The 288,358-nt window shown below is 41.5% G+C and overlaps 3 protein-coding genes, 1 long non-coding RNA gene and 1 pseudogene across 5 annotated transcripts; 4 read left to right on the top strand and 1 right to left on the bottom strand.

Annotated features, from left to right (window-relative positions):
- The first annotated feature begins 1,766 nt into the window (after positions 1 to 1,766).
- Positions 1,767 to 79,959, top strand: LOC136154644 (interleukin-31 receptor subunit alpha-like). The gene is given in 18 exon segments (XM_065916845.1): positions 1,767 to 1,824; positions 7,324 to 7,401; positions 14,831 to 14,951; positions 16,137 to 16,292; positions 24,750 to 24,832; positions 25,441 to 25,592; positions 31,899 to 32,064; positions 41,451 to 41,530; positions 44,951 to 45,167; positions 50,424 to 50,535; positions 50,537 to 50,604; positions 51,626 to 51,727; positions 52,558 to 52,704; positions 54,600 to 54,740; positions 56,544 to 56,637; positions 58,621 to 58,772; positions 79,012 to 79,171; positions 79,950 to 79,959. Coding segments are annotated over 18 exon segments (2,094 nt in total). The 5' UTR covers positions 1,767 to 1,769.
- On the top strand, positions 36,208 to 37,054 carry LOC136154143 (dihydrofolate reductase pseudogene; annotated as a pseudogene).
- Positions 79,960 to 84,563: 4,604 nt separating the features above from the next.
- Positions 84,564 to 152,844, bottom strand: LOC136154645 (probable ATP-dependent RNA helicase DDX4). The gene is made up of 22 exons (XM_065916846.1): positions 152,773 to 152,844; positions 144,757 to 144,817; positions 141,510 to 141,611; positions 135,085 to 135,186; positions 129,351 to 129,452; positions 123,617 to 123,718; positions 117,882 to 117,983; positions 112,147 to 112,248; positions 111,121 to 111,201; positions 109,769 to 109,816; positions 106,828 to 106,875; positions 106,677 to 106,724; positions 105,936 to 106,078; positions 105,167 to 105,319; positions 103,198 to 103,352; positions 100,620 to 100,749; positions 99,068 to 99,234; positions 94,683 to 94,828; positions 87,714 to 87,813; positions 86,673 to 86,943; positions 85,306 to 85,416; positions 84,564 to 84,650 (listed from the first exon to the last, which is right to left on the bottom strand). The coding sequence occupies exons 1-22, from the start codon at positions 152,842 to 152,844 to the stop codon at positions 84,564 to 84,566; spliced, it is 2,433 nt and encodes an 810-aa protein (XP_065772918.1).
- A 22,172-nt stretch (positions 152,845 to 175,016) lies between these two features.
- Positions 175,017 to 207,249, top strand: LOC136154151 (uncharacterized). 2 transcript variants are annotated; one of them, XR_010660489.1, is made up of 3 exons: positions 175,017 to 175,127; positions 190,161 to 190,307; positions 207,183 to 207,249. It is a non-coding gene; the product is annotated as an uncharacterized lncRNA (long non-coding RNA). The 2 variants fall into 2 exon arrangements; XR_010660490.1 differs by lacking the exon at positions 175,017 to 175,127 and adding an exon at positions 175,492 to 175,536.
- A 48,233-nt stretch (positions 207,250 to 255,482) lies between these two features.
- On the top strand, positions 255,483 to 256,067 carry LOC136154646 (melanoma-associated antigen 10-like). Its single transcript, XM_065916848.1, has one exon. The coding sequence runs from the start codon at positions 255,483 to 255,485 to the stop codon at positions 256,065 to 256,067; it is 585 nt and encodes a 194-aa protein (XP_065772920.1).
- The last annotated feature ends 32,291 nt before the right edge of the window (positions 256,068 to 288,358 follow it).

The following is a 288,358-nucleotide window of genomic DNA, read 5'->3' on the forward strand; positions in this document are numbered from 1 at the left end:
TCATGTTTCTTAATCCCGCTGCCACTTGACTCACTTCTCATACTCCAGAACTTTTTGACCTCTCTTATTGCCATGTCTTGTTGTCTCTTCTCCCATTTGTTTTGTTTTGTGTGACTTTGTAGCTTTCTTCTACCTTTACCGTAATTTTCATGGAGTTATCTGATAGAGCAGAGAGAAATGTATGTATCCAATCAACCATGGAGCCAGAATTTTATTGTATCACATCATTAGTCACGTGTTATATGTATAATAAGTTTACTAAGTAATTGTTGAATAAATTAAAGAGCTGCTATTTTTATGCAAAAATGTACCTGTCCTAGATAGTACATTATAATGGTATTTTTTTAGTACCTCATAGTTTACTATGTTAAAAAACAAAACAAAACAAAACAAAACTTTCTCCTCCTTACTTCTGCTAAACTTTCCTACTTAGTAGAACATTGACTCAGGAAGATGGGAAATAAATTTAAATTAAGACATATATGGGGACGTCCCTGGTGGCACAGTGGATGGGAACACTGCCAATGTAAGGGACATGGGTTTGATCCAAGGTCCAGAAAGATTCCACATACCTCAGAGCAACTAAGCCCATAAGCTGCAACTCCTTAGCCTGCATGCTTCAACTACTGAAGCCCAAGTGCCTTTGCTCTGCAGTAAGAGAAGCCACTGCAGTGAGAAGACTGCACCCTGCAAGAAGGACTAGCCCCTTCTCATCACAACTGGAGAACGCCCATGCAGCAGCAAAGAGCCAGCACAGCCATAAATGAATAAATAATAAGTTTAAAAAATTACTAAGTAAAAAACCATATTCAGCTGGAGAGCATATCTTGTTTTAAAGCTTAGGTTTCTTTCCTTTTGCATCATTTTTTTTCCATAGACAGTTCCATAGACTTTATGATTTTGTCGATTACAAAAAGATAAAATTGTAATGCCTAAAGTGATCCCAGAAACCATCAGATTTAACCTTTGACTTATAGGATACTGAGAGTCAGGCTGTCTTGGTTCAGTTCCTGGCTCTACTACTTGATTTGGACAAGTGTCTTTTTCTGGCCTCTGTATCCTCATCTATAAGATGAGAGGAAAAATATAACTGATGTCATAGAGTTGTTGTGAAGATTGAGATAATTTCAAGTTTGTAGTACTATGACTGACATGTAGTAAGATCTCCATATATATTTAATTATTATATTAAGTCACTTAATTAGTAATCTAGCCGGCTTCCAGCCCCCCAGGTTAGTATTCTTAATATTGGGTTGGTCAAAACGTTTGTTTTTCCGCAACGCTGGATGAAAAACCCAAATGAACTTTTTGGCCAACCCAACACATGCTTAGGAATTATAAATCTCTTTTTCCAAGTTAGCTACCATTATTTTCTCTCCATCTCTTTCTTCATTTAAAGATCATTGCATGATGATCTATTTCTGAAACTAAACATACTCTTAGCATTTCACCCATTACCACCTGCATTTGTAAGGACTTCCTGTATAGAACATTTTAAATTTAGTCATTCCTTGTAGTTGTTTATGGCACTTTCAGATAGCACTTTTTTTCTGTAAAGTTGAGTGGTCTCACAGAAGCAGATTTTTTTAAAGTTACAATAATGCACTCCATTTCCCAGCATAAGTGGGTAAGTGCCACCCTGGCTTGAGCTGGGCTTAAAAGCAAAGGAAAAGCCCTTGGACCAGAGAGGAAACACTTGCATAACTGTGTTGATAAATTACAAACCACTCTCCTTGCTCTCACGTGCTGTGGAAGACAGGGCACCTTTGATGTGGATCTTTTTAAACAGCAGAACCTCTGTGGGATACCACCCCACACATGAAGGTGAGTATCAGGCCACAGAACCTGATAACGCAAACACCTGCAGATTTGGTCCCTTCTTCTATTATATGAGGGTTTATTTCTGCTTTCTTCAATAAAATTGTCGGTCAGAACTCACTGCATGACTTACTCTGTAGTTAGATTGGTTATTGATGGTTACAAGGAATCTAATCTTCTGGCAGTAAATCTTTTTAAAATGCTGGCGCTAGGGTGGGAGATGGTGGAGGACAGTGATCAGGGGCTGGGGAAAATATAGGAACGTTAAAGGTTTATCTTTCTGGGAACTTGAGGCTGTAGAAAATTAGACCTAGGGGATGCAGAAGGAAATCCCTGTGTGTAATGGCATTTTGTGGCAGGAGGACTGAGGGAGAGTAAACCAATAATAACTTCTGCTTGAGTTTGATGGAGAGAATCTAGGCTTTAGAATAACATAAGCGTAAGTTTGAATCCAGCCATGGGGTCGCAAAGAGTCGCATACGACAGAGTGACTGAACTGAAAATGAAACTGAAGTCACTTACACAAGCTATGAGAGTTTTGGACTGATGAAGTGATACTGTGAGCCACAACTTCCATATCTGTAAAGCAGGGCTAATAATACCAACTCTGCAGGGATTTTAGGAAGGACAGGTGTAATTTATGTAATGCAATTAGGACTTTGTAGACTTTGTAGTAATATCGCATCATACTTGTGTTTTTGCCAATCTTGCTGCTAGCTGTCTCAAAGTATTCATTGTGAGAAAGCAGCCTGAACCTCAAATGGGTTTATACTCTGAAACTGAATGCAGTTTCCTGATAACTCTTTTTAAAAGTAATTGAGATATAATTAACTTATTAGTTTCAAGTATACAACATAATGATTGATTATCTGTATGCAATGTGACATGATCACCACATTAGGTCTATTTAAGGTAACATGTATGGTGGCACTAATGGTAAAAAACATGCCAGCCAATGCAGGAGATGTAAGGGATGTGCGTTCGATCCCTAGGTTGGGAAGATCCCCTGGAGGAGGGTGCGGCAACTCAATATTCTTGCCTGGAGAATCCCCATGGATAGAGGAGCCTGGCAGGCCCCAGTCCACAGGGTCGCAAAGAGTTGGCCACGACTGAAGCGACTTAGCATGCACGCATACCACCATACATAGTTACAAAACTTTTCTCTTGTGATGAGAGCCTTTAAGGTCTACTGCCATGAAAGTGAAAGTTGCTCAGTTGTGTCCGACTCTTCGACACACCACGGACGGAATTCTCCAGGCCAGAATACTGGAGTGGGTAGCTGTTCCCTTCTCCAGGGCATCTTCCCAACCTAGGGATCGAACCCCGGTTTCCCACATTGCAGGCGGATTCTTTACCAGCTGAGCCACAACGGAAGCCCATACATGGTTACAAAAGTTTTCTCTTGTGATGAGAGCTCTTAAGGTCTACTGCCATAGCAACTTTCAGATATACAGTACAGTATTATTAACTAATATTAACATATTAGTCACCATGCTGACAGCTCTTAATCTCATCTTGATAAGGTACATAAGCATTTCCTCACCCAAAGAGAAGATACAGTTAGTTTACTAGGCTGAAATTGCCAATATGTGACTGTTTTAGACTTATGAAAATAGCAATTTTGTATAATTCAACCTAAAAGTATGTTACTATCCCTAGAATTTACTTCTTTGTCCATCCTTTAAAAACTCAATCCCATGCTCTGCACAGTTTGTGGCACAGCATGGGTATCAGCACACATTAACTGAGTAAATGTATGAATAAATGAATGAAAGCAGGGTCATATAGTGATATATTTGTGTGCAGGCGAAATCAGGTAAAACAGCCTCCAGGACACAGCCCTGAGTGGAAACCGAAGCTCCAAAGAACAGCCTGCGTGTGGGGTGGTGGAGGTGTTTGTGTGTGTAATGGGTGATTGCTAGAGAGGAAAACCGTGGTATTGCTTCTGCTTGGGTGATAGGAGATAGAATGTGGAGAGGAAGGGATAGTTTAACACCAGCTGGCAAGAGCAGAGTCTCTTCCTTTGTTTTCTTGTCTCCAGCCACTGCTGAAGCCAGCAATAATTGGTTGGTTTCACTTCCAGTCATTGTACTCCTAACAGGAGCTACTACTTTAAAGATAAGACACTAAAAATTACTCAAGTGGCATCACTTTATGTTCTGAGTCCTTTGGTTCAGTATGGAATATTCACAGTGTTGTTTGAGAATTCCAGAGCTCCTGTTGTATTCAAATCAGGCACCACTAATGAGAAGGTGTATATTTCCTAGGAAGTGCCTCCTTAGTGGAGACAGTTATTCAAAGCTGCTGCATTTTAAAAGTTGGCGCTGATGAGTCAGGCAATGAAGGTAATGGTTTAATGGTTCTCCTTAAGAGCTCAGGATAATCTTCATGAATTTTCTGTAGCCCACAGTCTTGCTGCACCCAGAATTGCTCAGATTTGGGGGGGCTGATTACCGCATGTAAGACTTCATGAGACTGGTATGTTTAAACAAAGAAGGGTAGTCTTTTCTAATTACTAGAAGACTTACATCCTTTGTTCAGGATCGGGACATTTGCTAAATTATTAATAATCAGAAATGGCTTCACAGAATCAGAGCAGTCATGGAAATTTTGGGTTTTGAGGTATCTTTCATCAAGGCTGTGGTGAAGTCTAATGATTGTCCTGTTATAGAGTACAGCTGACCCTTGAACAACATGGATTTTAACTGTGTGTCTTGTTTTCAATAGTAAATGTTGTCGTACTACACTGTTCGTGATTGGTTGAATCCAAGGTTGTAGAACCTCAGATGGGGAGGAACTGGGTGTATGGACAGAAGTTATGTGAGTGGATTTCTGACTGTGTGGAGAGCCGGTGCTCCTAACTTTGGCATCGCTCAAGGTCAACTGTATGTCACTCCAGCAATGGAAAACTTCATAATTTCCTCCCATGGATACTTAGTCACTCAGTTGCGTCCGACTCTTTGTGACCCCACGGACTGCAGCTTGCCAGGCTCCTCTCTCCATGGGATTCTCCAGGCAAAAAGAGTGGATTGGCTTGCCATTTCCTCTTCAAGGGGATCTTCCTGACCCAGGGGTCGAAACTGCATCTCCTATGTTGCTGGCAGATTCTTTACCCCTGAGCCATCAGGGAAGCCCAATGAACACCAATGAACACTGCCAACTTTTTTTTTCCTGTGACCTCTCCTTTCCATTCCCATAGTCTCCTTCCATTTAGGATACATTTAGTTGAATAAATTCCTTCAACTAAATGACAATGTTAATTTTCCAGATCCAACTCTCTTGATTGTACACCCAGGCTTCCTTGGAAGAAGTTTGGAGTGAAGCCAAGTTTTTCAAATGCCATTTTACAAATACATTCTTGATTTACTCCCACAGTTAACTAGGATCACTCCTGTGCACACATTTTGCTAGTTGAACTCTCAGTTGAACTTATTTCTAAGTTCCTGGGAGGTACCTCACATTTGTTTACTTTTACTACCGATAAGCAGTCATGAGTGGTAGTTCTCTGGTGTGTGAGGAGAAGTGGAAAACGCCCTGGAGGACAAACAGGTGTTAGGGCATTGTCATTCTAGCAAAGCTTATTGACTTCCCCAGTTATCAGCTCTTCCCTCTCTTTGGACATTCTGTGCTCTCCTTGCACTATTGTAATTACAGCACTTATCAGGTGATATTTGCTATTATTATCCGTGCTTCTGTTGCTGCAAGTAGATCAGTGGTTCTCAACCCTTTTTTCTTCTACAGCTTTGTCTCTGGGTATAATTTAGTAGTGTTAGTACTGCTGTTTTTGTTAAGGCTTTAAAAATTCACAAATAATAAGTGAGTATTCTCACTGTAAAGCAAAGAAGCAATAATTACAATTATTTAAAATATTTAAGTACAAAATATTCAATATTTAATATTGATAAGATTTTAAAATGCAAAAGCCTGTGCTGGAATAACAATTTGAGCTTTAGCACTTATAATTGCTTATTTATTCAATCATTGAGACTGTCAGCATCATGTCTTGAATAGTGTCTTCATGACTGGGCCTCCCTCACTTGCCAGTATGCTTTTAGAACTTGTAAAGGCATGCTTTTTGGCTAAGAACTGGAGCAAATTAGGACAAGACTGTGAATAGTTGAATGTTAAAAAGTGCTGTTACTGGGAATTCCCTGGTGTTTCAGTGGTTAGGACTCTGAGCATGCAGAGGGCATGGTTTCTGATTCTGATCAGAGGACTAAGATCCCACATGCTTCAAGGCCAAAAAAAATAAGAAAGCAAAAATTCTATTCAAGGCCAAAAAAAAATCTATTGCTGTTATAATTAATTTTCAAACAATACATTTATTCTTCATTGAAAAATTTAGAAACTTCCTAAATTTTATACTCATTTAAATCAAAATGCTTGTTTTTGGAGAGATTAGCCACAGCTCTTGACTAACAGGCATTAACTATTGCTGTTATGTAACCAGTCCTTTGTTGTTTCATAATGATATTTCTATGACTATGGATCCAAGTTCTCACTCTGCTTTATTTTGCCTTAGGCACTTTCAGTTAGTTAGGTGTTTCAACTGGTTTGTGTGTGAGAAAACATTATCCCTATGGTTTTCGTCCAGAAATGCTGCATTCAACTTTTCCTAAAATGATTTATTTTTCTGAAAACTCTCCTTTCCCCCCCATAATGATATGTCAGCTGAAAATGTAGCATCATTTATTTCTTTCTGAAAGCGAGATATTGCCCTTACATTTGCTTTAACCCTTAGACTATCTCACCATCTCATCTGGGATGACGTGAGGCGCCAGCAGCCTTTTTATCCTAGTTATTCCGCAAACAATAGTGAATGTCTACCAGGTCCCAGGCACTGCCTTCAACACTCAGGCTTCATAGAGAGAGAAGCTCCACTCTTCAGAAGCTCCCTATCTGTAGAGAAGCCAGCAGGTAAACTACTAAACACTGTTCTGTGTGCTGCATGCACAGTACGGAAGGCATGGAGGGCGGGTGGGGCACAAAGACTGAGTCCATGTGGGAGCTCAGGGAAGGTGCTTGGAGAAGGCTAGCTTTGAGCTGAGTCTGGAAAGATGAATCACTTTGTCAGGAATAGGGAAGAAAGGACATTCTAGACAGAAGGAACCACATGGACAAAGCATGGAGATGTGAAGTTGCATGGTGCTTTTGGGAAGTGACGAGATGCCTTCTTTAGCTGGAGTGGTCAGGAACTGAGGCAGAGACTGGAGGACAGTACTGTCTTTCTGGAGTGTATTCTTGCTGGCTGGTGTACTTTTTGTATTATATAGTAGAATTAACTGTGGACAAAATAATTGACTGGGGTAATGGAATAATCACAGAGGGATCTATGTGATGCTAACCAAATAAATATAACAAAATAGAATGTAATACAAAATATATAAAATAAAATACCTTTCCTCAAAATTCCCAGAATCTGTTTGTCACTAGAAACAGAACTGTTGAGGAGAGACAGGAAGCAAACTAACTCTTGACTGACGATATTTTCTGTTCTCTTTTCAGCCTCCCTGCATTATTTGGGAATAATGTGGGCCTGGACATTGTGGACCCTACCTCTACTCTGCAAATTTGGCCTGGCAGGTAGGTCAGCCTGTGCCCTTTTATGGATTATGTGATTCTTTTTGCCTTTTTTGGATAAGAGTTGTTAACTTGAGAACAAAGGGGCACCTGGACATGGGCATTCATGGATGAACAATGGGGGATTTGTGAACTCCCTGAATTAGTGTGGGGTTGTATGTGCATGTTGATATATACTTATGCATGTACAAGTTTGGCAAGATGATCTATCATATTTTCAAAGGGAGATATGGCCCTTTGAAAGTCAAGATTCACTGTTTTAGAGTAATAGTAAGTGATTATCTTGGTGATTCCTGTGTTAAGTGTGCATTGGTTCCTATAGGATACATATATAAAAACATATACATTTTCACACTATTTGCCATAAATTTCAAGGATATAAACGGAAATGAATCAACATGTTTCTACAATGGTCCAACTCAAAACTATGGGTCTAAAGGCCATATAACACCTTGTAGATCTATGAGTATTACTTAGATCACATATTATGTTAAAAAAGATAAGACCAGATTAAAAGAAATGGTGACTGAACACTAGAAATGTAGAAAAGGCATGTACTATAATTACTCACCTGGTCAGGCTGCTATATAAGAAAATACCACAGACTGGATAGCCTAAACAACACAAGTTTATTTTCTCACAGTTTTGGAGACTGGAAGTCCAAAGTCAAGCTGTCTGCAGAGTTGATTTTCTCTGACACCTCTCTTCTTGACTTGTAGATGACCGTCATCTTGCTGCCTCTTCATGTGGTCATCCCTCTGTGTATCTTAATCTCCTCTTATAAGGACACCAGTCAGATTGAATTAGGACACACTCTAAAGGCCCCATTTTAGTTAATACATCCTTATATGCCCTGTTTCCAAATGCAGAGCAGAGAGAGGGTAGGGCTTCAACATATGAGATTTGTGGGGAGGGACACAATTCAGGCCGTAACTTATCATAATCAGAGGTCACCCAGAAGGCAGTTGTGATCCAGAGATAATGAGAATGTCTTCTAGACCTCTGGCATGCCTGGCCCACCTTTCAGATCCCTGGGCTTATACTTGTGGACACTCCAGAGCTTTGTAGACAATACAGGCAGGTAGGACTGTGTGTCTCTGTCTCTTTCAGCCATCTCAGAAATCCCCAATTGCTTCCAATTGTCCAATTTAAAGTTCTGCTTATAAGCATCATGACACCATTCCCTTCAACTTGTATCTCGGTCTTGTATCTCAGTCTTCTCTTACTACCTTTCATTAATACCACTTCCTGTATAACTGACTCCAGTTTCCACACTGCTTCCCTTCTAGACAATTTTTCCCTCGGTCTCAGCCTTGCCCTTCTTTTATTTCAAGGCATTGCTCACAACAAAATGTATCTTTGCAAAGATACCAAAGATATATGGACATAGAGGGGAAGAAGGGAGATTGAGAAGATCTTTATAATTTTGAAAAATGTTCTTTTTGCATGTAGGAAATTCACTGATAAGCAAGAGCAGAACCTTCTCCTGGTCCTTCTTAGAGGAAAATTCTGAATATTTCTGCTTATTTCTAAAAGTAGAGAAAATAATTATTTCTAGAAATGTAGCAACATGTTTATATGCTTTTTCTTAACAAGTGGAAGGATTCGTGTGTGTGAGGGGCAAATGTAACCTTCAGTTGTCCATGTGTAAAAAATAAACATTCTGTTGTAGTTTTAAATTTACACAAAAATTGTGAAGATAGTACAGAGAATTCTTATATACCCTTCATCCAGTTTCCCTTATTGCTAATATTTTCTAATAGCATCGTATGCTTGCTGAAACAAAGAAACTGATATTAACACATGATTATTAAGTACATTCCAGACTTTATTTGATTTCACCAGTTTTTCCTTAATGTTCTCTTTCTATTCTGGGATCCAATTCAGGGTAGCATATTGCACTGAATTGTCATGTCTCCTTAGTCTCTTCTGGTGGATGACAGCTCTTTAGTCTTCCTTTTTTCTCATGACTGTGGCAGTCTTGAAGAGTACTGTGAGTATTCTTGGGGTTTTTTGAAAAATAGAGCAGAGGTAAAATGCCCTTCATTGCTCTATCACAATTATATAATGTTTGTGACAGTCTTTTGATGAAGAGTTTATATTCTAATTAGAGGTAAGTTGAATAAGACTTAAAATAGGCACACTAGTTGCCAACAAATAGGCAGGACAACAGATGTATAAGCCTTGCTACTCACTTGCAGTTACATACGTTAGGGCAGTTCAGATATGTGGGATCAACACCAGATAACTGAGGCTGTAAGTAATAACTCTTAAGTAAAGAAAGAAAGCAAAAATGAAACTGTTTGCTGATCTGGTTTTCCTTTTTATTCCAGTTCCCCTTGACACCCTCATTTGTGATAAAACAAATCTACAATGCCCTGAGATCATATGCAGAGTTAGAATGTCATGAGGACATAGAGAAAAAGGACATAGGACAAAGAGAAGAGGAGGGAAAATTACTCGTAAATGAATTCCTCCCCCAAGTCCTAAAATCTTGGATTTTCAGGCAAGCCATTTTTCACATGAGGCAGGGAAAGTTGTTTATGCCGTGAAAATAAACAAGCCTAAAATCTTAGTGCTTAAGACAACAAAGTCTATATGTCCATCACCGGTAAGTAGGGACCTAGACTGATGGAGGCTGTACCAGGCTAAGACTCATCATCTCAACATGGATTTGCAGGGTGTGCAGGGCAGAGGGAGGAGAGAAAGGATAATCATGTACCAGTGCTTTAGTCTCCTCTCATGTCAGGGGCCAAAGAAGTCATGTTGCCATGCCCAAGGAAGCAAGGAAATAAAATCTTCCCGTATGTCCGGGAAGGGGAAATACGGATGAGCACTGGAAATGTTCCTGGGCATTCATTTTATTTATCATAAATCTCTTCTGTAACACCAACATAGGGGATCAGACTATGCTAACCCCAAATATACCACTTTGGCATAAGGATTTATTTTGATTCGGAGTCAGATGAGAATCAAGAGATGCAGAAGCAAAGTCTTTGTGGAACTTCTTTTATTTGTTTTAAAGAAGACACTTCTGAAAAGTGAGGACTGCTATACATCTCCTCTCCTGGAGGAGTTTGATGACCATAAGGAAGACAGAAAATCAGTGCCAGGATGGATCTGCACATGTAAACCCTACTCCATTAGTGTCTCACATACATTTACCTTTTCACAGTTTGCCACCCTTGAAAGCCTAAGTCCGTTCTCCTTTGCCCTGTCAGTTCTCTACAGGTTTATTGGTTTTGTCTTAAGATGCTGTATCAGCCCAAGTTCTCACCACCTCTTTAAGTTACTCTTTATTGAGTTTTTGCCTGTGTAATTTCACTGCATGCATTAATATAATGTTTTCTCTTAGTAACCTGTCTTTTGTCAGTCTGATTTTACAGAGTGCTGGCTGGAGAACCTAGGAGAGTAAAAGGAAACAGAATTTTTTCCTTCTCTATACCAATATCAAGTGGCCTCGACAAGTATATTTCTGTCCTGCCATGTACCAAACAGTGAGAGTAAAACAAATGTAGCTCCTTAAAAAAAGCTCAGGGGAAGAGGAAAATCATTTTTACAACTACTTCCTCTTCTGATTTCTGATGACACTGATGGTTTCTGATTTCTGATGATAGATAGATTTCCGATGACACTGATGGTTCTGGTAACCAGAGGCTGGATTCCCCTCTGACTTATGGTTTTTATAGATATTAAACAAAGCTTCTGAAAGATCTAAAGAGAGATATTCAAGGAAGAATAGTAAAGACCAGAGTTCACCATGGTTCGATGGGGGTATATTTAGGTTCACAAGGATCTATTCCTGTGCTGTGCTGTGTTAAGTCACCTCAATCGTGTCCGAGGCTCCTCTGCCCATCTATTTCTACACTGGTTGTTTTGGTGACTGTCTTTGGAATCAGCCTGTGCAAGACAGACTGAGAATGAAGGTGGAAATAAAATGTGACTGTAGGGGGCCATAATGAGAATAGTACAAAACTAAAGACTATTCTGAGGAGACAGGAAAAGGCATCTTATTTCTTTGTTTTCCAGCCAATGATCAACTTTGAAATCCTGCTAAGAGTTCATGTGCTGGTATGAGTAAAATGGAGGTGGAGGGTAAGCTAGTTTTGGATGACTATTTGTAAGGAACTTGGCCAGAGGACTAAAGACAGGCCCACATGTACACACAAACACATACAGCCAAAATCTCTGAGCCAGAGAGTGAGTCAGTCAGTGTGAAAGCCATTCCCCTGGGGACATTGTTGGCTAATCCTTGGCTCACCCTCTTGTAGAATTTTGCCTGTCCCACTGACAGTTGTGAAGTGTGTATCTGTTAATATTCTGCTTGCTGTCCTGAGGATTCCTGAGGGAGGGTTTTCAAGCTATATGGGCTCTCTGAGGAATTACTGGGCTAATCGGTTTACCTTCTGATCTCCACTTAACATGTAGTATTATTTGGTTCAGGTCAGTGAACTTTGGTCCTTTAAGCAGTTGGACTTGGAGATCACCAGCTTTTTCATGGTTTTCAGCATGCAAGTAGCACAGATAGAAAGTCATTGACTTAATTGTTTGTCTGGAGCCACGGGGATGGGCCCAGTCCGTGACAAGGTCATGGGACGAGAGAGGAACCTGTAAGGCAACTCTTCCTCACATGGGGCTGCCCCAGGGACCCAATATGTCCCCTCCGGAGCCGCTGGGACGAAAGGAACCTGCAAGGCAGCTCTTCCCCTCGAGGTTGTTCCAGGGGCCCGGTATGTCCCTTTCTTCCTTCTGTCTTACTGTTGTTGGGCTTTCTATTAATTTTTAGAAAGAATAATGTATAGTAATAAGGCCTCGCTGGAAAAGTCCAAGCCTTTTTGGAAATGCTCATGATTGCTCTGGCTCAGGACACGACCATAAACATTAAGTCAAAGAAGAAAAGGCCGCAGGTATAGTCTGGCTGCTTGCTTAAAAGATTATAATGTTCTAGAATAGAAAAGTGTAGAGGTATTTAGATTTAGAAGTAGATATACTACTTTAGTTTACTTGCTCCTTGGTTGATGTAAATCCATGGCTGATTCGCGTCAATGTGTGACGAAAACCACTAAAATGTTGTGGGGTGGGTGGTTGGCCTCCAGCTAATAGAAATAAATGGAAAAAAAAAAAGATGGAATCTACATTAAAAAAAAAGTAGATATACTGCTATAGTTTACTTGCCCCTTGGTTGAAAGGGTTTTCATTATTGCTATTTCCTTGCTGCTATTTGTTCATTGTTTCCCTTTCTTTAAACAACACGGGATATTATAGGTATTTTTGTAAAATTAGAAAATGGGGTATATAGGATTTTAATAGAAGATTTATATTAACCAGCTTCACTGCCATTATCTCACTATTAATAGAGCTGTTTTGCTGCTTTAGAGGTGTTTTTGCTGTTTAATAGTTAATCATTGTAAACTGAGATTTTGTGGTTTCAGGTAAAGAAAAATATCGGTTTTTCTCGTGGTACTATTCTCAGAAATGTCAAACATGTTACTGTGACACTTCCCATGTATTGTTTTATTGTCCAAAGAATTTACACTATACCTGAGATTTGTGGAACATTGTTTTTGTTAGAGTGAGAATGTTAGGCCATTGAGGCAAGAAGACTATGTACAGGACATTTAAGTATAAACCCCGTAATCGGAAACGTTCTAGATGAATGCATAGGGGAAAAACATGGGAAAAAATATTGACGGAAGCACAAACCAATATCTGATGTAATATGTCGTGACTTAAGGGTGAGGTGATATTCATTCTATAAAAGCTGAGCTATCCTAAAAATATATATAAAAAAAACAAGCTACCTCTTCTAAGCAACCGTCTGTGTCTGTGTGTCTGTCTGTCTTCTTCCTTGCCGACGCCACTCATCCCTTGGGTATTCCTGGTCCTGCTGGGGCTGGACCTCGGCAATTGTTGTCAGGATCAGGCTCGCCTGCAGGACTCAGAGGAAGGCTTCTCAGGAAAAAGCTGGAAATGTGGACATGACATGAAGGCCCCTTGCTCTCCTTCACTCTTGTTTGGCACTCCCAGGGGCTACTTTACCTATGTGGACAATTCTCATTTCTTAGACCACAGTCTCCCACATTGCAGGCAGATTCATAACCATCTGAACCACCAGGGAAGCCCATGAATGAATATACAAATCCCAAAAGTCCCAAATCTAAGCAGTGAATACAACCCATTCTGAAACCGTTTATTACTGACTTCCTATTAGAAGGTGTTACCTCTGGAAGAGTTGAAATGTATACATTAGTCAGATATGCAGATATATTTTATAGCATCCTTATTTTCTATGATTAAGCTAATCAGTTTTCAAAAAGTCCCTGTTCCCCTGGAAAGCCAGGCAAGCCTGAGGAAGGGAACAACCTGGGCAGTACTTATATTTGTTAGCATTGTCTCAGTTTCTCCTGATTTATAGTGTTTTTCAGCTGATTCAGTCTCTCTGGGGTAACTGTGTGCAGTTCCAGAGTTTCTGCCTGTCCCCCTACTCCTGCCTAGGGTGGTGTCTAGGTTTATGAGAGGGTTTATGTAACTTCAGAGTCCTTGTCTCCTAAATCTGTGTGAGCAAGTCTTTGTTTCCCTCTGTTTTCCTCTGGACGGTCTGCTGGGGTCTTATCCCTTCTCTGTTATCTGCTGCCGGGCAGCCAACTTTGCGTGGGCTTTGGGGTATCATTGCCAAACCCACTCCTGAAGTTCATGCCCCAGCTGTTTGCCTGTGGTCTTGACATTCCTCTGTGCACAGAATCCTCTTCATCTGAATCCCAGGCCTGATCTACAGCCGTAACACCCTGAACATGCCTGATCTCTTCTGAATCCCAGGCCTGGACCAACCCCACACATCTATACCCACCCCCAGTTCCTCACCCTGAGATACTGGGGACTTCTGAATCCCTGCTTGCTACTCTCACCTGTTCAGAGCTTACGTGAGGATCATCCCCAACCCACCCTCTGCAGTGCTAGGACTTGCATATCATGCTGGAGTTGGTGCTTAAGTGGTACACGAGGCTCCGACTAGACTTGCTATGCCTGGTGAAATAGGCCACCAGCCCAAATGACCTTGGTTCTTCAGACTCATGCGTATTTGTACTGTTGCACCCAAGAAGGCTGATATCTGAGTTCTTTGCTCCATCTTACCTTTACTCTCCTGCTCCAATATTTTACTTGCTACAAGTGATGGACTTTTTACTTCTTATCTGGTAGGAACTTCCTTGAATAAAAATAAAAGAAGTGTTTTTTTAAGTAAAAATCTAGCTGTTTAAAGGGACTAACTGCAGAGATAGAGTTAGATTCCTTCCATGGCCGTGATAAGGAGAACCTGTTATACCTAGTAACTTACCAAGAAGTTCAGCTCTTGATTAATCTGTTTTCATCAAACTCTTCAATGCTGGCAATATTTATCATGCACTAAATTTACTGTGCTTGTGTATTTTTCTAGACCTGCCAACTAAGCCTGAGGACATTTCTTATGTCTTCTACTATAGGAAAAATTTTACTTGCACCTGGAGTCCAGAGAAAGAAGCTAATTTTATATCTGCACAGTCAGGAGAACTTCGTGAGTATGGGAGCTTTTGTGCCATCAGGGAGAGTAAGGGGAGGAGGCAGAGGTTCCCACTTCAACTCATGACTCAAGTTGCTTAGACAGTAAGTAATATGTTTTCTCAATTATAGCTTCTAGATAACCATTATTTGCATCCAGGGGCTGGGGTGATATCTTGGTTATTTGCAACCATACTGGTAGGATCTAAAGCTAAGAGGGAGGGGAGGATGCTTGTATAACCATTACACTACATTACCCTGTTGGCCATTTTGGCACTCTATGATAACCATGGAAAACCCTGAGATCCTTTCTGCTTTCAAAATTCCATGATTCTATATTTCTGTATGTTCAGGCTCTGCTCCCTCACCCCTGCCTTTACAAATCCTTACAAAGTGGGCCCCCTCTTCTGGTCTCAGCCTGTTTCATCTCCCACATAGTCCCTAGAGGACTAGAGCAATAGCCACCTCCTTGATTCCTGCAATATGTGTAGTTGATTTCATTAAGTTATAGCTTGATAAGGTTTAAGTTATCTATCTAAGAAACTAATTGTAATGAGTTTTCTGAAAACAGTGTACACCAGTGGAAAAAAAATCAATCTGAAAAATATGAAGAATATAAAAAATCACCCAAAATCCCACCACCAAAGGTAACAATGTTTAACATTTTAATGAAGGCATTTCTAGACACATTTAAGAAGAGTTATGTAAATATGTAAGTTCATATTAATGTAGTCATTATTTATATAATATGCATCCTGCTTTTTTCACCATTAATAGAGTACCAGGCATCTTTCCATATCATTAAATATAGTTGTAGTAAAAACTACCATTTTAAATTCTATTTATGTATCTACTGTAATTTGTTTAACAAATTCTTTTTATTTTTTTCTTTTAAGAATGAGTTCTCAAGGTTAGAATCTGAGATTGTCAAGGGCCTATTCATTATTTCTTACCAATAGGAAATATGTTATATGACTGTAACTTTTGATGGACTTACAGGATTCCCAGGGAGGTCTCCATGGTAACTTTTCTCTCTCCTTGAAGGTGAGGAAGGAATCTGGAGAGATAAACATCAATTTCTGGACTATATAGTTCTCAAGAGAGACCCAGAAGGAAGCTACCAAATACATGCTTAATATATTAAATATGCTTATGTTTCTAAACTGCTGTACTAAACTAATGCTGAATCATTTTTTCCTTCAAAGGTGTTATTTACATGAAAATGATACTTGTAATTCTACAAGTAAAAATGGTTCTTCATGCTCTTTTTATTCAAGATTAACACCACCAGATATTTACATTATTCAAGTGGAGGCTCAAAATGCATACGGGATAATTAAATCATCACTTTATATTCTTATGTACTTTTTTATTAAAATATACCCTCTTCTTTTTTTTTAAAGAGATATCTGTGAACTAAAAAGTAGATTCACAGCTCAAGCATATAGAAGGTGTATGTTATGGATATATGGAAAATTTGCCTTCTTTTGAAGAAGGAAAAGAGAGGGAGGATCAGAGGGAAGATGAAAGGAAGATAGGAGAGAACTGACCAAAAAAAAAAAAAAAGAATGAGAAGAAACATTTTGCTGGTCCTTGATTTTCTCTTGCAGTTTGTACCATAAATTATATTAGAAGAAACAGTGTTTCTCCTTCAAAACATTATTGCTCCTGTAGGAGAAAGTAAAACTCTTATTTTAAAAAATATCTCACTGATTGTTACCTTTTAAATTCTTCAAAGAGTAATTTTTACTATTTAATTTTAAAATAACATCATTTGTGAGATATAATTCACATGTGATAAGATTCACCTTTTTTTGTTATTTATTTTTAACTGGAGGATAATTGCTTTACAATATTGTGTTGGTTTTTGCCATACCTCAACATGAATCAGCCATAGGTATACATATGGCCCCTCCCTCTTGAACCTCCATCCCATATCCCACCCGAAAGATTCACCGTTCAAAAATGATAATTCACCAGTTTTTAAAAATAATATTCACAAAGTTATACAAATATCATCAGGATCTAGTTCCAGAAACTTTTCATCACCCCTCAAAGAAACTTCATGCCCATTAGCAGAAATCCTTAATTCCACCTTCCACTTGGTCTCTGGCAGTCACTAATCTATTTTTCTGTCTTTATGGATTTACTTATTTTTGAAAATTCATATAAATGTAATGATACAGTATAGTCCTTGTATCTTATTTCCTTCACAGCATAATGTTTTGTTTTTTTTTTTCAATTACCAGCTGTTTTATTTTTATTTTTTTTGTTTGTTTTTTTAAAATTTTTATTTTTCAGTGGGTTTTGTCATACATTGATATGAATCAGCCATAGAGTTACACGAATTCCCCATCTCGGTCTCCCATCCCACCTCCCTCTCCACCCGATTCCTCTGGATCTTCCCAGCCCAACAGGCCCGAGCACTTGACTCATGCCTCCCACCTGGGCTGGTGGTCTGTTTCGCCACAGATAATATACATGCTGTTCTTTCGAAACATCCCACCCTCCCCTTCTCCCACAGAGTTCAAAAGTCTGTTCTGTACTTCTGCGTCTCTTCTTCTGCCCTGCATATAGGGCCATCGTTACCATCTTTCTAAATTCCGTATATATCTGTTAGTATACTGTAATGTTCTTTATCTTTCTGGCTCACCTCACTCTGTATAATGGGCTCCAGTTTCATCCATCTCATTAGAACTGATTCAGATGAATTCTTTTTAACGGCTGAGTAATATTCCATGGTGTATATGTACCACAGCTTCCTTATCCATTCATCTGCTGATGGGCATCTAGGTTGCTTCCATGTCCTGGCTATTATAAACAGTGCTGCGATGAACATTGGGGTGCACGTGTCTCTTTCAGATCTGGTTTCCTCAGTGTGTATGCCCAGAAGTGGTATTGCTGGGTCATATGGCAGTTCTATTTCCAGTTTTTTAAGAAATCTCCACACTGTTTTCCATAATGGCTGTACTAGTTTGCATTCCCACCAACAGTGTAAGAGGGTTCCCTTTTCTCCACACCCTCTCCAGCATTTATTGCTTGTAGACTTTTGGATAGCAGCCATCCTGACTGGCGTGTAATGGTACCTCATTGTGGTTTTGATTTGCATTTCTCTGATAATGAGTGATGTGGAGCATCTTTTCATGTGTTTGTTAGCCATCTGTATGTCTTCTTTGGAGAAATGTCCGTTTAGTTCTTTGGCCCATTTTTTGATTGGGTCATTTATTTTTCTGGAATTGAGCTTCAGGAGTTGCTTGTATATTTTTGAGATGTATCCTTTGTCTGTTTCTTCATTTGCTATTATTTTCTCCCAATCTGAGGGCTGTCTTTTCACCTTACTTATAGTTTAATTCTTAGAAAAGTATAACTTTCCAAAACTGAACCAGGAAGAAATAGAAGATCTTAACAGAACCATCACAAGCAAGGAAATCGAAACTGTAATCAAAAATCTTCCAGCAAACAAAAGCCCAGGACCAGATGGCTTCACAGCTGAATTCTACCAAAAATTTAGAGAAGAGCTAACACCCATCTTACTCAAACTCTTCCAGAAAATTGCAGATGAAGGTAAACTTCCAAACTCATTCTATGAGGCCACCATCACACTAATTCCAAAACCAGACAAAGATGCCACAAAAAAAGAAAACTACAGGCCAATATCACTGATGAACATAGATGCAAAAATCCTTAACAAAATTCTAGCAAACAGAATCCAACAACATATTAAAAAAATCATACACCATGACCAAGTGGGCTTTATCCCAGGAATGCAAGGATTCTTTAATATCTGCAAATCGGTCAACGTAATACACCACATTAACAAATTGGAAGATAAAAACCATATGATTATCTCAATAGATGCAGAGAAAGCCTTTGACAAAATTCAACACTCATTTATGATTAAAACTCTCCAGAAAGCAGGAATAGAAGGAACATACCTCAACATAATAAAAGCTATATATGACAAACCCACAGCAAGCATCACCCTCAATGGTGAAAAATTGAAAGCATTTCCTCTGAAATCAGGAACAAGACAAGGATGCCCACTCTCACCACTACTATTCAACATAGTGTTGGAAGTTTTGGCCACAGCAATCAGAGCAGAAAAAGACGTAAAAGGAATCCAGATAGGAAAAGAAGAAGTGAAACTCTCACTGTTTGCAGATGACATGATCCTCTACATAGAAAACCCTAAAGACTCTTCCAGAAAATTACTAGAGCTAATCAATGAATATAGTAAAGTTGCAGGATATAAAATTAACACACAGAAATCCCTTGCATTCCTATATACTAACAATGCAAAAACAGAAAGAGAAATTAAGGAAACAATACCATTCACCATTGCAACAAAAAGAATAAAATACTTAGGAGTATATCTACCTAAAGAAACAAAAGACCTATACACAGAAAACTATAAAACACTGATGAAAGAAATCAAAGAGGACACAAATAGATGGAGAAACATACCGTGTTCATGGATTGGAAGAATCAATATTGTCAAAATGGCTATTCTACCCAAAGCAATCTATAGATTCAATGCAATCCCTATCAAGCTACCAACGGTATTTTTCACAGAACTAGAACAAATAATTTCACAATTTGTATGGAAATACAAAAAACCTCGAATAGCCAAAGTAATCTTGAGAAAGAAGAATGGAACTGGTGGAATCAACCTGCCTGACTTCAGACTCTACTACAAAGCCACAGTCATCAAGACAGTATGGTACTGGCACAAAGACAGAAATATAGATCAATGGAACAGAATAGAAAGCCCAGAGATAAATCCACGAACCTATGGACACCTTATCTTTGACAAAGGAGGCAAGGATATACAATGGAAAAAAGACAATCTCTTTAACAAGTGGTGCTGGGAAAACTGGTCAACCACTTGTAAAAGAATGAAACTAGAACACTTTCTAACACCATACACAAAAATAAACTCAAAATGGATTAAAGATCTAAATGTAAGACCAGAAACTATAAAACTCCTAGAGGAGAACATAGGCAAAACACTCTCTGACATAAATCACAGCAAGATCTTCTATGACCCACCTCCCAGAATATTGGAAATAAAAGCAAAACTAAACAAATGGGACCTAATGAAACTTAAAAGCTTTTGCACAACAAAGGAAACTATAAGTAAGGTGAACAGCATAATGTTTTAAAGGTTCAATCCATCTTGTAGCATTTATTCCTTTTTATAGCTGAATAATAATCCATCATAGGGACATATCACATTATGTTTAACCACACATTGGTTGATAGACATTTGAGTTGTTCCCACTTTTTGGTTATGAATGCTGCAATTATGAATATTTAGGTACAAATTTTTGTGTGGATATAGGCTTCAATTCTCTTAGATATATACCTAATGAAATTGCTGTGTCATATAACTCAGTCTTTAACTTTTTGAGGAACTCCCAAATTTTACCAACATGACAGTATCATTTCACATTCCCACCAGCAATTTATAAAGTTACTAGCTTCTCCATATCCTCGCCAACACTAGTTATTGCACTTCTTTTTTATCATAACCATCCTAGTGGGTATTAGGGAACTTCCCCGATGGGTATTACATCATACCTCACTGTTCTGATTTGCACTTACCAAATAATTAATGATATTGAGCATCTTTTCATGTGCTAAGTAAGTGGCCATTTGTACATCTTCTCTGGAAAAATGTTAATCCATGTATTTGCTGATTTGACAATTATGTTGTCTTTTTATTGTTCAATTTTAAGAGTTCTTTTTGCAAGGAGCTGTGCTCTGAAGCATGTGAGATCTTAGTTCCCCTACTAGGGATCAACCTAAGCCCCCTGCAGTGGAAGAGTGAGGCTTAATCACTGGATTGCCAGGGAAGTTCGAGTTCTTTATATATTCTGGGTATCAGCTCCTTATAAGATACGTTTTGCACATATTTTCTTTCTTCCTGTGGGTTATGCTTTCAATTTCTTAATGATGTCCTTTGAAACTAAAACATAATTTAATCTTGATGATTTTATTATAATTTATCTATTTTTTCCTTTATTGCTTGTGCTCAGGAGTCAGAACTAATAAACTAGTACCAAACTGAGGTCACAAAGCTTTCTACTGTTTTCTTTTAAAGACTATAGTTTTAGCCCTTACATTTAGTTCTATGATCCTTTCTGAGTTAATTTTTAAGCAAAATTAACAAACTTTGTATTCCTGAAATAAATCTCACATGGTTGTAAGTGTATAATGCTTTCTATATGTTGCTGAATTTGGATTGATAGTTTTTTTGTTGAGGACGTTTTCTTCTAACTTCATAGGGGATATTGGTCTGTTGCTTTCTTTCTTGTGAAATATTTGTTTGTTTTTGGCATCATGGAAATACTGGCCTCATAGAATGAGTTGGAAAGTGCTTCCTGGTCCTGTTTTTGAAAAAGTTACAGGGATCAAGACCATCCACAAGAAAAAGAAATGCAAAAGAGCAAAATGGCTGTCTGAGGAGGCCTTACAAATACCTGTGTAGAGAAGAGAAGTGAAAAGCAAAGGAGAAAAGGAAAGATATACCCATTTGAATGCAGTGTTCCAAAGAATAGCAAGGAGAGATAAGGAAGCCTTCCTCAGTGATCAATGCAAAGAAATAGAGGAAAACAATAGAATGGGAAAGTCTAGAGATCTCTTCAATAAAACTAGAGATACCAAGGGAACATTTCATGCAAAGATGGGCACAATAAAGGCCAGAAATGGTATGGACCTAACAGAAGCAGAAGATACTAAGAGGTGGCATGAATACACAGAAGAACTGTACAAAAAAGATCTTCACGACCCAGATAATCATGACGGTGTAATCATTCATCTAGAGCTAGAAATCCTGGAATGTGAAATCAAGTGGGCCTTAGGAAGCATCACTATGAACAAAGCTAGTGGAGGTGATAGAATTCCAGGTGAGCTATTTCAAATCCTAAAAGATGATGCTGTGAAAGTGCTGCACTCAATATGCCAGCACATTTGGAAAACTCAGCAGTGGCCACAGGACTGGAAAAGGTCAGTTTTCATTCCAATCCCAAAGAAAGGCAATGCCAAAGAATGCTCAAACTACTGCACAATTGCACTCATCTCACACACCAGCAAAGTAATGCTCAAAATTCTCCAAGCCAGGCTTCAGCAATACGTGAACCATGAACTTCCATATGTTCAAGCTGATTTTAGAAAAGGCGGAGGAACCAGAGATCAAATTGCCAACATCTGCTGGATCATCAAAAAAGTAAGAGAGTTCCAGAAAAACATCTATTTCTGCTTTATTGACTATGCCAAAGCCTTTGACTGTGTGGCTCACAATAAACTGAGGAAAATCCTGAAAGAGATGGGAATACCAGACCACCTGACCTGCCTCTTGAGAAACCTGTATGCAGGTCAGGAAGCAACAGTCGGAACTGGACATGGAACAACAGACTGGTTCCAAATAGGCAAAGGAGTATGTCAAGGCTGTATATTGTCACCCTGCTTATTTAACTTATATGCAGAGTACATCATGAGAAACGCTGGGCTGGAAGAAGCACAAGCTGGAATCAAGATTGCCAGGAGAAATATCAATAACCTCAGATATGCAGATGACACCACCCTTATGACAGAAAGTGAAGAACTAAAGAGCCTCTTGATGAAACTGAGAGAGCAGAGTGAAAAAACTGGCTTAAAGCTCAACATTCAGAAAACTAAGACCATGGCATCTGGTCCCATCACTTCATGGCAAATAGATGGGCAAACAGTGGAAACAGTGGCTGACTTTATTTTGGGGCTCCAAAATCACTGCAGATGGTGATTGCAGTCATGAAATTAAAAGACACTTGCTCCGTGGGAGGAAAGTTATGACCAGCCTAGACAGCATATTAAAAAGCAGAGCCATTACCTTGCCAACAAAGACCCATCTAGTCAAGGCTGTGGTTTTTCCAGTAGTCTTATATGGATGTGAGAGTTGGACTATAAAGAAAACTGAGTGCAGAAGAACTGATGCTTTTAAACTGTGGTGTTGGAGAATACTCTTGAGAGTCTCTTGGGCTGCAAGGAGATCCAACCCGTCCATCCTAAAGGAGATCAATGCTGGGTGTTCATTGGAAGGACTGATGTTGAAGCTGAAACTCCAATACTTTGGCCACCTGATGAGAACTGATTCATTTGAAGACCCTGATGCTGGGAAAGATTGAGGGCAGGAGGAGAAGGGGACGACAGAGGCTGAGATGGCTGGATGGCATCACCAACTCAGTGGACATGAGTTTGGGCAAACTCTGGGAGTTGGTGATGGACAGGGAGGCCTGGTGTGCCGCGGTTCATGGGATCACAAAGAGTCGGGCACTACTGAGTGACTGATGTGAACTGAACTGAACTGAAAGATCAGTGGTAATTCATCTTTAAACCTCTGGTACATCTCAGCAGTTTAGGCATCTGTGTCTCAGATTTTCTTTTTGTGAAGTGTTTTGACTTGGGTTTCTTTTAAAAACATTTTTAGGAACTCCCTTTGGAAGGCTTACATCACACTGCTAACATTGGCTCTACCTCTTGACGATGGTCCTGAAAGGGGCAAGGCTTTTCACTTCTTAAACACAAACTTCTATTTTATTATTATCTTTACTTTCTTAAAATTAACACATATTACTTTAGCAATAATGTAAATTAATGGAAAACAGTATGAAAGTTCAAAAAAATTTAAAATACCACTACCATGTTAAAAATACAACTCCCAAATTAAAAACTACAACTCCCAAATTAAAAATACAACTACCAGCAATTCTAATTCTGGTATTATCTAAATAGGATCTTATTAGGATCTTAAAGAAATGCTTGCATTTCCATGTTCATTGCAATATTACTCACAATAGCCAAGATATAGAAACAGCCTAAATGCCCACCAGCAGAATCATGAATAAAGAAATTGTGCTATATATATACACTGCAATTACTGTAGCTATTTTGGAAAGCAAAATGACATTTTGTGGAAAGTGACCCTAAAAATGTTCATGTTGTTGTTGCTTGTTGTAGTCACTAAGTCATGTCCAACTCTTTTGCAACCCCATGGACTCTAACCCTCCAGGCTCCTCTGTCCATGGGATTCTCCAGGGGAGAACACTGGAGTGGGTTGCCCTTTCCTTCTGCAAGGGATCTTCCCAACCCAAGGATCAAACCCACATCTCCTGCACTGGCAGGTGGGTTCTTTACCACTGAACCACCTGGGAAGACCCAAAATGTTTATACCTCTTAATTTAATCCTTCAGTCCTAGGGGATCTAAGGAAGCCATGAGAGATGCAGACAAAGATACAACTATCATCCACTTACTTGTTCACTTAACAAATATCTGAAATTTGCTAAGTGCCAAATGTTAATCCAAGGCCTTGTGATCGAGACTCAGCTTCTGTTCTCAGGGGAGCTTTAAAACAAGAAATTGGAAACACTATGTACACTAATAGAGAAAGTGTCAAATTCTGTTCCTCTATAAGAGAATATTATGAAGCTTTGAAATCATGTTTTGAAAAATTTTAACGCAAAGGGATGTTTGCTGATTTCATAATGTTTTTCAAAAAGACAAAAGATTTATTTAGCATAACGTCAATTTTTAAAAAAAATACAAATACTTGTATAGGAAAAAGCCTGGAAATACACCAAAATGCTAATAAGGATGATCTCTGGTTGATGGCAAGAAGGACATGGCAACCCACTGCAGTATTCTTGCCTGGGGAATGCCATGGACAGAGGAGCCTGGAGGGCTAGAGTCCATGGGATCACAAAGAATCCGACATGACTGAAGCAACTTAGCATGCATGCCGGTTGATAGAATTATGGTTGACTACATTTTTCTTTGTAGTTTTTCTATATTTAAAAACTTTGGGGAGGACTTCCCTGATGGTCCAGTGGTCAAGACTCCACCTTCCAATGCATGGAGCGTGGGTTCAATCCCTGGACAGGGAACTAGATCCTACAAGCTACAACTATGAGTTCTCAAGCTGCAACTGTGCAACTTAGACCTGGCACAACCAAATAAATACATTCAAATAAATAATTTTTGAAATGAACCTATGTTACTTTTATAACACACCCCCCCCCCCCACACACACACTTTTTCAAGGAGAGATTTAGGGTGAGAATGTTTGTAGTGTTCAGGGGACAGGAGAGGTGCTTTCTACTGGACACTTCTTCATCCTGGCGGTCAAAGAGAGATGGGGAGAATAGACAAGAGGAGCAACCCATACTCTGGTCATGGTATTTCTTTTTGCCTCCCTTCTGTTTGACAAAAGATCTCAACCAGTCAGTAAAAGGCTGATTTGTTAAAAAAAAAAAAAAAAAAAAATCTCAGAAATATAGCCTTTCCTCACTGGACATTCTCTTTTGAAGGAGTGGGAGGTGGCAACATTCTTTCTGCCCTGCTTTCCTAAAGCATTGTGCATACACTAAATCCCAAAATATGCACTATCATTTCCTTTTCAATTCTGGGTGGATGCTATTAGCACTCTCTGGTCTTTGTGCAAATACAAGAACTGTATGATTTTTATTTTCAGCTAAAATCGAGCCTCCTAAGATTTCCAGTGTGAAACCAGTTTTGGGCATCAAAAAAATGGTTCAAATAAAATGGACACAGCCTGTGTTGGCACCTAAGTCATCTACTTTAAATTATACACTTCGATTCAGAGCAGTAAATAGTACCCACTGGGTAAGTTACACCATTATAATGTTTCTCAGAGAATTATTGATGTTTGTTGATCTGGAATCAATTTTTTCCTATTTTCTACATTTAAAATAGAAGATAGACAATAGTGAATACTTTTCTCCCCAGTTTCCCATTTGGGCCTTTTAGATTGGAAAAGTGTTTTACTATATGCATCTTGAATTCTGAACTTATTAAGGGCATACAAAAAAGTGAGAAAGTTTTTTTGCATTTCATTCTGTTTTGTGTCTAGCTACATTGGTTCTTGAGAGTCTATAGCTTGGGAATTTCCTTTTAAATTTTTCTAAACTTTGTGATCTATAACACATATTTAGAAAAGTGAACAAAATATAAATATTGCATTTAACAAATTATTATTAAGTCAGTGTGCATGTAAAAACCACTGACATAAAAAATAGCATGCGATAGCCCCCTGCCTACCTTTTTCTGATGACACTCTCCTCCTGCCTTTAGAACTAATGATTATCTTAATTTTCATGGTAATTGCTTCTTTGCTTTTTATTATGGTATCACCATATAGGCCTGCATCCCTAAACAATGTAGTTTGAGATGGTATATAAATGGAATCCTTATACTTTGTATTTTCTTTATGTTTGACTCCTCTCTCTCAATATTGTGTTTTTAAGATCCATTCCTGTTTTACAGTGCTGGAGTTTATACATTTTTATTCCAATGTAGTCTTCTGTTGCATGTACACAATGGAATCATGGCTTTAATTTGCATTTACCTGAATTTTAATGAGATTGTATGTCGTTTCATGTATTTATTGGCCACGTGGAATCCTTCTTTTTGAAGTATTGATTTAAGCCTTTTGCACACTTTTTTTCTTTTGGAAGATCTGATTTTGTAATTGACTTATAGGAGTTACTTACATATTCTGTTTATGAGTCTTTTATTTTTTATGTGTCTTGTAAACATCTCTCACTATGCAGCTTGCCCTTTCACTTTCTTAATGGTAACTTAGAGGAACAGAATTTCTTAATATGAATACTGTCAAATTTTACCAAGCTTTCCCTTTATATTTATTGTCTTTTGCATCTTGAGAAATATTTTCTTACCTCAAAATTCAGAAATAATTATCATATTTCCATAATGCAGTCTGATATTATATCAACTTTCTATTTCTAACCAACTTACATTATTGACTCTTAGCTTCCAGCCAATTAAATCATTTAAATCTTTAAGATTTCCCCCCCAACATGCAAAAGATTTTCTAGTAAGAACATTTCCACTGTCCTATAACATCCCTTTTTAACCTAAAATGCTGATGTTTTATTTATTCCTATTGACTTTCTTCAGGTTGGTCTTATCCATCATTTTGACCTATTGAGAATCTTTATTCTATTACCCGAAGCTTGTAGTTAATCGTCTACTTTCTAACTTTTCTATAAACCTTAGAGTTAACTTTTTACTTTCTGATTTTTTAATATCTTCAGATTTGATAACATTTTTATACCTTCATCTAATCATTGATCAAAAGAATGACTACACTGGAGCCCATCCAAAGACATCAGCCTCTCCTTTGTGCTAAAAGAAGCTCATTTACTCAAGCTTCTTTGAATATAGAAGACCACCACAATCATTCAGCCTACATTTTTCATCTTGGCCATGAGGCCATCACTAGACATTTTCCTTTATTGAAGCCATGGTACTATATCTATTGCATCCACTAGACTAGAACTCTTGCAGAAAAGAAAACTGGTTAAGTTTCACTTGTCTTATATTCAAGTCAAGAGAAATAATCAGTTCACTCTTTTTCTCAGCTTCTTTTCTGTACCAACTCTGGATCTATTTTGCTAAAACTGACTATATGAACATAAGCCTCACTGATTGGTAGTTTCTGAAACCCAGAAAGGAACCCCTAAGTAGGACACTCCCCAGCACAACGTAAGCTCATCTTCATACCCCATTACATGGGCTCAGTGAATGTGAGGAACTTCTGTGTGATCTACTGTCTAGTAACCCTTGGTTTCTTTTGTCTGATCCCAGAGTCCTGTGACTACTTTACAAAATCCAACAAGAAAAAGAAGCCAGGAGCTATATTCCTTTGGAAAATTACTAAACCATTTAGTATACTAAGTGAGGGCAGCACATGCAAACTACTTCAATCCCTAGCATCCTGTACCCCACCTCTTTGAAAAACTTACCTGCATCTGTACTCATCTTTGCCACCTTCCTTCCAGAAGGAAGAGGTCCTTCCTCCTGCTAACCTGGAGAACGTGGGAAGGAGAGTGGAATGTACAACCAGAATCTCTCTCCTTTCAGTTCTCAAACACAACCAAGTCTAATCAGTTCTAAATCCAACTAAACCAATCCAGTCTTCTCTGGATGGTTCTCATCCCATTGTCAATGTAAAAAGATCTAAATTCTTAACCCTCCAAGGCCTGGCCCCTATCAAGCCCTCCAAACTCATCTTCCATCTTGCTCTTGCTTCTCTAGTAGTTCTGAATTGCTAGTTTCCCTTGTGTCACGTCATTTCATTACTCTCTGCTTCTGCCTAGAACAGCTCTCTGCTTTGTACCTCTCCTCTTGGCCTAAACCTTGCTAGAGCCACTCATCTCTCAGAACTCTGATCTGACATATTTTCTTCTGGGAGTCTGAGATAGGTATTCCTCCTCTGTCATTGCACTTAACATAGTCACTTAAACTCCTCTCTCCCCATATTTGATGATAAGTTCCTCAAACACAGAGACCTTGATTTTCATCTTAGTATTCTCATTGCTTGCCACATGTGCTCAGTAAATGTTTAATTAAACTAAACCACATAAAAACCAATTCCCAAATACATGTTCATTTAACAAGACTCATATTTGTGAGATGCTAATATGTGGGTTTGCTTCCCAGGTGGCTCAATGGTAAAGAATCCTACTTGCCAGTGCAGGAACTGTGGGAGACTTGTTTTCAATTCCTGGGTTGGAAAGATCCCCTGGAGGAGGTAACGGCAACCCACTCCAATATTCTTACTGTGATAATCCCATGGACAGAGGAGTTTGGTGGGCTACAGTCCATGGGATTGCAAAGAGTCAAATATGACTGAGTGACTGAGCACCCATGCACACAATATATGGGTTACAGAGTGCTTTTTTATACTGCAAGCTACTTAATCCTTGCAAATATCGTATAAATTGTTGTTTTTTAGTTAATAAGTTGTATCTGACTCGTTGCAACACCATGGACCATAGTCTGCTTGGCTTCTCTTTCCATGGGATTTCCCAGGCAAGAATGTTGTTGTTCATTCGCTCAGTCATGTCGGACTCTCTCCAACCCCATGGGACTGCAGCACGCCAGGTTTCCTGGTTCTTCACTATCTCCCAGAGTTTGCTCAAACACATGTCCATTGAGTTGATGATGCCATCCAACCATCTCATCCTCTGTCACCCCTTCTCTTCCTGTCCTCAGTCTTTCCCAGCATCAGGGTTTTTTCCAATGAGTAGGCTTTTCACATCAGGTGGCCAAAGTACTGGAGCTTCAGCTTCAGCGTCAGTCCTTCCAATGAATGTTCAGGGTTGATTCTCTTTCAGATTGACTGGTTTGATCTCCTTGCTGTCCAAGGAACTCTCAAGAGTCTTCTCCAGCACCACAGTTCGAAAGCATCAACTCTCTGGTGCTTAGCCTTCTTTATGGTCCAACTCTCACATCCATATGTGACTACTGGGAAAACATAAGCAAGAATACTAGCGTGGTTTACCAATTCCTTCTCCAGGAGATCTTCCCAACCCAGGGATTGAAACTGTGTCTCCTCCATTGGAAGGTTGATTCTTTACCACTGAGCCACCTGGGAAACCCCTCCTATAAATAAGATATCACTATTCTTCTTATTGTTGTTGTTGTTTAGTCAGTAAGTTGTGTCCGACTCTTTGTGACCCCATGGACTGTAGACCACCAGGCTCCTCCTCCTTGGGATTTCCCAGGCAAGAATACTGGAATGAGTTGCTATTTCCTTCTTCTGGGGATCTTCCTGACACAGGAATCAAACCCACATCTCCTGCATTTGCAGGTGAATTCTTTACCACTGAACCACCAGGGAAGCCCCATTGTTATTACAGATTAGTAAACTGCAATGCATTGGAGAAGGAAATGGCAACCCACTCCAGTATTCTTCCCTGGAGAATCCCAGGGACGGGGGAGCCTGGTGGGCTGCCGTCTATGGGGTCGCACAGAGTCGGACACGACTGAAGTGACTTAGCAGTAGCAGTAGCAAATTGCAGTGTAGAGCACTTTGGTCATCTGTCCAAGATTTGTAAGTTACAGAGTTGAGCTCAGGTTTTGTGACGCCAAGTTCAGTCATTCATTTGACCATACTTTAGCCTCCAAACCACCTTCCCATGGCCGTAGTGGAAAGGGTTTCTACTTTTATAAAAGGGAACCATGTGAACACTCTACCAAAGGATTTCAAGACTGTTTTAAGAACTTGATTTAGGCTTTGTTCCAAAACTTCTGACTCATCTCTTAAGATATAAACACTTGGGATAAGCTAGGACTTGGCACAAAATATAGGTTGCTAGAAACAAAACTGGTGGTTAATTAGTGTTTCGGTAGGAGTCCATTGCTTGTTCTGAGTTCGGGAATTTTTAGATTTAAGCCTGTATATGGAGGATCAATTGGTCTTGGATCCAGTGAGGACCAAAGCCATATAGCCTGGAAAAAAGCCACAGTAAAGAAGCCTTAGAGGAGCACTCTTTGGAACTTTAACTGCACTTTTTACTGTCCTGAGGCTGGGTCTGGGAAGAACAGGTTTGCCCAGGTACAGTAAAGAGAGCTTTCTGATTGTGAGGAGACCCAGCAAGAGACCAAGCATATGCTGAGGGTACTAGCAAAACAGGAGGAAAATTTTGAGAGGTTAAAAATAGAAGAAGAATATTATATATTTTAAAAAGCATGGAAAGTAAAATAGAATGTCATTAGTCTTCCTTACATGTGTTTTATGGATTAACACTGTTTTTATTTTGATTTACATATGGAGAGTACCATGTGGTTGACGTTCTCTCAAAAGTCTTAATCTGGTTTTAACTGAGCCCCATAAATGAGGTCGGCTGGGGAGGCTACTTCCCCAGAGATGATGAATTGTCCCAAGATATGTTCCCAACAGCCCTGTTCTACCACTGCAACGTCTCCAGGGGCTTTTGCAGGAAGGTGCTCAGGGAACCTGGAGTTCAGCAGTAAAATTGCCCTCAGGCCTGGATGCTGCTTCCTTGCTCTGATGCCATCTCACTAGACTGGGAGTTCAGAACCGTCCATCTACAGCTGGGATGCTCAGCTGTTGGCCATATAGATGCATCCTGATTTTGCCCCAATTTCCTTTAGGCCCAGCACCTATAATTGTGTACCTATTTTCACAGTTGTTGTAGTACACATAAGTGATATCAGGACTTCCTATTCTTGCCAGATTCTATGGGCTAGTGTGCATCCTCACAAAGTAGTCATGTCTATAAATAGTTTATTTTCATTAATAAGCTCAATATAAATTTATATAAACCTACAGCTAAAAGTTCATGTTGCAGCAACAATGATCATGCTCAGTAAGACATAGCTGAATTTCTACTTTCTTGTGGAGAGTTATGTCCAGAGGGACTTTATAGAAAGCAACATGCTCACTTACTAACAAAGAAACTGAGGTCTAGAAAGGGGAGGTGGTATATTTGCCTCTCCCTGTTCTGCACACTGAGAGAGTGTCAAAATGAATTTATGTATCTAGGATACCGAGATCTTTAGCAACTTGACTGATCACCCAAAGACCAATCATTTGAAATGGGAAGTTTGAAAAAGAGGAAAGAATCTGGGCGTGAGGGGATCTGTGCTCTGATCCTAGTTCTGCTGACTATAACTGCTGAGGTAGTCCATAATCACTTAACTTGTCTGGGTTTTGTTCATGACATGAGTTTGAACTTAATGCTGTCAAGGTGTCTTTTACATACTGTTCCTTGAGATCTTATCTCTAGGTATTGTTGTCATCTCCAGAAATTAAACTGAGGCCTCTATTGGGTGCCAGGACTCCACCCACCCTGCATCTTCCAGGACAGCAAGATTCACTCACATCCAGCCCAGAGGCAGGAATATCTACGTCACAAGCTTAGAAACAAGAAAGTGGATGGGTGGTGGTTCTTGGGGTAACACCTCTATTTGACGCTAACAATCTCCAAGCATGTGTAGAAGTTTATTTATGAAAATTTTAAAAATTGAAATATAATGCTACTAGTTCAGAAAGGTAAGAGAGGGTTGGGGAGTAAAGAAGAAACATGGAAAGATAACATGTGGTCTCCCATCCAGCTTAAGGCTGTCTTTGTCTTTTAGATGGAAGTCAACTTCACCAAAAGCTGTGTGAATGAAGAAGAAGCATATAACCTCACAGGGCTGCAGGCTTTGATAGAGTACGTTGTGGCTCTGCAATGTTTGGCTCACAAGTCAAGGTTCTGGAGTGGCTGGAGTCAAGAAAAAAATGCAATAACTATGGAAGAAGGCTAGTTGGTCCATTGTGGTTTCTTTTTTGTCTGCCTTGGTTTATGGCAAACTGAACTGAGCCCTTGTGGATTTTGTGAAGTACTTTGCCATACTTGGGAATGATGGAATCCCACAATCCCAGAGCCAGAGAGTCTGTACAGTGCGCCTCCACAGGGCATGCATGGCACATGCCTGAGCCTACAGGATAAGCTGGCCTTCCCCTGATGATGTTAGTGACATTAGCACCTTTCTGCCTTGAAGGCAAAGGACCATATCTTGAATACTTGTATAAAGTTCTTATACTATGCTTGAAGTAGTATAAGATTTTCTAAAGATGTCCTATGATAAATTAAAGATTGATGTTGCAAACCCTGAGCTACTGCTAAAAAAATAAAGGTGTAACTAATGAGAAAAAAGGTCACATCTTTAATTATAGTGAAGGAAGGATGGAGAAGAGGATTGCACCTTGACTGAATGGTTACCATGAGTCAGGAATGGTAATTAAGAACACTATTGGGTTGGCCAAAACGTTCCTTTGAGTTTTTCTATAACATCTTACAGAAAAACTGGAATGAACATTTTGGCCAACCTAATCTGTCGACTTGATATAAAATCCAGCCTGGCTGTGGAGTAATTTTGGGCAAGATACCCACCCTCTAAGATTCATTCTCCTTACTAATGTTTCCCTTTTTCCATAATGGACTATAACTTATAAAATTGAGTTAATAGTAGTACCTACTTTTTAGTATTATTTTTAAGATTAAATGAAATAATTGTGTTTAGCCCATAATCAACATTCAGTAGTTGACAGATTTCCTATTAGTGTTATTAATTCTCCTAAGAGTCCTATAAAATATGTAGAATCACCTCCATTTGCAAGTGGGATAGCTGAGATGTTAATTTGTTCATTGTCACTCAGCATGTTACCATGCTCTATAAATCAAGAGCCTTGCCCAGAGCCTGACCCCAGTAGACGTTCAATAAGTGTTTGATGAATGTGTTTGTTTCCTGTGGCCACTGTAACAAATTGTGAATGTGTGTGTGTGTGCTCAGTTGCTCAGTCATATCTGACTCTTTGTGACCCCATGGACTATAGTGCGACAGATTCCTCTGTCCATGTAATTTTCCAGATGAGAATACTGGAGCACTTTACCATTTCCTACTCCAGAGGATCTTCCCAACCCAGAGACCGAACTCCCCTCTCTTGTGTCTCCTGCATTGGCAGGTGGATTCTTTGCCACTGTGCCACCTGAGAAGCCCGCAAATTTTTTTTTTCTTTTCTAGTTCTAGAATTCAAAGGTCCAAAATCAGTTTCATTGGACTAAAGTCAAAGTGTTGGCACAGTTGGAGATTTTGAAGGGAGAATATATTTTCTCGTCTTTTCTATCCTCTAGTAGCTGTCTGTATTCCTTGGTTTGTGGCCCCTTCCTATGAACAAAACATATTACTCCAGTCTCTGCTTCTGTCATCACATTACCTTTTTCTCCTCTTCTGTGTCAAATCTGTCTGCTTCCTTCTTGTAATGACCATTATGATAACATTTAGGGCCCACTGGGATAATCCAAGATAATCTCCCCATCTCAAGATCCTAACCCAATCACATGTACAAAGTCCCTTTGGCCATAAAAGGTAATGTTTATAGGTGATAAGAGATTTGTACTTAGATTTTGGGGGTTGATTTTTCAACCTAATACAATGAATGAATGACTAATTAAATGAATACTTATCAAAGGCCACACATCTTCTGAAAGATGTAAGAGAAACAGAAAAATGCTGATCATTCTAACCTTCTGAGGCTTTAACTTTGTTTATGAGACATGTAAGTTCTAGACCATGAATTTCCCCTCAGCCCACCATGGGCATGATTTCAGGCCCTTTTTAAACAGTCTTACAACAAGTCCCTCACTGATCTTATGCAACATGTGGGGTCAACTCCTGTGCTCCCTGGTCTATATGGCAAAAGTGTATTCCCATGGATCCTGGTTGAGTTTCCCATGAGACCCAAGTTAGTGCTAACAGATATTTGGCATGTTTGCCCATATGATCATATGTCTGGGAATAATCAGGTGCCTTCTGAATTTTGTATCTCCCACTGGAGGTGTTCATGCTTAGTCTGGACTACTCATTGGTGGATGTAGTTACAACAAAGATTCATGTGACACACATAGAGGATTGGGCTGGATGGCCTCTGAAGTCCCTTCTTACTCTAAGATTCTATTCATCTATGGCATTCAGGCAACCAGGCTTCCATGCTCAACTGTAAGAATACAGGAAAAAGTAATACAAAATTTCTAATCCCTATGTGTTTATATGCTTAGAACAGAGCCTTACAAATGGTAAGTGCTATATAAATTTTAAATAAATAAAAATACATGCATGATTAAAACAAAACTAGTCAAGTTGTGGACCTAATGTGAATTTTTGATTAAAATTATATGCAGTATTTGGGAACACTCTATAGACATCATCTTAAATAATGCTCAGACAGTAAAGCGTCTGCCTACAACGCGGGAGACCTGGGTTCGATCCCTGGGTCAAGAAGATCCCCTGGAGAAGGAAATGGTAACCCACTCTAGTACTCTTACCTGGAAAATCCCATGGACAGAGGAGCCTGGTAGGCTACAGTTCATGGGGTTGCAAAGATTTGGACATGACTGAGCAACTTCACTTTCACTTTCAAAACAAATATACTAGTTTACAAATACCAAATAGCACTTAAATTGTACAATATAAAATGACCCAATGGTTATAATCTGTTGGAGTGCTCAGTTATTGCTGTCTGTGACTTGACTGACCCCTATCTTTTAAAATATTAGAATGAAATGCAAGCAATATCCTTGTGCAAGTTGTCGTCTCCCTCTGCTATACCTTTCAGCAGGCAATCTGGGAGAGTGAGTTCTACCCTGGGTTTGATCTTGTTTTGTACAGTTCTCCTCCCTGTAGCTGTCATTCTTCTTAGAGACCTAACATCATTATGGTTCACTGTCTTAAATTCATCACAGTCCAACCACTTGCTAATGTCAATTTCATACACTTGTTTCACCACTAGAAATGAGATTTACCATTTCAACTGATTTGTTATTTCAGCTTGCTTGGCTAAGATTGACTACCGAAACATTAGATGCTAGTGTCCTCTGTGCCCTGTGCTAGTTAAATAAAATGAACATCTGTCAACATTACCACTGGACAATTTTTGCTTTTCTTAATTTTTCAGAATCCCAGAAGAAACTAATGAAAATGTACCCACCCCTGGCAAATCCTAATTTATCCTCTTCTAATTCATGAAGTGTTTCCCTGTTTCACAAAGAAATGCCAGCTGTTTTATACACACTACCTCAAACCTTTTCTAATTTGAAAATTTCCATTTTAAGTTCCCTTTTGCATTTCAATATATTGATTATTAGGATTATTTACTCACATTTAAGCATATAAATATATACTACATGAAACACGCATACTACATGAAACAGCCGATTCATGAGAAAAGACCCTGATACTGGGGAAGATTTAAGGCAAAAGAAGAAAGGGCAGCAGGGGATGAGATGGCTGGATCACATCACCAACTCGATGGGCATGAACTTGGGCACACCTCAGGAGACAGTGAGTGATAGGGAGGCCTGGAGTGCTGCAATCCTTTGGATCGCAGAGTCGGGCATGACTTAGTGACTGAACAGCAACAGGAAACATATGATAATATTCAATTCCTGGCGCCATTACTTAAAAGTTATATTGGGGCCCCCTTTCCCCGATGGCCCCGCCCTGTCCTGGACCGAACCCACCACGTGTGGCTGCAACTGCGGCGGGAGCATGGACGCTAGAGGCGCCGCGGAGTCAGAGTCAGGGTCCGCCTTCTCGGCTGCACCCGCTGGGGATGCGGTGGATTTCAGGCTTCCCGTAGACTGGAAGAATCTGCTTAAAACAGCCTGCCTTGCAGACGCTGGGCTGGAGGAGGCCGGCTTCCGGGGAGACATCGCAAGGCCGGGAGTCAACAGCCCGAGAGTCGGGCCGAGCCGGGAGCGCGGGCCCGCGGCCGCAGTTCCCGGGGCGTCTGCAGGCGCGAGCACGTCGTGACCCGGCGGTGCGCCGGGGCGGGGGGCGGGGCGGGGGCGGGGGCGCGGTCTCGCCTGCACACATACGGCTGGAGGGGCGGGCAGACCAAAATTTCGCGCCAAGGTGGCTGACCTAGCGGGGTTCGGGGTCCAGCGCTTGCTCGGAAGTGTTTCCTGCAGCTGTCATGGTTCGTCCGCTAAACTGCATCGTCGCTGTGTCCCAGAACATGGGCATTGGCAAGGACGGGAACCTGCCCTGGCCTCCACTCAAAAAATAATTCAGATATTTCCAAAGAATGACTACAGTCTCTTCAGTAGAAGGTAAACAGAATTTGGTGATTATGGGTAGGAAGACCTGGTTCTCCATTCCAGAGAAGAATCGACCTTTAAAGGACAGAATTAATATAGTTCTCAGTAGAGAACTCAAGGAACCTCCAAAGGGAGCTCATTTTCTTGCCAAAAGTCTGGGTGATGCCTTAGAACTTATTGAAGATCCAGAATTAACAAATAAAGTAGACATGGTTTGGATAGTGGGAGGCAGTTCTGTTTATAAGGAAGCCATGAACAAGCCAGGCCATCTTAGACTATTTGTGACAAGGATCATGCAAGAATTCAAAAGTGATACGTTTTTCCCAGAAATTTATTTTGAAAAATATAAACTTCTTCCAGAATACCCAGGTGTTCCTTTGGATGTCCAGGAGGAAAAAGGCATTAAGTACAAATTTGAAGTATATGAAAAGAACAATTAATGTGAAAATGTTTTCCGATCTATTTCAAGACTTTCTCCCCCCCCAAAAAACTATATATTTTTTGTTGTAGAGACTTTGTTCACTTTAGATCTATTACTTCTAATCAATGTACTTTTATTCCCTATTAATCTTTTTTTATTAATTATTATTGGAGTATACATGCTTTACAGTCTTATTAGTTTCTGCTGTAGAGCAAAGTGAATAAGCTATACATATACATATATCCCCTCTATCAGGACAGCCCGAAGTGGGAGGGTCCCCTGGTGGCTAGAGTTGAAACCAGATTCTGTAGAGCTAGGGAGTTAAGACCAAAGGTCAGAAATGGACCCTAAACAGGAAAACTAGCATTCAGTTATTAAATTAGATCAAAAGAGGGACTAAGAATTACTACATATAGATCACACTACTGAAAAAAATTCTGTTCACTCAGACCATTCCACAAGGATAGTGATAAACAGGTACAATACTACCTTTTGATGGTTCAGAGAATGTCAGAGACCTTTAAAAACTTTATTTCTTAACTTCAGTGAGATTTCACAGGATGTTACAATGACAGAACAAGAATTGGCTGCTCTTTACAAAAAAGGATAAAAAAAATCAAGCATAATGGCTAAAATTTTAAAAGGTAATAAATTGAGAATAAATGTTGCTAGAAACCAAAATTAGTAAGTTAGAAACTAAACATCACAGAATTAAAAAATGAAGGCTAAACCATGTTTTACCCATCTTGTTAGCAAAGATTTAGATTACTAATATAAAAAAGTAGTATTTTCTGCTTTATAAACTGGTACAACCTTTTTAGTGTGTAAGTTAGCAATATCAATTAAAATTCAAAATATTCTGGGTTTGGACCCAAGACTTCCACTTCTAAAAATTATTCCTGAACAAAGAGGTGGGCCCAAGAATATTTGTTACAAAATTTTGTTTTAAACTTAGAAAGAACCCAATGTTGATTAACAGAATGATTTAATATGTCTATAAAATGTAACATCTGCAGCAGTAAAAAAAGGATGACTGAAAAATGCCAAAAACTGCTAAGAAGCAACTTATGTATCAACTCAAAATGTTTAATAAATGTTAATGTGTGGGAAAAAGCATGTGGCAAACTAAAAAAAAAAAAAGTTATATTGGGCAATTTTCTCACTTCTTAGCACCTCAGAAGAGGAAATAGTAATATTGATGTACCTAATTATAGGCTGTGGAGGTTAGATGAGATGATTCAGGTAAAATGCTTAGTATGTGACACTTGCTAAAAGTGAGTGATTCTTAATGTTAGTCTTCAGCAAAGGCAGCAGAATGTGTCTAAAGTGCTGATTGGTGGTGACTGTGGGTATTTCCAGATTGTACCTGGAGCAACAGAGCAACAAATTCTTACTACATCTGTCCAAACAGTTGATGCCTTGGAATATGTAAACTCCAATATGTAATTGGAGAAGGAAATGGCAACCCACTCCAATATTCCTTGCCTGGAGAATCCCATGGACAAAGGAACCTGGAGGGCTACAGTCCACAGGGTCGCAAGAGTTGGATATGACTTAGCAGCTAAACCACCACCACCAATATGTAAATATTTTGGCAAATTTGTAAAAGCTTAGTATTATTCTTTCACAAATACAGAATTATTGCTTTTCCCCATTTGGTTAAGCTGGATTATCAATTTATTCATTATCAATTTATGATCTTGGAAAATTGACTGTAATAATTGTAGAAGAGGGTTTTTCAGATGGCTCAAGTGGTAAAGAATCCACCTATGAATGCAGGAGATGCAGTTTAAATCCCTAGGCTGGGAATATCTCCTGCAGGACGAAATGGACATCCACTCCAGTATTCTCGCATGAAAAATTCCATAGATAGAAGAGCCTGATGGGCTACAGTCCATAGGGTTGCAAAGAAGTGGACACAATTGAGCATGCACACTTAATTGTAGAAGATTTAAATGCTAGCCATTTATTTTTCTAAAAGTCGCATCTGTAGGAAGTCTATATCAGAAAGACTGTTTCTCTTTGGAACACATCTGCAGGAAATAGTGACCACAGTGAAAGAAGAAAATACCTGATTAAATTCATTCATCAGCACCATTTACCATCTACTAGAACCAAGTGGCTGCCTATGGGGTAAATCTAAGTAGAATTTTACTCTTTCTAATCAATGACTGGAATGATTGATTATTTAATGATCAGTTTATTTTTGTTTCTGTCTATGCTTCAGATGAGTATTTGGAACTGGCTTGTAATGAAAACTTTGCCTTTAGGTTTTTCCTTTCTTATTCTCCATAATATTATCCCAGAATCTGACTTCCATGTAACTGGAACAGAGAGACTCTGCAAGTAAGAGATGGATTGAGAGTCTTTCCAGTTCTGTGGGTCACCTATGAAGGTCTCATGACTTTGTAGCTTTGTGCTGAGAAGACTGTCTTCTGGGAGGAACGCTGTCTTTGCTGACATCTCAGGCTATAACCTGTTGACAGGCTGAAACCTGTTGTTCTCTGTCTGAGAAAGTTGAGTCCTGACTGTCCAGTCTCTTGATTTGGTAAAGACCTTTGGGAAAACTCCTGGCAGAGCTTGTAAGACAACATTTCAATGGAATGAAGATTGAGTCATATATAAAGTTTAAGTGTTCCAATTTCCTTATATGGCACTTACATGGAATTACAATAGGTCTCATCGGCACACTTGGAACCTAGCAGTTAGACTGTGTTAACCACACTTTGACTTCTGCAAGCATAGTTGTAGAAATGTCACCCTTCATTGATGACAAGACAGGTCATTGATTTAATTGCCCTTTAGTGCACTTTTCTACATTATGAAGTTGTCTTTAATTAGGGTTCAGTATGTAATTTCACATTAAACACTCAATTACCTGAATTAAAAACAAAAAAATCCCTAAAAATAGTCTCTCAGTACTAAAGTAGTTTAGATCTTATCCTGAGTAGCAGATCCCATTTTTTGGGAAAAGAATTATATTCTTTTCATCCATGTGAATTCCTCAAGAAAAGATTAAGTGTTCATAAACTTCAGCTTCAGTTAGAGACATTTCCTCAATTACAGGCCAATAGCCTTCTGAACAGTTCTTTCGAACCCTGCTTTCCTCTCTTGACTAAAGTGTATATGTGTCATTCTTTAGTCAGTAACTCAGCATTTGAAATTTCAGGTGCATGTCAGAAGGTTAAACTATAAATTACCAGTGGCCCACTTTGTGCCAAAACTTCTTGAGACAAGATACTTGGGAGATACAGTCTGGAGGTCAAGTGTAATAGAAATTCCTCTCTCTCCGTCTCTCTTTTTTTTAAGTTTTATCCCTGAATAGTTAGGTCATCAGAAGCTAACACACTTGAACTATACTGTCTTCAGGTATGTTGTTTTTCACAGGAGAAATGCATGAACCTAGCTTTCACATTATGACCTTGTATTTCATAGAAGACAACCATGAGAAGTGTACACCTGCCATATTTATGTACTTTTGTTCAACTGTGATTGCAGACATCAGCTTTTAGGTTATCTTTTGTCTTTTTTGACTGGATCTACAAGGTAATTCCATTTATGAATTTAATGCCCATAGCCTGAAAAAACTTGCCTCTTCACAATGATTTCTATGTGTTCTTTTTATCAGCCCATAAGGAATACACAACTAAATTTTATTCTTTTTCACTCTTCCTGCCTGGAAGATCAGCATTAAATTTAGAGCTCAGAGAGGGGCTTAGGAAAGATTATTTATCTGCTTCTTTCTTCTTTGATTCTTTGTTGTGCTTTATAACATTGTAAGTGTGTAGCTTCTTCTTTTAGGGGAGTAGATATGGCATAGTGAAAGTGAAAGTGAAGTCGCTCAGTCATGTCTGACTTTTTGCGACCCTGAGGACTGTAGCCCACCAGGCTCCTCCGTCCATGGGATTCTCCAGGCAAGAATACTAGAGTGGGTTGCCATTTCCTTCTCCAGGGCATCTTCCTGACCCAGGGATTGAACCTGGGTCTCCCACATTGCAGGCAGACACTTTAACCTCTGAGTCACCAGGGAAGCCCAGATATGGCATAAATTATATATAAAATCTCCTTAGCAGTTATCTATGTTATTCCTAGCTTTCATGCTTGTGAATGATGAGGACATGAGATGTCATATTCCAATCCATATTTGAATAATAAATTATATTACAGTGGGATCTATTGTAGTTTTATTTTAGCTTACCTTAAGTCATCAGATCCAAGAGCAGTTTTAATTTTTTATTTTATTTTTATTTTTGCCCTACATGATTGTGGTTTTCACAATCATGATTATTTTTTCCACAAAATACAAAGCTTTTCACCACATTATAGTAGTGTTCTAATACAAGAAAATCCCAACATTTTCATTGCAGGGGAAGAGTGATTTATATATAGGTTATTAATTTTATAGATCCTTTGTTATTTTTGACTTTTGGTTGATTCTAGTCCTTCAACCACAGGATGAAGACGTCATTGCAATGAAGTCTTCCACTCTCCACCTTACTCCTGCTGGCCCCCTCGAGCAAATCCTCCCCAACTGCATTTTCTAGACAGACAGCCTCACTAATTTCACCACCTCCTGCTACAACTCCCTTCTGTCTCTGCTGAACACCTCACTCCTATTCTTTACAGCTCCACATGGCCTGGATCTATGGAGAGTCCTGAGATCAGTCAAAGTGGATGGAAAAAGGCCGGTGCAGTTGTTGTGGAAGGTGACCTCTCTCTGGGTTATTTATTTACAATTCTGGGTAAAAGCCTTGGTCTCTTATACCTCTAAGAACTGTGATTATGGACATTTTACCTCCTTAATTTCCTTCCTTTCCTTTGATGCCCCAAATCGCACAATGGTTTCCTACCTCAGAAAAGCCCTGGATGTCATTTTGTAGAAGTCCTGAATGGGCAATGCAGACCCTGAGCCTTCTTCTTTGATCTGAAATGTTAACACTTGGAAATGTTAACCCCTGGGACAGGTACGAAGTGTAAGTGCAAGTGGAAGTGCAGGAGGCTCCTTGACCTTCTGGAGAAAACTGTCGCTGGCTGGCCCTCACTCTAAGGCAATGTAAAATTATATAGTCTCCACCCGCACACTGGAGAAGAGCACTGCCTTGGGGGTGAGCTTACCGGTGTGTCCTGAGGTCATTGCACAAGTGCCCCCCAGAGCACTGGGGTAGTGGGGTGCAAGAATGGAACAGGGGCCCAATGGTCCTTTGTAGGATGGAGGCCTCGGAATGAGGAACAAAGCAGGATCCAGGTGGTTAATACAGAGGATATGAGAGAGGGGATGAGAGGTGACTGTAGGAAAAATGACAGAAAAGGAGGGGAAGAGGGAATCAGTAGGAAAGAAAAGGGCAAACAGAGGGGAAAAACCAGCCAGAAAGTAGGAGAGAGGAGTTGGGGGAAAGAAGAGAGAGAGAAGAGCAGTGAGATGCCCCAATTCTTTGGTGTGTCTCCAAATTCCTCAGGAAATACTCATTGGGTTATCTCATACTTGCTCAAGTCTGGGCAAGTTTCAAATGCTCTTGAAAATGGAGAAATCACCCTGCTTTTTCCAAATGACATCCCAATTCCAGTTACTTCAGGGTTCGAACATCCTTCTACCTTTCTACTCTCCCCACCCCGAGGACAGAAGGACACCCTCAGTAGCAGCAGGCAAGGGAGAACACAGCCAGTGGTGTTGGGAAATCTTCAAGAATTGATCCCAGATGTTGTGAGTTCTTTCTCAGTCATCAAGCGTGGAAAGGAATTACTCTGTCAACATATTTCTGAGAAGGAAAGTAAACAAGAGCACATCCTATGTGTGGCCAGACCCACATAGTTCAAGTAGGCCAACCTGTGAAGTAGGTGAGATGGGCTTGAATGCCCTTCTTCTTCTCCTCCCCTTCACCTGGGGACTGGTCTTCCTTTTGCTTCAGTAGAGTTTTTTAAGAATCAGAGCTGCTTAAAAAAGAATGAACTAAAATCAGATCATGGTGATGATTTCACAACTCTTGACTATACTAAAAGCCAGTGAGTTGCACACTCCAAAAAAGTGAATTTTCTGGTATGTGAATTATATCTCAATAAAACTATTATTTTATTATAAAAATAGAATGAGTTATCATGAAAGATAAATGCCTCCCAGTCATTAGGAAGATTTTTAACGGAGTTTTTATGTCATGGGAGGTGTAAAGGAAATTCTCAAACCAGAAAGGCAGTGGGACAAAGTGATTTCTGAAGTCCTTCTGACCTTATGTTCAGTCATTCTGCTCATCTCTCTGTGTTATCAGTAACAGAAAGAGAAAAACAGGGAAGCCCTCTAATTCCTGAGAAATACTCAGCATGCTGATCTCTAGCAAAGCATATGATTAACAGGCTCAGGTTCAAGGCTAAAAAAAAAAAAAGAGGTTGGCATGGAGCCCCTGGGGTCACCTTCATTTCTCACCAAGGATTTGGTCTGATAGGGTAACCTTGAATGTTCTAGTCCTCTTAGCTGGACTGTCTGGTTGGGGAAGCTAGCTCTCTCCTTGGAGAGGGTGGTATGGAGATAAAAGGACAGGGCACTCTCCAACCCCTGAAGGTTTCCATGAAAGAAATCATCCAGGGCCAGAACAGACTTAGGATTGGCTCAGAGGAAATGCCTCAGCTTTTAAGTTTATGCTTCTCTGTCCATTACCAATATCCATTGGATCATAGAAAAAGCAAAAGAATTCCAGAAAAATATCTGTATCTGCTTCATAGACTACACTAAAGCCTTTGACTGTGTGGATAACAACAAACGATGGAAAATTCTTCACGAGATGGGAATATTAGACCACCTTACCTGCCTCCTGAGAAACCTGTATGAAGGTCAAGAAGCAACAGTTAGAACTGGACATGGAACAACGGACTGGTTCCAAATTGGGAAAGGAGTATGTCAAGGCTGTATATTGTCACCCTGCTTATTTAACTTATATGCAGAGCACATCATGTGAAATGACAGGCTGGATGAAGCACAAGCTGGAATCAAGATTGCCAGGAGAAACATCAGTAAACTCAGACATGCAGATAACAGCACCCTTATGGCAGAAAGTGAAGAGGAACTAAAGAGCCTCTTGATGAAAATGAAAGAGGAGAGTGAAAAAGTTGGCCTAAAGCTCAACAATCAGAAAACTAAGATCATGGCATCTGGTCCCATCACTTCATGGCAAATAGATGGGGAAGCAATGGAAACAGTGAGAGACTTTATTTTCTTGGGCTCCAAAGTGCCCACTGCGGACGGTAACTGCAGCCATGAAATTAAAAGACACTTGCTCCTTGGAAGAAAAGCTATGACAAACCTAGATGGTGTATTAAAAAGCAGACACATTACCTTGCCTACAAATGTCCATGTAGTCAAAACTATGTTTTTTCCATTAGTTGTGTATGGATGTGAGAGCTGGACAATAAAAAAAAGCTGAACACCAAAAAATTTATGTCTTCGAACTGTGGTGCTGGGGAAGAATCTTGAGAGTCCCTTGGACAGCAAGGAGATCAAACCAGTCAATCCTAAAGAAAATCAACCCTGAATATTCATTGGAAGGACTGATGCTGAAGCTGAAGCTCCAATACTTTGGCCACCTGATGTGAAGAGCTGACTCACTGGATAAGACCCTGATGCTGGGAAAGATTGAAGGCAGGAAGAGAAGTGGGTAACAGAGGACAAGGTGGTTGAATGGCATCATCGACTCAATGAATTTGAGTTTGAGCAAAGTCCAGGAAATAGTGGAGGACAGGGAAGCCTGGCGTGTTGCAGTCCATGAGGTTGCAAAGAGTCGGACACGACTGAGCAAGTGAACAACAACCTCTCCCATTGAAGCCAGAGAGCAAGATGCTGCCTAAAGGAATAAGAGTGGTTTGCTTGCATTGGTTTGGGCATCATGCTAGTTTATTTTTCTGGAATTAGATTTATGTCAAGGGTTGATACCAAGAGACCATTTAGAAATCACCTCTCCTGGCATTTGGAGGGTTAACATGGCACAGTGTATGTTACTCATCCCAGAGGGATCATCATATGATTATAGTTTAGCACCTAATAATTAATATTACCTCCCATCCCTGATTCCCATCACTTATTACTGTCTCAATGACTTTCTTTCCTTGCTGTTAGCAGTACATTTTGTTTCCTTTGTGTTCAGAAGGCAAAAGGAACCCCAGTCCTGGAGAAAGTACTTGGTTACAACATATGGTATTTTCCAGAAAACAACACTAACCTCACAGAGACAATGAACACTACTAACCAGCAGCCTGAACTGTACCTGGGAAACCAGACCTACTGGGTACATGTGATTTCTTATAATTCTCTTGGGAAATCTCCAGAGGCCACCTTGAGGATTCCAGCTATTGATGAAAAGTGTAAGTATGACATAAACTTCTTAGTTAGATGCCTTACCCCATCTGATTTGCCAAGGAGTTGTCCCTATCCTCTCAATGGTTGCTGTTTTTTTTAGCATCGACATGAAAATGAAGTAAGGACATTTTAGGTTATGGTGGGGTGATCATAATCTTCAATTAATTAATGAGCTTCTTGAAATAATGTTCTTTTGGAATAAAGCTTGTGTTGGAAATCAGGGATTTCATAAATCATAGGATACACAGTCATGAGCCTAGAAGTTCTCTGGGCAGCAAGTCTTTGTTTTATTCTGAGTGAATATAAGCTGGATTGAGCATTATGAAACTGTCAGATCTGCCATGTTTATCCTCAGTGGCTAAAAGATGTCTTTCGAAATCTTCCCTTCACAGTTCTGACCCCATCCCAGTCTTGATTTGTTCACTCTCCTGTTTTCTTCTTTTTCTCCCTTCCATTTGACTATCTAGTTAGGGATAGTTCTAATGTTAATTGTTGTTGTTGTTCAATTGCTAAGTAGTGTCTGACTCTTTGCAACCCCATGGACTGCCCCATGCCATAGGCTTCCCTGTCCTTCACTATCTCCCTGGAGTTTGTTTGGATTCTTGTTTATTGAGTTGGTGATGCTATCTAATCATCTCACCCTCTGCCACCCTCTTCTTTTGCCTTCAGTCTTTCCCAGCACCAGGGTCTTTTCTAATGTGTTGGCTCTAGTGCTTATTCTTGCCAATAATTTCTCATTACACCTTTAATTAAGTAATTTTAAAAACATTACTACTCTCATGCAAACTTATATCCTGTTTTAGAATAAAATAGCTTCTTTGAGTCTTATTCAAGGAATTGCAGGCAATCTATTTCCTCTTCCTGGCTTTATTTTCTCTATAGATCTTATTGCTGTTGTTCAGTTGATAAGTCATGTCTGACTCTTTTGCGACCCCATGGGCTGTAGCCCACCAAGTTCCTTTAACCATGGGATTTCCCAGGCCAGAATACTGGGATGAGTTGCCATTTCCTTCTCCAGGGTATGTTCCTGACCCAGAGATCTAACCCTTGTATCCTGTGTCTCCTGCAACAATGTGCAGCAATGGTAGTGTTGAGTAGTTGCAACAGAGGCCTGCAAAACCTAAAATGTTTACTATTTGACCCTTTACAGACCTCTTTGCAGTTCCCAATCCCAAACATTTAAGAATGTGATGTTTTACAGAATTTTGTTTATTAGAGTCTCCTAGAGAATAGTTATAATAATAATTGTAAGTTTAACAGTCATTAAGTATAATTATCCAATATTGTCCATTAGGATATGTCAGACATTGTGCTAAAATGATATGATTCAATCTAATTTTAGCCTCACATGACCCATGGGATAGGTGCTATCAGGTTTACTTTTTAGCTGATGAAGCTGTGATTCAGGAAAGCTTAGTAATTTGCCCAAAGATCTCTCAGGTGGACTTTAAGCACAATTCTACATGATTCCAAACTTGTCCAATATATTTTATCCAGAACCTTGGACTTAGTAAAGTGACTTAGAAATCTGATCACAGCTGCTATGTGACCCTGAATGATTCTTTTCCTCTGTGGACCTCTGTTTTCCTATCTTTCAAATAAAGAATTGGAACAGAAACACCTTCAGGTTCCTTTTGGCCCCAAGACAAGAAGCTCTGCTTCTAGGAGACCTTAGCCAGCAGACAGCTGTGGAGTGGTCTGAGGCAGGACGTGGCGAAACATGGCCAATTGTCCGAGGAGGAGGTTGGTCCTGAGTTGAGGGAGGGTTCAGGTTGGGCTAGGATGGTGGGCAAAGATGAAGCACTACTAGCATCTAAGAATGATATTTGATGGGCCCAGAGTGACTGACTTCATGCAAATCATAAGAAATTAACAGCATTTGCAGTCTTAGTGCCTTTCCTCTTTTCTCAAGAGGAATCTATTTCCTACCACATCTGGGGGTGTATTGTGTTTGGAGAAGTTGCTCAAAAAGTGATTGTTGAGTGATGGAGGCAATTAGTCAACATTCAGTAGAACAATGACTTGGAAACTTCTTTCAACAACCATTAATGCTGTCCAGGCCCTTTCATCTTGCTAGGCTGACTCATGGCTTGATTCCACACCCTCTGTGGTCCAGAATCTGTGCTTATTTCTTAACTCTTTAGACCTGACTTCTGCTCCTCAGAGTTCCATTGCTGCTAAAGAGAAAGAGTGTGGGGTTAGCAACCAACACTCACTTCCATCTTCAAGTTGGGATGTTCGTGCAAGTGGTTTATTAATCAGAAAAGGAAGGAAGGCCAGGGAAGAGGGGGAAGAGGAGGCTGAGCCAAAGATGTTGATTGGTTTTCCCAGATCTTCCCAACAAAGCACCATAGACTTGGTGACTTCAAACAACCGAAACTCAACTGCCTCATTTTTCTGCAGGCTAGAAGTCTGAAAATGAGGCACTGGCAAGACTGTGCTCCCTCAAAAACTTCTAAGGGAGGATCCTTCCTTTTGATTCCAGCTTCTGGAAGTCCCAGGCTTTCCTTGGCTTGTAGCAGTCTAATTCTAATCCGACTCATTCCTCACATGACCAGCTTCCTGTGTGTATCTGTCTCTACATTCAAATTCCACTTTTAAGGAGACCATATTGGGCTAAGGACTCTCATCTTATTTTAGCTACTTATACCTGCTTTCCAAATGAGGTTACATTTTGCAATACCAAGAATATCTTCTGCGGGCACACAATTCAACCCAGAATGGTTCGATCTGAGTTGACAGTCCTGGGGAGGGTGGTTCCAGCCTGACCCTGCACAGGAACTCTGAAGTTTGTAACAGCTCAAAGTTATCCCAAGCAGGCGACATATAAAGACAGCAAAAAGGCATCGGAGGGGATCGGTTGGCAGTTTAGTCTCTAAGTCGTGTCCGACTCTTGTGACCCCATGGACTATAGCCTGCAGGTTCCTCTGCCCATGGGATTCTACAGGCAAGAATACTGGAGTGGGTTGCCATTTCCTTCTTCAGGGGCTCTTCCCAACGCAAGAATCGATCCTGGGTCTCCTGTATTGCAGGCAGATTCTTTATGACTGAGGGGATCAGGGAACACTAATGTTACCTGCTTCAAGAGGCTGAATAAGTTTGCAAATGCTCCGATAATGACTTTAAGCCTGATTGTAACAGTGACTAAGAATGCTTAGAGGGTGTGAGCAGGGGAGGGCAGGGAGGAGAGAGCTGGAATGCTAGGGCTTAGGTGGGATTGATTTCCTGGCTCTGTGCTCCTTGCCCTACTCCAGCTTCACAATTTCCCCATGTCTCAGTTGCCCTTCCTCAGAGCTGACTTTCAAGTTGACAGATTCTCTGGCCTTGCTTCTAGACCAGACGCTAGAGTCTCTCATAAAGGCCTAGTACGGGGAAAGGACTCCTTTTCCTTCCATTGTGAGCCTCAAGAACAGAGGCTCCTAAATATGTACACAGTCCTCTGGGGCTTGTTGTTGTTTTCCTTTTATTTTATTTATTTCTTAATTTTAAATTAATTTTTATTGGAGTCTAGTTGCTTTAGGAGTGGGGAGCTTCCTTGGTGGCTCAGACAGTAAAGAATCTGACTGCAATGCAGGAGACCCAGGTTCGATCCGTGGGTCAGAAAGATTCTCCTGGAGAAGGAAGTGTCTACCCATTCAAGTATTGCTGCCTGGGAAAGCCCATGAACAGAGGAGCCTGGTGGGCTACAGTCCATGGAGTTGCAAAGAGTTGGACATGACTTAAAGACTAACACGCACACAGTTGCTTCACAGTGTTGTGTTAGTTTCTGCCATACAGCGAAGTGAATCAGTTATACATATACACATATCCCCTCATTTTTAGATTTCCTTCCCATTTTTTGGCTTCCCTGATAGCTCAGTTGGTAAAGAACCTGCCTGCAATGCAGGAGACCCTGGTTCAATTCCTGGGTCGGCAAGATCCCCTGGAGAAGGGATAGTCTACCCACTCTAGTATTCTGGTGTGGAGAATTCCATGGACTTCGGCCCATGGGGTCGCAACGAGTTGGACACGACTAAGCAATTTTCACTTTCCCATTTAGGTCACCACGGAGCACTGAATAGAGTTCCTTTTGCCATAGAGTAGGTTCTCATTAGTTATCTATTTTACACATAGTAATGTATTTAATCTCTGGGAGTTGTTGATGGACAAGGAGGCCTGGCATGCTGCGATTCACGGGGTCGCAAAGAGTCAGACATGACTGAGTGACTGAACTGAACTGAACTGAACTGAATGTGTTTGTTGCATAGGCATAGCAGAATTTAGTACCCCCTGGCCTCTTATGCCAAATCTCTATACTTGCCTAGCTTTCCAACTTCCAGAGGCATTTTGGCTTTTTTGAGGGACTCCACCTCCTCTTCTGCCCTCATTCAGAACCATCTTTGGTGTTAATTTAAACATACTTCCTGTGGATTCCAATTCTATAGGATCAGGGATGTTGTAGGCGGTGAGGAGTAGAAGAGGGGAAAGCCACATGCTGTGGTCTTCTGAGCCCCACTCCTTCATGCCCTCCTTCTCCTCCTTCTCTCCCCACATCTCCAGTAGTGCTCTCTTCTGCATATCCAGAACTTTTTCAATAAGGGAACTCTCTGATTCTGATTAGATCCCAGACACTAGACTTGAAGTCACATGTTCAACTTTTCCACTAAAGAACACTGTGGACTGTTTCCCCACCTGTCTTTTTGCTAGGTCTGCAGGGAATGCAGTCATTTACTTATTGGTCCACATCTAGGTGCTTTAGTTGGGTTTGTCTATATCCTTCTGCAGCAAACACAGTTCTTCCTACCTGAAGATGGGACTGCATAGCCAGGTTGTATACCACCAGTTTAGGTAGTTGAAATTAGAACCCATCACCCTGGTATGATTTTAGGGTCACCAGATTCCAGCTTCCCAATCACAAAGTTATAGATGCCTGAAATTCTACCTTTAGAGATCCATTCTTTGTCTCAGGCTTACTTTCCTTTTGATTTGCACAGACCCCAGAGATGCCTGGTAATTCTTCTTAGGCATCAGCGGTCTAGTAAGGTTCTCTGCTGGCAACAGGCAAGTTTGGGGGAGATAACAAAAGGCACTTCATCAAATATTAAGAGTAAGGAAAAGAGATACAATAAAAATATTGAAAACAGCATCCTAGTGGAAGGTGGCAGTGGAGATCCTGAACTTTGACCTTCTTTACACTTTGGGCAGTGAATAGATGTAAATGTGGTTGGTGCGTTTGGAGGATGAGTTCGGTGTTGTGAAGGAGTCTTTTCCTCTCCTTTCAGTGTTCCAGTGCATTGAGGCCATGCACACCTGCCTCACTCAGGACCAGCTGGTGGTGTAATGGCAAAGCACTGCTCTGGAGGTCGATACATGGATGGTGGAGTGGGTCACAGACGGGCTCAAAGCCCTTGGCCATTTCCTGGGAGTCTGTGGCTCATACCAGGAACTGGATAATCCAGCAAGGTAGCCAGTGCGGACCCCACAGGTTCTTGCTGTGTAGGATTCATGATTGTTTTCACCAGTTTTAAAGTCCTTAATTTTGTCTTCAAACCTGTAAATTGTGAGTAATAGAATTTGACAGGCTTGGGCAAGCTTAGTGACGTGTGCTTCTTGGCATTTCCCAGAAATGCAGGATTAAGAAGCCGTGAGTATCGGACTAGGCAGCTGATGTCCTTCCAGGAGGAAAGCACCATCTTTGGTGGTGGACACCCACCATCAGAGAGCTCTTCCCAGATACCAGGATCATGTGGATACAATGTGGAAATCATGCAATTGTGTGGAAACACCAGAGTTTGTATCCCATCTGTCCTATTCAGGATGCCTCCTTCAGTTCTGGCTACATGTTTAGGTTCTAGCGCCCTTCTCCAAGTGACTGATACAGAGAATAGCCTTCTTTTCAAGAAAGTCCCTGCTCCATATAAGACACATAAGTGAGGCTTTACTCTCCCAGTCCTATCACTCCAACCATTTTTTAATACTTAGTAGCATCTATATGAAGAATTATATAGGGATGCAGACAGACAGAAGAGCTAGAATGTATGGTAGCTGAGTTCTCTAAGGTGATATGATATTGAAAGAAGAATTAAGTTTATTCTGTAGTGCTCCCCAAATGATGTAACAAAATCAGTGATGAAAGAGAGCCTGGATCTCTTACTTCTCCTTTTCTGGGTGGCTCAGCCATTTTGTCCGAGTGGTGCAGGTTTGGTTCTTTTTAAAATTTAATTAATTTTAAAATTAATTAACTTTAAAATGTTAGAACCAACATAAATATTAGAGACCATCCAAGTTAACTTCCTTATTTTTCAGATCTCGAGATGATTGAGAAATAAAGTATCTTCTGTAAGTCACAGGTCATAAGTCTTAGTCTAGCATTCCTTCTTCTATGCCATGCTCTGCACCTAACACTTCTTTCTCCCTCCCTCACCCCTTCTCTCTCTTTCCCTCCCTCTGCCCCCCTCCCTCTCTACCTCCCCCTTTTCTGCAGATAAACTGAAACCTTTCTGGTGCTATAATATCTCTGTGTATCCAATGTTGCAAAACCGAGTGGGCGAGCCATATTCCATCCAGGCTTATGTCAAAGAAGGTGGTATGTATGGACAAGGTGTCATTGGGCAAAGGAAACTCTGGGGCCTGTCCAACATTTACTCAAGGCTGTGAAGGCCTGTAGCTTGTTCACAGTTGTTTTAGTGCTCATCCGTGCTGCACATTTAGCTTGTAGTAAGCTATGTATACTTATTACAATTTGTAGAAGTTGACACAGTTGTGGTCAGAGTATGGAGTCAATGAATTTTAAAGCTGCGGTGGACATTAGAGATCATCAAGTCCAAGTCCCTCATCTCACAAAAGCAAGGCTCAGAGAGGTGAACCAACTTGCCAAAAGTCACAAAGAAACAGCGCTAACAGCTCTATAATCAGAAAAGACCAAGCTAGGGACCCTAAGAGTTAACTGTAACTTGTTGGAGATGCTAAAAAATTATATTTGATTGTATAGCAATAAGCAAAGGTTTTATTGGTGAACCACTCAGACTGTAACTTCTGCCTTTTTGGAAGTTAACATCTTCCAGATTCAACCTTAGGAAATATATCCTGTCACTCAATGATAGCTCATGGAAGCATAATCTTCAACTGTTTGATAATAGCTATTACACGTCTGGATGAAAAAGCTGGGTGCCAAATTAGTGAGAGGTCTATGAGGAAGTACTCTTTCTCTGGTCTTTGACTCTGCTTCTCTTCCTGTTTGAGAGGCATGATTCCAGACAACAGTTTTCTCAAGGCAAGTTGATTCATCGTTTCCCTACTCTGCCCCACCTCCCACCCCCAGCACTGATTACAGTTTGAGGACTGGGCAGAGACTTTGTAGGGGAAGGACCTGCTGGGGTGTGATTCGGTGTTCATTTGTCTCCCCGTCCTATAAAGTTCCATCAGCAGGTCCTGTGATGAAGGCAGAGAAGATTGGTGTGAGGACAGTCACAATTACATGGAAGGAGATTCCCAAGCATCAGAGAAATGGTTTCATCAACAATTACACCATATTTTACCAAGTTGAAGATGGAAAGGGATTCTGTAAGTGAGCTTATAGTCTAGCTGAAAGAAGCCTGAGCCCCAGATAGATGCTGTGGATAGACCTGCTATCGGGGTAGCTCCTATGGTGGGTGCCCTGCCATTTTGCAGGAATCACTTAACTTCCTTGAGATTCTCTGAAAACAGTGTCAAGGGTGTCCATCTCTTGAGTTTTTAAGAGTCAAATGAGATTGAAATGACTGTACCTGAGATTCCTATAGGGACCAGAGAAATTGATATAATTTGTGCCCATCAGGCTGTGAACAGTGGGCCTCTAGGGAGCTCTTGATCTTTACTCCAGAGTGGGACATGCCTAGATTAAAGGCTAGAGGGGACAGACCCTGTTTGGTGGCACTTGCTTCAGTGCAGGACCCTTTACAATGGCTTCTACCATCCACTGCCTTTTTCTTGCATCTACAATATTGCCTGACATCCTCAATTGTGGGCTAGGCCTGGGTTTCTGTTTAGGCTAATTTTCTTTTGGTTATGGTAAAATCGATATAATGTACATATAATGTAAATTTTACCACTTCAAACGTGAAAGTATACAATTTAGTGGCATTAAGTATTAAACATCCGTAATGTTGTAACCATAAAACTACTTAATTCCACTCCAAACAGGAACTGTGTACCCATGAATCAGTCACTTCCTTACCCTTGACCCAGAGTCCGTGGCAATCACAAAACTCCTTTCTGTTTCTATGGGTTTCCCTATTCTGGATATTTCATATAAACAGAATCCTACAATATGTAACCTTCTTTTTTTTTTTTTTTTGCCTGGCTTCTTTCACTTAGCATAATGTGTTCAAAATTCATCCATGTTGTAGCATGTATTAGCACCTCATTCCTTTTTATGGCTAAATAATATTTTATTATATCAAGAAACATTTTTTTAATCCATTCATCAGTTGATAAAACATTTTAGCCACTGTGATTAATGCTGCTATGAACATTGGTGCATAAATATCTGTTTGAATCTCTGCTTTTAATTCTTTGGGGGGTATATACTAGGATTAGAATTGCTGGGTCATTTGGGAATTCTAAGTTAACTTACTGAGGGGCCACCAAACTGTTTTCCATAGCAGTTATAACAATTTGCATTTCCACTAGCAATAAATTAGAGTCCTAATTTCTCTACATCCTTATCAACACTTGTTATTTTTCATTTTTAAAAAGCGTGGCTGGCCTAGTGGGTATAAAATGCTATCTCAATGTGGTTTTTTAAAAAATGTATTTATTTTTAATTGAAGGATAATTGCTTTACAACATTGTGTTGGTTACCATCATGTATCAACATGAATCAGCCATATCAATGTGCTTTTGATTTGCACTTCCATAATAACTAATGTTGTAGAGCATCTTTTATATGTGTTTGTTGGCCATTTGTATATCTTCTTTAGAGAAAGTCTTCTCAGTCTCTGCTCGTTTTTAAATCAGACTGTTTGTCATTCAGTTGTTGAGTTGTTAGGGTTTTATTTTTTAAAGCATTCTGGATACAAATTCCTTATCAAATGTATGATTTGCAAGTATTTTTTCCCATTCTGTGAGTTTTTCACTCTCTTGATAGTGTCTTTTGATGCACAAAAACTTTTAATTTTGATGAAGTCCAGTTTAATCTTTCTGCTGCTTCTGTGCTGGTGTCATATTTAAGAAGTCATTGTCATATTCAAGGCCATATAGATCTACCCTGTGTGGTTTTCTAAGTGTTTTATAGTTTTAACCCTTATATTTAAATCTTTGATCCATCTTAATAAGCTAATTTTAACGGATAGAGAGATAGGAGTTTTAGATGGCCAAGCTTGGAAGCACAGGTTCCAGTGCTCTTATTTGAACTCCAATAAAGCACAGTTTTCACTTGGGTGTGGCTGTGGTATTTGAATTCTTTATTTTTCCTTTAGCCAAGACAGTCAACTCCAGCATCCTGCGGTATGACCTGGAGTCCCTGACACGAAAGACCTCTTACACTGTTCGGGTCATGGCCAGCACCAGTGCTGGGGGAGCTAATGGCCCCGGGATAAACTTCAAGACATCGTCAATTAGTGAGTACTCTTTTAGTCCCTGGGAATGTCTCCTTGACATTTCCTTAGGCTAGTCACAGATGGTGTTTGCCAGGGACAGGGGGAAGCCAAAAGAAAGGGCAAAGTAAGAAGAACCATTTGTTGTCTGACTCACTGGCCTTCCAGGAAAGCATATGAGTGATGGGAGGGAGAGCAGGAAGATTGAGAGCTGAATTTGGAAAGATGGTTCGTTTTGCTTCTTCCTCACGGGTAGCCCCAAATCTTCATAGAGAGGAGGGATCAAGTTAATGCCAACTTCACTGACACTTCAAACCAGCCCCACCTCAAGACTGTCCCCAGTTCACAGTTGTCAATCCCTGTGTGTCAAACAAGGAAAAACCTTGCACCACTGACCCACTTAATGTCATCATTTGTGGAGTCTTTTGAGTGAAAAAGTGCATAATATGTTCTAGTAATCAGATTTTATATTAAAAATGGGAGCAAGAAAAATTTAATAAATAAAACAATAATGTAAAATATAATGTGATTCATCTGATGCTCGTGGGTGCTATTCAAGAGGGGAAAGAAGATGGGCTGAGAAGGGAGATGAAGGAGAAAGAAGGAGGGAAGATGGGAGAAACAGGTTAATTTTTCCAACTCTTTGAATGACAGAGATTTGATTGTAAGGATATACTAACACTGTTCTTAAAAATGAAACTTAAAAGTGAAGGGATATTGCAAAATTTCAATAAAAGCTAGAAACAGTCTAAGTATTCTTGGAAGTCCCTTGTTTATCATCATGTTTCCAAGAGAAGAAAAGCAGTTTATGGTTCTAGAAAATGTGGGTATAGCATGTGTTTCTACACAGAAAACACATTCTTTTTTATTGACTGAAACATTGTCTTTAGGGACTTCTTTTTTGATATTGCTCTTTAAAATCTTTAAAAATCATGTTATCTTTTTACAACACTGGACACAAATTGCATTATCTGGTGGAATTTCTCTAGGGGTCAACTTGAAGGCAAAAGTCTACCTTGGAGCTTAGAAGTTTTTACCCTTGCTTCTTATAGATCTCCCTGCTTCTATCTTTGATCCTCTACCATCTGTTTTCCACACAGCAGCCAGAGTTTAAAATCCTAGACTCCTTGCTTAAAAGCCACCAATGGCTTCTGTTGTATTTTAAATAAAACCTAAACTCCTTCCCATAGCTTTCAGGACACTTCCTCATCTGTCCCTTCCTGATCTCACCTCTCACCACTTCCCAATTATGTTTGCATTTATGCTCCTGCATCTGCTCTTTTTTCTGTCTGGAATGCTTTCCCCAGAATGAACATGGCTCGTTCCTTCTCATTATTCACATTAGCTCAAATTTCACTTCTCCCAAGAGCCTTCCTTTGCTACCCTATCTAGAGGTGCTAACTTCTATCCCACTTTACCCTAGTTATTCTCTAATAATAAAATAATTTTTAAAATACCCATTTTATCTGAAATAATCTTGCATTATTTATTGTCTGAATTCTTGTACCAGAATGTAAACTCCATGAGAGTAGGGATTCTTGTGTTTCTTGCTGTTTATTTATTTTACTACTCAGAATAGTGTTTGGCAAATTATAAGTGCTCAGAAATGTTTATTAAATGAATGAAACTGGAGGATGAACCTGGGGAACATAATTTCTGTCAGTATTATTCAGGGAGAGGAGAAATGGAATGAGTTTAAATTAAATTGAAAGAAAATTGGCAAGGAATATGTTGCTAAAGCTACTGGAAGGAAATATTACTCTTTGATTTTTGTCAAGAAAGTAAGGAGCTCAGCCTACTACTGATTTTGTTCTCCTTTTCCCAAAGGTGTCTTTGAGATTTTTCTTGTAACTTCTCTGGTTGGAGGGGGCCTTCTTATTTTCATCCTCCTGACGGTGGCATATGGCATCCAAAACCCCAAGTGGGTTTGGAGACAACAATGCGAGCCCTCAAAATGAGGGGTGGAAAGGGAGTGGAAGGCACCATAAAGAGGGTGCTCTGCTATTTAGGCATGTTCATTTATTATTTTTTTGTTTTTTTTACCTAGCTACTGAGTTTATCATGTGCCTTACACTGTGGCACATTAGAATTCTAACTGGAGCAGAGGACCTCCACCCCCGACAGCCCCATGCCCCAGGCCTAGGACTTTTTGAAGCCAGGGAGGTGTCAGCTGCTTTACAGGCTTTATCTACTATGTTCTAAAATTGATACTAGAGTTGGGGGGAAGATCCTCTCTCTCAGTGTCTAGTGGGGAACACTGGCAGCAGCAAAGGGTCTCCAGGTGGCCAGCTTCTCTTCTAGGTAGAGTAGGGAGCAGGGTACCCATGGAGTTGGAGCTCTGGTCAGCGCATGCCCAGGATAGATTGGTCCTTGCTAATTACACAGTGTTGGAGGACTGGCTGAAGGCCATTTGTCCTGCCTGCTCTGGCCACTGTAGGGAAGGAAGTCTGTCTTCAGGGTCTTGTCCTCTCTCTCCCCAGGGAGCCTCATTCTACCCTGAGTGTCACGGGCTCCCTCCCTGGTAGACCTCTCTCTCCAGAACTGCACAGTTGTGAGTCTTCTCTGCCAAGCTGTGCTTGTGTGTGCATGTATGCTAAGTCACTTCAGTCGTGTCTGACTCTTTGCAACCTTAGAGACCCTAACTAGGGACCATAGCCTGCCAGACTCCTCTGCCTGTGGAATTCTCCAGGCAAGAATACTGGAGTGGGTTGCCATGCCCACCTCCAGGGGATCTTCCCAGCCCAGGGATTGAACCCATGTCTCTAATGTCTCCTGCATTGGCAGGTGTGTTCTTTACCACTGACGCCACCTAGGAAGACCAAGCTGTGCTTAGTTACGGTCAAACTAAGTCAACCTCAATTCCCGTGGATTGTAACTGAATCTTCAGCACAGATTCTTGTACATTTTTCATATCTAAAAGCTCCCATTTGCTATTATTTTCTCCCAATCTGAGGGCTGTCTTTTCACCTTACTTATAGTTTCCTTTGTTGTGCAAAAGCTTTTAAGTTTCATTAGGTCCCATTTGTTTATTTTTGCTTTTATTTCCAATATTCTGAGAGGTGGGTCATAGAAGATCTTGCTGTGATTTATGTCGGAGAGTGTTTTGCCTATGTTCTCCTCTAGGAGTTTTATAGTTTCTGGTCTTACATTTAGATCTTTAATCCATTTTGAGTTTATTTTTGTGTATGGTGTTAGAAAGTGTTCTAGTTTCATTCTTTTACAAGTGGTTGATTCATATCAATGTATGACAAAAGCCACTGGGAAAAAATAAGTAAATAAATAAATAAAAAGCTCCCAGGTGGTGATGATGCTGCTGGTTGGAAACCACACTTTGAGAATCACTGCTCTAAAATATGAGTCTCTTATAAGACTTAGAGTGTTACCTTTCCTGGGGAATAAATCTCAAACAAATGTCTCTGTGATAGTGTGATTCTCGGCACTAGGACCAGGGGGTGGAGATGCGGTGGCAGGAGAGTGGGAAAGAGTAACTTTCTGGAGAAAGGGCTCCCTCCATTACGTCGCACAAATGACTTGCAGTTTCAACCCTCCCCCTGCCTCCCCGCAAAGTACTTTGCTTTCTCAGTTTCCATCAGGAGGCTGTGAGCTTGCCATTATTCAATAGGGAGCCATACAATTCCCCATGTGTGTTTGCATGCTCAGTCGTGTCTGATTCTTTGTGACCCATGGACTGTAGCCCATCAGACTCCTCTGTCCATGGAAGTTTCCAGGCAAGAACATTGGAGTGGGCTGCCATTTCCTTCTCCAGGGGATCTCCCCAACTTGAACCTGGGTCTTGCGTCTCCTCCACTGGAAGGCGGGTTAGCATTCTTTTGGCTTGGCCATGCAGTACAAGTAAAATGCTTCTTGGACGTACTTCCTGTTTTAAAATCTTCTCTCTTATTAGCAAACTGAAGCACCTATGTTGGCCTGATGTTCCCAACCCTGCTGAAGGCAGTATAGCCATGTGGTTTGGGGATGATTTCAAGGTAAACACTCCTGTTTCTATTAAGGAGACTGTGAGCAGGCTGGTTATGGGAGGTGGACAGGATGATGCAGGTGGGGAGCAGTCCTGGGCTGAGATTTGCACAGGGTTCACATAAGGGGCACTCGAGGTTTAAATGTCCCAGGGAATGGCTGGCAGGACAAGTGGAATCAGACTTCCTGGAACAACTTTGACCTCAATCTTTGGACAAGAGGAAAGGGCTTCACCAGGCTCATAGAACCTGGTGTTTGCTGGGTATAGAACTGGTCCTATAAGGGATGCCACAGAAGAAAGACACTGGCCTTACCTTTAAGGACCTGACTGTCCAGTTAGAAAGCAGGAGAGCCCAGCGATAAGGTTGGAGGCCATTGAAACAGCAGCCAAGAGCAAATTAATCCAGAGACCACCTGGGGACTGCTTATGTGCATTTCTGTCCAAAGGCTAGGGCAGGCTGCATCAAATTGTTTTTCTCAGATTGGAGACGTTGGCAATGGGTATTCTCATGAGTTATTAATAATAGAAAGTTTCCTTTCACATACATTTTGAAAGTGAAAACTGTTCTGAAATTTTTAAGGTTTAATTTCCTGGTTAAGTAGAAATAAGCCCAATGAAGTATAACCTTTAAATCCTTATCATTGAAGGACTATTTTCAGTATCCCTTGATGCAGGAAGTTTTAGTATTAGCCCTCATTTCAACTCAGAAGACTTTTTTAACATGGGCATTAAAATTATTTTATTATTTATTTAATTAAATTCTTGTTATTTTGATTTTCTTCTCTCATCATTCATGTATTATCCTATTTAATTTCCTACTAATCAAAAGTTATTAACAGAGTAAATTAATTCAAAGGAAGTATTGTTTGATGTCTAAAATGTTTTCTGAATTATCTGCAGTACCCAGTTATTAATCACTCAATATATGCCAGGCACTGAACTAGGCTCTGGGAATGCAAAGATGCCAGTCCCTGCCCCTGCCAGGAAGCCATCTTTGATTTTTCTGGTGATGTTGAGAAAGTCATTTTTCCTTATGACTGTGATTGTTCCATCTGTAAGAGTTTTAGTTTTGATGTTTCCATTTCCACTGGAATTTTCTGAGCCCATGATTATATGAAAAATAGCTTTGGGCTCCCTAGAAGAAGAAATTATTTGAATGCATGCCAGGTATCCCTGTTCTTCACTATTTCCCGGAGTTTCCTCAAGCTCATGTCCATCGAGTCTGTGATGCCATCCAACCATCTCATCCTCTGCTGCCCCTTCTCCTGCCTTCAGACTTTCCCAGCAACAGGGTCTTTTCTGCGATGAGTCAGCTCTTTGCATCAGGTGGCCAGAGTATTGGAGCTTCAGCTTCAGCATCAGTCCTTTCAGTGGATGTTCAGGGTTGATTTCTTTAGGATTGACTGGTTTGATTGCCTTCCTGTCCCAGGGACTCTCAAGAGTGTTCTCCAGCACCACAGTTGAAAGCATCAGTTCTTTGGTCCTCAGCCTTATCTATGATCCAACTCTCACATCTGTACATAACTATTGTAAAAACCATAGCTTTGACTATATGGACTTTGTTGGCAAAATGATGTCCCTGCTTCTTAATATGCTGTCTAGGTTTGTCATAGCTTTCCTTCCAAGGAACAAATGTCTTAATTTCATGACTGCAGTCATAGTTCACAGTGATTTTGCAGTCCAAGGAAGTAATATCTGCTACTGCATCCACTTTTTCCCCATGTACTTGCCATGAAGTGATGAAACTAGATGCCATGATCTTCGTTTTTTGAATGTTGAGTTTTCAGCTGGCTTTTCCATTTCCTTTTCACCCTCCTCAAGAGACTCTTCAGTTCTTCTTCACTTTCTGTCATTAGAGTAGTTTCATCTGCATATTGGTGAATATGTTGCAATTGGTGAATATGTTGTTCAATAACGTTCTTGGTGAAAATGATGAAAAATGTGTCTTCTGTTTTGCTTTAAAACCTCAGGAACTTTTTGGCCAACCCAGTACTATAAATTTGCTTTCTCAAAGAATTGTGAAAGGAAGTTTCTGAACCTGGAGTGGAAAGGACTGACATTCTTTGAAATGTGGTGATGCTCACTGTTAATACCTTTTATTTATTTTTTCCCATTTATTTTTTTATTAGTTGGAGGCTAATTACTTTACCATATTGTAGTGGTTTTTGTCATACATTGACATGAATCAGCCATGGATTTACATGTATTCCCTATCCCGATCCCCCCTCCCACCTCCCCCTCTACCCGATCCCTCTGGGTCTTCCCGGTGCACCAGGCCCGAGCACTTGTCTCATGCATCCAACCTAGGCTGGTGATCTGTTTCACCCTAGATAATATACATGTTTCGATGCTGTTCTCTCGAAACATCCCACCCTTGCCTTCTCCCACAGAATCCAAAATTCTGTTCTGTACATCTATGTCTCTTTTTCTGTTTTGCATATAGGGTTATCGTTACCATCTTTCTAAATTCCATATATATGTATAAGTATACTGTATTGGTCTTTATCTTTCTGGCTTACTTCACTCTGTATAGTGGGCTCCAGTTTCATCCATCTCATTAGAACTGATTCAAATGAATACCTTTTAAAAGACGTTACAGGAGCTTCATTTTGTTCTTCTCTATGTTCTTTTTGTGGAGATAATGTTTCAGCATAGGTATTAGCAAGGCAGTTATTAATAAGCTGTTTGTGTCTTCATACCCCATACTAAAACCAATCTTAAATGATTAGGGGCTCATTATTAAATGACTTATCTTTGACGTTAATTTTGCATCTTGGACTTTGTTTTAAAAGTCAGAGAACTGAATGAAATAGAAGTGAGTATGTCTGTTTATGTCATTTTGTGTATTTAGTCTCCTGTATTAGTGTTAGTCTATGACAAAAATAATGCTTTCGAATATTTAACAGTTTAGTCAATCATTGATAGCACTGTCCTATAATATTAGCTATGAAACTCCAGTTCACCTCTAACCTAATTCATCAGATTTTAAGATATCTTATAGTTCTCATCAAGACTTTCAAAAAAGATATTAAATTTCTTTTGAGGCAGCTTTCTGGGTGAATTTAAAGTTGAGGCAACTGAAAATTAACAATTTTCTTACAGTTCTTCATATTTATTTGAATATTATTAAATCTCTGAAAGGCACTGGGAACTTTGGATTTGAACTTTGAAGTCATTCATGATTTATTTTAAATCATTGAAATATCAGTTTTCTACTTGTTTGGAATCAAAGGCTAATTTGACAGTGCAAATTTCAGGTTTGCTCAGGAAAAAAAAAAAAGATGTTTGTGATTAAACTGGAACTTTTATGTCAATTCCTGAATATCCTTCATATTTTCTTCAACCATGATTACTACTTTTTATTAAGGCTGACTGAAATTTAAGAACATTTTTAGATTTTCCTCTTTTCTGGTTTCCTAACATTCAATAATCAGTGGAAGTATCATCTCTGGGAGTTCAAAGAATCCTGTTTGTAAATTCAGCCACATCCTAGTTTAGTTTAGGAACCAATACAGTGGAGAGCATTGATTAGCAAAGTAAGTGAGAACCATGTAAGTGTAAGCATGTATTTCCACCATTGTTTAAGCAGGTAACTTTTTTCCCTACTCTGACTTGGTTATTGACTTTTCATCTGTTTCACTGCTACTAGAAGAATTATTGCTGTCTAAGGAATTACCTAGGGCTTCCCTGGTGACTCAGACGGTCAATATTCTGCCTGTAATGCAGGAGACTCAGGTTGGATCCTGGATTGGGATGATCCCCTGGAGAAGAAAATGGCTACCTACTCTAGTATTCTTGCCTGGAGTATTCCATGGGCAGAGGAACCTGGTGCGCTCTAATACATGGGGTCACAAAGAGTCAGATATGTCCATGGGGTCACAAAGAGTCAGATATAGTAAGGAAATGCCTAGGGTTTCCCTGGGAGCTCAGATAGTAAAGAATCTGCCTTCAACAAAAGAAACCCAGATTTGATACCTGGATTGGGATGATCCCGTGGAGAAGCGAATGTCTACCCACTCCACTCTTTTTGCCTGGAGAATCCCATGGAGAGAGGAGCCTGGCAAGCTGCAGTCCGTGGGGTCACAAAGAGTCGGACGCAACTGAGTGACTAAGTATCCATGGGAGGAAATTATGAAGTTTTCCATTGCTGGAGTGACATACAGTTGACCTTGAGCGATGCCAAAGTTAGGAGCACCGGCTCTCCACACAGTCAGAAATCCACTCACATAACTTCTGTCCATACACCCAGTTCCTCCCCATCTGAGGTTCTACAACCTTGGATTCAACCAATCACGAACAGTGTAGTACGACAACATTTACTATTGAAAACAAGACACACAGTTAAAATCCATGTTGTTCAAGGGTCAGCTGTACTCTATAACAGGACAATCATTAGACTTCACCACAGCCTTGATGAAAGATACCTCAAAACCCAAAATTTCCATGACTGCTCTGATTCTGTGAAGCCATTTCTGATTATTAATAATTTAGCAAATGTCCCGATCCTGAACAAAGGATGTAAGTCTTCTAGTAATTAGAAAAGACTACCCTTCTTTGTTTAAACATACCAGTCTCATGAAGTCTTACATGCGGTAATCAGCCCCCCCAAATCTGAGCAATTCTGGGTGCAGCAAGACTGTGGGCTACAGAAAATTCATGAAGATTATCCTGAGCTCTTAAGGAGAACCATTAAACCATTACCTTCATTGCCTGACTCATCAGCGCCAACTTTTAAAATGCAGCAGCTTTGAATAACTGTCTCCACTAAGGAGGCACTTCCTAGGAAATATACACCTTCTCATTAGTGGTGCCTGATTTGAATACAACAGGAGCTCTGGAATTCTCAAACAACACTGTGAATATTCCATACTGAACCAAAGGACTCAGAACATAAAGTGATGCCACTTGAGTAATTTTTAGTGTCTTATCTTTAAAGTAGTAGCTCCTGTTAGGAGTACAATGACTGGAAGTGAAACCAACCAATTATTGCTGGCTTCAGCAGTGGCTGGAGACAAGAAAACAAAGGAAGAGACTCTGCTCTTGCCAGCTGGTGTTAAACTATCCCTTCCTCTCCACATTCTATCTCCTATCACCCAAGCAGAAGCAATACCACGGTTTTCCTCTCTAGCAATCACCCATTACACACACAAACACCTCCACCACCCCACACGCAGGCTGTTCTTTGGAGCTTCGGTTTCCACTCAAGGCTGTGTCCTGGAGGCTGTTTTACCTGATTTCGCCTGCACACAAATATATCACTATATGACCCTGCTTTCATTCATTTATTCATACATTTACTCAGTTAATGTGTGCTGATACCCATGCTGTGCCACAAACTGTGCAGAGCATGGGATTGAGTTTTTAAAGGATGGACAAAGAAGTAAATTCTAGGGATAGTAACATACTTTTAGGTTGAATTATACAAAATTGCTATTTTCATAAGTCTAAAACAGTCACATATTGGCAATTTCAGCCTAGTAAACTAACTGTATCTTCTCTTTGGGTGAGGAAATGCTTATGTACCTTATCAAGATGAGATTAAGAGCTGTCAGCATGGTGACTAATATGTTAATATTAGTTAATAATACTGTACTGTATATCTGAAAGTTGCTATGGCAGTAGACCTTAAGAGCTCTCATCACAAGAGAAAACTTTTGTAACCATGTATGGGCTTCCGTTGTGGCTCAGCTGGTAAAGAATCCGCCTGCAATGTGGGAAACCGGGGTTCGATCCCTAGGTTGGGAAGATGCCCTGGAGAAGGGAACAGCTACCCACTCCAGTATTCTGGCCTGGAGAATTCCGTCCGTGGTGTGTCGAAGAGTCGGACACAACTGAGCAACTTTCACTTTCATGGCAGTAGACCTTAAAGGCTCTCATCACAAGAGAAAAGTTTTGTAACTATGTATGGTGGTATGCGTGCATGCTAAGTCGCTTCAGTCGTGGCCAACTCTTTGCGACCCTGTGGACTGGGGCCTGCCAGGCTCCTCTATCCATGGGGATTCTCCAGGCAAGAATATTGAGTTGCCGCACCCTCCTCCAGGGGATCTTCCCAACCTAGGGATCGAACGCACATCCCTTACATCTCCTGCATTGGCTGGCATGTTTTTTACCATTAGTGCCACCATACATGTTACCTTAAATAGACCTAATGTGGTGATCATGTCACATTGCATACAGATAATCAATCATTATGTTGTATACTTGAAACTAATAAGTTAATTATATCTCAATTACTTTTAAAAAGAGTTATCAGGAAACTGCATTCAGTTTCAGAGTATAAACCCATTTGAGGTTCAGGCTGCTTTCTCACAATGAATACTTTGAGACAGCTAGCAGCAAGATTGGCAAAAACACAAGTATGATGCGATATTACTACAAAGTCTACAAAGTCCTAATTGCATTACATAAATTACACCTGTCCTTCCTAAAATCCCTGCAGAGTTGGTATTATTAGCCCTGCTTTACAGATATGGAAGTTGTGGCTCACAGTATCACTTCATCAGTCCAAAACTCTCATAGCTTGTGTAAGTGACTTCAGTTTCATTTTCAGTTCAGTCACTCTGTCGTATGCGACTCTTTGCGACCCCATGGCTGGATTCAAACTTACGCTTATGTTATTCTAAAGCCTAGATTCTCTCCATCAAACTCAAGCAGAAGTTATTATTGGTTTACTCTCCCTCAGTCCTCCTGCCACAAAATGCCATTACACACAGGGATTTCCTTCTGCATCCCCTAGGTCTAATTTTCTACAGCCTCAAGTTCCCAGAAAGATAAACCTTTAACGTTCCTATATTTTCCCCAGCCCCTGATCACTGTCCTCCACCATCTCCCACCCTAGCGCCAGCATTTTAAAAAGATTTACTGCCAGAAGATTAGATTCCTTGTAACCATCAATAACCAATCTAACTACAGAGTAAGTCATGCAGTGAGTTCTGACCGACAATTTTATTGAAGAAAGCAGAAATAAACCCTCATATAATAGAAGAAGGGACCAAATCTGCAGGTGTTTGCGTTATCAGGTTCTGTGGCCTGATACTCACCTTCATGTGTGGGGTGGTATCCCACAGAGGTTCTGCTGTTTAAAAAGATCCACATCAAAGGTGCCCTGTCTTCCACAGCACGTGAGAGCAAGGAGAGTGGTTTGTAATTTATCAACACAGTTATGCAAGTGTTTCCTCTCTGGTCCAAGGGCTTTTCCTTTGCTTTTAAGCCCAGCTCAAGCCAGGGTGGCACTTACCCACTTATGCTGGGAAATGGAGTGCATTATTGTAACTTTAAAAAAATCTGCTTCTGTGAGACCACTCAACTTTACAGAAAAAAAGTGCTATCTGAAAGTGCCATAAACAACTACAAGGAATGACTAAATTTAAAATGTTCTATACAGGAAGTCCTTACAAATGCAGGTGGTAATGGGTGAAATGCTAAGAGTATGTTTAGTTTCAGAAATAGATCATCATGCAATGATCTTTAAATGAAGAAAGAGATGGAGAGAAAATAATGGTAGCTAACTTGGAAAAAGAGATTTATAATTCCTAAGCATGTGTTGGGTTGGCCAAAAAGTTCATTTGGGTTTTTCATCCAGCGTTGCGGAAAAACAAACGTTTTGACCAACCCAATATTAAGAATACTAACCTGGGGGGCTGGAAGCCGGCTAGATTACTAATTAAGTGACTTAATATAATAATTAAATATATATGGAGATCTTACTACATGTCAGTCATAGTACTACAAACTTGAAATTATCTCAATCTTCACAACAACTCTATGACATCAGTTATATTTTTCCTCTCATCTTATAGATGAGGATACAGAGGCCAGAAAAAGACACTTGTCCAAATCAAGTAGTAGAGCCAGGAACTGAACCAAGACAGCCTGACTCTCAGTATCCTATAAGTCAAAGGTTAAATCTGATGGTTTCTGGGATCACTTTAGGCATTACAATTTTATCTTTTTGTAATCGACAAAATCATAAAGTCTATGGAACTGTCTATGGAAAAAAAATGATGCAAAAGGAAAGAAACCTAAGCTTTAAAACAAGATATGCTCTCCAGCTGAATATGGTTTTTTACTTAGTAATTTTTTAAACTTATTATTTATTCATTTATGGCTGTGCTGGCTCTTTGCTGCTGCATGGGCGTTCTCCAGTTGTGATGAGAAGGGGCTAGTCCTTCTTGCAGGGTGCAGTCTTCTCACTGCAGTGGCTTCTCTTACTGCAGAGCAAAGGCACTTGGGCTTCAGTAGTTGAAGCATGCAGGCTAAGGAGTTGCAGCTTATGGGCTTAGTTGCTCTGAGGTATGTGGAATCTTTCTGGACCTTGGATCAAACCCATGTCCCTTACATTGGCAGTGTTCCCATCCACTGTGCCACCAGGGACGTCCCCATATATGTCTTAATTTAAATTTATTTCCCATCTTCCTGAGTCAATGTTCTACTAAGTAGGAAAGTTTAGCAGAAGTAAGGAGGAGAAAGTTTTGTTTTGTTTTGTTTTGTTTTTTAACATAGTAAACTATGAGGTACTAAAAAAATACCATTATAATGTACTATCTAGGACAGGTACATTTTTGCATAAAAATAGCAGCTCTTTAATTTATTCAACAATTACTTAGTAAACTTATTATACATATAACACGTGACTAATGATGTGATACAATAAAATTCTGGCTCCATGGTTGATTGGATACATACATTTCTCTCTGCTCTATCAGATAACTCCATGAAAATTACGGTAAAGGTAGAAGAAAGCTACAAAGTCACACAAAACAAAACAAATGGGAGAAGAGACAACAAGACATGGCAATAAGAGAGGTCAAAAAGTTCTGGAGTATGAGAAGTGAGTCAAGTGGCAGCGGGATTAAGAAACATGAGAAAGTTGAAACCTAAAAACACCTAAAAGGGAGGCCACCAAGAAGCAAGATCTGTGCCATGAATCTCATAATTTCAGAAGATGAGAAACTACGGGGGCACAATCTATCCTCTATCCATAGATTCATATTTGCAAATTCACCAACTCTCTAAAATTCACTGTGTCCCCAAAATCAGTCCTTGAGCTGTGTGCCAGGGTCATTCACAGACATAAGCAGTGGCAAGAAGCATACATTCCATGCTGAGGTTGAGTAAGTAACACTGCTCTTGTGCTGTACAAACTTTCTTTTCATGATCTGTTCAGTGCCACAGTTTTCACATTTTTGTGTGCTTTTTGATGGTGATTTCACCATTTAAAATGGCCCTCAAGCATAGTGCTGAAGAGCTGTCTAGTGGTCCTAAGGAGAAGCTCGTGATGTGCTTGACAGGACATACGTGTGTTAGACAAGCTTTGTTCAGGTGTGAGTTATACTGCTGTTGGCTGTGACTTCAAGGTTGATGCACCAACAATATACATTGAACAGCTGCTGCTGCTGCTGCTAACTCACTTCAGTCGTGTCTGACTCTGTGGGACCCCACTGACGGCAGCCCACCAGGCTCCGCCGTCCCTGGGATTCTCCAGGCAAGAACACGGGAGTGGGCTGCCATTTCCTTCTCCAATGCATGAAAGTGAAAAGTGAAAGGGAAGTCGCTCAGTCCTGTCCAACCCTTAGCGACCCCATGGACTGCAGCCTACCAGGCTCCTCTGCCCATGGGATTTTCCAGGCAAGAGTACTGGAGTGGGTTGCCATTGCCTTCTCCGATACATTGAACTAGGTGCCTTTAAATGGAAACACATATACAACAAGGTTATGTGCTGAGTATCTGACACGAATGTCGTGACCAGAGGTTCACTGGAACTCCACCCTGTGTTTCCACGAGGGAGAAGTGTTCAGTATTCACTAACTCCGAGTCCACAGTGCCTCTGTAAAACATGATTACCACAAATAACACATGCAATAGAGAAGATAAATGTCAACTGAAGGAAGAAGGCAACTTGGACTTTTAGGGACCATTGAAGCTATGGCAGCAGGAGTTTACTGATAGGGGCTAAAGTCAATCTGAGCATATGACAGAAAGCATGGGACAGAGCACAATAGGAGACAGTGCTGGCTACAGTGGCAAATCAATACACTTGAAGAAAGTAACATTGAGGTTGGAGGAGGAGAGATGAAACCCATGCATTCCAGCCTTTCAACTCAACTCCACAGACATAAGTCAGTGTCAGATCTTATGCTTGAGATTGTGGAAACAAAGTTGAGGAAAGCAGAGGTCTCAACTAGGAAAAATTCACAACTTAAGTAGGAAAACAGACTCATAAACAAAGGTGCTGTGTGCTGTGCTGTGCTAAGTCGCTTCAGTCGTGTTTGGCTCTGTGCGACCCTGTGGACTGTAGCCCACCAGGCTCCTCTGTCCATGTGATTCTCCAGGCAAGAATAAGCAAGGCACTATAAAACAAAGTGGCAAGTGCTGTTAAATGTGTGTATAAAGTGCTACAGGAAATGGGAAAGAGGAGCCATTAATTGTGCCCTAAGGGAAATGGATCCCAGAAAGTAAGAGAAAGGAACATTTTAGCAGTACATTGAAAGTAAATGGAAAAATTATAAAAATAACATATTTCTGGTAGAGATGTGTAATAGCCTGACATGGCAACTGGCTAAAGCCTTATCGATTCTTATCAATTCTGTTTTTCATTTCTTCAAAAAATAGTTCATGCCTTCATCAATCTTTTCTATTGGCTCTTTCTCTAGGGGGGCTCTATTTCATTTCCTGATTGATCTTTACAATTTCCTTCCTTCCACTGACTTCAGGCTTTGTTCTTCTTTCTCTAATTCCTATAGATAGTAGGTTAGGTTGCTTGAGACTTTTCATGTCTCCTGAGGTTGCCTGCATTGTTATAAGCGTCTCTTCTTGACCTGTTTTTGCTGTGTCCCATAGATTTTGGGCTTCTCTGGTGACTCAGGTGGGTCAAGAATCTGCCTGCAATGCAAGAGACCTGGGTTAGGTCCCTGGGTTGGGAAGATCCCTTCAGAAGGGAATGGTCACCCACTCCAGTATTCCTGCTTGGAGAGAGGAGGACAGAGGAGCCTGGTGGGCTACAGTTCATGTGGGGTTACAAAGAGTGGGATGTGACTGAGCGACTGACACTTTCGCTTTCATAGATTTTGGAAAGTTGTATTTTTGTCTTGAAGTATTTTCTGATTTCCTTTTTAATTTCTTTGTTGTCTCACTGGTTTTTTAGTAGCTTATTGTTTACTCTCTCTGTGTTTGGTTTGTTCCCCATTTTTCTTAATGTAGTTGTTTTCTAGTTTTATACTACTGTAGTCAGAAAATAATGCTTGAAATAATTTCTGTGCTCTTAAATTTGTTGAAACTTGTGGCCTAGCATATGATCTACCCTAGAGAATGTTCTATGCACACTTGAAAAGAATGTGCATTCTGCTGGTTTTGGATGGAATGTCCTATACATATCTATTCAGCACATCTGATCTAATGTATCATTTAACACTACTGTGTCCTTATTTTCTGTCTGGATGATCTGTCCACCAGTGTAAATGGGGGTGTTAAAGTCACCTATTATCAATGTCAACTTCTCCCTTTATGTCTGTTAATATTTGCTTTATATATTTAGATGCTCCTATATAAGGTGCACACATGTTAACAGATGTCATATCCTCTTATTGTATTGATCCTTTTATTATTATATAATGGCCTTGTCTTTTGTTACAGTCTTCGTTTTAAAGCCTATTTTGTTTTATATGAATATTGCTACCCCAGCTTTCTTGCTATTTTTATTTTCAGGAAATATTCTTTTCCATCACCTCACTTTCATTCCATGTGTGTCTTTAGCTCTGAAGTGAGTCTCCTGCAAGCAGTATATACAGGGGTCTTATTTTTTATCCAATTAGACACTCTATGTCTTTCGATTGGACCATTTGGTCTATTGACATTTAAATACACTTATTGCCACTTTGTTACTTGTTTTCTGGTTGTTTTTGCAGTTCTTCTGTTTTCTTCTTCCTTTAGACTCTTCTCTAGTGGTTTGAGTGGTTTGATTGCTTCAGCGGTATGCTTAAGTCCTTTTCTCTCTTGTTTTGGCATATCTATTGTAGGTTTATGATTTGTAGTTACCATGGGGTTCACATATGTTGGCCTATATCTATTGTTTTAAACTGGTAGTCATTAAGTTCATACACATTCTAAAAGATTTACATTTTTTTTCTCCTCTTCCCTGCAGTTTTGTATTTCTGATGTCATATTTTACATCTTCATGTTTATCCCTTTACTATTTATTATAGTTATGGTTGGTTTTAGAATTTCTTTTTGTCTTTTAATCTTTACATAAGCTTACTTAAGTGGTTGATTCACAATCTTTACTATATATTTGCCTTTACTAATTGGATTTTTTCCTTGCCTATAAGTTCTTCTTCTTGCAGCCTTTTCTTTCCACCTATAGAAAATCCTTTAACATTTCTTTTAGGGTTGGTGTAGTATTGATGAGTTCTTTTCACTTTTACTTGTCTGAGAAGTTCTTTATTTCTCCTCCAACTCTGAATTATAGTCTTGCTGGGCAGATTATCCTAAATTGTAGGTTTTCCCCCTTTCAATACCTTAAATAAACCATGCCACTTCATTCTGGCTTGCAAAGTTTCTGCAGAAGAATCAGCTGATGACCTTATGGGAATTCCCTTTTATATGAGTCTGTTCTAACTGCCTTTAAAATTCTAAAGTTTGCTGTTTTAATTATATCTTGGAATGGGTCTGAGTTCATAAATTTTAGGGAACTCACTGTGCCTCTCATACCTAGATATCTGTTTCCTTCTTCAGATTCAGACATTTTTAAGCCACAATTTAATCAAATTACATTTTCAACACATATTTCTCTCTCTTCTTCTGGGACACCTATAATGTGAATATTAGTATACCTGCTGTTTTCCAACAGGTACCCTAAATTGTTCCCTTTCCTTTTCTTTTTCCTGTTCTGATTGGGGGATTTCCCTTATGCTGTCTTCCAGATCACTTGTGTTGTTTCCTTGTAGGTGTGTGCTTGTTGTTCAGTCGTGCCTGACTCTATGCGACCCCATGGACTGTAGCCCTCCAGGCCCCTCTGTCTGTGGAATTCTCCAGGCAAGAATACTGGAGTGGGTAGCCATTTCCTTCCCCAGGGATCTTCCCGACCCAGGGATCGAACCTGAGTCTCCTGCACTACAGGTGGACTCTTCACCACCGGAGCCACCTTCTTCCTGTTACGAATGCGCAATTTCCCTTATTCTGTCTTCTGTATCACTGTGTTCTTCTGTATCCTTAGTCTGCTGTTTATTCCTTCAAGTGTGTTTTTCATTTGCTACTGTATTCTCCAGTTCTGATTGGTTCTTTTATTCATTTTCTAGTTCCTTATTAAAACTGTGTTCATCTATTCTTTTCCTTAGTTCAGTTAGCATTCTTATTACTAATGCTCTGGATTCTTTATCTGGTGCTTGGGTGCTTGGCATGGACTGAGGCATGCACTGGGGTGGTTGAGGGAAACCAAACTAAGTTCTAGGCAGCTTCAATCTGCATCCTCTGCCTTGTTTCAGCAGTAAGCAAGCATGTGCATGCTCTTCATGAACGAAGTCTAGGTTCCTAACAGTTGTTAGTTTCACTGATTTTCATACCAACAAAAGGGCCCAGGATTGACACCCAATATATGGTTCAAACTGTTTACTCATCAGGGAGGCTCTCCAAGCCCACAGAATCTTGCTCCTCTTCTGTGCTTTCTCCCAGGGGCAAAGGTGACCTGACCACTTCTCTTCCCTTCGTATGCAACTCAGTGTGAATCTTTCTTAGAGCCTTGGTTATATGATTGCCAGTCTCTAGTTTTTCTGTGAGAACTGCTTCCCATGTAGATGTATTTTTATGTGTTCATCAGGGGAGGTGAGCTCCACATTCTCCTATTTGGCTTTCTTGCTCTCCATCTGCTAGTACTTTTATTTTTTAATTGGAAGAAAACTGCTCTACAATGTTGTGCTGGTTTCTGCCAAACGACGATGTGAAAACGTCATAATTACAATACACACACATAAATACATATGGGCTTCCCTGGTGGCTCAGTTGACAAAGAATCTGCCTGCAATGCAGGAGACCACCTGCACCACAGGAAACCTGGGCTCGATCCCTAGGTTGGGAAGATTCCCTGGAGAAGAAAATGGCAACCCACTCCAGTATTCTTGCCTGAAAAATCCCATGGACAGAGGAGCCTGGTGGGCTACACTCCATGGGGTCGCAAGAGTCAGGCACAACTTAGTGACTAAACCACATACACAAACCACACACACACACACACACACACACACACACACACATTTCCCGCCCTTCCCCCCATCTCGCTCTAGGTCATCAGAACGCCAGGCTGGGCTCTCTGCGCTATACAGTAACTTCTCACTATTTGATAGTGCATACATGTCAGCACTATTTTCTCAATTCATCCCACCCTTACCTTCCCCATGTCCACAAGTCCATTCTCTAGACCTGTGTCTCCATTCCTTCCCTGCAAATAGGTTCATCAGTGCCTTTTTTCTAGATTCCATGAATTAATAAATGACATTTGTTTTTCTCTTTCTGACTTCACTCTAATTTCACCCGCCTCACTACAACTGACCCAAATTCATTCCTTTTTAGGGCTGAGTATGCTGGTACTTTCTTGATTTTTATCCCAAAGCATCAGTTAAATCACAACTGTTATCTGGAAGACATCAATTATAAAATACATCCAGATATCAAAGATATTAAAATGTTGGGAAATGTCCACCCTGGAACAGATAAGGGTAGTTTGAGGTCCTGAGTACAGATTTCATACATAAGGAGTCCATGTCCCAGCCAAAAATCACCGATTTTTTAGGCCTGACCATAAGCAATTACAAAGACTTTCCTTGGTGGGCTTCATAACAAAGATGTCCTCCCCATATCAGATTTGATACAAAATCAACACACAATGCATTACCATCTCTGAAAGTTGTTGCAGACAAGGATTCAGGTCCCCCTGGATGGCGGTGCTGTTAAACACATCTGCATTTCTGGCCCAGGCACCTCTATCTGGAAGTCTTCTTATGGGAAAAAACTAGAAGACAGTTTTCTAGACCCTGACTCAGTAGTTTCCAATTCCTAGCCTTTCCTTCTTCCTTTTCCCAACCTCTGGGTCCATAAGTCTGCAAGTGCCTTTTGTTCAGGGCTCCCTAAACAGTGAGACAACTCCCAACATCTGTGCTGATCCGTCCAACCCTCAACAAGTAGGCCATTCCACAGGAAGAAGTGGATCAGAGTGAGCCTTTGAGTTCAGACCCTTGTCTATACAAACGCCGTAAGCGGTTAAAAACGTGACTCACTTTGATTTTGACCTGTTTAATGCAGTAGTCCAACACTTGGCAGTTAGCTCTCCAGCTCAGCTGAACTGTTCTCACTACTCAAGTCAAGAAGGATGCAGTAAAGCAATTTGAACTCAAAGCATGGGAACAGTCAGAGGTTCTTAAGAAGTCTGTGAGTCAGGATTTCCATTTGTCATTTTTGTGTGTACTCAAGCACAAGTTGAGCAACTGTTACTTGTTAAATACTGAGACGACTGAGTTGAGATGGCTAGACATGACCTGAGTCAAATGAGAAACAATTCACAACACTGTAGATATATATTTGGACAACAAAAGATTTGAGTCTATGAGTTCCGGGATGGGAGGAAGCACTGTGAAGTACAGTAACAAGAAAGACTTTGCAAAACAAGTGTGACTTGAGTAGAGCACTGAACTAGTAAAATCTGGGTAATTAGTGGGAAAAACATAAGAACATTAATATATAAAACTCCCATTCTCAAAGAATATAGTTCTTTTTTCAGTTTTTTTTTCAAAAACCTTTTTGTTGTTGTTGTTGTTAAATTACATGTGTATGCCTCTGTAACACAACAAAATAGTTTCCTCTGCAGAGCAACGTGAAATAGGATGTATGATTACTTTTCAGAATTTGAACCTTAATTGTTTTAACTTCATTTTCCTTTAGTTTCTATTCCCCAAATTCAAACCAATGAATTGCAGAAAAATCAACTTTGAACATTTTCCTCCATAGTTGTTTAGCTAATCCACTATGTGGTGATTAATATGCAATTTGACAGGAGTTGCTAACCACTTGAGTGGAAAAAGACATCTTCCAAAAATGTATAGCCATTATAGCCTAAATCACTGCACGTATAAATGCTGTATTTAATAATAATAAATGCTATATATAAATGCTATATTTATATATAATATATAACTAAAGTATATGCTATATAATATATAAAATAAATAATATATTTTTTAAAACAAATACACATAATATATAATGGATATATAAATAAAAATAAATCCTATATTTATATATAATAAGCATACTCTAAATGCTTAAGAATAATTAAATTTTTGAGACAAAATCTTGGCTTTGGAAGCCTGGCCTCCTCCCAGCTATTCAATTAAATTATTTATTAAACCTCACTCTCAACTCTTACCAACTTCAGAATAGGATGACATTCGTTTCAAACCACAAATATTTCTTGAGCACTTTCTCAGTTCCAGGCAGAAGTCCCTGCCTTCCTAGAGCTTACAGTCTGAATTTAGTCTAGACTTTAGAATTGCACTGTTGCTAAAAGAGTCTTAGCCACTAAGCACATGTGGCTACTGAGCACTTGAAACACAGCTAGTTCAACTGAGAAACTGAATTTTTTAAACTTTATTTTACTTAATCTAAAGCTTGAGACTTGATTTGGCTATTGGGAAACTTAAGTATATCTGAAACAACTTGAGTATGTGAATCTATATGGGGTATTAAATCACAATTTACTCTATTCAGTATAGTTTATAAAATCTAAATACTAAATATTTCCAATGAAAACAGCTTCCAAATTGAGATATGAGGGAATTATAAAATATATATTGGATTTCAAAGATTCAGTACAAAAATGTGAAATACCTTAATTTTATACTGATTATATACTGAAATGATATTTGGGATATATTGATCACATATGTCTCTCCCATACCAGCAAGGCAGCGGTAAAAGAATCCACCTGCAAATGCAGGAGACTCAAGGGACGTGGGTTTGATCCCTGGGTTAGGAAGACCCCCTGAAGCAGAAAATGGCACCCCACTCCAGTATTCTTGCCTGGAAAATTCCATGGACAGAAGAACCTGGTGGGCTACAGTCCATGGGGTCAAAGAGTCAAACACGACAGAACAACTGAGCATACACACAGCAGCTGGAGATGGCTTGCCTCCCTTACAGTTAGATGTGATTAAGTTATCAACAGTGGAATAGGAAGAGAGATCTATATGCCATTTCTTTGCCTAATTCATAAACATCTTCCTCTAGTCCACCTCTGCCCTCCCCTGGCCCCACTCTTTCCCTTTTCTTGGCTTGATGAAGAGAAGCATAAAGTCCTTGGAAACCATGCACCAAAGATACAAAGATAGAAGAGGCACATGACAGAAGAAACTTGGAGACCTAAATAACCATTTGAAAGACTGCCTACCTTGCAGGAATACCCTCCTTGGACAGTTAGGTGAGCAAAAGCCTACCTCCATCTTGTTAAGTCACTGAAGTTCTGGGGATTTCTTAAAAGCAGCTAGTGTCATCCTAGTAGATAAAATCAGTGACTCAAAAGACTAACAATCAACCATTTCACAACTCTTGGTGTCATCATGAAGCAGTAAGATAACACCCCATCCCTTGAATCCATCTCTTCTTCACCCTCTTGTATGACTCCCAGGTGTATTGTTGCCAAGACTGTGATTGGTAGACATGTAAACAGAGGAAGAAACAATGAAATAAATGACCAACAGACACATGAAAAGGTGCCCGACATCACTAACCATCAGGTAAACATAAATTAAAACCACAGTAAATGGCTAAAATTTTAAAGCTGGCAATAACAAATAATGATGAGGACGTGAAACAAATGGAACAACCTTCCTACAATGCTGGTAGCTATAATAATAATAATTCAACGACTTTGGAAAACTCTTTGGCTGTTACTAAGAAAGCTAAACACAAGGAGATCAAACCAGTCAACCCTAAAGGAAATCAGTCCTGAATATTCTTTGGAAGGACGGATGCTGAAGCTGAAACTCCAATACCTTGACCACTTGACTTGAAGAACTGACTCATTTGAAAAGACCCTGATGCCGGCAAAGATAGAAGGCAGGAGGAGAAGGGGATGGCAGAGGATGAGATGGCTGGATGAAATCACTGACTCAATGAACACGAGTTTGAGTAAGCTCTGGGAGGCAGTGATGGACATGGAAGCCTGGCATGCTGCAGTCCATGAGGTCACAAAGAGTCAGACAGCTGAGCGACTGAACTGAACCGATTTTGGCACCAAAACGTTCTATAGGTCAAATGATGGTTTTAATTTGTGGCACTACAGCAATAACAATTCTGTCTATAGAACTGAAATAAATTATTGAAATCAAACTTTCCATCATCCCATATAACTGGTAACAGAGTAAGATAATCCACTTGAGGGACAAACATGGTAAGATAAAACTGTCAGAACCTGCCATTTAACTAGCACAAATACATTAGTTGATTAGCATCTGTAGATTATCATGAAAAATCTCAAGTGGTAGAACATCCTAAGACTGATGCAACAATTAATAGATGAAGATAGTGAGATGATATATGACCAATTAACAAGTGTGACTCATATCCCTGTGATATTTGTAAGCAACTCAAACACTATAGTTGCAAATGTGATCCCTACCTGTTTCTCAGGAAACAACTATTTATTGATCACTGATATATCAGCTAATTCAATACAGTATGTTCCCTAATACAAACCTTCAAATTGCTAACTTTGAAGGATGCAAACATGAATTCCATCAACATGAGGCATGAGTGAAACGGCAGCTTGCCCTCTGTTTCCTATTGCTGGCGATCCTTCAGGTCTATCATTTCCCATCTCCTTTCCCTCCTCCAGTCAGTAACTCTTCTTGCCTGTTCACTCAATGCCAGCTCCTGTATGCTATTTCTGTACTGTACTACTATACTCTTCAAGGTACTGTAAGACTAAAAGTGTTTTAATTTTGTTTTTTAATGTATTGTTTGTGTGGTAAGTATTATAAACCAATGCCATACAGCCCTGTGTAGCCGACTGTTCTGCTTGGGTACCCCTCTTGGATTTACAAGCAAACCAGAGTTATGAATGTGCTCTTGGAATAGAATTTCTTTGTATGTAGGGGATTTTTTTGTATTAGAATAAAATGAACATTAAAATATAAGGGCACTAGCATACGTTTATGATACTCTGCATTCTTACACAGGGCTGCCTCTTTTAAAAGTATTTTATTGTAACTGCATGCACTGACTGTGTAGCATCTTCACTGGATGCACACTGGATGAAGAAAACTCCAGTTATTGTCTTTATGTAAAAGCAGACTGAAGGATAAACCAGATCATTGATAGTGCTAGGTACCACGCAAGTCATCGAATAAGGCCAGTGTTAAGGCTGTTCCAACTAGTTCTCTAATATGAAGCATCATACCCACCTTGATATACAGGAGTGTCTCTTCCTATACATAAAAGTTTATGAGTATTTTAAACCATTTTTGTACCTGTTGAGAATATACCCCTCACGTGGTGAACCTCTGCCAAAACTAAGGAGAAAATCAGGTTAGATAGAGACAGCCAAGACTTTGGGACAGTAAATTCATATACACAGGAAAGAAAAAAATCGGGCTTTGCTCCTGAATGCTGAAAAAGAATTCTACAAAAGCACGATTCCAAATCCAGAAAACACTGATAAAGGGAAAAAAAAGGAAAAAAAGCAAAAAACCTTTTCCAAGGAATTCTTACATGCAAAATCCCCCACAGAGAAGTAGATTTCAATGCCCTACTATGATTTGGCAATCTCCTAAATTATAGCAAAACAATTAATGAAGCACTTAAAGGATTAACCTAAATTGCCAGACCCCAAACTCTAGGACAAATCATTTGCTCATTTCAATTTCAAGCATCCTTACTGTTCCAGCACACTCACCTTATTGTGCCTCCCCCCAGTCCTCTCTCCTTACAAGAAATTCCTCAGGGAACCACCAACTGTCTCTAAAGCAGGACTCATTTAATCTTTGGTTCCTTGACCTTTTTGCTGTGTCTATGGATGGAATTACATAGGTAGATAAATCTAAGCACAAGACTAAGCACAGCACAGATAAAACCCCTGAAAATTCAAGTAAAACTTGAGTCGAAAAAGCAACGTGATCTAAAGTGATTAGGAGCCGCGATTCTAAAGGGAGAACCCCAAGAGTACAGCAGCGCCAGCCCACCACGCAGGCGTGCCCCGCACTCACTTGGATGCAATCAGCGCCAAGTTCTCAGCGGCAGGGACGCCCTCCTATCTGCTTATCCCTGTCCCTGGGATCCCAGGAAGCCAACCTCTGGCTCCGCCCCAGGGGAAGGTTCCTGCCACCCCCACGCCCTCAGTAGCTGTCATTCCCGGCAGCGGGCAGAGCAAAGCACTGCCCTGCTTCGGGAAAGGGCAGGACCACCAGCTCAGAGCTGCCTCGGTGACCAAGCCGCGATGCAGGTAAAGCTGCTTCCCAGCGCCAGCTGCTTCAAAGTGACCACAGCCACACACAACTGTCTGATCGCTCACATCTGTCTGACCCCGAGGCTGACCTCTCTGCTGGTCGGATAGTAAAAGAGCCCTTTTCCTCACCACTAGCATCGTGGGACATAATACGAGTCCATTCTGGGCTTTTCCTAAGGAGGTACTAGGTTCCCGGTTCTGCGTGGACACTGGCAGGGAAATCTAAAGCTGACACTGAACGTTAAGTGCCAACTACAGCATCATGCACACTGGCGTGTGGCTGAAAATTTTAACATGGCCATTTTAAACATAGTTTAAAATCTATAATGAACACACAAAATGAAAAGCTCTCTTCTCCCCAGTTAGGGGACCAATAAAGAGATTATAGGAACAGCACAAAATGTAAAGCCAGGGGTGTAAAGGAGGTTAAAGTGTAAAGAAGGGGTGAACTTCTGTCGAATGCTGCTGCCCTATGTTATCAGCGCTGAAAACTTAAATCAGAAAACAATCACTACCCTACCCAAGACCCTAACGGACAGATGGGCTGCAGGGGTCATGTACCCAGTATGAAATCAGGACCACTCTTCATCTTTCCTCTCTACTAACATCACCATTATTTCCAAACCTTCATTTGTACAGCTGATGCCTGACATTCTACATTTTGAGCTTCTTTACTTTGGGCCAGAACCTTTGACTGTGCAGTTTTAAAATGCAAAGAATTCAAGGGAAGAAAACCTAAGCTTTATTATTCACATCTTAACCTATGCCTTTTCAGGTGGCGCTAGTGGTTAACAATCCACCTCTCAATGCAGGAGACTGGAGAGAGACAGATTCATTTCCAGTCGGGAAGATCCCCAGAGTAGGAAATGGCAACCCACTCCAGTATTCTTGCCTGGAAAATTACTTGGACAGAGGAGCCTGACAGGCTACACAGTCCATGGGGACGCAGAGAGTTGGACACTACTGACAAAAGTGACTAGGCACTCACTTGAGAAGAGGCCTCAATAAACAGATAGAGGAGGAGAGGTCACTAGACTCTAGCAGTTGGCAGGAAAGGCACAAAAACGAACAGATTACTGAATTTGCCTAAAGCCAGCATTCTATATACCATAACAACTTAAAGTTGATAAAGGCTAAAGATTTCTGATATCAAGCAGCAGGAAAACAAACACATAATGTTAAAAAAAAAAAAAGAAGATTTCTCAGGTTAAATTCCAGGGATTAAACAAGCATTAGTGAAGTAGAAAATTCACTATTAAGCAACACTTGGAAAAACAAAAGAAAATAAGATAGTTATTGGAAATAAAATATAATTGCTAAAAAATGTACATAAAAAAGATTTAAAGATAGTATTCTACCAGAACATAAGCAAAAAGATGAAAAAACATGAAAGACAGAAGACTTAAGAGATTAATTTTGTAGTTCTAGCATCTGATTGGAGAAGGCAATGGCAACCCACTCCAGTACTCTTGCCTGGAAAATCCCATGGACGGAGGAGCCTGGTAGGCTACAGTCCTTGGGGTCACAAAGAGTCCGACACGACTGAGCCACTTCACTTTCACTTTTCACTTTCATGCACTGGAGCGGGAAATGACAACATGCTCCAGTATTCTTGCCTGGAGAATCCCAGGGACGGGAGCCTGGTGGGCTGCCGTCTATGGGGTCGCACAGAGTCGGACACAACTGATGTGACTCAGCAGCAACAGCAGCTGCATCTGATTATCAACAGGAGTTCCATAAAGAACAAAGAAAATCTAGGGAAAATTATCAAAGAAATACAACACACTCCCAGAGTCAGAAAAGTATGATATGATCTGCAAAGCACACCAAATACTCTAGAATTGAAAGGTCTGCTCATTATAAAATTTAAGAACATTAACATCTTTGGGGATCTAGCTTCCAGACACTAACTCTGAGCACAGAAAATATTATGATGAAAAGCACATATTTCTTCTCCCAAAAAGAGAAAGACAATAGAACTATAGGGTAAGCAAACTGCTCTAAGAGTTTATCCAAAATTAAAGCAAATTTGGTCTGTGAAATATTTATAGTAATTGTCCCTAGAAACACAGAGGTGGCAAAACTGGATAAATAGTAAAGGAAAGATAATCAGACAATGTTAACTGGCCCATGCAGAGAACAAATTATATAATGTGAACCCTATTGATTTTCAGTTTTAGAACCAACTTGTAGATATAACAAGAGAGCTTTGTCACAGAATGCAGATGTTAACTTTGGAAATGTAAATGTATAGTTTACAGATGTTGCAGTGTAAAAACAGAAGTAGGGTGTCTTTATCATCTCACAAAGTATACTTCTAACTATATTAAAGTTACCAATTTTTTTCTTCTTTTCTCTTTTTATCTACTATAAGATGATGGATGCTGACTAAACTTATTGCAGTAATCATTTCACAATACAGTATAAGCAAAACCATATGCTATATGCCCTAACTTACACAGTGCTATATATTAACTGCATCTCAATAAAATTGGAAAAAAGTTACCAAAGAAGGGAGAATGAGGTGAGTGGTCTTTACCATGCACAGTCAGTAAACTGTGGGATATGGAATAGCAATTTAGAAAGGGAGAGGCAGCAGGATATTGCTCTATTATAATCCTTCTACAGAATTTTATTTTCTAGTCATATGTGTATCTGTTACTTTGATATTTTTTAAGGAGAATTTTCAAATCTATACTCAGAAATAAGGAAAGTAGATGAACATTTGGACATTTATAATTGGCTTCTTATGATGGTATAACGTGTGACTTTCTCTTTACATTTGTTTCAGTAATGCTCTGATGGTAAATTTGATAAATCAAGCGTGACTCAAAATAGTTTTAAGGCAATCAGGCTATGACCAAGAAGCTATTTGAGGAAATAAAAAAAGAAATGACCTATAAATTCTCTTTGTAAACAAAACTGGAAGAGACAATTAAGACATACAGACAAAACAACTAATGGTGCAAACACTTTCATTTAGCCTTTCCCAGAAGTGAGATTCACAGTATTAAGTTTAATATATCCTGTTTATTTTTTCGCTTGCAGGATCTTAGTACCCCCAATCAGGGATCAAACCCAGGTCTTTGGCAGTGAAAGCACGGGATCCTAATCACTGGATTCCCAGGGAATTTCTGTCGCTTATTCTTTTTAACTAAACTTCTCATTTTGAGTTGTCTGTTCTTTGTGTATTTGTCTAACAGTTTTCCTACAGACCCACATATATAAATAACTATACGCTGATAATCCACGATAGTCATAGTGATATTTTTCCTTTTCACCTTTTCTATATAAGCAACTAATTCTGTTGTGATCAAATCTATTGTTTCCTTCATGATTTCTGTCCTGTGAGCTTAATGTCAACTCTCATTCCCAAGTCAAAGGTTTAATATTTAACTGTATTTTTTGTAGTTGTAATTTTTACATGTCACACAGGGTTGATTTTTAACATGGCATGAGGGTAGGCATCTAGTTATCCCAGAAGAATCTGTTGAATGTTCCATTCCTCTTTTAAATTGCAATGCCTCATTTACTAACCAAAATTCCTATAACAAGACATACATGTTCAGGAAATGATGCTTTGGATATTCTAAGTGAATAATAACATACACCTGAAACGGATTATTTTTGTCCCCCTGTGTTTATGTCTCACTTGCTTTATGTTAATATTTTGGTTCATTTATTTAATGATTTAGTAAGAATTTCTTACAATCTAGACACAGTAAGCTTTTGTTTGCCCTTCTTCCCTCTTTTTTAAAATTATTACTCTTTAATTTATTTTAATTGCAGACTAATTACTTTACAACATTGTAGTAGTTTTTGCCATACATTCACATGAATCAGCCATGCATGTACATGTGTTCCCCATCCTGACCCTCCCTCCCAACTCCCTCCCCATCCCATCCCTCAGGGTCATCCCAGTACACCAGCCCTGAGCACCCTGTCTCATGCATCGAACCTGGACTGGCGATCTATTTCACATATGATAATATACACGTTTCAATGCTATTCTCTCAAATCATCCCACCCTTGCCTTCTCCCACAGAGTCCAAAAGTCTGTTCTTTACATCTGTGTCTCTTTTCCTGTCTCGCATAAAGGTTTATCGTTACCATCTTTCTAAATTCCACATATATGCGTTACCGTACTGTATTGGTGTTTTTCTTTCTGACTCACTTAACTCTGTATAATAGGCTCCAGTTTCATCCACCTCATTAGAATTGATTCAAATGCATTCTTTTTAATAGCTGAGTAATATTCGATTGTGTATATGTACCACAGCTTTCTTATCCACTCGTCTGCCGATGGACATCTAGGTTGCTTCCGTGTCCTGGCTATTGTAAACAGTGCTGCGATGAACACTGGGGTACACGTAGACACAGTAAATTTAAGATACATAATGGGAAGTGAAAAAAAGTTTTCACCCTCAATATTAAAATATAAAAAAATTAAGTATGGCAAGAGTGAACAACACTGTTTCTGTTGATATAGTTTGAGCTCAAAGAATGATTTTCATTACTGCATCTGTGTATTAATGTATATTATACATATTCAATTTATATAAGACTTTTCACTTCATTGGCTTCACAAGCCTCATAATTTCAAAATACAAGAGTTGAGAACTATAATCTGTAACAAGAAAAATTAAACGTGCTGTTGGAAAACTTAGGGGGGAAAGAGTTTCATCCTTTATTTTTTTTTTCCATTTCTTTTTATTAGTTGGAGGCTAATTACTTTACAATATTGTAGTGGTTTTTGTCATACATTGACATGGATCAGGGAGAAGGAGAGGGTGGGATGTTTCTAGAGAACAGCATCATCCTTTATTTTTAAGGAGAAGTCTGTATATTATAAATACAAACAGTTGTATCATTGAGTACGGAGTTCTCGTTGCAAACATTCAACCATGTTCATCACACATCTGATGATATAAAATCAAAGTTGCTTTTAAAAGCTTGTCTTTCACTGTTTCTATCATGAAAATCATGTCATTCCATTTCAGTGACACACTATTGTTTAAAGACTCCTTTTAAGCAAAAATAGAACCCAATAATTTTTAACCAAAAGTGTATCCTATAATCCTGTTTGCTCTAGGATCAATAAACACTATACTAAGACATGGCATTTAGACATGAAGTATGTCTAAAACCCTTGAAGAATACAATAGAAATAGGCAAGACATTTAGAATGTTTTAATCTTTCTGGTTAACACGTTGTAACTTTCAGCATTTCACATAACTAGTCAGTAAGGATTTTTTTTTTAAGGGTGGGAGTACAAACAGAAGGATAGGAGATGCAAGGTTTCATACTTTTGTCTTAAAAAATCAAAAATCAAAACTACTTTCTTCTCTGCATCAAAACTGTACCACAAACTTGCAGGTTATTTTCGTTTTAATCCCATGACTCATCATCTACTGGATTAGGAGCTTGTGATGAAGAAAACCCTGCTGTGTTCAAAGAGCTCCTGCGGAGGTAATTCTTAAAAAAGAAACAAACAAACATTTAATTTTATGTAGCGTTAAAAGTTACACTACCTAGACTGATAGCAAGGACTCAAGCTGTCTACCATTTCTTCCCCAAACAAAAAATTTCATTCTCACTGAATCCAATCTATTTGACAAAAGGTCCATATCAACCTAGGAAGTTTAAATTGCAGAGTATTTCAAGAAAAAATGTAAGCCAATAGTTTTGGCAAATGGAAAAACAAAGTTCTTCACTTTAATGAATAAGCATAAATACTTAATGACTAGTATGCCCATTGTTTCTTCTGTATAAAAATTATGTTGCCTAGACTGACACAATAGAAAAGATATGTAACCACACTGCTATTATCTCGTCTTACCTAATAATGTGGTCAGAATTCAAAAAATAAAGAATTACTACGAAAATCTCAGAAGATCCTAAATTAGAATTTAAAATGGGAAAGGAAAGTGTTTGAGCATAATTAAATTAAATTCCTCCCCTTTAAGACCAAAACTATATATGTACATAAAATTTTTAGAGAAACATTAATCTTCCAAGCATGAAAATAATGGCTTAAGTTATTGTTATAGTTACTTCACAATATTAAGTGCAACATTTACAAAGAGTAAATAACAAGAAGCCAATTTCTAAATTTTCCCCCTCAACTAACCTTTCTAGTATCAACTGATGCAAACACATTTCCTCTTGTCCTACCACTGAAGCCAGGACCATACGTACTAAAGGAAATTTCTTCTAACCAGGCAGGAACATCCTGTTGAGCCTTAAAAAAAAAAAAAAAAAATTAACTTCATAAACAACATGCATAAAGTCTCAAAAGATTCACATGTTTACTTTTCCTTCAGAAAAGCAAGAGAGTTCTAGATAAACATCTTCTGCTTTATTGACTACACCAAAGCCTTTGACTGTGTGGATCACAACAAACTGTGGAAACCTCTGAAAGAGATGGGAATACCAGACCACCTGACCTGCCTCCTGAGAAATCTGTATGCAGGTCAAGAAGCAACAGTTAGAACTGGACATGGAACAACAGACTGGTTCCAAATAGGAAAAGGAGTACGTCAAGGCTGTATATCATCACCCTGCTTATTTAACTTATGTGCAGAGTACATCATGAGAAACACTGGGCTGGATGAACAGATTGCCCAGAGAAATATCAAGAACCTCAGATATGCAGATGACACCACCCTTACAGCAGGAATCAAAGAAGAAATAAAGAGCCTCTTGATGAAAGTCAAAGAGGACAGTGAAAAAGTTGGCTTAAAGTTCAACATTCAGAAAACTAAGATCATGGCTTCCAGTCCCATCAATTCATGGCAAACAGATGGGGAAACAATGGAAACAGTGAGAGACTTTATTTTTTGGGGGGGCTCCAAAATCACTGCAGATGGTGACTACAGCCATGGAATTAAAAGATGCTTGCTCCTTGGAAGAAAAGCTATGACCAACCTAGATAGCATATTAAAAAGCAGAGACATTACTTTGCCAACAAGGGTCTGTCTAGTCAATGCCATGGTTTCTTCAGTAGTCATGTAAGGATATGAGAGGTGGACCTTAATGAAAACTGAGTGCCAAAGAATTGATGCTTTTGAACTGTGGTGTTGAAGAAGACTCTTGAGAGTCTCTTGGACTGCAAGGAGATCGAACCAGTCAACCAGGAAATCAGTCCTGAATATTCATTGGAAGGACAGATACTGAAGCTCCAATACTCTGGCCACCTGATGTGAAGAACTGACTCATTGGAAAAGACCCTGATGCTGGCAAAGATAGAAGGCAGGAGGAGAAGGGGACGACAGAGGATGAGACGGTTGAATGGCATCACCAACTCAATGAACATGAGTTTGAGTAAGCTCTGGGAGGTGGTGATGGACAGGGAAGCCTGGCATACTGCAGTCCATGGAGTCTCAAAGAGTCGGACATGACTGAGCAACTGAACTGAAAATCCATATATATAAAATGTCCGCTTTCAATGACAAGGTAAGAACACTATCCATTCAGTTTAAAAAATTAAAAACTTACATCTGATAGCACTTTCACTAGAGGCTGTGCTAAATGGCTATCTGATTCCAGATCAAAAAAGGAAATAGCTCTGCCAGTATTTCCACAACGACCAGTACGCCCAATTCGATAAACATATTCATCAATGGTAGAAGGAAGATCAAAGTTAATAACATGCTGAACATTTTCAATATCCAGCCCTCGTGCAGCTACTGAAGTAGCAACAAGAACGGGGCACTTTCCACAGCGGAAATCTCCAAGAGCTTGCTCTCTCTCTCTCTGTTCACGATCACTTGAAAGAAAACAAAGCATGTATTAGAACAGCCCTTAAGAAAATTATTAAAGAGAACCATTAAAGTTCAGCGGATAGATTTTTTTAATAACAGTAAAAAAAATAGCAACATTTAACATTAATGTCTACTTCTTACATACAAAGTATTATACTAATTTCTTTTAAGTCATCATTTAATTCTCACAATAACACTTTGAGGTTAGGACGATTAACCCCATTTGCAGATGAAGTAAGGTAACAGCTAATACCTACAGCCAAAATACAGACTCAAATATGACAAACATCAAATCTTACCCACTAATAAACTCTTTCTAGTTTTGACAAAAAATAAACAACTACCTGATCAAATGCTTTCTCAAAAATTACTGATTTTTTAAAAGTATAATCTCTGAATTCTACACATTCACCGATTAATATTTTAGATCTTCTAGTAAAGTGCCAAGGAAATTGTGTTAATATGACATTTTTGAGGACTCCAATGAAAAAAAATATCAAGCATTGAATAGATGTAGCTGAATAAACACCTAGATCTAAGGATCAGAGAGACTTTTAAGTGAGATCGCTTGACAATCATGATGAGGAACCTAAGATACTTCTAACTCACCCATCCCTGCCACTTGGTTCTTATAAAAACTTAAAAGATGAAGAATAATAGTTAGATCTTGAAATCCTAATTCCAGGATTTTCTACTAGTTAAATATACCAACAATTCGTAACAAATGACAAATAGAAGTTCCCTCCTTACTAGGAAATCATCATAACCTACTCACCCATGAATACTTGTTGTTGATATTTTTTCTTGACAAAGAAAACTGGCAATAAAATCTGCTTTTTTCTTAGTTTCAACAAAGACCATAGTTCTTTCATCACCTACAAGACAATGAAACATTCAAATTACAAAATTAGGAAAAGAAAAAAAAATGCATAGGGTGAGCAGGAAACTGTCTTATCCACCCACCACTATATTCCCAGCACCTAAACTCAGGCCTGATAGGTAAGAGCAATTCAAATATTTCCTGAGTGGATGAATGTCAAAGATAGAGAGACAAGGACTTTTTTCTACTTTATGACTAAAGAAAAAAAAAAAGAAAGAAAAACAGCTGCTTGCCCTTTGCCTTCATAGGCCAACCAATAAGTAGAGACTTAGGGAAAGATAAATGATATCTACCTGCCAACTCTTAGCAGTTCCAAATTTGGCTCAGGCCCTTCATTTCCCTCTCTATAAATAAATGCCTTTGTTCGCCCATGGTCATACAATCTTTTATTCTACCTTGACTGCCAGAGGCATTCATAACTATTGCATTCAACCCAGGGCTGACAAACTCTACAATATTCTATGTTTCAACATTATCTCAATTCAAACCCCTTAATCCCCAGTATGAGGCATCTTAATGATTTCTTTCTCCAGAAACAAGAGGACTCTGCTAACAGATCAGATCAGATATGTACACTGGAGAAGGAAACCAAAGATGCCTCATATTTTTGTGTCTTAACAACTGGAGTGAGTGTCTTAGTCGCTCAGTCGTGTCCGATTGTTTCCTTGTGATCCCATGGACTATAGCCCACCAGGCTCTTCTGTCCTTGGAATTCTCCAGGCAAGATACTGAATGGAACTTTCTAAGTGACATAGTAGGACTGCAAGAAGGAAGGTTTTAAAGGTGATATTTAATCTCAGATATCAGACAACCAGGTAGGAAATCAAGAGAATAACTGATTCTCATAGTAATAAATGAGCTATATCCTTGAGACATAGTCATTTTACTAATGAGTCATCATTTTATGTTTTATCAAAAATTATCTTTCAACAGTTTTGGAGATCATCCATCAAGATGCCCAATGCCAAAACTGATTCATTTGATACAGTCAGGTACATAATACTACCATGCAGCTTAAAGCCCTGATCTCATCTTTTCCTGGTCCCCCAGTGTGAATCCCAAAATGGTAATAAAAATTTAACTCCGCTGACACTTTCTCTGTTTTTTCCTCTGCTACAAAGTTCGGATTTTTTTCTAGTTCAGGTAATAAGCTATATCCCTTCAGTGGCAGAGATAACGAAAATTTAGTTTTATGATCAGACCATTTTGTGATCTTTGTAGATGGATTAATGAATTACAACTACTTATTCTGTGAGGTGAAATATAATACAGAATTCATTTTGTTGGTCCATTATGAACTAAAGTTAATTAATTGACCTATAGCTTAAGCGACAGAACTGAAGCTATCAGCTTTTTATGTATCTACAATTCAGAAAGAGGTTTATCTACCACTGTACATAATCTTTATGTTAATACTCTATGGACGAGTGTTAACAAACATAAAGCCTCTTAAAGGAGCTCAATTCTGACTGGTTTACACAAATAAATTAGAGAATTTATAGAAATCCATAATTCTAAAAACTATGATTCTAAAAATTCCAGAAATCTAAAATTCCCAGAAAATAGAGAAATTGACTCACAATACTCTAACTATTGGAGAAGGAAATGGCAACCCACTCCAGTATTCTTGCCTGGAGAATCCCATGGACAGAGGGGCCTGGCAGGCCATGGTTCATAGGGTCGCAGAGAGTGGGACACGACTGAAGCAACTAAGCACCCACTCTATATCAAATTAAAAACTCTTCCTATAGCAACTAAGCAGAAATATTTTAAGATCCCAAGTTCTCATAAATAAGTGAAACTTTTGATAAACAAGACTAACTTAATAACTTTGGTTTTAAAAATATGCAAGTCCTTTCTCCAATTTATCAGTGTTGAGTAGGAAACAAACATATCTTACTTTACTTGGGTTTTTCTTAATGTATGAAGATTTGCCAATCAAATTAATATTCTCCATAATGTTTAACTGTATGAAAATGTAAATCTGTGTTCAACTAAACTGACTATTCAACATTATCTACTGTTTTGCATACTGTCATCTGAAGATAATTTCCAGGATCTTTGGCTTTATGGTTAAGTTAAAACAGTAGACTATACTGAGTTAATTAAACTGACAATCACTGAATATTTAGGATAGAATTTGCTTGTTGTTTTTCATATATTATAGAGAGGAAATATCTTTGAGTCATAATAAGGAAGATACTGAATTTTGCTACTTTAAGTGTAAAGGGATATGTGCGGTGTAGAAAGTAGGATAGAAAGTTCATGAGTTCTGGTAGTCAGCCTCAATGTCTCTGTATGGTATCTCTCAACTGTCCATCCCTGCCTCTAGTTTTCTCTATGAAACAGAAGTGAACTTTGGTTAAAAGTAATAATTAACCTAAGTGGTCGAGACTACACAAGGAGTAATATTGACCAAGAAACATAAACTGTTTTTTTTTAAAATTTTTTTTTTCATTTATCTTTATTAGTTGGAGGCTAATTACTTTACAATAGTGGTTTTTGCATTACATTGACATGAACAGCCATTTTTGCATTTATTTTTCAAGGAAAGAAAAAGCAAAATTTCCCTAAAGTTGCAGCTCTCAAAATTTTGGTCTATGACTCTTTTAAACTCAAAAAATTATCAACAATCCCAGAGAGTTTTAGCTACGTGGGTTGTAACAACTAACATTTACGATCCTGAAAACTAAAACGAAAAATTTTTTTAAAATATTTACTGGAACATTCTGCATGTTAAAATAATTTTAGTGTAATTATGAAAATTGTTTTTACCTCACAGACTCCTTGAGAGCATCTCAGGGAACCTGAGAAGGATTCATTTTGTCCTAAAGTGTCAGTTTGCTCCAGAATGTGAAAAATGCACAATGAAAGATAAAACTTGGAAACTGAATTTTATACCAGTTTATAATATGTGACTATTACAAAAAAGCTATGTGCTTGTCTTAAGTCACTTCAGTGGTGTCCGACTCTTTCTGACACCATGGACTGTAGCCTGCCAGGCAACTCTGTCCATGGGATTCTCCAGGCAAGAATACTGCAGTAGGCTGCCATGTCCTCCTCCAGGGGGCATCTACGTGACCTAGGGATCAAAACCATCTCCTGCGTATCCTACACTGCAGGCTGATTCTTTACCACCGAGCCACCAGGAAAGCACCCCAAAAAAAGAAAAAAAAAAAAAAAGGATGAAATATGTTAAAATATTAACAAATTCAATCAATTTGCACGGAACTATTTCCTGATTTACTGTTTAATGCCTTTACTTACAATATGAAAGGTTCTTCTTTCTTCTTTCTGTTCCTTATAATCAGCCTATATAGCAGAGATTCTTTTGACTTTATTATGTCTTTGGTTGTTTAAAGAGAAAAAGACCTTTATGAAAGAGCTTTTGTTCTTTATAACCACGTTATCTTCTACTCTTATTTTTAAATGCTTTGTCACTTCAATTAAATTACTGCCTAAGAACTAAGTAATCTTACACTAGTAAAATGTTCAACTCTCCTCTGACAACTTTTGATTTTGTCTTTTTTAAGATCAGCTATAAAATTAGACTTAACAGAAGCAAAAGATATTAAGAAGAGCTGGTAAGAATACACAGAAGAACTGTACAAAAAAGATCTTCACGACCCAGATAATCATGATAGTGTGATCACTCACCTAGACCCAGACATCCTGGAATGTGAAGTCAAGTGGGCCTTAGGAAGATTCACTACAAACAACGCTAGTGGAGGAGCTATTTCAAATCCTAGAAGATGATTCTGTGAAAATGCTGCACTCAACATGCCAGTAAATTTGGAAAACTCAGCAGTGGCCACAGGACTGGAAAAGGTCAGTTTTCATTCCAATCCCAAAGAAAGGCAACGCCAAAGAATGCTCAAACTACCTCACAATTGCACTCATCTCACACGCTAGTAAAGTAATGCTCAAAATTCTCCAAGCCAGGCTTCAGCAATACGTGAACCATGAACTTCCAGATGTTCAAGCTGGTTTTAGAAAAGGCAGAGGAAGCAGAGATCAAATTGCCAACATTCACTGGATCATCAAAAAAGCAAGAGTTTCAGAAAAACATCTATTTCTGCTTTATTGACTATGCCAAAACCTTTGACTGTGTGGCTCACAATAAACTGAGGAAAATTCTGAAAGAGATGGGAATATCAGACCACCTGACCTGCCTCTTGAGAAATCTGTATGCAGGTCGGGAAGCAACAGTTAGAACTGGACATGGAAGAACAGACTGGTTCCAAATAGGAAAAGGAGTATGTCATGACTGTCTACTGGCACCCTGCTTATTTAACTTATATGCAGAGTACATCATGAGAAACACTGGGCTGGAGGAAGCACAAGCTGGAATCAAGATTGCCAGGAGAAATATCAATAAACTTAGATATGCAGATGACACCACCCTTATGGCAGAAAATGAAGAAGAACTAAAGAGCCTCTTGCTGAAAGTGAAAGAGGAGAGTACAAAATTGGCTTAAAGCTCAACATCCAGAAAACTAAGATCATGGCATCTGGTCCCATCACTTCATGGCAAATAGATGGGGAAACAGAGGAAGTAGTGGCTGCTGACTTTATTTTTCTGGGCTCCAAAGTCACTGCAGATGGTGACTGCAGCCATGAAATTAAAAGACACTTACTCCTTGGAAGGAATGTTATGACCAACCTAGACAGCATATTAAAAAGCAAAGACATTACTTTGTCAACAAAGTCCGTCTAGTCAAGGCTGTGGTTTTTCCAGTGGTCGTGTATGGATGTCAGAGTTGGACTGTGAAGAAAGCTGAGCACCGAAGAATTGATGCTTTTGAACTGTGGTGTTGGAGAAGACTCTTGAGAGTCCCTTGGACTGCAAGGAGATCCAATCAGTCTATCCTAAAGGAGATCAGTCCTGGGTGTTCATTGGTAGGACTGATGTTGAAGGTGAAACTCCATTACTTTGGCCACCTGATGTGAAGAGTTGACTCATGTGAAAAGACCCTGATGCTGGGAGGGATGGGGGGCAGGAGGAGAAGGGATGACAGAGGATGAGATGGCTGGACGGCATCACCGAGTCGATGGACATGAGTTTGAGTAAACTCTGGGAGTTGGTGATGGACAGGGAGGCCTGGCGTGCTGCGGTTCATGGGGTCACAGAGTCGGACACGACTGAGCGACTGAAATGAACTGAACTGATACTACTATGAAATAATGAAACCTATACATTTTAAAAGCAGAAGAGGAAAGCTACCAGATTTAAGTTAATGATTAGAAAAAGAGATAAATTTATATGAATAAAATATGATATGCAGCATAACATTTCTATGCAAAATAAAAAGAAACCAAGAATAATAAATTATGAACTATAAAACATTTACCCTTTCAAATAATATAGAAGTATACCAATAGTGCTTACATGCTGACCTCAAAGGTTTCCCAAAGGGAAACCAGCACTTTTGAAACACTATCTTCAGCTGAATTATTCTCAAACTTCATTCCATAAATTCATATATAAAAAGTCTTCAGCACTTGTCTTCCCAGTGCACCAAAGTGCTTGGGGCTAGTGCACTGGGACCCAGAGGGATCGGGTGGAAAGGGAGGTGGAAGGGGGGATCAGGATGGGGAATACATGTAAATCCATGGCTGATTCATGTCAATGTATGGCAAAAACCACTGCAATACTGTAAAGTAATTAACCTCCAACTAATAAAGATAAATGAAAAAAAGGACTTAGGATAACTATACTACAAATGTGCTCTAACTTCACCAAAACCATGTATTACTTCTCTCCTGTTGCATTTGGAACTTCAATTTATACTGGGCAAGTTATCTGACATCTCTGTATTTCAGTGCCCACAATCTTAAAATGAGGATGACAAACCCCACCCTCAGAAGGTTGTTTTGTGGATTAAATGAGTGAACACATGTAAAACAATCAGAATAGTATATGGCACACAGCAAATATTATTTTGCATGCAACAGTACATGCTATGAAACATATCATGAAGTAAAACTAACAACATTTCTCAAACTCAAGATGAATATTTGTTTTTTAAAAGTTTTTTTTTTTATATAAAACTCAGAAAAAACTGAAGACTAGAAGCCTTTTAAAAGCATTTCCAAATCAACTTTTTCTTATTGTTGGAAATTAGACAGCTTCTTGCCTTTTTATTCCCCATTCCTAACACTGACTTCAAACTGAAACAGACACTTAAAATGGAGGATGAGGAGAAAGGATCCATATAATACATTTAGCCTGTGAGGCAACAAAAAATATTAAAATGGCCATATTATAAAATTTTATTTCTAGGCACAAACCAAAGCTATCTCAATCAAACAAAGAAATACAACTTTCCATTAAAACTGGCTTTTTTTCAAGGGAGGGATAGAGTTTCTCATTAACATTGTAAGGAATAGAATTAGACCTTTAAAGTCCCTTCTAGCTCCAAAATTCTTTGACTATATGAATACAGGAAGCCTTAGAGAGCAAAAACTGGGAATTAGAAAAACAGCAAAGATATTACTTTTAGTGGAGTAAATAGAGATTAATGTAAAGATACGTTACTAATCCTTTCTATTTTCTAAAACAAGAACATATATATTTCTGCTGGAATAGTTTTTGGTCAAGCACTGTTAAAGTCTCAAACTCCTCCTATCTTTTTTTAACACTTATAGAGGAGAAAGGACTATGCTGCTGCTGCTAAGTCACGTCAGTCGTGTCCAACTCTGTGTGATCCCATAGACGAATCAAATCATAATAAACAGCACTTTAGAGGAAGAGGAAACAGTGAAAACTTATTTAACGCATGCCAAATCATCTTAAAGTCATTTCTAAAAGTAATTTTTGTAAAAATCAAAATCATGACAAAAGATAATCAACATAAGATATACCTATGTTTTGTAGAATTCCAACAAGTTTTTCTCTTTTTGAGTACTGGCCAACTTGAAGAATGGTCTGCTGAACATCTGTACATGCGCCACCCACTTGTCCAACGGCAACAAACAAATAATTTGACTTTAAAAACTTCCCAGCCAACCTTGAAAGACAAAAGAGTATTCCTTAACTTATTCTCTTCTATTAATACTAATAATATTCACTGAATTTCTGCAAGTGTTACTTCAACATTTATAAGCCAGCTTATAACATTTATAAGCCAGATTACAACAGTCATAATAAGAGATGGTAGATATTACATCATCCAAGTATTACTTTCAAATATCATTGTAAAATGTTAGCATTTTTCAAAACATTTATTACAAATGAAAAAGTCTGTGTCAAACGATGGGTAAGTAATTTCAACTGGAAGCCCTGACCACACGAAACTATAGAAAATGTGTATACAACAATAATAAAAAGTATGCTAAACTATCAGACTACAACAAGCAGGAATTTTTTAATTAAAGATTAAAATGCAAACCTACAGCAAAAATTCTGTTCTTCATTCATCACCTTCATATATGTTATTTAAAAGAGCTGTTCCCTGAAAATATGAGCTGTTAAATTAGTATACTCCAAATGAACTATAATATTCTAAGCAAACCAGATCTTAAGTCAATACTTTTCACATCATGACACAGAAAATGATAATACCTGTAGAGCATAACTGGTGAAAAAACTGAGACCAGGTGAACAGGCCAGGGGCTAGGCCACACCAAGCTGCAGATGCTCTCCCCAAAGTTTGAGGGTATCAGCATCCTGACACACACGACTCACGGATAATATATCATGAAGAAGCCCTGCTTTAGATCACAGCAACATGGGGTGGGGAGCAGCGGAATTGCCAATTACAGAGCAAGTTTGGGAGGAAAAAAGTGAGGTCATGGAGCAGTCCTCCTCTCTCCTACATAGCAATTTCCTACTTTCTAGTTATCTCCTAGCATATCAAGAAAATAGTTCAAACTCTGCAGATCTAGAATCTTAATAAATCACTGCTGCTTCTTTTTCATCTGCTCTCTTACCATAAAAGAAAAACTTCTTGTTCATACACTACTTCTAGAGTCAAGAACCCTTTCATCCAGGCACAAACCTTGAAATTATCTGAAATTCTTAATTATCAATCATCCTTTACACTCATTAAAATATATACTGAGTGCCTCATGTGAGGTATATGTGGTGTAAGGTATTGTGTGTATAAAGATGAATATGATGGTCTCTGCCTGTGTTGCTCATATCAAACAGCATAAATATAGCTATATGAAAGCAATTACTATAATTTAAAAATATTTTATTAAGTTTACTATTTACATATTTTAATTATTCAATGCTTTACTATAGTAAGTTAGTGCTACAATAGTTAACATTGATTGGACCTTACTATATTACAAGAAAACTGCAAAGTGTTTTAAATAGTTTCTTTCAAAAGACACAGGGTTCCTTTACAAGACGGGCAGGAAATGGATGAAATGATGTCTATTAATTCATGTCATGAATTAATGTCTATTGATTCATGTCAATGTATGGCAAAACCCACTACAATACTGTAAACTAATTAGCCTCCATCGAATAAAAATAAATGGAAAAAATTAAAAAAAGAAAAAAACCATTAAAAATAATTTAAAAAAATAAATCTTTTTTAAAGTTTTTTTTTTTTTTTAAAGAGTCTTCAAGTTTAAAGCTTGATCTAAGGAAGCAGCAAGCAAGAACATGAAACAGGGATGACTAAGGAAAAGCCCTCTATGCAGAAGGAAAGAAGAAATAAGGATAAATAATGAAGAGGAACAGAATTTGGCTTGCGTAGCCAATAGGAAATACTCTAAATAAACCAGGAAAACATCATTCCAAGGAATAAAGTGGCAAATGAAGCAAAAATTGTCACATATAAAAGTATTTAAAAGCTGGTTAGTCTGTGGAAATGGAAAGACATGGGAGAATTTATTTTAAATAAATGACGATAGAGATCAGACTTAGTTTTGCTATTTTAACAGCCCAAAAGTCAAACTACAGACATATTAGAAAGCTACTATCAATGAGCAGAGGGGAACTGAAAAGGACCTAAAATAAGGTGGTAAACAGAGAAGAAACTAACAAATTTGCAATATTTTAGAGATCACTGCCAAGTTGAATACTTTTGAAGAGCGGAGATAAAGGAATATGAGGGAGGAATCAACATGCTTCAGATGACTTTGGTTTCGAAAGACCTCGACGCCAACAAGGAAAACTGGAAAGATAAAAAGAGGGAGTTGAAGAAGAGGTTCAATTTTGTACCTGATGAACATGAGTTACTGGTGATTCATCGAAGAGGAAAAATAATCCTGAAGAGTTAAATCTAAAAGTCTGAAGCCGAGGAGAGAGATTAAGCATACAGGTAATAATCAGGCTGTTTTTTTTAAAAAATACTAACTTATACAAGTTAGTACATTAACTTATACAAGTTTCTTCATGTATTTTGAATATTAATCCCTCATTGAACATATTGTTTACAAATATCTTCTCCCAATCAGTACACTGTCTTTGGGTTTCTTCATGATTTCTTTCATAGCGTAAGACGAACAACCCAAGTTTTTTAAATGGGCAGAGGTCCTGAATAGACATTTTCCCAAATAAGACATACAGATGGCCAATAGGCATGTGAAAAAATGCTCAATAACACTAATCATCAGGGAAATGCAAATCAAAAACTACAATGAGATATCACCGCACACCTGTCAGAATGGCTATTATCATAAAGACAAGAAATAACGAGGGTTGGCAAGATGTGGAGAAAAGAGAATCCACATGCACTGATGGTGGGCGCGTAAACTGGTACAGCCGCTATAGAAAACAGAATGGGCATTTTTCAAAAAATTCAAAATACAACTACCTTAGGAAGCAATTCCACTACTGAGTAGCTATCTGAAGAAAATGAAATCACTAAAATGAAAAGATACATGTTTCCCAATGTTTATAGCAGCATTATTTACAATAAACAAGATATGAAAACAACTTAAGTGTCCATCAACAGATGAATGGATAAAGAAGAAGTGGTACACACACACACAATGGAATATTACTCAGCCATAGAAAATAATGAAAATTTTGCCATCTTCAATAACATGGATGAACCCAGAGGTTAATTATACTTAGTAAAATATGTCAGAAAAAAGCAAATACTGTATGGTTTCACTTGGAAGTGGAATCTAAAAAATAAAACGAAGGAACAAACATAACAAAACAAACAGACTCAGATACTGAGAATAAACCAATGGTCACCAAAAGGGAGGGGGCCAGGAGAGTAGTAAAAGAGGTGAAAAGGATTGAGTTACAAACTATGAGGCATAAAATAAGTTACAAAGACAGAATGTACAGCATAAGGAACATACTTAACATTTTATAACTTTGTATGGAATATATTTTATAAAATATTAAATTACTAAGTTGTACACTTGAAACTAATATAATATTGTAAATCAACTATACTTCAATCAAAAATTACAGGTATAAGTTTGGGAGTGCATACAGGTAGAAATGCAAGCCAAGGATATGGATGCCACAATGGTTCAGGGAATATGCAGAATGTGAAAAATGGACTTCAGATGGAATAATAGGCAATTTATAACATTTAAAAGCAGATAGTAAAGCAATCATTCAGTAGGAACCAAAGATCTTTATGGAGCATGTGGGTCTGGGAACCAAGGGATACAAGCTAGAGTGGCCCATTTACCATCACTCCCAGTGACCCACATGGGAGATTGTGCTCACTGCACCAACTATAAGTATTGGAGGTCTTGGTTCCCAAAGAGAGAACAGTTCCACCAGAGAAAACAGGGGTTTTACTGAACTGTATAAGCTAGACCTGCTGTATGGGTACTTCAGGTTCCCTCTTGCTAAGGGATTAGCAGGCAGAAAGAAGAGTCACCATTCTCGCAGGAATATGTCATGCGAACCTCAGAACTCACAGACCACACAGTGTATATATGATACTCAGATATCTGTCAACAATTAGTACATACATTTTCTAACACAAGTTCAATTCCCCCAAACTCTATAATTTGGGGTCAAAGAGGGGGCACCACCATAAAAATAATTTCATTTAGTAAGCACTTACTAAATCCTAGCGAGGTGCTACGTGCTCTCATTTTCTCACTCACACAACCACATACACTAATAACATGTGATGCTAATGCAAAGCCAGGGATTAAGGTAAGAAACAATGAAAAATATAGTGAACTTTTTAGAAATACTTTTACTTTTAAACTATCCATGTTATAATCTCTCAAGAATAAGATATTCACATTGTTTCTCCTGCTGTAAAACCATTTTAGTACACAGCAGCTACTTCTAAGAAGAAAAAATTTACCTTTGAATTTCTTCTGGAAAAGTTGCACTGAACATAAGGGTCTGACGCTGTTCCTTTGACGGCATTCCTGGGCAGGAAATTAACTTTTTCATCTCTGGTCCAAAACCCATATCCAGCATGTGATCAGCTTCATCCAAGACTAAGTATTTGACTTGTCTGAGACCAATCTTTTAGGATATTTTCAAGGGTTAGAGCAGAGAGTGCATACTAGTTAGTACAGTAGTTGATATATTCAATGAAAATATTCTCATCAAGTCTAACTATTAATATATTCTCAAAGATGAAGATTAGAAATCAATGCATACAATGATGAGACCACTGTTATGGTTAGCTAATAGTATTAGCGTTCATTTCATTTCTCAATTTTGTCTTATAAAACATTTCATAAAACTGAAAGAAACCAAAACATTTAGATCAGTATTACACAATAGACCTTTCTGTAATCACTTAAATATTCTATATCTTCAGTATTAGCCAGTAGCCATATGCAGCTATTAAGCACTTGAAATGAAGTTAGTGTGCCTGAAGAACGAACTTTTAATTTTATATCAGTTAAAATGTAAATATCCACACGTAGCTAGTGACTACTGTATTGGACAGCACATATCTAGATTATATCATCTGATAAAGTCAGGCTATTTAATGTAAGAAAGAAAATTTCTTAATAGCATGACATTATCAAATGGCCTATAACTGACAAATTTATTTCTAACTCCTTTAAACCCTTAATAAATCCCCAATTCTCTAACCACTCAGCAACAAATGGAAAACTTTTCTTACCTATCATGAATATTTAGTGCTAAAAACAGAAGCACATATTTGCAAAAATAAAACAAGTGATTTTGTTACCCTATGGAAGATGGGAAACAAGGTGGGAAATCAAGGTGAATTTCTCTGGATACTCTTAATAAGTACCCTAAGAAAAATTCCTTTCTGCAGAAAGAGCATATTTTTAATAATCCCTTTAAAGAACAGCCTTAAAAAGCAAAGCAGGGTCATGAAAGTGAACTGAAAATACTGATACAGTGATGTAATAATGTGGTATGTGAAAACGGAAAATAAATAGCCCTCAAATCGCTCTCCAAAGACAGAAACTTAACAATCCTGATAATATCACTCTCACACTTAAAACAGGAGAAAAAATTACTGATACCACAAAGGTTTTCTTCCAGGAAAAAAAAAAAAAAAAATGATTTCCTCAAGACATATACGAAACTAGCAAAAAGCATTGACTTCATTTTTCTCCCAGTAGAGTGGGTCTAGGATATGGATTCTGGATTCAGATCCAGATTCTAACCCTATCACTTACTAGAGCTAACTTAGAGATTAAAATAAATTACATAATCTCACTAAAAGTTTGTTTTCCCAAGTATAAAATGGAAAATACTATTTACCTATTTGTATTAAAAGAAAGCATTCAGGGAACCAGATGGGAGCCTAACATACAAATGGTGCTGTAATGAACATACATGTCTTTACACAAGTTCCTCTCTTTCCCAAACAAAACAATTACTAATCAATCTCACAATCCTGTTATCCCTCTAGAGCCTACCTTTTCTTTGCCTATGATATCCATCAGTCTCCCAGGAGTAGCACATAATATATTACAGCCTTGTACTATTTGTCGAATTGAATGCCTCAACGGGGTTCCCCCATATGTGACAACTGCTCTTATGCAAGTCCTATTGACAATAAAAATAAATGTCATTTTCTAGTTGCTTGAAAATTAGTCATTTGTTTTTAATGAGATGTAAAATAAAATCCATGAAGAAAAAGCTAATACATTCAACATTCTTTTACAATTCTTCCCAGAAAGTTGAAAAGCTGAGGGAAAAAATATTTGCAACCTGCCTGACAGAGCTCTTCAAAAACAATGATAAACACAACCAACACCCATACAACAGGCCAACAATATGACAGTATGAACAAATGTTCATTAAAAATACAGACGGTTTTTAAACACTTTAAGTTCAATATTACTTTTTAAAGCAATAATGCAAAACAAATGAAGTCTAACAAAATTTTCCCTCAAGTGTGATAATGTCATGTCAGCCAGTGTAGGGAAACTGGCACTCAGGGGGATAAACTGATATAATCTCTTTCACAATTTTAGTCTCTATTAAAATTTTAAAACTTATTCTTCCCAATAAATTAAGGAATTTTCCCTTCAGATACATCCCCACAAAGGGGTAAAGATGACTGTGTAATATATTCACTGCTAACATGATTTTTAGTATCAAAAGACTGAAAATTATCTAACAAGAAAAAACAGAATTATAGGCCTTCCGTACAAAGAACACTGAGCATCTATAAAGATGAGTACAGTTCTATAGTAAGTGTTAGCTCCAACATATACCATTTTTTTTAAAGGATGGCAACCAAGCTTAGTATGCTAGGATCTCTTGAGAGGAGGATTAAAGTGCATACATGTGCACCAGCTCTTTCTATACTATTTCACATAAAACCATAATAGTGTGTAAACTCTGAAGAGGAGGATTAAAGATAGACAGTTAGACACTTCTCAGTTTTTTGCCACAAAAATGTTCCAACAAATATCCACACACTAATACACATTTTGTGCATACATATTATCTGAAATATTATTGTTTTTTTTTTTTAAAAAGAAAACTTTTATCTTTTACTTGATTTAAAAGCTCGAAGAGCAACACAGTACATGGGGGTCAGTAAGAAATAAACACTGGTATAAGCAATGAACATCTACTTCTTACAAAAAAAGATCTGTCAAGCTTGACATTAAAAGAATTTTAATAATTTTAGTTTTTTCTCCTCTAATTTCAAACAAACTGATTTATACAAAATAAAAGCTGAAGGTTCTAGATAGAAAGCTCTAAAGAACTGTACAGAAAAAGACTAATATACCAACAGATAAATGGGTAGACAACAAATGGATAATTCACAGGGAAAATGTACAAAGCATTCAAAAAGTAGTTCAACCTCTCAATAACCAAATAAATGAAAACATGAAGATAGCTGTAGTGATTTTAAAATATGTACACAAATTCTTCAATACACCTTCCTTTAAATATAGATCCTAACTCCCTCCTCCAAAGATGTGTGCAAGGCTGGCTTCATAGGTATAGAACCTGTGCAGTAATACAGAGTCCTATGCTTAAAAAAGACCTGAACTTGGTTTAATATTCTATTTGCTGCTTTAAAATTCATCCTAATTTTTTAACAAAGGACCTTGTACTTTCATTTTGGGCTAGTTCTCACAAATTATATAGCCAGTCCTGAGGATGAGCTAGATTTAGTGACCTGTTTAGTAAGGAACAGAGTACAGCAAAAGTGACTGCAACTGTCTTACAAAAGTCACAGAAACCTCCTCCTTGCTCTTTCTCACTGACCCTTCAATCTAATGAAGCCAGCTGTCATTTCCTAGAGACAACCATTCTTACAGAGAGATCCAATAAAGCCAGATGACTATAATTCTGGATGACATCTTGTCTGCAACCTCTTGAGATGCCAAGCCAGAAACACCCAGCTAAACCGTTCCTCAATTCCTAACCCTCAGAAACTGTAAATAATATGTATTGTTTTGAGCAACTAGGTTTTAAGGTGAGCAGCAACAGATAACTAATCCAACACCAAATAGTGGCAAAGTGTACAGTGAAGCTGGTATTTTCAAATACTGCTGGTAGAATGCAAGCTTTAAAATAACTTCATATTTTTAACAGTAAATCTATAGAAACAACTTAAATCTCCCAAATAGAGAAATAAAATACAAACACATGGACAATCTTACAGTGATTAAAAATTAGGTCTGATTGTTAAATAAGCAGTTATCCATTTTATGAAGTTACGGGTTAAAGGAGAGAAAATTATTAGGAACACCATAAACTCATGTTTAAACATATACTTAAAAACTACCAGAAAACACATGAATATGTACACTGTCTTATTGTTCTACTTCTATCACCATCCGATTTTTAATAAGCATTTAAAAAAATAGATTCTATAAACAAGATTATGAAAAAGTCAACTTCAGTCAGGTAACACCACATTAAATTATATGACTGCATTCTTTTTCATGTACTGAGTTCCTCCCAAAATAAATACAATAATTCTCTAAAGAAAAACTTGTTTGTGAGTGGCATTCCAGATGTACTTACCCAAAAGAAAATTTTCTGGCTTCCGAATAGATCTGACTGATCAACTCTCGAGTTGGTGCTACAATAATACACTCTGGTTCCTGCAGTTCTTTAGAATGACTGGCAGTTGTTCCATCACGCATCATATGAGCCAAAATTGGCAAGAGAAAAGCTGCCTAGAAGTTAAATTGCATAACTTACAAATTTATAGGGAATCATCCTTTTCCCTATGGCAACCTATTCCTCATGTCTTTATATCCCTTAGCTTCTTCTTTCATCTTTTTGATAAATTTAAAATGCGAAAGGGAAATAATATTTATTTCAATGAGTATCTAACATTTTGGTCATCATTCTCATATTATACAATATAAGATGTTTGATAAAGTTAATCTATCTTATGAAACTATCTTTTGTGTTTTTTAAAAAACAAACACAACCAAAGATTCTACATAAACAAACATTAACTTATTTTGAGAGGTAAATGAGGAATGTAGCATTTAGTATAAATGATTCCTTTTGAGGTAGAAATAAAATCAGAATGCATGACAAAAGTGGTCCACAAGAGCAAAAATTGGGAAAGCATTCATTTGACTCACTAAACATATCACCCTCATAAACGTTACATATGGCAAGAGAAACATGGTGCTACAGTTTTCTTATTAAATAAGACACTAAAATCTACCTCCAAAACCACATTTAAGTCACACATTAGCTGCTATATTGTACAGCTTATTTTCACTTATTTTCCTTTCAACTCTACTATGGAGAATTTTCAAGACTAATATAGTATGAAGCAAGACTATGATCCTGGAAATGACAGTCTTTAATGCTCATCTCATGGAACCCTATTTAATTCACAAATCTCACAGTTTAGTCCTAAGACCAACTGGGTCCCATCAGAGTTCTTTTAGAATTAGCATAGCCAGAGGTCACTTCGTACTAAGGACCAGGTACAGTACATAGACAACAACAGTACATACAGCTATTTCTCATTCTCTTGACTCCAAAACTGTATCAGCTATTACACTGTTGTTGTTAGTGGCCAACTCGTGTCCAACTCTTTTTGACCCCATGGACTGCAGTACATCAGGTTGCTTTACTATCTCTCGGGGTTTGCTCAGACTCATGTCCATTGAGTTGGTGATGCCATCCAACCATCTCATCCTCTGTCGTCCCCTTCTCCTCCTGCCTTAATCTTTCCCAGCATCAGGATCTTTTCCAATGAGGTGGCTCTTCACATCAGGTAGCCAAAGTATTGGTGCTTCAGCATCAGTCCTTGCAGTGAATATTCAGGACTAATTTCTTTTAGGATCGATTGCTTTGATCTCCCTGCTGTCCAAGGGACTCTCAAGAGTCTCCTCCAGCACCACAGTTTGAAAGCATCAATTCTTTGGCTTTCAGCCTTCTTTAAGGCTCTCACATCCATACATGACTATTGGAAAAAACTTAGCTTTGACTGTAAGGACCTTTGTAAGCAAAGTGGCAAATTTCTGCTTTTTAAAATGCTGTCTAGGTTTGTCATAGCTTTTCTTCCAAGGAGGAAGTGTCTTTTAATTTCGTGGCTGTAGTCACCGTCCACAGTGATTCTGGAGCCCAAGATAATAAAATCTGTCACTGTTCCCACTTTTTGTTTTCCATCTATTTGCCATGAAGTGATGGGAAAAACTTTACATTACATAAATTATTTTTCCCATGCTCTTATAATCAAAGGTCTTATAACCTTTGGTGCTTTGACTCTCAGTTATTAAATATTATGTCCCACAGAAGGAGCTGAATACACTTATAAACATCTATGAACTGCAAAACACTACTCTAGAAATAGTTCAAAATTCTTTCGTCAAAAGTACACAAACTTCAATAAAACCAGAAATCAGAGGCAAAAACATGAGTATTTATGGCAGTTCACTAAAATCATCTACTTGGGAAGAACCAAAGTTCAAAAAGTGACAGCTTGAATACTAGGCTAAACATATGTAGGGAAGTGACTTACAGTCTTTCCAGAGCCTGTCTGAGCACATGCCATCAAATCTCGTCCTCCTAGTATAATAGGAATACTGTATTTTTGCACAGGAGTAAGCTTAGTATAACCAGCTTTAGCAATGTTCTTATTCAATATCTGACAAAGATTAGCTTCTTCAAAAGTCTAAAAAAAATCAGGGGGCAGTGGTTAAATTCCATGTATCATACACTAGTCATGCCATAAACATATTCCATTTGAATTAGTTTCAAGTTGTTAATTCTATTTTATGTAATACATATGCCCCCATTCAAAAGTAATATCTAGAACCTCTATGCGACTACTTGATAGAATTAAGGAATATTCCATATAGACAATGGCTCTAAAACCTTTTTCAGCACCCTTAAAACCTGTGAGATACAAATAACTCTGATCAATGAAAACGGTTCATTATCAACAGGGAACTCTGGGCTCCCCGATTCCTTAGAAAATCACTCCTCTAAGATGCACTTTCTCACATACGTAGAAAGCAGAAATATTGAATCTTTAGGAAAAGTAACCTTTTTAATAAATTTAAATGAAGTTTCCATCCTAGTTTGAGGAGGTGGGGAGGAAATATAGTACCCTCCCTTTCAATACAGCAATTAATTATAATGTAGATGTTAGATATGATTCTAAATTTCTCATTAAATACTAAAGATGAAGTTTTTGTATTCTTTAATATCAAATTAAAGAAATGTTCCACATTTTTAAAAAAGAAAGTTTGTCTCACAGCCATTACAGAAACAATTATTACACTGACCAGAATTGCTGGTGGTGGATCATGTCCAGATACTTCTACAAGAATAGTATCATATTTGTCAAAGTTTATGCCTGTCTGATAATGTGCAAAGATGGACTCCTCATCGTCAGGTGGAGGAGGTGGTACGTAGGTCACTTTTCGTCCTCAGAATTTAAAAGAAAATTTACATTATAAGGATTAAAATAAAAATAAAAGGGAAAACAGACAAAAACCAACAAACTCAAATTCAAAACAACATGCAAATTCCTGGGCTTCGCTGGTGGCTCACTGGTGAAGAATCCACCTGCCAATGCAGGAAACACGAGTTCGATTCCTGCCCCAGGAAAACCTCACATGCCACAGAGCAACTAAGCCCATGCGCAGCCTGTGCGCTAGAGCCCAGGAGCTGCAACTACTGAGCCCATGTATCACAACTACTGAAGCCCGTGCACCTTAGAGCCCATGCTCTGCATCAAGAAAAGCCACCACAATGAGAAGACCACAACTAGAGAGGAGCCCTCAGTCTCCGCAACTAGAGAAAAGCCTGTGCAGCAACGAAGACCCAGCACAGTCAAAAGTAAATAAATAAAATTACAAAACAAAGTTCCCAAGGTTTACCATTAAAGTTTTTACTTCAAACTTTTTAAAGTTATCTCTTTAAATATTCTGCATTTGTATATATATATATATATATATATATATATATATATATATACACTAATGTAATATACATTTATGTGGATCACACAAAAATTAACATACCCTGAGTGTCACCACTTTCTCCTCCTTTAGCTTCTGACTTCCAAGAATCTTAAAAGGAATCAAACGAAAACAAGACAAATGGTTTTTAAAATCGAGGGGTAAAACAATACTCACTATAAAAATCAAATACCTGATCTAAAGTAAAACTTACTCTTTCCAGAGCCTGTAATTACTTCTTCATTTAAACCTTTGTAACCACCTATTAAAGAAACACACAGTGACAGCCAGTTAATATACAAGACTGTGTATATCTTTATTTTTGTTGTTTGTTTTCAAAGAGAAAAAGTTCTAAACATGGATGGTCCCTTCGAACAAATAATATTTGAGACAATTAAGATAAATAGAATCCTGAATATTTTAAGTTCCCTTAGCATTCAAAATGCTGACTTTATGCAGATTACAATGTTATAACATATTAGTATCTCCTTGTTTAAGCTGTTTTGTCTCTTTCCTATTCCTATATTCCTCAACAAAGGAATATATTTTCTAAGAGGAACTAAAAGTCCATCTCTGCTTAGTCCATATAGGTTCTATGATTTGCTAGAACTCGGAATACAGTCAAAACTATAGCTGTGACTTATTACATAGAAAAGATATGAAGCAAAATGAGCAAAGGAAAAAAGGGTATGGACAAAAGGCCAGAGAAGACCAGGTGCAAGCTTTTAAGAGTCACTCCCACTGGGGTCATACAGGACGAGTTGTGACAACATGCTGAAAATGTTTACCAGAGCAATTTAGAGATTCAATATTCAGGGTTCTTATGAGGGGCTGATAAAGCAGGCAGGCACCTTCTGCCTGGCATGTACCAAATTTCCCAACTCCCAGAAGAAAAGGGGGTATTCATCATAAACCACATTGTTTTACAAACCACTTAGGTACAGTGGACCACTCACACTGGTTAAGGGTGTTGAGACCCCTCCCAAAATCCAAGTTCCCAGAAGCCAGGGAAGGGTCTTGTAAGAAGGACTTTCCAAGAAGACCAGTCAGGCCTATCATGTTAACTCTTTTCCACACACTACATTTCTGGTTTCTAGACAAGGAGTCACTGACTGTGCCACTTTCAGGTACTAACACAGAAAGAATCAGGACTGTATTAGCTTTGGAAGGCTAACACATAGCACTTTTATATGTGCACTCTCTAATTTTCCTGTCTTGTATGTCCACAGGTCTTCAAACCCCTTTTCAAACAAGATCTAAGAATTTGTATAAAATATGGTTTAGTCATTCATAATCTTTTTCTACACTGGAGAAACCAAGAATCTGAAAGAGTGAAGCAGGGAAAAGTGGTTCAAGGGAACTGCCACTCTGAATGCTCTCAGACTAATAATGATCACAGAATTTTTCAGAGATATTAAACCAGCTTTATTGTTTCACTAGTCTGGAAAATATTTTAACTTTTATATGAAAGTTAAGCATTTTTAACTCTGAGATTTTTCTAATAGTATAAAACTATCTATAGTGAACTTTCTTTTTCCCCGACACCAAGCTAACTATCTCATAAGAAAGATTAATATAAGAATCTGTAAACATAGATTACATCTCAGTCTTTAACATTTGCATGGTAACTCCCATTTTATGGTTATGTTATTTATTAAGCAGTTATTTATTGATGAATTTTAGGTGATTTTCAGTTTTCACATATTATACATGAAGCTTAAGTGAGCATCCTTTTACATGCACTGAGCATATACACCTACAGTATATAATGGAACTGCTGGATTAAAGAGTAGTAGTAAACAACTGGCGTCCCCTGGAGAAGGAAATGACAAACCCACTCCAGTATTCTTGCCTGGAAAATCCCATGGACAGATGAGCCTGGTGGGCTATAGTCCACAGGGTTGCAAGAGTCAGACACAACACAGCGACTAAACAACAAAAGTAAACAACTTCTCCAAACTGGCCGTGCAAATGTATACTCCTCAAAGTGTGTATAAAAGCACCAACAGTTACCTTTAACTTCAAAATTTAAACTTGGATTACAGTCATTTTAACCACTTACAGGTAAACCAAATAAGAACTCACCTCGTCCACTCCCACGACCACTTCTGCTTTGGAAAGTGTCACCATTACCTGTAAGGCATTGTTTTACAGAAATATTCAGAGGAAACACAGCTCCTCTTCAAGCACATAAAATATATAGCTATTTCTTTTCAAATATTGAGTAATTTCTCAGGATTCCTAGACCCTTAACCCACCCATCTCCTAATTCTATATTTAACTAAAACCTTTTTCTCGTCTGAACATTTTATTTAAACACTTCATATTTAGGACAATTTCGGGTTCACAGAAACATTAAGAGGAAAATGCAGAGACTTCCCAGATACGTCCAGTCCTCACACCTGCATACTCCACACCCCCCTGACATAATCAACGCTCCCCACAAGAGAGGTATTTTGTTACAGTTGATAAACCTATACTGGCACAACATAATCACCCAAAGTCCATGGTTTACATTACAGCTCATTCATGGTACTATACAGTGTTATTTTATGTTTGCAAAAATCTATCATGGCATGTCTCCATCATTATAGTATCATACACAGTAACTTCACTACCCGAAAAATTCTCAGTGCTCTGTCTGTTCATCCCTTCCCTGACCCCTAGCAACCACGCAATTTTTCTCAGCCCTCTTCTTACAGTTTTGCCTTTTACAGAATGTCATACAGAGTTGGAATCAAACAGTACACTGTCTTTTCAGATTGGCTTCTTTCACTCAGTAGCACATATTTAGAGCTTCCCCAGTGGCTCAGCAGTAAAGAATCTGCGTGCAATGCAGGAGTCACAGGAGATGCAGGTTCAATCCCTGGGTTGGCAAGATCCCCTAGAGGAGGGCATGGCAACCCACTATAATATTTCTGCCTAGAGAATCCCATGGACAGAGGAGCCTGGTGGGCTATAGTCCACAGGGTTGCAAGAGTCAGACACAACACAGCGACTAAACAACAAAAGTAAACAACTTCTCCAAGCTGGCCGTGCAAATGTATACTCCTCAAAGTGTGTATAAAAGCACCAACAGTTACCTTTAACTTCAAAATTTAAACTTGGATTACAGTCATTTTAACCACTTACAGGTAAACCAAATAGGAACTCACCTCGTCCACTCCCACGACCACTTCTGCTTTGGAAAGTGTCACCATTACCTGTAAGGCATTGTTTTACAGAAATATTCAGAGGAAACACAGCTCCTCTTCAAGCACATAAAATATATAGCTATTTCTTTTCAAATACTGAGTAATTTCTCAGGATTCCTAGAACCTTAACCCACCCATCTCCTAATTCTATATTTAACTAAAACCTTTTTCTCGTCTGAAAATTTTGTTTAAACACTTCATTTTTTAGGGCAATTTCAGGTTCACAGAAACATTAAGAGGAAAATGTAGAGACTTCCCAGATACTTCCAGTCCTCACACCTGCATACTCCACACCCCCCTGACATAATCAACGCTCCCCACAAGAGAGGTATTTTGTTACAGTTGATAAACCTATACTGGCACATCACAATCACCCAAAGTCCATGGTTTACATTAAAGCTCATTCATGGTACTGTACAGTGATTTTTATGTTTGCAAAAACATATCATGGCATGTCTCCATCATTATAGTATCATACACAGTAACTTCACTACCCGAAAAATTCTCAGTGCTCTGTCTGTTCATCCCTTCCCTGACCCCTAGCAACCACGCAATTTTTTTCAGCCCTCTTCTTACAGTTTTGCCTTTTACAGAATGTCATACAGAGTTGGAATCATACTGTATACTGTCTTTTCAGACTGGCTTCTTTCACTCAGTAGCACATATTTAGAGCTTCCCCACTGGCTCAGCAGTAAAGAATCTGCCTGCAATGCAGGAGTCACAGGAGACGCAGGTTCATCCCTGGGTTGGCAAGATCCCCTGGAGGAGGGCATGGCAACCCACTATAATAATCCTGCCTAGAGAGTCCCATGGACAGAGGAGCCTGGTGAGCTATAGTCCATGGGGTTGCAAAGAATCTGACACAACTGAAGTGACTTAGCAAGCATGCAGTACGCATTTAAGGCTCCTCCACGTCTTTTCAGGCTTCATATAGCTCATTTCTTTTTAATACCACAGTTCATTTAACTACTTTTAATTATTTCATCAACAGGATGCTTTTTTTCCCCCACATTCTCCTCAAATGCCCTCACAATCCTTTCTTTGAAACCAAAGTAAACTTCATTTTCCTTCTTCTAATTAAAACTATAATTTATATCTCAAATTAACTGGTAGATAAGAAAGGGAATAATTCTCAGAGCACAAATTTGATAAGGGAGGAAAAATTGTCCATTTTCTTTTTACCTACAAATCTACAAAGCAGAGATAATCATGAACCAACATAATATACTTAAAAATATATATTAGGTTCAATAATCCTAGAGCTAAAAGCAAATGTGAATGATTAATATTCAGTAGTAAATACTATTTCTCACCTGCACCACTTAATGCTGATCTTTTAGAACCAAAAATGCCACCAGAGCACTGGGATCTCTCATCTTGTTCATAATCGCACTCTAGATTACAGATTAAAAATTTAGATTATCTTACTTTTAAAAACTTTTAAGTCATGCAGTAAAAAGAAAAAAATCAATTTATGGTGCCATAAGTTAAAAAGATGCAGGATAAAATAATTTATTTTTAACAGAAATCATAGTGTTTTTGAAGTATCACACAGAAGGATCTTTCATAAATTATTTCCTTCAATTATACATTACTTTCTCAAAATTTTATTAAAATTATCTTATAAAATTAATCAGAGCTAATACTACACCACAATATGATATAAGCAAGTTAAATTACCTTTGAAAAGCAGCACTGTTGCTGCCCCTCAAAATTTCACATTACATAATCTTACTGCTTATTCTCCAGAATAGCATCCCTTCGTACCCACTGCACTCAAATCAAACTTTATCAGTCTTAAACAGCAACCCTGTGGATCTCTTCACTTTTCAAAAAGTGACAATTCACTAATCTGCTACATATCTATTAAATCATTATATCAGTTTACGTTCTTATTTTCACTATTCTGTTCTCCTCTGTTAAGAGAGACATGCATTCCAAAAGTGACTTCAGGAGACAATATCTTAGCACCAAGGAAAGACGACTGGAAAAATCTAGGTAGAAAGCCACACTGGTATAAGAAGGTATAATGGAATCATGAGAATGCCACTTATTTGTAAGGTCAGCCATCTTTATCAAAGCTCTAAAACGCTTCACAGCATGTAATATTAAAGAACTGCATCACACAAACTGTTAGAAAATTCACATACTCTCATTTAATCTATAAGGAATTACGTACGTCTACAAAATAATATTTTGCATAGCATAAGTGATTATGTACCTGCCAGCCATTATACTAAACCGTTCTCATAAAGTCATAATAAGCTTATATGTGATAGGTGTTATTTTTAATCATTTCTTTAATAAATGAAGCACAGTATTTGCAATCCACTACTAACTTGAACTTCCTAGACCAGATCCTCCAAGGCAGCCTCGGAAACTACCTCTTCCACCTCTTCCGGACGATCCTGAAGCTTCTGAATCACTGCCGACTTGATAACCTATAATATTAAAACACAAACACACAAATGACACAGAAACCAACAAAGAAATCTTGGGGACATGGTGGCCAAGTTAATTTAAGCCTTGCATAACTCAATGACTTTAATATTTTAAGTCATCAACAGATACTTACTAAAGAGAAATGCTGTGTTTGACCTATAAATGTTCAACTTTACCAGTAAATAAACAAAAGCTATGATCCTTTTTTTTTTTTTTTAAATCCACTGTGTGCTTTGCGAACAAAACCTAAACATGACTAAAAAGAAAAAGTGACACCTATAAACCCTGTGGTGTTGGAGAAGACTCTTGAGAGTCCCTTGGACTGCAAGGACATCAAACCAGTCAATCCTAAAGCAAATAACTCCTGATTATTCATTGGAAGGACTGATGCTGAAGCTGAAACTCCAATATTTTGGCCACCTGATGCGAAGAACTGACTCATTGGAAAAGACCCTGATGCTGGGAGAGATTGAAGATGGGAGGAGAAGGGGATGACAGAGGATAAGATGGCTGGATGGCATCACCGACTCAACGGACATGAGTTTGAACAAGCTATGGGTGCTGGTGATGGACAGGGAAGCCTGGTGTGCTGAGACCACAGGGTCACAGAGAGCCTGAGTGACTGAACTGAACTGAATGTCCTGAAAATATCAATTAGGCCTAACTGTCCTAATATGTCATCTAGGATCTCTGTTGCCTTATCGATTTTCTGTCTGGAAGATTTGTCCACTGACGTCAGTGAGGTGTTAAAGTCTCCTCTATGATTGTATTCCCATCCATTTCTTCCTTTAGGTCTGTTAGTATTTGCTTTCTATATTTCAGTTCAGTTCAGTTGGGCAGTCTTGTCTGACTCTTTGTGACCCCACTGGACTTCCCATCTCTCAGAATTTTCCACAGTTTATTGTGATCCACACAGTCGAAGGCTTTGGCATAGTCAATAAAGCAGAAATAGACATTTTTCTGGAACTCTCGTGCTTTTTCGATGATCCAGCAGATATTGGCAATTTGATCTCTGCTTCCTCTGCCGCTTCTAAAACCAGCTTGAATATCTGGAAGCTCACGGTTCACGTATTGGTGAAGCCTCTCTTGGAGAATTTTGAGCATTACTTTGCTAGCGTGTGAGATGAGTGCAATTGTGCAGTAGTTTGAGCATCCTTTGGTATTGCCTTTCTTTGGGATTGGAATGAAAACTGACCTTTTCCAGTCCTGTGGCCACTGCTGAGTTTTCCAAATTTGCTGGCATGTTGAGTGCAGCACTTTCACAGAATCATCTTCCAGGATTTGAAACAGCTCTACTGGAATTCCATCACTTCCACTAGCTTTGCTCATAGTGATGCTTCCTAAGGTCCACTTGACTTTGTATTCCAGGATGGCTGGCTCTACACTATCATGATTATCTGGGTCATGAAGATCTTTTTTGTACAGTTCTTCTGTATATTCTTGCCACATCTTCTTAATATTTCTGCTTCTGTTAGGTCCATACCATTTCTGTCCTTTATTGAGCCTATCGTTGCATGAAATATTCCCTTGGTATCTCTAATTTTCTTGAAGAGATGTCTAGTCTTTCCCCTTCTATTGTTTCCCTCTATTTCTTTGCACTGATCACTGAGGAAGGCTTTCTTTCTCTCTCTGCTATTCTGTGGAACTCGCATTCTTTGGAATACCTTATTCTTACGCTATTTTATCTTATTTTATGACTACAGATAGGATATCTGCCATACATCTACTAATTGAACTGCATGGAAGGCTGTTATCTTCTGTATGCTGATTTCACAACCTAACACATTATGATATTATTTTCAGTGGTTGATAAACTATGCATTCTTTTGGATTTTACAAATAGATAATCAAGTCATATGCTGTGCTTTCTTGTCAAGGTCCTGTATCTTCAATAACTTTTTTCTGATTGCACTGGCCTTCCACACAACATTAGGTAGAAACAGAGGTGGTGGAGTAGCAGGCAATGATGATGCCCCTCCTGGACTCCCTTCACTGGACCAGTGCACTGTCGCCAGCCCCAGTACGAAACCAGATCATATTTGCATACTTATTTTGAAGAACTGCCCTGGACCAATGGGAGTGGCCTCCATGGGATGCCATGGGAAGTGGTGCCCACCCCATGGAGCAGCCCACAGCCACGTAACCCCATACATTTTTATATGTTCTGTTTTTATAGTCATCCCATTCTAAATATTTCATCATTTCCACATAAACTGCAATTCATAAACTGAGAAATGCAGTTCCCAAAGCACAAGGGTCAGGCCTCTGTTATTGATTTCTACTTTTAATGCATTTTAACAAGTACAATATCCACCTTAATAGTTACAATATGGTCTACGATATAAATTTTATGATATATCTTGGGCCTTTCCTTTAGCCTTAATAGATTTTCAAATTGTGTATATTTTCTGTATGCTGGAAAAGGATTTGTAATTTGCGAATATATCACTTCAAACACAACTATTAAATCAGGCTTAATAACTGATATTCAAATCTTATATTCAAATCTGTAATCTTACTCATTTGTGGTCTATCAGTTTTTGAAAAATAAAATAGTTTAAAATCCTAATGGTGAATAACTGTTTCACTAGGGTTTGCACATTTTTCCTTATTTCAATTTTTGCCCTGTATAGTTTAAGACTATGCTGTTAGATTCAAGGCATGTTCAGAACTATATCTGCCTTAAGAGTCTATTTTGTCTATTTCTACATCAGCTTTGTTTAATAACGTACTGATATTTTTTCTCTTTATTCTCAACTCTGCATTGAAATGCTCACATAAAATTACTGATACATGTATTTTCACTCCTATCATCTTATTTTGTGTTTTCTCTTCACCGGTTTCTTTCAATGCTTCCTCTTTGCCTCTCTGGCCTTCTATTAGATATCCCCAAAGGCTGTATTTTATTTAATGATCTTACTGACATCCTTCAATGTCACCATGGATACTGAAGCTATTATTAAAATTATTTTCAACCTAATCTCCTTCCTACAAAGTCCTCTCCTCTTTCTACTGTATTTCCTCCACTAGTAAGTTACTTATTTTATTCTTTTTCTGATTACCCCAACTTTTACCATATGTAAGAAATCTTTAATTTCAATCTATTCTTCTTTTTACTAATAAGAACTGACAAAGAACTGTCTTTTCATTTGTTAAAATTTTAGTTCTTTTTATTTCTAAATAACCCTAAATTAATCATCATTATCACTAGCTCATGCAGTCAATACGCTTTCAATTATACCAATATGCTTACGAATTTTGAAATGTTATTTATCTATTTTGGCTCATCATTGCTTCCTACTTTCTTCCAAAGCTCAGTTTCCTTTTTACTAATATGATTGAACAGTCCTTTCCTCAATCCCCTAAAAGTATTAAACATCAACTTTACCCAAAATATTATTTCTAACACCCAAATTATCTGAAAACAGCAGCTTGGGTTCAGAGTTATTCTCCCTTAGTATTCTGAATTCTACCTTACCCTGACCTCTGCCACTACTGAAAAAAATTTATGCTGTTGACCTACTGTTCTTTTATCAGTTCAGTACAGTCTCTCAGTCATGTCTGACTCTTTGCGACCCGATGGACTGCAGCACACCAGGCTTCCCTGTCCAGCACCAACTCCTGAAGCTTACTCAGACTCATGTCCATCGAGTCGGGTGACACCAAACATCTCATCTTCTGTCGTCCCCTTCTCCTCCCACCTTCAATCTTTCCCAGCATCAGGGTCTCTTCCAATGAGTCAGTTCTTCGCACCAGGTGGCCAAAGTATCGAAGCTTCAGTTTCAGCATCAGTCCTTCCAATGAATATTTAGGACTGATTTGCTTTAGGATTGACTGGTTTGATCTCCTTGTAGTCCAAGGGACTTTCAAGAGTCTTCTCCAACACCACAGTTCAAAAGCATCAATTCTTTCTGAGCTCACTTTTCTTTAACAGTCCAACTCTCACATCCATACATGACTCCTGGAAAAACCGTAACGTTGACCAGGAGGACTTTTGTTGGCAAAGTAATGTCTCTGCTTTTTAATATGCTGTCTGGGTCATAGGTTTTCTTCCAAGGAGCAACCATCTTTTAATTTCATGGCTGCAGTCACTATCGGCAGTGATTCCAGAACCCAAGAAAATAAAGTCTGCCACTGTTTTCCCCATCTATTTGCCATGAAGTGATGGGACCAGATGCCATGATCTTAGTTTTCTGAATGTTGAGCTTGAAGTCAACTCTTTCACTCTCCTCTTTCACTCTCATCAAGAGGCTATTTAGTTCCTCTTCACTTTCTGCCATAAGGGTGGCGTCATCTGCGTATCTGAGGTTATTGATATTTCTACCAGAAATCTTGATTCCAGCTTACACTTCATCCAGCCCGGCATTTCTCATGATGTACTCTGCCTATTAGTTAAATAAGGAGGGTGACAATATACAGCTTTGAACTACTCCTTTCCCAATTTGGAACCAGTCCGTTGTTCCACGTCTGGTTCTAACTGTTGCCTCTTGACCTGCAAACAGATTTCTCAGGAGGCAGGTAAGATGGCCTGGTATTCCCAGCTCTTTAAGAATTTTCCACAATTTGTTGAGATCCACACAGTCAAGGGCTTTGGATTTCCTTTGTGGCTCAGCTGGTAAAGAATCTGCCTTCAATGAAGGAGACCTGGGTTCAATTCCTGGGTTGGGAAGATCCCCTGGAGCAGGGAAAGGCTACCCACTCCAGGATTCTTGCCTGGATAGGTGGATCTTTCTCCTCTGGTGAGTTTTCAATTTTTTTTTAATCTCTAGAGTATTTTTTAAGGGTGTAAATTTGCTTTTATTTACCTTGCTCAAGACTCTTATACCTCATTCACTCTGGAAAAGTCTCATCTATTATCTTTGAACAGTCTCCTCTCCTTCTGTTCCTATTCTCTCCTCAGGAGATATTTAACTATATGCCACAATAACAGAGCTAATACTACACCACAATATGATATAAGCAAGTTAAATTGCCTTTGAAAAGCAGCACTGTTGCTGCCCCTCAAAATTTCACATTACATAAGCTTACTGCTTATTCTCCAGAATAGCATCCCTTCGTACCCACTGCACTCAAATCAAACTTTATCAGTCTTAAACAGCAACCCTGTGGATCTCTTCACTTTTCAAAAAGTGACAATTCACTAATCTGCTACATATCTATTAAATCATTATATCAGTTTACGTTCTTATTTTCACTATTCTGTTCTCCTCTGTTAAGAGAGACATGCATTCCAAAAGTGACTTCAGGAGACAATATCTTAGCACCAAGGAAAGACGACTGGAAAAATCTAGGTAGAAAGCCACACTGGTATAAGAAGGTATAATGGAATCATGAGAATGCCACTTATTTGTAAGGTCAGCCATCTTTATCAAAGCTCTAAAACGCTTCACAGCATGTAATATTAAAGAACTGCATCACACAAACTGTTAGAAAATTCACATACTCTCATTTAATCTATAAGGAATTACGTACGTCTACAAAATAATATTTTGCATAGCATAAGTCATTATGTACCTGCCAGCCATTATACTAAACCGTTCTCATAAAGTCATAATAAGCTTATATGTGATAGGTGTTATTTTTAATCATTTCTTTAATAAATGAAGCACAGTATTTGCAATCCACTACTAACTTGAACTTCCTAGACCAGATCCTCCAAGGCAGCCTCGGAAACTACCTCTTCCACCTCTTCCGGACGATCCTGAAGCTTCTGAATCACTGCCGACTTGATAACCTATAATATTAAAACACAAACACACAAATGACACAGAAACCAACAAAGAAATCTTGGGGACATGGTGGCCAAGTTAATTTAAGCCTTGCATAACTCAATGACTTTAATATTTTAAGTCATCAACAGATACTTACTAAAGAGAAATGCTGTGTTTGACCTATAAATGTTCAACTTTACCAGTAAATAAACAAAAGCTATGATCCTTTTTTTTTTTTTTTAAACCCACTGTGTGCTTTGCGAACAAAACCTAAACATGACTAAAAAGAAAAAGTGACACCTATAAACCCTGTGGTGTTGGAGAAGACTCTTGAGAGTCCCTTGGACTGCAAGGACATCAAACCAGTCAATCCTAAAGCAAATAACTCCTGATTATTCATTGGAAGGACTGATGCTGAAGCTGAAACTCCAATATTTTGGCCACCTGATGCGAAGAACTGACTCATTGGAAAAGACCCTGATGCTGGGAGAGATTGAAGATGGGAGGAGAAGGGGATGACAGAGGATAAGATGGCTGGATGGCATCACCGACTCAACGGACATGAGTTTGAACAAGCTATGGGTGCTGGTGATGGACAGGGAAGCCTGGTGTGCTGAGACCACAGGGTCACAGAGAGCCTGAGTGACTGAACTGAACTGAATGTCCTGAAAATATCAATTAGGCCTAACTGTCCTAATATGTCATCTAGGATCTCTGTTGCCTTATCGATTTTCTGTCTGGAAGATTTGTCCACTGACGTCAGTGAGGTGTTAAAGTCTCCTCTATGATTGTATTCCCATCCATTTCTTCCTTTAGGTCTGTTAGTATTTGCTTTCTATATTTCAGTTCAGTTCAGTTGGGCAGTCTTGTCTGACTCTTTGTGACCCCACTGGACTTCCCATCTCTCAGAATTTTCCACAGTTTATTGTGATCCACACAGTCGAAGGCTTTGGCATAGTCAATAAAGCAGAAATAGACATTTTTCTGGAACTCTCGTGCTTTTTCGATGATCCAGCAGATATTGGCAATTTGATCTCTGCTTCCTCTGCCGCTTCTAAAACCAGCTTGAATATCTGGAAGCTCACGGTTCACGTATTGGTGAAGCCTCTCTTGGAGAATTTTGAGCATTACTTTGCTAGCGTGTGAGATGAGTGCAATTGTGCAGTAGTTTGAGCATCCTTTGGTATTGCCTTTCTTTGGGATTGGAATGAAAACTGACCTTTTCCAGTCCTGTGGCCACTGCTGAGTTTTCCAAATTTGCTGGCATGTTGAGTGCAGCACTTTCACAGAATCATCTTCCAGGATTTGAAACAGCTCTACTGGAATTCCATCACTTCCACTAGCTTTGCTCATAGTGATGCTTCCTAAGGTCCACTTGACTTTGTATTCCAGGATGGCTGGCTCTACACTATCATGATTATCTGGGTCATGAAGATCTTTTTTGTACAGTTCTTCTGTATATTCTTGCCACATCTTCTTAATATTTCTGCTTCTGTTAGGTCCATACCATTTCTGTCCTTTATTGAGCCTATCGTTGCATGAAATATTCCCTTGGTATCTCTAATTTTCTTGAAGAGATGTCTAGTCTTTCCCCTTCTATTGTTTCCCTCTATTTCTTTGCACTGATCACTGAGGAAGGCTTTCTTTCTCTCTCTGCTATTCTGTGGAACTCGCATTCTTTGGAATACCTTATTCTTACGCTATTTTATCTTATTTTATGACTACAGATAGGATATCTGCCATACATCTACTAATTGAACTGCATGGAAGGCTGTTATCTTCTGTATGCTGATTTCACAACCTAACACATTATGATATTATTTTCAGTGGTTGATAAACTATGCATTCTTTTGGATTTTACAAATAGATAATCAAGTCATATGCTGTGCTTTCTTGTCAAGGTCCTGTATCTTCAATAACTTTTTTCTGATTGCACTGGCCTTCCACACAACATTAGGTAGAAACAGAGGTGGTGGAGTAGCAGGCAATGATGATGCCCCTCCTGGACTCCCTTCACTGGACCAGTGCACTGTCGCCAGCCCCAGTACGAAACCAGATCATATTTGCATACTTATTTTGAAGAACTGCCCTGGACCAATGGGAGTGGCCTCCATGGGATGCCATGGGAAGTGGTGCCCACCCCATGGAGCAGCCCACAGCCACGTAACCCCATACATTTTTATATGTTCTGTTTTTATAGTCATCCCATTCTAAATATTTCATCATTTCCACATAAACTGCAATTCATAAACTGAGAAATGCAGTTCCCAAAGCACAAGGGTCAGGCCTCTGTTATTGATTTCTACTTTTAATGCATTTTAACAAGTACAATATCCACCTTAATAGTTACAATATGGTCTACGATATAAATTTTATGATATATCTTGGGCCTTTCCTTTAGCCTTAATAGATTTTCAAATTGTGTATATTTTCTGTATGCTGGAAAAGGATTTGTAATTTGCGAATATATCACTTCAAACACAACTATTAAATCAGGCTTAATAACTGATATTCAAATCTTATATTCAAATCTGTAATCTTACTCATTTGTGGTCTATCAGTTTTTGAAAAATAAAATAGTTTAAAATCCTAATGGTGAATAACTGTTTCACTAGGGTTTGCACATTTTTCCTTATTTCAATTTTTGCCCTGTATAGTTTAAGACTATGCTGTTAGATTCAAGGCATGTTCAGAACTATATCTGCCTTAAGAGTCTATTTTGTCTATTTCTACATCAGCTTTGTTTAATAACGTACTGATATTTTTTCTCTTTATTCTCAACTCTGCATTGAAATGCTCACATAAAATTACTGATACATGTATTTTCACTCCTATCATCTTATTTTGTGTTTTCTCTTCACCGGTTTCTTTCAATGCTTCCTCTTTGCCTCTCTGGCCTTCTATTAGATATCCCCAAAGGCTGTATTTTATTTAATGATCTTACTGACATCCTTCAATGTCACCATGGATACTGAAGCTATTATTAAAATTATTTTCAACCTAATCTCCTTCCTACAAAGTCCTCTCCTCTTTCTACTGTATTTCCTCCACTAGTAAGTTACTTATTTTATTCTTTTTCTGATTACCCCAACTTTTACCATATGTAAGAAATCTTTAATTTCAATCTATTCTTCTTTTTACTAATAAGAACTGACAAAGAACTGTCTTTTCATTTGTTAAAATTTTAGTTCTTTTTATTTCTAAATAACCCTAAATTAATCATCATTATCACTAGCTCATGCAGTCAATACGCTTTCAATTATACCAATATGCTTACGAATTTTGAAATGTTATTTATCTATTTTGGCTCATCATTGCTTCCTACTTTCTTCCAAAGCTCAGTTTCCTTTTTACTAATATGATTGAACAGTCCTTTCCTCAATCCCCTAAAAGTATTAAACATCAACTTTACCCAAAATATTATTTCTAACACCCAAATTATCTGAAAACAGCAGCTTGGGTTCAGAGTTATTCTCCCTTAGTATTCTGAATTCTACCTTACCCTGACCTCTGCCACTACTGAAAAAAATTTATGCTGTTGACCTACTGTTCTTTTATCAGTTCAGTACAGTCTCTCAGTCATGTCTGACTCTTTGCGACCCGATGGACTGCAGCACACCAGGCTTCCCTGTCCAGCACCAACTCCTGAAGCTTACTCAGACTCATGTCCATCGAGTCGGGTGACACCAAACATCTCATCTTCTGTCGTCCCCTTCTCCTCCCACCTTCAATCTTTCCCAGCATCAGGGTCTCTTCCAATGAGTCAGTTCTTCGCACCAGGTGGCCAAAGTATCGAAGCTTCAGTTTCAGCATCAGTCCTTCCAATGAATATTTAGGACTGATTTGCTTTAGGATTGACTGGTTTGATCTCCTTGTAGTCCAAGGGACTTTCAAGAGTCTTCTCCAACACCACAGTTCAAAAGCATCAATTCTTTCTGAGCTCACTTTTCTTTAACAGTCCAACTCTCACATCCATACATGACTCCTGGAAAAACCGTAACGTTGACCAGGAGGACTTTTGTTGGCAAAGTAATGTCTCTGCTTTTTAATATGCTGTCTGGGTCATAGGTTTTCTTCCAAGGAGCAACCATCTTTTAATTTCATGGCTGCAGTCACTATCGGCAGTGATTCCAGAACCCAAGAAAATAAAGTCTGCCACTGTTTTCCCCATCTATTTGCCATGAAGTGATGGGACCAGATGCCATGATCTTAGTTTTCTGAATGTTGAGCTTGAAGTCAACTCTTTCACTCTCCTCTTTCACTCTCATCAAGAGGCTATTTAGTTCCTCTTCACTTTCTGCCATAAGGGTGGCGTCATCTGCGTATCTGAGGTTATTGATATTTCTACCAGAAATCTTGATTCCAGCTTACACTTCATCCAGCCCGGCATTTCTCATGATGTACTCTGCCTATTAGTTAAATAAGGAGGGTGACAATATACAGCTTTGAACTACTCCTTTCCCAATTTGGAACCAGTCCGTTGTTCCACGTCTGGTTCTAACTGTTGCCTCTTGACCTGCAAACAGATTTCTCAGGAGGCAGGTAAGATGGCCTGGTATTCCCAGCTCTTTAAGAATTTTCCACAATTTGTTGAGATCCACACAGTCAAGGGCTTTGGATTTCCTTTGTGGCTCAGCTGGTAAAGAATCTGCCTTCAATGAAGGAGACCTGGGTTCAATTCCTGGGTTGGGAAGATCCCCTGGAGCAGGGAAAGGCTACCCACTCCAGGATTCTTGCCTGGATAGGTGGATCTTTCTCCTCTGGTGAGTTTTCAATTTTTTTTTAATCTCTAGAGTATTTTTTAAGGGTGTAAATTTGCTTTTATTTACCTTGCTCAAGACTCTTATACCTCATTCACTCTGGAAAAGTCTCATCTATTATCTTTGAACAGTCTCCTCTCCTTCTGTTCCTATTCTCTCCTCAGGAGATATTTAACTATATGCCACAATAACAGAGCTAATACTACACCACAATATGATATAAGCAAGTTAAATTGCCTTTGAAAAGCAGCACTGTTGCTGCCCCTCAAAATTTCACATTACATAAGCTTACTGCTTATTCTCCAGAATAGCATCCCTTCGTACCCACTGCACTCAAATCAAACTTTATCAGTCTTAAACAGCAACCCTGTGGATCTCTTCACTTTTCAAAAAGTGACAATTCACTAATCTGCTACATATCTATTAAATCATTATATCAGTTTACGTTCTTATTTTCACTATTCTGTTCTCCTCTGTTAAGAGAGACATGCATTCCAAAAGTGACTTCAGGAGACAATATCTTAGCACCAAGGAAAGACGACTGGAAAAATCTAGGTAGAAAGCCACACTGGTATAAGAAGGTATAATGGAATCATGAGAATGCCACTTATTTGTAAGGTCAGCCATCTTTATCAAAGCTCTAAAACGCTTCACAGCATGTAATATTAAAGAACTGCATCACACAAACTGTTAGAAAATTCACATACTCTCATTTAATCTATAAGGAATTACGTACGTCTACAAAATAATATTTTGCATAGCATAAGTCATTATGTACCTGCCAGCCATTATACTAAACCGTTCTCATAAAGTCATAATAAGCTTATATGTGATAGGTGTTATTTTTAATCATTTCTTTAATAAATGAAGCACAGTATTTGCAATCCACTACTAACTTGAACTTCCTAGACCAGATCCTCCAAGGCAGCCTCGGAAACTACCTCTTCCACCTCTTCCGGACGATCCTGAAGCTTCTGAATCACTGCCGACTTGATAACCTATAATATTAAAACACAAACACACAAATGACACAGAAACCAACAAAGAAATCTTGGGGACATGGTGGCCAAGTTAATTTAAGCCTTGCATAACTCAATGACTTTAATATTTTAAGTCATCAACAGATACTTACTAAAGAGAAATGCTGTGTTTGACCTATAAATGTTCAACTTTACCAGTAAATAAACAAAAGCTATGATCTTTTTTTTTTTTTTTAAACCCACTGTGTGCTTTGCGAACAAAACCTAAACATGACTAAAAAGAAAAAGTGACACCTATAAACCCTGTGGTGTTGGAGAAGACTCTTGAGAGTCCCTTGGACTGCAAGGACATCAAACCAGTCAATCCTAAAGCAAATAACTCCTGATTATTCATTGGAAGGACTGATGCTGAAGCTGAAACTCCAATATTTTGGCCACCTGATGCGAAGAACTGACTCATTGGAAAAGACCCTGATGCTGGGAGAGATTGAAGATGGGAGGAGAAGGGGATGACAGAGGATAAGATGGCTGGATGGCATCACCGACTCAACGGACATGAGTTTGAACAAGCTATGGGTGCTGGTGATGGACAGGGAAGCCTGGTGTGCTGAGACCACAGGGTCACAGAGAGCCTGAGTGACTGGACTGAACTGAATGTCCTGAAAATATCAATTTGGCCTAACTGTCCTAATATGTCATCTAGGATCTCTGTTGCCTTATCGATTTTCTGTCTGGAAGATTTGTCCACTGACGTCAGTGAGGTGTTAAAGTCTCCTCTATGATTGTATTCCCATCCATTTCTTCCTTTAGGTCTGTTAGTATTTGCTTTCTATATTTCAGTTCAGTTCAGTTGGGCAGTCTTGTCTGACTCTTTGTGACCCCACTGGACTTCCCATCTCTCAGAATTTTCCACAGTTTATTGTGATCCACACAGTCGAAGGCTTTGGCATAGTCAATAAAGCAGAAATAGACATTTTTCTGGAACTCTCGTGCTTTTTCGATGATCCAGCAGATATTGGCAATTTGATCTCTGCTTCCTCTGCCGCTTCTAAAACCAGCTTGAATATCTGGAAGCTCACGGTTCACGTATTGGTGAAGCCTCTCTTGGAGAATTTTGAGCATTACTTTGCTAGCGTGTGAGATGAGTGCAATTGTGCAGTAGTTTGAGCATCCTTTGGTATTGCCTTTCTTTGGGATTGGAATGAAAACTGACCTTTTCCAGTCCTGTGGCCACTGCTGAGTTTTCCAAATTTGCTGGCATGTTGAGTGCAGCACTTTCACAGAATCATCTTCCAGGATTTGAAACAGCTCTACTGGAATTCCATCACTTCCACTAGCTTTGCTCATAGTGATGCTTCCTAAGGTCCACTTGACTTTGTATTCCAGGATGGCTGGCTCTACACTATCATGATTATCTGGGTCATGAAGATCTTTTTTGTACAGTTCTTCTGTATATTCTTGCCACATCTTCTTAATATTTCTGCTTCTGTTAGGTCCATACCATTTCTGTCCTTTATTGAGCCTATCGTTGCATGAAATATTCCCTTGGTATCTCTAATTTTCTTGAAGAGATGTCTAGTCTTTCCCCTTCTATTGTTTCCCTCTATTTCTTTGCACTGATCACTGAGGAAGGCTTTCTTTCTCTCTCTGCTATTCTGTGGAACTCGCATTCTTTGGAATACCTTATTCTTACGCTATTTTATCTTATTTTATGACTACAGATAGGATATCTGCCATACATCTACTAATTGAACTGCATGGAAGGCTGTTATCTTCTGTATGCTGATTTCACAACCTAACACATTATGATATTATTTTCAGTGGTTGATAAACTATGCATTCTTTTGGATTTTACAAATAGATAATCAAGTCATATGCTGTGCTTTCTTGTCAAGGTCCTGTATCTTCAATAACTTTTTTCTGATTGCACTGGCCTTCCACACAACATTAGGTAGAAACAGAGGTGGTGGAGTAGCAGGCAATGATGATGCCCCTCCTGGACTCCCTTCACTGGACCAGTGCACTGTCGCCAGCCCCAGTACGAAACCAGATCATATTTGCATACTTATTTTGAAGAACTGCCCTGGACCAATGGGAGTGGCCTCCATGGGATGCCATGGGAAGTGGTGCCCACCCCATGGAGCAGCCCACAGCCACGTAACCCCATACATTTTTATATGTTCTGTTTTTATAGTCATCCCATTCTAAATATTTCATCATTTCCACATAAACTGCAATTCATAAACTGAGAAATGCAGTTCCCAAAGCACAAGGGTCAGGCCTCTGTTATTGATTTCTACTTTTAATGCATTTTAACAAGTACAATATCCACCTTAATAGTTACAATATGGTCTACGATATAAATTTTATGATATATCTTGGGCCTTTCCTTTAGCCTTAATAGATTTTCAAATTGTGTATATTTTCTGTATGCTGGAAAAGGATTTGTAATTTGCGAATATATCACTTCAAACACAACTATTAAATCAGGCTTAATAACTGATATTCAAATCTTATATTCAAATCTGTAATCTTACTCATTTGTGGTCTATCAGTTTTTGAAAAATAAAATAGTTTAAAATCCTAATGGTGAATAACTGTTTCACTAGGGTTTGCACATTTTTCCTTATTTCAATTTTTGCCCTGTATAGTTTAAGACTATGCTGTTAGATTCAAGGCATGTTCAGAACTATATCTGCCTTAAGAGTCTATTTTGTCTATTTCTACATCAGCTTTGTTTAATAACGTACTGATATTTTTTCTCTTTATTCTCAACTCTGCATTGAAATGCTCACATAAAATTACTGATACATGTATTTTCACTCCTATCATCTTATTTTGTGTTTTCTCTTCACCGGTTTCTTTCAATGCTTCCTCTTTGCCTCTCTGGCCTTCTATTAGATATCCCCAAAGGCTGTATTTTATTTAATGATCTTACTGACATCCTTCAATGTCACCATGGATACTGAAGCTATTATTAAAATTATTTTCAACCTAATCTCCTTCCTACAAAGTCCTCTCCTCTTTCTACTGTATTTCCTCCACTAGTAAGTTACTTATTTTATTCTTTTTCTGATTACCCCAACTTTTACCATATGTAAGAAATCTTTAATTTCAATCTATTCTTCTTTTTACTAATAAGAACTGACAAAGAACTGTCTTTTCATTTGTTAAAATTTTAGTTCTTTTTATTTCTAAATAACCCTAAATTAATCATCATTATCACTAGCTCATGCAGTCAATACGCTTTCAATTATACCAATATGCTTACGAATTTTGAAATGTTATTTATCTATTTTGGCTCATCATTGCTTCCTACTTTCTTCCAAAGCTCAGTTTCCTTTTTACTAATATGATTGAACAGTCCTTTCCTCAATCCCCTAAAAGTATTAAACATCAACTTTACCCAAAATATTATTTCTAACACCCAAATTATCTGAAAACAGCAGCTTGGGTTCAGAGTTATTCTCCCTTAGTATTCTGAATTCTACCTTACCCTGACCTCTGCCACTACTGAAAAAAATTTATGCTGTTGACCTACTGTTCTTTTATCAGTTCAGTACAGTCTCTCAGTCATGTCTGACTCTTTGCGACCCGATGGACTGCAGCACACCAGGCTTCCCTGTCCAGCACCAACTCCTGAAGCTTACTCAGACTCATGTCCATCGAGTCGGGTGACACCAAACATCTCATCTTCTGTCGTCCCCTTCTCCTCCCACCTTCAATCTTTCCCAGCATCAGGGTCTCTTCCAATGAGTCAGTTCTTCGCACCAGGTGGCCAAAGTATCGAAGCTTCAGTTTCAGCATCAGTCCTTCCAATGAATATTTAGGACTGATTTGCTTTAGGATTGACTGGTTTGATCTCCTTGTAGTCCAAGGGACTTTCAAGAGTCTTCTCCAACACCACAGTTCAAAAGCATCAATTCTTTCTGAGCTCACTTTTCTTTAACAGTCCAACTCTCACATCCATACATGACTCCTGGAAAAACCGTAACGTTGACCAGGAGGACTTTTGTTGGCAAAGTAATGTCTCTGCTTTTTAATATGCTGTCTGGGTCATAGGTTTTCTTCCAAGGAGCAACCATCTTTTAATTTCATGGCTGCAGTCACTATCGGCAGTGATTCCAGAACCCAAGAAAATAAAGTCTGCCACTGTTTTCCCCATCTATTTGCCATGAAGTGATGGGACCAGATGCCATGATCTTAGTTTTCTGAATGTTGAGCTTGAAGTCAACTCTTTCACTCTCCTCTTTCACTCTCATCAAGAGGCTATTTAGTTCCTCTTCACTTTCTGCCATAAGGGTGGCGTCATCTGCGTATCTGAGGTTATTGATATTTCTACCAGAAATCTTGATTCCAGCTTACACTTCATCCAGCCCGGCATTTCTCATGATGTACTCTGCCTATTAGTTAAATAAGGAGGGTGACAATATACAGCTTTGAACTACTCCTTTCCCAATTTGGAACCAGTCCGTTGTTCCACGTCTGGTTCTAACTGTTGCCTCTTGACCTGCAAACAGATTTCTCAGGAGGCAGGTAAGATGGCCTGGTATTCCCAGCTCTTTAAGAATTTTCCACAATTTGTTGAGATCCACACAGTCAAGGGCTTTGGATTTCCTTTGTGGCTCAGCTGGTAAAGAATCTGCCTTCAATGAAGGAGACCTGGGTTCAATTCCTGGGTTGGGAAGATCCCCTGGAGCAGGGAAAGGCTACCCACTCCAGGATTCTTGCCTGGATAGGTGGATCTTTCTCCTCTGGTGAGTTTTCAATTTTTTTTTAATCTCTAGAGTATTTTTTAAGGGTGTAAATTTGCTTTTATTTACCTTGCTCAAGACTCTTATACCTCATTCACTCTGGAAAAGTCTCATCTATTATCTTTGAACAGTCTCCTCTCCTTCTGTTCCTATTCTCTCCTCAGGAGATATTTAACTATATGCCACAATAACAGAGCTAATACTACACCACAATATGATATAAGCAAGTTAAATTGCCTTTGAAAAGCAGCACTGTTGCTGCCCCTCAAAATTTCACATTACATAAGCTTACTGCTTATTCTCCAGAATAGCATCCCTTCGTACCCACTGCACTCAAATCAAACTTTATCAGTCTTAAACAGCAACCCTGTGGATCTCTTCACTTTTCAAAAAGTGACAATTCACTAATCTGCTACATATCTATTAAATCATTATATCAGTTTACGTTCTTATTTTCACTATTCTGTTCTCCTCTGTTAAGAGAGACATGCATTCCAAAAGTGACTTCAGGAGACAATATCTTAGCACCAAGGAAAGACGACTGGAAAAATCTAGGTAGAAAGCCACACTGGTATAAGAAGGTATAATGGAATCATGAGAATGCCACTTATTTGTAAGGTCAGCCATCTTTATCAAAGCTCTAAAACGCTTCACAGCATGTAATATTAAAGAACTGCATCACACAAACTGTTAGAAAATTCACATACTCTCATTTAATCTATAAGGAATTACGTACGTCTACAAAATAATATTTTGCATAGCATAAGTCATTATGTACCTGCCAGCCATTATACTAAACCGTTCTCATAAAGTCATAATAAGCTTATATGTGATAGGTGTTATTTTTAATCATTTCTTTAATAAATGAAGCACAGTATTTGCAATCCACTACTAACTTGAACTTCCTAGACCAGATCCTCCAAGGCAGCCTCGGAAACTACCTCTTCCACCTCTTCCGGACGATCCTGAAGCTTCTGAATCACTGCCGACTTGATAACCTATAATATTAAAACACAAACACACAAATGACACAGAAACCAACAAAGAAATCTTGGGGACATGGTGGCCAAGTTAATTTAAGCCTTGCATAACTCAATGACTTTAATATTTTAAGTCATCAACAGATACTTACTAAAGAGAAATGCTGTGTTTGACCTATAAATGTTCAACTTTACCAGTAAATAAACAAAAGCTATGATCTTTTTTTTTTTTTTTAAACCCACTGTGTGCTTTGCGAACAAAACCTAAACATGACTAAAAAGAAAAAGTGACACCTATAAACCCTGTGGTGTTGGAGAAGACTCTTGAGAGTCCCTTGGACTGCAAGGACATCAAACCAGTCAATCCTAAAGCAAATAACTCCTGATTATTCATTGGAAGGACTGATGCTGAAGCTGAAACTCCAATATTTTGGCCACCTGATGCGAAGAACTGACTCATTGGAAAAGACCCTGATGCTGGGAGAGATTGAAGATGGGAGGAGAAGGGGATGACAGAGGATAAGATGGCTGGATGGCATCACCGACTCAACGGACATGAGTTTGAACAAGCTATGGGTGCTGGTGATGGACAGGGAAGCCTGGTGTGCTGAGACCACAGGGTCACAGAGAGCCTGAGTGACTGGACTGAACTGAATGTCCTGAAAATATCAATTTGGCCTAACTGTCCTAATATGTCATCTAGGATCTCTGTTGCCTTATCGATTTTCTGTCTGGAAGATTTGTCCACTGACGTCAGTGAGGTGTTAAAGTCTCCTCTATGATTGTATTCCCATCCATTTCTTCCTTTAGGTCTGTTAGTATTTGCTTTCTATATTTCAGTTCAGTTCAGTTGGGCAGTCTTGTCTGACTCTTTGTGACCCCACTGGACTTCCCATCTCTCAGAATTTTCCACAGTTTATTGTGATCCACACAGTCGAAGGCTTTGGCATAGTCAATAAAGCAGAAATAGACATTTTTCTGGAACTCTCGTGCTTTTTCGATGATCCAGCAGATATTGGCAATTTGATCTCTGCTTCCTCTGCCGCTTCTAAAACCAGCTTGAATATCTGGAAGCTCACGGTTCACGTATTGGTGAAGCCTCTCTTGGAGAATTTTGAGCATTACTTTGCTAGCGTGTGAGATGAGTGCAATTGTGCAGTAGTTTGAGCATCCTTTGGTATTGCCTTTCTTTGGGATTGGAATGAAAACTGACCTTTTCCAGTCCTGTGGCCACTGCTGAGTTTTCCAAATTTGCTGGCATGTTGAGTGCAGCACTTTCACAGAATCATCTTCCAGGATTTGAAACAGCTCTACTGGAATTCCATCACTTCCACTAGCTTTGCTCATAGTGATGCTTCCTAAGGTCCACTTGACTTTGTATTCCAGGATGGCTGGCTCTACACTATCATGATTATCTGGGTCATGAAGATCTTTTTTGTACAGTTCTTCTGTATATTCTTGCCACATCTTCTTAATATTTCTGCTTCTGTTAGGTCCATACCATTTCTGTCCTTTATTGAGCCTATCGTTGCATGAAATATTCCCTTGGTATCTCTAATTTTCTTGAAGAGATGTCTAGTCTTTCCCCTTCTATTGTTTCCCTCTATTTCTTTGCACTGATCACTGAGGAAGGCTTTCTTTCTCTCTCTGCTATTCTGTGGAACTCGCATTCTTTGGAATACCTTATTCTTACGCTATTTTATCTTATTTTATGACTACAGATAGGATATCTGCCATACATCTACTAATTGAACTGCATGGAAGGCTGTTATCTTCTGTATGCTGATTTCACAACCTAACACATTATGATATTATTTTCAGTGGTTGATAAACTATGCATTCTTTTGGATTTTACAAATAGATAATCAAGTCATATGCTGTGCTTTCTTGTCAAGGTCCTGTATCTTCAATAACTTTTTTCTGATTGCACTGGCCTTCCACACAACATTAGGTAGAAACAGAGGTGGTGGAGTAGCAGGCAATGATGATGCCCCTCCTGGACTCCCTTCACTGGACCAGTGCACTGTCGCCAGCCCCAGTACGAAACCAGATCATATTTGCATACTTATTTTGAAGAACTGCCCTGGACCAATGGGAGTGGCCTCCATGGGATGCCATGGGAAGTGGTGCCCACCCCATGGAGCAGCCCACAGCCACGTAACCCCATACATTTTTATATGTTCTGTTTTTATAGTCATCCCATTCTAAATATTTCATCATTTCCACATAAACTGCAATTCATAAACTGAGAAATGCAGTTCCCAAAGCACAAGGGTCAGGCCTCTGTTATTGATTTCTACTTTTAATGCATTTTAACAAGTACAATATCCACCTTAATAGTTACAATATGGTCTACGATATAAATTTTATGATATATCTTGGGCCTTTCCTTTAGCCTTAATAGATTTTCAAATTGTGTATATTTTCTGTATGCTGGAAAAGGATTTGTAATTTGCGAATATATCACTTCAAACACAACTATTAAATCAGGCTTAATAACTGATATTCAAATCTTATATTCAAATCTGTAATCTTACTCATTTGTGGTCTATCAGTTTTTGAAAAATAAAATAGTTTAAAATCCTAATGGTGAATAACTGTTTCACTAGGGTTTGCACATTTTTCCTTATTTCAATTTTTGCCCTGTATAGTTTAAGACTATGCTGTTAGATTCAAGGCATGTTCAGAACTATATCTGCCTTAAGAGTCTATTTTGTCTATTTCTACATCAGCTTTGTTTAATAACGTACTGATATTTTTTCTCTTTATTCTCAACTCTGCATTGAAATGCTCACATAAAATTACTGATACATGTATTTTCACTCCTATCATCTTATTTTGTGTTTTCTCTTCACCGGTTTCTTTCAATGCTTCCTCTTTGCCTCTCTGGCCTTCTATTAGATATCCCCAAAGGCTGTATTTTATTTAATGATCTTACTGACATCCTTCAATGTCACCATGGATACTGAAGCTATTATTAAAATTATTTTCAACCTAATCTCCTTCCTACAAAGTCCTCTCCTCTTTCTACTGTATTTCCTCCACTAGTAAGTTACTTATTTTATTCTTTTTCTGATTACCCCAACTTTTACCATATGTAAGAAATCTTTAATTTCAATCTATTCTTCTTTTTACTAATAAGAACTGACAAAGAACTGTCTTTTCATTTGTTAAAATTTTAGTTCTTTTTATTTCTAAATAACCCTAAATTAATCATCATTATCACTAGCTCATGCAGTCAATACGCTTTCAATTATACCAATATGCTTACGAATTTTGAAATGTTATTTATCTATTTTGGCTCATCATTGCTTCCTACTTTCTTCCAAAGCTCAGTTTCCTTTTTACTAATATGATTGAACAGTCCTTTCCTCAATCCCCTAAAAGTATTAAACATCAACTTTACCCAAAATATTATTTCTAACACCCAAATTATCTGAAAACAGCAGCTTGGGTTCAGAGTTATTCTCCCTTAGTATTCTGAATTCTACCTTACCCTGACCTCTGCCACTACTGAAAAAAATTTATGCTGTTGACCTACTGTTCTTTTATCAGTTCAGTACAGTCTCTCAGTCATGTCTGACTCTTTGCGACCCGATGGACTGCAGCACACCAGGCTTCCCTGTCCAGCACCAACTCCTGAAGCTTACTCAGACTCATGTCCATCGAGTCGGGTGACACCAAACATCTCATCTTCTGTCGTCCCCTTCTCCTCCCACCTTCAATCTTTCCCAGCATCAGGGTCTCTTCCAATGAGTCAGTTCTTCGCACCAGGTGGCCAAAGTATCGAAGCTTCAGTTTCAGCATCAGTCCTTCCAATGAATATTTAGGACTGATTTGCTTTAGGATTGACTGGTTTGATCTCCTTGTAGTCCAAGGGACTTTCAAGAGTCTTCTCCAACACCACAGTTCAAAAGCATCAATTCTTTCTGAGCTCACTTTTCTTTAACAGTCCAACTCTCACATCCATACATGACTCCTGGAAAAACCGTAACGTTGACCAGGAGGACTTTTGTTGGCAAAGTAATGTCTCTGCTTTTTAATATGCTGTCTGGGTCATAGGTTTTCTTCCAAGGAGCAACCATCTTTTAATTTCATGGCTGCAGTCACTATCGGCAGTGATTCCAGAACCCAAGAAAATAAAGTCTGCCACTGTTTTCCCCATCTATTTGCCATGAAGTGATGGGACCAGATGCCATGATCTTAGTTTTCTGAATGTTGAGCTTGAAGTCAACTCTTTCACTCTCCTCTTTCACTCTCATCAAGAGGCTATTTAGTTCCTCTTCACTTTCTGCCATAAGGGTGGCGTCATCTGCGTATCTGAGGTTATTGATATTTCTACCAGAAATCTTGATTCCAGCTTACACTTCATCCAGCCCGGCATTTCTCATGATGTACTCTGCCTATTAGTTAAATAAGGAGGGTGACAATATACAGCTTTGAACTACTCCTTTCCCAATTTGGAACCAGTCCGTTGTTCCACGTCTGGTTCTAACTGTTGCCTCTTGACCTGCAAACAGATTTCTCAGGAGGCAGGTAAGATGGCCTGGTATTCCCAGCTCTTTAAGAATTTTCCACAATTTGTTGAGATCCACACAGTCAAGGGCTTTGGATTTCCTTTGTGGCTCAGCTGGTAAAGAATCTGCCTTCAATGAAGGAGACCTGGGTTCAATTCCTGGGTTGGGAAGATCCCCTGGAGCAGGGAAAGGCTACCCACTCCAGGATTCTTGCCTGGATAGGTGGATCTTTCTCCTCTGGTGAGTTTTCAATTTTTTTTTAATCTCTAGAGTATTTTTTAAGGGTGTAAATTTGCTTTTATTTACCTTGCTCAAGACTCTTATACCTCATTCACTCTGGAAAAGTCTCATCTATTATCTTTGAACAGTCTCCTCTCCTTCTGTTCCTATTCTCTCCTCAGGAGATATTTAACTATATGCCACAATAACAGAGCTAATACTACACCACAATATGATATAAGCAAGTTAAATTGCCTTTGAAAAGCAGCACTGTTGCTGCCCCTCAAAATTTCACATTACATAAGCTTACTGCTTATTCTCCAGAATAGCATCCCTTCGTACCCACTGCACTCAAATCAAACTTTATCAGTCTTAAACAGCAACCCTGTGGATCTCTTCACTTTTCAAAAAGTGACAATTCACTAATCTGCTACATATCTATTAAATCATTATATCAGTTTACGTTCTTATTTTCACTATTCTGTTCTCCTCTGTTAAGAGAGACATGCATTCCAAAAGTGACTTCAGGAGACAATATCTTAGCACCAAGGAAAGACGACTGGAAAAATCTAGGTAGAAAGCCACACTGGTATAAGAAGGTATAATGGAATCATGAGAATGCCACTTATTTGTAAGGTCAGCCATCTTTATCAAAGCTCTAAAACGCTTCACAGCATGTAATATTAAAGAACTGCATCACACAAACTGTTAGAAAATTCACATACTCTCATTTAATCTATAAGGAATTACGTACGTCTACAAAATAATATTTTGCATAGCATAAGTCATTATGTACCTGCCAGCCATTATACTAAACCGTTCTCATAAAGTCATAATAAGCTTATATGTGATAGGTGTTATTTTTAATCATTTCTTTAATAAATGAAGCACAGTATTTGCAATCCACTACTAACTTGAACTTCCTAGACCAGATCCTCCAAGGCAGCCTCGGAAACTACCTCTTCCACCTCTTCCGGACGATCCTGAAGCTTCTGAATCACTGCCGACTTGATAACCTATAATATTAAAACACAAACACACAAATGACACAGAAACCAACAAAGAAATCTTGGGGACATGGTGGCCAAGTTAATTTAAGCCTTGCATAACTCAATGACTTTAATATTTTAAGTCATCAACAGATACTTACTAAAGAGAAATGCTGTGTTTGACCTATAAATGTTCAACTTTACCAGTAAATAAACAAAAGCTATGATCTTTTTTTTTTTTTTTAAACCCACTGTGTGCTTTGCGAACAAAACCTAAACATGACTAAAAAGAAAAAGTGACACCTATAAACCCTGTGGTGTTGGAGAAGACTCTTGAGAGTCCCTTGGACTGCAAGGACATCAAACCAGTCAATCCTAAAGCAAATAACTCCTGATTATTCATTGGAAGGACTGATGCTGAAGCTGAAACTCCAATATTTTGGCCACCTGATGCGAAGAACTGACTCATTGGAAAAGACCCTGATGCTGGGAGAGATTGAAGATGGGAGGAGAAGGGGATGACAGAGGATAAGATGGCTGGATGGCATCACCGACTCAACGGACATGAGTTTGAACAAGCTATGGGTGCTGGTGATGGACAGGGAAGCCTGGTGTGCTGAGACCACAGGGTCACAGAGAGCCTGAGTGACTGAACTGAACTGAATGTCCTGAAAATATCAATTAGGCCTAACTGTCCTAATATGTCATCTAGGATCTCTGTTGCCTTATCGATTTTCTGTCTGGAAGATTTGTCCACTGACGTCAGTGAGGTGTTAAAGTCTCCTCTATGATTGTATTCCCATCCATTTCTTCCTTTAGGTCTGTTAGTATTTGCTTTCTATATTTCAGTTCAGTTCAGTTGGGCAGTCTTGTCTGACTCTTTGTGACCCCACTGGACTTCCCATCTCTCAGAATTTTCCACAGTTTATTGTGATCCACACAGTCGAAGGCTTTGGCATAGTCAATAAAGCAGAAATAGACATTTTTCTGGAACTCTCGTGCTTTTTCGATGATCCAGCAGATATTGGCAATTTGATCTCTGCTTCCTCTGCCGCTTCTAAAACCAGCTTGAATATCTGGAAGCTCACGGTTCACGTATTGGTGAAGCCTCTCTTGGAGAATTTTGAGCATTACTTTGCTAGCGTGTGAGATGAGTGCAATTGTGCAGTAGTTTGAGCATCCTTTGGTATTGCCTTTCTTTGGGATTGGAATGAAAACTGACCTTTTCCAGTCCTGTGGCCACTGCTGAGTTTTCCAAATTTGCTGGCATGTTGAGTGCAGCACTTTCACAGAATCATCTTCCAGGATTTGAAACAGCTCTACTGGAATTCCATCACTTCCACTAGCTTTGCTCATAGTGATGCTTCCTAAGGTCCACTTGACTTTGTATTCCAGGATGGCTGGCTCTACACTATCATGATTATCTGGGTCATGAAGATCTTTTTTGTACAGTTCTTCTGTATATTCTTGCCACATCTTCTTAATATTTCTGCTTCTGTTAGGTCCATACCATTTCTGTCCTTTATTGAGCCTATCGTTGCATGAAATATTCCCTTGGTATCTCTAATTTTCTTGAAGAGATGTCTAGTCTTTCCCCTTCTATTGTTTCCCTCTATTTCTTTGCACTGATCACTGAGGAAGGCTTTCTTTCTCTCTCTGCTATTCTGTGGAACTCGCATTCTTTGGAATACCTTATTCTTACGCTATTTTATCTTATTTTATGACTACAGATAGGATATCTGCCATACATCTACTAATTGAACTGCATGGAAGGCTGTTATCTTCTGTATGCTGATTTCACAACCTAACACATTATGATATTATTTTCAGTGGTTGATAAACTATGCATTCTTTTGGATTTTACAAATAGATAATCAAGTCATATGCTGTGCTTTCTTGTCAAGGTCCTGTATCTTCAATAACTTTTTTCTGATTGCACTGGCCTTCCACACAACATTAGGTAGAAACAGAGGTGGTGGAGTAGCAGGCAATGATGATGCCCCTCCTGGACTCCCTTCACTGGACCAGTGCACTGTCGCCAGCCCCAGTACGAAACCAGATCATATTTGCGTACTTATTTTGAAGAACTGCCCTGGACCAATGGGAGTGGCCTCCATGGGATGCCATGGGAAGTGGTGCCCACCCCATGGAGCAGCCCACAGCCACGTAACCCCATACATTTTTATATGTTCTGTTTTTATAGTCATCCCATTCTAAATATTTCATCATTTCCACATAAACTGCAATTCATAAACTGAGAAATGCAGTTCCCAAAGCACAAGGGTCAGGCCTCTGTTATTGATTTCTACTTTTAATGCATTTTAACAAGTACAATATCCACCTTAATAGTTACAATATGGTCTACGATATAAATTTTATGATATATCTTGGGCCTTTCCTTTAGCCTTAATAGATTTTCAAATTGTGTATATTTTCTGTATGCTGGAAAAGGATTTGTAATTTGCGAATATATCACTTCAAACACAACTATTAAATCAGGCTTAATAACTGATATTCAAATCTTATATTCAAATCTGTAATCTTACTCATTTGTGGTCTATCAGTTTTTGAAAAATAAAATAGTTTAAAATCCTAATGGTGAATAACTGTTTCACTAGGGTTTGCACATTTTTCCTTATTTCAATTTTTGCCCTGTATAGTTTAAGACTATGCTGTTAGATTCAAGGCATGTTCAGAACTATATCTGCCTTAAGAGTCTATTTTGTCTATTTCTACATCAGCTTTGTTTAATAACGTACTGATATTTTTTCTCTTTATTCTCAACTCTGCATTGAAATGCTCACATAAAATTACTGATACATGTATTTTCACTCCTATCATCTTATTTTGTGTTTTCTCTTCACCGGTTTCTTTCAATGCTTCCTCTTTGCCTCTCTGGCCTTCTATTAGATATCCCCAAAGGCTGTATTTTATTTAATGATCTTACTGACATCCTTCAATGTCACCATGGATACTGAAGCTATTATTAAAATTATTTTCAACCTAATCTCCTTCCTACAAAGTCCTCTCCTCTTTCTACTGTATTTCCTCCACTAGTAAGTTACTTATTTTATTCTTTTTCTGATTACCCCAACTTTTACCATATGTAAGAAATCTTTAATTTCAATCTATTCTTCTTTTTACTAATAAGAACTGACAAAGAACTGTCTTTTCATTTGTTAAAATTTTAGTTCTTTTTATTTCTAAATAACCCTAAATTAATCATCATTATCACTAGCTCATGCAGTCAATACGCTTTCAATTATACCAATATGCTTACGAATTTTGAAATGTTATTTATCTATTTTGGCTCATCATTGCTTCCTACTTTCTTCCAAAGCTCAGTTTCCTTTTTACTAATATGATTGAACAGTCCTTTCCTCAATCCCCTAAAAGTATTAAACATCAACTTTACCCAAAATATTATTTCTAACACCCAAATTATCTGAAAACAGCAGCTTGGGTTCAGAGTTATTCTCCCTTAGTATTCTGAATTCTACCTTACCCTGACCTCTGCCACTACTGAAAAAAATTTATGCTGTTGACCTACTGTTCTTTTATCAGTTCAGTACAGTCTCTCAGTCATGTCTGACTCTTTGCGACCCGATGGACTGCAGCACACCAGGCTTCCCTGTCCAGCACCAACTCCTGAAGCTTACTCAGACTCATGTCCATCGAGTCGGGTGACACCAAACATCTCATCTTCTGTCGTCCCCTTCTCCTCCCACCTTCAATCTTTCCCAGCATCAGGGTCTCTTCCAATGAGTCAGTTCTTCGCACCAGGTGGCCAAAGTATCGAAGCTTCAGTTTCAGCATCAGTCCTTCCAATGAATATTTAGGACTGATTTCCTTTAGGATTGACTGGTTTGATCTCCTTGTAGTCCAAGGGACTTTCAAGAGTCTTCTCCAACACCACAGTTCAAAAGCATCAATTCTTTCTGAGCTCACTTTTCTTTAACAGTCCAACTCTCACATCCATACATGACTCCTGGAAAAACCGTAACGTTGACCAGGAGGACTTTTGTTGGCAAAGTAATGTCTCTGCTTTTTAATATGCTGTCTGGGTCATAGGTTTTCTTCCAAGGAGCAACCATCTTTTAATTTCATGGCTGCAGTCACTATCGGCAGTGATTCCAGAACCCAAGAAAATAAAGTCTGCCACTGTTTTCCCCATCTATTTGCCATGAAGTGATGGGACCAGATGCCATGATCTTAGTTTTCTGAATGTTGAGCTTGAAGTCAACTCTTTCACTCTCCTCTTTCACTCTCATCAAGAGGCTATTTAGTTCCTCTTCACTTTCTGCCATAAGGGTGGCGTCATCTGCGTATCTGAGGTTATTGATATTTCTACCAGAAATCTTGATTCCAGCTTACACTTCATCCAGCCCGGCATTTCTCATGATGTACTCTGCCTATTAGTTAAATAAGGAGGGTGACAATATACAGCTTTGAACTACTCCTTTCCCAATTTGGAACCAGTCCGTTGTTCCACGTCTGGTTCTAACTGTTGCCTCTTGACCTGCAAACAGATTTCTCAGGAGGCAGGTAAGATGGCCTGGTATTCCCAGCTCTTTAAGAATTTTCCACAATTTGTTGAGATCCACACAGTCAAGGGCTTTGGATTTCCTTTGTGGCTCAGCTGGTAAAGAATCTGCCTTCAATGAAGGAGACCTGGGTTCAATTCCTGGGTTGGGAAGATCCCCTGGAGCAGGGAAAGGCTACCCACTCCAGGATTCTTGCCTGGATAGGTGGATCTTTCTCCTCTGGTGAGTTTTCAATTTTTTTTTAATCTCTAGAGTATTTTTTAAGGGTGTAAATTTGCTTTTATTTACCTTGCTCAAGACTCTTATACCTCATTCACTCTGGAAAAGTCTCATCTATTATCTTTGAACAGTCTCCTCTCCTTCTGTTCCTATTCTCTCCTCAGGAGATATTTAACTATATGCCACAATAACAGAGCTAATACTACACCACAATATGATATAAGCAAGTTAAATTGCCTTTGAAAAGCAGCACTGTTGCTGCCCCTCAAAATTTCACATTACATAAGCTTACTGCTTATTCTCCAGAATAGCATCCCTTCGTACCCACTGCACTCAAATCAAACTTTATCAGTCTTAAACAGCAACCCTGTGGATCTCTTCACTTTTCAAAAAGTGACAATTCACTAATCTGCTACATATCTATTAAATCATTATATCAGTTTACGTTCTTATTTTCACTATTCTGTTCTCCTCTGTTAAGAGAGACATGCATTCCAAAAGTGACTTCAGGAGACAATATCTTAGCACCAAGGAAAGACGACTGGAAAAATCTAGGTAGAAAGCCACACTGAAAGAGACACGTGCACCCCAATGTTCATCGCAGCACTGTTTATAATAGCCAGGACATGGAAGCAACCTAGATGCCCATCAGCAGATGAATGGATAAGGAAGCTGTGGTACATATACACCATGGAATATTACTCAGCCGTTAAAAAGAATTCATTTGAATCAGTTCTAATGAGATGGATGAAACTGGAGCCCATTATACAGAGTGAAGTAAGTCAGAAAGATAAAGAACATTACAGTATACTAACACATATATACGGAATTTAGATAGATGGTGGCGATAACCCTATATGCAAAACAGAAAAAGAGACACAGAAACACAGAACAGACTTTTGAACTCTGGGGGAGAACGTGAGGGTGGGATGTTTTGAAAGAACAGCATGTATATTATCTATGGTGAAACGGACCACCAGCCCAGGTGGGATACATGAGTCAGGTGCTCGGGCCTGGTGCACTGGGAGGACCCTGAGGAGTCGGGTGGGGAGGGAGGTGGGAGGGGGGATCGGGATGGGGAATACATGTAACTATATGGCTGATTCATGTCAATGTATGACAAAACCCACTGAAATGTTGTAAAGTGATTGGCCTCCAACTAATAAAATAATATTAAAAAAAAAAAAAAAAAAAAAAAAGATTAGGTAAACTGAAAAAAAAAAAAAAACAAAAAAAAAAAAAAAAAAAAGAAAGCCACACTGGTATAAGAAGGTATAATGGAATCATGAGAATGCCACTTATTTGTAAGGTCAGCCATCTTTATCAAAGCTCTAAAACGCTTCACAGCATGTAATATTAAAGAACTGCATCATACAAACTGTTAGAAAATTCACATACTCTCATTTAATCTATAAGGAATTACGTACGTCTACAAAATAATATTTTGCATAGCATAAGTCATTATGTACCTGCCAGCCATTATACTAAACCGTTCTCATAAAGTCATAATAAGCTTATATGTGATAGGTGTTATTTTTAATCATTTCTTTAATAAATGAAGCACAGTATTTGCAATCCACTACTAACTTGAACTTCCTAGACCAGATCCTCCAAGGCAGCCTCGGAAACTACCTCTTCCACCTCTTCCGGACGATCCTGAAGCTTCTGAATCACTGCCGACTTGATAACCTGTAACATTAAAACACAAGCACACAAATGACACAGAAACCAACAAAGAAATCTTGGGGACATGGTGGCCAAGTTAATTTAAACCTTGCATAACTCAATGACTTTAATATTTTAAGTCATCAACAGATAGTTACTAAATAGAAATGCTGTGTTTGACCTACAAATGATCAACTTTACCAGTAAATAAATAAAAGCTATGATCTTTTTTTTTTTAATCCACTGTGTGCTTTGGGAACAAAACCTAAACATGACTAAAAAGAAAAAGTGACACCTATAAACACTGTGGTGTTGGAGAAGACTCTTGAGAGTCCCTTGCACTGCAAGGACATCAAACCAGTCAATCCTAAAGCAAATAACTCCTGATTATTCATCGGAAGGACTGATGCTGAAGCTGAAACTCCAATATTTTGGCCACCTGATGCGAAGAACTGACTCATTGGAAAAGACCCTGATGCTGGGAGAGATTGAAGATGGGAGGAGAAGGGGATGACAGAGGATAAGATGGCTGGATGGCATCAGCGACTCAATGGACATGAATTTGAACAAGCTATGGGTGTTGGTGATGGACAGGGAAGCCTGGTGTCCTGAGACCACAGGGTCACAGAGAGCCTGAGTGACTGAACTGAACTGAATGTCCTGAAAATATCAATTAGGCCTAACTGTCCTAATATGTCATCTAGGATCTCTGTTGCCTTATCGATTTTCTGTCTGGAAGATTTGTCCACTGACGTCAGTGAGGTGTTAAAGTCTCCTCTATGATTGTATTCCCATCCATTTCTTCCTTTAGGTCTGTTAGTATTTGCTTTCTATATTTCGGTTCAGTTCAGTTGGGCAGTCTTGTCTGACTCTTTGTGACCCCACTGGACTTCCCATCTCTCAGAATCTCCACAGTTTATTGTGATCCACACAGTCGAAGGCTTTGGCATAGTCAATAAAGCAGAAAGAGAGATTTTTCTGGAACTCTCGTGCTTTTTCGATGATCCAGCAGATATTGGCAATTTGATCTCTGCTTCCTCTGCCGCTTCTAAAACCAGCTTGATTATCTGGAAGCTCTCGGTTCACGTACTGGTGAAGCCTGTCTTGGAGAATTTTGAGCATTACTTTGCTAGCGTGTGAGATGAGTGCAATTGTGCAGTAGTTTGAGTATCCTTTGGTATTGCCTTTCTTTGGGATTGGAATGAAAACTGACCTTTTCCAGTCCTGTGGCCACTGCTGAGTTTTCCAAATTTGCTGGCGTGTTGAATGCAGCACTTTCACAGCATCATCCTTTATGATTTGAAATAGCTCAGCTGGAATCCTGTCACCTGCACTAGCTTTTGTTGTCGTGATGGGCATCTACGTTGCTTCCATATCCTAGCTACTATAAACAGTTCTACAGTGAACACTTGGGTACACGTGTCTCTTTCCATTCTGGTTTCCTCAGTGTGTGTGCCCAGTAGTGGGACTGCGGGGTCATATGGCAGTTCTATTTCCAGTTTTTTAAGCAATCTCCACACTGTTCGCCAGAGTGGCATACTAGTTTGCATTCTTACCAACAATGTAAGAGGGGTCCCTTTTCTCCACACCTCCAGCATTTATTGTTTGTAGACTTTTTGATAGCAGCCATTCTGACCAGTGTGAGATGGTACCACATTGTGGTTTTGATTTGCATTTCTCTGATGATAAGTGATATTGAGCATCTTTTCAAGTGTTTGTTAGCCATCTGTATGTCTTCTTTGAAGAAATGTCTGTTTAGTTCTGAGTCGTTTATTTTTCTGGTATTGGGCTGCATGAGCTCCTTGTGGGTTTTTGATATTGAAATTTGCTTTGTTTGCTATTATTTTCTCCAATTCTGAAAACTGTCTTTTCAACCTCCTCATAGTTTCCTTCGTTGTGGAAAAGCTTTTACATTTAATTAGGTCCCATTTTGGTTTGTTTTTTTTTTTTTTTTTTTTTTTGCTTTTATTTCCATTACTCTGGGAGGTGGATCATAGAGGATCCTGTTGTTATTTATGTCAGACTGTTCTGCCTATGTTTTCTTCTAGGAGTTTTATAGTTTCTGGTTTTACATTTAGATCTATAATTTATTTTTAGTTTATTTTTGTGTATGGTGTTAGAAAGTGTTCTAGTGTCATTCTTTTACAAGTGGTTGACCAGTTTTCCCAGCATCACCTGTTAATAAGATTGTCTTTTCTCCGTTGCATATTTTTGCCTCCTTTGCCAAAGATAAGGTGTCCATAGGTGTGTGGATTTATCTCTGGGCTTTCTGTTTTGTTCCACTGATCTATATTTCTGTTTCTGTGCCAGTACCATACTGTCTTGACGACTGCAGCTTTACAGTATAGTCTGAAGTCAGGCAGGTTGATTCCTCCAGTTCCATTCTTCGTTCTCAAGATGCTTTGGCTATTCGAGGTTTTTTGCGCTTCCATATAAATTGTGGAATTATTTGTCCTAGTTCTGTGAAAAAATGTTATTGGTGGCTTGATAGGGATTGCATTGAATCTATAGATTTCGTTGTGTAGTATACTCATTTTCTCTATGTTGATTCTTCCAATCCATGAACATGGTATTTTTCTCCATCTATTTGGGTCATCTTTTGCTTTCTTTCATCAGTGTTTTACAGTTTTCTAAATAAAGGCCTTTTGTTTCTTGAGGTAAATTTATTCCTAAGTATTTCATTCTTTTTGACGTAATGGTGAATAGGGTTGTTTCCTTAATTCCTATATCTATTTTCTCATTGTTAGTGTATAGGAATGCCAGGGATTTATGTGCATTAATTTGATATGAGTTTGGTTTTAAATAGCTGCTATCCTGACAGGTCACCATCATTGTAACCTGCTTCAGCACCTGAGTCTACTCTCCTACTGCCTTATATCAGGAATTCTGACAATTCCCATAGCAGCCTGAAAGCCAAACATGCAACTTGGAGGCTGGGGAAAGGTTTTACAGCAAGCCCACTGAATCGAAGGATACACTCTAACATTACACTCTCTATCTCTCCCTTCCTTTAATTCTAAGAGGCTCCCAACCCAAAATATTCAAGCCAAAACGTCTCACTAGAAAATTTAAAAAACACCTTTGACAAGGTATCTATTAGTCTGCTTCTCATCCAGTGGATGAAGCCCTTAACCTAAAAAGAGTTCTGCATTTTTGCTTTAACACATACCTGATGATGAAGCCAGAGTCCTGTTAAAAGTGTCTCCATTTGCTCCAGAAGAATACCTATCCTGTAAGAAAAAAGAAAACACTAGTTTTCTACTTTGAATAATAACAATGAGTAATCTATCTCATAAATACTAGAAAGTTTTAACAACTGGGTTTTGTCCAGAAAAAAATAATTAAAGATTTCCTGGGTCGCTGCATGTTCTTTTATTTACTACTCTAAAACACCTTCACTTTAAAATTCTATGTATAGCATACTAATATATCACTTAAACAATGGTCAGCAAACTATAGCCACAAGCCAAATCGGGTGGGCTACCAGTTTTTATAAATAAAGTTTTATTGGAAAAAAGCCATCCTCAACTCATCTAGGTATGGAACAGGCTGCTTCCTCTCAAACAAGTTTCCAATACTAAAGGCAAAACTTTTGAACAGAGCTCTGAGATTCTTCAAAATCAAATTCAATAATTTAACCACAAAAAGTGATCTAAAAATTACAGATAACACTTCAATTAACTGACTGAATTAGACAAATCACAGTATTTTTGTCAAATAAGTTTCTTTAAATAAACTTAAAGCTGGAGGGAGTGCACCAAGGTAGGTATTAACATCGTCAGGTAATACTTTTGCTCCAAAATTTCTTGCACAAAAGACACTGACTTTTAAAAACTACCTTTATAAAGCTCAAAAGACATTCAGTTATTTTTCTAACTTACTAAAAACATATGATAAAATCTTTGAAATGGCTTGGGATTTTGATAACTGCTACAGTAAAAAGTTCCAATTTATGATTACCATAGATGATAAGACAAACAAGAAAAGTAATCCAGCTTTCCCTATTTAAAGTGAAACACTGAAGACTTTTTTTCTCTTTTCTAGTATCCAAAATACTACTGGATGTATAGAGCCCCCAAAGAGGCTAGTTTTACAAGTGTTATAACACTCAGCATAGAGCCCCCAAAGAGGCTAGTTTTATAAGTGTTATAACACTCAGCTTCACGTAACTGATAAAAAGTAATGAAACACTCTGGCACCAAACAACTGAAAAATTATTGTTACCAAACAATCTTCAAAAGATGGAATTTAACATCCCACACACATTCTATGGCAAATTTTGAAAAAAAATTTTCAATAGAATTCATCTTTCTTCACAAAAATCCTTAATATTTTTCATAATCTTAAAAATAAAGTAACTTCATACTCCCTTCCAGCTACTGTACCATTTCTCTGCTCCATTATAGGCAAAAAAATTTGTCTACATTTGCTGCCTCTGTTTTCTCACATTCTGTATTTCCTTCAAGCTACTCTTGCTAGCCTCCATCCTCACCACTGCACTGAAAAAGCTTATAGTAAGCCTATTATGTAATAAAATTACTACTTTTAAGCTTCATCCTGCCAGAGCTCTCAGCAGCATTTGAAACAACAGACTATCTACTTGCTTCTCTGGCTTAGGGAACACTTCCTTCCCAGGTTTTCCTCTTGCCCCATGGCCACTCCCTCCACAGTCTCCTTTGCCAGCTCCCCAGCTAATGTACCTTTAAAATCAAAATGCCCCACAGTTCATGGCAGAACCCTCTAAGTCTGTTTTATTCCATCCAACTTTACCCACTCCACTCTCACAGATTTAAATCCTATTAAAAGAGATAAATTCCAGATTTGTACCTACAGCTCTGATCCCTCTCCTAAGCAACAGCTAATGACTAGTACCCTTACTTAAATCTTTTCTTAGGCATCTGAAATTCAACACTGCAAATACAGAATTCTTGATTTTTTCCCTCCCAAACTGGTTCATCTTCCAAATATTTCCCATTTCAGTAATGAGCACCATCATCCATCTACTTGCTTCAATATAAAAACTTAGCATCATTCTCACTTGCATTCCCCATATCCAGGCCATCTAGTTCTATCAACTCTATGTCCACTTCTATCTTGAGGGCCCTCTCCCTCTCTTTCTTTTCTCTTTCCTTCTCAGATTTCACTTTCTACAAATGTTGCCTTATCTTACTATAGTTTAGCCATGCTAGAAATTTGTTGCTGTTCAGCCAATCAGTCATGTCCGACACTTTGTGACTCATGCACTGCATCACGACAGGTATCCCTGTCCTTTACCATCTCTGAGAAGTTGTTCAACGTCATGTCCATTGAGTCACATGATGCCATCCAACCATCTCATCCTCTATCATCCCTTTCTCCTCCTGCCATCAGTCTTTCCCAGTATCAGGGTATTTTCTAATGAATCAGCTCACCAAAGTATTGGAGCTTTAGTAACAGTCCTTCCGATGAATATTCAGGATTGATTTCTTTAGGATTGACAGGTTTGATCTCCTAGCAGTCCAAGGAACTCTCAAGAGTCTTCTCCAACATCTCGGTTCAAAAGGATCAATCCTTTGCACTCAGCCTTCTTTACGGTCCAACACTCACATCCATGCATGACTATTCAAAAAACCATAGCTTTGTCTAGATGGCCCTTTGTTGACAAAGTAATGTCTCCACTTTTTAATATGTTGTCTAGGTTGGTCATAGCTTTTCTCCCAAGGAGCAAGCATCTTTTAATTTCATGGCTGCAGTCACCATCTGCAGTGATTCTAGAACCCAAGAAAATAGTCTCTCTGTTTCCATTGTTTCCCCATCTATTTGCCATAAAGTGATGAGACCGCATGCCATGATCTTCGCTTTTTGAATGTTGAATTTTAAGCCAGCTTTTCTACTCTCCTCACTCGCTTTCATCAAGAGGCTCTTTAGTTCCTCTTCGCTTTCGGCCATAGGGCTGGTATCATCTGCATATCTGAGATTATTGGTATTTCTCCCGGGAATTTCGATTCCAGCTTGTGCTACATTCATCTTGGCATTTCACATGATGTACTCCACATATAAGTTATATAAGCAGAGTGACAATATACAGCCTTGACGTACTCCTTTCCCAATTTGGAACCAGTCCATTGTTTCATATCCAGTTGTAACTGTTGCTTCTGGCCTTGCATACAGGTTTCTCAGGAGGCAGGTCAGGTGGTCTGGTATTCCCATCTCTTTAAGAATTTAACACAGTTTGTAGTGATCCACACAGTCAAAATCTTTAGCATAGTCAATGAAGCAGAAATAGGTGATTTTTGGAACTCTCTTGCTTTTGCTATCCTCCAATGGATGTTGGCAATTTGATCTCTGGTTCCTCTGCCTGTTCTAAAACCAGCTTGAACATCTGGAAGTTCTCGGTTCATGTTGAAGCCTAGTTTTGAGAATTCTGAGCATTACTCTGCTAGAGCATGAGATGAGTGCAACTGTGTGGTGGTTTGAAAATTCTTTGGCATTGCCTTTCTTTGGGAATGAAATGAAAACTGACCTTTTGCAGACCTGTGGTCACTGCTGAGTTTTCCAAATTTGCAGGCATATTGAGTGCAGCACTTTCACAGCATCATCTTTTAGGATATGAAATAGCTCTATACTAGCTATAGTAGCAGAGAAGGCAATGGAACCCACTCCAGTACTCTTGCCTGGAAAATCCCATGGATGTAGGAGCCTGGTACGCTGCAGTCCATGGTGCAGCTAGGAGTCAGAGCCACTTCACTTTCACTTTTCACTTGCAGGTACTGGAGAAGCAAATGGCAACCCACTCCAGTATTCTTGCCTGGAGAATCCCAGGGACAGGGGTGCCTGGTGGGCTGCTGTCCATGGGGTCACACAGAGTTGGACACGACTGAAGCGACTTAGCAGCAGCAGCAGCTATAGTTTGATTGAATAACGTCCACTCAATGATATCAAGCCCTCATTTCTGAAAAGTGTGTTATATTATTTGGGGAAAAAAAACAGTTCTAGCCGATATAACTAAGGATTTTGAAATGAGGAGATTACCCTGGATTATCTAAGTGGGCTCTAAATGTCATCGCAAGCGTCCTTATGGAAGGCCAAGGGTATTAACACAAACAGAGAAGGCCCAGTGAAGACAACAGAAAGAGATGCAGCCACAAGCCAAGGCTGCCTATAACCACCAGAAGTTGGAAGAAGCATGGATTCTCTCCAAGAGCCTACTGAAGGAAAACAGCACTGCTGAGACCATGGTTTCTAACTTCTGGCCTCCAGAACTGTAAGAGAAATTTGTCTGTTACTGTAAGCCATCTAGTTTGTGATAATTTATCATAGCATCTATAGGAAACTAGCACATTGTACTTCTTCCTGTTGTCCTGATACCCTAAGTTCGTTCTCTCTTCAGATCTCTGCACATCATGTGTTACTGGGACTCTTTCAGGTCTCCGGCTCATGAGTTATAGTCTCAAGGAATATTTTCCTCTCCATCTGATCTAAATCTACCCATACCAATCTTCTTCTCCCTCTCTCCCTCACACACAGAGAGTTTCCTGATTATTTTATTACTATTATTATTTAATAATTTTCACTATTAGTATATGATTTGTAATGTGTTTATTCTGTCTCCTCCAGTAAAATACAACATCCATGCCAGCAAGCCCCTTATCTATCATGTTTACCACTAGCTCCAGCATCTAATAAGGCTCAAAAAAACTTGTGGAATGAGTCTTAGGTCTTAACATTACCTATTTTTAGAACACTTAGCTATAAAACATTTATAACCTCTTTACTCATCCAAGTGAACCAATTTAGAAATTTTAAAACTTAACATTATTTCAAATATTATAGATTTCAAAATAATAATTGTGGATGCACTAATTATCTTAAGCAGTTTCCACTTTAATCACAAGAGTATATATGCCATCTGAAATATGCCAGAAAAAAGGCAAAACGATCAGACAGAAGAGACGAGTGTGTAGACTCACTGGTCATTTAATAAGAAATATTACAACTAGCAAGGAAACCCAGTATCCTGTTACAGTCATCACGCTCATTCATTTCATCTCTCACCCCAACAAGTGTGCGCACAATATGCAAAAGCCTAATAGATGGTGACTGCAGCCATGAAATTAAAATACGCTTACTCCCTGGAAGGAAAGTTATGACCAACCTAGATAGCATATTAAAAAGCAGAGACATTACTTTGCCAACAAAGGTCCATCTGGTCAAGGCTATGGTTTTTCCAGTGGTCATGTATGGATGTGAGAGTCGGACTGTGAAGAAAACGGAGCGCTGAAAAATTGGTGCTTTTGAACTAAGGTGTCGGAGAAGACTCTTGAGAGTTCCTTAGACTGCAAGGAGATCCAACCAGTCCATCCTAAAGGAGATAAGTCTTGGGTGTTCATTGGAAGGACTGATGCTGAAGCTGAAGCTCCAAAACTTGGCCATCCTCATGCGAAGAGTTGACTCGTTGGAAAAGACCCTGATGCTGGGAGGCATTCGGGGTAGGAGAAGGGTATAACAGAGGATGAGATGGCTGGATGGCATCACCGACTCAATGGGCATGAGTTTGAGTAAACTTCGGGAGGTTGTGATGGACAGGGAGGCCTGGCGTGCTGCGATTCATGGGGTCTCAGAGTCGGACATGACTGAGCGACTGAACTGAACTGAACTGAACCATTTCTGGACTACTCTAACTGCTAGATTACCAAATATTTCCCAACCTCACATTTTGAATTATTCTATCCCTACATAGTACACTCACTTCAAAAACCAGCATTGGAAAGTTCTAAAAACTACCAGAAAAGCAACCTGTTAGTTCAAATTTATATAAGCCTGTGTTAATACTAAATCTCCAAAGAAGGATCCTTAGAAGCATTCAGAAAAGGCTTATCACATAATAAGAACCTCTTGCATAGCACAGGGAATTCTATTCAATACTTTGTGAAGACCTATATAAGAATAGAAGATAAAAAAGAATGAATATATGTATATGTATAACTGACCTATTTTGCTGTACAGCAGAAACACAACATTGTAAATCAACTATACTCCCGATTTTTTAAATTAACAAAAGGCTGATCACAGATATTATTACCAATCCAAGATGATCTCAGAGGCAATACAAATTGCACAAAAGGGAAGCCCAGTTGCTTCTTGAAACAGAAATCCAATTACAACAACCAATCTAATGGTGCCTTTAAAAGAAAACGGGCTGAAGACCTCAGATTTCTCCTACATAAAAATGTCATGCGTTCATCCTTAGCGTCTACACACCTTATTCAAGGAAGACAAGCAAACAAAGCCACTGAATGCATCATGTTTCTTCAAGTTAAGTAGGTCAAATTACTAACTGCACACCTAGCACCAGGTGTTAAGTTTGTGGACAAATGCAAAAAGTTTACTACAAATTGGCCACACACAGATATGTACTAAGAATCGTAAGGTAGAAATATTAACATTAATATTAATATTAACATTAACATTATTAACATTTACATTATTAAATAATGTTAATGATGTACATTAAATATTAACATTAATATTAATTAATATTCAATCAGTATGACCAGCATTGAGAAACAAAGTTTGTTACTGAATAGCACAAAGACTCCCAAAAGGTAAATCTGGAAGCCTGACAGTTGACCATCCTCAATTTCAGACACCCTTTGCAATAACCATGCACAACATTCTACAGTGCAGTATACCATTTGAATAATATTTAGTTAAGACAAAATCTCATAGTAAGAAAAAGTAAAAATTAGACAAGTCCAAGTGGAAGAACATCTATACGTATGAGTTAAACTGTGTGTTACAACAAATCTACCAAGAACCTGGGGAAAAAAGAACCATAGAAAATTATTTGACCAAGTAATTCCATTTTTGAAAACAAATACTCCCAAATTAAACAATAAACTGTAGCTATTCATGACAATACTACAGTGTAAAGATAAAACTTTAATTTCTACCAAAAGAAAATCAATTATGCTTTGGTAGTTCTAGTCCATTAAATACTACATACCCATGTGAAATTATTTTTAGGAAGTTAATAATATGGAATAGCTAGTGCTGAGGAGTGAAAAAGTTGAAATCAAAAATTACTATTACATACAATCATTAGAATCCATGGAAAAATGTGTTTGGGAAATATAGAAGAAAATTTACTAAAACCTCAACAGAGCATTTGTGCTAGTGAGTGAGACTATAGGTAATATTTCTCCTCTTTTGGTCTTACACTATTCTTATGATACTGTAACATAAAGAAGACAATAAAAAGATAACATACAAAGAAGTTATTTCTAAAAAACGTCCCAAAGCAAGAAACATGATAAATTCAGATTAACATCTTAGGTATTTTAATCTAAAGTTTACATGCAAACAGGCCAAATTCAAGAAAGACAAAGAATTAAATTTTATGTTTTGGGGTAAATTAAGAATTTCTATTAAGACATCACTTGAAATAGAAAGTGTCAGAATTGACTAACATAAATACAAACTGGAAATCCTAAAAGGAAAACAAATTGACTTTTGGAGACATTTTCAAGTAGATAAAACTTATGTAAAAGCAATCCATTAAATACACTGTCTTCCAAAGTAGACTCTCTTCACCATCTTAAAGTCAAAACTAAGAGATCCAAAGAGATCCAAAAACCCACTCCATAATCCCCTCAGGTAAATTTCAGTGTAACTCTTCAAAAGCTATTGAGGAAAAAGATCTGCAGATTTGTACATCTGAAGATCAAACTGATGGTACCATCTGAATCAACCTAATGTTTTCATCTTGAGAGCCCTGCTTATATAAAACCAAATTTCAGAATTCAAACTGCCACCCAAAAACGAATTTTATTTTTCCATTTTCTATATACAACTGTATCTTAGAGACATTCAACCACATTAACACAAGCTTGCTTTCACCCACAGTAAGTTCTAAATCATTGAGATTTAAATTAAGTTGCTCATAATATTATACCCGTTTTAGGTTTTCATTATTAAATTATTATTAAATTAATAATAATTAATTATTAAATTATTAAATAATTGTTAAATTATTTCTTCTATTTGAGGCTTAGCATGCTTCATCATTCCCTATAAGACAGTTAATAACAATCACATGGAGAAGCACAGCATGCTTCTCACCACAGATGAACTTTCTCACCACAGAGATTTTCAACTCTGACAAAATCTGCAGCATTCAATAACTAAAAACTTAAAATTTTATTACCTTCTCAAATACAGGAACATAGGAAGACATATGAGGGTTGATTATTTCTGCTTCCCAATCTTCATCTCCCATGGCGGCTTCCAGTTCAGTTTTTATAAAAATACAAACATGCACATTTAGGCTCAGTCAGAATCAGAGATCAAAATTTTACCTTTAAAAGCATAAATCATCATTTCACACATATACCTCCAAGATACACAATTAACTGTTGATCCTCCCCAAAAGTTTTTGCAAAAAACTTTTAAAGTTTTTAAAAAAACAATTAAAGATTTGTTTCTTACTGAGAGATACCATTTATATTTATCCTTTTGGCTCAGACGGTAAAGAATCCGGCTGCAATGCGGGAGACATGGATTCGATCCCTGGGTTCGGAAGATCCCCTGGAGAAGGGAATGGCTACCCACTCCAGTGTTGTGGCCTGAAAAATTCCATGGACTGTATAGTCCATGGCGTCGCAAAGAGTCGGACACAACTGAGCGACTTTCAATTTTTTATCTTTAAAAATTAGTTGAACCACTTATCTAATCACTCTAGCAATCACCCTGTCCCAGTGGAGTTCAGGCCTTTCCCCAAAATCGGTTGACAGAATTTATTTTCTCACTGAAGGGTTCCCAAAGCGTCTTAGTGAATATTAAGGGGGAGGGGAAATTTTTCAGATACTACTCCAGGTTTCTCCCTTCAAAACTGGGTACGACGTTTCACGTGGGGTTTATTTAGTTTCTTTGCGGGGTGGGGGGGGAGTGACCAGGGATCAAGGCCGTGAAGTTTGGCAGGGAAGGAAGGGGTGATTAGGTGGCCCAAATTTCTCACACAAGCAACCAGTTTCGCCAAAGAGGGTGTATACACGAATAGTTCAACAACCATCCGTGTTTAGAGAGTCTTTTTCTCGGAACACGAATGGTGTACTACAATGTGGTCAAAAATGCTCCTTCGCCTTTTCTGCAGGCCTCAACCTCAGACTTCGGACACGCACCGTGCTACTGGACCCTCCGGGAGGAAGCAGAAAGACCCCAAAGGACGGCTTCAAACCCCTGCCCACCCCAACCGTTCTTCACTTGGCCCGAAGTCCAGCTACAACTGGGAAGCCCAGAGCGTGGGGATGAAACCCCTACTGGGAAAAGAGCCGGCGGCCCACTCACCTCTCTGCAGCTTGCTCGCCCGGAGTCCTCACAGGCGCTGACGCGACTTAAACGGCTGCACGGGTGCACGACGCAGACTGCGTCTGCACGTGCACGACGCAGACTGCGTCTGGTGCGCTGATCCAACAACAAATGACACCAGGCGACGAGCTCCATCAGCCAATCAGCGTCAGGCAGCAATGTCGTCCCGCCCCCATCTCCTGCCTCTCCTACCCTATGTGTTCGCGTTCAAGGTCACAATCAGCTGACCCATTAGGTTCCGGACGGAGTGGCCCGTTAGGCAGGGGTACAAGGCTGACCGTGGGTCACTTTCTCTGGATTTTTCTGTGGGGTCCTCAATCTGGAGAGACTATAGAATTTCCTATGTAAGCACTGCAAGTCAAAGTTAAAAATAGAAGAGGAATTAAAACGTCCTCCTACCTACCTCTTTAAACGTTCTCTCCTTTTTTGCCTACTGCAGTCCCTGGCAGTTGGCCTCTATTTCTGAGGCGCTTGCTTCACCTCCAGGGGGTTTCCAGGCACCTCAAAGTATAGCTGAGGCTCGGGCTGGTGGGGTATGTCTTTTTCTTCCCAGACTGAAGGATGAGACTGTCACGCCGATACCTAGGAGGCTGTGAAGTCAGTAACTTGTCTTACAGAGCTAGAGGTCGAATTCTTTGGGAAGGGGAGACTCTCTGATCCAGAAGGAAGAAATAAATTGTGTTGGTGAAAGTCGTTCGTTACATTTGTGACCCACCTGTTTATATCCCCACTTACTGGCCAAACCTAAGGGTGTCCGAAGGTCATTTCGGTACTTACACTCGTCAACTTAACTTGATCATTTCGGTACTTAACTCGTCAGTTAGTGTTTGTTCTGTCCCACAAAAAGTCAGGGAAATCTTTCCGTATTTTCTCATCCCTCCAAAAGGCATAACAGACCACTTGAAAAATACCATTTTTATTTTTGGCTTTATTTTCATCATTTTCCATGCTCTGAATCTTTTAATAAATCCCTGAATAGTTCAGAAATGTAAGTCCCAACACAGTCTGACACTCAGGCATAGAGGCTGAGGTGCTTTATGGGACACTTTACACTTTCCAGCTCTTGAACCATCATTATTGATCTCTTTAATTAAAAATACTTATTTTCTTTGAATCCTTAAAAATATTTATTTAGATAGCATCAAACTTTGTCAGACTATTATCAAGGTGAATTATCTTTAAAAGATTACATTTAACAAAAGTGAAACCAGAATATTTTTTTAATTTTATTCTTTTCATTTTTAATAATTTCTATTTTTAAACAAAATTTTTACATCATACTCTTGAGGCATCTTATATTTTCAATCGTATATGTATGGGGGAGAGCTACCAACACTTTCTGATGCTCTGAATTTGTACACAGTGTCCTCTGACGTATTTTTACTCACTTTGAATTGAATGTTCTTTCAAAAATTTTTATGTTGTGGGAAAATATGTATTAGGTGAAAATAACAAGATATGAAATTGTGTAGATAGAATGATAACCAACTAGGTTTGTTTATTTTAGGAGTGTAAAGCTTGGAAATATTTTCTAAAATGAGCATTTTTTTTAAAACATTTGGCAAACATTCTCTGCTATTAGCTCTAGGAGAGAAGAAATTTTTGTGCTTTCAGGTACTGCAATGAAATAGTTCTTTATGAAACACTCAATATAATCCTTGAGAGTTCCTGGTTAAGAAAAAGTGCATTCTGATGAGAACTAAAGTTCAGTACTGAGTAAAGGATAAACAATGGATAAAAATCCTGCAATTCAAAAATTGAACATAAACAGTGAAAAAAGACAAGCCCACGGTTGAGCAAACACTTGCTCCTTAATGGGTGTCCCAAGAAAATGAAGCCACTATATTCTATTTTCTTGTTCTCACTAACAGATCCTAAGTTTCTGTTGGTAATAAAGCACAATGTATGGTAAACGCAGGGATTCATTCATTAGTTAGGCTTTAAATGAGCACCTACTGTATGTCAGGTATTATGCTAAATGTTTCAGGTAAAATTAGCTTCTCAAGGAACAATCTAGTGACAAGAATGGCAATGACCAATGGAATTTAAACCTTAACATTCTTATCTCACAAGATTCCCTGGAAAGCTTATATAATGTTTCTCCGAATTTTCTAAATCCTTCTTTAATAAGGTAGGACAAGAGTTTCCTCAAAGCTGTCTCTCAATTTGGAATCAATGTAGTTAGTTCAAAGTAATGCATATAAAGATGACTAAATTTTAGATTTTATGTTCCTAGCATTCTCTCCACATTATTCAAGTAATGATATTTTTAATTGATGTGCACTGTGCCTTGCACCATGTCAAGGCTATTAAAAATTCTTTTAAATCTACCAGTAGTACATGGGGCTTCCCTGGTGGTTCAGTGGTAAAGAACATGCTTCCCAATGCAGGAGACATGGGTTCAATCCCTGGGTCCAAAGACTTCCTGGAGAAGGAAATGGCAACCCACTCCAGTACTCTTGCCTGGGAAATCCCATGGACAGAGGAGCCTGGTGGGCTACAGTCTGTGGGGTCACAAGAGTCAGACACAGCTTCCTGACTGAACAACAACAAACAGTATATAAATGGATTACCTCACGTGGGGGAGAATTAGATGTTCATCTTCAAGGATTACAAATATTTGAAAATCTTTTCCTATGCACATAACCATACAACAGGCTAAAAAAATTAAATACTGCAGGTTGGAGCCCTATAAATCAACACGAAAACAAGGTGGAATGGGTTATAATGTCTCAGACAGCACATCTTGTACTAGTGCAACATCTAAGGAAGAAAGCAACTTGGACAGGGGTTTTCAGCATACCAAGCAGGGTTCAGAGAGGCCAAAATATCTGAATTTTTCAAGTAATGGCTAAGGCAGTGTTTATGAATGTGTGGTACTCATACCACTGATTTTAGGCAACTCAGACAATTTTCATTTTGATAGTCATTTTAGTGCTTTTATTTAATATCTTAGTATATATTATACACATTCATCAGTGCATATGTTGATAACGAACTCTGTTAGGGAAGCTTTGAGGTAACAGGCACCCTCTTTTATCACTGTTGGGGATGTTCCATGGCCTAAAGCTTGAAGGAAAGGAATTTGACAACATCTAGCAAAATCACATGTGCATTTATCCTTGGATCCTGTAATCCTACTTCTAGAATTTATTTCAAAGATACACTAACAAAAATATAAAAGGACAACTCTGTTGTTCAGTTGCTCAATTGTGTCCAACTCGGCAACCCCTTGGACTGCTGCACGCCAGGCTTCCCTGTCCTTCACCATCTCCTGGAGCTTGCTCAAACTCATGTCCATTGAGTCAATGATGCCATCCAACCATCACATCCTCTGTCATCCTCTTTTCCTCTTGCCTTCCATCTTTCCCATCATCAGGGTTTTTCTTAATGAGTCAGCTCTTCATGTCAGGGGGGCAAAGTATTGGAGCCTCAGTTCAGCATCAGTCATTCTAATGAATATTCAGAATTGATTTCATTTAGGATTGACTGGTTTGATCTCCTTGAAGCCCAAGGGACTCTCAAAAGTCTTCTCCAACACCACAATCCAAAAGCATCAATTCTTTGGCATTCAGCTTCTTTATGGTCCAACTCTCACATCCATACATGACTACTGGAAAAACCATAGCTTTGACTAGACGGACTTTTGTCAGCAAAGTAATGTCTCTGCTTTTTAATACACTGTCTAGGTTTGTCATAATTTTTCTTCCAAGGAGCAAGCATCTTTAACTTCATGGCTGCATTTACCATCTTAGGTGACCTTGGAGCCCCCCAAAATAAAGTCTGTCACTGTTTCCACAAAGTCATTAACTGCAGAACTAAAAGTTAACGAAAAATAAGTCAAAAATCCCTCAATAGCAGACTGAAACAACCACCCATGTAGTTGAAGGGGCAGAAAAATTTTCCCTTCCTCCTTTGTAGGCTTTTTGGCTGTCCCAATAATTAAACTGACATTAAACAAAAGGAGAAAAACAATTTTAATTTCATACTTACAGGAGTCACATAAAAATATGAGACTCAAAGAAGTGACCAGGGGTTTCCTTGGTGGCTCAGTATCACTACAATGTCCTTCCAGTGCATATTCAGGGTTTAACTTTAGGATTGACTGGTTTGATCTCTTTGCAGTCCAAGGGACTCTCATAGTCTCTTCTAGCACCACAATTTGAAAGCATCAATCCTTCAGTGCTCAGCTTTCTTTACAGTCCAACTCTCACATCCCTACATGATTACTGGAAAAACCATAGTTTTTGACTATATGGACCTTTGTCAGCATGTCTCTGTTTTTTTTTTAATATGCTATCTAGGTTGGTCACAGCTTTTCTTCCAAGGAGCAAGTGTCTTTTGATTTCATGGCTGCAGCCACTATCTGCAGTGATTTTGGAACCCAAGAAAAGAAAATCTGGCACTATTTCCACTTTTTCCCCATCTATTTGCCATGAAGTGATGGGAACAGATGCCGTGATCTTTGTTTTTTGAATGTTGCATCTCAAGCCAGTCTTCTCACTCTCTTCTTTCACCCTCCTCAAGAAGTTCTTTAGTTCCTCTTCACTTTTTGCTATTAGCGTGGTACCATCTGCATATCTGAGGTTGTTGATATTTCTCCAGGCAATCTTGGTTCCAGTTTATGAGTCATCCAACCTGGCATTGTGCATGATGTACTCTGCACAGAAGTTAAATAAGCAGGATGACAATATACATCCTTGACATTGACATACTCAATTTTGAACCAGTCTGTTGTTCCATGTCCAGTTCTAACTGTTGCTTCTTGTCCTGCATACAGGTTTCTCAGGAGACAGGTAAGGTGGTCTGGTGTTCCCATCTCTTTAAGAATTTTCCAGTTTGTTGTGATCCACACAATCAAAGGCTTTAGTGTAGTCAAGTATGTTAGGTCAAGTATGCTGGCTTATATCTAAAGAGATATATGTGCTTATATTTTTTTAATGGAAGGATAAGCCAAAAATTATAAAATGACTAAGAGAGAATAGGTTGAGAAGGATAAGAATGTGTGTCAGACTTCTCTGAATGAGTGGATTTGATTGTGAAACCATGTGATTGTTATACAAAATTATAAAACTAAATCAAATCAAAATTTAAAAGGCAATCTTTAAAGTTAAAGCAAAAAAACAAATGCACTTAAATAAATGTGTATTTAGTTAGTGGCTTAACCACACAAAGTTATTTCAAATGCTTTAAAATACAGTAATTTGACCATTTGTCCCTAGTGAGATCTATCACAAGGCAAAAAATACTGCATAAAATCCATCAATTCTGTAGTCATATTGTCAGTAATAAACTGCCACATAATTAAGTTACTATTGTATCAGAAGTAAGACTTTTCAGTGTGAGAGAAAAGAAATTGAAAAAGAAAAGCAGAGGTTAAGAAATAACCCTATCCTCTTAAATTTGAAAAGAAATATCATTATGAACTCATTATATATCATCTCCTTTAGAAAAAATAAAAAATATACAACACAAAGACGTCCTTAACTCTGCCCACTGACAAAACAGCAACAACGACAAACCCATCAGCAGTACACATGCTAGCACATAAGACTAATATTGACTTGAAACAAAAACACTACTAAATATTTCTCCAGCAAAGATCTGTTTATTCAGGATCAGAAGAGCACTGCAGTGTGGGGTCGGCAGCCCTCCGGAACCACAGGCAAGTCCTGGCGTGCCAAAGGAAGGAGAACAAGGTTTGTCAAAGTACCTGCCCAGTAAGATGGGTCCCTCATGGCTCCAAGGAGTTCCCTAGGGAGGGGTAACCACTTCTAAAAAGACTTTAGCCACAGAAGAGGTAGTCTGTCTTCAAGGAAAGTCTTCAGTCCAGTGCACAAACATACAGATCATGACTAAAACAGAGCTCATGGCTTTTCACTGAGTCCTTGTCAGGAAAGGAGTCTTTCCTCTTCCTGTTGGGTTCTATTATCATCACAGGTTACGAGAGCTCCCCCTTCTGGTCTCCAAACTCTATTTAACTGAGGTTTCTGTTCATTTCTCACATCTTCCCCTTTTGATCAGGATTTTTCTCTGAAAGCATTGCTGATCAAGAGTCAGGGTTTCTAGTTTTAGCAGCTTTTTGTTCCTCAGTGTCACAAAGGACCATTACTGGGCACAGCGTCTCACATTAGATTGGAAACCCATTAAGGTCACATTTGAGTAACAAGGCGGAGAAGGAGGGAAGACTGTCAAGCACTTTTTACCTAAAGTCCTGTTATCAAAATCATAGACATTGGAGATCTTCTGAAGCATTATGCCATCATCAAAGGTTTGGCAACAAACTTCCATCAGGCCTGGTCTACATATCTAGCGAACGTTGTCTCATCAGATGTCATCTGCTTCAATTCTGGAAAATCTTCATTTTCATGTCACCAGATGATATGCAGTTTCAGTCAGGGTTTGGTGCTTTCTTTAGGTGTAGCTCAGGAATCCAATGAAGAAGGCAATGGCAACCCACTCCAGTACACTTGCCTGGAAAATCTCATGGACGGAGGAGCCTGGGAGGCTGCAATCCATGGCGTCGTGAAGAGTCGGACACAACTGAGCGAGTTCACTTTCACTTTTCACTTTCATGCATTGGAGAAGGACATGGCAACCCACTCCAGTGTTCTTGCCTGGAGAATCCCAGGGATGGGGGAGCCTGGTGGGCTGCCATCTATGGGGTCGCACAGAGTCAGACACGACTGAAGCGACTTAGCAGCAGCAGCAGCAGAAATCCAAGAGTCTATTCTTTGGAGTCAGGAGGCACAAGGGTTGTTTGGAGTACTCAATAAAGGGCTTTCCAGCAAGACTGAAGAGAGTTCTTCTGAGTGTATCTTTTCTAATAGATGAAATCTCCAAGTTGCAAGTTGTGACACTTAAGGTCTTTGTCCCCCAAGGGTTCCATTTGAAAAGACTGATCTACCAAAACATGGTTATTTTTAATAGAAGCTATTGCTGCTGCTGCTGCTGCTGCTGCTGCTGCTGCTGCTAAGTCGCTTCAGTCATGTCCGATCTGTGCGACCCCATGGACTGCAGCCTACCAGGCTCCTCCGCCCATGGGATTTTCCAGGCAAGAGTACCAGAGTGGGTTGCCATTGCCTTCTCCAATAGAAGCCATTAGGCATTTGCAATATTGGAGTTGCTTTCCTTTTATCAGTTGTGGATCAAAAGAAGCAGGAGCCAAGTTCGTTGGATATACTGTGACTATCTCTAAGAGTTTATAAATTCCAAAAGGAATGGATGTGAGACTTAAAGGAATCAGAGCAAGGCTTTAGCCCTCTCTGAATTTTGCCAATTGAATCTTAACAACACCCTTCATCCGTTAGACTAAACCAGAGGACTAAGAATGGTAAGCACAGTGAAAGTGATATAAAGTTAGCCAAACAGAACAGATTTGTCAAAGCACCTATCCATTAAGATGGGCTCCTTATAGTTCTAGAAGAGTTCCCCAGGTAGGGGTGATCTTTTTCAAAAGGACATTAGCCACAGAAGAAGTAGTAGTCTGTCTTCAAAGAAAGGCTTCATTCAGTTCAGTGTGAAAACATATAGATCATGTCTAAAACATACTTATATGCATTAGATGGAGGAACTTGTATGAAATCCACTTGCCAGACCTCAGTTGTCCACGATGAAGTTTAAATTGTCCAGGATGCAATACAAACCAGCTTCCCAGGTTTGTGCTTTGGACAAGTGAGACAAGTGTGGTAGGCACATTTTGCAGCCTTGTTAATGTTTCCCCACCAGTATTGATTCATGAAGGCTATTATTTTGTCAGTATACTAATTGTTTAATTCATATACAGTAATGAAGAGTGGAAATTTTAGTCTTCAGTGGAACTGGATTATTATTTGGTCCAAAACACAGTTTTTAAAAAACCAACACTTAAAATTTTATTTCCACTGGAAGAAGGAAGCCATGTTGCTTCCACATTCTGAAATCATGAACTACTTCAAAAGCATGTCTACTAACAGTATAAATATTGGTAGTTTTGGCCTTGCCTAAAGTACAAGCCCAGGAAAGAGCATATAATTTAGTGTATTGGGCTGAAGTAGTCATGGATAAAGATGCTGCCTCAACAGCATCAAAAAGAGTTGTTATAGCATACCCAACACAGTATTTTCCATTGTCACCTTTCAAATAAGAACCATCAGTGAATCATGAGAAAGAAATATTACACAATGGAATTTCCTTTAGATCATTAGAAGAATTCAGGAGGTGATCCATCAGCATTAAGCAGTCATGAGGTACTTGATTAGTGACAGAGGGAAGAGAAGTAATCAGGCCAAGGTTATCACAAGGTAAAAGACTTATGTGAAGGACAGTTAACCAAAGTACTTCATTGGAGTTGAGGCAGCTGTCTGAGGAATGTTGAGTGTGATGGGAATTCTGCTGTGTGTGTGTGCTTAGTCCTGTCCAACTCTTTGTAGCCTCATGGACTATAGTCCCCCCCCGCCCAGGCTCTTCTGTCCATGAAACTTTCGACACAAGAATACTGCAGTGGTGGTCACTTCCTACTTTAGCGGATCTTCCCGACCTAGAGATTGCACCTCCGTCTCTTGCATCTCCTGCACTGGCAAGCAGATTCTTTACAACTAATGCCGCCTGGAAGCCCTGAGCTTCTGCTGCCTGAGAGGATGTGCATAATTTTGTAACAATCTAGACACTAAAGGATTATGCTGTGAAAGTGCTACACTCAATATCCCAGCAAATTTGGAAAACTCAGCACTGGCCATAGGACTGGAAAAGGTGAGCTTTCATTCCAACACCAAAGAAAAGCAATGCCAAAGAATGATCAAACTACTGCACAATTGCACTCGTCTCACACACTAGCAAAGTAATGCTCAAAATTCTCCAAGCCAGGCTTCAGCAATACGTGAACCGTGAACTTCCATATGTTCAAGCTGGTTTTAGAAAAGGCGGAGGAACCAGAGATCAAATTGCCAACATCTGCTGGATCATCATAAAAGCAAGACAGTTCCAGAAAAATATCTATTTCTGCTTTATTGACTATGCCAAAGCCTTTCACTGTGTGGATCACAATAAACTGTGGAAAATTCTGAAAGAGATGGGAATACAAGATCACATGACCTGCCTCTGGAGAAATCTGCATGCAGGTCAGGAAGCAACAATTAGAACTAGACATGGAACTACAGACTGGTTCCAAATAGGAAAAGAAGTATGTCAAGGTTGTGTGCTGCCACCCTGCTTATTTAACTTATATGCAGAGTACATCATGAGAAACACTGCACTGGATGAAGCACAAGCTGGAATCAAGATTGCCAGGAAAAAATATCAATAACCTCAGATATGCAGTGGTGTCATCTGACACCACCCTTATGGCAGAGAGTGAAGAAGATCTAAAGAGCCTTTGATGAAAGTGAAAGAGGAGAGTGAAAAGGTTTGCTAAAAGCTCAACATTCAAAAAACTAAGATCATGGCAGCCGGTCCCATCACTTCACGGCAAACAGATTGGAAAATAGTGGAAACAGTGGCTGACTTTATTTTTCGGGGCTCCAAAATCACTGCAGATGGTAATTGCAGCCATGAAATTAAAAAAAAACTTACTCCTTAGAAGGAAAGCTATGACCAATCTAGACAGCATATTAAAAAGCAGAGACATTACTTTGCCAACACATGTCCATCAAGTCAAGGCTATGGTTTTTCCAGTAGTCATGTATGGATGTGAGAGTTGGACTATAAAGAAAGCTGAGTGCTGAAGGATTGATGCTTTTGAACTGTGGTGTTGGAGAAGATTCTTGAGAGTCCCTTGGACTGCAAGGAGATCCAACCAGTCCATCCTAAAGGAGATCAGACCTCAGTGTTCGTTGGAAGGACTGATGTCAAAGCTGAAACTCCAATACTTTGGCCACATGATTGCAAAGAACTGACTCATGGAAAAGACCTTGACGCTGGGAATGATCAAAGGCAGGAGGAGAAGGGGACGACAGAGAATGAGATGGTTGGATGGCATCACCGACTCAGTGGACATGAGTTTAGGTAAACTCCAGGAGTTGGTGATGGACAGGGAGGCCTGGCGTGCTGCGGTCCATGGGGTCGCAAAGAGTCAAACAAGACTAAGCTACTGAACTGAACTGAGACCCTAAGCAGGTTTTGATCATATTTAGGAGCCATCATTTACTGGAGTTAAAGATTAAAAATTTTGGCAGTGTTCCTTTCGCGCAACATCTAGAGTTTAATGGAGTTCTTTGCCAGACTTACTAAATCCAGAGTGAACATAGTTTTCCATTCCACCCTCATAGTTTTTTTCTAGAAGGAAAATGCCCCAGGTCAGCCCATTAGTAAACATAAGAGTTTAAAACCACTCAGGTGGATGGAACCATGAAAGACCTAGTATTGCGAAAGCAAACATGAGGAAAAAGAACAAAGTTATAACCCTCCCAGACTTCAGACAATACTACAAAACTATGATAATCAAAACAAAATGTTACTGGCAGAAAAACAGACATATGGATAAATGGATTAGAATAGAGGCCCAAGAAATAAACCCACCTCTGGTCAGTCAATGGTCAACAAAGGAGGTAAGTACAATTGAAGGAAAATTAAATGGAGAAAAGATAGTCTCTTCAGCAAGTGGTGCTGGGAAAGCTGGACAGGCACATGTAACAATGAAGTTAGAATATTCTCTCACTATATGCAAAAATAAATTCAAAGTGTTTTAAAGACTTACATAGACACATGCTACATGAAACTCCTAGAAGAGAATACAGGCAAAACATTCTCTAAAATAAACTGCATGAGTGTTTTCTAGGGTCAGTCTCCCAAGGCAAAAGAAATAAACAAAAATAAACAAACGGGACCTAATCAAACTTACAAGCATTTGCACAACACAGGAAACTATAAACAAGGTTCAAGAAGAGAACCTATGGACTGGGAGAAAATATTTGCAAACAATGCAACCAACGAGGACTTTTCTTCCAAAATATTAAAACAGCTAGTGTAGCTCAATAACAGAGAAACAAACAACCCAGTCCAAAATATGGGCAGAAGATCTAAACAGACGTTTCTCCAAAAAAGACATATAGATGGCCAATAGGCACGTGCAAGCTTCCACTCCCATCAGGAAGCTTCCACAAGCCTCTTATCCTTATCCATTAGAGGGCAGACAGAATCAAAATCACAGTCACTGAAAACTAACCAAACTGATCACATGGATCACAGCATTGTCTAACTCAATGAAACATTGAGCCATGCTGTGTAGGGCCACCTAAGTTGGTGGATCATGAAAAAACGTGGTTAACTGGAGAAGGGAATGGCAAACCACTTCAGTATTCTTGCCTTGAGAACCCCATGAACAGTATGAAAAGGCAAAAAGGCAGGACACTGAAAGATGAACTCCCCAGGTTGGTAGGTGCCCAATATGCTACTGGAGAACAGTGGAAAAATAACTCCAGAAAGAATGAAGAGACAGAGCCAAAGCAAAAACAATGCCCAGTTGTGGATGTGATTGGTGATGGAAGTAAAGTCTGATGCTATAAGGAACAATACTGCATAGGAATCTGGAATGTTAGGTTCATGAGTCAAAGTAAATTGGAACTGGTCAAACAGGAGATGGCAAGAATGAACACTGACATTTTAGGAATCAGTGAACTAAAATGGACCGGAATGGGAGAATTTAATTCAGATGACCATTATATCTACTACTGCGGGCAAGAATCCCTTAGAAGAAATGGAGTAGCCCTCATAGTCAACCAAAGAGTCCAAAATGCAGTACTTGGGTGCAGTCTCAAACGTGACAGAATGATTTCTGTTTGTTTCCAAGGCAAACAATTCAATATCACAGTAATCTATGTCCCAACCACTAATGCCAAAGAAGCTGAAGTTGAACGGTTCTATGATGATCTCCAGGACCTTCGAGAATTAATACCAAAAAAGATGTCCTTTTCATCACAGGGGACTGGCATGCAAAACTGGGAAGACAAGAGATACCTGAAGTAACAGGCAAATTTAGCCTTGGAGTACAAAATGAAGCAGGGCAAAGGCTAACAGAGTTTTGTCAAGAGAACTCACTGGTCATAGCAAACACCCTCTTCAAACAACACAAGAGACAACTCTACTCATGAGCATCACCAGATGGTCAATATCAAAATCAGACTGATAATATTCTTTGCAGCTGAAGATGAAGAAGCTCTGTACAGTCAGCAAAAACAAGACCAGGAGTTGACTGTGGCTCAGATCATGAACTCTCTAAGGTAAAATTCAGACTTAAATTGAAGAAAGTAGGGAAAACCACTACATCATTCAGGTATGATCTAAATCAAGTCTCTTACGATTATACAGTGGAAATGACAAATACATTCAAGGCACTAGATCTGATAGACAGAGTGCCTGAAGAACTATGGAAGAATATTGTACAGGAGGCCATGATCAAGACCATCCCCAAGAAAAAGAAATGCAAAAAATGCAAAATAGTTGTCTGACGAGGCCTTACAAATAGCTGAGCAAATAAGAGAGGAAAAAGGCAAAGGAAGAAAACATAGATACACACTTTTGAACGCAGAGCTCCAAAGAATAGCAAAGAGAAATAAGAAAGTCTTCCTCAGTGATCAATGCCAAGAAATAGAGGAAAACAATAGAATGGGAAAGATTAGAGATATCTTCAAGAAAATCAGAGATACCAACGGAACATTTCATGCAAAGATGGGCAAAATAAAGGACAGAAACAGTATGGCCCTAACAGAAGTGAGATATTAAGAAGAGGTGGCAAGAATACACAGAACGATACCAAAAAGTTCTTCATGACACACATAACCACAATGGTGTGATCACTCACCTCGAGCCAATCATCCAGAAATATGAAGACAAGTGAGCCTTAGAAAGCATCACTATGCACAAAGCTACTGGAAGTGATGGAATTCAGTTAAGCTATTTCAAATCCTAAAAGATGATGCAGTGAAAGTGCTGCACTCAGTATTCCTGCAGATTTGGAAAACTCAGCAGTGGCCACAGGACTGGAAAATGTCAGTTTTCATTCCAATCCCAAAGAAAGGCAAGTCCAATGAATGTTCAAACTACCACACAATAGCACTCATCTCACATGCTAGCAAAGCAATGCTCAAAATTCTCCAAGTCGTGCTTCAACAGTACGTGAACAGAGAATTTCCAGATGTTCAACCTGGATTTAGAAAAGGCAAAGGAACCAGAGATCAAATTGCCAAAATCCGCTGGATCATCGAAAAAGCAAGAGAGTTCCAGAAAAAAAAATCTGTTTCTGCTTTACTGACAAGCCAAAGCTTTTGACTGTGTGGATCACTCTAAAATTCTTAAAGAGTTGGGGGTACCAGACCACCTGACCTGCCTCCTGAGAAATCTGTATGCAGGTAAAGAAGCAACAGTTAGAACCAAACATGGAACAATGGACTGGTTCCAAATTTAGAAAGGAGTTCATCAAAGCTGTATATTGTCACCCTGCTTATTTAACTTCTCTGCAGAGTACATCATGAGAAATGCTGGGCTGGATGAAGCACGAGCTGGAATCAAGATTGCCAGGAGAAATATCAGTAACCTCAGATATGCAGATGACATGACCCTTATGGCAGAAAGCAAAGAGGAACTAAAGAGCTTCCTGATGAAAGTGGAAAAGGAAAGTGAAAAAGCTGGCTTAAAGTTCAACATTCAAAACATGAAGATCATGGCATCTAGTTCCATCACTTCATGGCAAATAGATGGGGAAACAATGGAAACAGTGACAGACTTTATTTTCTTGGGCTCCAAAATCACTGCAGATGGTGACTGCAGCCATGAAATTAAAAGACACTTGCCCCTTGGAAGAAAAGCTATGACCAACCTAGACAGCATATTAAAAAGCAGAGACTTGACTTTACCAACAAAGGTCCTTCTAGTCTAAGCTATGGTTTTTCCAGTAGTTGTGTATGGATATGAGAGTTGGACCATAAAGAAAGCTGAGTGTCAAAGAACTGATGCTTTTGAACTGTGGTGTTGGAGAAGACTCTTAAGAGTCTCTTCGACTGCAAAGAAATCCAGTCAATCTTAAAGGAAATCAATCCTGAATATTCATTGGAAGGACTGATGCTGAAGCTGAAACTCCAATTCTTTGTCTCCCTACGTGAAGAACTGTCTCATTTGAAAAGACCCTGATGCTAGGAAAGACTGAAGGCAGGAGGAGAAGGGGATGACAGAGGATGAGATGGTTGGATGGCATCAAAATTCAATGGACATGAGTTTGAGCAAGCTACGGGAGTTGTTGATGGATAAGGAAGCCTGGTGTGCTGCAGTCCATGGGGTCACAAAGAGTTGGACATGACTGAGCAACTGAACTGAACTGCTGAGGAACATGGAAAGATGTTAAAGATCGGCAACGAGTAGAGAAATGCAAAAAAAAACGACAATGAAATGTCACCTCACACCAGTCAGACTGGCCATCCTCAAAAGGTTTATAAATAATAAATCTGGAGAGGGTGTGGAAAAAAGGAAATAAATAGAATTACATATTATCCAATAATCCCACACTTGGATCTATATCTGGAAATGACAAAAACTCTAATTCATAAAGATACATGCACTCCAATGTGCATAGCAGCACTATTTACAATAGCCAAGGTGTGGAAGCCACCTAAATTTCTATTGGCAGACGAATAGATAAAGAAGATATTGTACATATATACATATAAATGGAATACTATGCAGCCATAAAAAGTATAAAATGCCATTTTCAGTAATATGGATAGACCTAGAGATTCATCATACTAACTGAATTAAGTCAGAAAATGAAAGACAAATATCATGACATCACTTATATGTGGAATCTAAAAATATGATATAAATGAACTCATTTACAAGACAGAAATAGACTCACAGAAGTAAAAAACAAACTTATGGTTACCAAAGTAGAAAGAGAATGTGGGAGAGATTAGTCAGTTCAGTTTAGTCTTCAGTCATGTCCAACTCTTTGCGACCCCATGGACTGTAGCACACCAGGCTTCCCTGTCCATCACCAACTCTCAGAGCTTCCTCAAATTCATGTCCATCGAGTTGTGATGCCATCCAACCATCTCATCCTCTGTCATCCCCTTCTCCTCCCACCTTCAATCTTTCCCAGCATCAGGGTCTTTTCCAGTGAGCCTGTTCTTCACATCAGGTGGCCAAAGTATTGGAGTTTCAACTTCAGCATCAGTCCTTCCACCAATATTCAGGACTAATTTCCTTTTGGATAGACTGGTTGGATCTCCTTGCAGTCCAAGGGGCTCTCAAGAGTCTTCTCAACACCACAGTTCAAAAGAGATAATTAGAAGTAAAGGAAATTTAAAAACTGCTCAGATGGACTCAACATATGAAGGAAGATGAGAATTTCATTTAAAAACATTCTGAAGTCAATTGTAATATTCAGGAGCAGATTTATCAGATTTTTGTGTGTAAGTCTGAATTTTGTGTCAATCAACAGGCTTTGGAAAAGCTCTACAAATTGCTCAATGAAGTCATCCAGCAATTGCCTGAGATTGATCGTATAATTAGTTAGCAGGCTGATTTCTCAGTTGTAACTCTAGACCTCTTTCAGGACCTTCGCAATTAGGAGTTTTCATTCAACGCTGGGCTTGGCTATTGCCAACAAACATAGAAACAAGCTGATATAAATCAGAGAAACTGGGTTATGTCTGAATCACTATATTAAAATCCTCGGCAAATCCACAACAACCTTCAGTTACTTTGAGGAAATCTTTGGCTATGGTCTGCAGTTCAGCTGTAGTCCAGAAAGTATGAGAGACTGAGCTTTTAGTCTCCAGATCCTCAGAATGCTTAATTTTAATGTGATAGATTCTGACAAGTTCAGAGGAAAGCGGAGTGAGGGGAGTTTCTGAGAAAGAGGGAAGTTAAGTGAGAGAGTTAGTACTGGGACAATGGTAAAGTGGGAGCACAGGTGGTGTAGAAGGGAAGGAGCAAAGTGGTGCTGAGGCAGAGAGACAAGACGGTGCCAAAGGCAGAACCTGAGACACAGAAGCCAAGCAATAAGAGCCTGAGGCTTCTGGAGCCATTTCAGCTTTCTTTAATCATTCGTTTGCCTCAGTTAATCTCAGTTTTATCTTCCAATTTTAGACTTCTGATAATTTCAGAAAACCTCAAAAATACCCATTGAAATAAGTGTTCCACTCAGTTCTGGAAAGTTCTGAGCTATTATAGTCCAATTCTAATGGAATTAAGGTCGAGGATTTCAAGAGTTCCCCACGATGGCCACTGATCTTCTGACTTGCCTTTGATCAAGTCAGGCTATTTAGTTAGAAGTGCACAAGAGAAAGGACCTTGGTTTTAAACATAAAATTGGACACAGTTTACACCCTCAAAATACTTAGATAACTGAGTGTACACCCTCAAAATACTTAGATAACAGGAATCCGATTTTCTAGATGTTTTTCCTTTAGCATAAAGAACAATTTCCAAACAGTTTAAACACCTTACAGCACAAATGTTTACAAGCCCATTCTAGCCAATCTTAAGGAGACAGCTTGGCCCCTGAGGAGCCACGATAAAGGCCTTCTCGTCTCTTCTCCCATCTCCTCTCTCCTCTTCTTTTTCCTTCCTTCCTTCCTTTCTTTTTTTCTTTTGTCAGTCTCCATAAGATAGCCCCAAAAGAATGGGCTGGAGGCTCAATCAGCAGTTCCATTTGAAGCAGCCCATTCCCAGAGAAATTGGGCCGAAGTCGTTTTCAGCCAACTTCGGTTGAAACATTCTGATCTCAAGATCAGACCAAAGTGCCAAACAAGTACTCAAAGCAAGTACTTCAAGTAAATCCCAAATACAGCCTGGAAAACTCCAAATCCTAAAAGGGAGTAAGCTCATGTCCAGGAAAAGAGGGAAAGCTCTCTTCTTAGAAGAATTCCAACTAATAAATGAAAATCTCTACTCTGCGTTCTCTAGACGAGGAGGTCAGGAAACTACAGTTCTGGGAACAAATCTAGCCAAATACCTGTTTTTATAAATAGATTAGAATACAGCCACCTCATCGGTTTACATACTGTGTCTGTTGGCTGCAGTCATGCCACAGACATAGAACTGGGTAGTTGTTGACAGAGACCATACGGCTGCTGCTGCTGCTGCTAAGTCACTTCAGTTGTGTCCGACTCTGTGCGACCCCATAGACAGCAGCCCACCAGGCTCCCCCATCTCTGGGATTCTCCAGGCAAGAATACTGGAGTGGGTTGCCATTTCCTTCTCCAATGCTTGAAAGTGAAAAATGAAAGTGAAGTCGCTCGGTCCTGTCCAACTCTTAGCGACTCCATGGACTGCAGCCTTCCAGGCTCCTCTGCCCATGGGATTTTCCAGGCAAGAGTACTGGAGTGGGGTGCCATGCCTTCTCTGACCATATCACTACAAAGCCTAAAATACTTACAACTAGGCTCTTTACATAAAATGTTTGTCAATTCTTGCTATCGGCCAAGAAAATAATTGCTGATGACCTGCAGTTCCTAAACTATGAGGTCACCACAGGGAACTCATAAGGACATCATAGACCGTTTTAGATTGTTGAGGAAAACACAGCAACATCTGTCAGATGCCGTGTGAACCAGCTTGAGATACTTCAGTTTTAACATTAGATCAAGCTAATTATTTTGGCTAACATCACATCTTTGCAAAATTGAGTTTGCAACAGTTGCTATGATCTCAAGTAAGTGTCATGCAAAATCCAGTGTGGGACAGGACATGACGATAGTGATGTCCCATCTGATTTCCAGGTTTGAGAAGTTACACAGTGCCCAATAGGTATACACACCCAATTAGTAAGCAATTGTGGCTCTTTAATAAAATAAAATGGCTTTCTTTCAATTTACATATCTATTTAAATGGTTCAAATTATTAGGGCATAAACACATATTAACTTGTTTGGAACTAACTACACAGTAAACGGAAATGAAGGACACTGAAAAAAATTTACTCAGACACTAAAGGTGACATGAACCTCTGATCTAGCAGATGATCATCGATTGCTAATGATTATCAAAGTATGGTGAAAAGCTAAAGGAGAATTTTGAAAGAGAAAATATTTGAGCCCACTGAGTAGTTTAATACCACAAATCAGACTTCCAGAAATGTGCTTCCTAACATGATGGGAAGTAACACAATACCATTTATAAAGACTTGATTTTAAAAATCAAGCTTAAATATGATCAAGCTTCTAGACTTAACTGTCATTGTTGTTCAGTTGCTAAGTCATGTCTGACTCTTTGTGACCCCATAGACTGCAGAATGCCAGGCTCCTTTGTCCTCCACTGTCTCCCAGAGTTTGCTCAAACTCATGTCCACTGAGTAGGTGATGCTATCTAATAACAATCTCATACTCTGCTGCCCTCTTCTCCTTTTGCTTTCAATCTTTCCCAGCATCAGGGTCTTTTTCAAGGAGATTTAACTACCAGTCATCTAATTCTAAAAAGTCTGCCTTCTTTGTTGCATGACCACTCCATTTCATTAGCTTGGTGGTCAACTAGTAATTCAGCAGAGATATCTTTATTAAATGCCTAGAAGCAAAATATCGAAAATAAACAATCAGGATTCAAAAAAACTCTTCCAGTGCTTGCCAATGAGTTGTGTCATTGGGGCACTCCTTCAATGCTTAGCTAGATACTTTACATTTCTGCAGTAGTCTTCACTTCCTCCTTGCACCAAATCTAAAGGTCAACCAGAAGTGAGAGCTTAGGTGGGTAGAGTCTTCTCAGGTCTTTTCTGAGTATGTGTCCAGACCAAGGCAGGCATGTGGTCTTCTAGATTCCCCAGAATAAGAGGAAGCTTTTCAAAACCCTTATTCCCCAAGTATCTGCTCCCCCAGCCTCTTCCTTCCCAGGCTTTTGGCCTGATTATTGTTTGTCTCATCTGTTATACTCTACCTGATGGCAGTGGCTAATATATTTGCTTTAAATCCTTTTGACAAACCCTGCCTGGGAAGCTAGCTGCCTCAGTCCTGGGGAGGCTCCAGGACAGCCTTGAGCCAAACCTTCAGGGAACCACCAGATAGGTCAAAACACACAATTACAACTCTTTTTCTCTTTTTGCCCTCACAGCACTGCCTGTGGCATCTTAGTTCCCTTACCAGCAATTGAACAGGGGCTCTCAGCAGTAAAAGCGGGGACTCCTTAACACTGGACTGCCATGGAATCCTCACAACTCCTTTAGAATAAAGTCCGTGTTGCCCTCTGTGTTACCAGCAACCTAAGCCAGGGATGTGGGCTGCTGTCTTCAAGGCCACTGACAAGATGGAGATGATCATAGAGCTCTCTTGCCAAAATTCAGCAGTCTCTCCTTAAGTGTTCCCCTGCTTGGTATAATTTTTTTTATTAGATTCCAGAGTACCCAAAAAAGTTGATTCTGACAGTTTTGCCAGCTTATTTCTTGCTTTTGTGGGAGGGACAATTTTCAAGTTTCCTTTTCAGCTATCTTTGCTGATGTCATCCATTACCATGTCCTTTCACACTTCTCAGCCTTGCCTAAAAATATTTTCTCAGCTTGAAAAGCAGAGAAAAAAGAACATTTTTCTATCACTGGAGTTATCAAAAGAAATGTAATGTTGATCTGAAGAATGTACTGTTGATCTAAAGAGCAGTTGCAAAAGTTTTTCAATACGGATACCATTAGCAAAATAACTTTTATCTACCTTAAAGGCGAGGAGGGCATGGCAACCCACTCCAGTATTCTTGCCCAGAGCATCTTATGGTCAGGGCAGACTGGCGGGCTACAGTCCACAGGGTCACAAAGAACCAGACACTATTGAAGTGACTTAGCACACACCTTAAAGACAACGTTCATCACATCATCTGCCTTGTAATTGTCAAACCCTCACTACCAGAGGCAGTGTTTGAGAGCACAAGGTTTTGACATAAGACCTTAGTTTGATTTCCAGCTCTTCTGCTGCTTAATAGTTATTGTGCCTTGGGTAACTCACTTAAATTGTCTAGGTCGGCTTCCTTATTTGTAAAATAGGGGCAATACACACTTCTAGAATCATGTGAAAGACTTCAAGAGATATTGAATGTGAGGGTACAGTGGATAATGATCCAACTGTCAATGCAGGGGACACGAGTTCAACCCATGGTCAGGGAAGAGTCCACATGCTGCAGAGCAACTAAGCCCATGCACTACAACTTCTGAGCCCAAGAGCCATAAATACTGAAGCCAGCGCACCTAGATCCTGTCCTCCACAACAAGAGAAGCCGCCACAATGAGAACCCTCTGCAATGAAGAGTAGCCCTGCTCTCCACAACTAGACAAAGCCTGGACAGCAAAAAGATACAGCACAGCCAAAAATAATAAAAGAAAATATTTTAAAAAGATATTTTGCATGTAAAATGCTTGACACTCACTATTAGATATTTGTTAAATTTGGGTTATTTCATATTCCATTAACATATTACATTGTTGGATTTATCCTGGTTGTTTTCCTTCCAAAAAAAAAAAAATCACCATCTTCCTGCACAAGAAGAGCTTAGGTATCACCATATGCTTTTCAGAAGGCTTACCTTAAGCTGACTTTTAATAACAAGCACATTAATTTTACTTAGTTGTATGTTTATTTGGGGTGGCTCTGGGAGAAACTGTTAGGGATGGGGAGAGGGTGCTTAAAATCCTCCCAAATCCCCTTTCAGACTCCTGAGTAATTTGCCGACACGTTAAAAATTTTGAAAAACCTAAGTGTCTAGACAAGGAAGGAAAAGTGCCAATTCAACAATTTTTTTTTTTTTTCCAAACCGGCATCCCTTGGTATCCATCGGGTTCAGGCACGTGATGAGAGTACAGAGCATCAGCCAGAACACCCTGAAATGAGAGACAGTGGGAAGTCCGCTGTAGATCGAAATGTCACATCAGCCCTTTCTCAGTGGTCTCGGGGGTGGTACCGACTGCAGGAGATCGCGTCCCTCTACTTCGACGCCTTAAGGGCCTCGGACAGACAACAGACTCCAGCGCGGACGTCACGCGGCTGGGGGGAGCGATTTGTCCACCCGGGCCGCCCCTCTTTCTGAAGCTGAAGCCCAAACAAAAGCCGAAGCTGAAGGCGGGGTCGGGGGGTGGGTTGAGCTCTGCGGCGGGAGGCGTGTTGGTTGTCGCCGAGCCCTCTGGGAGTGGTAGTCCGCGACGGCGGGAGGTTTGACTGCGGCTGCCGGCTTGGTGCTCTCAGAACTCCATCCCCCGCCGGCCCCCGCGACCTAGGCCTTTGCCTTTTCCTGTCTAGGGGACTAAAAGCCTCGCTGTGGCAAGGTGAGAAGATTGGGGAAGGGGTGTACTCCTTCCCGCCAAACGCTCTGAGTTTCTGGGCTTGGCCTGCTCAGGTAGAGCACGTTCCGGGTTTTGCAAACTCACCTCCGGGGAAGGAGCGGAGGGAAGAGGGGAGAAGCGGCCTGAACGACTGAGCTTGCATCTGAGCGGGCTGTCACTCGGGGAAGTTCTTTGGGGAAACGCGTCGGAACGGTGGCTTCTTGCGGGAGCGGTGAGGCCAAAGCTGGGGCCCGTGGAGTCCTGTCCGGAGGGGCGGCGCGTGCTCCTGCAGCCTTCGGGTGCGAGCAAAGTAGGGGACTCAGTCCGTGGCTGGGAGAACTCGAGGGACTGTGGGGGTCGTGTCTGCCGAAGCCTTAAGGAAAAGGCAAAGTTACAGTGGGTGAAGACCCAGGTGAGAGGAGGGAGGTGGAGAATTGGGAGAATTATAGTAGTGGGAGTAGCAGACAGCTAGAGAGGGGAAGTAGTGGGGGGGGGGGAACCCCTTTGATTCCTCGAGCTCGGACCGCAGATGGCGTTGGCAAGGGGTGGGGAGTGAGGGTCAGAACTGTAAGTCCTTGTCACTCTTCTCCCGGACCCCCACCCCCGGCTCGATTGTGAGAGCTAGTGCCCTGATAGTAGGTGGCTTGACATCTTCCTGTCTTAAAATAGCAGAGCTAGAAGGGGTCTTTGAGAGTTGCTATCAAGTGCGTTGAGACTTTCCAGATGAGGAAAGTCAGGCCCACCGAGATGAAGAAATTGAGTCGCTCACCACCAGACAACCAGTTATTGACTGAAACCTAATTTTCGTGACTCTCAAGCCTTGCCTTAACCTATTGCTGCGATCAGTATATTAGCAAACTCTAACCTGTTCCCCCTTCTTTTACCTTTTTACTGCTGTCATATGCAAGGTAACCAGGCAACCCCTGAAGGGAAAGGCTTTAAACTTTTCAATGCGTGGGTGCAAAGACGCTTCAATCCTTTCAGATTCTTTGCGACCCTATGGGGCTGTAACCCGCCAGGCTCCTCTCTCCATGGGATTCTGCAGACAAGAATGCTGGAGTGGGTTGTCATGCCCTTATCCAGGGACTCTTCCTGAACCAGGGGTCGAACCAGCGTCTCTTCCCTCTCTTGCACTGTCGGGTGCATTCCTTACCACAAGGGCCACCTGGGAAGCCCTTAAATTTTCCAGTAGGTTAAAGAAATTGTTTTTACTTGAACAAAAATCTCCTTTCTTCACAAACATCTACAAACTTCATGTGAAGATGACAGATAAGTAGCAAACTAAAATATCACCTATAGATTCTTTGACTGGAAGAAAATAAAGTTCAGCTTTCCCACGGTGTGCCCACTAGAGCTCTGAGAACCTTTAGCCTTAGATTTCTTCTCTCAATCTTAAATGCTGCATATCTCAGTTACATACGTAAAAGTAGTTGCTGTTTATTGTGATTTTCATAATACCCTGAATAGTTACAATAAAAGATAAACAGCATAGGAGGATGGGAATGCATGAATTACAAATTAAAATAATGATTTTAGTATTATTTTTTTTAAAGGAGATATGACCATAAAATTAAAAAAAATTATCATTAATAGGTTAAAAACCCCTACCAGGCAAGCATTTTATAATACACTTAAATTTAAGTCCTTTACCAGTATACCAGTATTCTTTCTTTTTTCCTCCCTAGACGTAACTTTAGAGCATTTATAGTAGTGTTCCCCAGTGTGGGAGGATAGGTTTTCTGGTGCTACTGCATTGTTTTAACTGGTAATTTCTTTATTAAACCACATTCTCTCCCAGCACTGTCAAATTTACACCTCTTGAAGGATTTGTTGATCCAACTGTCACATCGGAATTTAAATATTATAGCTCCTGTTGGTTGACCATTAAGCAATTCATAAGGAAGAGGTTTGGATAAGTCCATTTCTGGACTTTATAGAAGTTATAGACTTACAATACATAGAAGAACGTACATATACATAACAAAACTGCTTTCACCAGGCTGGCTTTTTAATGGTATGATTCCATTAGCTTTTTTAAAAAATATTTACTTATTTGGCTGCATCAGGTCTTAATTGCAGCATGTGGGATGCTCTAGTTGTGGCATGTGGAATCTAATTCCATGACCAGGTGTCGAACCCAGGCCCCTTGCATTGGGAACACAGATTCTTAGCCACTGGACGAATGGGAAAGTCCCCCATTTTCTTTTATATTGGTGTATTGGATAGGTGAGTAAACTATGACCAAGCTTGGCCCACTGCCAAATGTATGTACTTTTTATGTAGTTTTACTGGAACACAGCCATGCTTACTCATTTATATATTTTCTTTTGTGCTACAAGGCAAAGTTGAGTAGTTGCACAGACCGTATGGCTGGCAAAGCCTAAAATATTTACTATCTGGCCATTTATAGGAAAAAAAATATCAACCTCCAGCCTGGTAAACTAAATATAAATGTAGTATCTAAAACTCTGCCATGTGCAGAAGTATTAGTTACTAGTAATTCTCACTCATAAATGCATATATGGTGGGTTCATTATCCATTTCTTTGGGGAAAAGCCAGTGCCTGTTAGCGCAGATTGTTGCTAGCATCTTGGCGTATGTATTGAGTTGGCCAAAAACGTCATTTGGTTGTTTTCTGTAAGATGCTGTAGTAGTGCTTTGTTGACTTTAACTTCATTTGAAGCAGTTCTGTTAGATTGTATTGTAACAGCTGTCATATCAGTGAGCATTAAAAAAATCATCAAAATTGATGAATTTTTGTGTAGCTATTTTAATATTGAAGATGGAAGGAAAAAAGCAACATTTTTGGCATTTTATGCTTTCTTATTTCCTGAAAGGTAAAAAGGCAACTGAAACACAAGAATAGACTTGTGCAGTGTATGGAGAAGGTGGCATGACTAATGAAACGTGACAAAATGGTTTGTGGTTTGTGCTGGAGATTTCTTACATTCTTTTCTTTCTTTCTTTCTTTATGGCTATGCTAGGTCTTTGTTGCTGTGTGGGCTTTTCTCTAGTTGCGGAGAGGAGGGGCTACTGTCTAGTTGCAATGCATGGGCTTCTCATTGCAGTGGCTTCTCTTGTTGTGGAGCACAGGCTCTAGGGTGCACGGGCTTCAGTAGTTCTGGCACATGGGCTCAGTGGTTGTGCCCCCCAGCCTTTAGAGCACAATCTTGGTAATTGTGGCACATGGACTTAGTTGCCCAGTGGCACGGGGACTCTTCCCAGAGCAGGGGTCAAACCTGTGTCCCTGCATTGGCAGGTGGCGTCTGTAATCATTGAGCCATCAAGGAAGTACAGTACTGGAGATTACTTGCTGGGTGATGTTCCATGTTAAGGTAGACCAGTTGAAGTTGAGAGTGATCAAATCGAGACACTAATGAGAACAGTCAACTTTATATCATAAGGGAAATAGCCAACATGCTCAGAAAATCCAAATCCAGCATTGAAAATCATTTGCACCCGCTTGGTTGTATTAATTGCTTTGATGTTTGGGTTCCCTGTAAGTTAAGCAAAAAAACCTTGACCATATTTCTGCATTCAATTCTCTATTTAATGAAAATTCCATTTTTAAAACAAATTGTGATGGGCAATAAAAATTGGATACCTACCATACAGTAATGTGGAATGAAAGAGATCATGGGGCAAGTGAAATGGACTACCACCAACCACACCAAAGGTTGATCTCCATTCAGAGAACGTGATGTCGTGTATATGGTGGGATTGGAAGGGACGTGTCTACAATGAGCTCCTTCTGGAAAACAGAACTATTAATTCCAACAAGTGCTGCTCCCCACTTGACCAACTGAAAGCAGCACTCAAAGAAAAGAATCTGGTATTAGACAACAGAAAACACATAGTCTTCCATCAGGATAACACAAGACTGCATATTTCTCTGATGACCAGACAAAACCTGTTACAGCTTGGCTGGGAAAGTCTGATTCATTCGCTGTATTCACCAGACACTGCATCTTCAGATTTCCATTTATTTCAGTCCTTCCAAAATTCTCTTAATGGAAAATTTCAATTCCCTGGAAGATTGTAAGAAGCACCTGAAACAGTTTCTTGCTCAAAAAGATAAAAATCTTTGGGATGACGGAATTATAAAATTGCCCGAAAAATGTCAGAAGGTAGTGAAACAAAATGGTGAATGTTATTCAGTCACTAAGTTGTGTCCTACTGTTTGCAACCCCCTGGACCCCTGGACAGCAGCATGCCAGGCATCCCTGTTCTTCACTATTTCCCAGAGTCTCCTCAAGCTCATATCCATCGAGTCTATGATGCCATCCAACCATCTCATCCTCTGCTGCCCCTTCTCCTGCCTTCAGACTTTCCCAGCAACAGGGTCTTTTCTGTGATGAGTCAGCTCTTTGCATCAGGTGGCCAGAGTATTGGCACTTCAGCTTCAGCATCAGTCCTTTCAGTGAATGTTCAGGGTTGATTTCCTTTAGGATTGACTGGTTTGATCGCCTTCTTGTCCCAGGGACTCTCAAGAGTGTTCTCCAGCACCACAGTTGAAAGCATCAGTTCTTTGGTGCTCAGCCTTATCTATGATCCAACTCTCACATCTGTACCTGACTATTGTAAAAACCATAGCTTTGACTATATGGACCTTTGATGGCCAAATGATGTCCCTGCCTTTTTTTTTTTTTTTTTTTTTTTTAGATTTTTGAAGACTTTTAATTAGCACACTGTGTACATAATACAGGCTTGGGAAAAAAAGAGAAAGCATTCTAAAATTCCTCATATATTTAAATATATTTTCTGTTTTTAGGAATGGTATTTGAATATTAAAGAAGTGGTTCAGTTCAGTTGAGTTCAGTCAGTCGTGTCCGACTCTGCGACCCCATGAATCACAGCACGCCAGGCCTCCCTGTCCATCACCAACTCCGAGTCTACCCAAACCATGTCCATCGAGTTGGTGATGCCATCCAGCCATCTCATCCTCTGTCGTCCCCTTCTCCTCCTGGCCCCAATCCCTCCCAGCATCAGGGTCTTTTCCAATAAGTCAACTCTTCGCATGAGGTGGCCAAAGTACTGGAGTTTCAAGAAGTGGTACACATAGTTAAAATTTTAGAGGAAGATGAATACATAATCCTATTTTGTATGTATTTGCATATTTTCTGAAAAAATATAAACAGACCGTAGAAGGTCTGACAATGTAAAGCAAAAGCCACACAGTGTTCCTTGCCCAACCTACTCATGACTACGTGTCCCAGTATCTTTCTAACCAACTTGCACCATTCTTTGAGGTCCTCAAGATGCTTATCTGGCTCCCTGCTCCATACTCTCTTCTAGTTGCTTTAGAACCTTTGCAAGCTGTTGCTCATGCATTTCTAAAACATGTAGTTTTTTTTTTTTTTAATGTAAATTTCTGTCTCTCAGGTTAGATTACATTTTTTGGCTAATTGATGCTTGAGTCTAAGTTCTATCCAGAAGAAACAAATGAATTTGTGAAATTTCCCTATGTAAGTCTGCACAATTCAGATGACACAGATTTTGTCTTCTCCACTCTAAATTTTGTTCCATGACTCTTTTCCATGCTAGTTTGTTGCTGAGCAGTACATTATTCATTTATCTATCTTACATTAGGCAGCACAGACTAATCTAAATATCTGTTTGAAAGACATTTTAATAGTCCTATTTCATTTTTTAAAAGAAGTAAGATTGACATGGAAGTGTGTGAACTTTCCTTTCTCACTCATGCAATGATAGTGTGCAGGAGGAGGTGGAAGGTGCTGTGATGATCAGAATAAGTATTTGTTGTTCAGTTGCCCAGTTGTGTCCGGCTCTTTGCAACTCTGTGGACTGCAGCATGCCAGATCTCCCTGTTCCTCACCATCTCCCAAAGATTTGCCCAAGTTCACATCCGCTGCATCAGGGGATACCATCTAGCCATCTCATCCTTTGATGTCCCCCTTCTCCTGCCCTCAGCAGGGGATGTCCCTGCTTTTTAATATGCTGTCTAGGTTTGTCATAGCTTTCCTTCCAAGCAACAAGTGCCTTAATTTTGTGGCTGCAGTCACAGTCCACAGTGATTTTGCAGCCCAAGGAAGTAATACCTGCTATTGCATCCACTTTTTCTCCATCAACTTGCCATGAAGTGATGAAACCAGATACCATGATCTTCGTTTTTTGAATGTTGAGTTTTCAGCTGGCTTTTTCACTTCCTTTTCACCCTCCTCAAGAGACTCTTCAGTTCCTCTTCACTTTCTGTCATTAGAGTAGTTTTATCTGCATATTGGTGAATATGTTGCAATTGGTGAATATGTTGTTCAATAAAGTTCTTGGTAAAAATGATGAAAAATGTGTCTTCTGTTTTTGCTTTAGAACCGCAGGAACTTTTTGGCCAACCCAGTACTATAAATTAGCTTTCTCAAAGAATTGTGAAAGGAAGTTTCTGAACCTGGAGTGGAAAGGACTGACACTCTTTGAAATATGGTGATGCTCGCGGTTAATACCTTTTATTTATTTTTTCCCATTTATTTTTTTCATTAGTTGGAGGCTAATTACTTTACAATGTTGTACTGGTTTTTGTCATACATTGACATGAATCAGCCATGGATTTACATGTATTCCCTATCCCGATCCCCCCTCCCACCTCCCCCTCTACCCGATCCCTCTGGGTCTTCCCGGTGCACCAGGCCCGAGCACTTGTCTCATGCATCCAACCTGGGCTGGTGATCTCTTTCACCCTAGATAATGTGCATGTTTCGATGCTGTTCTCTTGAAACATCCCACCCTCGCCTTCTCCCACAGAGTCCAAAATTCTGTTCTGTACATCTGTGTCTCTTTTTCTGTTTTGCATATAGGGTTATCATTAGCATCTTTCTAAATTCCATATATATGTGTTAGTATACTGCATTGGTCTTTATCTTTCTGGCTTACTTCTCTCTGTATAATGGGCTCCAGTCTCATCCATCTCATTGGAACTGATTGAAATGAATACCTTTTAAAAGACGTTACAGGAGCTTCCTTTTGATGTTCTCTATGTTCTTTTTGTGGAGATAATGTTTCAGCATAGGTATTAGCAAGCCAGTTATTAATAAGCTGTTTTTGTCTTGAGGCCTCATACTAAAACCAATCTTAAATGATTAGGGGCTCATTATTAAATGACTTATATTTGATGTTAATCTTGCATCTGGGACTTTGTTTTAAAGGTCAGAGGACTGAATGAAATAGAAGTGAGTATGTCTGTTTATGTCATTTTGTGTATTTAGTCTCCTGTATTAGTGTTAGTCTATGACAAAAATAATGCTTTGGAATATTTAACAGTTTACTCAACCATTGATAGCACTATCCTGTAATATTAGCTATGAAACTCCAGTTCACCTCTCAGCCTAATTCATCAGATTTTAAGATATCTTATAGTTCTCATCAAGACTTTCAAAAAAGATATTAAATTTCCTTTGAGACAGCTTTCTGGGTGAATTTAAAGTTGAGGCAACTGAAAATTATCCATTTTCTTACAATTCTTCATATTTATTTGAATATTATTAAATCTCTGAAAGGCACTGGAAACTTTGGATTTGAACATTGAACTCATTCATGATTTATTTTAAATCATTGAAATATCAGTTTTCTACTTGTTTGGAATCAAAGGCTAATTTGACAATGCAAATTTCAGGTTTGCTCAGGAAAAAAAATAGATGTTTGTGATTAAACTGGAACTTTTATGTCAATTCCTGAATATCCTTCATATTTTCCTCAACCCTGATTGCTACTTTTTATTAAGGCTGACTGAAATTTAAGAACCTTTTTAGATTTTCCTCTTTTCTGGTTTCCTAACATTCAATAATCAGTGAAAGTATCATCTCTGGGAGTTCAAAGAATCCTGTTTGTAAATTCAGCCACATCCTGGTGTAGTTTAGGAACCAATACAGTGGAGAGCATTGGTTAGCAAAGTAAGTGAGAACCATGTAAGTGTAAGCATGTATTTCCACCATTGTTTAAGCAGGTAACTTTTTTCCCTACTCTGACTTGGTTATTGACTTTTCATCTGTTTCACTGCTACTAGAAGGATTATTGCTGTCTAAGGTAATAACTAGGGCTTCCCTGGTGACTCAGACGGTAAATATTCTGCCTGCAATGCAGGAGACTCAGGTTGGATCCTGGATTGGGATGATCCCCTGGAGAAGAAAATGGCTACCTACTCTAGTATTCTTGCCTGGAGAATTCCATGGGCAGAGGAACCTGGTGCGCTCTAATACATGGGGTCACAAAGAGTCAGATATGTCCATGGGGTCACAAAGAGTCAGATATAGTAAGGAAATGCCTAGGGTTTCCCTGGTAGCTCAGATAGTAAAGAATCTGCCTCCAACATAAGAGACCCAGGTTCGATACCTGGATTGGGATGATCCCGTGGAGAAGAGAATGGCCACCCACTTCAGTATTCTTGCCTGGAGAATTCCATGGACAGAGGAGCCTGCTGTGCTATAGTTCACGGGGTCACAAAGAGTCAGATATGATTGAGTGACTGCCACCTACTTACTTACTAAGGAAATATCTAGAGTTTCCCAGGTGTCTCAGTGGTTAAGAATCCACCTGCCAGTTCAGGAGACCCAGGTTCAGCCCCTTGGCCGGGAAGATCCCTTGGAGAAGGAAATGGCAAACCACTCCAATATTCTTGCCTGGGAAATCCCATGAACAGAGGAGCCTAATGGACTACTGTCCACTGGGTAACAAAGAAGTCAGATCCAACTTAGCAAATAAACAACAAAGTGTTCCGTTGTACATATACCACAACTTCTTTATCCATTCATTCATCTGTTGATGGACACTTAGGTTGCTTCCATGTCTTGACAGTTTTAAGTAATGCTACTCTAACCATTGAGGTACCTGTATCTTTTTTAATTAAGGTTTTCATTTTTTTTTTTTTTCCGGATATATACCCAGAAGAGGAGTTGATGAGTCATATGGTAGTTCCATTTTTAGTTTTTCTGAGAAATATTCATACTGTTTTCCACAGTGGTTACACCAATTTACATTCCCAGCAACAGTGCATAAGGGTTCCCTTATATCGGCATGCTCACCAAGACTTGTTATTTCTTACCTTTTTGATGATAACCATTCTAATGGGTGTGAGGTGATATCTAATTGTGGTTTTGAATTTCCCTGATGATTAATGATATTGAGCATCTTTTCCTGTGCTTGTTGGCCATCTGTATGTCTTCTTTATAAAATGTCTATTCAGGTCTTCTGCCCATTTTTAAATTGGGTTGTTTGATTTTTTCGTTGAGTTGTATGAGCTGTTTATATATTTTGAGTTTTGACCCCTTATCAGTCATACCATTAGCAAATATTTTCTCCCATTTAGTACGCTGTCTGTTTTGTCACTGGTTCCTTCGTGTTATGCAAGAACTTTTAAGTCTGATTAGGTCATATTTATTTTTGCTTTTATTTCCTTTGCTTTAGCATTTGTTTTTCAGTTGCTCAGCCATGTCCAACTCTCTGTGATGCCACGGACTGCAGCATGCCAGGCTTCCCTGTCCTTCACCATCTCCCGGAGTTTGCTCAAACTCATGTCCATTGATTCAGTGATGCCATCCAGCTGTCTTGTTCTCTGTCATCTCCTTCTCCTTGCTTTAGCATACAGATAAAAAAAATACTGCTGTGATTTATGTTAGCATGTTCTGCTTATGTTTTCCTCTAGGAGTTTTTATGGTTTCCAGTCTTATATTAGGTCTTTAGTCCATGTTGAGTTTATTTTTGTATTTGGTGTGAAAAAATGTTCTAATTTCATTCTTTTACATGTAGTTGTCCAGTTTTCTGAGCACCACTTTTTGCAAAATACTCTTTTCTCCATTGTGTATTCCTGCCTCCTTTGTCATAGATTCATTGACTGTGAGTGCATAAGTCTGTTTCTGTGCTTTCTATCCTCTTTAATTGATCTGTTTGTCTGTGTTTGTGCCTATGTCATAGTTGTGATTTTTATTATTATTTGTTTTTGTAGCTTTGTCGTATAGTCTGAAGCCAAAGAACATTATTCTTTTAACTCTGTTCTCTTTCTCAAGATTATTTTAGCTATTCAGGGTCTTTTGTATTTCCATACAAATTTTAAAATTATTTTTCTATAGTTCTGTGAGAAAGGCCCTTGGTATTTTAATAGTGATTGCATTGAATCTGTAGATTACCTTGGGTAGTATGGTCATTTTAGCAGTATTAATTACAACCCACGAACATGGTATATCTTTTCATCTATTTGTGCATTTTCAATCCCTTTTATCAGTGTCTTGTAGTTTTCCAAGTACAGGTCTTTTGCCTACTTAGATAAGTTCATTTCTAGATTTTTTATTCCTTTTTGATGCAGTGGTACATGTACTTATTTTCTTAATTTCTCTTTTGAGTAATTCATTATTAGGGTGTGGAATTAACAACAGGTTTCTGTATATTAATTTTGTATACTGCAACTTTACTGAATTCATCAGTGACATCTGGTGGTTTTCTGGTGGCAGTGTAGGATTTTCTGTGTATAATGGAGGTTCCATTATAGGTTATTATCCTTTTTCCCTTAGCTACCTTTAAAATTTTTTCTTCGTGATTCACTTCTGGCAGTTGTTTGTTGTTATTTTTTATGGCTTTATTGGGTTTTCATTGCTGCATGGGCTTTCTCTAGCTGCAACAAGCATGAACTGCTCTCTAGTTGTGGTACAAGGGCTCCTCATCACTGTTGCATGCATGCCTGGGCATGTGGGCTTCCGTAGTTGTGGCTCCCAGGATTTAGAGCACAGTCTCAATAGTTGTGGTGCATGGGCTCAGTAGCTCTTTGGCATGTAGCATCTTCCTGGATCAGGGATGGAACTCATATCTCGTGCACTGGCAGATGGATCATTTACCACTGAGCCACCAGGGAAACCCCTTTTGACAGTTTTAATATGATGTGTCTTAGAGAAGTTCTTTTTGCATTGAGGTAATTAGGTGTTCTCCTAGCTTCATAGACTTGTATATCCAGTTCTTACCACAGGCTTGGGAAATTCTCAGCTATTATTTCTTTAAATAAACTCTGTCCCCTTCTCTCTTTTCTGGGAAACCCAATGTCCTAATGTTGTCCTTCCTAAAAGAGTCAGTCAGCTCTTGTAGAATTTTCTGATTTAAAAAAATATCTTATTTTCTTCCTCTCCTACTGGTATTCTTTCTCGATTTCTATCTTCAAGCTTGCCAATTCTGTCTTTTATCCAGTCTGCTCTACTTCCGTTGCTTTGTAATTCATTCTTCGTTTCATTTATTGAATTCTTCAGCTCTAGAATTTTCAGTTAGTTCTATTTTACAGTTTAAATCTCTTTGTTAAAGTATTACTTCTGCTCATTAATTTTATTCCTGAGCTCTTTGAATCTGCCTTTTTGTGTTTTCTTGTACTTTGTGGAGCTTCTTCATGACAAATATTTTGAATCTGTTTCAATTAGGTCACAATATTTCATTACTTTACATTTAGTTTTTGGAGAATTGTCATTTTGTAGTGCAGTGTTCGGAGAAGGCAATGGCAACTCACTCCAGTACTCTTGCCTGGAAAATCCCAAGGACGGAGGAGCCTGGGAGGCTGCAGTCCATGGGGTTGTGAAGAGTCGGACACGACTGAGTGAATTCACTTTCACTTTTTACTTTCATGCATTGGAGATGGAAATGGCAACCCACTCCAGTGTTCTTGCCTGGAGAATCCCAGGGACGGGGGAGCCTGGTGGGCTGCCATCTATGGGGTCACACAGAGTCGGACACGACTGAAGCGACTTAGCAACATCAGCAGCGCAGTGTTACTATGGTTCACGGTGCCTAATGAACTGTTTCTCCACAGACAAATTTCAAGTGGCAAACACCTTTTGGCTTGATTATAACAGATTCAATAGATTAGAAGTTAGAGGCCTTTCTTCTCTTTTCCAGTAAGTGGTGCACAATCTTTTGATTTCTCTTACCTGAACTACCTGTAGTTATATTTGAATCTTCACTCTCCATCCTCCATCACCTCCGTTGGCAGTGTTACCCTGGGCACTCATTATTGCTTCTTGTTCCTCCAGGGTTGCTGGTGCCTTGCCTTCTGCTCTAGCCAGGATGGTGGTCCCTTACTTCATATCCAGGATGTCCTGAATTACAGGCTCTGACATTGCAGGGGGAGGGAGAAGAGAGCGGCACCTATGCTGGGTGAAGTGTTGTAAGGTTCTCTGTCTTGGCCTCTGTGTTCATGGCAGCTTCTGAGGCAGGAGTCGTGTGCCCACCTCCCCTGCTGCTATCCAGTCTTTTGGAGCTGCAGTCTCAGCTGCTAAGCTGGAGGGCTAGGACTACAGGCACCACCATCACTCTTCCCTTGGTCTCTCCCTCCCTCAGTTTCCCCCTCTTCTAAATATTCTATCTAGTCTGCTCACTCTTAGATGTACAGATGTGTGGAATTCTCCAGCATCCTAGTGTGTTGGGTGGAGGCACTTTTGTTATGTTATAGATGTTTTACTGGTTGTCCTTTGAAAGGAACAGATAAAGGTAGCTTTTATTCTACCATGTTGCCAGCACCCTCTCTTCAACTTTCAAATACATCCATTGAGTTTTAAATTTTGGCTATTATGTTTAGTTTCATTATTTTTTTCTTTGTTGTTATTTATCTGGGCCTAAGTGTTCACTCTAGTCCTTTTCAAGCATGCTGTTAATTTTTGAAAATATCCACTTTTCCTTTATTTGTTTAAAGGTAGGAAGCATAATTGTTTTATAATTTTATTCTGATAATAAGAATGTGGTTGAAGCCTTAGTGAAGCTGTTTCTTCTGGTTCTCACTAATAGCATTTTGTTTCTTTATATGTTGGTTTATATTTGACAGTGTAGTATTCATTGTTCTTGAAGAATTGTTTGCAAGCCTTTTGTGAGGCCTAGGATCAGTGTTTTCTGGATTCTCAAGGAAAAGATTTACATTTGCTTCAGCCAATTAACTATAAGCTCTACCAAGCAAGTAACCTGAAATTATGTTCATAGCTTTAAGTGTTCTTTGATCACCTTGCAAATCCATGAGGTTCAGTTTGTAGTGTATAAGATTTCCCTCTACACAGACACACACACAGAAACATACTAACACACACACAGGCTGTGGTCAGTGTCAAGAAAACTTGTTTGCAATTCTCTTGTGAGGGAGTGAGGCACTTTTCAGTTCAGTTCAGTCGCTCAGTTGTGTCCGACTCTTTCTGACACCATGGACTTCAGCACACCAGGCCTCCCTGTCCATCACCAACTCCTGGAGTTTACCCAAACCCATGTGCATTGAGCTAGTGATGCCATCCAACCATCTCATCCTCTGTCCTCCCCTTCTCCTGCCTTCAATCTTTCCCAGCATCAGGGTCTTTTCAAATGTGTCAGCTCTTCGCATCCGATGGCCAAAATATCGGAGTTTCAGCTTCAACATGAGTCTTTCCAATGAACACCCAGGACTGGTCTCCTTTAGGATGGACTGGTTGAATCTCCTTGCAGTCCAAGTGACTCGCAAGAGTCTTCTCCAACATCACAATTCAAAAGCATCAGTTCTTCAGCACTCAGCTTTCTTTATAGTCCAACTCTCACATTCATACATGACCACTGGAAAAACCATAGCCTTGACTAGACGGACCTTTGTTGGCAAAGTAATGTCTCTGCTTTTTAATATGCTTTCTAGGTTGGTCATAACTTTCCTTCCAAGGAGTAAGCATCTTTTAATTTCATGACTGCAGTCACCATCTGCAGTGATTTTGGAGCCCAAGAAAATAAAGTCAGCCTCCGTTTCCACTGTTTCCCCATCTATTTGCCATGAAGTGATGGGACCAAGATGCCATGATCTTAGTTTTCTGAATGTTGAGCTTTAAGCCAACATTTTCGCTCTTCTCTTTCACTTTCATAAAACGGCTCTTCAGTTCTTCTTCACTTTCTGCCATAAGGGTGGTGTCATCTGCGTATCTGAGGATTTTGCTATTTCTCCCGGCGTCTTGATTTCACCTTGTGCTTCATCCAGCCCAGCGTTTCTCATGATGTACTCTGAATAGAGGTTAAATAAGAAAGGTGACATTATATAGGCTTGATGTATTCCTTTTACTATTTGGAAGCAGTCTGTTGTTCCATGTCCAGTTCTAACTGTTGCTTCCTGACCTGCATACAGATTTCTCAGGAGACAGGTCAGGTGGTCTGGTATTCCTATCTCTTGAAGACTTTTCCACAGTTTATTGTGCTCCACACAGTCAAAGGCTTTGGTGTAGTCAATAAAGCAGAAATAGATGTTTTTTCTGGAATTCTTTTGCTTTTTTGATGATCCAGTGAATGTTGGCAATTTGATCTCTGGTTCCTCTGCCTTTTCAAAAACCAGCTTGAACATCTGGAAGTTCACGGTTCACATATTGTTGAAGCCTGACTTGGACAATTTTGAGCATTACTTTGCTAGCGTGTGAGTTGAGTGCAGTTGTTTAGTAGTTTGAGCATTCTTTGGCATTGCCTTTCTTTGGAATTTCTTCCTGTTAACTCCTAATCTGATGGTGAAGCGCTCTGTAGTCACAGCTGTATTGAAAATAGGGATGGGGGTGATATCTTATACTCATTCCTTACTTTGGATGAATTTTGGTGTTTGTCTTTTATTTCCCTGCGATTCCACAAGATGTTGAAAACCCCAGCACAGTTTCTCCTGGCACAGCAAATACCTTCAGAACGGAACCAACTTGTTCGAGCTACTTACTTTCTAGGTTCCTTAAATTCACTTACAAATGGTCTGCTTTTCCTTACTATTTAAAAAAAAATTTTTTTTTTTATATTTTCCCCAGTATTTTCAGTTGTTTTCGTCAGGAAAATGAGCCCAAATAGCCTAATCTGTTTTATTACTGGAAATGGATTGCCTTGCTTCTTTTTTTATTAAGCTGGAAAATAAGTAGTAACTTCTTTTCAACTTAGCAAATTTCTGATGATATAAGTATTTTAGACATATATCTCATTAAGATATCTTCAGCAAATTCCTGTGTTTTTTTATTTCTTGTACATGCAAATGTATTACCTATCAGTAGTAAAATAATTCTTATATTAAACTTTATATTATTTCTCTTTTCTGATTTATTACAGGACTGATTTCTTTAGTGCTTAGAGTCTGAGAAAAATGGCAAAAATGGATAGTGATCCTAGGCATCTTCTCATCCCTGAGGGAGATCATGAAATAAATCCTGGACCTATGAATATCCAGTTTGATTCATCAGATATAAGATCTAAAAGGTAAGTGTTTAAAATAAAACATTTGTTTCAAAATTAAGACTTTTATTTATTAAAATAGAACTCATTATAACCAAATATATAGAGATTTTAGAATAAAATATCTAATTTCTTAAAGGATCTGTATGTTTGTATATAAAAGAGAATATACATGAATACATTTTCTCACTTATATTTGCCTTTTTAGACTAAACTCCGTTATCTCTGTCAGGCATGGCTGAGGTAACTTTTATGAAGTAATGTGCATGTAACTCATTTAACAAATACATATTGATTGTCTGATCTGTGCAACGTATTACATGAAGTCAGGCTTCCCCAGTGGCTCAGTGTTAAAGAATCTACCTGGCAATGTAGGAGATGTAGGTTCGATCCCTGGGCTGGGAAGATCTCCTGGAGGAGGAAATGGCAACCCACTCAAGTATTCTTGCCTGGAGAATTCCATGGACAGAGGATCCTGACCTGCTACATTCCATGGGGAGGAAAGAGTCGAACACAACTGAGCAACTTCACTTCACTTCACTTCTCGCAGCTGTACATGATGACTGGGAAAACCATAGCTTTGACTAGAAGGACCTCTGTCAGTAAACTGATATCTCTACTTTTTACTATGCTGTCTAGATTTGTCACAGCTTTCTTTCAAGGAGCAAGCGTCTTTTAATTTCATGGCTGCAGTCACAGTCCACAGTGATTTTGGAGTCCAAGAAAACAAAGTCTGTCACTGTTTATGTTGTTTGCCCATCTATTTGCCATGAAGTGATGGGACTGGATGCCATGATCTTAGTATTTTGAATGCTGAGTTTTAGGTCAGCTTGTTCACTCTCCTCTTGCACCTTCATCAAGTGGCTCTTTACTTTCTCCTGGCTTTCTGCCCGTGGAGTGGTGTCATTTCCATGCTGTGCTGTGCTTAGTCACTCAGTCATCTCTGACTCTTTGCGACCCTATGGACTGCAGCCTGCCAGGCTCCTCTGGCCTTGGGGATTCTCCAGGCAAGAATACCAGAGTGGGTCTCCATGCCCTCCTCCAGGGGAACTTTCCAACCCAGGAATCGAGCCCATGTCTGCCTCATTGCAGGCGGAATCTTTACAGTCCGAGCCACCATGGAAGCCTGTCATTTGCATATCTGAGGTTATTGATATTTCTCCCAGCAATCTTGATTCCAGCGTGAGTTTCATCCAGCCCAGCACTTTGTGTGATGTACTCTGCATATGTTAAACAAGCAGGGTGACAATATACAGCCTTGATGTACCCCTTTCCCAATTTGGAACCAGTTCATTGTTCCACGTCTGGTTTTAACTGTTGCTTTTTGATCTGCATAAAGGTTTCTCAAGAGGCAAGTTTGGTGGTCTGGTATTGTCATCTCTTTCAGAATTTTCCACAGTTCGTTGTGATCCACACAGTCAAAGGCTTTAGTGTAGTCAATGAAACAGAAGTAGATGTTTTTTGGGAACTCTCTTGCTTTTTCTAGGCCCCAACGGAGGTAGGCAATTTGATCTCTGGTTCCTCTGCTTTTCTAAATCCAGCTTGTACATGGGGAAGTTCTCAGTTCACATACTGTTGAAGCTGAGGTTGGAGAACTTTGGGCACAATCTTGCTAGCATATGAAATGAGTGCAATTGTGTGGCAGTTTGAATATTCTTTAGCATTGCCCTTCTATGGGAGTGGAATGAAAACTGACCTTTTCCAGTCTGGTGGCCACTGCTGAGTTTTCCCAATTTGCTGGCATATTGAGTGCAACACTTTCACGGCACCATCTTTTAGGATTTGAAATAGTTCTGCTGGAATTCCATCACCTCCACTAGCTTTGTTCATAGTAAAGCTTCCTAAGGCCCACTTAACCTCACACCCCAGAATGTCTGACTCTAGGTGAGTGAGCACACCATCGTGGTTATCTGGTGTATAAAGACCTTTTTTGTACAGTTCTTTTGTGTATTCTTGCCACCTCTTTTAATCTCTTCTGCTTCTGTTAGGTCCATACCTTTTCTGTTCTTTATTGTGCCCATCTTTGCATGAATTGTTCCCTTGGTATCTCTAATTTTCTTGAAGAGATCTCTAGTCTTTCCCATTCTGTTGTTTTCCTCTATTTCTTTGCACTGTTCCCTTAAGAAAGTCTTCTTATTTCTCCTTGCTCTTCTTTGGAATTCTGCATTCAGATGGGTATATCTTTCCTTTTCTCCTTTGCCCTTCTCTTCTCTTCTTTGCTCAGCTATTTGTGAGGACTCCTCAGACACCTGTTTGCCTTCTTGCATTTAATTCTCTTGGGGATGGTTTTGGTCACTGTCTTCTGTACAGGGTTACAAATCTGTGATGGTAGTTCTTCAGGCAATCTGCCTATCAGATCTAATCCCTTGAGTCTATTTCTCACTTGCACTGTATAATCATTAGGGATTTGATTTGGGTCACACTTGAATGGTCTAGTGGTTTTCCCTACTTTCTTCAACTCAAGTCTGAATTTTGCAATAAGAAGTTCATGATCTCAGCCACAGTCAGCTCCTGGTCTTGTTTTTGCTGACTATATAGCGTTTCTCCATCTTCAGCTGGAAAGAATATAATCAATCTTTTTTTGGTATTGACCATCTGGTGATGTCCATGTGCAGAGTCATGTCTTGTGTTGTTGGAAGAGGGTGTTTGCTATGACCCATGCATTCTGGCAAAACTCAGTTAAAGTTTGCCTTGCTTCCTTTTAGACTCCAAGGCCAAACTTGCTTGTTACTCCATGTATCACTTGGCTTCCTACATTTGCATTTCAATTCCCTATGATGGAAAGGACATCTTTTTTTGTGTGTTAGTTCTAGGCTTCCCTGTTGACTCAGAGGGTAAAGCGTCTGCCTACAATGCAGGAGACCCGGGTTCAATCCCTGGGTTGGGAAGATTTCCTGGAGAAGGAAATGGCAACCCCCTGCAGTATTCTTGCCTGGAAAATCCCATGGATGGAAGAGCCTGGTAGGCTACAGTCCATGGGGTCACAAAGAGTCAGACAAGACTGAGCGACTTCACTTTCACTTTTAATTTTTCTAGAAGGTCTTGGAGGTCTCCATAGAACTGTTCAGCTTTGGCTTCTTTGGCATCAGTGGCTGGGGCACAGACTTGGATTATTGTGATAGCAAATGGTTTGCCTTGGAAATGAACCAAGATCATTAAGTCACTTTTGAGATTGCACCCAAGTACTGCATTTCAGACTCCAATGGCACCTATAAAGGCTACTCCACTTCTTCTAAGAGATACTTGCCCACTTTAATAGATATCATGGTCATCTGAACTAAGTTCGCCCATTGCCATCCACTTTAATTCACTGATACATAAAATGTTGATGTTCACTTTAGACATCTCCTGTTTGACCACTTCCAATTTACCTTGATTCATGGACCTAACATTCCAGGTTCCTATACAATAGTATTCCTATACAATGATATTACAGCATCAAACTTTACTTTCACCACCAGACACAGCCACACTGCCTGGTGTTTCTGCTTTGGCTCAGCCTCTTCATTCTTTCTGGAGCTATTTCTTCACTCTTTTCCCGAAGCATTTTGGGCACCTACCAACCTGGGGAGTTCGTCTTTTAGTGTCATACCTTTTTGCCTTTTCATACTGTTCATGGGGTTCTCAGGGCATGAATGCTGAAGTGATTTTCCATGCCCTTCTGCAGTAGACCACATTTATCAGAACTCTCCACCATGACTCATTCATCTTGGGTGACACTACATGGCATGGCTCATAGTTTCATTAAGTCACACGAAGCTGTGATCCGTGTGATCAATTAGCTTAGTTTTGCGCGATTGTGGTTTTCATTCTCTCTGCCCTCTGATGACTGAGGATAAGAGGCATGTGCAAGCTTCCTGGTGGATGGGACTGGCCATGGGGGAAACTGGGTCTTGCTCTGGTGGGCAAGGACATGCTCAGTAAACCTTTAATCCAATTTTCTGCTGATGAGTGGGGCTGTGTTCCTACCCTGTATTTTGACCTGGGACCAAACTATGATTGGGATAACGGCAACCTCCTTCAAGAGGATTTGTGCCAGCATGCTATGCTTCCCAGGACTGCTGCTGTAAGTGGCCCTAACCCCACAGCATGTCGTTGTTGACCCAGGCTTCCACTGGATACTCCCGAACACTCACAGGCAAGTCTGGCTCAGTCTCTTGTGGGTCCACTGCTCCTTTCTCCTGGGTCCTGGTGCACAAAGGTTTTGTTTCTGCCCTCTGAGAGTCTCTGTTTTCCCAGTTCTGTGGAAGTTCTGTAATGACATCTCACCGATGTTCAAAGTCAGTTTCCCTGAAGATTCTCAATCCCTTTTGTCAGATTCCCAAGTTGGGAAGTCTATTGTGGGGCTTAGAGCTTTCTCAGGAGTGCCAGAACTTCTTCGGTGTAATTGCTCTCCAGTTTGTGGATCGCCCGCCTGGCAGCCCTATAGCGGGGTTAATGGCGACCTCCTCCAAGAGGACTTCTGGCACAAACAAAATAAAGCAGCTATGGAAGTACCTAGGTGATGCTATGGTGTGATTTCAGACAAGTCCTTGTATTGTTAAGAACGTGAGTTTTCTGAGCTGTGCCAGACTCAAAATGCCATCAACCATCTAGCAGCAATCACATTTTTAAAGGTCTTTTGTTGTAAATGTTATATGTTTAGACAAAGAAATTTCTCTGGACCATATGTTGGGAAAAAAAATAAGTTTTTCTCTATCCCTTTCCTGAGAACAAAGAAGATAAAGAGAACAGTGAGCAGGCCTGAACATTCCTAGTTTCTTTTTACTTTAACTGTTCTGAACTCTGCATGTCTGTAACTATTTTTTGCCCCCTAACTCTTCAGGAGCTACACTTCACACCTATTTTTCTTCGATTCTATGCTAAATATATCCTGTATCTGGTGATTACCCTTACAACACCATTCCCCTTATAGTTACATATCAGAAAGAAGGCCACTGAGTCACTGAACTGCCAGGCTCAATGGATGTGCTACTGAGCCAGTCTATGACTGACTTTGAAGCGATGCAAGAGAAAGGAATCAAGATCCTAACACCTTTGTTCCTCATCACTGACTCCTGACTGGGAGCCCTTAGATTATATCAGCCCCTAGATTCCTCATAGACAGGGGTCTCTTTTTGAGGCATGAGCCTACTTTGTTCTCCTCTCTGCTGGCTGAGAATTAAAGCCACCTTTCTACTGCCTGCCCACTCTATCTTTGTGTTTTTTGTTTAATTTCTGTGGGCAGAGAAGGCCAGGATTTTGACCAGCAACCTGATGGAACTTGCCTGAACACCTGCACATGTAACCTTAGGCTCCGTGATGGCCGTGACCTTCGTGAGGGGCAGGTATCAGACAAGAGACAGTGGGAGGACAAGGACAGTGGGAGACTTCTTCACAAAATCTGGCTAAGATATGCACAATGCACCACCGTTCACCTTCAAGGCGGATTCTGAGCTGTGTGAATTCAGCTTCAGAGCAATTTTTATGGCCTTGGGGTCTCACCACCTAGGAGAGCCACTCCATCAGTTTAAGAGTCCATCTGCCAGTTTCAAAAAAGTTCCCCATTAAAATCCTACAGGAAGGCTAAGAGTGGTTGAAGAGGAAAAGTTAAAATTTTACATGACCTCCTCCTCCTTCTGCCTCTGTAACTCAGCTTGGCCCTTGCAAAGTCTTGATCACGTAGGTCACGTAGTCTCAGAAAGTGGGGACATGCACCACTAGGAAGTGGAGTTTATTTCACTCACCATTATCCTGCAGTTTGCGATCGCCCAGTCCCTGCGAACCTGCTTAATCATGCCTGTCCAGGTCAGGCATCCCCATCACTGTTCCCGGGCACGCAAAACCCATTGGTTTAAACCAGCCTATTAACAGCTAGTGTTGCCCACTACAGTCTGTCTATAAAAACTCTGTAATCCATTTGTTTGGGGCTCAGAGCTTGGAGTGTTAAATCCTCTGCGCCCGCTCGCATAATAAACCTGAGTTCTCCAACTCTCTGAACATGGTGCTTGGTTTCTCGAGTACTGGTTTCTGTAACATGTCTGGAGGCTCCAGTGAGATTCCAACTACGCTGGCCACTTCAGACACCAGACGGTTGGCTCAGCTGTGCTGGAGCAAAGGAACCCCAAGATGATAGAGGAGGCATGCCACCTGACGGTATTCTAGGTTCTCCTTTGGAAAGGTGTTCCAATTTACAGGTGGCCGAGCCCAGCTGAACTCATTAGAGGGACAGATGAACTCACTAGGAATGATCACAGGATAGGATAAGGCCCTGGGGCCGGTCCCCAAGCAGGAACCTACCCCATTGGCTAGAAGAGGAGACTGATCACCTCCTTGGGCTCCCAGGAAGGGAGCATCAGATAGGGAGACCTGGGGACTTGGGAGGAAGGGAGACATTGTGGTAGCCTCTGAATGATTGTGAGTGTGTGATTGCTGATTGAAAAGAAACTTGAAAGAAACTTTTGGAAACTACAAAACCAATTCTTTTTGCGTGTGCAATTAAGAACAGCTAGCTTGTTAAAAGACCTGCCCAGGGAAAAGCTTGAAGTTAACCCTTTCCATGTCCTTGAAATATACAGTCAGCTGTGCCTGAGACCTCAGCCTTGGGCAAATTAGAACTTCAAACAGAAGGGGAAAAAAGTGGGAGGTGGTGTCAGAGAGATATTTTAAATTTCAAATAGAAAACTATAAGATCTCTCTCAGTCTGTCTGTCTGGATTTATGTATGTCTCAGTGTATGTCTTTTTTCTGATAATATTGTTGAAGTTGTAAATGAGTTCTAATTTAATTGCCCTAAAGAAAAATACGTGTATAAAAACCAAAGAATTCTAAATACAAAAAAAAAAAAAAAACCTAAAAAAATTTCAGATTCATGTGAACTGGGAAATATTCAGTATTAAATATCTAGTATCAATGTTTGTTTGCTAATCTAATAAGAAAGTAGGATGTGTGTTTTAAATAAAGAAGATATAAAAATAAAATTACATTTTATAAAGGGAAAAGAAAGTAGGTTTGACTTGCAGGTGGCTATTACAGAAAGTGATTAAAAGGTTTGTGGAAAGTGGACCCTGTAAAAATGTTTTGTGCATGGTTAGGACTAGATTTAAAATAAATTTAATTGAGGTTTACCTAAATGAGTTTAAATTAAGCTGGTGCAAAGACTTAAATTTGGCCTTTCTCTCTGTTAAGAAGACATAGTTTCTTCAGATGTTGAACTGCTTTTGATAATAGATTTAAGTTCCTTTACCTCTTAATTGATCTCTTCTATATTAACCTTTGAAATCTATTGTTAACATTGGCTAAGTAAATAATTATTATTTCACAGTAACTTACATGATCCTGCCTGACTATGATAAACCTTTTGATATTTATCGGCAAAACTTCCTAAATAACTTGACTTCTAGCTAACTTTGGGATGCTTCAGAGGGCCCCTGAGACACCCCAAAGAATTATTAAGCTACCTGGGTTCCCTGGACATGTTAAATTACATGGGAAGTGCTGTTAAAGGGGTGAAAAATTCTTTACAGGTTATACTGTATGACTGATATTACTAATATAGATATCCTAAAATTATGTGAAATTCATACAGATCTGATATGCCCTGATAAAATATGGTTAATTATAATTCTAGTTATCATATTAAAGTGTTATGACCAGGTTTCTTTGTCAATTGCAATAAAATCAGATTTTAAACATGCCTTCTATTATTTTACTCTCATGCCTTTAGAAGAATACAGCTAGTTCAAGATTTATGGAAAAGACTTTATAAGATTAAACAGATAAACACATTTTATTATTAACAGGAAGCTGGTACCAGACTGGAATGTGGTCTTCTCTCTGTTTAGAGAACAAAGTTTTCTTAAAATGCAGCTCTCAAAAACAGACTATAAATTTCTTTGCCTTTAAGTGATTTTCATTGGTTTTTAAAATGTTTTTGTTACTTTGGTAACATAAATAAACATTATTTAAGATTATGGTACATGTAGAAAAAGCTCATTCTGCTTCAACAAAAATAACCCTTCAAGGTTAGACTTTTACTGTCTTGACGTCCTTAAAACATGGTGCAGTCTGCTCTTACATCAGGAAATTAAAAATAAATAAACAACAGCTAAACATCAACGATCCAAGGCTATGGGAAATCCAAGATGGCCCCTTAGCTTTTCCCAGTTCCCTGATAGACTTCATTTTTATTTGATGGGTTAAAGCCTTACCTGCATACAGTGTTAATGCCCTCACAATGAGTTCTCCAAAAAAAAAAAAAAAGAAAGAAAAGAAACAAATCATGTTTCATTAAATATTAAGTTCTCATTTTGTTAATTAAGGTCCATGCTACTAAGACTCACTTCTGTGAGTTCCTTGTTATATTGCTAAAAGATTTAATTAAATTATTTAAAAAGACACTCTTAAGATTGTTTCTAAATTTTACCTCAGCAACCAGTCTTTGGATAAAGGTCAGATGCTCCAGGATGTACAACAAGGAGATTAACACTTGGCTATAATCATTTAACTGACACAGGTGACCTGGGGTATACCGGGCTATACCCAATGAAAGTTCTTGACTTAAATTCTTGCTTGTGACCTTACTAATAACTGCTAGCTATATTATTTTCTATGTAGCTTGTTTCAGAAGATTATTTCTTATGTTACCAAATGTGTCACAGAGCCTGTGATAAAATGCTAATGTGCAGTTCCATATGAGTTCAATAATTGTAATAATGTAAATTTAATTATGGGAAGAAACAAGAGGGAACATTTTCCTGTAGCAGCAGGCTAGTAAGACAGGTATGGTCCAGAGACTTTTGCTACTTACAAGGCCTAGTCTAGTGACAACACATTGAGTGGCCTGTCAATGGAATCTTTGTTAGACCTGGGAATGAGCCTTCCCAGCACTGCGGGACACAATGTCCATGAAATGCCCCCCAAACATGGTCAAATATGACTATGAAGTCAAGTATGACTATGACAATCTTAAGGGTGTCTTCTTTAAATAATTTAATTAAACCTTGTAGCAATATAACATAACAAAGAACTCTCGGAAGTGAGTCTTAGTAGCACAGAACTTAATTAACAAAACTAGAACTTAATATTTAATGAAACATGATTTTTCTGTTTTCCTTTTTTTTTGGAGAACTCATTGTGAGGGCATTAACACTGTACCCAGGTAAGGCTTTAACCCATCAAATAAAAATGACTATCAGCTGGAATTTGGTCCTTGCCAGCTGTCTCTACAAAGATTAAATCATGACCACCACAAGATGTTGATCTTCAACACTCCCTTGAAAGGAGTTAAGGGTAGAGACAAATAACTAGGCACTCTGAGCTCTGGGAAAAACCCAGAGAAACAGGCCTTCAGATAGTCAGATGTTTTCAGGCAACCTTTTTATGAGTCCAAATTGTTGCCTCTTCTCACACCTAGAGAAAAACCAATGTCACGGACCAGTGTCTGGACCTGGTTCTCCTAGTTGTGCATCGGCAGCTTTTCTACTTCTATTAATCTTTGGGCCACATATCTTCAACTTTCTTGTTAAGTTTGCTTCTCCAAGTAGAAGTAGGACAAGAATATTCCCCGACCAACGCCCAGACAACGCTAGAAAAAGCTGCCTTAGTCTGTGGACTCATATCGCCCTCTGTAAATGCACCGCGAGGACCCAGGTTATTCTCCCTTTGAGATCTTATACGGGAGATCACCCCCAGTGATAAAAAAGCTCAAAGGATACCACCAACTAGCTGACTTGGAGGTGTAGGCCCTGGGAAATTCTTCCACCATATCGCCGAAGAAACCTGAGAAAGGATACCCATTCCACTGGGAAATTGGATTCATCCCTATCAGCCAGGAGATAAGGTATGGGTTAAAGATTGGAAAAAGGAACCACTTCAGCCAGTTTGGACAGGCCCTCACGTGGTCATCCTGCCAACCCCTACTACTATTAAAGTTTTAAGTTTCATCCCTTGGATCCACCACACCAGAGTCAAGAAGGCAGCGGCTTCCTATAATGAGGACACCTGGAAAGCAATTCAGGACCCCAAAAACATTTTCAAGGTCTCTTTACAAAAACAATGACCCTCACCTATGAAGGATGCTGAGACTTGCTCCAGCCACACTCTGGCAGCTGGCTGGTCAACACACGACAGAAGCTTGAGGATCTGGCTATCAAAATATCAATGGATTTTCATTGTCAAGCCTGGACTCTATCCCTGATTACTATTATTTCTGTGCTGTTCACAACAGGACTAGTTTCAGTCACACCCCAGGACTGGTGTTTGGGTCAGAAGCTGCAGTTAACTGTCTGTTATCTCACTGTAATGGGAAGACTCATTCTATTAGAAGTCTCTTACGATCGATTATCCCTACTAACTAAACTGCTCCACAGAATAACTGACGCCCCTTCATGATAGGCTCAGTTGCTAGAGCCGTGACAACCCAAAGATGGGGAGAAACCCTTTTGCTAGTCTTCAGTTACCTGTTATGTGCAGGCTGCTTTGCAGCCTTTTGGTGTCCCTTGCTGTAACAGATGGTAATGCAGCCATCAAGGCCTTTTCTTTGTGGGACAGATACTTACTTGTGTCTACCTGTCAATTAGATGGGTATCTGCACCTTAGCTTGCCTCACTCCCCAGATGAATATTGTCCCTAACAACCAGACTCTCACCATACCTCTGGCAGCACATACAAGGTCAAAAAGAGTCATCCAGTTTATACCCCTACTAGCTGGTCTGGGAATCATGGCTGGGATAGGTATGGGGATAAGAAGAATTGCTTCACCAACCATCTTCTACCATACACTATCCAAAGACTTCACAGATGACATTGAGAGAGTGGCCAAAACTTTAGTTACCTTACCTGACCAGCTAGAAGCCCTGGCTGGGGTGGTTTTGCAAAATAGGAGAGGTCTAGACCTACAGGCAGCAGAAAAGGAAGGACTCTGCCTCTTCTTGAATGAAGAATGCTACTTTTATATAAACCAGTCAGAAATAGTCAGGAACATGGCCCAACAGCTAAGGGAACAAATCATAAAAGGAGAGAAAACCTAGCTAATTCCTGGGGTAACTGGAGCAATATCTGGAGTTGGCCATCATGGCTTCTCCCTTTAACAGGTCCTCACTTCATGCTCTTTGCAGCACTCTTGTTTGGCCCTTGTATTCTCAATGCTATTACCCAGTTCATAACCTCTCGGATTGAATCCACAAAGTTACAAATGGTAATGGTTCAATACAGCCCCATAAAAGATGGGGAGCTCTGAGTGTCCTACCAAAAACATGGGGTGATGCTTTCTATAATGAGGGATAGAAGCATCAAAAAGGGGGAATGAAGAGGAAAAGTTAAATTTTTACAGCACCTCCTTCTCTTTCTGCCTCTGTAACTCAGCTTGCCCCTTGCAAAGTCTAGATCACATAGGTCGCATAGCGTCAGAAAGTGAAGACTTGCAATGCTAGGAACTGGAGTTTATCTCACTCATCCTTGTCCTGCTCTTTGCAATCACCCAGCCCCTGCAAACCTGCTTAATCATACCTGTCCAGGTCAGGAATCCCCCTCCCCATCTTGACCACTGTTCCCACACGTGAGAAACCCCTTAGTTTAAACAAGCCTGTTAACAGGTAGTGTTGCCCACTACAGTCTGTCTATAAAAACTGCAATCCCTTTGTTTGAGGCTCAGAGGTTGGAGTGTTAACTCCTCTGGGCCCGCTGGTGTAATAAACCTGGCTTCTCCAACTCTCCAAGTGTCATGCTTGGTTTCCCGAGTACTGGTTTCTGCAACATTGTAACTAAATGTCTTCAGCTATAAACCTTAGACTGAGAAGACTGTGTGCCAACCCGAATTCACTCATGTCTCATTTGGAACCTTTCCAGTGTATTTACACTCAGGCAGAAAAACCATGCGTCTACTTGATCCTGATCAAAGTGCACTTTGTCTTTTGGACCCAGGAGATTCATCTCCAAATGAAGAGGAACTTTGAATGTATATGTGCTATTTCAAATTTTCTTCTCACCCATAAGACATCGTCGAGAGATCTGGTTGCTGCCAGCACCCAGCCTCATCACGATCACCTCCCACAGAAGGAACCCAGCTTCACAAAGCCCCAAACCACCCTGACTCAGGAACCGACACTTGAGGGCTCCTCCTGGAACCCCACTGCCCCGCCACGTGTTGCCTTGTTCTGTGGGACCAGGGGACGTCTCTCCACCTTCCTCATGTGACTGCAGCTCATCACTCCAGGTGTGGGGGTACCCAGCTTTTCCCACTGCTAACACGGCCTGTCACAGAAATCAGGGCCTGTGAAGTTCTGTGGAATAAATGAACCAGGGAGCAGGGCCTTATTTAGTCAGATTAGTTTTCTCCTACATTCTCTTTTTTTTTTTTTTTTCCTACTTTCTTAAATAATAACCTGGGAAACTGAGATAGCTTAACAGTATAAAGTGACAGACAAAAAGTATAAGAAGCAAGACTTCGCTATAATCACATTTTATTTTCTAATTCTTTCACCAAGTACATTACTGCTAAGTAAGTTCACATTTCCAAAATAATTATAATTCCATTCTCCTGTTACCATGTTCAGGGTCACGAAATAAATGGGAGAGTTCCCAAACTCTTTTAAAAAACAGCAAGACTCTTGTCCTTCAACTGGGTAAGCACAAATACACGTGTGACCAATGTCATTCACAAAGTTAGATACTGAAGTTTATTAAGCCTTAAGCTGAAATACACATTTGAAAAATTCCTAAAGAAAACAGAGATCAATCTGCATGTCATCGCAGAGAGCAGGAACCTAAAAATGCTACACTTGGATCCCCAAGTGGCCCAGGTCATCACTCGTGATAAGGCTGACTACTCCCTCTTCAGTCACAGAGGGACGGATCAGCCTGACTGCTGCTCTGGCTCAGGGTCGCCCTACCTCCTCCCTCACATCCTTTGCAGAAGGGAGTGAGAAGGACCAAAAAGCACTTCGGTTGACCCTGAGCAGATACTCCGTGAATTTCTCCCTTGCTGGTCTCTGCAAAGGCCCGGGGACCCCACAGGAACTCGTATTGAGCAGGGCCGCTGTCAGGCACCTGCCGGTACTCCAGGTACCCCTCCCGCACCCACACTTGGGTCAGCAGCTCCCTGGGCTCCCCAAAGATGGAGTGCTCCCTCGCAACATACACCCCCATCTTGGTGAGTGCTCCCCAGATCTCCTCCTCAAGGCCGAGATCCCTATTCTGGAGGATCAGGCTGAGGACAACCACCAGGAGGCCAGCCTTGGTCAGGCCCTGCCCACCTCTCTGCATTGCATCAAAGTTGAGGCCCAGGGAGGCAACCATGATGTAGATGTACTTCCTGGGGTCTACCTCCTTCACACCCACGCCAAAGACCAGCAGAATGCACTCAACTGCTTGGCGGAAGACCACCGCGTAGTGCTCCTGGTTATCCCTGAGGACTGTATTCAGCAATACAGTATTCAGCAATTCAGTATCAGAGGTTGACTCCTTGGTTTGATACTTGTGGAGCAGGAACTTTGCCATGTTAGCCACCATTTTATTCAGAGCTTCCTGGGGCGAGGCCTCCTCAGCAGCAGACGAGGAAACTGGTGGGGAGGAGGCCGAGGGGGGTGCAGCCTCTCCCCCCTCAGCCTCCAAGAGCTGTGCCTCCTCCGGGTCCTGGGCCTCGCCTGGGTCCTAAATGTCTTCCTTGGGCTTGCTCAGCTCACTCATCTCGACCACGAGCATGATGCCTGGGATCAAACCACAGACAGGAGTGAGGCAGGGGACATTGTGGACCATGGGCCTCAGCTAAGAAATACACCCTGGGTGGTCGACACAGGCCACTAACAGGTCTCCTCTTGAGAGGTGCTCTCAGTCTCAACACGAGCCCGCCTCCTGGGTGGTCTGACCCCTGGTTACCCGAAGGAGGAGGGTAGTGGCTCCCCTGCATGCAGCCAGCACATCCAGAGGTTCTGGGGCTGACACAGTGGGTGGATTAGGGCTTTGTGGGGTTCTGTCTATTTTGGGATGGGGAAGCCCTGGTGCTCATTCAGGGCACCCTCCTCACCTTGACTCCTGGTACTGCCTGGACCTCCTCTGCTCTCAGACCTCTGGACACTGGCCTCAGACCTCTGCCTTTGCCTCCTGGTTCCTGGAGCCCCTGTGAGAAAAATGGAGGGGGCCCCTCGGGGGTAGATTCTGCACAGCCCTGGACTCAGGTTCCCCCCCCAGCTGTGGGGGAGTGGTCCCCTTGTCACTCCCTTGTAGTGCCCACCTTTCCCCTGCCACGGCCTGGACCCTGCCCTTTGGGGGCCTGCAGAGTAACTCAGAACAAGACCCGAGTCTGAAGAGAAAGTTCTAAGGGGCCCCACATGTGGTCGCACCTGCCCAGGGCCTCCCGTGCGTCCTACCTAGGCTAGGGAGATGCTCGGTCCTCACCTCACGTCCAGCCTAGACTCCCAGCACTGACCACAAGAGTGGGTTCGGCCCTGTCCATGGAGTCCACCCTCTGTGGATCTGAAGCCTCGACCCTCCGCCTGAACACCTCATCTCCTGAGGCCCCTAAGCCAGAGGTCGACAAACTGCTCACCGTATTCAACCCACTCTGGGACCTTTAAGACCCCCATCAAAGGCAAGGATCCCTCTCTGTGTTGGGGTCTAACTGCCTCAGTCCTTCCCCGCCTGGAGCCTAGATTCCAGGCAGGACCTGGAATTGGCCTGTCCTCCATTTTGAGTCCCCGCTGCTCTCACCAGGTCCCCAGTCTCTCTGAGACCCGATGTCAGGAAATGCAGCACGAGGTTGTCCTGCCTGGGGAGTACCAGGGTCCCCTCTTCTCTGGGGTCTGGCTCCCCTCACTCCTCCCTCAGGGTCCTCACCTTGACTCCCGGTAGGACCGGGGCTCTGTCCTCCCCGAGGTGAGGCCCGGCTCCTCACAACAGGTCCCCAGTCTCTCTTGAGACCCGGATGTCAGAAAGTCAGGACAGGTGTAGTGTGCTCTTCTCACCCCCAGGGTCTCCCAGGGCCGATGACGGGCGGGGATCTGTGGGGTTCCATCAGTCCTCCTTGGGGGTCCCCGCAATCTTCCCTCAGAGTCTTACCTTGTCTTCGGGTAGAACTTCAGATTCTCTCCTCTCCCCACCTGAGGCCCCGCCCCTTATACGAGATTCCCATTCTCTCTGAGACACAGATGTCAGGAAGTCAGACCATACCTCTGGTTCTCATCCTACCTCAGGGTCGCCAAGGACCGACAACGGAGACAGCTTTCTTTGAGGCCAAGGGTCCCTTAGTCCCCCCTCAGGGACCTCAACTTCTTACCCCATAAGACCTGGAATTCTCCTCTCTGCCCACCTGAGGCCCCGCCGCCTATAGCAGGTCCCAAGTCTCTCTCAGACCCAGATGTCAGGAAATGCGGCATGTGCACATTGCACCCTATGTGCTCCCTGAGTTCACTCTGTGATGAGGTCCAGGATCCCCTCAGTCCTTCCTCAGGGTCCTCACCCAGACTTCTTCAGAACCTAAGATCCTCCCCTTCTCCTTCTAAGGCCCGCCCCTTATATTAGGTCCCCAACCTGTCAGAGACAGGGATGCCAAAGTTAGGGACATGGACATGCTGCCAAGTCCTCATGCCACCATAAGGGACGCCTAGGGATGACAGCAGGGGTGGGATCCATGGGGTCCTTTTGTCTTCCTCAGGGTCCTCATCTTGAGCTCTGCAAGGTACAGGATGTCTCTGAGTTGACCCAAGCCTGGACCCTCACACCAAAGCCCCCATTGCCCTGAGACCACAGGTTCCAGAGCTGCTGGTCTCCTGGAGCAGCAGAATGACTTCTACGAAGCACATGTGAGGTGCACACTGGGATATGAGAGCCCGTGGTGCTGGGGTTTCACCCTCCAGGGACTGGACAAACTCCACATCGGTCATCATTAGTTCCCCCACTAAGTAAGATACATGGTCCTGGCACCAGAGGGAACAGTGACCCCACCTACCACCACTCCTAGTGACCCAGAGGGGAAGTTGTGTTTCTGGTCCCTCATGTAGGTTCTGCAGTTCCTCAGCGGGGCTATCTAGCCGTTAGCCACTTCTAGCTATTTACATTTGACTTCACATTATGTTAAGGCAGAAGGCCAGGCGCTGGAACACACTAAGTACATTGGAGTCACACTGCCCAGCCTCATGTGGCTACTGGTCACTCTGTTAATGGTGGTGACAGGACATGCTCTTCCCAGAGGGAGATGGTTCCCCCAGGAGATATCATAACAGTCCTACTGACCTATGAACCATGGTTCCCACCTGGTTCTTTGCGCTCCTCTCTGCAGAGGTTCAGGCACCAGTTCCCCATCCACATGTCTCCTCTTCTCATGACCCAGCCCTGCCATGTGATAAAGGGAAAGGGAGAGAAGGATGGACCCCAGAAGGAGGGCAGAGGGAGAGGACTGTGTGGTCCTCATGTGATTCTGGCTTGAAGTTCAGCTCCAGACTCCTAGGCTGCATCCCTGCCCCTTGCTCCCAGGGCTCTCCACCCTCCTCAGTCCCTCTGGCTGTACCACCCCCAAGATACCATCTGCAGTGCCCAGAATCCAAAAGGCTCCTTCCTCTTCCACCCTGTCTACATCACAACTGTCCTGGAGGGCTCTAGGAAGAGAGTAGTTCTCCTAAAAACACCTACCTTCTGACTGTGCCACTGGGAAGAGCCCAGGTCCTCACCCTTGGCCCTGAATGGACAGCACCTGGACAGATCTTCCATCAGTCAGTCAGGCAGGAGTGTTTCCTGCTTCTTGGGATCTCAGGCCCATGGATGTGGCACCACCTGCATCCAAAATACCTGTCCATCCCACCCCAGGCATCAAGACACATGGGATGCTTTTTCCCTAAAGGGCATGCTATTGTTATTTAGATGAACTGTTTTTTTTTCTTTGTATTAAAATCGGTGAATTAATCTTGTATTTATTTCCAACTTGTTGTAGGTTTACATAAGGAGCCCCTGTTCCCTGCAGGCAGCTTTCAGGAAGCACATGGAGAAGAGATGTGAACAAGGACCTGAAGTCTCTCCCCTGACCTGCAGTGTACTCAGTGCTGGTGCTCAACAGACAGCAGCTGGTAGGTATAGCTTGTGATGAAGACAATTCCCTTCATGTGTTGAGGAGTTTCTGAGGAAGCCAAAGATGCCCTGAATCTTCAACTGTTTCTAGTCACTACTCTCTACTTGCACTTTCTTTCTTTCTTTTTTTCTATTGGCACTTTCCAATGCAAGATCTGATTTAGTTTCCAAGGCTCTTGGGAATATCAGGGAGGGGATCCCCCTCCCCCCAACTCCCTCCAGTTCTGTTTCTGCCCTACAGTCTGCAGCAATGCTCGGCCACAGTCTCAGCAGTGTGAATATGTGGCCCTACCTCCTAATGCCAGGGAGTGTAGCCTGGGAGACTCAGCTGCCTCCACAAGATAGAACTTGCCTGAGCACCTGCACAGGTGCCTGTAGTCTCCCCAACAGCCATGACCTTCATGAGAGGCAGGTATCAGACAAGTGACAGTGGGAGAAAAAGGACACTGGGAGCTTTCTTTACAAAATCCAGCAAGGATAAGCACAATGCACCACTCTTCACCTCCAAGGAGGATTCTGCTGCTGCCGCTGCTGCTGCTGCTGCTGCTGCTGCTGCTAAGTCAATTCAGTCATGTCCGACTCTGTGTGATCCCATAGACAGCAGCCCACCAGGCTCCCCCATCCCCGGGATTTTTCAGGCAAGAACACTGGAGTGACTTGCCATTTCCTTCTCCAATGCATGGAAGTGAAAAGTGAAAGTGAAGCCACTCAGTCGTATCTGACTCTCCACGACCCCATGGAGTGCAGCCTACCAGGCTCCTCCGTCCATGGGATTTTCCAGGCAAGAGTACTGGAGTGGGGTGCCATCGCCTTCTCCGGGAGGATTCTGAGGTGTGTGAATTCAAGTTCAGTGCAGTTTTTATTGTTGTAGCCACGAGTTCCAGGAAACAAACTCCCTCAGTAGGATAATGCAGATAGTGAAGTGCAGCTTATTACACCGGTGGGCCCAAGACAGAGTCTCCTCTTAGCCAAGGACCCCGACCAGATTTTGTGAAAACCTTATGTACCCTAAGTGTATAAGGTTCCCTGAAACTAGTCTGAACAAAGGAATAAGAAAGATCCAAACAAAGTTAACCCGTGATCATATGCCTTAAGCCCAGTTAGTTAACAGTGGACAATTATCAATAAGCCTGTGATCATACCCCAGTAAGCATAATAGAATGTATGATTCTATTCAGTTACACAGATAATTAAGGTATTCTTTTAGGGGATGGAGAGCCCTGGGGCTCTTCCTTCCGGGGTCTTGCTTTTCCAGTTGTTATGTCGTCTCCTTAGATACTGGGTCTATAGCTCAAAGTCCATAGTCCCGCCCAAGATGGAGTCCTAGTTTCAAGACAGAGCCTGTTCTGTTTTCTCCTTCACTATGGCTTTGGGGTCTGACCACCTAGGAAAGCTGACCCATCAGTTGAAGTGTCCAATTGCCAGTTTCAAAGAAGAACCCCATTAAAATCTTACCAGAAGACTGAGGGTGGTAATTGAAATGCCTTCAACTGTATTCCCTGAGACTGAGTAGACTGTGTGCCAAACCAAATTCACTCATTTCCCATCTGGAAACTTTCAGGTGTATTTAGACTCAGGCAGAAACCCCAGGTGTCTACCTGTTCTGACCAAAGTGCACTTTGTTTTTGAGACCCAGGAGATTTACTGGAGAGAAGATGAACTTCTAAAATGCATGCCTGATTCCAGACTTTCCTCTCACTCATAAGACACCGTCTACAGTCTGGCTGTTGACACCACTCAGGTTCATTACCATCATCTCCCACAGAAGGAACCCAGCTTCCCAAAGCCTCAAACTGCCTTGGCTCATGCACCAACACTCGATTGCTCCTCCTGGATCCCCACCGCTGTGCCCCATATTGCCTGTTCTGTGGGACTATGGTATGTCTCTCCACCTTCCTCCTGTGACTGTGGCTCCTAGATGATAGCTCTAGGTGTGGGGGTGTCCTGCTTCTCCTTGTGTCCCCACTGTTAACACAGGGCCTTCCACAGAGCAGAGGCTCCGTGAAGTTCTGTGGAAAAAATGAACCAGTGAAAAGGGGGCTTATTAATTTCATCATTTTTCTGCCTCCACCATCCCCTCTCCCCACCCCTAGTACCTGCTCCCCTTTCCAGCTCCTGACAGGTGCTGGGGCTCACTTCACTGCCCCCTCCCACTCTACTGTTTGGTTTTGTGTCTGAGAAGGATGTGACTTAATGCCAGTGGTTGTATTTCTGGTGGCCAGGGACCTCCTACCCCCAATCCCCCCCACCTGGTAGGCTTTCCACACTGCCCTTGCTTGTTCCTGGCATGGATGTGCTTTCCTCCCTCTTGTAAGTAGAACTCCAGGGTTGTTTGAGCCTATACACCAGCAAGCAAACAGTGATTTGATATGTCACTCCTGTGTCCTGAGTTGCCTCAAATGAGGTTCAGTCCCACAAAGAAGTTCCTGGCACTGGGGCTGAGCATGGCCCTGGAGATTAAAGGATGCACCAGGAATGAATTCTTTGGTGGACATGGAGTAATAGAGGCTGGTCTGTGCTAGTTAGATCAACCACTTCTCGTTTTGCTCTTTTAATGGGGCGGGCCCACCTGTGAGCAGATGATTAGTCTGAACTTCACCAGGTGGACACTGTGGCATTATCCACTGAGGCTGCTCTGGGGGAAGCAGGTGGGAAAGTGGGCAGGGAGTGCAAGGCTGCTGCCTTTGGTGGCCTTGGCATCACTCAGACATGAAGGTGGACCCAAACACATGGTTCAGCAGAGACTTGAAGTGGGTTCACCCCAGATTCTCCCTCAGAGGCCAAGGGTGTCCAGCAGGAAGGAGTATGGCATCTCCAATGGACCCTCTGGACGGACATGTGTAGGGTGGTGCAGGTGCATGGTGTGAGAGTTGGATTCCCATTCCAGACCAGCTGCTTACCAGCTGTGCCATTGTGCACATTACATCTCCAAGCATCTGTTTTTTTTTATCTGTAAATGGAAATTAATGCTGGTGTCAGGCATATTGAGGAGATGACATGAAATACTGTATTTAAGCTGATAAACAGTCTTACAAGCAGAAAATCTGCAATTAGTGGTGGTAGTTACTTGTGGACAGCCAACCACCCTCTAATGATAACCTATTATTTTACTTATTTTGGGGGCATAAGTTACATGGAGTAAAATTTTCTATTTTCAGTGTACAGTGCTAAGTTTTGAGAAATACATTAAGCTGTATAACTGCCACTACAAGCAAGATATGAGTACCTTCTATTGATAACCTAATACTATAAATATTTTCCTTCCCATGTCTTTAAGTCCAAGAAAAACAACATCTAAAGCTTGTTTTTAAGAAGCAAGGAAAGTATTCATTTATATTTATATTCAATATAAATGTTCATTACTTGTTTAATATTTTATTAAAAATTTTTTTCATTTATTTATTTTAATTGGAGGCTAATTACTTTACAATATTGTAGTGGTTTTTCATACATTGACATGAATCCGCCATGGGTGTACATGTGTTCCCCATCCTGAACCCCCCTCCCACCTACCTCCCCATTCCATCCCTCTGGGTCATCCCAGTGCACCAGCCCTGAGCACTTGTCTCATGCATCAAACCTGGACTGGAGATCTGTTTGACACTTGATAATATACATGTTTCAGTGCTATTCTCTCAGATCATCCCACCGTCGCCTTCTCCCACAGAGTCGAGATGTGCATGGTACAGCTTGACTTTCCCACCAAAATGCTTCATTACTTTTTTCACCAATATTCATGATACTTTATGTTACAAAGAGATTTTTTTATATTACCCAAGCAATAAATATACTTTCTTGCAAAAAAAGCAAAATCATACAGCCCAGAAATGAAAGGAGCAATCAGTCCACACAGCCTGCCCCCATCCTCCTTCCCATAGGAGGTAACACTGTTAACCATTCAGTTCTTCTGTTTCCTGCCTTTACTTGCTCCCCGCCTTCTCTGTCTCTCACTCAGACACACAGTGCTATTTGTTTATATTCTTTATATTAAATGGGATTTTACTTTAGATTTCAGAGGGCCGGGAAGGAATTCAAAAGCAGAAGAAAGTCTCCCAAGGAAGTGGCAAGGCCCTGCTCCCCGTCTTCTCCTCCTACACTCAGACACTGCCAGGGAAGGGACACCTGTCACCCAAGTCTGTGAGCAGATTGCTTTGAACTTCTTTTGTGAAATCCTCTGAAGAAAGGTGCTACATGAAGTGCAAAGACTATTTTTAAGAGTCAACACTGGGCATTTGCATAGAGGGCAGAGGAAGCTCAAGATCCACATTTCGGTGTGGCCCACTTCTTGACTGCCCACTTCCCCCGGGAGTGGCAGCCAGCTCCGTGCCTTGTTTTGCCCCTTAGGCAGCGGGGTAGAGCACCAGAGTGGCTGTCCAATGATGTTGATGTGGGCTGTTTTGAACTGGAGACTTCCTCCCCTTACCTACAGAAAGCCCAGAGCCTTTCTCAGTGGTCCTGTCAGTGCTTCTAGATAGTTCCTCGTCAGCAGTGTGGAGGACAGATTTGAGGTCCTGGAAGTAGAGAGCAGTTAGAAGATCAGAAAGAATGAGGGCCTGAATTCAGCCCATGGCCATAGGAGAAAGCGGGGTCGAGACATCTCTGACTTAGAACTGGTGGACCTTGGTGGCTGGATGAGTGTGAAGGCTCAGGTACTGGCTTGAGTGGGAAAAAGACAGGAGACACAAAGCTGATCCAGTTCTGGCCGGGTAAGGGGCCAGTGACATCATTCACATGTCAGTGGCTCTGGGGAATGTAGGTTCCCTAAGCCTGTGTTCCTGGCTCCTGATAACATTGTCGCCTTGATTTTCCTTCCTCTCATCCTACCACCCAGGGTGTCTAACCAAGGGCCTGGCTCAGAGAAAGAGCTCAGAGAGTAGTTGCCTAGTTATATCTCTCGAGGCTTCACTTGTAGCTTTGGTTTCTGCAGAGGCCACTGGCTTTGCTCTCAGTTGGCAATGTTGTTTGTGCCCACAGATGGGGTCTATGCAATGCCCGTGGCATATTGACCAGAATATGTGTGAAAGTCACCTTGTACACATGAACAGGTCCCTGCCTGACTGTGCAAACCAGAGCCTCCTCTGCTCCTAACTCAGCTTAAAGAACAGCCTCTGAACCAATTACAACTGCATGTTCGAACCTTGGGGTGTGACATGGATTATGGAGTTTTCCTTTCCTCCAATTCCTCCTTGAGAATGAACTTGTGTCTTGCAGCATTGAACAGATTTGAATACCTGAAGCAGGTCAGTGAGCTTAGAACTTCAACTCCACCCCCCAACTCCACACAAGTGTTATCACCCTAGAGTGTTGATCCAATGCTGGCCTCCCCTACTGTCTGCTGGTGCTTGTTCAGGGAAATTAACAAAATTGATGGGTGCCAGGGACCCACACGTTTGGGGTGCTGATGTTACTCTTGACAGTGCAGCTGACAACCAATTAGTGGTTGCCTCACATGGGCCTTTGGAATACCTGCTCTTTTGCTACATTCCTTCAGCCTTAACAGCAAGATCGCTGAGAATTCTGCTGCCCTGTCATGGATTGGAGGCTGTAGGTGAGTTGCAGCTGTTATCAGAGACAAGCAAATCACTAAAGCAGTGGGTTGCACTTTCTTCATACCTTCCAGAAGTTGTCCTTTTAAAATGTTATATCCCTCCTCTAAGTGTTTAATCAGTAAGTCCAACCAGAGAGAAACTTTCATGTGTATGTGTGTGTGTGAGTGTACATATACATCTACTCCCAAACCCTACCCAACATCTGAATCCCCCTCTAGAAAATCACTAGCTAGAAATTATCCATCACATCCATCTCTAGAAAGAAAAGCCATTCTCTGGAACCTATCCCCATTCAAATAGTTAAAGGTTGGTTCAGGTTGGAACAAGTATCGGTACTTCCTTCTTTTTTCCCCTTAAGTTTTTAGTTCATTCCTTTTTAATGGTTGAATAACATGTCATTGACCAACTGAGCTATCAGGGAAGCTCTGCATATATACACATTCTATCTATTCATCAATTATTGTACATTTGGGTTTATATCAGTATAAATTGGTACACTGGTAGATACCAATATATTGGTATAAACTGCTACATTGGTATTGATATACATATATCAGGAGTGAGCAGCAGACTCTCTGAAGATTAGATCAGAAAAGTCATAGAGAGTCAGTCATAGAGGGCCAAAATAGTCTAGCCTTTCCTGCCTGATCCAATCCCTCAGGGCCTTTCCAAGTTCAACATCATATACATAAAAGCGATGGTGGCAGGGAAGATGGAAGGAGCAGTTTTCATTATAAGTGAAAACACAAGTGTGGACAAACCCACCAGCATGCCCTTGATTCCTTCATTTCCTCCACCAGCCTGACATCTCTCAGGAAATTGGGTCACGGTTGATTGGCTACCTCCAACGTGCCTGGAAGTTTGGCAGCTCTTGACATGATTCAAGAATTAAGCCCCAAGGTGAGGTCTGCAAAGTTTCTTGAGATGCTGGGCAATTTTGAGTAATGGCAGTTTTAATGTTTTCACAAATAATTTTAAAGCAACTTGTTTGGGGTCTGTACCTATAGGGGCAGAATTGGTCCCTACAATAGCTGTTTTTCTGAGAGCATCATGGGAAGCTGCCTGTCTGGCTCTTCTCACTGGCACTCCTTCCCTGTAGGGAGCTCTCTTTGCTGGGCTATTTTGTCTACCCTGGGCTACTGACTACCAGTGCTGGAAAGCAACCTGCATTTTCAAGTACCAGGGAAGCAGACATATGGGAATATCCAGAGCTGGGCTCAGAAGAGCACGGAAATGATGGAACTAATTAGAAGCTGATCACAAATAATAAGTATTCCTGTTGATATGAATTTTCCACTTGGGCCAAGGCTCCCAGTTACCTCTGCTGTAACAGCAGGATGTGTTTGAACGGCAAGAAAAGCACATGCCCATGAGAGGGTGGTGGAAAAGGCATAAATGAGTGTGGATGTGCAGCACATGTCAGGATGTTGATCTATTAATACTTATTTATCTAAATGAGAAGAGGCTAAGGAATAGCAAACATCTGGTTTCAAATCATTATTGTGACCTCTGTGATCTGAAATGGCAGCAGAGGTGACTGAGAGAGTGAAATGCAAGTTATACCCTGCAGTTTAGCTATTGGAGGCTTCAGTCATGGGAAGGGAGGCCATCCACGTGTTCTGTCAAAAACAAAAACAAAAACAAAAACAAAAACAAACCAAAAAAAACTCCAGGAATAGAGCTCCCAAAGCATTTATTTGACTCAGGCTCAGTCAAAGGCCAGAATCTCAAGCCTATTGGGCCCCATTGCTTGTTTTAGCAAATGAGATCAACTCCGTGATCCACTGTATAACCTGTAGTGTACTGGTAAGCAGTTACCATTGTTATTATGATGTATTTTTTGCATCCCACAGTAAGCTGCTGTAGTCATGGACTACATTCAAGATGTTAAGGGACTTCACCAGAATTGACCACTGGGTGGTTGCAGAAACAGTATGAACGTTCGAGAGGTGCAATAGCACACTCTAGAGCATGGGAGGATCCGAGGGCTTCCAGGCCTCTGTCAAGGAGAAGGATAACCATACAGCATGCTTTTCAGGAGGCTAAGTGTTTCAAGTTCATCACAGCTCAGTGGAGCACAAGTTTTAGCCCTGTTTCACAGACTTTCCCAGTTCCATTTACCGAGCCAAATGACAGAATCCTGAGGCTACACAGCAGTGTCTGGTGAGGTTCGAATTTGCTGATTTAATAAGCCCTCACTTGGCATTTAATATGTACCAGGTGCTGTTGAATGTGCTTTATAAATATCACCTGGTTTTGTCCTCATAACTAAGCCATGAGTTAGGTACTATTGCTATCCATGATTTACAGATGAGGGAACTGAGGCACAGAGAGGTTGAACGCTTACACAAGATCACACAGCCAGCAAGTGGCAGACTCAAGATTGAAATCCAGGCTGGCTGGAATCAGAGTCCCTGCTCATAACCATGTACTTAGCCAACTCCTTTAAACCTAAGTCAGGCTAAATATTCTCACTCAAAAACAAAAGTGTTTGTTCAGTTCAGTTCAGTGGCTCAGTTGTGTCCAACTCTTTGCGACCCCATGGACTGCAGCACACCAGGCCTCCCTGTCCATCACCATCTCTGGAGTTTACTCTAGCTCATGTCCATTTAGTCAGTGATGCCATTCAACTATCTCATCCTCTGTTGTCCCCTTCTCCTCCCAATTTCAATCTTTCCCAGCATTAGGATCTTTTCAAATGAGTCAGTTCTTCGCATCAGGTGGCCAAATTATTGGAGTTTTAGATTCAGCATCAGTCCTTCCAATGAATATTCAGGACTGATTTCCTTTAGGATGCACTGGTTGGATCTTCTTGCAGTCCAAGGACCTCTCAAGAGTCTTCTCCAACACCACAGTTCAAAACAATAAATTCTTCAATGCTCAGCTTTCTTTATAGTCCAACTCTCACATCCATACGTGACTGCTGGAAAAATCATAGCTTTGACTAGATGGACCTTTGTTGGAAAAGTAATGTCTCTGCTTCATAATAAGCTGTCTAGGTTGGTCATAGCTTTTCTTCCCAGGAGCAAGCATCTTTTAATTCCATGGCTGCAATCAACATCTTCAGTGATTTTGGAGCCCACAAAAACAAAGTCTGTCACTGTTTCCACTGTTTACCCATATGTTTGCCATGAACTGATGGGACCAGATGCCATGATCTTAGTTTTCTAAATGCTGAGTTTTAAGCCAGCTTTTTCACTCTCCTCTTTCACTTTCATCAAGAAGCTCTTTAGTTCTTCTTCACTTTGTGCCATAAGTGTAGTATCATCTGCATATCTGAGGTAATTGAAATTTCTCCCAGCAAACTTGATTCCAGCTTGTGCTTCATCCAGTCCAGCATTTCTCATCATGTACTCTGCATATAAGTTAAATAAACTGGGTGGCAATATACAGCCTTGACGTACTCCTTTCCCGATTTGGAAAGTCTGCTGTTCCATCTCCAGTTCTAACGGTTGCTTCTTGACCTGCAGGTCAGGTGGTCTGTTATTCCCATCTCTCTAAGAATTTTCCACAGTTTGTTGTGGCCCATACAGTCAAAGGCTTTGGCATAGTCAATAAACCAGAAGTAGATGTTTTTTTCTGGAACACTCTTGCTTTTTCAGTGATCCACCAGATGTTGGCAATTTGATCTCTGGTTTTCTGTCATTTCTAAATCCAGCTTGAACATCTGGAGGTTCATGGTTCATGTACTGTCGAAGCCTGGCTTGGACAATTTTGAACATTACTTTACTAGCATGTGAGATGAGTGCAATTGTGCAGTAGTTTGAGCATTCCTTGGCATTACATTTCTTTGGGTTTGGAATGAAAACTGACCTTTTCCAGTCCTGTGGTCACTGCTGAATTTTCCACATTTGTTGACATATTGAGTGCAACATTTTCACAGCATCATCTTTTCAGATTTGAAATAGTTCAACTGGAATTCCATCACTTTCATTAGCTTTTGTTCATAGTGATGCTTCCTAAGACCCTCTTGATTTTACATTCCAGGATGTCTGGCTCTAGGTTAGTGGTCACACCATCATGATTATCCAGGTCGTGAAGATCTTTTTTGTATAGTTCTTCTGTGTATTCTTGCCACCTCTACTTAATACCTTATGTTTCTGTTAGGTCCCTACCATTTCTGTCCTTAATTGTGCCCATCTCTACCTGAAAAGTTCCCTTGGTATCTCTAACTTTCTTCAAGAGGTCTTTAGTCTTTCCCATTCTATTGTTTTCCTCTATTGCTTTGTACTGATCACTGAGGAAGGCTTTCTTATCTCTCCTTGGTATTCTTTGGAACTCTGCATTCAAATGGGAATATGTTTCCTTTTCTCCTTTACTTTTCACTTCTCTTTATTCGCAGCTATTTGTAAGGCCTCCTCAGACAGGGATTTTGTTTTTTGCATTTCTTATTCTTGGGGATGGTCTTGATTCCTGTCTCCTGTACAGTGTCACAAACCTCTGTCCTTAGTTCTTCAGGCACGCTGTCTATCAGATCTAGTCCCTTAAATCTGTTTGTCAGTTCCACTGTGTAGTCACAAGGGATTTGACTTAGGTCATACCTGAACGGTCTAGTGGTTTTCTCCACTTTCTTCAATTTCAGTCTGAATTTGGCAATAAAGAGTTCATGATCTGAGCCACAGTCAGCTCCTGGGCTTGTTTTGCTGACTGCATAGACCTTCTCCATCTTTGGCTGCAAAGAATATAATCAATCTGATTTTGGTGTCGACCTTCTGGTAATGTCCATGTGTAGAGTCTTCTCTTGTGTTGTTGGAAGAGGGTGTTTGCTATGACCAGTGCGTTCTCTTGGCAGAACTCTATTAGCCTTTGCCCTTCTTCATTCTGTACTCCAAGGCCAAATTTGCCTGTTACTCCAGGTGTTTCTTGACTTCTTACTTTTGCATTCCAGTCCCCTATAATGAAAAGGACATCTTTTTTGGGTGTTAGTTCTAGAAGGTCTTGTAGGTCTTCATAGAACTGTTCAACTTCAGCTTCTTCAGCATTACTGGTCAGAGCAAATACTTGGATTACCGTGATCTTGAATGGTTTGCCTTGGAAACGAACAGAGATCATTCTTTCGTTTTTGAGATTGCATCCAAGTACTGCATTTTGGACTCTCTTGTTGACTACTCCATTTCTTCTAAGGAATTCCTGCCCACAGTAGTTGATATAATGGTCATCTGAGTTACATTCATCCATTCATTCCAGTCCATTTTAGTTCACTGATTCCTAAAATGTTGATGTTCACTCTTGCCATCTCCTGTGTGACCACTTCCAATTTGCCTTGATTCGTGGACATAACAATCCAGGTTCCTATGCAATATTGCTCTTTACAGCATCAGACTTTCCTTCCATCACCAGTCACATCCACAGCTGGGCGTTGTTTTTGCTTTGGCTCCCTCTCTTCGTTCTTTCTGGAGTTAATTCTCCACTGGTCTCTAGTAGCATATTGGGCACCTACCGACCTGGAGAGTTCAACTTTCAGTGTCCTATGTTTTTGCCTTTTCATACTGTTCATGGGGTTCTCGAGGCAAGAATACTGAAGTAGTTAGCCATTCCCTTCTCCAAGGGACCACATTTTGTCAGAACTCTCCACCATGACCTGTCCGTCTTTGGTGGCCCTACACAGCATGGCTCATAGTTTCATTGAATTAGACAAGACTGTGGTCCATGTGATCAGATTGGTTAGTTTTCTGTGATTGTGGTTTGCAGTCTGTCTGCCCTCTGATGGAGAAGGACAAGAGGCTTATGGAAGCTTCCTGACATATTTGTAATTATCCATTTTTGTTGTCTTTATGCCTTGGCACTTCTAGAATATAAAGAAGGAATTTTGTTATGTGACAATTTATTGTTATTCAGTTGCTACGTTGTGTCCAACGCTTTGCGACCCCAGAGACTGCAGGTTCCTCTGTCCTCCACTATCTCACAGAGTTTGCTCAAATTCATGCCCATTGGTTGGGTAATGCTATCTAACCATCTCATCCTCTGCAGCCTCCTTCTCCTTTTACCTTCAATCTTTCCCAGCATCAGGGTACCCTTCATGGATCGCAGCCTTGTCAAGGCGAAGGGGTTTGTGTAACTCAATGAAGCTGTGAACCATACCATGCAGGGCCACCCAAGACGAATGGGTCACAGTGAAGAGTTCTGACAAAACATGGTCCACTGGAGGAGGATATGTCAATCACTCCAGTATTCTTTCCTCGAGAACCCCGTGAAAAGTATGTGGCCAGACCCCCTATGAGACCATGAGCTGCTCAAGTCAGAGTTCACAAGTCATGCTCTGTGGTCCTGGCAGCCACCATGGGCCTTGGCACTCAGTGGAAGCTCAGAAAATATCTTACAGATCACATGATCTGGTCGTATCAACTTTATTTGGCCCCCAATACATGTCAACACGACCATAAACACAAACAGCAGCAATGAGACGAGTTCATTTATGCAAACATCTGTAGAAGAGGTGCCTGATACTTAAACACAGCCAACACAGACAAACAATTTTAACCCATGGGTAACTTTAAAACGTCCCACTGTCCAGGAAAATCAGATCAATGATGTGAAACAATAAGATAGTGGCAAGAGGGAGCTCCTCTCTCTTGCCTAGTCATTTGTTATAACTAGCTTCTTCATTTCATGGAAGAATTTCTGAGAAGGCCAGATTTGCCTTGATATCCTCCAGATATTTAAGTGCCTCCTATATGGCAGATTTTCAAACATGGAATGACAAGCTGAGCCAGTGTCCCCCAAGTGCTGGGGGAACTGTGGTGGCATTTAGGAGGAAATGACTCATCAGGCACAATAGGAAGGCAAGTTAAGCTTGGGGCTGGGAGTGGAACGTGCTACAGAATGGTTACAGAAGTGTGAGAAGGAGCCCTTCCCTAAAATATTCCCCAACAAGCTCAAATTTTTGAACATCTAATTACTTTTAATATAGTCCAAATAAGCAATTTTCACCATTTAGAACCCGCCTTCTTGGCATACCCTGAAAGACTGTACCCCAACCTCAGATATGCAGATGACACCACACTTATGGCAGAAAGTGAAGAAGAACTAAAGAGCTTCTTGATGAAAGTGAAAGAGGAGAGTGAAAATGTTGGCTTAAAACTCAACATTCAGAAAACTAATATCATGGAAGCTGGTCCCATCACTTCATGGCAAACAGATAGGGAAACAGTGGAAACAGTGACAGACTTTGTTTTTGTGGGCTCCAAAATCACTGAAGATGGTGACTGCAGCAATGAAATTAAAAGACACTTGCTCTTGGGAAGAAAACTTATGGCCAACCTAGACAGCTTATTAAGAAGCAGAGGCATTACTTTGCCAACAAAGGTTCATCTTGTCAAAGCTATGGTTTTTCCAGCAGTCATGTATGGAGTTGGACTATAAAGAAACCTGAGCGCCAAAGAATTTATTCTTTTGAACTGTGGTGTTGGAGAAGACTCTTGAGAGTCCCTTGGACAGCAAGGAGATTCAACCAGTTCATCCTAAAAGAAATCAATCCTGGATATTCATTGGAAGGACTGATGCTGAATCTAAAACTCCAATACTTTGGCCACCTGATGCGAAGAACTGACTCATTTGAAAAGACCCTGATGCTAGGAAAGATTGATATTGGGAGGAGAAGGGGAAAACAGAGGATGAGATGGTTGCATGGCATCCCCGACTCAATGGACATGAATTTGAGTGAACTCTGGTATTTGGTGATAGACAGGGAGTCCTGGTGCACTGCAGTCCATGGGGCTGCAAAGGGTTGGACACGACTGAGCAACTAAAACTAACTCTGATCTCAGAGGGCCCAAGTTTCCATGCTGTTTCCATTCTGGAATTCTACCATTGGATTGCCATGATTCTTGCTGAGTGAAAGAGTAAGCACAGAAATGGCATACTGGCTCCAGATGTGACCAAAAATGCTCCTGCTCATATCTTGATGACAATGGTAGTCATATCACCCATCCTAGCTACAAGTGGACAGGCAATGTAGTGTCCGTTACATCTGGGATGGAGGAAAGGGAGACAAGATATGGACAAGCACTTGTAGTCTCTCCCATAGAGTGATCCACAGTAGGCGCTCAATTAAGAGTGGTCATCATCATTTGTTATGACTAGCTTCCTCATTTCGTGGAAGAGTTTCCGAGAAGGCCAGATTTGCCTTGATATCCTCCAGATATTTAAGCGCCTCCTATACGGCAAATTTTTCAAACAAAATGTCACATTAATCTTAAGAGGAGCATGTAAATGTCAGTCAGGTGGATTTACATGTATTAAGTAAATTGAACAATTAACTAAATTGTTATAAACATTAAATGTGAATACATTAAACACAAAATTATTATGAATATAATACAAAAATAAAATTTAAAAAATCTATCTCAGAGAAAATATGGCCTACAAAGTCAAAAATATTTACAATTTAGCCATTTACTGGGAATGTTTGCTGATCACTGATGAAAAGCAAAATAGCATGAATATACTGAAGGATTTATAACATGGGTAGAAGCAAAAGCCCCAGGTCCAGATCTTTAACCCTGCTGTAAAAGACTCAGTAACAGCATGGCAGACACCTAAAACATTGAGGGAGGGCAGTATTTTTTTCTGTAAAGAAAAACTTCTGTGAGAAGTGACTGTTGTGCTATTTTTGTATTATCTGACCACTTGGTCATCTAGGTGAATCTATTGAAGGGAAGTACACAACAGAGTGAGCAAACTAAATAACCCCTCCACTCTCAGTGAGAAGCCCAGATGGAGAGTCTCCTGGTAACCAAAGACTGAGGGCAGAGAGTGAAGAAGAGAAAATATGAGCAAGAGATTCCAGCAAGTTGTAGGAACTCTTGAGTTCGACCTGAGCTGTGCCTACAGGAATCTCACCAGAGACAGAATACCAAAAATGTGGTGAACTGAACCATTGCTCAAGGGGCAGGCTGGGACCTGTGTGATTCACAAACACTATGGATCTAAATATCACTGGATCAACCACAGCAAAATGCACATTTATTTCAAACACATGGAAAACATTCACCAAGATAGCATCCTATATCATCAAAACAAATTTTAAAAATTTAAATGATACAAAGTATGTTTTCTGACAAGAAAAGAATCAAACTAGAAATCAAACAATATGGAAGGAGAAGAAAAATCTCAAAATACTTGGAAATTAAACAACCATCCGTAAGTAAAAAAGAGATTCTCAAGGAAGCAGAAACGGCACTGGAATGAATTAAAAGGAAAGGGCAACATATTACAATTTATGGGATGCAGTTAAATCAGTGTTAAGAGGGAAAATTATAGCATTTAATGTTTAGATTAAGAAAGAAGAAAGACCTTAAGCAATAATCTATGCCTCAACCTTAACTTAGAAAAAGAAGAGAAAACTTTACCCAAAGCAATATGAAAACAAACAAAGCAAAAACAGAAGAGAAAAAAAATTGAAATGAAAAATAAAGAGAAAAAATCATGGAAAAAAAAAACTGGTTCATTGAAAAGATCAACAAAATTGATAAAGCTCTCACCAGATAAACAAAATCAAAAAAGAAATGACAAATGACTAATATCAGAATGAAATATTGACTATCACTACAATTCTACAAGCCCTGAAGATATTGGAAAGATAAAAAGGAAACACTGAGAACAAATCTATGTACAGTACATAAATTGAAGAACTTAAATGGAATTGTACAATTCCTCAAAATCCAGAAACTGCCCAACTCACCCCTGATGAAATGCATAACCTGTATCTACAACTATTAGAGAATGGATATCACATTTTAAAATTTTCTAAAAAGAAAATCTTTAGAACCTCAGAAATATATATATATATATATATGTATATATATATATATATGTTTATATATAAAACTCAAGCAGAAATTGTTGGAACCAACTTTATCAGAACTCTGAAAAATAGTCAAAGTTTGTAGCAACTAAGCTATCAACATTGTGAGCTCCTCTGGGTAAGGGTTACTTATCATTCTCTGTGGTCCTGGTGTCCACTATGGGCCTTGGCACTCAGTGGGAGATCAGAAAGCATTCGCTAAATAATGTCTTATTCACAGCTCCTGCAGTCTGGTTGGATCAGCTCTATTTGGCCCCCAATACATGTAACATGTCAACATGGCCATCAACATAAACAGGAGCAGTGATACAAGTATACCTCTGCAAACATCTGTGGAGAGGTGCCTGACACTTACACAGCCAACAGAGACAGAACCATTTTAGCCCATGGGTAGCTTTAAAAAAAATCCCATTTTTCATGAAAGTCTGATCACTGCTGTGAAAGAACAAAATGATGGCAAGAAAGAGGTCATCACAGAATGACAAGCTGAGCCCATGTCCTCCAAGTGCTGGGAGAACTGAAGTGGCATTTAGGAGGAAATGACCAACCAGGCACAATAGGAAGGCTATTTAGGTTTGGAGGAGTACAATATTCTGATGACTTCCAGAAGTACAAAACCCAGTCCTTTCCTAAAATATCCTCTGGCACATTCAAGACACAGAGACCTTTGACTCTTCTAACAGGATAAACATTCTGGCCCTTCCCTGAGAGTGTATGTGTTAGTTAGTACAAAAGAAACAAGTGCCCACACAGTCCAAATTCCAGGCCTGGCCTTCCTGTCATTATTACAGAAAAGCGAGTGTATGAAACAAGTGTTTAGTAATTCTGTTTCACTTTTGCTTAAGTCAAAAGGACCTGAGACTGTGTTTGGTGAGCAAATCCACCCTTCTAGCAACAGAGAGGTCAAGACAGTAAGGTGATAGATACTTAAGCACAAAAATAGGCCTAAGACCAAAATTCAGATGGAGATGTAATGGTTCACATGACCATAGATTAGGAAGTCCATAATACACAATGAGGATGCTCATCTGGTGTTTTCAGCTCCTCATCAAGACTTCATGCTTTCCTGGGTTTGGGGCCATGATGTCGAGCAGTCACTGGATGGAGTTTGACCTGAAAGAATAAAGAGAACACAGGTGAACTGAAAGTGCGTCTTATTGAAACACCTTGATCTCAAAATGAGCAAAGGATTGTTCTTAGATGGGAGTTTAAATGGTGCTTTTCTTCTGAGGTATTCATAAGTACATCGCAAACTGAGAAGATTTAAGCCTTCCTCATATCCAGTGAGGATAGTATATAAGAAAACAGATCCAAATCACAGATCCAAAAGGAACTGAGGAGGATGAGAGGAGCCCAGGTGTAATCATGTCACCCTGCTGCTTAATTTTCTACCACCCATAAAAGAAAAGCTTCCCAGGTGGCGCCAGTGGAAATGAATCTGCCTGCCAATACCAGAGACATAAGAGATGCAGGTTTGATCCCTGGGTTAGGAAGATCTCCTGGAGAAGGAAATGGCAACCCACTCCAGTATTCTTTCCTGGAGAATCCCATGGACAGAGGAGCCTGGAGGACTACAGTCCATAGGGTCGCAAAGAGTCTGACATGACTGAAGCGACTTAGCATGTAAAATAAGGTCCACACCCCTTCCTCTGATAGTCAGGGTCCCTCTAAGTTGGACAGAAACCCCAATACATTCTCTATTTACACCGTGATCCCATTTATTGTTTTCCATGTTGGAAGACTTCTGTTTCACTGCAGGAAATAGGGCTGAATATTTTTTGTTGGGTTGTGATCTGTGTGACAAGTTAGCCACAGTTAGCTGTGATTTCTGGGCTGGTTATTTAGGAAATGATCTGAGTGAGCTTCCTCTCTTCCTCATTTCTGCATCTGAGCTCACGAGAGGAGAAAACCTGACAAACAATACTTCAGCTAGGTGAGCAAGGTAAATATCAATCGTTATAAATCATGTTGATAGAATGTACCCTTGATGTGATGTGATAAGAATGGCACTTTGTCTCTCTGGTCTTCCTCCCCAAAACTCATTACCCCAGTTGAATACTTTGGACTAACACTTCTTTTTACCATGACTGGATGTTGATTTTTAGTAGATACTTTTCTGTATCGATGTAGGTCTGATTTTTCTCACTCAATCTGTTATTGTAATAAGGCAATCCTGAGCTTATGCATTCCCAGATCCATCCCTCATTCCTCCTTGCTCTGTTCTAGATTATACAGGGGCCGACTCCTGCAGGCTGCAATCAAACTTGCCAACAGTTGGCTGCCATTTTGGTTCAGCTAACCAGAAACACCAGTAAGAGATTAGAATCTTGGAAGACAGAGCAATCAAAGGTTTTTCTCCTTCCTCTGCATCAGGTGACTTGTCCTTCAATAGTTCCATATTCTCCATGGCTCCAGCCATTCAACCATGAGGTTGACCCATCATGGCTCTGGATCCAACACCCAGGTTCCAGTAACACGATCTCCTTTCTTTGCCATTTCATCCCAGAGGTGACTGATTTCCTCATGTTGCTAATAATTGGGTTTCCCAATTCTCTCCTGCTTGGCTACCTACCACTTTTGAAACCAACCCCATGCATTAAGTTCCCTCCATGTTAAATATTTACAGTGGTTTCTATTTTCCTGGACAATCCTTGACTGTTATATGCAACCAATTATAATGACTGATCTTCTAGTGTTAAACTCTTTTGCATTCTTGGCATAAACTCAGCTCTGTCACCAGCAGGTAAATATGCTTATCTCTTCTGTAACTAATAAAAATAATTTATAAAACAAAATACCCCTGGGCTCTGAAACTTTCCCCAAATAAATTATCTTTCATCATCATCTTCATGGCCTTTTCAAAAATAAATTTTACACTCAGTAGTTTTGGGGCATATATTGAAAAATTCTAATAACATAAGTATCTATTACTTATGTGATTTAGCCGACTTTAAAAAAAAATCAAGCAATATACATGAAGTTAAATAGCATGACTGCGCAACAGATCCAAAATGGTACTCAAAGGGAACTATATAGCCTTAAACAGATATATTAGAAAACAAGAGCTATTTAAATCACCCAAGAACTTCAAGAAGCTAGGTAATCAATATCATATGAAGCTTTAAGTAATAGAAGATAGGAAAGAATAAAGGTACATATAGAAATAATGAATTAGAAAACAATAAGGCCAAAAAACAAATGCCAATTGCTTAAAAATATTCATGAAACAGACTTTTTTGGAAAATATGACCAGATACTAAAGAAAAAAATAACACATAAACAAAATAAGTTAAAACTGCATAAACTATAGATGCAAAAGATATTTAAATGATGTAAAAGCACAGCAAATATGTTATATGATTCCCTCAAGAGAAGCAAATGCTGGCCAAGGAAAAGTTTCTACATATGAAAGTATTTCAGGTGATAAACTAAAACTGAATGAGAGAATTTGAAAATTAACCCTCTGCAACCCCCAATAGGTAAATGAAGGTGAGGATCATCAATGACTGCCAACAAAGGACAACAAACATTATGTTCTTCTTAATGGAAGTACCTGGCATCACCTAGGTAGCAGTCTTGTAAATAAACAAGTTCATCAAGCTTCTACCTGTAACTACCAATTTAAAGAAAGGGTTAAATGACATCAAACTGTTTCATTCAACATAATCTGTATTACGGAAAACTTGAAAAATACAAAACCTGCTTTTTTTCACAACAAAAACTGCAGGAAAAAAAAAAAAGATGATGCAGGGGAAACCTGTTGATTAAAAAAGACTTAAGGAACATAAAAAAATCACAATATATAGACTGTATTTGTGATCCCAACAAATTTTAAAAAAAGTAATATGTAAGGTAAATGTTAAAAATTACTAGGTATTTGCTCTTGTTAAAACATTAAAATTTTTAGGAATGATCATTGTTTGGGGTTTATGTTTTATAAAAGATTCCTTGTCTGTTAGCAATTCTTACTGACATACTTAGAGATGAATCATCCTGACATCTTGGACTACCTTCACCTTAGTCCATTGGCAGAGATGTGGGGAAGGTGAGGGTACATTGGAACCAGACCAGCCATGTACTGTAGATGATTGATGCTGGCTGCCCAGTATATTGGGTCCCTTATACCATTCTCTACTGCTGTATATGTCTTACAGTTTCTGTTATAATGATAAATTTTTATTATAAATATCATGCAATTAAATTTGAAATTCTGGGTGAAATGGATTTTTTTTAAAAAAGACAAAATCTATCCATAAAGAAGCAGAAAACTTTAAACACTACAAATTTTAACAGTACTCAACACCCAAGCTACCTTCAAATGTTCCAAGACAGACAGTTTGGGTGGTCAGTTGTACATTGGTACATTGTACATTGGTCAGGGAAAATTAATCTCCATCTTATGCAAACTCCTCTAAAGCACACACAAAAAAGCTGGGAAATTATTTAACTTATTTTCCCAGACTAGCTCTCGTCGACTATAAAACCAGATGAGTACTCCCACTCCTACCATGCAAAGAACACTTGAGCACAGTTCATCCACACAGTGGTAGATATCCTAAGCAAACTAATAGCATATTCAATATAGCAGTGAATTACATGAACAGACAGGTTATGGCTAAAGAATGAAAATACGATTCAAACTAGAAAACAGCTCAATTATAATTCTCCACAATAACAAATTAGGGGAAAACACTGAAGCATATCAATGGATGTAGAAAAGCCTCTGAAATCAATTTAACATGAGTACGACTTTAACAAATAAAGATTAGAAAGGAACTTCCATTTCCTAATATCAAAAGCAGACACACTTAAGTGTGAAAAGTTTGATGCATTCCCATTAAAGACAGGAACAAGTCAAAGATGCATGCTCTCCCTTGTACAATACAAAAATTCACTAGAACACAGTTTTAGAACTGTGCATATCAACGGAAATAAGAACTATGAATATTGAAAAAGATAATATTTTGTGACAATATGGTCATCTACATAGGGAATTCAAAGAAATTAATACATGGAATACTCAAATTAATAAGAGACCAGAAAAAACTTTGTATGGAAGATTACTACAGCAAAACAAAGAGCCTTGCCACACACACAAAGCACTATTTAGAAGATGCAATTTAAAAATGCCCCATTCACAACACAAGCCAAAAAATTATCTTAGAAGTCTAACAAAATATATAAAATCTTAATAGAGGCTACAACACAAATTTATAGATAGATATGGGTAAAAAATGTCTCAAATAAAAAGTCTCTAGCAGTATACCATATTCATTTATGGTGGGAAACTGTTATAAAGATGTCAAATCTGCTTAAATTATTTATAGATGTAGTGCTTTACCTGTAGCTCTCAAGATGGTGTTGAAGTATAAACTGCTGTCTTCTGTTCCCAAAATCTACCCTGGCAAACTAGAGAAGAGAAAATGAAGCAAATGAAAAGCACAATATTGAGAGCAAAAACTAAACAACAAAACATGAGAAGCCTCTGGAGGAGACTGCATTCTGTGAACAGGATAATAAAATAAAATGCCAGAGGAAAGGACGGGGGTGTGTCTGGGGGCAACACTGTGAGAGATTCCTGCCCTGCCATCACAGGGCCAACAGCTGCCAGGCCTGCGAGCTCTGTCCTGTGTATCCAGCACATCCTGCAGTCCAACACATGGGACTCTTCACAGCCACTTGCCTCCCAGATGAAGAACTGAGGCCAAGGGGCTTGGGCATCTTCACAGGACCACGTGCTAGTGAGGGCCGGGGTGGGCTCAGAGCCCTGGTCTCCATTTCTCTGGAGCCCCTGCCCTTCCTGCCCACCCCAGGCCATGGCCAGATCAGATTAAAAATTCCTCTCTTTAATAGCAGTTTTATATCCAAAGAGCCAGCTGATTAAGTGACAAATCAGAGTACTGACACACCCAATGGGAAAACATTTGGAGAATGCATTGAAGTTTTCCAGAAGGATTGCTGCTGCTGCTAAGTCGCTTCAGTTGTGTCCGACTCTGTGCGACCCCATAGACAGCAGCCCACTAGGCTCCTCTGTCCCTGGGATTCTCCAGGCAAGAATACTGGAGTGGGTTGCCATTTCCTTCTCCAATGCATGAAACTGAAAAGTGAAAGTGAAGTCGCTCAGTCTTGCTGGACTCTTAGCAGTTGGTGACAGCAGAATCTGGAGAAGGGCAAAGGACCCCGAGAAGGGAACAAGCTTGGGAGAAGGCCCAGGCGTCCTGGGGAGGTCATGAGAGAAGGGGGCTCTGGGCCTAGGGTGGGATGACGGGTGCTGGCCGGTGGGCTATGGGTTTCTGAAGAAAGACACTGGGTTTCTCCAGGGTCCGGAGAAAGCTGCAGAGTGTGGGGTCAGAAGAGGATGCAGGGCTGTGGTGGGGAGTAGGGGCAATAAGCAGATTTCAGAGACGGGGAGAGGGCCTCGGGCTTGGGGGAGAGGAGAGTGCTCCAAGGAAGAGCGGGCGGTCAGGGGAGAGGGCTCAGGATCACAGATCAGGATGGAGCCACAGGGTCTTGGGAAGAACATGGAGTCCTTGGGATTTCCCAGAGGACTCTGGGGGTCTGGGGAGGGCAACGGGGTGCAGGGAAGGGATGTCAAGCTTAAGAGAGGGCGCTAAGGTCCTGGGAAGGGACTCGGGGTCCAGGGGAGGAGCACACGGGGTGAGAGGTAGGGCTTGGAATTGGGTCGTTGGCAAGGAATCTGGGGAGGGGCACCGGGTCCAGGGAAGGAATTTAGAAACAAGGGAAGGGCAAGTGGACTCAGGAAGAGGCGCGCAGTCGGAGATGGGAGCACCCAGAGTATGGGAAGGGATGGGGGACTGGGAGAGGGCATTGGGTCCTGGGGAGCAACACAGAATCCATAGGAAGAGCACGGGGTCCTGGGAAGAGACGTGGATTCCAGGACGAACTCGGGGTCGCGGGGCTGGGGCCTCGGGGCTGGGGCCTCAGAGGGCTGAGGCAGTGCTTTAACTGCTTCAGATGGAGTCATTATCCAGGTCCCGGCAAATGTACCGCAGGATCATGCAAAGGATGAGCAGCATAGCGAAGAGGAACAGAGCCACGAAGATGGCCTTGGTCACTGGGGCGACCAGGGCCTGCATGGTCCCACCGAGGGGGCGCCGTGAGGTCTTGAAGGAGGGACAACGACGTGAGTGGTGCGGGCTGCCACCTGCACCCGTGGAGAGATGCCCTGAAAGGAGGACACTTCTGCGGGCCGGCACCCCTGGGGCGCCTGCTCGCTTCGGGCCAAGGGTATGCCTGGTCTGGCAGAGACACCAGGTCCCCTGAATCCCCAGCCCGCGACTCCTTCTCTGTGGTGCAGCCGGGAGGCTCTGCCCTTGGCCGTTGGGAATCAAGGAAGCTTAAGGCTGAAGGAGAACCGTCAGGTGCTGCAGAGTACCTCCAGAGTAGATCCAGGGTCTCCTTGAGGAGAGAGACTGGGGAGAGGTGTGGACGTCTCCCCTATGTTCCCCAGGGCATCGCTAAAAGATGATCCCACTCATCTCCCTGGCACTTTGGGAAAGGACAGATTGGGGACGTCATATGCTAGTCCCAGCCCATGCCATCCCGTGCCCAACACTATACACTGACAGTTTACTGCACACAGTGACTGGTTCCAGGGCCGTCACCATCCTTTGGTGGATCTTTAAGGAAAAGTGAAAGTCGGTCAGTCGCGTTCGAGTCTCTGCAAGTCTCCTCCATCCATGGAGATCTTGAAGCAAGAACACTGGAATGGGTAGCCATTCCCTTCTTCAGGGGATTTTCCTGACCCTGGAATCGAACCCTGGTCTCCTGCACTTTATGCAGGCGCTTTACCATGATTCCGAGACACCAGGGAATCTCTGATGTCTAAGAAGAGAGAAGCCAAAAGTAGCCACGACAGGCCAGGGCTGCTTGAACAGATCCCAAGCGTTCTCAAGGACCACCAGGGTGCACCCACCTGTGCCTGGGGTGAACCAAGGCCCATTCTGGCTGCTTTGTCTCCATTGCAGCCCACCCTCCCCCCCACTCCAACTCCTGCCCTCCTCTGCAGCCCACCAGTGGTTCTGGACTAGCAGCACCCCATCACCTGGGTGCAGAGAACAAACATCTGAGGCTCCACCCAGATACACAGCGAGGATCTGCATATTAACGAGATCCCCAGAAGGGGGAGGGGCGTCTCTAGTGGCTAAGATGGTAAAGAATCTGCCTGCACTGCGAGAGAACCAGGTTCGAACCCTGAGAAGGGAATGGCAACCCCAGAATTTCATGGACAGAGGAGACTGGCAGCTTCCATGGGGTGGCAGAGTTGGACACGACTGAGAGACTCACTTTCACTTTCAGGAGGGGGAAGGGGCAAGTCACCACGTGTTCACTACCCCTTGTGCTGTGGTCCTCTGCCTTGTATAGTCTGTGAATGCAGGGTCATTGTGTCTTCCATAGTCAGGAGTGGCTTCCCCAGTGGCTCCTGCGTGCCTGCTAAGTCGCTTCAGTCCTGTCCTGCATTGGCAAGCGGTTTCTTTAACCCCTACCTCCACCCAGTGGTAAATATTTCGCCTGCAATGCCCGAGCTGCAGGAGAGGCGGGTTTGATCCCTGGGTCGAGGAAAATTCCTTGGGGGAGGAAATGGCAACCCACTTCAGAGTTCCTGCCTGGGAAATTCCATGGATGGAAGAGCCTGTTGGGCTACAGTCCGTGAACAACTTCGCACGCATGCATAGTCAGAAGAAATCGTGCCTGATTTCTTCAGTGGAGACTTTCTAGAAGCTCCAGTTAGTTACTCACCCAGCAAGAGTCATTCTCAGTTCCTTAGGAGCGTGATTTCATTCATTCTGGAGAAGAAATTTTTTCATGACTGAAGAGTAGGGACCACAGAGAAAAAATTGATCTTAGTGGTTTCAAGGAAAACAGAAGTTAGGACTTCTCTTCCCAGCCTCCACCCCACCTCCAAACCTCTGTTCTTGGCTTCCTCCTACTCTCCAGGTGGTTTCTCAGGTGGAGACAGGCAATAAATAGTGATTTCTGTGCTCTGCACATCAACCCTGCAGTCTAGCCTGTTCTAGTGGGAGGGGGAAGTAGTGCTTTGCCCATGGGCTTGTCAGAAAAGGTGACTGTCAGAGTTGCAAGCACTGGCTGCACAGGCCAGGTCACTTTTCAGTCCCCCAGCTGCCAACACGCCATTTACCAGCCACCGTCAGGAGAGCATTGCTGTTGGGAGGAATGAGGCCACTTCCAATTTGAGTGAGATCCTACGTGCTCAGTCGCTCAGTTGTGTCCGACTCTCTGTGACCCCATGGACCGCAATTTGCCAGGCTCTTCTGTCCATGGGATTTCCTAGGCAAGAATGCTAGAATGGGGTGTCATTTCCTCCTCCAGGGGCTCTTCCCAACCCAGGGACTGAACCCTCACCTCCTGCATTGCAGGCAGATTCTTTACCGCTGAGCCACATTGCAAAATATCTCTGAACAGGCTTAGCTCAGTTCAAGCAAGGAGTGTTTTCCCATGATCTTTGCTGCTGAATTTCTTCACTTGTCACTGCTTCTCTAAGTTAGTGTACCATGATTTTCTGTGCTGAATCTTTTCCCATGGTGATAGCAACTTTCCTTCCTCAGCATCAGGCCGGGCCAGTGGGACGATCCAGTCTGTAAAATATTAGGCACCTACTGATGAGATGGTTGGATGGCATCACCAACTCAATGGACATGAGTTTGAGTTAACTCTGGGAGTTGGGGATGAACAGGGAAGCCTGACGTGCCACAGTCCGTGAGGTCATAAAGAGTCGGACACGACTGAGGGACTGAACTGAACTGACTGTGTACAGGTTATCTAGGGGGAACAGCAGTCAAGGCAGCAATCAGTAAGACAGAAACCAGCATGAGAGAGTACTGGAGGCCCTAGAACAGCATGCAAATACCGAGGGCAGAGGCAGGTGTGGGATTTGCCTACTCAGATCTGAGCAAGTTTCAGAGGAGAGACTTAAGAGTGAGGTCAGATATGAATGGCCGAACGGGAGGAGGCTTCGTGGAAGAGTTAACAATAGGAAAAGAGGGGAAGGTCACTGCATGCACCACTAACCCAGAAGTGTGAAGTGCAGTCCTATGTGAGAAGTCCCAGTAGGGTCATTCTGTGGCCAGAACAGAAGATTGTGGAGCAGGGAAAGACAAAAGGAACACACAAATGCAGATGCTGGTGGGGGTTCAATGGCTGAGAAAAATGAATGAAGCTGCCCAGCTGCAGGAGAAACAGCGGCCCGGCACAGGGGCCAAGTGTTGTCTCTGCTTCCCTCATCCCTCCCTTTTTTAAAATTGAGCTATAAATCCAGAGTTTGATGTTGCCTCTCCCAATTTTAAGTGGCTGGCAACCATTGCGGAAATTCTAGAAACCTCCTTTCTCTCATACTGACATGTCTCCCAGCCCCGTTCCCCCACATATGACTCCTTCTGCTCTTCTCTGCTCTCCTTTCCCAGGGTCACACAACACCCAACCAAGATGGTACCTGTGGGTAACAGGCAGTGGGGTGGGAAAGGGTGAAGGGAAGAGTAAGAGCCATGGTGATGGAAACTACCAAGTTCAGTTACTCTCCAGAGAGGCAAGCCATAAGTTCATGGTAGTTGCTCTTTCTCTCTAACAATCAGAAGTAGCACCCACGAGACCAAGACAAACAACTGACCTACCAATTTTATTGACATATGTTTTACATACCAGAAAATGTACTCTTCACTCATTTTCAGTGTATCATTCAATGCATCTTAGTATTGAGTATGATGTTTGCTCTAAGTTTTTCTTTATGGATACCCTTATCAGGTTGAGGAATTATTCTTCTATTCTTAACTCATTGAATAGTTTTTATTATAAAAGGGTGTTGGATTTTGCCAAATGCTTTTCCTGTATATCTTGAGGCAATCCTGTGGTTTTTGTCCTTTCTTCTATTAATATAATACATGACATGATTTTCACATGTTAAAACAACTGCATATGTGGGATAAACCCAACTTGGCTATGGTGTATCTTCCCTCTTATATGGTGCTGGATCCAGTTGATAAGCATATTGTTGAGCATTTTGTACATTTGTCATGGCCTATCTTTGTCTTTCCTTGTGCTGACTTGATTCAGTTTGGTATGTAATACTGGCTGCATAGAATGAGTTGGGAAGTGTTTCCCCTCTCTTTAACATTTTGGTAGAGTGTGTGAGAATCGGTGTTCATTCTTTTAATGTTTGGTAGAATTCACCAGTAAAACCATCTGAACACAGGCTTTTCTTTGTGGAAAGAATTTTTACATACTGATTCAAACTTTTTACTTTTTAAAAAACTTTATTTCTTTTATTTTTGGCTGTGCTGGGTCTTTGTTGCTGCCCACAGGCTTTCTATAGTTGCATCTAGTGGAGACCACTCTCTTGTTGTGGAGCACGGGACCTAGGGTGCACGGGCTTCAGTACTTGTGGCACATGGACCCAGTTGCTTCATGGCACACAGAATCTTCCCAGACCAGAGATCCGAGCTGCGTTCCCCACTGTGGCAGGTAGATTCCTGAACACTGGACCAGCAGGGAAGTCCCCCCAAATCCTGACTTTTAGTAGTTTTATTTAGATATTCCATTTCTTCTTTTTAAATATTGTTTGAAATATGTATTGACACAAATTCATATAGCACACAATTCGTCCATTTAAAGTGTAAAATGTTAGTGTATTTGGAGAGTCAGACGAGCATAACCACAATCAATTTTAGAAAATTTCCAGCACGCCAGTAAGAACCCAAGTGAATGAACATTCACAGACACTGTATCCACCACCTCCGCCCCCCAGCTCACCCCAGCCTTGTATGTGTGTGTGTTCAGTCGCTCAGTCATGTCTGACTCTTTGCAACCCCCTGGGCTGCAGCATGCCAGACCCTTCTGTCCATAGGGTTTCCCAGGCAAGAATACTGGAGTGGGTAGCTATTTCCTTCTCCAGGGGATTTTCCCAAGCCAGGGATCCAACTTGCGTCCCCTGCATTGGCAGGCGGATTCTATACCGCTGTGCCACTTGGGAAGCCCCCAGCCTTAGGTAACCATTAATCTTCTTTCCTTATCTGTAGATTTCCCTATTGTGAATATTTCATATAAACGGAATCATAATATGTGGCCTTTGGTGGCTGGCTTCCTTCACTTAACATGATGTTTTCGAGGTTCACCCACATTGTCTTTTTTCATTTTGGTCTTCATGCGTTTAGTGTCACATCTAAGAATCTGTTTCTGAAATCCAACATCATAAAAATGCACCTCTGCATTTTCTTCTCAGAGTTTTAATGACTCAAGTCTGGGAATTGACCAAATGACTATGACTCTCTGTTTTCATGATTCAGAATAGACTTTTGTTCATTTGACCAGTGACATCGCTGCTTATACAGATCAGGTAAGAACTTACTGGTCTTCCTAACTCTTTTACTTCTAGGAAGATCATGAGCAACTGGATAAAACCATAGAGCTGCCCAAGTCAGCCTGTTCTGATTGGTGCTTTGACTCTTCTCTCCATTCCTGTAACCAGGCCCACCTTGCCCTTGGTGGTTGTGTGCTGCCACTTGGCTCCGGCCATCTGGGGATCTAAATACTCCCACTGCATTTAGGATTCCCAGTTCAGTGACTGCAGTTCCTACTCTGAGTTCTGGCCTGCAGAGAAGAGCAATCAGAGTGTTCTTCAAGGGTGCTGGGGCTTCCTGCACAGTCTTGGTGAAAGGTATGTCTCCAGGACTCTCCCAGTATGGATGAGTATGTCTTAAATGCCAAAACCACACTAACAGTCAAATCTCTGTAAACCTCTGAATGCCTTCCTCTGTATTAAACCAAGGCAGGGCTGACATTTCCAACTCACTCACTGTGGGCCAACTTTTGGTCCATAGTTCAACCAACCAGACAAACTAATAAGAGCCCTTTCTAACTCCCAGAGTTGCAATATTAAATGCAGAATCTATGCTTAGTGAATCATTTTTGGCCTGATCTATCTTTCTGTGGGGAGGTTGATCCCATTGGGTGTCAGGAGACTGCTTCCAACTGAGGGTAAGGAGGATTCTTCTACTGGCAAAGATGACTTGCCAGACTTGATGGACTCAGTGTCCCCAGCTTCATCAGGGTCTCCCCACACAGCTCTATCACAATGTACAGAATCCCATTCTCTCCAAGTCAGCCCCTTCATTTTAACAGGAAACACTCTAGTGGCAGAATTCAAATTCTAGTCTAATTCAACCAGTTGTAGGTTGAGCGCTTGCATGTGATCATTAGCAATCTCAACCCAGTATCTACAGGAGATAAGTGTCTGCTTATGATTACACACAGAATCTTTTATGTCTTTTACTGTAAACTGAGCTAGTCCTTTTCTTTCACCACTCTTTCCAACTACATTTGGAGCAACCAGAAAGCTCCTCATATCTATTGGTGTTCCAAAAATGTTCAAAAGTATCATATACACAGTCACAGAACACCTTGCACCCAGGAGTTCTTTTAAGTGGTTCATCAGGCATATCCAAAGGAGATATTTTCCATATATCTATTGCCATAGACTATCGATGCTGTCTTTACTATAGAGTCGTTAGCAACTTTAAACCTAATCAGATTACAGAGCTAATTCTAGAAACTCCAGAAGCATGTGAGAAAACTCATTTTTTTAAATTGAAGTATAGTGGCTACACAGAACTATATGTTACAGATGTACAATATGGTGATTTGCAATTTTAAAGGTTATACTCCACTTATAGCTATTACAAAATATTGGCTATATTCCCCATGTTTTGCAATATATCCTTGTAGCTTATTTTATACATAATAGTCTATACCTCTTACTCCCCTACTCCTATCTTGCCCCTTCCTCCCTCCCTCTCCTGACTGGTAACCACTAGTTTATTCTCTGTGTCTGTGAGTCAGCTTCTTCTATGTTAATGTTCAGTTTTTGTTCAGTTGCTCATTCATGCCCGACTCTTTGTGAACCTATGGACTGCAGCATGCCAGGCTTCCCAGTCCTTCAGCATCTCCCAGAACTTGCTCAGACCCATGTCCAATGAGTTGGTGATGCCATCCAACCATCTCACCCTCTATCCTCCCCTTCTTTTCCTGCATTCAATATTTCCCAACATCAGGTTCTTTTCTAACGAGTCAGTTCTTTGCATCAGGTGGCCAAAGTATTGGAGTTTCAACTTCAGCATCAGTCCTTCCAATGAATATTCAGGACTGATTTCCTTTAGGATGGACTGGTTGGATCTCCTTGACATCCAAGGGACTCTCAGGAGTCTTCACCAACACCACAGTTCAAAAGCACCAATTTTTTGGTGTCTAGCCTTCTATGTGGTCCAACTCTCACATCCATGCATGACCACTGGAAAAACCATAGCTTTGACTAAACAGACTTTTGTCAGGAAAGCAATGTCTCTGCTTTTTAATACGCTATCTAGGTGTATCATAGCTTTTCTTCCCAGGAGCAAGCATCTTTTAATTTCATGGCTGCAGTCACGATCCACAGTGATTTTGGAACCCAAGAAAATAAAGTCTGTCACTGTTTCCATTGTTTCCCCATCTATTTGCCATGAAGAGATGGGACCGGATGCCATGATCTTCATTTTTGAATGTTGAATTTTAAGCCAGCTTTTCCACTCCTCTCTTTCAACTTCATCAAGAAGCTCTTTAGTTCCTCTTCATTTTCTGCCATAACGGTGGTGTCATCTGAGCTTATTAGTCTGTTTTATTTTTTAAATTCAACATCTAAGTGAGATCATCCAGTATTTGTCTTTCTCTGTCTGACTCGTTTCACTTAGCATATTGCCCTCCAAGTCCATCCGTGTTGCTACAAATGGCAAAATGCCATTCATTTTTATGTCTGTGTAGTATTCCATTGTGTGTGTGTGTGTGTGTGTGTGTGTGTGTGTGTGTGTGCGCGTGCGTGCATGTGCATGCATATCCATTCATTCATTGATGGACACTTAGATTGCTTCCATATCTGACAATTGTAAATAATTCTACCGTGAACATTGGAGAGCATTTATCTTTTCAAATTAGTGCTTTTGGGTTTTTTGGATATACACCCAGGAATTGAATTGCTGGGTCACATAGCTCAATTTTAGTTTTCTGAGAAACGGCCCCACACAGTGACTGCATCAATATATGTTCCCACCAACAGTGCACAAAGATTCCCTTTGTGCCACATCCTTGGTACCATTTGTTATTTGTGTTCTTTTTGATGATAGCCATTCTCACAGGTATGAGGTGACATCTCATTGTGATTTTGATTTCCATTTCCCTGATGGGTTAGTGATGTTGAACATCTTTTCATGTGCCTGTTAGCCATCTGTATATCTACTTTGGAAAAGTTTCTATTCAGTTTTTCTGCCTATTTTTAAAGTTTCTTTTTTTCTGACCCTATGTTTTTGAGCTATTTATATATGTTGGATATTAATCCCAAATCAGTTACTTGCAATATTTTCTCTCATTCAGTAGCTTCTTTTCATTTTTTCAATGATGTCTTTTGCTGCACAAGAACGTTTAGGTTTATTTGAGTCCCCATGCTATACTAAGTCACTTCAGTCATGTCTGACTCTGTGCAACCCTATGGACTGTAGCCTGCCAGGCTCCTCTGCCCATGGAATTCTCCAGGCAAGAATACTGGAGTGGTTGCCATGACCTTCTCCAGGGTATTTTCTCGACCCAGGGACTGAACCCTCATCTCTTAAGTCTTCTGCATTGACAGGCAATTTCTTTACCAGTAGTGCTACCTGGGAAGCCCATTTGTTTATTTTTGCTTTTATTTCCTTTACTTTTGGAGGTGGATTCAAAAACAATGCTGTTGTGATTTATATCAAAGAGTGTTCTGCCCATGTTTTCATCCAGAAGTTTTGCGTATTCAATCTTCATAGGTATCAAATCCATTTTGAGTTTATTTTTGTATATAGTGTTAGATAATGTTCTACTTTCATTCTTTTACATGCAACTGTCCAGTTTTCCCAGCACCACTTGCTGGAGAGACTGTCTTTTCTCCACTGTATATGTATTCTTGCCTCCTTTGTTGTAGATTAATTGACCATCGGTGCATAGGTTTGTTTCTATGATTTCTATCTTATTTCATTGAGCTGTATGTCTGTTTTTGTGCCAGTACCATACTGTTTTGATTGCTATAGCTTCGTAGTATAGTCTAAGGTCAAGAAGCTTGATTCCTCCAGCTCTGTTCTTTTTTTCTTTTTACTTGATTTGATAGTGTCTGGTCTTTGTTGTGGCACATTTTTGTTGTTGCACTCTCTTCACTTTCTCTGGTCAATATCTTACAGTTTTCCAAGTACTGGTCTTTTGCCTCCTTAGCTAGGTTTATTTCTAGGTAGTTTATTCTTTTTGATGCAGTTAAATGGGATTATTTAATGGTAAATGGGATAATATCCTAAAGTTCTCTTCCTGCTAGTTGCTGTTAGAGTAGAGATGCAAATAGATTTTTATATATTAACTTTGTATACTGAAACTTCACTGAATTCATCAATGAGCTCTAGTAGTTTTCTGGAACCAGGATGCTAGGTGTTCTCTCAGCCAGAACAAAAGGGAACCTCAAGCTGCCACGGGCAGCCGAGGGGAGCAGGGGTAGGTGAGCATCTCTCAGGAGTATGCAGGGGCATCCAGGACATACAGAGAGGAAAGGGCAGGCGAGGGATTCAGCCATTGGCAGGGAGTGCCCTGCCACAATCCTGATAGCTGAGGAGGCAGCCGAGAGTGTTTGCAGGGTCCCAGACAGTCTAAAATGGAACTTGGCTTTTTAGGAGTCTGAAGCATCCCTGGGTCACATGGGAGGGCACTGAATAGGGCTTTTGTCTACAGGAAACACTGGGCAATGCTGTCTAGCTCACCCAAGATGCGTCTAGAGAGATTTAATTCAGGTGGTGTGTCAGCCCCCAGATTGCAAGAATCGACAAGGAAGCCCACCCCTCGCTGGTGACCGGAGGCTTCCAGCATGGAGCCAAGGTTCAGCGGGAAATCAGAGCTTATGCACCTTAGATGCAGACTTGCTGTTGGACACAACACGCTTCCCTGTAACTACATGGCAGACATACATGTCAGGAAACTCGCCACCTCCTGTACCTCCCCTGAGTCCTCAGGACCCTGTGAGGCAGGTTCCCCTGGGATTACCTGTGTGGGGAAGCAGAGGCTCAGAATGGGTGAGCCAGGCAACTAGGGGTCAGCAGGGCAGCGGTGCCCGGCTTGGCATCTCCTCACCTGAGCCTTCTCTGTCACCCACTGGGCCGGGCGCCTGGGCCCTGGATGGCTGACGCCTCAACATCAGAGGCATTTCTGATTCTGGAAGTCTCAGGAAGATCCTCAACCCCAGGAGCAGAGTGAGGGTGAGGGGCATTAGTAGGGTGGGCCGCCTGTGTGGGCTGCCCTGCACGGCCTCCTCTTTGATGCTAGAGCACCAGGTCCCAGAGCAGAATGGCATCTCTCACAGCCTGGATGCAGAGCCAGATGGAGGTCGTGTGGACGGCGGTCACAGGAAAGGGATCCACACTGTTGCATGAAAGCCCAGGGAGACTGCCCCCGCCTGCATGCCTGGGGCTGCAATGTGCAGAGCAAGGCTGACCTGAGGTGAACATGGGCAGGCTGTGGAGCCAAAAGACGGCAGACTGTCCTTCTGTGTCCCTGGAACCTCATCTGTCACCTCTACAGTCCCTACCCTGGGGCTCCCGCAAACCAATGGCAGGGCCCAGACAGGGTCTGTGTTGGGGACCAGATGCCCGGCCAATGACAGTGCACAGAGGACTGGGTGGCTGTACCCCTGACTGTGGACCCCCACCCCGGATGAGGCTGTGCTTGAGCAAGGGTGCCATGCAGAACCCTCAAGGCACCTGTGAACACAGAGGAGGGGCTGACTTTGAGGATCAGACATCTGTCGGTGTGCGTCTGCCCAGACCTGGGACTCCAGGACCAGAAGACCGTGCCCGCTTTGCACGAGTGCTCGGCCTGAGACTTCACCCTCATGCACAAATGTCATGGTGCCCCCTGCCATTACGAGAATGGACCAGGAGGCTGACATGACCAGCCTGGGTGAAACCAGCCCTTTATTAGGTCACTTAATGACTGCCTTGTGATGTCAACCCTGAGCAAGCAGAGGCCTTTGGTGAGGGGCCAAGCACTCTTGTGAGCCTGGAATGCTCCTGGCCACTGCACTGTCCCATTTCCAGGAAGGAGGGACGCACTGCTCTCTGCATGGCTGTGGACAAGGAAGGCCCCACAATGGACGGGGTGCCCGGCTTCTGGGGGACTCCCTTTCTTCCAAACACAGGGTCTCTGGCCCTGGGCTCAGGAAGCTGCGCCCCTCCCTGCGGACCTTTTGGTCACCCTGGCCCTGCCTGTGCCCACCGCAGCTTCAGGCTGCTGCTGGAAGAGAACACTTTCCAGGCTTTGAGGGAAGAGCCTTTGTTGAAGAGGCTGCACACCGAGTGTACTGCCCTGCCTGGGGGAGAGGGCAGCCTCCTCTCCCTCCCCTTTCCCAGGAAGCGGTGGACCATCATCAACAGTCACCACTTTGTGTCCATCTGGTGGGAGGAAGACAGCACTTGTGTAGGCATCAGTGAGGAACTCTTTGAGGAAATTTTGGAGAGGGTGGGCTCAGACAAGGTATTTGAGACAGACTGCATGAAGCGCTTCGTCTGCCAGCTTAGCTTGTATGGATTCAGCAAAGCGTACCAGGATGTGCTCATCTCCCTCTGCCTGAACAACCTGCTCATGGAGGTTGTCAGGCCTGTCTGTGTCCTGAGCAAAGTAAGGGTGGAGGAATATCTGCTGGGCCCTGGGGGTGGGGTGGGTGCCAATCTCAGGGCGGCCAGGAATGCTGTGTGTAAAGACAGAACTGGGCACCAGCGTGACTGCCGGAGCTGCCAGTGCTGCGTGCTGTGTTGGGGAATTGTGAGGAGGAGAGCTTGAGCATTCTCAGCACAAAGAAGTCACTGCCTTTCCTCTCTTTCTCCGGTGGGGATGTCTGCGTGAGATGACGAAGGTGGGCTGAATGCACAGTAGGGATCAGGTCAGGATACGCGGGGGCCAGGAGTCACTCTGTACCACTGACCCGTGGACCCTTAGATCACAGTCATATCGGGGGAAGAGATGACACTACTCAAATGCTGGACCTTCCTGTCCTCCAGCCAGGGCACAAATGGGTCAAGCGGAGGCAGGTGGGGGACGGGGTTTGTGTGCCCCCATGACTCCCTCACGGCTCAGACCTGAAAGAATCTGCCAGCAAGGCAGGAGATCTGGGGTCGATCCCTGGATTGGAAACATCTCCTGAAGGAGGGCATGGCAACCCACTCCAGTATTCTTGCCGGGAGAATCCCTATGGACAGAGGAGCCTGGTGGGCTACTGTCCATGGGGTTGCAAAGAGTCACACATGAATAAGTGACTAAGCACATGACTCCCAGAGCTGTGGAGCAGAAGTTTAGTGCAGGGAAGCACAGGTCCTTTCCTGGGAAGTGTCCTGCTCAGCCGAGGAAGTACAGGCCATGGGTCGACACCTGCACAGAAATCAGAGAAGCTTGTGCAGTCTGCCTGCTGCAAATGCCAAGTCCCCTCTCTGGGCCTTGTACGGATACTCTTGGGCCACTCTGATTCATTTTCCAAGGTCGAGAGGTGATGGTGAGTTAATGAGTCCCGAGGATGTGCAAGCTGGGACACTGCCTCCTGTGGGACAGGGACCTGCTTTCTCCATGAGGCCTGGGGATGGCGGGGTGAGGGCACCCAGGGGCCTAGCCAAGAGGGTGCTGGTTTCAGTAAGCCTTTTGACACTCGGACTTGGTATTCTCTCTCTCTCTCTCTCTCTCGGTGAACCCGTTACAGTTCTGCTGCAGTCCCCTGTTTGAGAGAGACAGCCATACCTCCTGGGGAAGATGAAGAGGAGAGGGGGCATTAAGTCTGCATCTCGACAGGTGGAGGGCAGGCCGGCAGCCCTGGGCATCCCTCATGTGCCCAGCACTGCGCAGCCACAGGACAGCATGTCACCCTGCCCTGAGGGTGCCCAGGGGACCGTGAGCCACCTGGAACTCGCCCCCGCCACTGCCCTGGCTGGGACCTACGTTGTCCCTGCTGCTGGTCCAGGGAGGACGGCCCCACCCTCCTTGATGGGTCCTGAGGCCTGGCAGCCTGAGGGCACACAAGTTCCATTTTCTCTAATCCCTGTCCCAACAGAGGTGGCCCTGCCCATCGAGGGCCCGTGGCTCTGCTTCACCTGGCCTCCTGCCCAGATGGTTCCTCCTTTGATGGTGGTTGACCCCACCACTGTGCCCACCCAAATCTTCAGCCTGCCCCCTGGGCAGCTCCCAGTGGCCATGCCGGTGCCTCTGTGCCCCACCTGGATGCCTGTTGTGGCTCAGGCTTGGAACCCCTTCTGCTACTGCTCAGGCAGCACCTCTTTCCCAAAATCTCCATTCTTTCCTGTAATCCCCACCCCCTTCAGTTGTACCCCCAGAGGTCCCCAAATATGCACCCTATTCAGGCAGATAGAGGCAGCCCTTTGGTCAGAATACTGCATGCCAATAAAGAACCTGAAAACACGAGGGATTTCCCACCCAGCACACATCTTCAGCCCCTCCATCCTGGGCCTGGCTGAGCATTTGAGTCCCCTCAGGCAGCTGCTTGCTTGCAAAGTCAAGACAGATAGCGACCCACCCCTGTCACAATATGGGCACCTCGTACACACCTGGGGAAGCCCCTCAGATGCTCTGCACCCGCTCGTTGAAAAGACCCATCAAGAGCTTGACAAGAGTCTGGTGGAGTGGCTTCATGGGCACAGGGACACTGTCCAGCAGGCTCCTCACTTGACAGATGAGTAGAAATTAGGCCTCCCCTTGTTGGGGGCCCCAAAAGAGCCCTTCCTGTCCTGAGATGCACACGGCTGGAGCTTGTGGTCCCTGCCCAAGCCCTGTGGGTGTTCACTTTGGGGACTCGCTGGTGTCTGGACAGCAGGCCTGAGATTTGGCTTCATTGCAGGGCCTGCATCTGGTGACATTTTCTTGTTTCTCTTTTCTTTTCCTTTTTCAGCTGAGCACTCCAAGGGTGTCACACCTCAGCACCCTCTGCTTGCTGGGGTGTCCATTTTATAACACGCTTTCTCTTAAAAGACTGTTTGTCCTGAGGAGCATAGCAAATAGTCCTCCAGGGTCGTGCTGCAGAGATAAGGGCTCCAAGGTCAGGAGAGGGGAGAGCGCACACACCAGTCCACCAGAACCGAAAGGCTGGGTCTCCCTTGTAGGCAGTCTGGTGCAGGCAGAGGAGGCCCCTGAGAAAGGACACGGGGCGGTGCAGGCCAGGCCTCTGTCAGACACAGCACTGAGCTGCTATGACGCCTGATAAGGCTGCTCAATTCCAAGTCAAAACACAGCCCCTTACAAAGGTCGCTGCCTGGGGAACGCCTTAAATTTCAGAAGGTTTCATTTGGTTTTTTGTCTTGACTTCTGTATGCCTCCTGACCTGAATCACACACAGATGCTGCTACTTATAAAACACATTCCCAGAAACCTCAGCATGTGTGGCACCTGCTTACCTGTAAATCTATAAAGTGGAGATGTGCTGATTGCAATATCAAATCATCTGCTTGTCCCAAAAGGCAACTTTTACTTACAGTCAAGGCTGTCTGACATCAAAAGAGACTCCTGTGGTACTTCACTCCCACCGCTCAGTCCTTGGTAGATTTTGATTGATGTCTGCAGAGTGAAGTGGCTAAGCACGTGTCCTCCTGGGCTGGGCAGAGGCGGCAGCCTAAGGTCACACAGGAGTGTAGGGAGGGAGTATGGACTTGATGGGCTGGCCCTGGACAGTCAAAGTGTCTCAAGCCCCAAGCTCCAGAGGCATGGGTTTACTTCTGTCCCCGGGGTCACACAGGTGACAGTGTCTAGGAGAGTGGAAATGCAATTCAACCAGACAGGGTGTCTCAGGGCAGGGGCCTGCCTCACAAGTGCTCCAACTAAGTAAGGGTGACCTTGGAGTCCCAACCGGGCAGACCCAGGGGAGCCAGTGATCCATGGCCAACTCACTTCCCACCAGCTCTGCTCGAGCCTTCTTCGGCCCAGTGCTCTTCTTGGGTCCTCAGTGGCTCATTTGCCCCCTGGGCCCCCTTGCTCTGTCCTTTCACAAACGGAGATGCAACGGCCAAACAGGGAGGAGGCTCGAAGAGTCTGATTTCTGGATGATAGAAACAAGACTTAGCCTGTGATGAGCAAACCTGGCAGTGCTCTGGAGTGCCAGCTCTCTGCAGGAGGAACCGCCTGGGACTCTGTGGGAGCTGTTATGAGGAAAGGCCCTAGGATGGATCAAGCTACAAACCAGCAGGGGAGGCTGATGAGACACCACGGCCTGGGACTTTTCTATGCCCAACCCCACAGGTAAGGCCTGTGACCAGGCAGCAAGGTGCTTAGCCATCTGCTGAGCCTCTGGAAAGGGAGGAAAGGTCCCCATCCCTAGGGTCTGAGGCCCCATCCAGGCCCCCCCCTCCCCCTGAGGACCCGTGCAAACCCCACAGACGATGGCCTCTGCATGCCCCACCCTCAGCAAACTTGGGGATGCCCAAGCCTCACTCAGGCAGCACCTCTGGCCTCTGAGCAGTGCTCTGGGGGGTTGTTAGTGGGGCTGGGGCAGCCAGGCCATCATGGGGGCTGGGCTGGACTCCAGTGAGGCTGAGTCCTTGGCCCTCAGGTTCCCCAGGGGCAGGGCAGGTCAGCCACCCACCCTCCTCCCAAATGTCTCTCCTTCCTGGGGGAAGAGTCTAAAGTCGCCCGACCGGTGGGGAGTTACAACCCACGACTCACAAGTTCTTGGCCCCGTAGAGTCCCTCTGGGACACTCTGCATATGACGGGCCCATGTGGGAGGTGGGGGGGTGCATCCGTGTAGACCAGTGGAAGAGAGCCACCAGGAGATGACCCTGGGGATACCCCAGAGAGGAGGAGTGTGAAGTCACTATGAGTAACCAAGGCCATCTACAGGCTGCTGAGTTTTTGCTAATTCACCTGCCACTGCTCACCCTCTTCAGCTAAAACAATATCATTCATACAAAAATTTCCAAAGTGTGGTGACACTGAGCAACCCCCATGGGAAGGTGAGTGGTTCCCTGTGCTCCCACAAGGTCATGGGCACAGCAGCCCCCTCATCCATCATCTGTGCTTGGACTGCAGCCTTCTCTCGAAGGTTAACGAGGCCCTGAGAGAGGATGAGAGGGTCCAGTTGTCCCGGAACAGAGGGTCCTATAGAATACAACCCCAGCCTGACTGGGACTCCTGGGGGCCCTGGTCCAGGCTGTCAGGCTGAGACCCCACACTCCCCCTCACTTTGTCAGTGAACTTGCGGAGTCAGAGGCTTGGTCTTTGGGGCCCAATCTCAGGTAGGCAGAGGGAGGGGCCCACGTCCTCTGGAGACTTGAGGCGAGGACCAGAGGAGGCTGAGGGTCCCCAGGGCATGCATGTGTGGCTCTCCTGACAGCCCTGGGGGACCATGGGGCGTAGCATCCAGATGTAATGTCACTGATCCCAATGGGAGTGAAGTGAGAGCCTGGGTCAGGTGCCCAGGTTCAGGTCAGCACAGTGAAAGAACCCAGTTGTTCTAGGAGTCAAGGTAGAACCCTGAGGGGGGCTCTGGGGCCCCAAGACATCCAGGTCATCACTGCTCTCTGCCCTGGGAGACCCTGGCAGGGTTGTAGGAATGAGCCCCCTACTCCTGCTTGCCTCTCAGGGGTCCTGGCTGGGGATAGCCTGGTTCTAAGGGGAGCAAGGTCAGGGACAGAGGGTGGTGCTCAGACCTGCTGAGAGTCAAAGTGAAAAGCAGAAGGAGGGTTGAGGAATGCCCAGGGCATCATCTCAGCTCTGGGAAGTTCTGGGCTTGGAGCCTAGTGTTATGTCCACAGACTTCCCTTTGGGGTCTCAGTGAAGTGATGGCCTTGGTGTGAGGGCCCTGCTTCTGGTCAACACAAGGGGCATCCCCACACCTGCCAGGGCTCAAGATGAGAACCTTGAGGGAGGAAACAGGGAATCCCACCGGTCTTGGCATCTGTTGTCACAGGGGAGACACTCATGGGGACATGAGCATCGGGTCTCAGAGACATTGGAGACTTGATATAAGGGACAGGGCCTCAAAGATTGGAGGGGAGATTCCTAGATTTTGAAGGAGTTTAGGTGAGGGCCCTGAGGGAGGACTGAGAGGACCCTGGATGCCAAACAGAGGAGACTTAAGAGAAGTCGGTCCCTGCTGTTGGTCCCTGGCACCCCTGGCATAGGATGAGTGCAGCAGACATGGTCAGACTTCCTGAAATACGGGTCTCAGACTAGCGATCCAGTATGGGGGAAGAGTTCCTGATATCTGGGTTTCAGATTGAGACCTCATCAATGGAGTGGGAACTCAGAGGGGTAACTTCCCAGGTCCTGCGGGGCGTCAAGTTGAGGACCCTGAGGAGGGACTAGGGGACCGTGGACCCCAATCAGAGCAGACCTCAGAGGAGCCCGTCTCTGTTGTCAGTCCAGGGCGACAGTGCAGTAGAATGAATGAAACAGGCATGGTCTGACTTCCTGACATCCGTGTCTTTGAGATTGGGGCCCTGGTATAAGGGGTGGGGCTTCATTTGGGGAGAGGCGAGAATCCAGGTCCTGCCCGGGGGCAAGGTGAGGTACCTAAGGAGAAGTGAGCTAACCCCGAAGGAGGATTGACAGAACCCTACAGATCCCTGCCCCTGAAGTTGGCCGTGGGAACCCTTGGGGTGAGAAGACCACACTAGGCCTGTGTGCCTTCCTCACGTGCGGGTCTCAGAGAGACTGGGGGCCTCATGAGAGCGGCAGGGCCACAAAAGGGAGGACAGGATAATCCTGGGTCCTGCCTGGAGTCCAGGTTCCATGAGAGGAAGGAATGAGGCGGTTAGACCCGGACATGGGGAGGGATCCTTCCATTTGATGGGGGTCTTGGAGTCCACAGAGTGGGGTGAACAAGGTGAACAGTTTCTTGACCTCTGGCTTAGGGGCCTCAAGACCTGAGGTGATCAGGCGGTGGGGGGGGGGGGAGGGTGCTGAGACTTCAGGTCCACAGAGGGTGGACTTCCCGGACCCCGAGGGAGGACTGAGCAGACGCCTGCCCCTGTGGTCAGTGCTGGGAGGCCAGGCAGGATGTGAGGAGGAGCTGAGGACCCTTGAGAGGCCCTGGGCAGTTGCGGCCACATGTGGGGCCCTTTAGCACTTTCTGTTCAGGCTCGCATCTTTTTCTGAGTTTCCATGCAGGCCCCCCGAGGGGAGGGGCCAGGTTGTGCCAGGAGAAAGGTGAACACTACAAGGGAACCCTGAGGGGACCTCCCACCGCACAACTGGGGTGACCTCACAGGGTCCACCCCTCGTACCATCCCAGAAGGCTCAGGGCTGTGCCACAGGTTAACCCCGAGGTGCTCCCTCCATTTCTCTCACAAGAACTCCAGGAACCAGGAGGTGAAGGCAGAAGTCTGAGGCCCATGTCCTGAAGTCAGAGAGCAGAGGAGGTCCAGGCAGTGCTAGGAGTCAAGGTGAGGAGGATGGCCTGAGTATACACCAGGGGCTCCCCACCCCAGAACAGAGGGGACCCCACAAGGGCCTAATTCCCACACCTTGTCAGCCCTGGAAATCTCAGACTGTGCTGACTGCACCCTGGGGAGCCACCCTACTTCCTCCTTAAGGTAGCCAGGGGACTGCTCGCCCCAGAGGCATGCCCCTGTGAGGTCTGAGAGCACACCTCAAGGGGAGACCTGTAAGTGGCCTGTGTCAGAAATCCCAGGGTGTGTTGCTCAGCGGAGACCGCTGACACCCCCTTCTCCCCCAGATGCATGGTCCCCATCTGTTCCCCTGCCTCACTCCTGGCTGTGGTTTGATCCCAGGCATTGCACTCGTGGTCAGGATGACTGAGGTGAGCAAGCCCAAGGAAGACCTTCAGGACCCAGGCAAGGCCCAGGGCCTGGAGGAGGCACAGCTCTTGGGGGCTGAGGCAGGGGAGGCTGCATCTGCCTCGGCCTCCTCCCCCCAAGTCTCCTGCTCCAACCTTGCAGAGGCCTTGCCCCAGGAAGCTTTGAATGAGATGGTGGCTAACCTGATGAAGTTCCTGCTCTTCGAGTATCGGGCCAAGGAGATGGCCTCGGAGGTGGAAATGCTGAAGAAGGTCCTCAGGGATAACAAGGAGCACTTTTCAGTGGTCTTCAGCCAAGCCTCAGAGTGCCTGCAGCTGGTCTGTGGTGTGGAGGTGAAGGAGGTAGACCTCAGGGAGCACATTTACATCATGATCCCCACCCTGGGTCTCACCTGCGATGCAATGCTGAGCAGTGGGAAGAGCATGCCTAAGGCCGGCCTCCTGGTGCTGGTCCTCAGCCTGATCGTGCAGAATGGAGACTGCACCCCTAAGGAGGAGGTCTGGGGAGCACTCAGCAAGTGGGGATGTTTGTCAGGAGGGAGCACTGTGTCTTAGGGGAGCCCAGGGAGCTGCTGACCCAAGTGTGGGTGCAGGAGGGGTACCTGGAGTACCGGCAGGTGTCTGACAATGACCCTGCTCGCTTCGAGTTCCTGTGGGGTCCCCAGGCCTGTACGGAGACCAGCGAGTCAGAAGTCATGGACGACCTGCTGAGAGTCAACCAGTGGTTTTCCAGGGCCTTCCCACCCCCATCTGCAGAGGCTGTGAAGGAGGAGGGAGAGGAGCCCTGACCCAGAGAAGCAGCCAAGCTGATCCTTCCCTCTGTGATTGAAGAGGGAGCAGTCAGCCTTCTCAGTAGTGATGGCCTGGGACACTTGGGGGAACCCGGGGTGTAGCATCTTTGTGTTCCTTTTCTCTGTGATGACATGGAAATTCATCTCTGTTTTTTTTTTTTTTAGGAATTTCTCAAATGTGTTTTCTCAGCTTAAGCCTTAATAAACTTCAGTATCTAACTTTGTGAATGACATTGATCACACATGTATTTGTACTTAACCAGTTTAAGGACCAGACTTTTGCTGTTTTGTAAAAGAGATTGGGAACTCTCGCATTTTATTTTGTGACCCTGAGCAAGATCACGTGGAATTGGAATTACAAGTATTTTGGATATGTGAACTTACTTAGCAGTATATAGTTGGTGGAAGAATTGGAAAATAAAAAACGATTGTAGTGAATTCTCGCTTCTTATAGGTTCTGACTGTCCTTTTCTACAGCTAATACACCAATCTGTTTAATTGGATTTGGCCAGGTTATTACTTAAGAAAGTAGGATAAAATTTATGAGATTAATAAGCCCCCTTCTCACTGGCTCATTTATTCGACAGACTTCACAGATCCTCTGCTCTGTGGAAGGCACTGTGTTAGCAGTGGGGACACTAGGAGAAGCAGGACACCCCCACACCCAGAGCTATCATCTAGGAGCCACAGTCACAGGAGGAAGGTAGAGAGACATACCATAGTCCCACAGAACAGGCAATATGGGACACAGCGGTGGGGATCCAGGAGGAGCAATCGAGTGTTGGTGCATGAGCCAAGGCAGTTTGAGGCTTTGGGAAGCTGGGTTCCTTCTGTGGGAGATGATGGTAATGAACCTGAGTGGTGTCAACAGTCAGACTGTAGACGGTGTCTTATGAGTGAGAGGAAAGTCTGGAATCAGGCATGCATGTTAGAAGTTCATCTTCTCTCCAGTAAATCTCCTGGGTCTCAAAAACAAAGTGCACTTTGGTCAGAACAGGTAGACACCTGGGTTTTCTGCTTGAGTCTAAATACACTTGAAAGTTTCCAAATGGGAAATGAGTGAATTTGGTTTGGCACACAGTCTACTCAGTCTCAGGGAATACAGTTGAAGACATTTCAATTACCACCCTCCGTCTTCTGGTAAGATTTTAATGGAGTTCTTCTTTGAAACTGGCAATTGGACACTTCAACTGATGGGTCAGCTTTCCTAGGTGGTCAGACCCCAAAGCCATAGTGAAGGAGAAAACAGAACAGGCTCTGTCTTGAAACTAGGACTCCATCTTGGGCCGGACTATGGACTTCGAGCTATAGACCCAGTATCTATGGAGATGACATACCAACTAGAAAACGAAGACCCCGGAAGGAAGAGCCCCAGGGCTCTCCATCCCCTTAATTATCTGTGTAACTGAATAGAATCATACATTCTATTATGCTTACATTCTATTATGCTATGTATGACCACAGACTTATTGATAATTGTCCACTGTTAACTAACTGGGCTTAAGGCATATGATCACGGGTTAACTTTGTTTGGATCTTTCTTTTTCCTTTGTTCAGACTAGTTTCAGGGAACCTTATACACTTAGGGTACATAAGGTTTTCACAAAAACTGGTCGGGGTCCTTGGCTAAGAGGAGACTCTGTCTTGGGCCCACCGGTGTAATAAGCTGCACTTCACTATCTGCATTATCCTACTGAGGGAGTTTGTTTCCTGGAACTCGTGGCTACAACAATAAAAACTGCACTGAACTTGAATTCACACACCTCAGAATCCTCCCGGAGAAGGCGATGGCACCCCACTCCAGTACTCTTGCCTGGAAAATCCCATGGACGGAGGAGCCTGGTAGGCTGCACTCCATGGGGTCGTGGAGAGTCAGATACGACTGAGTGGCTTCACTTTCACTTTTCACTTCCATGCATTGGAGAAGGAAATGGCAAGTCACTCCAGTGTTCTTGCCTGGAAAATCCCAGGGATGGGGGAGCCTGGTGGGCTGCTGTCTATGGGATCACACAGAGTCGGACATGAGTGAATTGACTTAGAAGCAGCAGCAGCAGCAGCAGCAGCAGCAGCAGCAGCAGCAGCGGCAGCAGCAGAATCCTCCTTGGAGGTGAAGGCTGGTGCATTGTGCTTATCCTTGCTGGATTTTGTAAAGAAAACTCCCACTGTCCTTTTTCTCCCACTGTCACTTGTCTGATACCTGCCTCTCATGAAGGTCATGGCTGTTGGGGAGCCTATGGGCACCTGTGCTCAGACATGTTCTATCCTGTGGAGGCAGCCGAGTCTCCCAGGCTACATACACTCCCTGGCATTAGGAGGTAGGGCCACATATTCACACTGCTGAGACTGTGGCCGGGCATCGCTGCAGAGGGTAGGGCAGAAAGAGAACTGGAGGGAGTGGGGGGAGGGAGACCCCCTCCCTGACATTCCCAAGAGCCTTGGAAACTAAATCAGATCTTGCATTGGAAAGTGCCAGTAGAAAAAAAAAGAAAGAAAGAAAGTGCAAGTAGAGAGTAGTGACTAGAAACAGTTGAAGATTCAAGGCATCTTTGGCTTCCTCAGAAACTCCTCAACACATGAAGGGAATTGTCTTCATCACAAACTTTACCTACAGGCTGCTGTCTGTTGAGCACCAGCACCGAGTACACTGCAGGTCAGGGGAGAGACTCCAGGTCCTTGTTCACATCTCTTCTCCATGTGCTTCCTGAAAGCTGCCTGCAGGGAACAGGGGATCCTTATGTAAACCTACAACAAGTTGGAAATAAATACAAGATTAATTCACCGATTTTAATACAAAGAAAAAAAAACAGTTCATCTAAATAACAATAGCATGCCCTTTAGGGAAAAAGCATCCCATGTGTCTTGATGCCTGGGGTGGGATGGACAGGTATTTTGGATGCAGGTGGTGCCATATCCATGGGCCTGAGATCCCAAGAAGCAGGAAACACTCCTGCCTGACTGACTGATGGAAGATCTGTCCAGGTGCTGTCCATTCAGGGCCAAGGGTGAGGACCTGGGCTCTTCCCAGTGGCACAGTCAGAAGGTAGGTGTTTTTAGGAGAACTACTCTCTTCCTAGAGCCCTCCAGGACAGTTGTGATGTAGACAGGGTGGAAGAGGAAGGAGCCTTTTGGATTCTGGGCACTGCAGATGGTATCTTGGGGGTGGTACAGCCAGAGGGACTGAGGAGGGTGGAGAGCCCTGGGAGCAAGGGGCAGGGATGCAGCCTAGGAGTCTGGAGCTGAGCTTCAAGCCAGAATCACATGAGGACCACACAGTCCTCTCCCTCTGCCCTCCTTCTGGGGTCCATCCTTCTCTCCCTTTCCCTTCATCACACGGTAGGGCTGGGTCAGGAGTAGAGGAGACACATGGATGGGAAACTGGTGCCTGAACCTCTGCAGAGAGGAGCGCAAAGAACCAGGTGGGAACCATGGCTCATAGGTCAGTAGGACTGTTATGATATCTCCTGGGGGAACCATCTTCCTCTGGGAGGAGCATGTCCTGTCACCACCATTAATAGAGTGACCAGTAGCCACATGAGGCTGGGCAGTGTGACTCCAATGTACTTAGTGTGTTCCAGGGCCTGGCCTTCTGCCTTAACATAATGTGAAGTCAAATGTAAATAGCTAGAAGTGGCTAACGGCTAGATAGCCCCGCTGAGGAACTGCAGAACCTACATGAGGGACCAGAAGCACAACTTCCCCTGTGGGCCACTGGGAGTGGTGGTAGGTGGGGTCACTGTTCCCTCTGGTTCCAGGGCCATGTATTTTACTTAGTGAGGGAACTAATGATGACAGATGTGGAGTTTGCCCAGTCCCTGGAGGGTGAAACCCCAGCACCACGGGCTCTCATATCCCAGTGTGCACCTCACATGTGCTTCGTAGAAGCCATACTGCTGCTCCAGGAGACCAGCAGCTCTGGAAGCTGTGGTCTCAGGGCAATGAGAGCTTTGGTGTGAGGGTCCAGCCTTGGGTCAACTCAGGGACATCCTGTACCTTGCAGAGCTCAAGATGAGGATCCTGAGGAGGACACAAGGACCCCATGGATCCCACCCCTGCTGTCATCCCTAGGCGTCCCTTATGGTGGCATGAGCACTTGGCAGCATGTCCCTAACTTTGGCATCCCTGTCTCTGACTGGTTGGGGACGTGATATAAGGGGCGGGCCTTAGAAGGAGAAGGGGAGGATCTTAGGTTCTGAAGAAGTCTGGGTGAGGACCCTGAGGAAGGATTGAGGGGATCCTGGACCTCATCACAGAGTGAACTCAGGGAGCACATAGGGTGCAATGTGCACATGCCGCATTTCCTGACATCTGGGTCTGAGAGAGACTGGGGACCTGCTATAGGTGGCGGGGCTTCAGGTGGGCAGAGAGGAGAATTCCAGGTCTTGTGGGGTAAGAAGTTGAGGTCCCTGAGGGGGGACTAAGGGACCCTTGACCTCAAAGAAAGCTGTCTCTGTTGTCGGTCTTTGGCGACCCTGAGGTAGGATGAGAACCACAGGCATGGTCTGACTTCCTGACATCCGGGTCTCAGAGAGACTGGGAACCTCGTATAAGGGGCGGGGACTCAGGTGGGGAGAGGAGAGACTCTGAAACTCTACTTGGACCCAAGGTAAGGTCCTGAGGAAGGATTGAGGGGACCCCCAGGGAGGGCTGATGGAACCCCACAGATCCCCGCCCCTGTAATCAGCCCTGGGAGACCCTGGGGTGAGAAGAGCACACTACACCTGTCCTGACTTTCTGACACCCGGGTCTCAAGAGAGACTGGGGACCTGTTGTGAGGAGCCGGGCCTCAACCTCGGGGAGGGCAGAGCCCCGGTCCTCCCGGGAGTCAAGGTGAGGACCCTGAGGGAGGAGTGAGGGGATCCGGACCTCAGAGAAGAGGGGACCCTGGTATTCCCCAGGCAGGACGACCTCGTGCTGCATTTTGTGACTTCGGGTCTCAGAGAGACTGGGGACCGGGTGAGAGCAGCGGCGCCTCAAAATGGAGGACAGGCCAATTCCAGGTCCTGCCTGGAATCTAGGCTCCAGGCGGGGAAGGACTGAGGCAGTTAGACCCCAACACAGAGAGGGATCCTTGCCTTTGATGGGGGTCTTAAAGGTCCCAGAGTGGGTTGAATACGGTGAGCAGTTTGTCGACCTCTGGCTTAGGGGCCTCGGGAGATGAGATGTTCAGGCGGAGGGTCGAGGCTTCAGATCGACAGAGGGTGGACTCCATGGACAGGGCCGAACCCACTCTTGTGGTCAGTGCTGGGAGTCTAGGCTGGACGTGAGGTGAGGACCGAGCATCTCCATAGCCTTGGTAGGACGCGCGGGAGGCCCTGGGCAGGTGCGACCACATGTGGGGACCCTTAGAACTTTCTCTTCAGACTTGGGTCTTGTTCTGAGTTACTCTGCAGGCCCCCAAAGGGCAGGGTCCAGGCCGTGGCAGGGGAAAGGTGGGCACTACAAGGGAGTGACAAGGGGATCTCTTCGCCCACAACTTGGTCGGAGGGAACCTCAGAGTCCAGGGCTGTGCAGAATCTACCCCCGAGGGGCCCCCTCCATTTTTCTCACAGGGGCTCCAGGAACCAGGAGGCAAAGGCAGAGGTCTGAGGCCAGTGTCCAGAGGTCTGAGAGCAGAGGAGGTCCAGGCAGTACCAGGAGTCAAGGTGAGGAGGGTGCCCTGAATGAGTACCAGGGCTTCCCCATCCCAAAACAGAGGGAACCCCACAAAGTCCTAATCCCCCCACTGTGTCAGCCCCAGAACCTCTGGATGTGCTGGCTGCATGCAGGGGAGCCACTGCCCTCCTCCTTCGGGTAGCCAGTGGTCAGACCACCCAGGAGGAGGGCCCCTGTGAGGCCGAGAGCACCTCTCAAGAGGTGACCTGTTAGTGGCCTGTGTCGACCACCCAGGGTGTATTTCTTAGCTGAGGCCCATGGTCCACAATGTCCCCTGCCTCACTCCTGTCTGTGGTTTGATCCCAGGCATCCTGCTCGTGGTCGAGATGAGTGAGCTGAGCAAGCCCAAGGAAGACCTTCAGGACCCAGGCAAGGCCCAGGGCCCGGAGGAGGCACAGATCTTGGGGGCTGAGGGGGGAGAGGCTGCAGCCCTCGGCCTCCTCCCCACCAGTTTCCTCATCTGCTGCTGAGGAGGCCTCGCCCCAGGAAGCTCTGAATAAAATGGTGGCTAACATGGTGAAGTTCCTGCTCCGCAAGTATCGAACCAAGGAGTCAACCTCTGATACTGAATTGCTGAATACGGTCCTCAGGGATAACCAGGAGGAGTACCTGGTGGTCTTCCGCCAAGCAGTTGAGTGCATTCTGCTGATCTTTGGCGTGGGTGTGAAGGAGGTAGACCCCAGGAAGTACATCTACATCATGGTTCCCTCCCTGGGCCTCACCTTTGATGCAATGCAGAGAGGTGTGCAGGGCCTGCCCAAGGCCGGCCTGATCCTCCAGAATAGGGATCTCGGCCTTGAGGAGGAGATCTGGGGAGCACTCACCAAGATGAGGGTGTATGTTGTGAGGGAGCACTCCATGTTTGGCGAGCCCAGGGAACTGCTGACCCAAGTGTGGGTGCGGGAGGGGTACCTGGAGTACCGGCAGGTGCCTGATTGCACCCCTGCTCGCTTCGACTTCCTGTGGGGTCCCCGGGCCTTTGTGGAGACCAGCAAGGAGAAATTCACGGAGTATCTGCTCAGGGTCAACCGAAGGGCTTTTAGGTCCTTCTCACTCCCTTCTGCAGAGGATGTGAGGGAGGAGGTAGGGCGACCCTGAGCCAGAGCAGCAGCCAGGCTGATCACTCCCTCTGTGATTGAAGACAGAGTAGTCAGCCTTCTCAGGTGTGATGACCTGGGCCACTTGGGGAACCAAGTGTAGCATTTTTAGGTTCCTGCACTGCCGGGGTCCAGCCCCAGCAGGATCCAGGGGAACCCTCAGGATGAATGGCGTCGGCGAATGAGAGAGAGAGTGAGACAAAGCTCGGGGCTGAGTCTGAAGTTTATTTTCGCACGACCCCTTTATACCCTTAACAACATCTTTGGGGGAAATGCATATTGCTTACACACAGGGCATCTCAAAACATTACAGCAACTTGACCTTCAACAGAAACTGGATGTCACCCACATACTTTTTTGTTCACAAGAGTCTTTCTTATCATTTCGCCTTTAGACCTGCTAACATTTTATGACTTGCACCTGGTGTGACTTAAGCAACTTCAGTAGCCAACCCTGTTTTTATATAATTAATCTATTTTCTTTTTAATAAGTGTCATCTCTATGGGAACTAGATAGGATTACATTTTTACAGAACAGAAATGCGAAGGACTGCAATAACAGCAGATATGGCACAAAACAGACTCTTAGTCTAAAAGTTGAACACCTGCAAGAAGTTGCCAGCTAATCTCTATCTAAAGTATTTTCTATTGGGCACATTTGTGGCTATCATATTTGTGGAGCTTTTCTCACCCCGTGAAGGGGCCTGTACTTAATAGTTTTTGTTAGCGTACTGTGCTTAGGATGTTTACAACAATCAAGAGCATTTTGTGCAATGAGATCACACATTTATCAAACAAGCCAGAATGCCAGCAAAATGTTTGAATGGAAGCATTTCCTTCATCCCTGGCCCCTTCATAGGGTACCAGCGTCCAGGAGATTTATTAATTAGGGTTTTAAGTTGGTCCTCATTCAGTGAAAGAGGAGCAGGAGAGCTCTAGGCAGGCAACACAAGAATCGGCAACAGGGCAAGCAAGAACAACAGCAGAAAAAGGGGGGAGGATACAGGGTGGGGTAGAGGCCGAGGCCAACCTGGAGGGCCCCTTATCCTAGACGGCCTTGCCTGTCAGGTTTTTTCCTCATGACCTCGTCATGGATGGGGTCCCGGATGGCCTTGCCTGCCCGGTATTTTCTTCATGACCTCGTCATGGGTGGGACCCCCCATAACGGCTTCCGGCACTGCACTCTGCGATGACATGCAGATTGATCTCTGTTCTGATTCTTGTCATACTTCTACTTGGAGAAGCAAACTTAACAAGAAAGTTGAAGATATGTGGCCCAAAGATTAATAGAAGTAGAAAAGCTGCCGATGCACAACTAGGAGAACCAGGTCCATACATTGGTTCGTGACATTGGTTTTTCTCTAGGTGTGAGAAGATGCAAGAATTTGGACTCATAAAAATGTTTGCCTGAAAACATTTGACTATCTGAAGGCCTGTTTCTCTGGGTTTTTCCCAGAGCTCAGAGTGCCTAGTTTTTTGTCTCTACCCTTAACTCCTTTCAAGGGAGTGTTGAAGATCAGCATCTTGTAGTGGTCATGATTTAATCTTTGTAGAGGCAGCTGACAAGGGCCAACTTCCAGTTGATAGTCATTTTTATTTGATGGGTTAAAGCCTTACCTGTGTACAGTGTTAATGCCTTCACAATGACCTCTCCAAAAAAAAAAAAAAAAAAAAAAAGAACAAAATCATGTTTCATTAAATATTAAGTTCTAGTTTTGTTAATTAAGGTCTGTGCTACTAAGACTCACTTCTGAGAGTTCTTTGTTATGTTATATTGCTACAAGGTTTAATTAAATTATTTAAAGAAGACACTCTTAAGATTGTGATAGTCATATTTGACTTCATAGTCATATTTGACCATGTTTGGGGGGCATTTCATGGTCATTGTGTCCCGCGGTGCTGGGAAGGCTCATTCCCAGGTCTAACAAAGATTCCATTGACAGGCCACTCAATGTGTTGTCACTAGACTAGGCCTTGTAAGTAGCAAAAGTCTCTGGACCATACCTGTCTTACTAGCCTGCTGCTCCAGGAAAATATTCCCTCTTGTTTTTTCTTCCCATAATTAAATTTACATTATTACAATTATTGAACTCATATGGAACTGCACATTAGCATTTTATCACAGGCTCTGTGACACATTTGGTAACATAAGAAATAATCTTCTGAAACAAGCTACATAGAAAATAATATAGCTAGCAGTTATTAGTAAGGTCACAAGCAAGAATTTAAGTCAAGAACTTTCATTGGGTATAGCCCGGTATACCCCAGGTCACCTGTGTCAGTTAAATGATTATAGCCAAGTGTTAATCTCCTGGTTGTACATCCTGGAGCATCTGACATTTATCCAAAGACTGGTTGCTGAGGTAAAATTTAGAAACAATCTTAAGAGTGTCTTTTTAAATAATTTAATTAAACCTTTTAGCAATATAACAAGGAACTCACAGAAGTGAGTCTTAGTAGCATGGACCTTAATTAACAAAACTAGAACTTAATATTTAATGAAACATGATTTGTTTCTTTTCTTCTTTTTTTTTGAGGAACTCATTCTGAGGGCATTAACACTGTATGCAGGTAAGGCTTTAGGCCATCAAATAAAAATTAAGTCTATCAGGGAGATGGGAAAAGCTAAGGGGCCATCTTGGATTTCCCATAGCCCTGGATCTTTGATGTTTAGCTGTTGTTTATTTATTTTTAATTTCCTGATGTAAGAGCAGACTGTCACCATGTTTTAAGGACGTCAAGACTGTAAAAGTCTAACCTTGAAGGGTTATTTTTGTTGAAGCAGAATCAGCTTTTTCTACATGTACCATAATCTTAAATAATGTTTATTTATGTTACCAAAGTAACAAAAACATTTTAAAAACCAATGAAAATCACTTAAAGGCAAAGAAATTTATAGTCTGTTTTTGAGAGCTGCATTTTAAGAAAGCCTTGTTCTCTAAACAGAGAGAAGACCAAATTCCAGTCTGGTACCAGCTTCCTGTTAATAACAAAATGTGTTTATCTGTTTAATCTTATAAAGTCTTTTCCATAAATCTTGAACTAGCTGTATTCTTCTAAAGGCATGAGAGTAAAATAATAGAAAGCATGTTTAAAATCTGATTTTATTGCAATTGACAAAGAAACCTGATCATAACACTTTAATATGATAACTAGAATTATAATTGACCATATTTTATCAGGGCATATCAGATCTATATGAATTTCACATAATTTTAGGATATCTATATTAGTAATATCAGCCATACAGTATAACCTGTAACAAATTTTTCACCCCTTTAACAGTACTTCCCATGTAATATAACATGTCCAGTGAACCCAGGTAGCTTAATAACTCTTTGGGGTGTCTCAGGGGCCCTCTGAAGCATCCCAAAGTTGGCTAGAAGTCAAGTTATTTAGAAAGTTTTGCTGATAAATATCAAAAGGTTTATCATAGTCAGGCAGGATCATGTAAGTTACTGTGAAATAATAATTATTAACTTAGCCAAAGTTAACAAAAGATTTCAAAGGTTAATATAGAAGAGATTAATTAAGAGGTAAAGGAACTTAAATCTATTATTAAAAGCAGTTCAACATCTGAAGAAAGTATGTCTTCTTAACAGAGAGAAAGGCCAAATTTAAGTCTTTGCACCAGCTTAATTTAAACTCATTTAGGTAAACCTCAATTAAATTTATTTTAAACCTAGTCCTAACCATGCACAAAACATTTTTACCGGGTCACCCTTCCAAAAACTTTCTGATCACTTTCTGTAATAGCCACCTGAAAGTCAGACCTACTTTCTTTTCCCTTCATAAAATGCAATTTTTTTATATCTTCTTTATTTAAAACACACATCCTACTTTCTTATTAGATTAGCAAACAAACATTGATACTAGATATTTAATATTGAATATTTCCCAGTTCACATGAATCTGAAATTTTTTTTAGTTTTTTTTTTTTTTGTATTTAGAATTCTTTGGTTTTTATACACATATTTTTGTTTAGGGCAATTAAATTAGAACTCATTTACAACTTCAACAATATTATCAGAAAAAAGACATACACTGAGACATACATAAATCCAGACAGACAGACTGAGAGAGATCTTATAGTTTTCTGTTTGGGATTTAAAATATCTCTTTGACACCCCCCACCTTTTTTTCCCTTCTGTTTGAAGTTCTAATTTGCCCAAGGTTGAGGTCTCAGGTAAAGCTGACTGTATATTTCAAGGGCATGGAAAGGGTTTTAACTTCAAGCTTTTCCCTGGGCTAGTCTTTTAACAAGCTAGTTGTTCTTAATTGCACATGCAAAAAGAATTGGTTTTGCAGTTTCCAAAAGTTTCTTTCAAGTTTCTTTTCAATCAGCAATCACACACTCACAATCATTCAGAAGTTACCACAATGCCTCCCTTCCTCCCAAGTCCCCAGGTCTCCCTATCTGATGCTCCCTTCCTGGGAGCCCAAGGAGGTGATCAGTCTCCTCTTCTAGCCAATGGGGTAGGTTCCTGCTTGGGGACCGGCCCCAGGGCCTTATCTTATCCTGTGATCATTCCTAGTGAGTTGGTCTGTCCCTCCATTGAGTTCAGTTGGGGTTCGGCCGTCCGAAGAGTCGGAACACCTTTCCAAAGGAGAACATAGAATACCGTCAGGTGGCGTGCCTCCTCTATCATCTTGGGGTTCCTTTGCTCCAGCACAGCTGAGCCAACCGTCTGGTGTCTGAAGTGGCCAGCGTAGCTGGAATCTCACTGGAGCCTCCAGACATGTTTCAGAAACCAGTACTCGAGAAACCAAGAACCACACTCAGAGAGTTGGAGAACTCAGGTTTATTATGCCAGCGGGCGCAGAGGATTTAACACTCCAAGCTCTGAGCCCCAAACAAAGGGATTACAGAGCTTTTATAGACAGACTGTAGTGGGCAGCACTAGCTGTTAATAGGCTGGTTTAAACTAAGGGGTTTTGCATGCCCGGGAACAGTGATGGGGATGCCTGACCTGGGCAGGCATGATTAAGCAGGTTTGCAGGGACTGGGCGATCGCAAACAGCAGGACAAGGGTGAGTGAAATAAACTCCACTTCCTAGTGTTGCATGTCCCCACTTTCTGAGGCTACGTGACCTATGTGATCTACACTTTGCAAGGGCCAAGCTGAGTTACAGAGGCAGAAGGAGAAGGAGGTCATGTAAAATTTTAACTTTTCCTCTTCAACCACTCTTAACCTTTCTGTAGGATTTTAATGGGGAACATTTTTGAAACTGACAGATGGACTCTTAAACTGATGGAGTGGCTCTCCTAGGTGGTGAGACCCCAAGGCCATAAAAATTGCTCTGAAGCTGAATTCACACAACTCAGAATCCGCCTTGAAGGTGAACGGTGGTGCATTGTGCATATTTTAGCCAGATTTTATGAAGAAAACTCCCATTGCCCGTGTCCTCCCCCTGTCTTTGTCCTCCCACTCTCTCTTGTCTGATACCTGCCCCTCACGAAGGTCTCGGCCATCAGGGAGCCCAAGGGCACCTGTGCAGGTGTTCAGGCAAGTTCCATCAGGTTGCTGGCCAAAATCTTGGCCTTCTCTGCCCACCGAAGTTAAACAAAAATACAAAGATAGAGTGGGCAGGCGGTAGAAAGGTGGCTTTAATTCTCAGCCAGCAGAGAGGGGAACAATGTAGGCTCATGCCTCAGAAACAGCCCCCTGTCTATGAGGAATCTAGGGGCTGATAAAATCTGAGGGCTCCCAGTCAGGAGTCAGTGATGAGGAACAAAGTTGTTAGGATCTTGGTTCCTTTCCCTTGTATTGCTTCAAAGTCTGTCATAGACTGGCTCAGTAACGCATCCATTGAGCCGGGCAGTTCAGTGACTCAGTGGCCTGTGTTCTGATATATAAATACAAGGGGAAGGGTGTTGTAAGGGTAATAACCAGATACCGGATGTATTTAGCATAGAATCGAAGAAAAATAGGTGTGAAGTGTAGCTCCTGTAGAGTTAGGGGACAGAAAAGCAAACAGTTACGGACATGCAGAGTTCAGAGCAGTTAAGGTAAAAAGAAACAAGGAATGTTCAGGCCCACTCACTGTTTTCTTTATCTTCTTTGTTCTCAGGAAAGGGATAGAGAAAAACTCATTTTACTTTTTTTTTTCTTTTCATTGCAAAAAATGCCCGCCTGTCAGTTTATCTCCTCTTTATTGAAGGATGAGGGAAATTGTTGTCATTTTTGTCTGGCTGAGGAACGAAGTTCAGTTTTCCTCCATGTGACAATCACCACCTGTTCAGCCCAGGGACCCATCTATCTCCTACTTCGAATTTTTCTTGAGAGATGAACCTCACAAATCTTTATTGGGGTTCTGAGGGGTAGATTGTCAATCTTCCATAACTTATTTAGTGCTGACATGGGACTCGTAGATGCTACCTAGTTGGGGTCATGGAGCTCTTGCCTTGTTTTACAAAGGGGCCCTAAGGGGACCTTTCTGGTTTTCCCCACATGATCTGTTTGAAGGAGTGGCTGTAATCTCTCTGGGTGGCATGGGTTTTTGTTCCACATCATCATTTTCTTGATGTAAGTATGTTGTCATCTGGAGCAGACAAAACTTAGCAGGTTTTTTTTTTTTCTTTTTTCTTTTTTTTAAGAAAAACAGAGGCCATAGATCAGTAAAAGAGTTATTGTAAATGGGGGTCAGTGAAAGAGTAAGAACCAAGTTATATTTGATGACAATTTTAGTTCTGGTCCAGGTAGGGTCAGTGCTTAGGTCATCTTGTTCAAAGGAATGGAGCTATTTGGACTCAGAAGTTTTTGGAGGATTGGAAACCTGGACATTAACAGACAAGATAGAAAAAGCTAAGCCTGAAATTAAGATTTAGATTTAACACTTGTAGCCATGTAACCTGGCTCGTTGTCTGTTGTTGTTCAGCCATGTCCAGCTCCTTCTGATCCCATGAACTGCAGCATACCAGATTTCCATGTCCTTCACTATCTCCCAAAGTTTGCTCAAGCTCATGTCCATTGAGCTGGTGATGCCATCCAACCATCTCATTCTCTGTCATTGGAGTCTTTTGGGCCTAGAAAAGAGAACAAAAGTCTCAAAGGCCCCTTGCTGAATCATCTAACTTCGGAGAGACAAAACAGAACTTTAGTTCCACCTTGATGCTCCAGGCCGGTTGCATCTATCTGGGACTTATCAACCCCTGTCCAGAAAGGTTCCACCCCCTACACCTGCCCAGAAGACTTATCACCCCCTGCCCAACTACAAATGTCATCTCAACAAAAGAATACTCAAAATATCCTGCCTGATTAGCGTTTCCCTTATCGCTTCCACAAACCTCTCTATAAGTATGAAGCCTCCCTGATCCCTCTCGGCACTCAGCCTGGTCGTTAGGCTGACTGTCGCCCCTCCTTGCCTGAATAAAGGTAACCTACTTCTGTTGAGGTCGTCTTTCCTTTTCTGCCTCTCGCGAACTGTACGTTACAGTCATCCCCTTCTCCTCCTGCCTTCAATCTTTCCCAGCTTCAGGGGCTTTTCTACTGAGTTGGCTCTTTGCATCAGGTGACCAAAGTATTGGAGCTTCAGCTTCATTTAGTTGTCTAGGTTTATCTAAGTAGACTTCAACCTTTCATGTGGCTATTGATCACTACACATGTTTTTTTTTTTTTTTCCCAACATATGGTCCAGAGAAATTTCATTGTTTAAACATACAAGAGTTACAACAAAAGACCTTTAAAAATATGATCGCTGCTGAATGGCTGATGGCATTCTGAATCTGGCACAGCTAAGAAAACTCACGTTCTTAACAATACAAGGACTTGTCTGAAATCACACCATAACATCACCTAGGTACTTCCATAGCTGCTTTATTTTGTTTGTGCCAGAAGTCCTCTTGGAGGAGGTCGCCATTAACCCCGCTATAGGGCTGCCAGGCGGGCGATCCACAAACTGGAGAGCAATTACACCGAAGAAGTTCTGGCACTCCTGAGAAAGCTCTAAGCCCCACAATAGACTTCCCAACTTGGGAATCTGACAAAAGGGATTGAGAATCTCCAGGGAAACTGACTTTGAACATTGGTGAGATGTCATTACAGAACTTCCACAGAACTGGGAAAACAGAGACTCTCAGAGGGCAGAAACAAAACCTTTGTGCACCAGGACCCAGGAGAAAGGAGCAGTGGTCCCACAAGAGACTGAGCCAGACTTGCCTGTGAGTGCTCAGGAGTCTCCAGTGGAAGCCTGGGTCAACAGTGACATACTGTGGGGTTAGGGCCACTTACAGCATCAGCCCTGGGAGGCACAGCATGCTGGCACAAGTCCTCTTGAAGGAGGTTGCCATTATCCCAATCATAGTTTGGTCCCAGGTCAAAATACAGGGTAGGAACACAGCCCCACTCATCAGCAGAAAATTGGATTAAAGATTTACTGAGCATGTCCTTGCCCACCAGAGCAAGACCCAGTTTTCCCCATGGCCAGTCCCATCCACCAGGAAGCTTGCACATGCCTCTTATTCTCATCCATCAGAGGGCAGAGAGGATGAAAACCACAGTCACACAAAACTAAGCTAACTGATCACATGGATCACAGTTTTGTGTGACTTAATGAAAGCATGAGCCATGCCATGTAGTGTCACCCAAGATGAATGAGTCATGGTGGAGAGTTCTGACAAAATGTGGTCCGCTGGAGAAGGGAATGGAAAACCACTTCAGCATTCATGCCCTGAGAACCCCATGAACAGTATGAAAAGGCAAAAAGGTATGACACTGAAAGATGAACTCCCCAGGTTGGTAGGTGCCCAAAATGCTTCTGGAAAAGAGTGGAGAAATAGCTCCAGAAAGAATGAAGAGGCTGAGCCAAAGCAGAAACACTGGGCAGCGTGGCTGTGTCTGGTGGTGAAAGTAAAGTTTGATGCTGTAATATTATTGTATAGGAATACTATTGTATAGGAACCTGGAATGTTAGGTCCATGAATCAAGGTAAATTGGAAGTGGTCAAACAGGAGATGTCTAAACTGAGCATCAACATTTTAAGTATTAGTGAATTAAAGTGGACAGGAATGGGTGAACTTAGTTCAAATGACCATGATATCTATTAAAGTGGGCAAGTATCTCTTAGAAGAAGTGGAGTAGCCTTTATAGGTGCCATTAGAGTCTGAAATGCAGTACTTGGGTGCAATCTCAAAAGTGATTTACTGATCTTGGTTCATTTCCAAACCATTTGCTATCACAGTAATCCAAGTCTGTGCCCCAGCCACTGATGCCAAAGAAGCTGAAGCTGAACAGTTCTATGAAGACCACAAGACCTTCTAGAAAAAGTGAAAGTGAAATCGCTCAGTCGTGTCCAACTCTTTGTGACCCCATGGACTATAGCCTACCAGGCTCTTCCGTCCATGGGATTTTCCAGGCAAGAATACTGGAGTGGGTTTCCATTTCCTTCTCCAGGAGATCTTCCCAACCCAGGGATTGAACCCAGGTCTCCTGAATTGTAGGCAGGCACTTTACCCTCTGAGCCACCAGGGAATTCTAGAACTAACACCAAAAAAAAAAAAAAAAAAAAAAAAAAAAAACACCTCCTTTTCATCATAGCGGATTGGAATGCAAAAGTAGGAAGTTAAGAGATACCTGGAGTAACAGGGAAGTTTGGCCTTGGAATCTAAAACAAAGCAAGGCAAAGGCTAACACAGTTTTGCCAAGAGAATGCACGGGTCATAGCAAACACCCTCTTCCAACAACACAAGACATGAATCTGCACATGGACATCACCAGATGGTCAATACCAAAATCAGACTGATTATATTCTTTCCAGTCAAAGATGGAGAAACTCTATACAGTCAGCAAAAACAAGACTGGGAGCTGACTGTGGCTGAGATCATGAACTCCTTATTGTAAAATTCAGACTTAAGTTGAAGAAAGTAGGGAAAACCACTAGACCATTCAAGTATGACCCAAATCGAATCCCTAATGATTATACAGTGGAAGTGACAAATAGACTCAAGGGATTAGATCTGATAGACAGAGTGCCTGAAGAACTACTGACAGAGATTGGCAACACTGTACAGGAGACAGTGACCAAAACCATCCCCAAGAGAAATAAACGCAAGAAGGCAAACAGGTGTCTGAGGAGTCCTTACAAATAGCTGAGAAAAGAAGAGAAGAGAAAGGCAAAGGAGAAAAGGAAAGATATACTCATCTGAATGCAGAATTCCAAAGAAGAACAAGGAGAAATAAGAAGACGTTCTTAAGGGAACAGTGCAAAGAAAGAGAGGAACACAATAGAATGGGAAAGACTAGAGATCTCTTCAAGAAAATTAGAAATACCAAGGGTTCAATTCATGCAAAGATGGGCACAATAAAGGACAGAAACGATATGGACCTAACAGAAGCAGAAGAGATTAAGAAGAGGTGGCAAGAATACACAAAAGAACTGTACAAAAAAGGTCTTTATGACCCAGATAACCACGATGGTGTGCTCACTCACCTAGAGTCAGATGTTCTGAGGTGTGAGGTTAAGTGGGCCTTAGGAAGTTGTACTATGAACAAAGCTAGTGGAGGTGATGGATTTCCAGCAGAACTATTTCAAATCCTAATAGATGGTGCTGTGAAAGTGTTGCACTCAATATGCCAGCAAATTGGGAAAACTCAGCAGTGGCCACCAAACTGGAAAAGGTCAGTTTTCATTCCACTCCCATAGAAGGGCAATGCTAAAGAATATTCAAACTGTCACACAATTGCACACATTTCATATGCTAGCAAGATTGTGCTCAAAATTGTCCAACCTCAGCTTCAACAGTATGTGAACTGAGCATTTCGAGGTGTACAAGCTGGATTTAGAAAAGGCAGAGGAACCAGAGATCAAATTGCCAACCTCCGTTGGGGTCTAGACAAAGCAAGGGAGTTCCTGAGAAACATCTACTTCTGTTTTATTGACTACACTAAAGCCTTTGACTGTGTGGATCACAACAAACTGTGGAAAATTCTGAAAGAGATGAGAATACCAGACCACCAAAGTTGCCTCTTGAGAAACCTTTATGCAGATCAAAAAGCAACAGTTAAAACCAGACGTGGAACAGTGAACTGGTTCCAAATTGGGAAAGGAGTACATCAAGGCTCTATATTGTCACCCTGATAGTTTAAAATATGCAGAGTACATCACACGAAGTGCTGGGCTGGTTGAAACTCAGGCTGGAATCAAGATTGCTGGGAGAAATATCAATAACCTCAGAGATGAAAATGACAGAGGATCCTGCTGTGATTTATGTCAGAGAGTGTTTTGCCTATGTTCTTCTCTAGGGGTTTTATAGTTTCTGGTCTTACATTTAGATCTTTAACCCAATTTGAGTTTATTCTTGTGTATGGTGTTAGAAAGTGTTCTAATTTCATTCTTTTACAAGTGGTTGACCATTTTTCCCAGCACCCCTTGTTAATGAGGTTGTCTTTTTTCCCTTGTATATTCTTTCTCCCTTTGTCGAAGATAAGGTGTCCATAGGTGCATGGATTTATCTCTGGGCTTTCTGTTCTGTTCCATTGATCTATATTTCTGTCTTTGTGCCAGTACCATACTGTCTTGATGACTGTGGCTTTGTAGTATAGTCTGAAGTCAGGCAGGTTGATTCCTCCAGTTCCATTCTTCTTTCTCAAGATTACTTTGGCTATTCGAGGTTTTTTGTATTTCCATGAAAACTGTGAAGTTATTTGTTCTAGTTCTGTGAAAAATACCGTTGGTAGCTTGATAGGGATTCCATTGAATCTATAGATTGCATTGGGTAGTATAGTCATTTTGACAATATTGATTCTTCCAATCACCAAACACAGTATATTTCTCCATCTGTTTGTGTCCTCTTTGATTTCTTTCATCAGTGTTTTATAGTTCAGATTGGGAGAAAATAATAACAAATGAAGAAACAGACAAAGGATTAATCTCAAAATATACAAGCAACTCCTGCAGCTCAATTCCAGAAAAATAAATGACCCAATCAAAAGATGGGCCAAAGAACTAAACAGACATTTCTCCAAAGAAGACATACAGATGGCTAACAAACACTTGAAAAGATGCTCAACATCACTCATTATCAGAGAAATGCAAATCAAAACCACAATGAGGTACCATTACACGCCAGTCAGGATGGCTGCTATCCGAACGTCTACAAGCAATAAATGCTGGAGAGGGTGTGGAGAAAAGGGAACCCTCTTACACTGTTGGTGGGAATGCAAACTAGTACAGCCACTATGGAGAGCAGTGTGGAGATTTCTTAAAAAACTGGAAATAGAACTGCCATATGACCCAGCAATCCCACGTCTGGGCATACACACCGAGGAAACTACATCTGAAAGAGACACATTCACCCCAATGTTCATCAAGGCACTATTTATAATAGCCAGGACATGGAAGCAACCTAGATGCCCATCAGCAGAGGAATGGATAAGGAAGCTGTGGTACATATACACCATGGAATATTACTCAGCCATTAAAAAGAATTCATTTGAATCAGTTCTAATGAGTTGGATGAAACTGGAGTCCATTATACAGACTGAAGTAAGCCAGAAAGATAAAGACCAATACAGCATACTAACACATGTATATGGAATTTAGAAAGATGGTAATGATAACCCTATATGCAAAATGGAAAAAGAGTCACGGATGTACAGATCAGACTTTTGGACTCTGTGGGAGAAGGCGAGGGTGGGATGTTGTGAGAGAACATCATCAAAACATGTATATTATCAAGGGTGAAACAGATCACCAGCCCAGGTGGGATGCATGAGACAAGTGCTCAGGGCTGGTGCACTGGGAAGACCCAAAGGGATCAGGTGGAGAGGTGGGAGGGGGGATCGGGATGGGGGATACATGTAAATCCATGGCTGATTCATGTCAATATATGGCAAAAACCACTACTATTTTAAAGTAATTAGCCTAAAACTAATAAAAAAAAAACATTTAAAAACCCCAATAAACTAAGATCATGGCATCCAGTCCCATCACTTCATGGCAAATAGATGGGGAAACAATGTAAGCAGTGACAGACTTTGTTTTCTTGGACTCCAAAATCACTGTAGACGGTGACTGCAGCCATGAAATTAAAAGACGCTTGCTCCTTGAAAGAAAGCTATGACAAATTTAGACAGCATATTAAAAAGGAGAGATATCAGTTTCCTGACAAATGTCCTTCTAGTCAAAGATATGGTTTTCCCAGTCGTCATGTACAGATGCGAGAAGTGAAATGAAGCGACGTCACTCAGCCATGTCCAACTCTTTGCTTTCCCATGGACTGTAGCCCACCAGGCTCCTCTGTCCATGGCATTTCCCAAGCAAGAGTACTGGAGTGGGTTGCCATTTCCTCCTCCAGGGGATCTTCCCGACTCAGGGATTTAACCTGTGTCTCTGGTGTTGTAGGCAGACTCTTTACCATCTGAGCCACCATGGAAGTCTGCAGCTATGAGAGTTGGTTATAAAGCTATAAAGAAGGCTGAGCACCGGTGAATTAATGCTTTTGAACTGTGGTGCTGGAGAAGATTCTTGAGAGTTCCCTGGTTGCAATGAAATCAAACTAGTCAATCCTAAAGAAATCAACCCTGAATATTCATTAGAAAAACTGATGCTGAAGCTGATACTTTGGCCACCTGATTCAAAGAGCCTGCTCGTTGGAAAAGACCTTGATGCTTGGAAAGACTGAAGGCAGGAGGAAAATGGGGACAAAGGGATGAGATGGTTGGATGGCATCGTCAACTCAATGCACATGAGTTTGAGCCAACTTCAGGAGAGCATGAAGGACAGGGAAGCCTGACATGCTGCAGTCCATGGAGGTCACAAAGAGTCAGACGACTGAGCCAGTGAACAACAGTAACTCTATTTTGACTTTGGTTATAATTTTCCCTTAATAGCCTAAGTGACTATCACCATCAATGATGTTAGTATTTCTCTAGGTATGAGTAGATGGGCTCATAAAAATCTCCTCCTGAAGGTGTCTAACTATCTGAAGGGCTCTTCTGCCAGTTTTTCCAGAGCACAGAGTGCCTCATTCCTAATTTCCACACTGAATTCCTTTCAGGGGGTTTTGAAGATAGATGGCAAGAGTCCCTTAAGGGTCATGAATCTGACCATGGTTTGGGGGCATTATATGACCATTTTGCCCCATGGTGCTAGGAATGCTCATTCCCAGGTATTGTGAAAATTTTGTTAACAGGCCACTCAATGTGTTGTTACTGAATTAGGCACAGTTCAAAACAGTATTCAAAATTCACTGGACAACCTGTACTTACTAGCCTCTTGGTCCACAATAATATTCCCTTTTGTTTTTTCACCCCATATCTAGAGTTACACCTTTGCAATTATTGATTTCATGTGAAAACGTATACTATCATTTTATCACTGGTTCAGTCACACATTTGGTAATGTAAGGGACAACAATTTTTTAAACTGTCAATACAGAGAAACAATGTAGCTAACAGTAATAGTAAGGTCATGGGCCTCCCTTGTGGCTCAGATGGTGAAGAATCTGCCTGCAATGCATGAGGCCTGGGTTCAATCCCTGGGTTGGGAAGATCCCCTGGAAAAGGGAATGGCTACCCACTCCAGTATTCTTGCCTGGAGAATTCCATGGACAAAGGAGCCCGGTGGGCTATAGTGCATGGGGACGGAAAGAGTCAGACACGACTGAGCAACTAACACTTTCAATTTTCAATAGTAAGGTCATAAGTATGAACTTAAGTCAAGAACTTCCATTAGTTGTAGCCCAGTATATACCTAAGTCATCTGACTTAGACTGTTCTGTACCAATCCTTATTTCTTAGGGAAACTATATATTGGCATTGTCCATAAGGCACCCAGCCTCTTTTCTAGTGTTGCTAGACTGATTATCCTTAGCATGATTTAGTTGTTCCCAGCATAGAAGAGAGTTTAAATTACCATAGCTTGATGTTAACTACATAAATCCATCCCATAGTTGTCAGAGGTTTTATTCCTTGGTTGAAATTTTGTTTGTTGCTCTGATTGAACCTGAGTAATAGAGGAAAATTCATATTTATGGCCAAGGTCAGAGCTGGCATTATTAACTGATAAGGTGAGGAGATCTTATCTCATAATATCAATAGTGGCCTGAACATGACTATATTTGTTTTTCATTTGAGATAAATTTCCCAAGAGTCAACAATTAAATCCTTGGAGAGGGGAAACCCACCAAAGTAACCCAGAAGTGCTAGACACAGATAACTGACCCAAACCCAATACTTGGATTGATTTTTAAAACTAGCAATAGCTCAATTTAACTTTTTAGCAATGTAACACAACAGCAAGGAACTAACTGGGAAGTGAGCCTTGATAAACACAGACCTTGATTAGCAAAGCTAGAATTTAATATCTAGTGAAACAAACTTTTTTTTTCTTCATTGTGAGGGCCCTAACCTCAAAATCAGAGAAGGCGTTATACCATCAAATAAAAATGAGGTTTGTCAGGGGGCTAGGAAAAGCCAAGCAGCCATCTTGGATGCCCCATAGACCTGACTGGTTGATTTAAACAATAGTTATTCATTTAGCCAAATGACAATGGAAGATTTCAAAGGCATTTCAACATCTTAAGAAAACTTGTTGCTGCTGTTGTTGTTCCATCACCAGGACAAGTTTGACTCTTTGTGACCCTGTGGGCTGCAGCACGCCTGGCCTCCCTGTCCCTCAGCGTCTTCTGGAGTTTGCCCAAGTGCATGTCCATTGACTTAGTGATGCCATCCAACCATCTCATCCTCTGTTGCCCTCTTATCCTTCCGCCTTCAATCTTTCCCAGCATCAAGGTCTTTTCCAATGAGTCAGCTCTTCGCATCAGGTGGCCAAATTATTGGAGCTTCAGCTTCAGCGTCAGTCCTTCCAATGAGTATTTAGAGTTGATTGCTTTTAGGATTGACTGGTTTGATCTCCTTGCAGTCCAAGACACTCTCAAGAATCTTCTCCATTGCCACAGTTTTAAGGCATCAATTCCTTGGCACTCTGTCTTCTTTATGGTCCAACACTCACACCCATATCTGACTACTGGAAAGACCATAGCTTTGATTATATGGGTCATTTTCAGCAAACTGATGCCTTTGCTTTTTAATACACTGTCTAGGTTTGTCATAACTTTTCTTCCAAGAAGCAGTCACCTTCTAATTTCATGGCTGCAGTCACCATCCCAGTGATTTTAGAGTTCAAGAAGAGGAAATTTATCACTGCTTCTAACTTTTCACCTTTATTGCTTGAAGTGATGGGACCAGTTGCTATGATATTAGTTTGTTTGTTTGTTAGTTTTTTTTTTTAATTTTGAGCCTGCTTTTTCACTGTCCTCTTTCACCTTCATCAAGAGGCTCTTTAGTTCCTCTTCACTTTCTGCCATTAGAGTGGTATCATCTGCAAAACTGAGGTTGTTGGTATTTCTCCCGGTAATCCTGAATCCAGCCTGTAACTCATCCAGCCTGGAATGTCATATGATGATTTTCTGCATATACGGTAAATGAACAGGATAAACATATACAGCCTTGTGGTACTCATTTCTCAATTTTGAATCAGTCAGTTGTTCATTATAAGGTTCTGTTACTTCTTGACATGCATACAGGTTTCTCAGGAGACAGGTAAGATGGTCTGATATTCCTATTTCCTTAAGGATTTTCCACAGTTTGTTATTATTTACACATTTGGGATTCCCTGGTAGTTCAGCTCTTAAAGAATCTGCCTGCAAATGCAGGAGACCCCAGTTCGATTGCTGAGTTGGGAAGATCCCCTGGAGAAGGGAAAAGCTACCCACTCCAGTATTCTGACCTGGAGAATTCCATGGACTCTATAGTCCATGGGTTCGCAAAGCGTGGGACATGACTGGGTGACTTTCACTTCACACAGTCAATGACTTTAGAGTAGTCGATGCAACAGAGGTAGATGTCCCTCTGAAAATCCCTTACTTTCTTTATGCTTGAATGAATGTTAGCAATTTGATCTCTGGTTCCTCTGCACAGACACTCTAGGATGTCTGGCTCTAAGTGAGAGACTCCACCACTGTTGATATCCAGGTCATTAAGATCTTTTTTGTACAGTTCTTCTGTGTATTTTTGCCATCTCTTCTTGAATTGCCAGGGTAAAAGTGAGCACTACAAGTGAGGCCCGAGAAGACCACACACCCCAGAACCGGGGGGACCTCACAGAGTTCACCCTACCTTCCAGCACAGGAGGCCTAGGGCTCTGCTACAGTCGACACTGGATATGAGCCTTTGTTACCTCTCACAAGGACTCCAGGAACCTAGAGATGAAGACCTAGGTCTGAGAATGTGTCCTGAGGTCACAGAGTACAAGGTCCAGGCAGTATGAGGAGTCAAGGTGAGGCGGGCACCCGTAGCGTGTACCAAGGGCTCCCCATCCCAGAATACACTGGACCCAACATGCCACAGATCACTTCCCCCTTCATCCCACGAAATACTGGTTATGCTGGCTGCACCCTTGGGCACCATCTCACTTCCTCACTTGACAGGGGAAAGTCGACCAAGGAGGAGCGCCCTTGTGAGGCCCAAAAGCAGCCCTCAGGAGGGGATCTGTAAGTGGCCTGAGTCAGAGCAGGCCAGGGCATGTCTCTCAACTGACCATTTACCACCCTCCCCTCCACCAGGCCTGTGGTCCCCATCTGTCCCCCTGCATCACTCCTGTCTACAGTTCAATCCATCATCATGCTCATGGTCGAGATGAGTGAACTCAGCAAGACCAAGGAAGACCTTCAGGGCCAAAAACAGGCCCAAGGCCCAGGGGAGGCATGGTGCATGGGGGCTGAGGCAGAGGAGGCCTCAACCCCTCTGACCTCCTCCTGCCCAGTGTCCTCTTCCTCTGCTGTCGCCCATGCAGAGTCCTTGCTCAAGGAGTCTCTGAATGTGATTACAGCTAACCTAATGGGGTTCCTGCTGCTCAAAGATGGCATCAAGGAGCCAATCTCCCAGGCCAAAATGCTGAATATGGTCCTCAGGGATAACCAGGCCCACTTCCCAGTGGTCTTACATAAAGCCACACAGTGCCTGCCGCTGGTCTTTTGCGTGTATGTGAAGGAGGTAGACCCCAGGGAGCACATCTACTTCCTAGTCCCCACCCTGGGCCTCACCCTCAATGAGATGCAGAGGGATGGACAGGGCATGCCCAAGGTTGGCCTCCTGGTGATGGACCTGAGCCTGATCCTTCTAGCAGGGGACCTGATCCCGAGGAGGAGGTCTGGGGAGCACTTAGCAGGATGGGGAGGGGGGGGTGTCTGGAGTGAGCACTGCATCTTTGGGGCGCCCAGGAAGCTGCTGACCCAAGTGTAGGTGGGGAGGGGTACCTGGAATGCCAGCAGGTGCTTGACAATGACCCAGGTCACTTCGAGTTCCTGTGGGGTCCTCGGGCCTATGTGGAAACCAGCAAGTGGCAAGTCAGGGCATTTTTGCTCAGGGTCAAACAAAGGGCTTTGAGGGCCTTCCAACCCCTGTCTGCAGAGGCTGAGGGGCAGGAAGAAGAGGGGGCCTGAGCCAGAGCAGCAGCCAGGTGATCCTTCCCTCTGTGATTGAAGAGGAAGCAGTCTGCCTTCTCAGAAGTGAGGGCCCGGGCCAGTTGGGGGAACCAGTGTGAAGCATCTTTGTGTTCCTCTTCTCTATGATGACATGCAGATTCATCTCTCTTTTCTTTAGGAATTTTTCAAACTTTGGCTGTTTTAATAGAAGGCTAAATAAACTTCAGTATCTTAGCTTTGTGAATGATGCTGATCACAGTGTGTTTGTGCTTACATAGTTCAAGAACAAGAGTTTTGCTCTTGTTTTAAAGTGATTGGGAACTCTTCCATTTTGTTTTCAACCCTGAAAAAGATGAAATGGAATTGGAATAGAACTATTTTGGAAATGTGAAGATACTTAACAGTAATATCACTGGGGGAGGAATTACGACTTAAAATGTAACTGAGGTGAGTTCTTGCTTCTTATATTTCTCATCTGTCATTTTATACAGTTAAGCTATCCCCGTTCAGTTGGACTTTTGGGGTTATTATTTAAGAAAGTAAAAAAAAAATCTGATCCAACTTAATAAGTTCCCTGCTCACTGGCTCATTTATTCCACATTTATTACTTCATGGAGCCTCTGCTCTGTGGAAGGCCCTGTATTAGCAGTGGGGACACTAGGAGAAGCAGGACACCCCCACACCTAGAGTGATCATCTAAGAGGTGCAGTCACATGAGGAAGGTGGAGAGACGTCCCCTAGTCCTACAGAAAAAGGCAAAATGGGGGGGGGGGTGTTGGGTCTCCAAAGAGCACTCGAATGTTGGTGCCTGAGTCAGGGTGGTTTGGGGCTTTGGGAAGCTGGGTTCATTCTGTGGAAAGTGATTGTAATGAGGGTGGGTGGTGACAGCAGCCAGAATTATACACAGTGTCTTATGAGTGAGAAGAATATCTGAAATGGGGCATACACACTAGAAGATCCTCTTCTGTCCTAGATAAATTTCCTGGTGCAGGAAAGGAAGGGACACTTTGGTCAGAAACAGTTAGACACTTGCTTATGCTGCCTGATCTAAGTACACCAAAACTTTCAAAATGGGGAGGAGTGGGTGGACTTTTATTTGCTGCACAATCTACTCAGTCTTGGGGAATATAGTTGAAAAAGTCTTAATAAGCACCCTTAAACTTTTGTCTGATTTTAATGGAGTACCATCTTTGCAACTGGAGGCTGGGCACTTCAACTGATGGATCAGCTTTTCTAGGTGGTCAGACCATAAAGCCATAGATGAGGAGGGTTCATGGAAACCACGTTGGCAAAACCTGCACTGAACTTGAATTCATACACCTCAGAATCATCCTTGGAGGTGAAAGGGGGTGCATATCCTACCTTAATTTTATAAAGAAAACTCTCACTGTCCTTGTCCTCCCACTCTCGCTTGTCTGATACCTGCCCCTCATGAACTTCATAACTGTTCGGGAGCCTAAGGGCACCTGTGCAGTTGCTCAGGCAAGTTCTATCGTGTGGAGGCAGCCAGAACTCCTGGGGACTCCCGGGGGGAGACTATGTCATGGCATCAGGAGGCAGGGGCACATCCTGAGATTGTGGCCGGGCATCACTGCAGAGGGAAGGGCAGAAAGAGTACTGGAGGGAGCCGGGGGGACCCCTCCCTGCCATTCACAAGAGCCTTGGAAGCTAAATCAGATCTTGCATTTGAAAGTGCTGATGATACAGAGTGGTGACTAGAAACAGTTGAAGAGTCAACGCACGTTGGGCTTTCTCAGAAACTCCTCAACACACAACGGGGATTGTCTTCATCACAAGCTACACCAACGAGCTGCTGTCTGTCGAGCACCAAGTACACTGCAGGGCAGGGGAGAGACTCCAAGTCCTTGTTCACATCTCTTCTCCCTCTGCTTCCTGGAAGCTGCCTGCAGGAAACATGGGGCCCTTATGAAAACCTACCACAATTTGCAAATAAAGATGTGATTAATTCAATGTTTTTAATTAATTGGTTGGAAGGACTGATGCTGAAGCTGCAGTTCCAATATGTTGTCCACATGATGTGAAGAGCCAACTCATTGGAAAAGACCCTCATGCTGGGAAAGATTAAGGGCAGGAGAAAAAGTGTGACAAAGGAAGGGATGGTTGAATGGCATCATAGACCCAGTGGACATGAATTTGGGCAAACTCTGGGAGAAAGTGAAGAACTGGGAAGCCTGGCATGCTGCAGTCCATAGGATGGCAACAAATGGGATGTGACTGAACAACAACAAATTCAGTTTTAAATACAGGCAAAGGTTTTATCTAAATAACAATAGTACATTGTTTGGGGAAAAAGCATACCATTTGCACTTTGCCTGGGGTGGGGTGGAAATATATTTTGGAGGCAGGTGGTGCCATATCCATGGGACTGAGCTCCCCAGAAGCAGGAAAGGCTCCTGTCTGACTGACTGATGGAAATTCTGTCCAGGCGCCATCCATTCAGGGCCAAGGGTGGGGACCTGGGCTCTTCCCAGTGGCACAGTCAGAAAGTGGATGTTTTTCCAAGGACTACTGTCGTCCTAGAGTCCTCCAGGACAGTAGTGATGTAGACAGGGTGGAAGAAGGAGGAGAAATTTGGATTCTGGGCACTGCAGATGGTATCCTGGGGGTGGTACAGCCAGAGGGACGGAGGATGTTGGAGAGCCCTGGGAGCAAGGGGCAGGGATTGAGAGAGTCAATTCCTAGGCAGGTTGATAACAAGTCCGGGTTCCCTGAGGAGGAGAAAGGGGTTTGGAGCTCTCAAGGAGGAGATAGGGGTCTGGAATTCTCAAGGAGGAGGAAAGGCCAATTTTTTCCCCTCTACATTTCTCAGTCTTAGTCACATAAAATGTTTTTTTCCTTTAAGCCTGAAACTGATGATTACACAACAAACAACTCAGCTTAAACTCTGTACTAGGGATTATATAGCAACAGTGTATCCTGCTTGAGGACAGCTTCTCCTTCCAGAAAACCTTCTGACTAATCCTGATATTTTACAATGTATACTATGGGAGTGAGTCTGGTAGAATCTATTGTTAAGTTCTTGTCCTGTTATCCTAAAATGTAAATTGTGGGAGTGGGTCTGGTAAAATTTTTACAACCTTGAGACATCCTTTTGATTAACTGTAATAACCAATTATTAAAAGGTATATAACTCCCTTGCTAACACCAGCAATGGCGGATTCTCCATCCCCCTTCTGCTGTCTATGTCAGAAGCTTTCTCTGTCCCTTTTCTTACTTTAAGAAAATTCCACTACACAAAAGCTCTTGAGTGATCAAACCTGGTCCTTGGTCCCGAAGCTAAATCTTTGGAGATCACGAATCCAACATCGTTCACCATAAGCTATCAGGATGCAGCCTAAGAGTCTGGAGCTGAGCTTCAAGCCAGAACCACATGAGGACCACACAGTCCTCGCCCTCTGCCCTCCTTCTGGGGTCCATTCTTCTCTCCCCTTCCCTTCCCCAGGTGGCAGGGTCAGGCCAGAAGAGGAGACAAGTAGATGGGGAACTGGCTCAAGAGACTCTGGGGATGGTGAGAAAGAAGCTAGGGTACACAAGACTATGAAGGCCATTTATACTGAAGCAGCCTCCGGAATCTCGGTTTCCTTCTTGCACCAGCAGAGTCATGAAACAAACCACTCTGTTTGCACACCAGGAGGAGCTGGAGTCCTGTGTATTTGTTCCTTTTTCATGAAATGTCACACTCTGCACCTCCCCTGATGTGAGCAGGGGTGGTGGACTTCATACAAGGGGCCACCCTTCAGGAGGCAAAGTCCAGGAATTCCTTCCTGACACCTGCTCACTTTAGCTTTCAGAGCAGCACCCTTCCAATGTCTCAGAGCTCTTTGGTCCTCCTGACAGTGTGTTGGAGGCAGCAGCCCAAGTGGACCTGTAGGATGGTGGCACCCTGTCCCTGGCTTCCAGCCCAGAGCTCCCATCACCCCTACTGTGGACCCCTTGCCCCTACTGTCTCCAACCTGGCCTCATTCTCTGCATCTCCGGGCTCTACTCTTCCTGTCCCTGTCCAGACAACCTCCCAGCCCAAGATGGGCGTGGTGTTGGCATTCCCCGGCAGGTCGGTATGTGAAGGTCCCCAGATAATAGTCCCTTGTCACAATTGTTATGATTCAGATAAGTGGACAGTGGAGGTCACTTTTGGTGAGTGTCATGACAGCTAGTAAATAACAACCCTGTGCGATGTGAATAATGACAAAAGGTTATGATTATGAATGACTATTCAAATGATTCCTTAATTCCCAATCTTTGATGAAAGTGATCAGCGAGGCTGGGTGGTAGAAGGCTGTCCTTTGTGAGGTTTAGCCAGAAGAGGGTTGCCAGGATGGTGTGTCAGCCACCCACAGAGCCAGAGAGGACCTCAGTGTCCACAAATAGGCAGTTGGAGCAGATGAAAGGCTGTAGCAGATGACAGGTGCAGTCACCAGCCTGCTCCCCAGACCCGATCATCCCCAGACTCAAATGAGGATTGGAAATAGCTGGCTTCATCACACCGTGTTGTTCATCCACGTGTGGGCCATGGGCATTTCCTCACTGGAGCAGTAAGGGAACCCTGGCATTGAAATACAGAGTGTAGTGCTTGTTCATACTCCTCTGCATTACTGTGTGATACATAAATATTCTAATCATAATAGCACTGGTAAATGCTTACTAGTTCTGTTCCGTTTATTCACTGGGTCAAGAAAGTGATCTGACTTGTCAAAATAACCATCAGGGCACAGAAGACTTGAGATATAGCATTGTGATTGAGTCCAACACAAATACTCGGAAGTCATAATCCTTGAACTTTGGACAGGGCACAAGGATCCCCCCTGCCCAGGACTTCAACCTCCAAAGGCTAAGTCTCTGTATCTAACTTGCATTTCATTCTGTTGTTCACTTCTGGTGCCATTTCAGAGCATGATGGTCATAGTAATTTTCAGAAGGCAGACATCAAAAGGGAAGACCCTGCAGAGATCAACCTAATCAAGGTGAGTGGGTCAGGCCACTGTATCATTTCCACATTGATCCTGTGAGTAGTCTCTCACAAAGAGCTGCCCCCAGGGAGGCAGCCCGTTCAGTGGAGGGTAATTCCTGAGAAGACTTTTGGTCTGAGTCCTCATCCACCAACACCGGTAGCCCTGGGCAAATGAGTGGGCTAGTGACAAAGAGGAGATCTGGGTGGCACCACAGCATCCACTATAATCCACCCCTCCCAGCAGTGACATACACTCCCTTCAACTGGAGAGTTCGCATCATCTGAGGACAGCTCCTTGAGGATTCTGGTTGGTCTCCTCTCCTCCTGAAGAAGCTCAGAGAGAAAGACTGGACAAATGCTGGGCCCTCACAGTTGCAGCAACTGGTGCACCATGAATGATGGTCACTCTCTCTTGCCCAAGCTCCGTTCTAAATCCCCTGTACTCTCAGCCAGGAACTTGGCCATTTCCAGGGGCTTCCCTGGTGAGGTAATACAGACGTTGGCCCTCAGGGTTCTGAAGCCCTGGGCCGGATGCCCTTCTCAGACCCTTGCTCTTGGACTTGTCAACTCACCAATAAAATGGAGCAGGAACCCAAGACACATCACCTGGCTGTTAGAGATGTTTTCTCGCTGTTCCCCCTGTGCCAGAGTAACCTGCACACTCCTTAGAATCAAGGTCAGCTCTGCCTGCCAGGATGGGAACAGTTCTTTGTGTGTGCTGGTCCGCTAGCAGGAGGAGCCCAAAGTGCCCAGATGGGAACCATGGCTCATGGGTCAGTAGGACTGTTATCGTCCTACTGTTATCCCCCAGAAGGGGGAACCTTCTGGCTTTGGGAACAGCCTGTCGTGTGTCACCACTGGCAAGAGGGTAACCAGTAGCCACATGAACCTGTGTATTGTGAACTGAAATGGGCTTAGTGTGTCCCAGGGCCTGGCCTTCTACCTTAACATAATGTGAATTCAAAGGTAAATAGCTAGATGTGGCTAATGTGGACAACCCTGCTGTGGAATTTTAGAACCTACTCTTGGGAGACCAGAAGTAGAAGTTCCCTATGGGTCACTGGGAGTGGTTGTAGGTGGGGTTATGGGTCAGTGGGAGTGGTAATCAGTGGGGTCACTCTACCCTCTAGTTCAAGGACCATATATCTTACCTTGTGGAGGCACTAAGGATGGCAGATGTGGAGCATGTCTGGTCCCTGGAGGGTGACACCCCAGCATGATGGGCTCTCATATCCCAGTGTGCACTCCACATGTGCTTTGTAGAGGCCATTCCCCTGCTCCAGAAGACCAGCAGCTTCTGGATGGTGGTGGCTGAGAGAGTGACTTTGGATCCCATGGCCACTTGCCCTCTGAGCCTCTGGTGTCCTATTAGAGGGTCTCTTGGTCCTGGATGGTTTTGTGAAATATTCTGTGTCACTCAGTCTTGCATTCTGTGAGACCTCAAATAGTGGCATCAGACAAGGTGCTGCAAGCAGGAAAGTGAAACACACATCTTGAATGTAAACCTATCAATTTCAGCAAAAATAGACCTCTCCTCCTTCAAGGATGGAAGTGAGAAATTGTGATCAATTCACCATTAGAAGCTCAACGGTCTTCTTGAGGAACAGTATGACACTGAGGATTCAGCAGTAGTCTGTGATGAAAGTAATATAATTTTATATATGAAATATATATATAATTTAATATGTATAGAATTATATATTTATATACATACACACATTTTATATATATATATATATATATATATATATATATATATATATATATATATATATATATATATATATATATATATATAGTATAGAAAGGCAACCACATCAGGATTTACCCATCCTGGGCAGACTCATGGTATAGTCAAGAGCCGTACCCTGGGTGGGCAATGCACAAATGGTAGAATAATCACCACTGCAGATGTTCTTCCCAGGAAGTGAGGGGTCTGAGCCCCACGTTGGGCACCTAGCCTGTAGGTCATGCACTGGGACGACATGCCCACAAAACATTTGGGTTTGAAAGGAAGTGGGTCTTACTCTTAATAGAGCCAGACAGCTTTAACACTTAGAGACTCCGCTCTTCAAGTACAAACAGAAAACCTCATGCACTCCAAGACTCTGTGTGGATGCAGTAATTTGAAAGAGCCTGTGTGAGACCCACCTGCTCATCTCTGAGAGCTCCTGGAGAAGCAGTAGGAAATGGAGCTCACCCTGGGGCAGAGCTACTGGTGGCAGCCACTTGAGGGCACTCGTTCTACCAAAGGACATGGGTGCTGGCAAGTGCCATTTTGAAGTCCTCCCTCTCACTTATTAGCAAGACATCTCAGTCCCATGAGGCAGCTTGTTGGCATCAGTACTGGGAAGACTCAGACTAAGCAGATAGGTGAGCATGGCCACAGCCCCACCCACCAACAAGCCATTTGCATTAGGACCCTCAGAGTCCCCCACCTACACAGGATCTGGCCCTACACCAGGGTGCCCAGGATGGTGCTCCACTCACCAGTGTGCCAGCACAAGCCCAGGGACTTTCAGCTCTGCAGCCAGAGGTCCAAGCCCTGCCCCATCCACCAGTGGGCTGGCACCAACTTCAGCAAACCCAAGGCTGGCAGTCAGAAACCCTGGGACCATCTCTGCCTACCAGATGGCTGGCACCCATTCCAGGATCACATGCTCTGTAGCCAGGGTCGCCAGGATTGGGCTGCAGTCAACAGTGAAAAGGAAGCAGCTCCAGGTCCACTGTAGCCCTACAGCCTGCCATGTCAGGTCCAAGCCCACCCACTAGCAGGCCAGCAGCAGACCTGGGACTCCATAGGAGCTGGATTTCCAGACGAGAAGGAGGAGACTTGATTCAGGACACCCTGGACCATGAAACCAGCTGTGTCAGGAATGAGCCCCACACAACAGCAGCCCTGGCAACCAAGCAGACCAGGGGTCAGCCATGCCTACCAGGCTACCCACACCAGTCAGCCTGCCTCAAGAGTGGTGACCACGCAGTTCCCACGGTGGCAACACTAGAGCATATACCTCCGGTGACAAGAGGACAGGTGATTTCTGGGATATATAGATTGTCTCCTTCCAAAGACCATTACGCCAAGATCAAGAAATAAAACCAACCTGCCAAAGATATAGAAATAAAAAGAGCCAATTAGGAAAAATGAGGGAACAGAAAAATATGTTCCAACTGAATGAATGAGATCAAACCCCAGGAGAAAAACTAAGTGAAATGGAGAAAACAATTTACCAAATAAAGAGTTCAAGGTAATGATCATAAAGATGCTGAAAGATTTTGAGAGAAGAGTAGATGTACATAGTGTGAAGTTACAAAGTCAAGGTAGGGAAAACCTCCAGACCATTCAGGTATGACCTAAATCAAATCCCTTGTGATTATACAGTGGCAGTGTCAAATAGATTCAAGGGATTAGCTCTGATCGACAGAGTGCCTGAAGAACTATGGATGGAGGTTTGTGAAAGGAAGCAGTGATCAAGATCATCCCCAAGAAAAAGAAATGCAAAAAGGCAAAATGGTTGTCTGAGGAGGCCTTACAAATAGCTGAGAAAAGAAGCGAAAGGCAAAGGAGGAAGGAAAAGATATGCCCATTTGAATGCAGAGTTCCAGAGGATATCAAGGAGAGATAAGAAAGCCTTCCTCAGCGATCAACACCAAGAAATAGAGGAAAACAATAGAATGGGAAAGACTAAAGATCATTTCAAGAAAATTAGAGATACCAAGGGAACATTTCATGCAAAGATGGGCACAACAAAGGACAGAAACAGAATGGACCTAACGGAAACAGAAGATATTAAGAAGAGGTGGCAGGAATACACAGAAGAACTATACAAAAAAGACCTTCAAGACCCAGATAAGCAGGATGGTGTGATCCCTCGCCTAGAGCCAGACATCCTGGAAGGCAAAGTCAAGTGGGCCTTAGAAAGCATCACTATGAACAAAGACAGTGGAGGTGATGGAATTCCAGTTGAGCTATTTCAAATCCTAAAAGATGATGCTGTGAAAGTGCTGCACTCAATATGCCAGCAAATTTGGAAAACTCAGAAGTGGCCACAAGACTGGAAAACGTCAGTTTTCATTCCAATCCCAAAGAAAGGCAATGCCAAAGAATGTCCAAATTACACCACAATTGCACTCACCTCACATGCTGGCAAAGTAATGCTCAAAATTCTCCAAGCCAGGCTCCAACAGTATGTGAACCGTGAACTTCCAGATGTTCAATCTAGGTTTAGAAAAGGCAGAGAACCAAAGATCAAATTGACGACATCTTTTGGGTCATTGACAAAGCAGGAGAATTCCAGAGAAACATCTACTTCTGCTTTGTTGATGACACTAAAGCCTTTGACTATGTGGGTCACAAAACTGTGGAAAATTCCTTAAGAGATGGGAATGCCAGACCACCTGGCCTGCCTCCTGAGAAATCTGTATGCAGGTCAAGAAGCAACAGTTAGAACTGGACATGGAACCACAGACTGGTTCCAAATCAGAAAAGGAGTACATTAAGGCTATATATTGTCAGCCTGCTTATTTAATTTATTTGCAGAGAACATCATGAGAAATGCTGGACTGGATGAAGCACGAGCCTGAATCAAGATTGCCAGGAAAAATATCAATACCTCAGATTTGCAGATGACACCACCCTTATGGCAGAAAGTGAAGAAAAATTAAAGAGCCTCTTGATGTAAGTGAAAGAGGAGAGTGAAAATGTTGGCTTAAAACTCAACATTCAAGAAATTAAGATCATGGCATCTGGTTCCATCACTTTATGGCAAATACATGGGGAAACGATGGAAACAGTGACAGATGTATTTTTCTGGGCTCCAAAATCACTGCAGACGGTGATTGCAGCCATGAAATTAAAAGACACTTGCTCCTTGGAAGGAAAGCTATGATCAACCCAGACAGGATATTACAAAGCAGAGACATTACTTTGCAACAAAGACCTAGTGAAAGCCAAGGTTCTTCCAGCAGTATGTATAGATATGAGAGCTGGACTATAAAGAAAGCTGAGTGCCAAAGAATTGATGCTTTTGAACTGTGGTGTTGGAGAAGACTCTTGAGAGTCCCTTGGACTACAAGAGATCCTACCAGTCTATCCTAAAAGAAACCTGTCCTGAATATTCATTGGAAGGACTGATGCTGAAGCTCAAATTCCAAAACTTTTGCCACCTGATACAAAGAACTGACTCACTGGAAAAGACCCTGATGCTGGGAAAGGTTGAAGGTGGGAGAAGAAGGGGACTTCAGAGGATGAGATGGTTGGATGGCATCACTGACTCGATGGACATGAGTTTGAGTATGCCCCGGAAGTTTGTGAGGGACTGGGAGGCCCGGCATGCTGCAGTCCATGGGGCTGCAAATAGTTGGACATGACTGAGCGACTGAACTGAGAAGTTTAACGAAACAGAAAACAAAACAAAGAACCAAACAGAGCTGAAGAATGCCAGAGCTGAAATTAAAGGTACACTAATAAGTATCAAGAGTATATTAGATGATACTGAGGAACAGGTCAGAAAATTTGAAGAGTGAGTAGTGGAAATCACTCAAGCTGAACAGATAAAAAGAAACTTTAAAAATGAGGACAGTTTAAGAGACCTCTGAGACAACATCACACACTCTCACCTTTGCATTATGCGGGTCCCAGAAAGAGAAGAGAGAGAGAGAATGGTTGGATAATATAATGGGAGATGAAATACCTGAAAAGTTACCTATCCTGGGAAAGGAAACAGACCTCCAGTTTCAGGAAGCACCTAGAGTTCCAAGCAGGATCAACTCCCAGAGGATCACCTCAACATACATTGTAATTAAAATGTCCAAAATAAAAGAGAGGGAATACTACAGCAGTAAGATAAATGCAGTAAGCTTCCTACAAGAGAAATTCAATTAGGCTATTAGCTGACTTCTCAGCAGACATGCTCAGGCCACAGGGAGGGGCAACTTGCTTTTAAAATGCTGAAAGGAAAAAAAAAAAAAAACGACATTCAAAAGTGTGCTACCCAGAAAGCCTATTGTTCAGATTTGACGGAGAGTTCAAAAGTATCAACCAGGGGGGAGGAGCCAAGATGGCGAAGGAATAGGACGGAGAGACCATTTTCTCTCCTACAAATTCATCAAAAGAATAACTGAATGCAGAGCAATCTTCACAAAACAACTTCTGATAGCTAGCTGAGGTCATCAGGCACCCAGAAAAGCAACCCATTGTCTTCAAAAGGAGGTAGGACAAAATATAAAAGATAAAAGGGGAGACAGGGGAGCTAAGGACGGAGATCTGTCCCGGGAAGGGACTGTTTATAGAGGAAGTTTTCAAGCACCGGGAAACCCTCGCACTGGCGGGTCTGGGGGAAGTTTTTGAACCTCGGAGGGCAACCTGACTGGGAGGGGAACAATAAATAAAACTCACAGATTACGTGCCTAAAAGCAACTCCCAGCAGAAAAGTACACCAGATGCCTGCATCCGCCACCAGCAAGTGGGGCAGAACGGAGAGGAGCGGGCGGCATTGCTTAGGGTAAGGACCGGACCTGATTGTCCTGAGGACAATCGGAGGGAGCTTTTGTGAGTTACCAACTTAAACTGGGGGACAATAAAAGAGAGAGAGAGAAAACTGAACATACTGCCGGCCGATCGCAGAACAAAGGGACCGAGCAAGTCCAGAGAAGAGCTCGCAGGCTGCGGACCGACCCAGCCCCGCCGGCGGCTGGAGGCAGGGAGGAGGGGAAAGGGGCAGGTTCGGCCCCAAAGACCGCATCCCTACCACACTGCAAACAGGCCTCCACTTTCTAATCAAAGACCGCCTGAGATTCTGGATGGTCGACATCTGCCGGGAGGGTCGCGGCGAGACACAGGGCACAGGCACCCGACCGCCGCGGGCGGGGACTGGGGCTGGGGACGCGGAGGGTAGAAGGCGCACGCACCCCCAGCATGGTGGAAACTGAGGCTGGGACCACACAGGGCAGAAGGCACGCCGCACCCGGGGAGAGAGCGCCCGTCAAGCATCTGGCTGCCTGAGCCGACCGGACAGGGAAGGCACAAAACGCAGGTGCAGTTTTGTGTTCCGAGCTTTTGTGGAACACCTGAGGGCTGGAACCGCGCGCAGTGCAAGGCACGCTCCATATAGAGCAGCCGGGAGCCTGAGCAGCATAGACGGGAAAGCAGCACCAGCCCCTCCCCGCAGCGCAATGGAACTAGCAACCTGAATAAGAGACCACCTCCGCCCCCCTGTGTCAGGGCGGAAATTAGGCACCGAAGAGACCGGCAAACAGAAGCCAAATAAACAAAGGGAACCGCTTCAGAAGGGACCGGTGCAACAGATTAAAATCCCTGTAGGTAACACCGACTACACCGGAAGGGGCCTGTAGATATCGAGAAGTGTAAGCTGTAACGAGGAGCTACCTGAAACTGAACCGAACCCACACTGACCACAACAGCTCCAGAGAAATTCCTAGATATAAAATTTTTTTCTTTTTTCTCTTTTATTTTCTTTTAAAATTCCCTATTACTCCCCCATTACTCCTTAACTTTCATTTTCATAGATTTTTACGATTTTCTTAATTAGGAAAAAAAATTTTTTAACTTGTGTTGCTTTTCTTTCTTTCTTTCTTTTTTTCCCTTTTTCTCTTCTATTTGCTATTTTTCTTTTTCTCTTATTTCCTTTTAAAGTCCTCTATTACTCCTCTATTACTCCTTAATTTTCATTTTCATTACACTATAACCTTACAAAAAACAGAGAGAGAGAGAAGCCCTATTTTTAAACCAAACTTCATATATATTTCTAAAATTTTTGTGTGTGTGTTTTGGTTTTTGCTTTTAATATAGTATTTTTAAGAGTCTAACCTCTACTCTAGATTTTTAATATTTGTTTTTCAGTATATGATATAAATTGTGTACATTTAAGAATCCAGTATTCAGTTCCCATTTTTATTCAGGAGTGTGTTGATTATTCTCTCCCAATCTTGACTCTCCTTTTTCTATCTCAGAACACGTCTATTTCCTCCTTTCCCCTTCTCTTCCCAATCCAATTCTGTGAATCTTTGTGGGTGTCTGGGCTACAGAGAACACTCTGGGAACAGACAACTGCATAGATCAATCTCTCTCCTCTTCAGTCCCTCTTTTTCTCCTTCTGCTCATCTCTATCTCCCTCCTCCCTCTCCTCTTCTTCATGTAACTCTGTGAACCTCTCTGGGCGTCCCTCACGGGGGAGAATCTTTCGCCATTAACCTAGAAGTTTTATTAGCAGTGCTGTATAATAGGAGAAGTCTTGAGACTACTGGAAGAATAAAACTGAAACCCAGAGGCAGGAGACTTAAGCCCAAAATCCGAGAACACCAGAAAACTCCTGACTACATGGAACTTTAAGTAACAAGAGACCGTCCAAAGGCCTCCATACCTACACTGAAATCAATCACCACCCAAGAGCCAATAAGTTCCAGAGCAAGACATACCACACAAATTCTCCAGCAACGCAGAAACATAGCCCTGAACGCCAACATACAGGCTGCCTAAGGTCACACCTAACACATAGACACATCTCAAAACTCATCACTGGGCACTCCATTGCACTCCAGAGAGAAGAAATCAAGTTGCACGCACCAGAACACCGACACAAGCCTCCCTAATCAGGAAACCTTGACAAGCCAATCGTCTAACCCCACCCACTGGGTAAAATCTCCACAATAAAAAGGAATCACAGACCTCCAGAATACAGAAAGCCCACTCCAGACACAGCAATCTAAACAAAATGAAAAGGCAGAGAAATACCCTACAGGTAAAGGAATATGAAAAATGCCCACCAAGTCAAACAAAAGAGGAGGAGATAGGGAATCTACCTGAAAAAGAATTTAGAATAATGATAATAAAAATTATCCAAAATCTTGAAAACAAAATGGAGTTACAGATAAATAGCCTG

The sequence above is a fragment of the Muntiacus reevesi genome, chromosome X, assembly GCF_963930625.1.
Source record: "Muntiacus reevesi chromosome X, mMunRee1.1, whole genome shotgun sequence".
Classification (NCBI taxonomy): domain Eukaryota; kingdom Metazoa; phylum Chordata; class Mammalia; order Artiodactyla; family Cervidae; genus Muntiacus; species Muntiacus reevesi.

Bases quoted from the DNA above. Each gene is read 5' to 3' on its own strand.
- LOC136154645 (XM_065916846.1), bottom strand. From the start codon at position 152,844: ATGGGAGATGAAGATTGGGAAGCAGAAATAATCAACCCTCATATGTCT. The intron at 100,750-103,197 runs GTAAGTACATCT...TATTGTCAATAG, and splicing joins GCCAGAAAATTTTCTTTTGG to GACTTGCATAAGAGCAGTTG. The intron at 94,829-99,067 runs GTAAATTTTTTC...TTGTCTTTCAAG, and splicing joins TTTCCAGAAGAAATTCAAAG to GTTGGCTGGGAAGTTTTTAA.
- LOC136154646 (XM_065916848.1), top strand. From the start codon at position 255,483: ATGGTGAAGTTCCTGCTCCGCAAGTATCGAACCAAGGAGTCAACCTCT.